The sequence below is a fragment of the Lissotriton helveticus genome, chromosome 6 (assembly GCF_964261635.1).
Source record: "Lissotriton helveticus chromosome 6, aLisHel1.1, whole genome shotgun sequence".
Taxonomy (NCBI): Eukaryota; Metazoa; Chordata; class Amphibia; order Caudata; family Salamandridae; genus Lissotriton; species Lissotriton helveticus.
Genome location: NC_136067.1, coordinates 1,617,183,880 through 1,617,472,237, shown reverse-complemented (window position 1 = coordinate 1,617,472,237; position 288,358 = coordinate 1,617,183,880). Strand labels below are relative to the sequence as shown.

Here is a 288,358-nt window from a genome sequence, read left to right as displayed (position 1 = left end):
AGGCTCCAGGATCCAACTCTCCCTCAAGGATGGAAAGTTCAGTTTCAAGACGGACAACCTCCTCCCGCTTACATCTCTTAACATTGCTAATCGATGAGAGGGCTTGTCCCCGAATGACAGTTTTATACGCCTCCCACAAGGAGACAGAAGAAGACACTGAACCCACATTTTCGGCAAAGTAACAATCGATCGCTTTAAATAATTCCACTCTAATCTTAGGATCACAGAGATACAATGGGTTAATCGGGGCAACCCGACCTCCTGACCCCAGACGAGCGTTCACAACTAACCACAGCGGGGAGTGATTCGAAATACCCCTGGCAAGATGTTTCACCTCCCCTATGAGGGAAGCCTGGGAGGAGGGCATCAAAACATAATCCAATCTTGAAAGGCACCCATGGGCCCCGGAGTGAAATGTGTACTGCCGTTGCCCAGGATGATGTAAACGCCAGCAATCAGTTAGCCCCAGTGCCTCCAAGAAGTCCCCCAGCCAGGATTGAGATTTAACGAGGACTCGGGGAGGGTGACGATCATACATGCCGGACACTACTGAATTGAAATCTCCCCCTACTACAAGCACACCCTCGGGTACTCCCAGGATAACTTTCCCCAAATCAGCATAGGTCGTAGTTTGGAGGCCTGGGGGTATGTAAACCGAGAGCAAAGTAATCACCCTCCCTTCCCAACGCCCTACAATAGCGGCATAACGTCCCCTATCATCAAGCATAACGTCATCAACAGCAAGAGGGAGGGAGGTTCGAACCAGAATGCCCACCCCTCTGGAGCCGGAAGTGAAACCCGAGTGGGCTATGAGACGGTATCCACGCCTATTCATGGCGTGGCACGTATTACCAAGCAAGTGCGTTTCTTGAAGCAGAACCACATCTGGAGACAAGCGTTTTAGCAACTGCAATACCACCCCCCGTTTAATCCTGTCTCCCAACCCATTTACGTTCCAACACAGAATGCGTAGTCCCCTATCCCCCATCCCAAAATCCACCCCAGGTCTCCCCCCACACCAGCCGCGACACTGCAACATAGGAGATCATCAGTACTATGCCTTGAAGAAAACAAAAAAACTTAAAATTGAACCCCCCGAACAACATCATACCCCCCACCCCGCACCCCTGCGTAAGACTCGAAAGCCACCCCAACTTGCAGTGTGCCTGTCGCCCTAACATACAACTAATCTACGAAAAGAACCCCAGAGGAGGAAGACACACCGACCCCCTCCGACACCCCAGTAAGACAACACAATAGCGGACAATCGTAGCATAGCATCAAACCACTGCCGAAAGTCAATACGTTGGTCCCGGAGCCGATTCACTCCCTATTCCTGCTCCATCAGGCAGCCCTCTGCTCCACCGGAGTGTTCCGAATGATCAAATTGTTCCTGTCCAGGGGGCAGCGAGTTCAACCAGTCACTAGCAGCTCCAGGATGGTCAAAGAAAAATGTTCTGTCATTGTGAACCACACGCAGACGAGCCGGGAAAAGCATGGCATATTTCATGGCTCTCTCTCTCAGTCTCTTCTTCACTCCTTGAAATCCCAGTCGCTGCTTCTGAACCTGTTGGGTGAAGTCCGGGTAGAAGCTGACCGCGGCGTTTTCATATTTCGTAGGGCCCGATGTGCGGGATGCCTGCAGGATCGCATCTCTGTCTCGAAAGTTAAAGATCCGCGCAATGATGGGGCGCGGAGAAGCTCCCAACCTGGGCGGGCCACTTGGGATTCGGTGGGCCCGTTCCACTGCAAAAAACTTGCTTAGGCCCTTGGGCGCTAGGTGATTCAAGACAAGGTCCTCCACCAGTAGGTCCACCGCCGACGAGTCCGTCGTCTCTGGGACACCAACCAACCGGACGTTGTTCCGCCGTGCGCGGCCTTCAAAATCGTCCAAGCGTCGGGAGAGGTAGTCACGGGCGGAACTCAAATTACCGACCTCCGTCTGTAATTCAGAGACGTCGGCGACAAGACTGGATGTCTTCAAGTCAAGGGATTTGACCTTCTCGTTAGTCTTTGCGAGGTCTGCCCTGATCAGAGTAACATCTATAGCAACCGTGTCAAGCTTGTGGGTCAGGGCCTCATACTGTTGTCCCAACACGGCCTTCATCCCAGCAATGGCGCCCATGACGTCTTTCAACGACGGTTCTTCACCCAACAGGGAGTCATCCCCAAAGGTGGCCGGAGGCTTAGTCATGCCGCTCGGAGATCCCTTAGTGAGGGTATAGCGATCCATAACGTTGGACTGCACAGGACCTCCCCGAGTTGCCGGTCTGGTCTTGCGTCTCTCCGCCTCGGGCTTAGTGGCCATTTTAGGTCGTGCGCCCCGGAGGGTATTTTGAGACCTAGTAAAAATGGCTACACTCGATGCGCCCGGATCAATTGTGAAAATAAGTGGAGGGCCGGCCACTGATCAAAGTGCGGCGAAAGTCTAGATCACCAGGCGATGACGCGACATTGAAAGAAACAAGTAACCAGGGCGACCAAGGCAAAGTCAGTGAGGCCAGACCACCGGAATCGAAACTGAAAGTAGAAGACCGGGCATGGGAGCCTCGCCAGGGCCGTTGTTGTTCGATTACCACTGGGCTGGCAGAGAAAGCAAGCCCGGGGCAGTACCCTGGAGCAGGCCAGAAATGTTCAAAAGTCCTTATCTTCGGCTTCCGTGGGCCAATTCGCAGTTCGAAAACGGATAAATGATCAGCAAGGTCACGACCACAAAAGCCCGTCGTCTAAATCAGGATAAGATGCAGGATAATCGGTGGAGGTGGCGAAGGTCCGGGAGCTCTGAGCTCACGCGACCATCTTGGGTGCGCGCTAAGCTCCTCCTCCACTATACTAATTTTTAACACTAATCCATTATGGGTTCCGGAGTAGCGTGCTTCTCGCCAGAAAAGCGCTTCAACACCCTCCAGGGGTAGGTAACAGCTGCGATATGAATTCAACCTTTCTTCCCCTTCTATCCCTCCACTCTCCTATCTCCAAATAACTGACTAATATCCACCACTCAAATTACTTTAATATTTCACCATACTAATTAACCACTAATCCTTTGTGGGTTTCCAGATTAGCGTGCTTCAACACCCCATCAGGGGTAACAAGCGCTATATAACTACAAACCTTTTTTTCTCTTCTATCCTTCTGCTATCCTTCCGATTCCAAGTAACTGACTAACCTTTCCACCACTTAAAATTTACTTGCATGTTTCACTATATTAATTCAACACTAATCCTCTTTGGATCCCGGAGTAGCGTGCTACTTGCAGAAAAAGTGCTTCGGCACCTCGTCAGGGGTAGTAAGCGCTATACAAATGCAATTACAATACAATAGAATTTAAAAAAAAATTATTTATTTTTAAAAGTTATTAAACAATTTTAAATTCATTATTTATATGTTTTTGCAACATCAAATTACATTTATAAATATTTTCAAAAGGTGGAAGAATATTAAGTCATTTTTACATTATTTCGTATGGGTATCTATTTTTAAGACCCTACCGTTTTTATTTTCTATGAGAGGGTGTTGCAGTACCAGTTATTATGTCTTTTTGGATTGTTCATCATGTATACCCCATTTTACATACATTGTCCAATCCACACGACAATAACAATTTTACACAGGTGACCTTTTACCTAGTAGATCGCTCCTGTCTCTTCCACACCAGGCACTTGGTACTCTATCTCAATCCCTGCACCTGACGTACATAAACATATTGATTCTAGAAAAAACCCTCGAGTGACCACTTTAGAATAAAAGACCCTCACCCCCCCTACAAATTAAATGAGAATTCCCTCCAAGCTCAAGTCAGGGGTCTTGCATGCTGAATCTTCGACACACAGTGGTCTGACATCCCTTACGGGCTGTCATCCTCGAAACAGACAGGGGGCCCTTCGTTCTCAACCATCAGGTAAGGGGGTTGGTTCATCCCTGGGGATTTTGTGGCTGTAGATACCCACACATATGCACATACATGCTACACTCACAGGTCTAGGACAGGTATAGTTTAGCAAACTATTTTAGGTTGCACATTTTAGGAATATGCAAGTGCTATTGGATTTTATCTGACCTGTTCATGTTCATTTTATTAGCACTATGGTAGGAATGTATCTACAATTTAATATATGGCTACTTGCCATATCATTTATATGCTTCTGTCTCCTCATTGTCGCAGCAAATATGTTTTACAGAGGATTGATCCATGAGCGATACATACTTATTTAAAACGTCCTAATCGCTATCTTGTGGAATTTCTGAGAACAAGAGAGCATGAGTGTCTGAGTGAAACGTACTGTACTGGTTTCCCCGATCCCTGAGGAATCTGGATTGTCATGTTCAGTGGTTGCCAGAGACTACCTACACCACTGTAGAATACAGGGGGGTGGTAGTGGCACTGTAGAGCTAGCTGGTCTAATGGCTGACATATCCTGTGGGAGTGTACAGAGTCAGTTTGGACACCAAGCCCTCAGTTTAGGTCATACAAAACATGCCAGTCAGTCAATTGCACTTTATTTGATTCGTTAAAATCATAAAAGCAATAAAACATTTATGTACAATTTAAAAACACTTATTTCATAATATACACAATCATTGCAAAATCAATAATAAGACATACAATAGTGACAAATGCAGGTCTAAAGGTATTGTAAACATTTCAGTGGGTAGCAGGCTCAATAGTACAGGATCACTTGGTGGGCACTTTTAGTTTAATTCTGTAGGCCGCCACTAAGAAACTGGCCACACAATAAATGACACGAATGCTACTTAAAGACTGTAAATAGACATAGGCAGGCCTGACTTGAGTAAAACCTGCCTCTCTTAATAGAGGCGCCAAATATTTCTTCCTAGGTGCCATGTACAAGCTGCAAAACAAAATAAAGTGCATTGAATCCTGTGCAGTAAATTCGTCACAACTACATGGGGGGCCACTTTCCGGTTTACACCATGAGTGGTAGGAGCCTAGGGAGTAATGTATTAAATTAAATATGAATTTAATTAACAAAAACCTGTGAAATGGCTTAGTTACAATTCTAAGGTAAGGCTCAAGGGAAGGCGTACTTAATAACAAGTAGTGTTGTCTAACCGTTGGTTTTGTCAGTTCCTGCTCTTCCCGAGCCACTCTTGCCGCGTCCAAAAAATTCTTTATAATCCAGATCACGTCCTCCCGCCTAATGCTGGAAGGAACGTTATAAAGATCTGGGCGTCCCAACCGTGCAAAGGTGTGTCTAATATATTCTAGCCAGGGAATTTTCAATACATGATCCAATGACATGACATCCGACATAATAGAATGGTTGAGTGTTAACTCGTCGTTAAGCCATGTCCTGAGCCAAAATAATAGGGGGGCCATTCTGATCCTATCAGTGATATACTCAAGACCCACCTCAGCATGGATATTCTGGGGGACTTGTAGGAACTAAACAACACAGTGGTTGGCCATGTGTGGTGCGGCCGAGATGGACTACATGTACACTTATTCTGAGTCCATTTTGCCTGTAATTTCCATAGAAGTGCAGTTTGAGAATAGCAATGGGCTTCCTCTTTTGTGGCTGGGTGCATGTCCCTTGATGAGCCCCTCCTTAACCCCCTACAGCCCTCCTTACTACTCCATCAATCCATCACATTTTGTAATATATATTCCTCATTTTCCAGCTACTTCTCCCACACATTTATTACTAAAATGTATACTTATGTGTGTAGAGATCTCTGCAGTCGGGGTGAAGATCTCTAGCCACAAAAGAAAAGAATCGGAGGTGAAGACCTCCACATGTAGGTTAGTGAAAAGCATTTTGCAGTATGCAATTAGTGTCATTGTAGTACTACTAAACATACTACAAATGCAGTAGTTGAATAGGGCCCAATCACCTTAAGTGCAGACTGGGTTTGGTCACTGGTCTGAAATACAATTAAAATTAAAAACAGTGAACCATACATTGGTGAGAGTCCTCCAGTGCACAACTCTGTAACACATTTATCTATCATTTTCAATGATTTGGGTTTATGCAACACTTGTAATGCTATAATAAATACAAGTCTTCCTTGTTCAAGTAAAATAAAGTACTTTACTTCATTCATTTACAATGTATTTCAATATCGTTTACATCTATCATAATATTTGCATTTGTTTTACATTTCATAAATTACAAGGTTTAATTAATTACATCCGTTGTATTTAGGTGTAGCCCTTTCTCAAAGCTTTTTGTGCCAGTGGGCCCTTTTTCAAGGGTATTGAACATAAACAACAAGTTACTTACTGAGGAAAAGTGTTCTTCTGATCGGCATTATTTGTACCGCGACTCCATTGCTTTTTCATTGCCATCTCGTGGCAAATACTTCCACACGACCCACCTGGTCGTTTCTGCTGATGCCTGAGGAAAATCTAACTAACACGACAACAACCATCATTTCTGCCCAGGAACTGTCGCACACCCAACCCCACCTGTTCTTTGCAGTTCAACAGAAAGCCACGAGAGACTCGCACCCTGTGTAAATGATCTGTTTTCCATCTCCTGCTCCCAGCCTGGTAAACATCCTTGACACCATGATCAGGTTATCTGGACAATGGTCTGACTGCTGGGCCTTGATCAGGGTGATTAAATAATGACCTGAAAGACCGGACTTTGATCAAGCTGAGTGGACAATGACCTGAAAGACTGAGCTTTGATCAAACTGAGTGAACAATGATTTGTGTACCAAGCCTTGACCAGGTCACCATCTACAATCATCGTCTGGATCTAGTTATCAACTGCAAACACTGCCCTGAATGTACAATGAACTAACAGCCATAAGACCAGAATGAAAAAGTACAAAAGGCTTGTAAGCTGCGGAGTAAAGCAGCAGCCTCCTCTGTCTTGTTTCTAACGAGCTTGGGACTCTGTTCCATAGCCCGGGCTATTTGAGTAAATCTGGGTGCCTCCTGCAGACGAAGGCTCCTGTGTCTCCTTTTACTACGTATGAAGGGTATGGAAGACTTGGGCGGTTCCCCCGCCGCCGAGAGACAGTAAGTGGGTTATTCCGGTTCTTCAAATGGCGCCTGAACAGGGACTCCACGAGCACGAAGGTCAGGCCGGGTGGATGTGAGGAGGTGCACGGAGAGACTCAGACGGAGGTGCCCTACCCGAGGGATTCTTGCAATCCGGTAAGCCAAACGACTCGCCCGCAGTTCTTCCCCACCTGGTCTGGGCCACATGACCGCGTTCTCGCTGGAGTCCCCTAGCAAATAATTTCTGGAGCAGTACACAGCCCTACGTCTGCAGAAGAGAACTACTCCTGTAAGGAAAGGGTGGACTGATCACCCACCAAGACTGTATGATTCTGTTATTGACTTTTGCAAAAGCCAAGCTGGTATTGACTTTTGCAAAAGCAAAGCAAGCGAGGTGAGTTTTTTAGAACCCTGCTGGTGTCTGTTATCTGTTTCTGTATGATTCTGCTGTTATTGACTTTTGCAAAAGCCAAGCAAGCGAGGTGAGTTTTAAACACCCGCTGGTGTCTGTTATCTGTTTTCAAGCATGCCAGTCTGTAGTAAGTTCAAGAGATTATGTTGTTGTATGTGTACGCAGGACTCCCAGCTGGAGGCGGCCTGTCGCTTCCTCCAGAAGGGACCCCTGGCCATACGATGTATGTTAAACATGGCCCTTCTGCCATAATGTTTTCCTCATTTTGGGTAAAATATACGAAACAAAGTAACGTGGAATTACAGTGGCCATTTTATGGCTCCTTTAATTCCCAAGTTCTCGCCAACTTAGAGGAACAATTAATGAAAAGAAAAACGCACCTGTCTATGTTTGAATCTGTCTGATTTTGGAGGAAAGAGATAGAGCAGAGAGCTAGAAAACAGAAGGCTCAAGAAAGAAAACAGGAACGTATGTCAATGGCCGATCACGCTGGAGAAAATTTACAAAATCAAATGACAAAATCGGTAGAAGTAGCCGATAGGGAGTTATCCAGCTCGTGAGGAGAAAGGAAAGGGCCATATGGAAGGGGGAGAAGAAGGTGACTCCTTGCTTGATACCATGCTAGAAAGCCCTCCTGCATATGCCTCAATGTACCCTGCCCTGACGCCTCATACCCCGCATGTCCCTCCGCCACAGCCCACTCCTGCCCCCACTGCCCCTCCTACTGTTCTCCCTGTCACACCAACCCTCCCAATTTTTCCTATGACACCGACCACACCCGCTGACCCTGTCCTCGCTGCGGGAATGACAACAAGTCACCATCCGCCCAACCCCTGCGGCTTTACCCGTACACACCCTTTTCCTACTTCCCCGTGGTCTACAGTTAAGCAGGATTTATATAAATTGTTGAATTCCCCCCAACTGGCCTCCTTGCGCTCTGCAGTCAGCTTTTCGTCCCTTCGAGAAAATGACCTACAGAGGCAACAGTGTGGATGTTGGATAAATAACGGGAATATTTATGCCTTTAAAGAAATATGGTTCACCTTTTCCCAGTGGACAATTATGGAACAGACCACCTGGGCTGAATACATGTGTACCCTGGTCATGCAAAGATTTGAGAATGCGCTTATGCAGATACCCACCGGATTAATGGACCTTAGGTCACAAATACAAAAAGGCGATGTTCAGGGAGAGGGGATGTTTGGCGCTATGTCTGCTTTAATGGCTTACTGTGATATGACCGCTTTTCCCAACACTCCTCTAGAAACAGCTATGCCAATGAGAGAGGCGGCCCCTTACTTTGTTAACGCACTAACCGATGCCCAAAATAATGGCCGAGGGGCTGTTGAGACACACTGGCGCAGGCTTTGGGTTCATGTTCCTTGGAAAAGGTCAGAAGAAATGCAGTTAAAAAGACAATTACCAGATCCCCGGAAGAATCCGGCTGCCTTTTACAGAGAATTAGGTCAGATTATATCTGCAGGTACTCTCGTTCTTGAGGAGATAGATTTACTTTTTGGTACGGTTGTCCCCAATGAAATTTGGGACAAGATTCGACATACTGACCATGAAGTGGCGTTGGGAGGTAAATGGGCTGACCTAGAGGCTAGGGAAGGAGCAAGGGTAGGAGGGACTAAACCAGAAGCTGCCATCCTGAATTTGCCCGGTAAAATAATGACATTCATAAAAACACTTTTGCCGGAAACTGTGATTAACTGGGATAAAATAAACGCCCGTTGGCAGCGAAAAGATGAGAATGTGGCTGACTTCTTTACCCGTTTTGAGACAGAATACAAGGGACATAGTGGTTTGGATCCCTGGACCCCTGGTTCTGGCCCAGTGTTTGTCGATAAGTTTGCCAGCAACTTGCTTCCTGAGATCTCCGCCAGGCTTAAGAAAGTTGAAAATACGTGGTCTGCCCAAACTATGACTGGTATCTTGGCTATGGCACAATATCACAAGAATAGGGAGAATGAAGATAGAGACAAGGAAAGTAAGAAGGTTAGGGATCTTAAGACTAAGGCACTTCTGCAGCAGGCTTACCTTCCCGAGGTCCCGATGCCCGTGGGAATTTCAGACCTCAACCCCAACCCCCTCCGAGGGTTCGCCAGTCTACCCCCTCCAGTCCTCGACATACGGGAGCCCTCCAAACAGATCAGTGTGCTTATTGTAAGGGGTACAGCCATTGGATAGATGAGTGTCCCGTGTTAGCTGAAAATATCCGAACAGGAAAGACTCAGCCTCGCGCTACCAGGGAGGGGAGGCCGACTAGGGACCATGGCCCGCCCCATCCACAGGATAAAGAACGTAGGCCCAGGGATGACGCTCCCATCCGGCAGCGCCCGGCTAATAGGTTTGATGGGTACGAAGCAACACGCACTTATTACAGTGATGATTATGACAAAGTTGATGAGACAGGGTCATTCTGTCCATCATTGTTGTGTTTGCAGGTACCGCTCTAAGTGTACTGGGGATGCTCAGACGTGAGTCCCAGGCACTCCACACCACTGGAATCAAGCTAGCCGGGCTGATGAGAGGTGTTACCTCGAAACCGGGCCGGTCCTCGGATGCTTGTTTCCGTTCTGGGAAGGACATGGCTTTTGTAGTTCGGACTGGACTGTTCCCATGGGGCACAGGGTCAGCGCTGATTTGCATATCGCCATTGTCTAACCCAGGGTGGTGTGGAGTGGAAAAACGATGGATTTGGGCCCAGATCTTTGGACTGGGGTGAATGTGTGACATTGATCCACATTCTGTCCATCATTGTTGTGTTTGCAGGTACCGCTCTAAGTGTACTGGGGATGCTCAGACGTGAGTCCCAGGCACTCCACACCACTGGAATCAAGCTAGCCGGGCTGATGAGAGGTGTTACCTCGAAACCGGGCCGGTCCTCGGATGCTTGTTTCCGTTCTGGGAAGGACATGGCTTTTGTAGTTCGGACTGGACTGTTCCCATGGGGCACAGGGTCAGCGCTGATTTGCATATCGCCATTGTCTAACCCAGGGTGGTGTTGTTGTATAGCTCCTATATATCCTTATATCGTGTTAAGTTAGCATAGGTACATTTGAGATTTAAACGCCATTTTTCCTTTCTTGCAACTTCTGCACACGACCCTTAATTGTTGACTTAGCTTTCAACCTAGTGGTTTGCCGTGGTGTATGTGAGAATAATATGTTATTGCTCTGATATCAGTTTTGTTTAATAAACCATGTCTGCACGGAGAGTGCTGAAGTTTCAGGAGCAACACGATATGGTATTGTTATGAGGTCTGATCTCCACGCCTTCATAGTCATAACACAAGTGCAGCCTTTGCCAACTTGGGCTTGAGGCGGGATTTGATATTGCTTTGCACGAGAATTGTTAACACACTTGATGCGGTGCACATGCAGAGAGAGCTGGTGTATGCTGATGTGATTCCTTCATGCTAGGACACTAAGGTATGGGCCCGCCCTAAAACAACCCAAAGAGACCTTCTTAGCTAATAATATAATATATGTGTTAGGGAGGGTGAGATATAAGTGTTGTTAACTCTTATTCATTACAGCATGTTAACATGCTGTCACCATTCGCTTTTTATGTCTTAGTAACTATGCTGATAATTTTGATACTGATAATAAGTATACTTGTATTATCTAAGATACTGCGCCTGAGAAGACGGCATTAGTAAATAAACATTTCAAATGCACATGTGTCTTCTTTACTCCATGTTCTGGTTTGTAATGATAATATAACGAAAGAGTGTTCATGAGTCCCACGTACCCTGAGGTACTGTAAGTTCATGTTCTGGTTTGTCTAAACATTGGGAGTTTGATATGTCCAATGAGACACTGTAGCTAGCTCGGTAAGGAGTGAGTTGGTTGCTAAGGTAAGTTTTGGGACACCCTAATTTGCCGAGGTTCCACTCCTCTGTGCACAGTTCTGTGTGAGTACAGAAACCCTGCAACATGGCGCCCAACGGTTTCGGTGGTCTTATATCATGACACTCGAGTAGTTTATCGTTCATGCCTTAACCCCTTCACATCCGTTTCCGGAAAACGGGGTGTCGGTGAAACCTACCTATTTTTTGAAATAGGTCTTTATTCAAGCTTGATTCTTTCTCAAACGGTTTCTTTGAATTACTACCCAGTTGTGCTACAAAGTATTCTTTGTGTGTTCTTGTTTCCAGTGTTGACATGGCGGCGGTGGCTATTGCGCAGCATAGTCGCGTAGCGGTACGCAATCATCTTCAGACGTACCAAGTCCCAGTAGATGGGATGGCTGTGATTTTCGTGGTATGTGCAGATCCGGCGTTTCCTTACGAGTTGTTTTACTCTTGGGTTACGTTTCCGGCTGTGGACGCTAATTCTGGTTTGTTCCACTCCTACACCGCCTCGGATGTCCCGGCTGAATATACGCCGTACAGGGCATTGGAAATACCTATTGATCATTGGCAGCATCGAATTTGGTTTGATGGCGCCCTCCCCCACTCTTTGTCCGCTGCGAGGTTAGGTCCACTCTCTATTCCAGGTACAAATTGGCCTGCGTTGGGTGGCTTTACCCCGCACCCGAATCACGGGGCTTGTACCCTGGCAGAAATTCGCAGGCTACATGTTGTTTCCATTTCCGTGATTCGTGCTTTAGTGCAATACATCGGTCGACATCTTCCTGGTGGTCCCCAGGGGGGTGCGGCCGCTCCCATGGAACGAGGCGGAATGCGTCTCAATCCAGTGATGGTTAATTCGGTTTTTGGTGCGCGTCCTGTTGACAACGATGACTTCCCATTCTGGCTAGCGGAGAAGTTTGATCAACTGGAGGCGGTTTTTCCGAATTCTACTCCTGCTGATAAACATAGAATGTTAACGATTACTCTACCGAAGGATATAACTCCTGAACTTGCTGACTGTGAAAGCTGGGGAAAAACGTTTGCGGCAGTTTATACGAGGTGCTTCGGCACCCCGTCTATGAATGCTCTGCCTGAAATCATTAGACGTGTTCAGAATGATCACGGTCCAGAGGCAGCGGTTGAATTGGGTATGCGCCTGTGTGGTTCTTTTGAGATTGTAAGTGATCTCATTCTCTCCAATGTTAAAGGAGATGCAGTAAACTTTCAGGTGTCGAATGCTTTGGCTGCTCTGCCCGATGCCGACAAACCCCGCCAGTTAGCAAAGATTGTGGTGGCCGCTTATAAGACAATTGGCCGCACAAGTAGAGGTCTGAAATATTTTCCAGTGAAGGATAAAAAACAACCTCAGGGACAATCTGCAGTGACAGATGTCCAGCCCAAGTCCAAAAAACAGAATTGGTCTAAAAAACAGACACAGGGGAAGCAGACTAGGCAAACTCAGGATTCTGTTCCTGCAATACAAGCTCCTGCGCCGGCAGACAGAGTTTATGATTTGCGCGATCGCGCGATGATTAAATCACCTGATCGTTTTCAGGGTTCTGATCAACGCTCTCCTCGTTCCTTTCAGGAAACATCGGCCCAGAAGACCGGTGGTGGAGGAGGGGGTGGACGTGGACGTGGTGGCCAGCAAGGACGTGGTCAGTCCCGCCAGACAGACGGCGCAGTGAAGCTGGAGGATTCTACGCTTAAGCGTCCGCAGTTTGCGAAGAAGAAAGTCGCAGCCTTAACAGCGCATAGATATGCCACAGATAGTGAGAACGCGGCTTCGGAATCTGACGTGGGCTCTGACCTTGCTGGACAGCGCGGCGGAGATTACCATAGTCAGAGAGGCGCTCCGTCCACTACTGAGGGTGACAGCGACTGAAGTGTTTGTTGTAATAGAAACAGCTGATACAAGATTAGCTCCCCCTGAAAGACTTTTTGAAATTGTCCTGTTAATTGAAGGTGACATACAGCGTACTGTCAGAGGGGTATTTTGGGAGAACCTTTCGTCTACGTACGACATTTTGCTTTCCGAGGCTGACTGGCCCCCACCTTTTGTGCTCGCAGCGCCGCGAGGGGAGGAGGTAATCCTTCCCAGTTTCGCGCACACTGTCTCGACTGAGCATGCGCAGCATTTTGCAGAAGAGTGGGCTCGGGCTCTTGCACCGGCTCTCTACCGCAACCAATGTGGTTGGGACAAATTGTCCCCATGCCACGAAATTCCTTTGCGGTCTGAGCCGCAGCCTCAGCCTCAATATCCCATACGGCGTGAAGCTAAAGCGGCCGTCGCAGAAATCCTTGAACAATTGGAATATCAGGGAGTTATTGAAACGTGTGTGTCACCAATGAATAATCCCCTTTTTACTGTGACCAAACCTGACGGATCATATCGTTTGGTATTGGATTACCGGCATTTGAACTCGCATTGCCGTAACTGTGCAGTACAGAATACTCACGGCTCTGCCCTAGTGGATAGTCTAGTGCGTAAGCGTTTCAAGACAACGCTTGACATTTCCAATGGTTTTTATGCCCACAGACTGGATGGCTTTAGCTCCCAATGGACAAGTTTTACGTCCGCTGGTGTGCAAAAATGCTTCCGGCGACTCCCAATGGGCTACAAAATAGTCCTGGGGTCTTCACCTCCAGAATAGTCACACTATTGGAGGGAATCGATCCGGATGCATGTTCTTATGTGGATGATATTTATCTCACAGACGACGAAATTTGGATGCATCTGTGTCGAGTGAATTCCATAATTTGTACCTTTGCAGACATGGGTTACAAATTTAATTTTGCAAAATCGCACATTGCAGAACACACAGTGTTGTTTTTGGGCTATGAGCTCAACAATGAAGGTAGAGGTTTGGCTCCTCACTTCTTAGAGAAGTGCGCACAATTGCGCGCTCCAACAACACTGAAAAAATTACAATCTTTACTGGGCTTTTTGAATTTCGGCAGAACTTACATTCCGGATTATGCCCAGCGTATCAAGCCTTTGTATGCTTTGATACAACCAACTTTCTCAAAATCATGCTGGCTGCCTGAGCATTCAGCCATTTTGCAATCCTTGCAGGCTGATCTGCTCGCTTCTAAATATTTACTGACTCGTGATAACCACACCAACCTGGTAATAAGAATAATTCCTGGGACGGTGGGTTTCACATACCTCACTTTTAATGAAGGTGACACAGTACCTATTGCTTACAAGTCACACTTGTACACTTCGGCTGAGATGCGGTTTCCCACAGTGGAAAAGGTTTTAACTGCTGTACAGATGGCAATTCTAAAAGAACGAGCACTGTCTCAGGGGAAACGCATGCTAGTGGTAACACCCTGTCCTCACTTGGAGGCGGTCACGAAAGCCAGTGTACCAAATTCGAAGGCTTTGCACCCTCGGTGGATTCAGTGGGCTGCGTCATTGTCATCCACGGATGTCATGTTTATTTTTGACGCTTCCTTACGGTCGCAGGAGTACTTGCAGTATGAATTCGTTCATCCTGCTCCTCTGGCTATGCGACCTTTGGAGGACTTCCATTGCATCATTTACACTGATGGGTCGGCGCAGGTTGCGCATGGCTCTAAACATGCCTACGTTTCCGCATGCGCCATTGTGGTCGGTGCTATGTTGAATGATGAGTTCGTTTCCAGGGAAGTGCACACGTTGCCCCTGGGCGATTGCACCGCACAATTGGCAGAGCTTCGTGCTCTCTTACTAGCTTTGGAGTACGCAGATTCAAGTGTTACTACTCTAATTGTAAGTGATTCTTACTACTGTGTCCAATCTTACAATGAAAACTTGTTCTTTTGGATTCAAAATGATTTTCATGATTCCAAGGGTAGCACAATAAAACATAAAATGATCTGGGTTCGAGTGGCAGAGCTTAAGGCTATGTTGCCACTCGTTTATGTGATTCATACTCTCGGTCATCAGCGCGTAGGAGTTCACGCTGTTGGCAACTCGCTTGCTGATGAAGCGGCGAAATCTGCAGTATCTACATACTTAGTTGCAGCAGTTACTAGGTCTAAAACCAAGATTGATAGCGACATCTTGGCAGCGATTGCTGCCTCTGAGAAGGGAAGTAAACATCCTGCGGGATTCCCTTCGAAGTATAAATACCACTTAAGTCCCGAAAAGGTTCCTTTTGTGACAATTCTTGAGGTTGGGGAACGGCTGATTCCCAACTCGGATCGCAGAGCAGACTTGATTACAGCGGCTCATGAAGGTGTGGCGTCTGCGCATGCGGGCGTCTCGGCCACTGTAACTCAATTACAACTACGTTTCTGGTGGCGGGGACTGTACAAACAGACGCGTGATTATGTCCTTCTTTGTGACATATGCCAGCAGATTAAACCTTCAACTGCTACGCGTCCGCCACAGACTCAGTTGTACATTTCTAATAAACCACTAGGCTGTGTTTATTTAGATCACTGCGGTCCTTTTTCATCTGATACTGCGTATAAGTACATCTTAGTAGCAGTTGACTCATGCACACGCTTTGTGTGGGTATGGCCACATCGCAGCGCTGATTCATGGACTGTCATTAGAGATTTGCGTATCTTTATAGGGATTTTTGCCTGTGGTACCTTCCATTCGGATCAGGGTCCGGCTTTCGCCTCTAAGGCGTATAAGGATGCCATGACTTCGATGGGGGTCCAAGTCAAGTTTTCGTCACCCTACAGACCTGAGGGTAATAGTGTAGTTGAACGAATGAACCGTGATTTAAAGCAATCTTTGACAGCCCGAGTTATAGGCACTGGCAGAAACTGGCTGGCTCACCTCTATGGCGTGCAGCGTGCTCTTAATAATCTCCCTAGAAGGTCTCTGGGTGGGCGGACCCCATACGAAATGCTCTTTGGCATCAAGATGTACGTCCCTGACCTTGACGGTCTAGACTCTGTGGTTCGCGCCACTTCCTTTGACGCAGATGAACATTGCAATGTTTTACAGAATCTACAAAAGACCAGAGACAGTCTTGCAAAGGAACATTTGCCCTCCACATCGGATGATGCGTTGCAGATCCCGGTAGTTGGCTGGCTACCCCAAGTTGGAGAACTGGTTCGAGAGAAGATCGACAACAAGAAAGAGTTTGGTCCCTCCTATCGAGCTCCGGTCCCAGTGCTTGGAGTGAAGGGCACGAGAACAGTCATTTTACCACCACTTCCAGGTCGTAAGGAAAACAGGTTTATTTCTATTGACAATGTCAAGATACACAGAGTGGCCGATTCTTCTTAGCATGACACCAGCTGTTTCCTGTCCTTCCATTGTGAGAAATTCAATTATGCCCACTGCTTCTAATAATGAACCTGAGGTGGCCATCGAATTACCTGCTGTTTCCAGTCCATTATTAAATAATTTACCCGGAACTAACATTGATGAGACAGACTATACATACCCCACTGATTTGTCCATGCCTGACCTGCAAGCTCGTTTAGCCACGGAATCCAGATTTTCATTTGACTCTGCTTCCCTTGCCTCGAAAAAACCCTCTCAAATTGCGGTATATGCTAGCCTGTTTAAAAAACATTTTTTGATTCCTCCTTGGATATACATTTGGCTGGTCCTTTTTTCGGTTTACCTTTTTATGTCAATTGGTTTTGTGTTTTATTTTTTTCGGATTATGAATGGACACTATGTCGAGGAGAGAACTTGCATTACTCATTTAAATGGAACATTGGCCCCACTTTCCTCTTCACATTCTACACACAGATTAAAAAGAGACTTGACTTTGGTTAACATCACAGCATGGCCTGTTCTGGATGGAATCGCGTGGGATGCAGTTCGTTTTCAGATTCATGGCCCAACGGAAGTCGTTAATGTTCCTAATGTACTAAGAGTTAATATGGGGGATGTGGTGAAACAAAACATTCGTTCTGATGATTGGGATGTTAATGCTGTGGAAAGTTTGTTTTCTGATTTGAAATACTATGCTGCTTTTGATGCTGAGGATTTATATTTAGAATCTGCTAATTATGGTGAATTGTTCTGTTACCAACATTATGGCAATCACTTCTTACACAAAACGTCTTCCCGAAGGGATGCTGTTAATTTTACTCAGTGGGAACATTGCCCAGCTCCTACACGAGGGAGTTCAGAAACGTTTCTTAAAAAGTATACTTATTTCACTGACTTTAATCAGTCCAATCCCGAGTCCTTTTATTTTAAATTTCACAAACAGCCACTGTCCAAGGTTAGACTTACCGATACAAAATTGTTGTATTCGAAGGCCTTCCTAGATCAATTAGTTACTGGGGGCTATGAGTTATGGAAGGAAACAATAGACCTTAAATCGGTTTGGGGTTCAAGGGCCTGGCAGGTACGAGGCACTGAGGCTTTGCACCGTGCATGTCTCATCCCGAATCATATGTTGTTTTTAAATGAAACCATTTCCCAGACCACATGCTTTGGATTGGCTACATCTAAAAGGTTAAACACCCCGTCTTTCCCGGAGTTGGAGGAATATGAGGATTGGAGTAATTTTACTCGATTGTCCATTAAAGATATACAGGCTCTGCTTCTTAATTCCTCCTTTAACATTTCCAGTATGAATCCCAAGGGTTGGCTGCTTTGGCACCGTAGTGCTGATTCTTGCCAAAAAAGATTTTTAAATATAACTGACGGTTTTAAGACTGTTAGATCTGATCCCCGGTTTGATTTGAGTCATACTGTCACCTCTTACTCTGTGGGCAAGTTGTGTCAAGCTTGGCTGAAACATTCAACTTTACCTGCGGTTAAGTATCACCTTTCCAAACTGAATGCAGACGTGGATTTGAATGATTTCATTAAGGGCCCAGCTAGTGGCAGGTCGAAACGGTGGTTATATGGGGTTTACAATGAAATTTGGAAACTCTCACAGATTGAGGCTGCTTCACGCCTTAGGGCTATTGATCAGGCGAATCTTGAGAAAGTGCTTGCAGTTGTTAACAATAGCATTAACGTGCTTTCCTCTAGAATTTACACATTAGATAATATTGTGTCGTCTGTTGTTGATATTGTGCATGATGAAGTGTCAGTATTATACCATGGTCAAAATCAATTACGGTCAATCATGCAGTTTGCATGGACACTTCAGACTCTGAAAATGGGTAAAGTTCCCTGGGGATACATGAACGTTTCCTCTTTATTTTCACCGTTTAATTTGACAGATAAACAACGCTTGCTTTCAATGCGTGATGCTTCCTTTTCTATGCTCCATATTGAAAGGTTGGAATCTTTACCTTTTTCTGTGGCAGAAGCCACTACTGCTACGTGGCTTATCCACGGTTTAATAACACTGCCTTTTGCTTTATATAAGTTTTCAAATTGTATGAAATATGTGCCAATAGGTCGTTTTGAACCCTTAGGTAGCGGTTTTCTTCATGAGGTCTGGTCACTCCCATACACATACAGATGTTTCAAGGATGAACAAGAAGTTTATCTAACGGGGGATGAGTGTACTGAGACGCCAGATCATTCTTTAATGTGCAGACACATACAGTTACACGGTTCATGTAACAAGGACCGACCGAATATGGCTTGCGTTTTACAGGGCACGCCAGTTCCTGCTATCATCCCCACGTTTAAATTGTTAGAGAATGGTAGTTATTTAATGCTCAATAATGAAAACTGTTGTGGTTTAATTAAAGGTATAGCTTTCATAGTAACAGTTAGTGAGCGAGTTATTTGCTGCAGAAATGTTCTTTATCCTCCCACACGTGAACATAGGGAGTCTTCCATTTGGCCACAGATACCGACCTTGGGAGCAGAATTCAGCGGCATGGCTAGAATAAGAGCTCTATTGTCCCAGAAAGAGGTGGCCTTGAGCTCGGCCCGTGAAACTTTCGTGCTTCACATTGCTAACACCCGTACGGAGGTTCAGGCTCTTTTAAACACTGATTTGCCTTTGCATTTCGGAGCCATGGTCCGTTCTATCTTTAACGCATCCTCCACAACGGGCCTAGCGCATTTTTTTAAAGTTGTTAGCGGTGGTCTCGTGACTTCCTTTGAGAAGATTTTTGGAGTCATCCCTGCCTTCTTCCATTCTATTTTTTCATCCTTATTTGGAGGGTTCCCGTTTTTACTTGCATTAGCGGCTGGCGCATTGGTGGTTTTCTGCCTTTTTAAATATGGATGCCCTTCCTGTGCAAGACCACGCTCAGCTGCTACTGACGCGGTTTCGCAACCGCATGCTTGATTATTATGGCACACTGCCGTTGGCGACTCTAAGCACGGCGTTTGGATTATCTTTTCGGTTCTCCTATTTCACCTGTGTCCAGCCTGTATTTCGCTGCCTGACCTGTGATTTCCTTTGGGCCATTGATTTGTGTCTCTGCGGACCAATATCTTCTGACGTCGATTTTGATCAACTGATGAGTCCTATCATTGCTCACGAGTTGGTTTGTTCTGACGAAAGGATTATGGCCTTGGCGGTGGCACATGGACTAATGGGTCCCTGGGATGTGTTGTCGGCAGCGCAAAATTTCTTGGAACAAAGTTTTCTTGAAAACCCACCGAGCTGTCCTCTGATGGTTATAGAGGATCCGGTGCTGGAAGATCACGTATGTTCCTTTCATCTTTTAAATTGGATGGCTGAACTGTTTTCGGATGAGGACAGTGACTTCCTCCTGGAGGCTGTTGCAGCTTACTTTTCATATACAGTCTTATCATAGACACTGCCTCAAATGGACATGCTGATTGATAGCATTTTCTTGATTTTATTGACTTTTGGTCAAGAAATTTTATTTTTGCTTGCCTATTGGCTTGAGCCACATTATACTTGTGGGCTATTTTTTAGCATTAATTTTTTTAATTGAATTTTTATTCATGCTCGTTTATTGTTGGATTCTGCTCTCATGTGATGGCACTTCTGTTATCTTATTTAGTCCGTTCTCGGATCATGGGGGGGTGTTGTATAGCTCCTATATATCCTTATATCGTGTTAAGTTAGCATAGGTACATTTGAGATTTAAACGCCATTTTTCCTTTCTTGCAACTTCTGCACACGACCCTTAATTGTTGACTTAGCTTTCAACCTAGTGGTTTGCCGTGGTGTATGTGAGAATAATATGTTATTGCTCTGATATCAGTTTTGTTTAATAAACCATGTCTGCACGGAGAGTGCTGAAGTTTCAGGAGCAACACGATATGGTATTGTTATGAGGTCTGATCTCCACGCCTTCATAGTCATAACACAAGTGCAGCCTTTGCCAACTTGGGCTTGAGGCGGGATTTGATATTGCTTTGCACGAGAATTGTTAACACACTTGATGCGGTGCACATGCAGAGAGAGCTGGTGTATGCTGATGTGATTCCTTCATGCTAGGACACTAAGGTATGGGCCCGCCCTAAAACAACCCAAAGAGACCTTCTTAGCTAATAATATAATATATGTGTTAGGGAGGGTGAGATATAAGTGTTGTTAACTCTTATTCATTACAGCATGTTAACATGCTGTCACCATTCGCTTTTTATGTCTTAGTAACTATGCTGATAATTTTGATACTGATAATAAGTATACTTGTATTATCTAAGATACTGCGCCTGAGAAGACGGCATTAGTAAATAAACATTTCAAATGCACATGTGTCTTCTTTACTCCATGTTCTGGTTTGTAATGATAATATAACGAAAGAGTGTTCATGAGTCCCACGTACCCTGAGGTACTGTAAGTTCATGTTCTGGTTTGTCTAAACATTGGGAGTTTGATATGTCCAATGAGACACTGTAGCTAGCTCGGTAAGGGGTGAGTTGGTTGCTAAGGTAAGTTTTGGGACACCCTAATTTGCCGAGGTTCCACTCCTCTGTGCACAGTTCTGTGTGAGTACAGAAACCCTGCAACAGTGTGGAGTGGAAAAACGATGGATTTGGGCCCAGATCTTTGGACTGGGGTGAATGTGTGACATTGATCCACATTCTGTCCATCATTGTTGTGTTTGCAGGTACCGCTCTAAGTGTACTGGGGATGCTCAGACGTGAGTCCCAGGCACTCCACACCACTGGAATCAAGCTAGCCGGGCTGATGAGAGGTGTTACCTCGAAACCGGGCCGGTCCTCGGATGCTTGTTTCCGTTCTGGGAAGGACATGGCTTTTGTAGTTCGGACTGGACTGTTCCCATGGGGCACAGGGTCAGCGCTGATTTGCATATCGTCATTGTCTAACCCAGGGTGGTGTGGAGTGGAAAAACGATGGATTTGGGCCCAGATCTTTGGACTGGGGTGAATGTGTGACATTGATCCACATTCTGTCCATCATTGTTGTGTTTGCAGGTACCGCTCTAAGTGTACTGGGGATGCTCAGACGTGAGTCCCAGGCACTCCACACCACTGGAATCAAGCTAGCCGGGCTGATGAGAGGTGTTACCTCGAAACCGGGCCGGTCCTCGGATGCTTGTTTCCGTTCTGGGAAGGACATGGCTTTTGTAGTTCGGACTGGACTGTTCCCATGGGGCACAGGGTAAGCGCTGATTTGCATATCGCCATTGTCTAACCCAGGGTGGTGTGGAGTGGAAAAACGATGGATTTGGGCCCAGATCTTTGGACTGGGGTGAATGTGTGACATTGATCCACATTCTGTCCATCATTGTTGTGTTTGCAGGTACCGCTCTAAGTGTACTGGGGATGCTCAGACGTGAGTCCCAGGCACTCCACACCACTGGAATCAAGCTAGCCGGGCTGATGAGAGGTGTTACCTCGAAACCGGGCCGGTCCTCGGATGCTTGTTTCCGTTCTGGGAAGGACATGGCTTTTGTAGTTCGGACTGGACTGTTCCCATGGGGCACAGGGTCAGCGCTGATTTGCATATCGCCATTGTCTAACCCAGGGTGGTGTGGAGTGGAAAAACGATGGATTTGGGCCCAGATCTTTGGACTGGGGTGAATGTGTGACATTGATCCACATTCTGTCCATCATTGTTGTGTTTGCAGGTACCGCTCTAAGTGTACTGGGGATGCTCAGACGTGAGTCCCAGGCACTCCACACCACTGGAATCAAGCTAGCCGGGCTGATGAGAGGTGTTACCTCGAAACCGGGCCGGTCCTCGGATGCTTGTTTCCGTTCTGGGAAGGACATGGCTTTTGTAGTTCGGACTGGACTGTTCCCATGGGGCACAGGGTCAGCGCTGATTTGCATATCGCCATTGTCTAACCCAGGGTGGTGTGGAGTGGAAAAACGATGGATTTGGGCCCAGATCTTTGGACTGGGGTGAATGTGTGACATTGATCCACATTCTGTCCATCATTGTTGTGTTTGCAGGGTCATACCAAGCATAGGACAGCAAGGAAAGGGGTATTACCAGAGTGCAAATTCCAGTGGATCAAAGGGGCCCGTATGTTCAAATGTCAGTTGTGGGGAACGATCAGAATTTTCTTTTGGATACTGGGGCCACCAGGTCTTCTATTGCACGTCTGTCAGTCCGGTAGGCACCCCTTTCTGGCAATATGAATGTCTCCGTGGGTTCTGCAGGAATACCTGTGACTAGCCCTGTCTCCGAACCCCTTCCCCTCGATATTGGCCCTGCACATGTTGAGGCTCCTTTGGTCCTTACTACAGGTTGCAGTGAAAACTTGTTAGGCATGGATTTACTGGAAGCTCTGTATGCGACCATATCATGTAGTCCCCAAGGTGTATCCCTAACAATTTCTTCCACCGCAGCTTCCTATATGTATCTATCAGGTCCCCTCCCACCAGAGTTGCAGTCTTTACCTTCCTCCCTCTGGGCATCATCAGACACTGATGTAGGGTGTCTCAACATATCCCCTCATGTGGTACACATCCAGCCAGGTGCACTTCTCCCCCTTCCGGCAGTATCGACTACCCTCGGAAGGAGAAATGACCCTTTTAACAATAATCTGAATTGATGGACAAGGGCGTAGTGGAGGAAACACGTGGCAATATCTGTAACAGTCCCATTATTCCCGTTCTTAAAAAGACCAATGGAGATGCTCTCTCCCCTATAATATAGAGATTCGTGATTGACCTGACAGCCCTTACCAAAATAACAATATCCCAATATCCTGTTGTCCCCGACATTACAGCCCTCTTAACGATGGTCCCTTCTGATGCAACGCACTTATCTGTCATAGACCTGAAGAATGCTTTTTTCAGCATTCCTACACATCCTGACAGCAGACATTTTTTTTGTTTCTCCCTTGGTGGGCGGACCTTTAGGTTCTGCCGCGCCCCTCAAGGTTTCACCGAGAGCCCAGTGTCTGTAGTCAAGCCCTAAAAAGTCAACTAGATTCCTTGGAACTCCCTGATAATTCCACACTATTACAATATGTAGATGACCTCCTCATTGTTGCAAATTCTGCTCCAGCATGTAAAGAAGCTACTCTCTGTTTGTTACGCCACCTTGCCCTCCATAATCACAAAGTCTCTTTCAAAAAGCTTCAGTTTTGTCAAGAGAAGGTGACCTATTTAGGTCATCTCCTCTTGAAGGAGGGAAGGCAGCTCACCGCTGATCGTGTAGCCATTATCAATGCTATGACGGCCCCACGAACACAAAAGCAGGTGCGAGCCTTCATAGGCCTAACCTCATACTGTAGACAGTGGATTTCCAATTTTTCGGCCATGGTCAAACCTCTTCTTGCCCTCACCACTAAAGACATATCAGACAGTTCCTTTCCATGGACGAGCATGCGCAGGCCTTCCAAGATTTAAAGAGAGCTCTGTGTACTGCTCCAGTCCTCGGTACTCCTGATTATAACAACCAAATTTTTCTTTTTGTACATGAGACAGACGGCTGTGCATGCGCTGTCTTGACCCAGATGTTTGGAGGTCACCATCGGCCATGTGCCTATTTTTCAGCCACCTTAGATCCTGTTGCAAGGGCTCTCCCAGGATGCCTACAGGCGACCGCTGAGGCCGCCCTCATGGTCCGTCAGAGAGCGGGGATGGTCATGAACTCCCCCCTGACTCTGATGGTCCCCCATTCTGTAGATACCCTCCCTAATAACACCAAGACACAGTACCTCACTAGCGCACGACTCACAGGATATGAACTGACACTCTTTGCCAGCCACATTAACATCAAAAGATGCACTGTACTAAACCCCGCCACATTACTCCCACTGGATACTCAGGATGCCCGCTTAGACCCACATGACTGCATATTAAGGACAGAGGAGGAGACGAAGGGACGGGTTGACTTACAGGACACCCCGATAGCAGAACCAGAAGGTACACTGTATGTGGACGAATCATGTCTCAGAGGGCCAGATGGTGACACCTCAGCCGCCTACGCCCTCACGACATTAGGGCAAGTAGTAGAAACAGCTCAGATTCCGCAGTGCTCTGCTCAAGCAGCAGAATTAGTGGCCCTCACTAGAGCATGTGAGTTAAGCAAAGGGATGACGGTAAATATTTATACTGACAGACAATATTCCTTTGGGGTGGCCCACAACTTCGGGAGACTATGAAAAGAAAGCAATTTCCTTACTTCCGGTGAATCTGCCAAAAGACACTGTCAGCTGGGTGTTACTTAAAAGTTGGAAAACTATCACAGCGGCATTTGCCGTTTGTGCGGAGGGCCCCAGGAAGAAGATTTCTACTTCCGGTAGCACTACTTCCAGTAGGTGCAGCGCTCTAGTTGTGGAGCTCCCCACTATATTTAAAGTGCTATCCAAGCGCACGCGGTGAATCTCTGCCGAAAGACACTGTCAGCTGGGTGTTACTTAAAAGTTGGAAAACTATCACGGCGGTATTTTGGCACTGTTTTTAAAAATGACTCATGATTATTAAACTGCACTGTATTTCTGCTCACCTGAAAAGCCCTTTCATTTAGCCTCCCAGGCCCGGTCCGTCGCGGCATTTGCCGTTTGTGCGGATGGCCCCAGGGAGAAGATTTCTACTTTTGGTAGCACTACTTCCGGTAGGGGCAGCGCTCTAGTTGTGGAGCTCCCCACTGTACTTAAAGTGCTATCCAAGCGCACGCGCGCAGCGGGCGCGCCGGTGGCGCGCAGCGGGCGCGCCGGTGGCGCGCAGCGGGCACGCCGGCGGCGCGCCAAGGGCGAGCCCGTCTGAGCCCGTCCGCGCCCGGCCGGGACCAGGGGCCAGAACCCCTGCCCCTCTCTCCAAAAATAAGACCACCTGTCTTAGATACGAATCACAGAAACTGAGAAACCTAAGGCCAGCCACTGAGGCTCCGTGTCTCCATGCCATGTGCCCAACTAACAACGCCCCAATTTGCCCCCACTGTCACTTTAAATTTAAACCTTTTACTGTACATGACCCCCGGCCACCTATAAAAATGTTTCTTCTAAACTGTCGCTCCTTGACAAAACACTCGGTAGAAATGTCACTTCTCCTGGAAACCCTCAATCCTGATGCTATTTTCCTATCTGAAACATGGCTCCGGGATGAAGCAGATCCTGCCATCACACAGATTCTACAGCCAGGCTATTTACTTCACAGAATTGACAGGAAATCAGGAAGAGGCGGGGGCTAGGGATAATTTTCAGGGACTGTTTCCGGTGCCGATCTTCCCCAGCCAAAGTACCCGACTGCAAAAGCATGAGTTTTGCATTAGAATTCTCACCCACAATGACCTTCTCGGGCCTGCTACTCTATCGGCCCACTGGACACATAGGCAATTTCACTGACTCTCTCCGCTCTTACGTCGCTGAGTTAGCTCTATCCCCGGCAAACTTCACAGTTCTTGGAGACATTAACATCCACCTAGACGACCCTACTGATCACCAAGCAAAGGCTATTTTGACCAACTTAGCAGCTCTTCAAATTACACAGAAGGGTTTCGCACCCACACATACTAAAGGCCATCTGTTAGACGCTGTGCTCAGCAACGATCATAAGCTCCACGTAGGCCCCCCAATTCCCCTCCCCTGGACTGACCACCTACTGGTGCCATTAGACTGGGAAAACCTGAATCCTCCCCCGGTCCTAACCCCTGCCCCGTTGATGGGGAGGAACTGATCGAAGCTTTCCGCCAGCCAGTGGGCGCGTTCCCTCACAGTCACCCCCCCGCTGACGGGTGATGACCCGGACTCGACTAATAGGAATTTTAACGCTTGGATACAGACCTCGCTTGACTCTGTAGCCCCCTTGAAAACCCTAAAGAAAAAAAATAAATCTAAAGAAGCACCATGGTACACTTCTAAACTGAGAGAGCTAAAACAAAAGTGCAGGAAGCTAGAGAGGGATTGGAGACAGGCATCAGGGGTGGAAAGTAGAATCAACTACAGAGAAGCGATCAGGAAGTATAAGGCAGAAATAAAAACGGCGCAATCCTCATTCTATGAGCAAAAGATAAGGACGGCAGCCAATGTCCCGTGGGAAATCTTCCAGATAGCTAAAACTCTTATTAAAACCCCACAAAATCTCCCTGACCACAAAGAGGCCCAAAAACGATGCGACAAACAGGCGGAATACTTTTTCCAGAAAAATCCACGTATTTCCCTTTCCTTTACTTCAACAAGGAGCGAATCCAACTCTCCTCGGGTCGAGAACTCCCCCGCTACTACATACTGCCATTTAATGGAATTCCCATTGCTTGATGAGGATTCACTGAACACTCTAATGATAAAAGTGTCATCTGGCTCTCCTACTGACCCTGCCCCTCCGCGCCATCTGTTGCTAGTTGCTGATATAATCAGTCCTATCATCTTGAACACCCTAAATGCCTCTATTATCGCAGGAACAGTACCGTTGGCATGGAAATGCGCCCAGGTCAGAGTGATAGAGATCGGGGGTCACCTGACCAATATTTTCACCATATAGTTTTCGGGCCCATAAATTTTAATTCACCATATACATTAATCAGGCGACCTCACAATTCTACCATCAGCAACCCTGAATTCCCTCTCTTTTATTCTAGTGTACCCGACGTACCAATCCACCGTTACGGGTACCTATGACCACAATGGATCAGGGAGCTAGCTGTAAAAGAAAGGCAGGCAAAATACAAACCCAACTTTAAATACCTTTGATATTCATTAAATGACCACGGACAACTGAGAAGTTTTGAAGGTTTTATCTAGATATCAGTATCTGCGAGTATTAGGCTTACAGTCAAACGGCAATCAATAATCAAGATAACAAAAAGCACGTAACCATACAAGAAAAGTGTAAGGGCAATCATTTAAGTTTGTAAATAGAGTGACAGGGAATACTCTAAGTAGACTTAAACTGAAACTCAAGAATGGACATCTATAAATGAGCAAGCTTATTTGCATGTACTAAAATTATGCTATTAGGACGTACTTCATGAGAGAGAATTTAGAAACATATACACCTATAGAAAGGGTAAAAGGTGGAAACCACTATAATTCTAACGTTATATCATCAACTGTAGTTTTCAGGAGAAAAATATAAACACATCTAATTCATAAACAGTACGGGGAAGAATTGTGCTCTAAAAGGTAAGGTAATATAGAAACATACTATGAGAAAAATGCAATAGGTTTTCATATGGTAGACTGCGGAAAGCATGGAAAATATAACATGTGCAAAGGTATGCCTTTATTGAAGCAAAGACAGAAAATAGAAAGGTGCAGTATAAAGTTCTCAGCCCTATCTATATATTTACCTAGAATGGTGTGAAGACCAACCCTGGCCACGGATCAGTCAAGGACAGGAAATACCCCAAGGAATAGCAGTCATCAATGGGACAGCAGGTGCAGAATGGACACCCCAGGACAGGACAGGAAACCCAGATTAGGATCAGGACAGGACCACCAAGGCACGACCAGCACCCGCAGTTCGGAAGCAACGCCTGCGCTCCACCCTCTCTGCAGCTATCAGCCAGAACCCCGATTGGGTTAGCGAACTCCTCAGTAAAGTGCTCCGCCAGCACTTAAGGTTTAGTAAAACCTTAAAGGTCTATGGTCAATTTTCGGACAGAGTGCTCCGCAGCGCTCTGTAAATTCAGTCACCTATTGAGTGCGTTGGGTCAGTGACAGGTCAGCTATTCAGACAAGTCGGACAATTTCTCTAGCTGAACCTAGGCTAGATATACTGTTTTGGGGTCAGTGTACCACCCCGCAATGTTGCAAAGTGTCAGAATCCACAATTTCGATTGGTCCCAAGGTAGGCTAGGTTAACACACCAATCAGAACAGACTACTGCAAGCCTAAATTTGCATTCTTGGGTACCGCCTAGCAAGATTGGGGTTCCCATGAGAAGTCGCACTGAATACAATAGGAAGAATACATTGTTAATAAAGTAACAGTTTTCAGTTTCTCTGGCTGGGTGAAGGTGCATCTTCCCAGGCACATCTTGGCAGCGACTTTCTCTTGGCGCTGTGTCAATGCCACCTCGCTACTTCTGCTTCTGCGCAGTACTGCACTCCAACATCGACTCCCAAGCACCCCATCACCCCTCCGTACCGAGGATACATGAAAAGTAAGCGAAAACAAATTAAAACATAGAAATAAATGAATCAACTACATAACATGATTGTGTACTTATGACTTATCATTATAAAAATATACTATGCAGTTATGTTTTAGTGCAATACACAATAACACGAGAGCATCTGCACAAGCTTCACCATATTATTACACAAGCAGCCATCTTGTGGCTATTACGCATGCGCACCCTTTCCCTCCAAAATCACAACTACGTCATGTCACGTGAGTGTGACTAACGCATGCGCAGAAGCAATATTCTAAACGGCGGCCATGTTAAAGACACAAATTAATCGTATTAGTAAAACACATAGGCAAGCATCACTAGGATACATGTATAGAGTAAAAATAAAGGAAATTAGTAAGACGTACGATTGGATTACAGAGTTATACATGAATCGAGGTTCTTGATTTCAGCAAGTCGCGTAATATGCAAAATCTTGCTTCATCAATCCCCTCTTTGATGATATTTACTATTATCACAAATAAAAATGGAACCAGATGCCAACTTTTCTCACACCTTATGCATCTCAATCTCTTCCAACAAGCGATTCAATTTCTCTTTCACATCTTTATCAAGGTGAGAATTTTTCACCTTTTTAGGTCTCGCCTGTCGATGCGCATGCGCATCGAGCAAGCGAGACTATAGGGGCTCATCCAGACTTTATCTAACTTGCAAGGAATCGTGGCGATTCCTTGCAGTGCCCGTGACTTTTAAGCTCAATGCGCATGTGCATTGAGCTTAAAAGCGCGTGCACAGCCGCCCGCATTCCTCCGACACCTTTGAAGTGAAGCTTAGCTTCACTTCAAAGGCCCGGCTTGTTCACACCCACATGCCGCTCTGCCCCGCTCCGCCCCCTCCCCTGAGTCATCCTGCCTGCCCCTTCCCGCCGTGTCGCATTTCTCCTCCCCCCTCCCCTCTCTTCCCTCCGTCTTGTTCTTCTTGCTCACTTGTCACTCTTTGCCCCTTACTTCTATCCCTTCCTTTCGATTCCCTCTCTGAACCTCCTTCTATGCCCATCTCCTGTTCCTTTCTTTTCTCCAACATTTGCCACGTCTGCTTTCCTCGTCTCCCCACACGTTTGCCTCCCTTTACCTCTGTTTCCTTAGCTCCTCGTTTCTCCCGCCTACTCTCACATCTTTCTCTTTTCTTTCTACCCTCTCGCCCCCACTTCTCTTCGTGCTCATCTGTTCTCCACACATTTCTCTCACTTAATTCTTCCTGCCTCAACTCTCCGCTCCGCCCCCTCCCCTTCCCGCCGTGTCGCATTTCTCCTCCCCCCTCCCCTCTCTTCCCTCCGTCTTGTTTGTTGTTGTTTGTTGAAGCAAACCCTTGCATTCACCCTTCGGGAGTTCATCCATTTGCGAGACTGCGATAGGCACATTTATTATTTTGTTTCCCATTCACCACAGTTTTTATTTTTTTAATAGGCACTGGTAGAAAGGGAGACTCGAACCGGTCCGTAGTCCACATCAATGCGGTACGGACAAAGATAATGACCGTGAATTGTGACCGTGAATTGTGACCTCCGCTTCGGCATTATAATTTAGCTTCCCCTCTCCTGCTTCGCATTACCAGCCCTCCCCACCCTCTGAGCACAAACAGTGCCTTTCTTAAGCAAGTGTCAATACTTCCTTATTCCTCCTCCCGCAGCCATTCCCATGTCTGCCCGACCCCTCCCTCACTCCCTACACCCCTCCTGCACAGGTCCAGCGGGCGCCTACAAAGTAGGAGCTCCACAGCGGCATTTGTATTTTTAAAAAGCAGCAGCTTGTGTAAAAGCATTTCCATTCGGGCTTCGCAGCTGTAGCATTTGTATTTTCAAAAGAGTAGCGTGTGTACGCATTTGCAGTTTGTAAATGCTCGGTCACTACAGGTAAATAAATATTGAAGTGCGTGGACTTTAGTATGTGAACTGCCAGAGCCGCAAAGAAATGCTTTCACATTCTTCCTGAATCAACTTGTAGGTGTCACCAGAATTGGCACTCAGTGTCGGCCTCGTGATATGGTGAATAGGCAACAAGAGACTTGAGCAAAGCTGTCCTTCTTAAGGAGGCGATGTTAACCAAGAGGACGGTAGCTGGACATGAGGTAAATACAACACTGGAATTAAGGGGCAAACCAATTGCCTACCTAGGTATTCAGTCTTCCACCCCTGCATTCTTGAATCTTCTTTTCACTGACTCTTCCTTATGTTCTTAACCCTTTCAGAGTTACTGGACTGTTTGGAAAACGTTTAATTTCCTTTAAATCTACTCCAGTGTTGCAACCATCTTCTTAGCGGTGAACAAACAGTAGCTTGATCGCTTTAATCGTGAATTGTTTTATGCTCTGAAACTATCCAAGGAGCTAAATTGGTTCCCTGTAAAGAGCTTGCAGTTTCTGCTTACATTTCACATGCTTCACTTGGTCTTGTTTTTTGTTGGAATGCGGCGGAAATGACTTAATTGCCGTTAGTTTAACCCCAAGGTGCATTGGCAGGGCTGTTTCAGCCGTCTTCCTCCTGTTGGCTCTTTCCCCCACAACTGTGTTTTTATGGCCCGCTCACCTGTGTGCCTCTCTGCTCTGTGTACGTCCCCCTAATGACGGACCTGGCATGCTGTCCCGCTGCTATGTATTCTTTCTGCTTTGCCACACTTTTCACACGCAACGGCTATTTTCTCACATGAGCGCCTGCCGAGCTGTGCGTCTTTGCTAAGTTGCTTTTTCCCATAAATGAGCCAGGAGTCGATGTTTTATGGCTGTGTTTGCTAGTCCATCCTTCCTTCAGTGAACCCTCAGACTGGGAATGTAATGTTACCAGGTCAGTGTCAAACACAGTACACCAGCAGATCAAGACTTTCTATTTAGATAGCTGTGCACTCTTGCACTTTTGGGTTCTAATCGTATTTCAAGAGCTGCATTTCAGAGCTTTTAGAAATGTTTATGGCTTTTTTTTTTTTAAATTCTTTAGCATTGGCTACAGGAAACAAAAATGCTAAAGATTTACAAAAAAAAACCATAAACAATTCTAAAAGCACTAACTCTAATGCTGCGAGACCTATTGCATTTTCAATGCTTGTTGTAAATCTGATTATTCATTTCTTCCAATTCCAGCTCATCCACACTCCGTTTCACACCCCTTCTATCCACCGTGTACTTCTTTGTGTGTTTGCGACATTTGCAACAGACGAATATGAGGAAAAGGATGAGACCTATCACTCCAATTGGCATCAGTACCTTAAACAATAAACGTCTACCTAAATTGGCAATCCAATAACCTACGTTGGAGAGACCATCGACAAGTCTCTTCCAGGCACTGTCAACCTCCAGTGGTTTGAGTTCTTTTTCCAAATTAGTAATGTTTTTCACATATTTTTTAATCTGTACACTTTTGTCCGGTATGTAAGTGCAACAATGTTGCGCCTTCAGCATCCGGCAGACTCCGCCCTCTTTTGCTAATAAGGTGTCCAGCGCAAGTCTGTTCTGCAAAACCATTGATCTGATCGCAACCATTTCGGTATTGACCAGCAGAAATCCATGAGCTGTGTCAGTAGACAACACATCCACTATTGTGGATAATTTGCTAATTCTGTGAGTGTTCAGAACCACTCCCACTCCAGGTATCAGTGCACTAAAAATACTACCCATTATTTCACCTACGCATTCTCTTCTACTACGCACTAAGCCATTAGTGTTTTCATTGCTTCCAGCAATTTCTTTCACATGGTATATTTTCGGGAAAACAATGCCAAAGTAGCAGCTTCCATACCAGTGATCCGGCAATTTGAAATAAGCCTTGTTTCCACATATATAATAAATTCCGGGAAACACAGGTTCTGACCCATTTTTGAAACCCCAACCTCCAATTACCTTGTAATTGTGTTCACATTGACTGGAACCAATGAAAATGTTATTATAATAACTAGTCTTCTCGCGATGAAGACAAAGTTTCCCTTTCCTCTCGAAATCCAGCAACAAAGCAGGACCACTCCCACCATTTGAGGTGCCTTCCATGCTTTCAGCCCATTTAGGAGTTTTCTGTCTTTTGTCATTAGCTTTTCTTTGGAAACTCTCCCTTCTTTTCTCTGCCATGTTTAAAAATATTTTTTCTTGTTCATGTAAAGAACAGGTCAAGTTATCTCTGTGTGCTTCATTCAAGTCTATGGTACCTATAGTCAGAAAGTATTCTCCCATATAACGTGTAACGTCACTTTTGGTATGTACAGGATTCAGATTTCCACGTATAGGAAGTTCAGAAAATATCACGTCAGAATTAGAATAGTAATAATGTAATGGTCCTCTTTTGTAAAATAAACTAGCTAATATGCTACAGGAAATTCCATAGGTCAAAGGTAGGTGATGATAAGTCACGCCTTCAGCTACAGAAGTAGGTAGCTTCATGCAGACATAGCAGTCTTCTATTTCCATAGTTTCTACATAGTGCACTAAAAGATTAGCGAAAACATTAAACTGTGTCTGGTTTCTAACTCCATGATAATGTAGTCCTTCCTCATCTGATGCTTCTAAGTCTCGTTTTGTTTGTCTGAGTGCTTTTTCACGTCTTTCTACACTTCGTGTTGTCAGTTCTTCAGTGTCAGTGGTCACAGTCTGAGTAGGGTTAATATTAGTATTTTTGCTTACCATAAAAGGAATGAAAACTGTTAGTCCTATCCAAATTATTATCACTATAGCTATACTACATATACATACTTTGCAGCATGTTTTGCAACAACTGCGTCTAGGCCTTCCATTCACGTTTGAATCAGACATTTTTCGTTCAGAAGAAGATTTCTCAACCCCTCTCTGTAACTTTGCACAGTTAACTTACTCTGCGCAACTTCAGGTTAATTCGTCTTCCTCTTCTGTAGACTGATCAGCAATCGGTTCTCCGTCACTTTCGTCAGTTATATCAAGATCCTCAAAATCCTCCAAAATTAAAAATGTCCATTCAGGATCTTGGTATTTTTCGTTCAGTCTTTTTATTCGATCACTCCTTCTTTTGGAGCTTTCTCCAGCTTGTTCTGTAATTCGAGGGCTTTTCCTTCTTTCTGCAAGTTTTTCTTCTACTGTTTTTATTCTCAGTCTCAGTTTCTTAATAAATCCTGGTTCAATATTTTTCTTTTTCTTGAGTCTTTTAGTGTGCACTGTGTTTTGGCTTTCTTCTAACGCTCTTTTATTTTCGTTTGTTTGCGGCACTTCTGTTTCTGTCTCTTCCCTTCCTATCTGTCTACTCCCAGGTCTTGTATCTATTTCTTCTGCCTTGTTACTAAGCTGGCCTGGTTCAGGTGAATTTTGATTTTGGCTCTCGAGTGTCTCTGTTTCTGTGTCCTGAACACGTTCTTCTAATTCTATCTGATCCTGTTCAAGCACTTCGATCTCTTGATTTTCTTCTGCTCGAACTTTTGTACTAGTTCTAGTCTGTCCCTTTTCAATTTCAGGAGTCAGTGGAGGAGTATCGATCACCTATTCTGTCCCTGTCTGACCTTCCTCTTCGTCCTCAGATTTGATGTGAATCTCAATGATCTGAGGTCTTCGCCTGTGCCTATCTCTTCCTCTCTATTCCACTCTCTATCTTCTTGGCTCCGCTCTCTTGTTCTGATTGGGTCTTCAGTTAAGTCGATTATGGGTATCCAATCATCTTGGCTGGTGCTCGGCTGTTCGTCATCAGCTACTTCAGGACCGGCGTCTGCAGACCCCTCAGCTGGACAACCTTCAGCTCCAGGTTCCTTGTCCGGAACTACTTTCTGTGTATGGCTGGCATGGATCCACTTAGGAACGCCTGCACACTTCACTGCTGTCGTGGTCACCAGTATTATTTGGCGCTTTTCTCCCCACCTCGGTGCAAGGCAACTTGAACGAGTATGCTTCTTGATTCTAACCCAGTCACCAGGAACCAACTTGTGAACTGGAGTTGTCGGGTTGGCAACGGCGTCTTCCCCAATCTGGCGAAAGATAGAACGCACTTGGTCACCCAGTTGCTTGCAGTATTCAAGTACCAAATCATCAGTAATGCTTAACAGTTTGTATCCTGGTACCCAGGCTTGTCTCATCACTCTTCCCATTAGGATTTCATGGGGGCTCAGGCCTGTTTTCCGGTCTGGAATACTTCTGAGTCCCATCAGAACAAGAGGCAAGGCAGTTATCCAGTTCATGCCAGTAGAGTCACACATTTTTGCTAATCTCGATTTTATAGTGCCATTTATTTGCTCTACTACTCCAGAAGCCTCTGGACAATGTGCACAGTGCAGTTTTTGTGTGATTCCAAATGCTTTACAGAGCTGAGCCATTATCTCATTCTGAAAATGTCCGCCTCTATCTGATTCAATCATGACTGGAACCCCGAACCTAGGTATCAATTCTTTCAGTAACAGTTTGGCTACCGTTATGGCATCATTCTGTGTGGCAGGGTAAGCTTCCACCCATTTTGAAAACAGGCAGACAATGACAAGGACATACCTTTTTCCCTCACAACGGGGCATGGTGATGAAGTCAATCTGAATTCTTACAAAAGGACCCCCTGATCTTCCAATTTTCCCCAGTTCAACTACTGTTCTTTTACCAGCGTTGAACTGCTGACATGTTAAGCACCTCTGGCAGAGTGATTCTGCTACCTTCCTGAACTTCGGATTATACCAGGTCTGTTGAAACACCAGAACCATGGCATCCCTACCAGTGTGTGAATTTCCATGTATCAATCTTGCCATAGAGGAGAGCAGGTGTCTAGGTAACACAGGCATACCCTTTGGGCCCACAATGACACCATCCTCACTCCTTGGTCGACAACCAAGTTCCTTCCACTTCTCTTTCTCTTCCCAAGGCACAGCATGCTGCCATTCTCTCACTTCATCCCAGGTAGGCACTTCTTCAAACACCATAAGTTGGCAGCTGTTTCCAGTCCCTCCCAGTTTGATATTTATTGACATGCGATCCATAGCACATTGTTTTTTTTTTTGTTTAAATTTGTTTATTGGGTTTTAGGTTGCTTTTACATGAATAATACGACAGTGTGCATTCGATGCTAAATGATCATTACAAACATTGGGCTGATAGAAGTACAATAGGGCTGCGGTTCTTGTTAGGCATTTCACAGTGCAGGGTCGTTGTCATTCTTCCGTCCTTGTCTGTGTGCCTTGGTGGCACGCATCCCGTGGATTCCCAGCTCGTCGACAGAGTTCACCACCAGCAGGATCGCTCTGTATATGTTATACTATCTGCTGCACCCGTACGGGGGCTCGCACTTGTCATGTCGGGTATTGTGCGGGTGACGCCACGGGAATCTAAAGCTTGTGGGTGATACATGATATTATGTGCCCCCGTGGTGATTGTGTGTGTAATCAGTTGGTTGGTAACGTGTACAAGTAGCATTCTGTCTGATTCAAGCTTGCCTACTTTTCCAGTAACTATGGGGGTGAACTAGTAAACTCGGGGGTGGGGAGAGAGTGAGGAGGGGGGCGGGAGGGGGGAGTTTTCTAGGTCAATGCGCGGAAGTACAGTATGTGTGTTTGTAAGTCGCTGGGTATAGGTCTTTGGCTAGCACCAGAGGTTCGCGATTGGATTTCGGGGGGTCAATGTTCGTGGTCACCTCATGCCGGCGTGTAAAGCCCATGATATGTTTATGGAGACAGGAGGGTCGGTGCCGTCAGCCGTGGTGGGGACTGAGTGGCAGTGGGGGACTCCTGAGGGCATGTCGTCTGTGTGAAGGTGTATAGTAGTTGGGCCCACTCCTGGGATATGGGATTTTTACGATGTCCCCGCACCTCCTCTTCCCGTAGTATCTCTTCTTCCGCTTTACCCCATTTAAGTACTGCACCTATCCATGCCGCCTCTGGTGGCCCCGCCGGGGCTCTCCAGTGCATGGCGATACTGCGTTTTGCTAAGAGAATTGCTAGTGAGAGGAATCGGTATTTTGTTTTCTCAGTTTTCCGTTTACGGAAAATTCCGAGTGCGCATGCCTCCCATGTGTTCATGACTGTAATGGTTGTGGTCTCTTCTAGGGTTCGGTGGATTGTGTCCCAATACTGGCGGAGGGAGGGGCAATCCCAAAACATGTGCTTGAAATCTGCGCCTGGGGTTCGGCATCGGGGGCATTCGAACTGTGTGTCTGGAAAAAATCGTTGAAGGCGACCCGGTGTGAGATAGGCCCTGTGGAGGACATTGAACTGTATATTGCGGAACCTTGCGTTCCTGGAGACTTTTTTGGGATATTCCAGGGCAGACTTCCATTCCCCGTCGTGGACCACTCTGCCCAATTCCGTCTCCCACTCCTGGCGTAGGGGCTGGAGGGACGGGAGGATTAACGAGCGCACCGCCCTGTAGAGCCAAGTTACCAAGTGCCTCCCCACCCCCATGTGTAGGATCGAATGAATCACCGGATGTGTCGCTGGTTCGTCGGCCCCAAGGTTCCATTGTGTCTCGCTGCTGTCCAGTAATTGCCTGTGTAGCAAAAACTGTCCAGGGGGTATGTCGTATCGGTCCATCAGTTGCTCAAACGTCAGCAGCTGTCCGTCCTCGTACAAAGACCCGATCTCCGTGACCCCTAGGTCCGTCCATACTCGAAGTGTGCCCGGGGAGTAATACGATTTCCTGCGAGGGAAACCCACCAGCGGTAGCAAAGGCGAGTATGGTGGTTGTGCTTTAGACATGCGGTGTATCCGCATCATGCACGTTCGGGCGACAGACACCAGCAGGGGGCGAGTCCGCTGGGGCTTAGTGCCCGGTAACAAGAGTCTGGCGATCGCTGCCTGCGAGAGAGGGCCGGTATTTGTGTTGGTCTCTCCTGTGTGGCGTCCCGCCGTCCAGTATGATAGCCACTGGAGTTGGGCCGCCAGCAAATACGCCTCAAAGGCTGGCGCTCCCAGCCACTCGTTTCCGGCCCCCTCCCCATATCAGGTCTATCAGAAGAGTGTTCAGTTCACCGAAAAATGATCGGGGTGGAATCACTGGGAGATTCGTGAAGCTGTATAGCAGGCGGGGGAGCATGATCATTTTCGCCAATGCCACTCGGCCTATGGGTGCCAGTGGGAGTGTCTTCCAGAAGGTAGCCGCTGACCTTAGGCCGGCTAGCGTCCTGCGGCGATTTCCTGTGTATAGGTCTTCCGGGGCATGGTACAGTCGTATTCCCAGGTATCGAGGGGCGTCGGCATTCCAGGCGAGAGATTGAGTACCCATTCGGATCTCGAATGGGGCCATATGGGGGCTTAGTGGGTATATGGACGATTTCCCCCAGTTGACTCTTAGGCCTGAGACCGTTGCAAACTCCTCCAACGTTGTCCAGATGCCCGTCAGGTCGCTCATGGCATCTCTAACGTAGATCAGGAGGTCATCCGCGTACAGTGATAAGCAGTGTCGCATATGCGCTAGGGGGATACCCCAGTCTTCCCCCTCCTGTCTCAGGCGTATCGCCATGGGTTCCACCGCTAGGGCGAATAAGAGGGGTGACAACGGGCACCCTTGTCTGGTCCCTCTGTTTACGGAGAATTCCGGGGAGATATAAGTGCCTATCCGGACCCTGGATCTGAGTTGGGTGTACAAGAGTTTAGTGTAAGAGATGAGGCAGAGGCCAAAGTTGTTCTTGGTGATGACTGCGAACAGATATGGCCATAGGAGGGTGTCAAATGCCTTCTCAAGGTCTAGTATGAGGCAAGCCGCATTCGGGAACTGGGCTCGGGCCATGTCCTGGACATGGAAGAGTCTACGGAGATTTTGAGACGTATTGCGGTTTGGTACGAATCCGTTTTGGTCGGGGTGGACCAATTGGGGCACGACTTGGGCATATCTGGTCGCCAACAGTTTCCCTAGGATCTTACAGTCCGAGTTGAGTAACGTGATCGGTCTGTAGGATGATGGGAGTCGGGGGTCCCTATGTGGTTTTAAGAACGATACTATTAAGGATTCTCTGAGGGAACGCGGGAGGATTCCCGACTTGGAAGCGTCGTCGAGCATGGTCGTTAGTCGCGGGGCAAGGTGAGTCACGAACGTCTGATAGTACTCGAGGGGGAAGCCGTCCATTCCTGGGGCTTTGTTTCTGGCAAGCATCCCTATCGCTGCTTTAATCTCCGTTTGCGTTATTTTTTTGTCCAGGTCCTTGCGGAGTGCTGGCAAGATCTGGGGAATTGGTAGAGGGAGTATGAAGTTGGACACCTCTAGGGCATCGACCTGGCTGGAGGTTTGGTATATGTGCGAGTAATATGTGTAAAAAACCTGCATAATCTCTACCTGGGAGGTCTGGAGGTGACCATTGTGGTCAGTGATTTCCGTGATAGGTTTCAGGTCCGGGTCTTGTCGGACCAACCATGCCAACAGCGTGCCGCTCCTGTTGCCCTCCCGGTGTACCCGACTGGCATATTTTCGGAAATTATATTTTCGTAGGTCCCGCAACGTCTCGGCATATTTCGTCTTAGCTGCTGCTATTTGCAACTGGGTCACCTCGCCGCGGTCATCTGCTTGCGATATGGCTGCCAGTTCCTGTTCTGTGGTTTGTAGTGCGCCTTCTAGTACTTTTCGAACTCCTACCACTTGTTGAATGCAGTGCCCCCTCGCCACCACTTTGTGTGCGTCCCACTCAATAAGACTAGAGGACGATGAGCCCGCATTGAGTCTGAAGTGTTCCTGCAGGTGTTCCCCGTGGTCGTGCGTGAATGCCGGGTCTGTGAGGCACTCCCGAGGGAGCTTCCAGGTCGGTACCGGGGGGTGGGGCGGTTTCCATCGGAGGGTCAGGACATGGGCATCATGATCTGACAGTACTCTGCCTAGATAGTCCGTGTGTCTGGCCTTGGCGTGTACAGTAGGGGAGCAGAGAAATCGGTCAAGTCGCACCCGGAGATCGTGTGGGACAGAGTGAAACGAATACAGTTTCGTTGTGGGGTTCAGTGATCTCCATGTGTCCGTCAGTGTCCAGTGTTGTACCCACTCATTGAATATTTCCGTCTGTCTGTGGATTGGTGACCGTGGTGGCGGGGGGCGGGACCTGTCGAGGGCCGTGTCTAGGACACTGTTATAGTCCCCCCCTAGCAGCCAGGGGGTGTGTGTGTGATGTGCCAGTGTAGTCGTGAGACGAGGCCAGAAGGTGTTTTGTTCCACATTAGGGGCATATATACTGCCTATCAGAATAGACTGTCCATCTAATTGACCCTCCAGTAATACATAGCGTCCTTCCTTATCCACCACCCTGGATTGTTCCCTGAAGGGGACTCCCGGCCTGATCCATATAAGTGTTCCCCTAGCAAATGCGGAGTACCCTGTGGCACAGATCGTACCCCTCCATTTCCTCTGCAGCTTGCCGGCTTCAGTTGTCGTCAAGTGGGTCTCTTGGAGGAGGGCTATATGAGCCTGTTGTCTCTTTAGGTATGCATAGACTGCATATCTTTTGCTTGCTGTGTGTAGTCCTCTGACATTCAGCGTGATAAAAGTAAAGTCCGAGTTAGGAGGTTTAGTCATGTAGGAATGTCTATCGTGTTAGTTGATGTACTCTCCCCCTCACAATTATACCCATTGACCCTCTCGCTCGCGTGACCTCCCTCTGTATGCGATAGTGCCATGACCAAAGTACCACCTCCCGTGCGGGTATCAGGGTTGAAAGGGAAAGGATGTAACTTGGAAACAATATAAGGGAAACAGTCCCAACTGAAGGGGCTCTCTGCGAAGCACGTTGAGCCCAAACTGTACATCTCGTACTGTCTCTAGTTCGTTTGGTGTGAGGGGGTGCTGAAGTGGCGGGACCCTGATCTCGGGTCGAGGCCACCCACCTTATTGTGTCTCTGCGTGTGTGTATGCCACCACCCGTACCTTAGGTGTGTCTTCTCGACGTCCCCCGTCGGTAGGCTGCTCCACCAGTTCATTCTTACCGCCGGTTGCAGTAGTTGCTATCAAATGAGCGTATCCGCCGTTTGCGGGGTCACCAGCGGTGGGGAGGCTGAACCATCTCTGGAGGTGCGGAAGTCGCTCTGGCCCTCGTCATCGGACGTGAAGATGTGTGGACCTCTGATCATCTCCTGCCCGTCATTCTGTTGGCTGACCTCTGTCGCTGCTTGGATGGCTTTCCGTCGATCTGCTATTATTTGCTCCAGGTCCGGGACCCGCTTGGTTTTGGGCGACAGTGGTCGAGTCATCTGCGTGAGAGTGACCTTCCTGACTCGCAGTCGTCGTCGTTTGGTGGACTCAGAGCTTGACGGCGTATCCTCGCGGTCTGATCGGGGTTGACTGCGATGGTCTAACCAGTGTCTTGCCTCCTCGGGGTCCGTGAAAAAATGCGTTGTCTCTTCGTAGATGATTTTGAGGCGGGCTGGGAACAGGAGGGCATATTGAATCTTATGTTGTCGCAAGGCTTGCTTTACTGCCAGAAACGTGGCGCGTTGGCGTTGCACTGCTTGTGAATAGTCCGGGAACACCATCACATTCTTGTCTTCCACTCTGAGGACTTGCGCTTGTCTGGCCGCCCGTAGAATCGTGTCTCTGTCCTGATAGTGTAGAAGTTTCAGGATGAATGGTCTGGGCGGGAAGCCAGTGCGAGGGCGACCTGTCGGGATCCTGTGCGCCCTTTCTACTGAAAAGAATGGCGTTAAATCCTGAGTCCGGGTGAACGTTTTGATCCAGGGCTCTATGAATCGGATAGGGTCTTCCTTCTCCACTCCCTCCGGCAGATTGATCAGACGTATGTTACTCCGTCTAGAGCGTCCTTCTAAGTCGTCCGTCTTGCGTTCGAGAGAGGCGGCCTTCTCTTGCAGATCCTTGATGGCTTTCTGATTGAGATGGACTTGGGGTTTCAGTTCTTGGATCGTGTGGCTCTCTTGTTTCACCTTATCCGCCAGCTTCCTGTGGTCGTCACGTAGTAGGGTGATGTCCGAGGCCAGTTCCCCAAATTTAGTTTCCATGGAGACCCGTGAGTGTTCGATGGCCGCCAGGACTTTATCTAGTTTTGTAGACATGGTCGAGTCTTGTGGAGGGCCTCCGGTCTTTGGTCCACGTGAGGGGCCCGGGGAAGGTGATCTTCTCTGAACCGGCGCCGGTGTCGCAGGCACCGTCCGTTGTGGTCGTCCCATGATTATCGTTGGTGACCCGCCGGTCCGGACCGACCGTTAGTTGTGGTTCAGGTTCTTGCCCTCTGTAACGCTGCGTGAGCTGGGTCTCCGAGGTCTTCTCTTTCCGGCGTGAATCTTTCAGGCTCCTTGATTTTGGGGGTCTTATGGTGCGTCTGCGAATGGGGGAGCAGACTCTTCTCGCCAACACTGTAGTGGCCACCCGATGGGTACAGTCACCGGGGGTCAACACTTCCCAGAGGGCCCTGGGTCAGTCACCGGGGGTCTCCAGTCGGGTATCAGGGCTCGTCGCTGGAATGCACATGGTAGTGGTGGCGCGCAGTCTCCAAATGGTATTCATCGGCGCCGACCCCTGAGCTCCCCGGTCAGGGCTCCGGTGTCTCCCTTAGTCAGCTCGCTCCGGTGGCGCCATTTTGGGTTGGGGTCTTCCCAGGATCCTCCGCAGTGATCCTCCCCGGTGTCCAGCATCGTTCGGTGGGGTCAGTGTCGGTTTCCCCGAGTATGCACTGCGATGGGTCCCCGGGGATAGTGTCTGTCTGGGTTCCCCCGCCTCAGAGGGAGTGCAATCGGTGCTCTGACTGCCGTGTGTCTGCTCCGAGTCTGTGGCCCACAGCCCACCATCGGAATCCGCTGAATCTTGCGAGCGAAAGTCTTCACCGGGTGTCTCCGCTTACCGGTAAGGTACGTTGGTCACTCCCGGGTCCGATGTCTGAGGGGACCGCTCCGAGCTCTCGGGGTCTCCCGTGTTAGTTCCTGGGCGCCGCCATTTTGGAGGAGGATCCGCCGGGGGCTTTAGGAGCTGGTTCGGGTACTCCTCGGGCTCGCCGTGTCTCGCCGAGACCTCCCAGGCTGTCTCGGGAGTTTCCCGTCGCCGATGGTGGGGTTATTTCGGCTGGATGGTGGCTTTCATTGTCGGTGTGGTGGGTAGCCCTTCGGAGCTCTAAGGGAACCCGTCCACCATCTTGGCTAGGTTAGCCACGCCCCTCCATAGCACATTGTTTTGCCACTCGATCAGCAAAATCATTTCCCATATATACAGCTTCAAGGCCTCTTTTATGGGCAACACATTTGACTACTGCCAATTCTTTTGGTAATTGGATTGCTTCCAGTAAATTTTGTACAATCCTTCCATTCCGAATGGGGGTACCTGATGAAGTCAGGAATTCTCTTTGTAGCCATAATTGGCCAAAGTCATGCACAACCCCATAACAGTACTGACTGTCAGTATACACTGTTATTTTTTTGTCTTTTCCCAATTTGCAAGCTCTTATCAATGCTATCAATTCGGCTACGTGTGCAGACTTTACTCCAAATAAACATGATGCTTCTTTAATGCTCTCTAAAGAGACTACAGCATAAGCAGCACTTAGGCCCACCAGTTCGTGTCTCATACATGAGCCATCCACAAACCATTCCTCATCATGTACAGGCAAAGAAGTTTCTTTAATGTCTGGGCGGGGTTTAGTACTGAATTCTGTCAGGTCAATGCAGTCATGCTCGTTCTCTCCCTGGTCTTCTACAACCATTGAGTCAGGGAGTAGGGTGGCTGGGTTCAGTATATTACACGAGTAATAACTACATTTGCAGCACCCACGAGAATCCTCTCGTATTTAGTCAGCCGACTGGGGGTGAGATACTGAGTCTTGGTTCGGGTCAGTAAAATTACAACTGCATGTGGAACATACACAGTTACAGGATGTCCCATTACAATGGATTCACTCTGCTCTAAGCTCGTGCAAGTGGCAGCTACTGCTTTCAGACACCCAGGTAAGCCAGCAGCCACTGGATCCAAAGTGGCAGAAAAATATGCCACTGGGCGTCTAATCAACCCATGCTCCTGGGTTAAGACTGACAATGCACAATTGTCTCGTGTGTCACAGAACAGGGCAAACTCCTTAGAATAGTCAGGCATTCCTAAAGCAGGGGCTGTACACAGGCAGTCTCGTAATTTAGTGAATGCTGTCAAACTTTCATCATCCCATTCAACTGGGTCCTTTGCTCCTTTCTTGGTCATATTTATCAAAGGCTTTGCTAGGACTGCGAATCCCACAATCCATTGCCTGCAATAACCTACAACCCCAAGAAACATTCTGATCTCTTTCTGAGTACGGGGTAACTGCATCTTTTGAATTATACTGACTCTCTCTGAAGTGACTTTTCTGATGCCTTTTTCTATCTGGTGCCCCAGATATTTCACTGATTTTGAACAGAACTGCAATTTTTCAGGGGCCACTTTATGTCCCTTCTCACCTAGGTGATTCAGCAACGCAATGGTATCAATCACACAATCCCTATGACTTTTAGACGCCACCAAAAGGTCATCTATATATTGTACCAAAACAGACTTTCCAGGTAAGACTAGGGATTCGAGGCATTTTTTCAGGATCTGATTAAAGATAGAGGGGCTTTCTGTACCCTTGGGGGACCCTATTCCAAACGTACACGTGACTATTGAAAGCAAATGAGAAAAGAAATTTGCTATCTGGATGCAATGGGATCGAAAAGAATGCATGACATAGGTCAATCACGGTGAACCACTCAGCATCCCAAGGAATTTGATACAGGATTACTGCGGGGTTCGGGACAATAGGACAACAAGGAACAACGATCTTGTTTACCTTTCTCAGGTCCTGCACTACTCTGTACTTGCCACTAGGTTTCTTGATTCCAATTATGGGAGAATTACAAGGGCTGCTCATCACTTCTTGTATGATATTTGCTTCTAGTAATTTCTGTATTTCAATGGCAACTCCTGCTCTTACTTCGGCACTCATTCTGTAAGGCTTGGTATTGGGGTAAACTGCATTTTCTTTCATGGCTATTTGTATGGGATCTACATTTGCCATTAATCCTACATCCTTTCCAGTAAAGTCCCATACTTCTGATTTCACTGTCTTTTGAAGTTCTTCGGGTAAGTCTTGTACAGTCATTCGTTTAATCTCTGAGTCAGGTGTGATTAACATTAACTTATAGATGCCATCTTCGTCTGGGGTCTGAATTTCAACGCCCTTTGGTGTGCAAAAGATAGTACAGTTGATTTTGCACAACAAATCACGTCCCAGTAAGTTTACTGGACTGGTGTCACAAACGACAAATCTATGCATTTCTTTAAAGTTCCCTATTGTAATCTCCATGGGCTCAGTAACTGGGGTACTAATCAATTGATTAGATACACCTACTACCTGGATTGCTTCTCCCGAGAGGGGTAGGTTTGGAACGTCCGCTGTTCTCACAGTAGAACGGGTAGCACCAGTGTCCAACAGAAAGGTGACATCATTTCCATCAACCCTTCCTTCAATGTATGGCCCTGACTGGTCTACCGGCAAGGAGGCGCCAAGTACACACTCCTTGTCCTCCCCTCTCAGGCCCCGTCAGTACTCGTCGTCACAGAGAAAAGTGTCATTTAGCAAATACTGCGAAGTTGCTGCATTTCTGTTCTCATTACCTCCCCAGATTTCTATGTCGTCACCCTGCGGTGATTTTCCCTTAACCCCTTCGATGCTGGTGACGGAACCGTTCCGTCATCAGTTACGGCTGAGCTGTGCTGATGACGGAACGGTTCCGTCACGACCCCGCCCTGTTCTGGAATGTCCAGCACAGGGCGCGGCTAACGCGCCGCACGGAAGCGGTTAAAATTAGGTTTTGGCGCTCGGGGCACTTGGATTGTTTTTAACCTGCTGCTGGGTCTTTCTTGGTCTTTCATTCTGCGTCTGTGGAATTAAATCAGGGGTTTGGGTATTATCATGCTGTAAATACGGACACTCGTCTCACCAATGTCCGATTTCCCCGCACTGGTGGCAGGGGAATTTCTTTTTAGCTTCTTCTCTACTCATTTTTACTTTGGGCTTTCCCCCACCCCCAGGGCCTTGATTTTGGGTATTCTTACTCAATTGTCCAACTATACGCAGGTATGGTACCCTTTGTCAAACAGCATGAAAGATGCGGGAGTATTTGGTGGCGGAATGACAACACCTTCTCTTGTTCTAATCGGTTTGTCCTTTTTGAAGTAATTCTTTACTTTCTTCACAAGGGACACTTTTCTTTTGTTTCCGTACATAATGTCGTTTTTAACACCTTTCCACTGATCGTCCTCAAATCCCATATACCGAGGATCAGGTCGAGTATGTGGTCTATACAAATGCCACATACGACTTCTGAGAGCGCCTTTGTTTACAAGTCGCTCCCAATCCTAGTGCGTTTCTTATTTTCGTGCGACTAATGAAATGCACAAATTCAAATAATTTCGACCAATGGGTGCGCGGCCTTTCGCGAGACAGTTCTCACGCTTCGGCACTCACCCCTCCTTTACAATTCCAGCTCCGCTATGCACCCGCTGCGTCTACCAATCCCAGCGCGGCACAGAGTGATGTCAGAGCAGCTTCGCGACTGACTCCCTCCTTCACAAGGTAACGGAAACTTTCTTTCTTTCTAAAGTGCTAGTGCTTGGTTATTTAACAACGAATACACATTCGCCACTGTACTCAAGTGTCTAGACAGGAAAGATTTGTTTTGCTGCAAGTAAACTACTTCCATTTACTTTTCACACACTACGGATAGATCTCATCTGCCTGCCCTTCACACAAGCATTGGAGAACCTGCTACTTCCCTAGACTCATCCACTTTTCCGGGATATATCCAAGTCTTAAAGTTTCACCAGCGAGCCCCTTTGCTTTCACCCAAGCTCCGATGAACCTGCTACTTTTCCGGTGTGACCCTCACTAGGTTATGCCACAATAGGAATTTTGCCAATGAACCTTGTTGCTAACATTTATTCAATCATACATTCAGAAAACCCTAGTTAGTGCTTCCAGTTCTACCTAACCTGCACTAACCTTCCTGGAGTAAGTGACCTCAAAGCAAGTGGATTCACTTCACCACTCGCTATTCAATTCCCCGGGGATTTCCAACAACATAGAAGACGTTTTACGAACGAATGGATAAATACATATAACAGTATAATTACAAGAATAACGATTTTAAAACATTTCATAATTTTTCAAAGCAAACATTTCAAGTGAGTGATCAAATCACCTGAACTGCCTACCCTCTTAGCAGCAACAAGGTTTGTTGCTTAGCAGCATCCAACTTATCTAACTTATCTAGTCCTACCTAACTTTAACTATTCCCTAACCATCCTCTGTGCTACCAGTTAATTACTTATAGAGATCGGGGGTCACCTGACCAATATTTTCACCATATAGTTTTCGGGCCCATAAATTTTAATTCACCATATACATTAATCAGGCGACCTCACAATTCTACCATCAGCAACCCTGAATTCCCTCTCTTTTATTCTAGTGTACCCGACTTACCAATCCACCGTTACGGGTACCTATGACCACAATGGATCAGGGAGCTAGCTGTAAAAGAAAGGCAGGAAAAATACGAACCCAAATTTAAATACCTTTGATATTCATTAAATGACCACGGACAACTGAGAAGTTTTTATGGTTTTATCTAGAAATCAGTATCTGCGAGTATTAGGCTTACAGTCAAACGGCAATCAATAATCAAGATAACAAAAAGCACGTAACCATACAAGAAAAGTGTAAGGGCAATCATTTAAGTTTGTAAATAGAGTGACAGGGAATACGCTAAGTAGACTTAAACTTAAACTCAAGAATGGACATCTATAAATGAGCAAGCTTATTTGCATGTACTAAAATTATGCTATTAGGACGTACTTCATGAGAGAGAATTTAGAAACATATACACCTATAGAAAGGGTAAAAGGTGGAAACCACTATAATTCTAACGTTATATCATCAACTGTAGTTTTCAGGAGAGAAATATAAACACATCTAATTCATAAACAGTACGGGGAAGAATTGTGCTCTTGTGGAAAAGTAAATTTTGTCATGTTCTGTGTCCCTACGTGTCATCCATCATATGTTATGTGTGCATGATTAAATATGCATATGCATTCCCTATGTTTGTTTATAGACGCAATTACAGTTGTGTCCACTTCTAGTATGCCAGTTTCCAGTTCTCGTGAATACTACGAATATCCGGCCTATGTAAAGTTACGTTGCCACGTTTCTCAGTGTGCACGTTATTTCATTGTAAAGTCCCCGTTTCTAGGCCTCAGAAGGGCCTGGACACCAGATTCAGCTCCTGTCTCCTGAAGCCTCGCAGAGGAGCGATACAGTCCCCACCTGTATCCTCGACCCTTCACTTACTTCCTGCCTCGCAGTGCCCGGCTCAGCCTGGCTCTGCCTCTGAGTCTGCCAAGAGTATGTTATGATTCCAGTTATCAGTTCAGTCCTCCTTCTCTGCATTCCTAAAGCTACTGAATCGCATCAATAGTTTCCGTCATTGTCTAGCCTTCACGTCTCCATGTAAGAGAAATACTGCATTTAATGGTCATTTAATATTCTTCATCACGCACTACATGTAGAATAATGCATGGTCCAGTCATAGTGTCTGTTAGCCTTTCCCCTCCTGACTTCTAGTTTATATCAACATGTTCTCTAAACATCAGATACTAGATACTGTTTAGGTACATGTCGCCCTGACTCTCCAGACTTCAGTCTCTGCTCCTAGCACAGAGTTCGAAGCCCCCAGCTTCTCCTAGTAACACGTCATTGCTAGTTTGCGCGCACCATCAGGTTAGAGGTCCCGGCTCCTCAGGTAGCCCCCTCCATGGTTTCCGCCCCATTCATGACATATTCTGTTACGTTTGCATCACATGTCTATGTATACGCCCTGTTACACCTCTTTTCACCCTTATCTTTCGCGACTGCTACGCATCACGCCTATTGCTCCACCCACTGCTACGCCTATTGCAATGTAATGCTATGTGTTTGCGTTATGTATATATGATCGTGCACTGTTATTAAAAAGTTATCCTTCCTTAGCGCGCTCATCCCAGATCCAGCCCCAGCAGCTGCTGGGCCCTGCCTTCCTATTCCTGTGCAGGTCGTCCTGTTCCTGTCCTTATGCTGTATTAAACCTGCAAAACTCCTACTACCTCGAATCTTGACTCTTATTTATTGAGCTATCTGTTATTCATTTATTCATTCAAAAATAGGGTATTATTTATTTATTTACCACATAATGGCGCCCGAATAGGGACTTGCCCTTTCCCCACGCGTCGGTGAAGCCACGCCGACCCCCTGACCCTCTGCAGTCGTGACGGAACTCTTCTGCGCACCGGCAGATATTTCTGCTTCAAGTATCCCTCAGGCCCACGGAGGAGACGGAGGAGGCGGTCCAGCATCCAGACGAGACGGTGGAGGAACGCGGCGAGTCCCAACCAGAGCCCAAGCCGAGAGTCCAAGGTTCGAGGTATCCGGAGGCCCACCCGTAACAGAAGTCCGAAGTTCGTCCGTCCGACGTCGAGGCAGTCCAGTCCGATCCGAGGCCTTCCGTTCTTGCTGCCCGGTGAGTACCGTCGCTGGGGTAGTATCTAGACAGGGTCAATCTAAATTGACTCTGGTCTGTGGGTTGGTGGTACACAGACCCACAAACGAAGTGTCCACTTCGGTGGATGCGGGTCCTGACGTGTCTCTTTATGAGACCGGTAAGTTTCGTACTGTTTCAGCAGTGCATCTAGTTTCTGTTCCAGTCAGTTCTGTTCTCGAGAAAATTCATGTATTCTGTGTTCCGTATTCCAGGTAGTATTCTGTTCGAACTGTTATTTTTAAATGTTCTTCATGTATTTTAATGTCGTGGTATGAATGGGGAATAAGTATCGTGTTCATTGTGTATTGTATTGTGTCTAGATTACAGTCCAGTCATGCCCTTGTTTTCTAAGTTACGTCAGTTAAAAACTAGAAAGGGTCTGCTGGAAGCAGCAGTTCCAGTTCCGCCTAGGGACAGTCCAGGTCATTTTATGTATCAGAAACATGGCATAAGTGCCATACTATATCTAGATTTATGGGTAGAGTATACCAAACAGTTAGAAGAAAAGTATAGATGGCCCGTATCGGGTACATGGGATGCCGAGTGCATCATGCGAGTAGAAGAGGCATTATGGAAAAAGAAAGCCAGACAGTCACAGAAAGATGCCATCGAGTTATGGCGCAAAGAAGCTCATAAAAGAACCGAAAAAGAAATCAGAAAGTCAGAATTAAGTAGAGAATCCTTAGAACGAGCACAAGAAAAATAATTAATCGAGATAGGTGAACAAGTTAAAGCCGAACAGTCAGACAGACAGAGGCATGCTCTTATTAAGGGTATGTATCCTCTTCTTGCCGAGGGCTTGCCAAAAGCGACCCCAGAGGCATCCAGTAATTTCCCGCCACCATTAGTTCCGACCAAGCTACGTCACAAACAGACCGCAGCTGATATTTTTATTTCGTCCTATTTGGACGACACAGTCCCAGAATATGCAAATCCTGTCCCCGCTCCACCAGTCCCTGTAAATCAGGCACTTCCCGTTCCTCCAGACACCGGGGTACCCCTTGCAGTACCTGCTACGGTCCCCCAGGTCCAGCCCGCCATACCAGTTCAGCCCGCATTTCAATTTCCTGCCACACTAGTACGAAGAGGATCAGTCGACGACTCTAGTTTAGGGGCCGCAGGGGGAGGTACTCCTCAAACCCCGCCGCCACACAAGCGTTTAACGACAGCCGAATTACATATGCAAGCGTCACAGCGTACGCCCAGACATCAGTCTGTAGCAGAAATAAGAAAAGCCCTTAATGAATGTGGCTATGATCCAGTCCCAGGAGAGGATAATATGGTTTTATATTCATTACGTGTAAGAAGGGTGGCCGAGTATCTAGTCACCCTACCAAATATGAAAGAAGATCTAGACAGAATATATCGTTTCATCCGTACAAGGGATGATCCAGAAAGCATTGGCGAAGTCATGTCTCAAAGAAAAGCTGAAGTCCAGCTCATGCTATTAAAGTTTCTGATTAATTGTCTAATACGAGAACAAGATTATCCGACCAAAGATCAAGCCGAAATGAGAACCCTGACAAAGTGGAGTGATAATATAGCCGAGGGTAAGCACAGAACCATCAGTGCTATGGAAAGTATGTACAAGAAAATTCGTAAAGAAATAATAAGAATACACGAACAACGTAAAGCAGCACAAGTAAGCGAGAAAGAAAGTAACTCTGATCCTGAAGAGGTTGAGGACGAGAATCCCGACAGAATAGCGTATGTAGGAAAATCTAGATTTCCAGATCGCCATTTACGCCTAGAACACAAGTCTATTTTTCATCATCCAGCACCAGAACAAGGTTCTCTAGAACAAGTGTTTCAAGCTACCGATCACATTCTGAAATCACGAATCGGTTACAGTGAGTTAAGTACCATGCATGAACAAGAACTAGTCCGATCAGCAGTCCGATGGACTACTGATTCTACCACTTTTCCAGATGAAATAGTGGCACAAATGTTTCTAAAAATGCCCCCAGCCGAGCAACGACTGGCGGGTATGTATATGATCCAGCACCTCATTACATTGTATGAGGGTCAACATTCTGATCCAGGTCCGTTACACGATGTCCTGAACGAGTTACTCCAGTATAGATGGAAAGGTTTAGGTACCGATTTAATTAGTGTCATTCTAGAACAGCGTCACAAATATAGAACGTTTCTGAACCCGCATTTTGTTCATGTCTCACCCCCAGAAAGTAAACCATTTTACATGGAGAGACAGAATCCGTTACGAGAAGTCCACCCAGTTAGAGGAACGGGTGGCGAACTAGAACGAGTGTTTGTTTACACTCCGATTACAAAGATGGAACTCCTAGAGATGAAGAAATTAATCCCCTGTCATGATAAAGATCCAGCAGGGTTCCATAGAGAATTAAAAGACATGCTCCGTATGGGAGAATACACGTATCCAGATATAATTAAAATGTTAAAGGTTCTGTTGCCCGCAGGGGTGTATGAAAAGCTCAAGGAAAAAGAATGGGAGGTGGGAGAGAAAAAGATCGATTGGGCAGTTCTAGAAGCCGAAGACAAGGCACGAGTACCAGGTACCGGTCTTGGAGCGAAATGTAAAGAATTACCAGAATTATTAATACAAGTTTTACCTAGGTTATTGACAACTAGAAAAGAAGACTGGGATGCAATCTCAGCCTGTAAACAGAAACAAGACGAAGACATTAGTGATTTTTATTCTAGATTTGAGAAATGTTTTAGCATCAACAGTGGTCTCAAGACAAGTAGTGAGTCATACCCTCATCTTTTTGTTACTAAATTAGTCGAGAATTCAAGTCCACAAATTAAAAATCGAGTTTTGAAAGTCGAAAGTACCTGGCAAGCTAATACCCCGTCCCAGATGTTGCAGATGCTCCAATACCACCAGAATAGGATCAGGGAAGAACAAGAACACGAGAGAAAACGTATGAAAGACACGAAAATGAAAGTACTAGTTGCACAATCTGTTCCTCAAGACAGTCAGAAGAGGGGTCCGAATCAAGCCAGTCATCCTGCAGCTCCCGTTAAAGGGAACTGCAATTATTGTAAACAGCCAGGTCATTTTATAAACGAATGTGCAGTTCTGAAACACAACATAGCCACTGGTAAGACTAAAGAAAGACCACGTCCGCCTAGACAAGAACAAGTTTCACAGACTCCTCAGTCACAGAATGCACCACAGACAGTTACAGCTCCGCAGCCTATTGCTGCAACACAGCACGTTACACAGCAGATGTACCAGTATGCACAGTCTGAGTATCCAGAGTACCAGCCATATTCATGAAACAGCCTAGAGAGGGAGGTAGGCTTGCCTCTCATCGAGATACCTGTAGATCAAGAAGGTCCCTATGTTCACAGTCAAGTATTAGGGAAAGACAGAAAGTTTTTGATTGATACAGGGGCAAGTAGGACCACTATAAGTCACGCCGAAGTTCCAGGGGCTCCGCTCTCAGGCTCAAGAAATGTTTCCCTTGGATTTTCAGGAAAACCCATTGTAAATGAAATATCAAAGCCAGTTACTCTAGAAGTAGGTCCATTGTCCCGTACTACTGATTTGTTACTTACTAAGTCATGTCCAGAAAACCTATTAGGCATTAAAACACTGAAAGAATTAGGTGCAGTTATATGCTGTTCCCCAGAGGGAATACGTCTGTTCCTACGTGACTTTAAGGGTCACTATGTATTACGAGATTTTGATCCCAGATTGTCCAATGTTCCGCAGCATCTATGGGCGCAAGGTCCAACTGATGTTGGTTATATGCAAATCACACCCCATCGTGTGACTCTCAAGCCAGGTGTGGTGTTACCACGAATCAGACAGTACAGATTGCCACCTGAGGCTGTAGCAGCCTTATCCAAAATTATTGACGAGCTCATGGCTCAAGGAGTGGTTGTAGAAACTGACTCCAATGTATGCAATTCTCCGATCATTCCAGTCATGAAACGTACTGATCCAAATGCACCCCCAGTATATCGGTTAGTGATTGACCTACGAGAACTTAATAAATGTATTATTCCTCAGTACCCAGTCGTTCCAGATATCTCTTCCCTATTGACAGCCATTGATTCCGAAGCCACGTTCTTTACTGTAATCGACCTCAAGAACGCGTTTTTCAGTGTCCCTATTCATCCAGACAGCCAGTTCCTTTTCGGATTCTGTTTAAATGGAAGGAGCTATATGTTCACACGAGCTCCTCAAGGTTTCACAGAAAGCCCTAGCATTTACAGTCAAGCACTTAAGAGACAACTAGACAACATTCACATGCCAACTGACACTGCCCTGCTCCAGTATGTCGATGATCTACTGGTCACAGCCCGTTCTGAACGTGCTTGCGAGCGAGCATCCCTTACAGTCTTGTATTTCCTAGCCGAGATGGGGCACAAGGTGTCCCCTTCTAAGCTTCAATTCTGTGTCCAGCAAGTGGTCTACTTAGGACACTTACTGTCCAAGAGGGGTAGGCAGTTGACACCAGACCGTATCCAGTTGATAGCGAGTCTTCCTCAGCCCAAGACCCAGAAGGAGGTACGTGCCTTTATCGGCCTTACTTCTTATTGCAGACAATGGATTCCTCAGTATGCATTTCTAGCCAAGCCACTGATACAGTTAACGACACAGGAGGCAGCCGTATCGACTGTCCTCCCTTGGACATCTGGACATACACTCAGTTTCAATGAGTTAAAGAAAGCCCTATGTCAAGCTCCAGTTCTAGCGACACCGAACTACAGTAAGCCTTTTACACTTTTCGTCACTGAACGCGAAGGTACAGCATTATCTGTTCTCACACAAGATCAAGCAGGACAATACAAGCCATGTGCTTATTTTTCGAGCACATTAGATCCTGTAGCCCAGGCTCTGCCTGCGTGCCTCAAGTCAGTTGCAGCCACAGCCCTAGCTATCAGACAAAGTGATTCCATAGTCTTAGGACACTCCCTGACAGTACAAGTTCCACACTCCGTGGAAGTTCTTTTAAACCGAACACAGACTCAGCACTTGACAATTGCACGTTTAACAGGTTATGAATTGACACTGTTCCAGCCACACATAGAAATCAGACGCTGCAACGTTTTAAATCCTGCTACATTGTTACCATCAGTTACTTCGAATTCTGCCACACATGACTGCGTGGAAGTAGTTAACATTACGACAAAGCCAAGACAAGATCTGACAGATATTCCGTTACCAGACCCCGACCTGACACTTTATGTGGATGGTTCATGCATGAGAACAAGTACAGGAGAACTAGTCGCCGCGTATGCAGTGACTACCGACACCGAAGTTATTGAGACACACCGTATTGACACCCTGTCCGCTCAAGCAGCAGAGCTAGTTGCTCTGACACAAGCCTGCATACACGCCAAGAACCGGAAAGTTAATGTTTACACAGATTCACGTTACGCATTTGGAGTTGTACACGACTTCGGAGTGCTCTGGCAAGAGAGAGGTTTCACGACTTCTCATGGAACCAAGATTCAGCATGGTCTCCTTATTCAAGCTCTGTTAGATGCCATACATTTACCGACATCCATCGCTATCATGAAGTGCAAAGCACATACGAAAGTTACTGACATTATTTCCCAGGGTAATGATCTAGCAGATCGCACAGCCAAGCTTACAGCTCAGACACCAGACATTCCAGTAAATAAGACACAGACACACACTCCAGATCCGACTACATGCATGACAGTTAAGGACCCTACACAAGATGTCATAGACATACAGTTACATGCTACTCCTGAAGAAATCAAGAAATGGTCTGAACAAGGAGGGGTCCAGACAGATCAAGGATGGTTAACGAAGGGAAAAGCCACATGGTTTCTCCCCGACTCTATGGTTCAAGTCATTATCACTATCGCACATAGTCCAGCACATTTAGGAGAAAAAGCTATGTTAGACAGTATCCAGAACATTTGGTTCAACAAGCATTTACGAGCTGCAGCCAAGCAGAAAGTCCGTACCTGTATGATATGTTGTCAGTTTAATCCAGGTAAAAGTGTCCCGGTGGAACAAGGTGGATTCCAGCCCCCTGACCACCCTTTTGAAGTCCTCCAGATGGATTATATTCAGATGGAACGATGTCGAGGTTTCAAGTATGTCCTTGTAGTTGTATGCGCTTTGTCCAGGTGGACAGAAGCATATCCAGTCCCAGATTACACCGCCGCGACCACTGCCAAGCAGCTGGTTCGTGAGTTCTTCCCCCGTTATGGACTCCCTAGAGTCGTATATTCTGACAACGGCCAGCCATTCTCCTCAGAGTTAATGAAGCATGTTTCCCTATTGTTAGGATACCAGTGGAAGTTCCATTGTGTACGCCATCCTGAAGCAGCCGGTCTCGTAGAGAGACATAACCAGACTTTGAAAATTCGCATCGCCAAAGTATGTAAAGAGAAAGGTGTAGACTGGCTAGTAGCTCTGCCAGTCGCTTTGTTCTATATGCGCATGGTCGCACATTCCAGATCAGGTCTGTCCCCGTATGAGGTCGTTTTCGGCCGCCCCCCTAACATGTGGGGTACTCCTAGACCCCGAAGTATTACCGATGTTTCAAGTAATATGCTGACAGATTACCTAGCTTCCTTGATGTCTGCCCTCAACTCTTGTCGTTCACAGGTTGCCGCCGCATTTCCAGACAATACCGAGGTGGCACCGCATGAAATCGTTCCAGGATCCATGGTCCTTGTCCGGAATTTTGACCGCTCAAGTCCGCTGGAGCCACGCTGGAAGGAGCCACGACAGGTCCTCCTTGCCACCCGTACAGCCGTGAAGTTGGAGGGACGCAAAGGCTGGGTGCACCTTTCGCACGTAAAGAAGTTTTATGGACTGGAACCCGTCTCAAAGAACATTTCCCAGGATTTGAAGGATTGCCAAAATATTGTTCTCAAGGACTGTCCCGCAAAAGACATTGCTACAAACCCTCCCCTGTTAGAGAAAACTCCGCAACAGGAGTATAAGTTGAAACTCCGGTCTAGTAAAATAAGTCAGCCAGTTTGATTGTCTAAGTCCTCCCCTAGGTGAAACGGTTAGACTGTTTCTGACATGTATAAAATAGACCCCCATAGTGAGAGAGTTAGTCAAAACTCAATCCGATGTATCGTTTTCCTATGTTTCATATTGTTTCTCAGCATTATGATTTCCTGCACCAGTTACGCATTTTACCTGTATTTCCCAGTTCTTCATGTAAATAAGTCTGCTAATGCTACAGTAGAGCATACGTTTAGTGATCTACCTCCTCATGAGCTCTCTTACCGCCTCGCTATGCGAAATAATTCTTTCATCCGCATGTTACATTATTCACACCAGACCAGCAATGCCACTAATTGTTGGGTATGTGGTCGACTCCCCCCTTTCCAGACACCGAAGGGAGTTCTGCCACTTTTTCCTTATCCTTTTTCACATAATGGTTCGTGTGGAGCATGGTCCACGTTAACGTCATCCTCAACAGATATGTCTTTTCTTAACAGTACATGTTTTCCAGACAAGCAAGGTCTTCCCCACAGAACAGGGTTAGATCTAGAAAATGAAGTGTATAATTTAGGTAACTATTCTTCGAATTTCATGGTCCTGAATGTTCAGTCTGATTCCACTCCAGACTTACCTGCTATTTCAGTACTACCAGTTAAAGGCGAATTATGTGTCCGAAATAATGGTTCCGTACACGTAGGACATAGTGATTGTACTACTATTGTCAAGTATAGTGACAGTGGGAAATCTATTTTCAAAGCTTCACGTCATTCTTATTTTATTTGTGGTCAAACTGCATATGTTCGTCTGCCCCTCGATTGGGAGGGAACCTGTTACATTGCCTTCCTACGGCCACCAGTTTTCCTAGCCCCATCTGATTATCATAGAAACACACATCTAGTACACATTAGACATAGAAGGGAGTGCCCCATTGTCGATTATACTGAAACTGCCCTAGAACAGTATACAGATTTCAACAGAGGTTTCTTTTTCTTTATAGGACCTATCCAGAATAGTAAGCTAATCCGTAGGTTAACCAGAACCCTTGAAGCTGTAGTCAATGAGACTGCCTCTGCTCTAGGTAACTTAACCGAAGAGCAATCTGCTATGAGATTTGTCGTTTTACAGAATCGTCTCGTCCTTGACGTCATACTGGCCGATAGGGGCGGGGCCTGTAGAGTCATCGGATCTAGTTGCTGCATTTTCATTCCAAATAACGCGCCGTCTGTTTATTCAGCTATAACCAGACTCCATAAAATTGCCCATCTGTTACACCAAGATCCAGGCACCTGGACATGGTCCGGTTGGTTCTGGAATATAATTTCCGCCTGGGGATGGAAAGTATTGTCCTTTCTAGGTATTGCAGTAGCGATCATATTCAGCTGCTGCCTCTGTATACAATGTGGCCCTGCGATTTGCGGCATTTGTGCTACATCATGTATTCCTAGTCCCAAGCCCCGTTCTAAATCCCGTTCCAGGATAATTCGAGACGAGCAAATGATACTGTATGAAATGATAGATGGTATCATGAATATTGATGTTTCCTGATGGAAACGTAGTGACAAGGAGGGAATGTGGAAAAGTAAATTTTGTCATGTTCTGTGTCCCTACGTGTCATCCATCATATGTTATGTGTGCATGATTAAATATGCATATGCATTCCCTATGTTTGTTTATAGACGCAATTACAGTTGTGTCCACTTCTAGTATGCCAGTTTCCAGTTCTCGTGAATACTACGAATATCCGGCCTATGTAAAGTTACGTTGCCACGTTTCTCAGTGTGCACGTTATTTCATTGTAAAGTCCCCGTTTCTAGGCCTCAGAAGGGCCTGGACACCAGATTCAGCTCCTGTCTCCTGAAGCCTCGCAGAGGAGCGATACAGCCCCCACCTGTATCCTCGACCCTTCACTTACTTCCTGCCTCGCAGTGCCCGGCTCAGCCTGGCTCTGCCTCTGAGTCTGCCAAGAGTATGTTATGATTCCAGTTATCAGTTCAGTCCTCCTTCTCTGCATTCCTAAAGCTACTGAATCGCATCAATAGTTTCCGTCATTGTCTAGCCTTCACGTCTCCATGTAAGAGAAATACTGCATTTAATGGTCATTTAATATTCTTCATCACGCACTACATGTAGAATAATGCATGGTCCAGTCATAGTGTCTGTTAGCCTTTCCCCTCCTGACTTCTAGTTTATATCAACATGTTCTCTAAACATCAGATACTAGATACTGTTTAGGTACATGTCGCCCTGACTCTCCAGACTTCAGTCTCTGCTCCTAGCACAGAGTTCGAAGCCCCCAGCTTCTCCTAGTAACACGTCATTGCTAGTTTGCGCGCACCATCAGGTTAGAGGTCCCGGCTCCTCAGGTAGCCCCCTCCATGGTTTCCGCCCCATTCATGACATATTCTGTTACGTTTGCATCACATGTCTATGTATACGCCCTGTTACACCTCTTTTCACCCTTATCTTTCGCGACTGCTACGCATCACGCCTATTGCTCCACCCACTGCTACGCCTATTGCAATGTAATGCTATGTGTTTGCGGAATGTATATATGATCGTGCACTGTTATTAAAAAGTTATCCTTCCTTAGCGCGCTCATCCCAGATCCAGCCCCAGCAGCTGCTGGGCCCTGCCTTCCTATTCCTGTGCAGGTCGTCCTGTTCCTGTCCTTATGCTGTATTAAACCTGCAAAACTCCTACTACCTCGAATCTTGACTCTTATTTATTGAGCTATCTGTTATTCATTTATTCATTCAAAAATAGGGTATTATTTATTTATTTACCACACTCTAAAAGGTAAGGTAATATAGAAACATACTATGAGAAAAATGCAATAGGTTTTCATATGGTAGACTGCGGAAAGCATGGAAAATATAACATGTGCAAAGGTATGTCTTTATTGAAGCAAAGACAGAAAATAGAAAGGTGCAGTATAGAGTTCTCAGCCCTATCTATATATTTACCTAGAATGGTGTGAAAACCAACCCTGGCCACGGATCAGTCAAGGACAGGAAATACCCCAAGGAATAGCAGTCATCAATGGGACAGCAGGTGCAGAATGGACACCCCAGGACAGGACAGGAAACCCAGATTAGGATCAGGACAGGACCACCAAGGCACGACCAGCACCCGCAGTTCGGAAGCAACGCCTGCGCTCCACCCTCTCTGCAGCTATCAGCCAGAACCCCGATTGGGTTAGCGAACTCCTCAGTAAAGTGCTCCGCCAGCACTTAAGGTTTAGTAAAACCTTAAAGGTCTATGGTCAATTTTCGGACAGAGTGCTCAGCAGCGCTCTGTAAATTCAGTCACCTATTGAGTGCGTTGGGTCAATGACAGGTCAGCTATTCAGACAAGTCGGACAATTTCTCTAGCTGAACCTAGGCTAGATATACTGTTTTGGGGTCAGTGTACCACCCCCCAATGTTGCAAAGTGTCAGAATCCACAATTTCGATTGGTCCCAAGGTAGGCTAGGTTAACACACCAATCAGAACAGACTACTGCAAGCCTAAATTTGCATTCTTGGGTACCGCCTAGCAAGATTGGGGTTCCCATGAGAAGTCACACTGAATACAATAGGAAGAATACATTGTTAATAAAGTAACAGTTTTCAGTTTCTCTGGCTGGGTGAAGGTGCATCTTCCCAGGCACATCTTGGCAGCGACTTTCTCTTGGAGCTGTGTCAATGCCACCTCGCTACTTCTGCTTCTGCGCAGTACTGCACTCCAACATCGACTCCCAAGCACCCCATCACCCCTCCGTACCGAGGATACATGAAAAGTAAGCGAAAACAAATTAAAACATAGAAATAAATGAATCAACTACATAACATGATTGTGTACTTATGACTTATCATTATAAAAATATACTATGCAGTTATGTTTTAGTGCAATACACAATAACACGAGAGCATCTGCACAAGCTTCACCATATTATTACACAAGCAGCCATCTTGTGGCTATTACGCATGCGCACCCTTTCCCTCCAAAATCACAACTACGTCATGTCACGTGAGTGTGACTAACGCATGCGCAGAAGCAATATTCTAAACGGCGGCCATGTTAAAGACACAAATTAATCGTATTAGTAAAACACATAGGCAAGCATCACTAGGATACATGTATAGAGTAAAAAATAAAGGAAATTAGTAAGACGTACGATTGGATTACAGAGTTATACATGAATAGAGGTTCTTGATTTCAGCAAGTCGCGTAATATGCGAAATCTTGCTTCATCAAGAGCACTACTGAAAAACCCCAACCTTGACCCTGCAATTATGGCTAATTACCGTCCGATCTCCCTCCTGCCATGGTTGAGAAAGCTGCTAGAGAAACATATCAATTTCAGTCTGATTAACCATCTGGAGTCTAACAACCAACTCCATGACTCTCAAGCAGGCTTCCGCCCGAAGCTCGGGACGGAGGTTGCTCTATTGGCAGTAACTGAGTCAGCTCGGAGGTACATGGACCAAGGCAGCACTACAGCAATTATTTTGTTGGACCTTAATGCGCCTTTGACACAGTGGACCACAACATCTTGCTCTCACGCATAAGACACCTCGGAGTCGCAGGGCGAGCCCTCACCTAGCTGCAATCCTTCCTGGAAGACTGGGTGTTCCAGGTTTTGGAGGGTGCCACTCGATCCAAACCTTGGCCCCTCAACTGCGGGGTCCCCCAGGGCTCTTCCCTAAGTCCCACCCTTTTTAATATTTATATGGAGCCTCTAGCAGAGATAGTACGCCCCTTCGGCATTGAAATTGTCACCTACGCAGACGACACCCAACTGGTAGTGGCGCTCAACCATCCCGAGGGCGCGTCTAGCACTCTGGGCAGCTGCCTGGAAGCAGTAGCCGACTGGATGGCACACTCTCATTTGAAACTAAATGGGGACAAAACGGAACTGATGTTCCTGGGAAAGACCCCATCGCCCAGAGCTACCATTGACTTTCTGACCTGTATGGGCACCCTACCAGAACCCAAAGACCAGATCAAAAGTCTTGGAGTATGGCTAGACAGCACCTTAGGTTTCAACCAGCAAGCCACCAAGCTCTCTGCAACCTGCTTCGGCCTGATGAGGATGCTGAGGAAAATGTCGCCTCTCCTCCCCTTTCACGCTCGGAGGATCATGGTGCAGGCTATAATCCTGTCGCATCTCGACTACGGGAACGCCCTGTACCTGGGCGCTCCGGCAAGCTCCATCAATAAACTTCAGGTCACTCAGAACTCTGCTGCACGTCTACTGCTTGGATTACCTCGGAGACAATCAGGGTCAGCTGCCCTGAGAAAACTCCATTGGCTGCCCATACAGGCCAGGATCCAATTCAAGGCGATGTGCATAGCCCATAAAGCTATGTGGCACAAAGGCCCCGCACTGATCTGCTCCCGAGTCACCCCATACCTCCCCCCAAGAACGCTACGCTCCAGCACCACCCTTTTGGCATCATTGGCATCAACTCGGAAAATTAAACACGCTAGATGGGGGGGCCGTTCATTCTCTTGGAATGCTGCCTCCTGTTGGAACTCCCTACCCCTCACCCTACGTAGCGAACCAGACCTACTTATGTTTCGAAAACGTCTGAAAACCTTCCTCTTCCAGTAACCTTGCAGTCTGATGGCTGCCTCCGCCCACCCGTCCTAGCGCTACGAGGCCTCAGGGTAGAAGTGCACTTTATAAAACCCCATTTCATTCACTTCCCATGGGACCAAGATTCAACATGGCCCCCTAATTCACCGATTGTTAGACTCTCTGACACTCCCCAGAAAGGTGGCCATTATAAAATGTAAGGCCCATAAGAAAGTGACAGATGATGTTGGGGAAGGCAATGCCCTGGCTGACCAGACGGCCAGACAAACAGCTCTTAGGAAAAGGGAAGGAATGTATGTAGGAGGTCCCGCAAGGTGGGTGGCAGACGAGGGCATGGTTGAAAACACAGTACAGAGTGTGATTAATATTCAGTCCCATACTACTCCTGAGGAACTAAGGGTGTGGAAAGAGCGATTAGCAAAGGAGGAAAGTGATGGTTGTTGGGTCCGTACGACTATGGAAAGACAATGGATGTTACCTGAAAGTCACGTGCTACCAGTAGTTACGCTGGACCATGGTCCTGCTCACATTAGTGCAAAAGGGATATGTAAACTGTTGGAACCTACATGGTACAACTCTAAGATACCAGCATATGTTGAAAAGCTGGTTAAAACATGCATGATTTGCCGAATGTATAACCCAGGAAAAGGCATAGTTACTCCTAAGGGAGGATTCTCTCCTCCTACCTTCCCTTTTGAAGTCCTCCAAATGGATTACATCCAGATGGACCGATGTAACAATTTGAAATATGTCCTAGTGGTGGTCTGTACCTTCAGCCGATGGGTGGAGGCCTACCCCATCAAAGACTGCACTGCTATCACTACAGCCAGAGTGCTATTAAAAGAGTACCTCCCACGATTCGGTTTGCTCCGCTTGGTCTGGAGTGACAACTGGACCCACTTTACGGCTCAAATTATGGAATATGTCTGTACAGCATTGGGTAAAAAAAATTAATTTCATGCAGCTAACCACCCCAGTCAGCAGATCTAGTGGAGGTATACAATGGCCTCCTAAAAACTAAAATGGCCAAAATAGTAGCCGAGGCAGGTGTCACTTGGGTTGATGCTCTGCCCTTTGCACTACTGTCCACAAGAACAACGGCCCACACCAGGATAGGGCTATCCCCCCATGAGATTGTGTTTGGGAGGCCTGACAATATATGGGGCGTCCCAAGGCTTAAGAAACTGTCTGATGTTGAATAACCTGTATTAACTGATTATCTGTACAGTCTGACTAACACCTTTCGTACTCTTTATCACCAGGTGCATGAAGCCATATCTGACAAAAGCGAGGGCCCAGGACACGTTATCCAACCTGGGGAATATGTCCCAGTGAGAAATTTTCAACGGACCAAGAGCCTCGAGCCCCGCTGGACACAGCCCCCTCAGGTGTTGCTGGCCACCCGCACCGCCGTGAAAGAAGGTCAGAAGAATTGGGTGCATTCGTAGCACTGCAGGCGGGTGCCTCTGCCCCTCCCCTATGATCAGTGGGTGAGGGAAGGACAAGGAGACTCAGAAACAGAAACTGTCCAGACGTTTGTCCCATTCAGCGATGCCAGACTGTATTCTACATCTACGGAAGCAGAGAGTGACAGCGTACTGAAAGGAAGGGTGGAACCCTCCCTTAACTCTGCTCAACACCAAGAACAATTGTTTCCCGACCATACGGTCCCTACTTCCGACCGATATAACTTGCGCCCCCCGAGGGAAGGCTTGCCCTTGACTTCGCCAAGTGCCTATAGGCTGTAGGGCTGTGATCTTCCCCGGCTGAGAGTAGTGTTGGTGTGTTAGACTAAGGTACGCCATAGGGCCCTTGGCACCTGCGCCCAGTGAAGCAACCACCAATCACAGACAGCCACTAGAGGTCCCTGGCTTAGCACAAGGGCCGCCGTAAAAACACCCGAATCCAGAAACAATATGTCAGTCTCCGACATATTAAATGCTTCATGGCCACCGTGGTGACACAGTTTGTCTCCCTCATCCTGTCTATCCTTGGTTGGCTGTCACTAATCTACCATCCTGTTACCTCATTAACTCCTACCCCGACTCCTGCAGAGCACCAGTATTACACGTTACCAGCCCACGAATTATCCCGCCGTGTAGAATTCTTCAATGACACCTTCATCCAAATGTTGCATCATCATCAGCTGATCATGAACACTGCCAACTGCTGGGTTTGTGGACTGATGCCGCATTCCATGATACACCCTGTCCCATTCTTTCCCTACCCCTTTTCCATCTCTGGGTCTTGTCTTGCATGGTGGATGTTGATGCAGGAGGCCTACACTGTCAATGGTACTGACAATTCTGCCCTTGGAACATTTCGGGATGACTTCTGGCGGAACAGATCCGTGCCAATGCTCCTTTTTGTCCGACCAGCTCATCCAAATCGCTACTATCACCAGATGAACTCGGTAAGATGGTAGTATTCAACTCAACTAATCGACGAACATTGTCCAGATTCCGCACAAGAAGGATACTGCCTGATGAACGAGACACTATGAATGTCATAAATGTGCAAGGCCGGGTCTGCATCCATGGCCTAGCGACTAAGAAAGTTGGTACCAGTACGTGATATCACAAAAGCTTTAAACTCTACACCTCCTCCGAAGCTGGTAGCATCCCCCAACACCTATTTCATCTGTGGCACTGCCGCCTACACTTGGCTCCCCCGTACCTGGTCTTGTTCCTGCTATCTGGCCTTCCTCCTTCCACCAACGTATTCTACCCATGGAGGTTACCACCTGTCAATGAAGGGCGCTCTGCGCCGTTCACGTAGGGGCGTCATATCAGCCGAGGATACAGCAGGCCAGGAAACAGGGGACTTCTTTAAAGGTTTCCTTCCTTTCTGGGGCCCCATGGCAAACAGTCGGGCTGTATGAGGACTGACCAGGGTCCTTGAAGCCACCATCACAGTAACAGCTGGTGCCCTCTCTGACATCACTGCAGAGCTACAGGCAGACCGCCTCATAACGCTTCAGAACCGAATGGTCCTAGATGTCATCCTTGCTGATCGTGGTGGTGTGTTTAAATTGATCAGCTCCAGCTGCTGTGTGTACATCCCAGACAACGCACCTACAGTGTACGATGCCATCCAACGTCTGCATCGCCTTTCTTCCGAAATTTATATGGATGAAGGCAACGGGTCCCTCACAGGCTGGATCTGGGGCCTCCTTTACCAGTGGGGGTGGAGGATCCTCATCTTCCTTGCCTTGGGAGTAACTTTCCTGGTCTCCTTCTGTTTGTGCTTTCAGTGCCTGCCAGTGCTCTGTACAATGTGTGTCCAGACCATCAAGCCTCCACCCTCTAACATTCACAACACCAATATGATGATGATGCTCCAACAAGAAACCGATGGCCTTTGAACATTGAAATTTCTTAAAGTATTTGCCACTCAATGGCAAAAGGAGGGTCTGAGGAAAAGTGTTCTTCTGATCGGCATCATTTGTACCGGGACTCCATTGCTTTTTCATTGCCATCTCGTGTCAAACACTTCCATACGACCCACCTGGTCGTTTCTGCTGATGCCTGAGGAAAATCTAACTAACACGACAACAACCATCTTGCAGCCTGCATTTCTGCCCAGGAACTGTCGCACACCCAACCCCCCCCCCCCTGTTCTTTGCAGTTCAACAGAAAGCCACGAGACACTCGCACCCTGTGTAAATTATTTATTTTCCATCTCCTGCTCCCAGCCTGGTAAACAGCCTTGACACCATGATCAGGTTATCTGGACAATGGCCTGACTGCTAGGCCTTGATCAGGGTGATTAAACAATGACCTGAAAGACCGGGCTTTGATCAAGCTGAGTGGACAATGACCTGTAAGACCGAGCTTTGATCAAACTGAGTGAACAATGATTGTGTTCCAAGCCTTGACCAGGTCACCATCTACAAACTTCGTCTGGATCTGGTTATCAACTGCAAACACTGCCCTGATTGAACAATGAAATAACAGCCAAAAGACCAGAATGAAAAAGTATAAAACGCTTGTAAGCTGCGGAGTAAAGCAGCAGCCTCCTCCGTCTTGTTTCTAACAAGCTTGGGACTCTGTTCCATAGCCCGGGCTATTTGAATAAATCTGGGTTCCTCCTGCAGACAAAGGCTCCTGTGTCTCCTTTTACTACATATGAAGGGTATGGAAGACTTGGGCGGTTCCCCCGCCGCCGAGACCCAGTAAGTGGGTTTATCCGGTTCCTCATTACCTTCGGTAACGCTTTTTCTGGTGGATACAGTATCTGCCTGTGGATTCCTCACCTTGTGCATATCCCTTGCGTCAGCAGCATTCGGAAACTTTTTGTAGCTCTCCACGCCAATGAGGATGACGTCACAGAAGCCTGGCTCCGCACGCGACATTGCTGATGTCACTGGAGCCATAAGAGAGCCTCGTCGGCGTAATGACGTCAGTTCCGCCCTTTTTTTCTGTGCCTTCGAGGCACCCGGACGGACCGACACAAATATGTACAGTATACATAGTACACAGGATTTAAAACAATACACACAGTGTAAAAACAATTCAGAAAAACACATTGAAAGTAAAAGTAAACAATATCAACATTGTAGGTATACAAGGGTGGACAACGGGGAGGTGCGAGGGTCAGTGAGGAATCCACAGGCAGATACTGTATCCACCAGAAAAAGCGTTCCCGAAGGTAAGTAACTTGTTCTTCTGATGGATACATCTGCCAGTGAATTCCTCACCTTGTGAATAGAGTCCCACAGCAGTCCCCACTCCCAGAGGAGGGTGTCTACCCTTCTATACCAGAAAATCTTGAAGGACAGAACGTGCAAAGTGACCCTCCCTCCTCACTTAGGAATCCAAGCAGTAATGCTTCGCAAAAGTGTGGAGGGAGGCCCAAGTTGCCGCTCTACAAATGTCCTCTACAGGAATACCTCTAGACAAAGCAGAAGTTGAAGACTTTGCTCTAGTTGAGTGAGCTCTTATACCCTCTGGAGGTTCCTTACCGGCCAAAGTGTAACAGATCTTGATGCACAAGATAATCCATCTGGAAAGGGTGCGCTCATGCACCCCTCTGCCTTTCCTGCAGCCAGCAAAGCCCACGAAGAGCCGGTCATCCACACAATAGTTTTTAGTCCTATCGACGTAAAAACTCACCGCCCTCTTAGGGTCCAAGCGGTGAAGCCGATCCTCCTCCTTGGAAGGGTGAGGGGGAGGATAGAAGGAAGGAAGGGTAATGGACAGCTCCAGATAGAAGGGAGTTACCACCTTATGCGGAAAAGCAGCCCTGGTCCTAAGAATCATTCTATCAGCATGAATAGTCAAGAATGGGGGTTTTGAACTCAGAGCTTGAAGCTCACTTACCCTCCTTACCGAGGTAATGGCAACAAGAAATACAGGGCCATATTATCAAGCAAGGGCGATACATTATCGCCTCTTTTATTGGCAGGAAACTGCCGAGAAAGCGGCGATAATGGGCTTGATAATATGCCCTTGCGAATTCCCATAGCAGCCCAGGTTAACACCAGAACCTGGGCTGCTATGGGAATTCACTAGGGCATATTATCAAGCCCATTATCGCCGCTTTATCGGCAGTTTCCTGCCGTTAAAAGCGGCGATAAGGTATCGTCCTTGCTTGATAATATGGCCCACAGTTTTTAAAGACAATAGTCTCAAGGGACACTTGTGTAAAGGCTCAAAAGGAGAACCCATCAAGTAGGTTAAGACAAGATTTAAGTCCCATTGAGACACAATAAATGGAGTGGACGTATATTTGTTGGTAAGGCCCTTAATGAATCCTAACACAATGGGCGATTTAAACAAAGACGGCTGGTCCGGCAAGCAAAGGAACGCAGACAAAGCCGATAAATAGCCCTTCACATTAGCCACAACAAACCCCTGCTGGGCTAGAGAAAGAGCAAATTGAAGGATGTTGGATAAGTGAGACCTCAAAGGGTCAATAGACTTTTCCCCACACCAATGAACAAATTTGGACCACCTATAGGAATATATAGACTTGGTGGAGAGACGTCTGGCGGACAAAATAACGTCCACCACGTCAGAAGAAAGAGAAAAATAATTCAGGTTGCCCCGTTCAATCTCCAGGCATGAAGGTGTAAGCTCTGGAGGTCGGGGTGTAGAACCTGCCCCAGCGACTGCGAGAGGAGGTCTGCCCTGAGAGGGAGACGGAGCGGAGGGCACGAGGAGAGGTGGAGATCTGTATACCACACCCTTCTTGGCCAATCCGGTGTGATCAATATGACTTGGGCCCGGTCTTGGTGAATCTTCCTCAGAACCCAAGGAATCAAGGGTATGGGAGGAAAAGCGTAAAAGAGATGTGAGTCCCATGTCAACTGAAACGCGTCCCCCAAAGCTCCCTGCATCGGATACTGGAGACTGCAGAATGACAGGCAGTGAGCGTTCTCGTGAGTGGCAAACAGGTCCACCCGAGGAGTTTCCCACGTCCGGAAGACGTGACGGACCACCTCCAGATGAAGCCTCCACTTGTGGTCGGCAGAGAACTGCCGACTGAGACTGTCTGCACGCACGTTCAGAACTCCGGCCAGATGATTTGCCATCAGACAAATCTGATGGTCCTGAACCCAGGTCCAGAGACGCAGAGCCTCTCTGCAGAGACAATGTGAACCCACTCCCCCCTGCTTGTTGACATACCACATCGCGGTAGTGTTGTCTGTCAGGACTTGCACGGACTGACCGTGAAGGGAAGGAAGGAAGGCCTTGAGCGCCAAACAAATTGCCCGCAACTCTAGAAGGTTTTTGTGAAGCAACCTTTCCTCTGGAGACCAAAGTCCCTTGATCGCCAGATTCCCCAGATGAGCACCCCACCCTAAGGTAGATGCATCCGTTATCACTGTGGCAACCGATGGAGGAAGATGGAAGGACTTTCCTTGAGACAGATTGCACTCCACACTCCACCAAGACAGATCCGCTGCAGCTTCTCTGGAGATCCTCACAGACTCCCTGAGATCTCCATTGTGCCTGCGGAGGCACCACTGGAGCGTCCTCATGTGCCAGTGTGCATGGTTGATCAACAGAATGCAGGAAGCAAACAGACCGAGCAGGCGAAGGACCTTCAGGACTGGAACAACCGCTCCATTGTAAAACAAGGGAATCATCTCCTGTATGTTGAGAATCCTTTGAGGAGGTGGGAATGCTCGACACACAGTAGTGTCCAGTACCGCCCCTATGAACAGGTTGCGCTGAGAGGGCACCAGGTGAGACTTGGGCACGTTTATCGAAAAACACAATTTGTACAACAGCTGGGTTGTCACCTGCAGATGATGAAGCACCTTCTCTGGCGACTCTGCTTTGAGCAGCCAGTCGTCCAGATAGGGGAAAACTGGAATCCCCGATCTCCTGAGATGGGCTGCCACCACTGCCATCACTTTGGTGAAGACTCGAGGTGCAGTAGTAGGTCCAAACGGGAGAACCGCAAACTGATAATGTTGCGACCTTACCGTGAAACGGAGATACTTCCTGTGCGACTTCAGGATCGGGATATGAAAATACGCGTCCTGCAAGTCGATCGACACCATCCAGTCCTCTTGTTGCAGTGCTTGAAGAACCTGCAGAAGGGTGAGCATCTTGAACTTCTCCTGCTTCAGAAAAAGGTTCAAGATCCTGAGATCCAGGATTGGACGCCGTCTGCCATCCTTCTTGGGAATCAGGAAATACCGGGAGTAGCATCCCTGACCCCTTTCCCGCTCTGGCACCACCTCTATCGCACCTTTTTTCAGTAAAGTTAGGGCTTCCTCCTGCAGGAGAAGAAGGTGGTCCTTTGAGCAAGCCCCTTGGCAAGGAGGGTAATTTGGAGGGAATTCCCGAAAGGGAATAGCATACCCATTCTCCACAAGATTGAGAACCCAAAGGGCTGTAGTGACCGATTCCCAATCTTGCAAAAAATGAGTAAGCCGACCCCCCACAAGACCAACATGATCCAGAATGGCGGTCTAGGGCTGCTTTGCTGTGGCAAGAGGGGGAGAGGTAGAGGAGGAGGAGGGCTGACGGCCTCGTGGGCGACCTCTGTTCTTGCCCCTGTAGGATTTATATAAGGTGTTTTGCTGCTGAGGCTGTCTATAGGTCCGAAAGGACAACCTCCCAAATCCTCTGTACCTCCTGAACGACAAGCCTCTAGATTGAGCCTGAAGACCAAGAGATTTGGCTGTTGATTTACTGTCTTTAAATCTCTCTAAAGCAGCATCCACTTTTTTCCCCAAAAAGTCCTGAACCATCAAATGGAAGGTCTAAAAGCGTAGCCTGAACATCTGAGAAGAACTCTGATGATGTCAGCCATGCACTCCTTCTAGTAGCCACAGAAGATCCCATGATTATGGCGACAGAGTCAGCAGTGTCTAAACCACTTTGTATTACTTGACGTGCTGCAGCTTGAGTATCTTGTAATACCTCATTAAAATTCTTTCTACCTTCTTCGGACAACTTAGGCGTAAGCTGTTTCACCGAATCCATCTGATATCGCTGACCTCATCCTGAGTCATAAATCGGACCTAGCGATCCTGACTTAATCGTGGCTCAAGGATTCCTCATCGCCTTTCCTTGACCTCTTAGTCCTCCCCGAGTATAACATCTTAAGGTTGGACCGGCCCTCAAAGAAAAAAGGGGGTGGCAGGGCTTGTATCTACCGCTCCAACCTCCTTGTTATGGAACTGCCGGTATCGGTATATCCCACGGTCTCCTGTGAATACCTCGCACTCGCCATCTCCAACAATACCTCACAACTGTGCAAACTTCACATTTTCAACCACCCCCCTGGCAAGAACGACGCCTTCACGTACCTCCTCATGGTAATCATCACAGAAAAGGTGCCCCCTAACTCTAACAACATTTTCCTTGGCGATTTCAACTTGCACTGGAACGATCTTAAGGACCCTCAGGTCAATGCCATCAGAAACTTCTTGACCGATCAAGGCCTTACCCAAGCCTGCTCCCTCCCCACTCTTTCAAAAGGTGGCGCCCTAGACTGGATCATTGCTAAGGAATGAGCAGTCAAACTCATCTCCATTGATCCGTGTGATTGGTCTGATCACTACGCTATCACCTTCCTCCTGCCCAGCACCTACAAATCATGGACACCTCAACCTGTGATTCCCAAACAATGGGTTAGGGACACCAAGAACCTCGACCATAGGAAACTGGCAGTGTGTTGTGAATCTGACCTCCCCCCCCACAATGCACATCGGTCACCAACCTAGCGGACCATTACTCCGCCACCATATCTGACATTATCGATGACCTGGCACCTCTAAAACTAAAAAGAACACAGATCAAGGACAGAAATCCCTGGTTCAGTGGATCCCTCAACAAGGAGCGGAGATCCCTTCGACAGACCGAACGAATCTGGAAACAACACCCATCTGCAGCACATCTAAAACTTCTTCGACAGGCCAGAAATGCCGACAATAAGAAAATCCTTAGCACTAAGAACGCCAAAAATCGACGCCAAAAATCGACCTCGCAAACTGTTTGACTTGGTCAAACACCAATCCAACAAACTAGCGGAAACCGCCAAAGAATCACCTAAACCCCTAATTTCAAGCGAGGAATTCTCCTCTTTCTTCTGTGACAAAATCTCTGCCCTAGGAAATGAACTTAAATCCGCAACCCTCCACCAAAATCAAAATCAACCAGCTCCACTTCTCCCCTCCGCGTTGTCCTCCCTAACCTCACCCAAAAACCTAGCGACCTGGTCCAACTTAAAAACCTATGACAACCACACTATCTCGAGAATTCTTGCCTCCTTAAAACCGAACAATCACTTTAACGATCCTCTCCCCTCTAACTGCCTAGCTGCCGCTTCTCAGGCTATCATCCCCTCCTGGACCACAATAATCAACGCCTCCCTCCTACACAGCTCAATTCCTGATTCACTTAAGACTGGCCAAGTTGTCCCCATCCTAAAAAAAACCACGCTGGACCCTGCCTCCGCTGAGAAATACAGACCAACATCCCACCCCTTGCCAAAGTCACGGAAAAATGTGTGCAACAGCAGCTAAGCCTACACATCAACAACTTTCACCTGCTAGATGACTTCCAATCTGGCTTCAGACTTGGGCACAGCACGGAAACCACCCTCCTCCACATTGTGGATGACGCCCTCCAAGCCCTAGACCTAGGCAAAACCTGTCTCCTAATCCTCCTAGATCTCTCCTCCGCCTTTGATACAGTGAACCACGAGATTCTCCTAGAATGCCTCAAACTCAGGATGGGATTGAATGGCACCGTCCTTCAATGGTTTAGATCCTTCCTCCAAAACCGCTCTCAGAGAGTCCTCATCAACGGTGAGCTATCCGCCCCCTCTCCAGTTTCTGTTGGAGTTCCCCAAGGATCTACCCTCTCCCCCACCCTCTTCAACCTTTACCTTGAACCTCTCACCGAGGTGCTACGTGCCGCCAACTTCTCCTACCTCATGTACGCCGATGATACTCAGGTCTAAATAAAAATCTCATCCCCTGAGAACGTTCTCTCTCTTAACTGGGCCCTGAAACTGACAGTCCATTGGCTCACTGCCAACCAGCTGAAACTCAATGCATATAAAACCGAATTTCTTCTGATCTCCCCTCCCAAACCCAATCCAGACACCTAGGAATGGATCAAGACCATCACAGCACAAAACTGCCCTCCTACCATTGTGGACTCCGCAAAATCCCTTGGTATAACCCTTGACGGCAGCCTGAATATGCAAGGCCATATTAGCTCTATGGCCAAAATGGCTAGATTCCACCTGAGCTACCTAAGAAACCTAAAACCCTTCCTCGATGCCTCCGACCTTAAAACGGACATCCAGGCCCTAGTCATTTCCAGACTTGAATATGGATGCTGTACTCTCGCAGGGCTACCCAAAAACTCTCTGGCCCCATTGAAAGCCTGCCTCAACACCGCCGCTAGACTCCTAACGGGCTCAAGAAAATTTGACCACTTCTCTCCCCACCTCAAAGCTCTGAACTGGCTTTCCCTAGAGGCCAGAATACAATTTAAACTAGCCTGCATTACTCATAAAGCTCTATACTCGAAGTCCCCTACATTTCTCGCACAAAACCTCCTGATATCCGGAGGAGCTAGAAACTCCCGATCTGCCAAAAACCTGTTGCTGCAACCAGCACGCTTCCGGAAGAAAAAACCCCACAATCGGGCCTTCTCTGGGGCCGCACCAAGAATCTGGAACTCTCTTCCTCCCTCCATCAGAAGATTTCCGTCCCTCGCACACTTTAAGAAGGAGACCAAAACATTCTTAATGGGAAAATACCTCCCCTAAAGAATACTGTTCAATCACCTCATTAACCCTCCTCCTCGGCATTATCCACGACCTCCACCGATGACACATTTTTCTGCACTCCGGGGCTTCTCCCCATGAGATGAGACAGCATGTATATTATACCTACCTGCGTTAATTTGTTATCCCTCATGTAGATTGGACCTTTGACGGCTTGCACCTCCTGTATATTCTGCTTTAATTTGATCCTACATGTAGCTTGGACTTAAGACTGCGTGCTCCCCCCTTAAAATGTATGCTTGGCTCTCCCAATGTGAACCTTTCCATCCTCACGACTTGTATTCCTTACCCTTAAGCCTGTAAAGTGCTCTGATACCCTCACGGGTCTGGTTCGCGCTCTATAAAACTATAAAATAAATAATAAATAAGTACACAGATCCGTCGGCACAGCCTGCGCCGAACGAGGTCGAGCTGACGGCGCCGGAGAAGATGGAAACGGCGTTGACGTCCTCGGTGCCGGGCAATTTCAAGACGGTATGAAAGGGGCCTGGGCATAGGCCAGAGGAACCCCCAGATTAAACGCTAATGGACCCATGGGACCCGAAGGCGCTCTAGAAGGGTACATAGCTCTATGGAAAACTCCATACATAGCATTAAGATAATGCGATGGATCCTGACCCGGGCCAGGGAAAGGACAATAGGCCGCCGGGACAGACTCTGACGCAGGAGTTACCGTGTTCGGGCCAGCCGGCGCCAACGGTGGAGCCAATGAAGTCACCTGCTCATCCGGCATAGGAACCTCTTCTACTGGAGCCGGAGAATGTTCCGAAGTCGATGAAGGAACCGGCATCGGAGATCGAGGTGGAGAGGCTGCAGGAGAAGCCAATTTTGCAGGAGAAGCTGGATTCGAAGGAGAAGGAGACACAAAGTCCTTACAGCGTCGACGAGCTGGAGAGGACGACTTTGGCGCTGCTTCTTTATCAGAATGGCGTTTTGAAGAATGCCTCTTCTTCTTCTTGTGCTTCTTGGCTCTCGAAGCATACCCCGACGTCAACTTCGAGCCCGATCTCGACCTGGAACGAGACCTCGACCTTCTTCTACCTCTTTACTCCTTACTCATCCTTGCCATGAAGAGCTTCACTTCTCTCTCCTTTAGTGCCTGAGGATTCATTTTCCTGCAGCAGGCACATCCCTCGACGTTGTGATCCGACAGGCACCAAAAACAATCCTCGTACAGATCTGTAATGGCTATATGTCCTCCGCACTCCCTGCAGGGCTTGAACCCGGACTTCCTCGACGACATCCTTGAAAGGAAACAAGAAGAAGCACAGGAATACAGCCAGAAACAGAAAGTATCAAGTGAAACTACTGAGAGTCCTAGAAAAACCGTTAGCGTCGACGGCGCGGAAAAAAGGAAACTGACATCATCACGCCGACGAGGCTCTCATATGGCTCGAGTGACGTTAGCGGAGTCGCGGGCGGAGCCAGGTTTCTGTGACATCGTCCTCGTCGGCGTGGAGAGATACAATAAAATTCCGAATGCTGCTGGCGCAGGGGATATTCACAAGGTGAGGAATACCTGGCAGATGTATCCATCAGAAATCCTATATTATTCCATACAGATTCTCTATGCACCCAGTACTTCTGCCATTGGACCAAGCACAAGCGTAAGGAAGCAAGGAATTACAATGTAGCAACAGAATACTGGTCCCCTTGTGGCATTCCTAAGCCAACATGAAATATCATGAGTGAGACACTGCATGTAGGAAGAATGTGTTAGGTTAAATAACAGGACACTGATGATGTAAAAAGTGAAAGGACAGGCGTCATTAAAAAAGGGTTGTCAAGACCATGGCCTAATATCAAGCTGATGAATGACATTCATTTCTTTGTTGTTAAAAGTTGATCATGCAAGGTAGATTTCAGACATTGCTTGCTAGAATCCACCCAGAAGCAAAAGAGGAACATGCACATGGTGTACACTGGTTACAGGCAGCCAGTGTCAGACAATCACCACTAACCTGTGGATCCAAATGTTGCTGCGGGAACAACATGGAGCCTACCAGTCTCCTTTCACTATCAACAGTGCAGAACATGTCCAAGGCTCCATTCAACTTTGTCTGCAAAGTAGGGATATGGGAGAAGGCACACAAGAGATGTTGTTAGTTTATTGTTAAAGAGCTTGGGTTGTCAGTTTCTCTTGGATTTTCTGTATTCTTCCAGGAGTACTAAACAAAGCACAAGACGTCTGTCTGCTCTTAAATCAACTTAAAATATGCAGTTTTTCATTCACACGGATTTTGCATGAAAAGTAACATTCTACAGGAAATTAGACATACACACAATTTACTCTAGTGATAGATCAACTATGGTAAACATTTGACATATCAATGGCACAGTGCCTTTATCTTGCTAATGTCAAAAGAATTATCTTGGTACCGGCGTTGTTCTGATGTCCTATAACAGTTGTTGGTGCTCCACAGTTTAAAACACCTATCAAAAGCAAAGGTTCCGACAGGAACTACATAACACTACAGAAGCCCAGGAGACAGTCTTTACAGCATAACGTTAAGGGTGTATGTAGATACAGGTGACAGTACAGGGGCCCAACTGTAGTCCTACAATCCAAAAAAGTATTATTTACCTCTTCCTAGCTACTGTTAACCAGAAGCCCTCTGAAGAGGGCACTTGGAGGAGGCGAATAATTCCAAGGATGCTAGGCCCTGCAGACGTATTAGAAGGACTTTCAAGACCACAAAGCTGCAGCTGCTGGATGCTGCATAAGAAATTACTACACCCAAACCAAAAACTTCTGCCAATATGTTCTCAATGCCTGGCATGAAGATAATCTTGACTCATAAGCCAGGAAAACAGGTGATAATAAGAGGAAGACCAAGCTCTTAGCCACACCTTGGTGTGGCTTTTATAGATTGTAGAATCCACTAGTGGTGAATCTCCCTTCCTTCATCGCGGGACACGACCAATGCCTTCATATATTTGAGGATTTGACTTGGCATGACTCTATGTGGCTAGTGACTTTGGATGTTCAGTCACTATATACCTTTATAAAGAAAGGATTTGGAGTGATGGCTGTGGACATTTTCCTCCCGACACGGAGAGCCAACTAGTTAGAGCACAATAGGATTTTGCTTAAAATGGTTGGGCTCATCCTCTCTAATAACTATTTTTGTATGACAGTGATTGGTACCAACATCTCCAGGGTACAGCCATGGGCTCCAAACCTGCCCCATTGTGTGCTAATTTGTTTATGGGTTGGGTGGAGTATACCCATGCGTGGGCCCCCGCAGCATCAGAGTGGACGAACCACGACCAATATTGGGGACAGTACATAGGCGGTATCATTATCATCTGGACTGGCACAAACGAAGGCCTATTTTGACTTTGTTAATAACATTTTTCAATTCCACTTTCGCCCTTAACATGTCACGTATGCAGGTACAATTCTTGGACATTGAGCTGTACATATTGGAGGGTACAACTGCAAAGTACGCTGTATTGTAACAAACAACTGTAAATAGCATTCTGCATTTTGAAAGTGCACATTCCCCTTGTACAAAGCGTGCTATTGCATTTGTAAAAATGATCAGGGTGCAGAGGAATTGCAGTGAGGATTGGCAATTCAAGGAACACATCAATCACACAATCACTAGATTGAAAATGAGGGGTTATAAAACTCGGGACCTACAACGAGCAGCTGTATCGGCCAGAAACACGCATCGCAGAGACACCTTAAAATTAAAACGTGGGGTAGGAACACAGGAGCATTTGTCACAACATATTCTAGTTTGAACCATGAGATATTCAAGATTTTGCACAAACACTGGCCTTTGTTAAAAAGAGTACCAAGAATTTGTGAGTTGGTCTCAAATAAACCTTTGATGACCTACAAAAGGAGAAAATTGTTAGGGAGCTACTGTGCCCTAGTTACACTCTCTAGGTAGCAAGGGAACTGACTACTTGGCTTGGAAGACTGATATGCTTTTATTCCTGTGGGCCTCTTGCTATACTGTGTATGTTATAAATTGAGTCTGTAGAAAGATATATATTTGCAGTACCACATGCCAACTGAAGGTCAGTATACAGGAACACTGAAGGGCAAATGTGAATCAGGAAACCTCATATTCTCTAGTTTCACATACGTGTGCCAGTGGAGCTAAAAGAACCAATTGTAGATTTCATGGTATTGATTTGGCATTACCAGACAGGAGGGGTGGCGATAGACAACATTATCTCCGACAATTTGAAAGCCAAGTGGATTGGTAACCTGAGATCTGTAAAGTTGTGCCTTAACTCTGACAACGAACCTCACCATTTTCTTTGACACGTCACACTTTTTATTAAAGTAGTCCTGAAGGTTTTTTATGCATCGTGCAGTTTGTTTGATGACGCATCTTGACAACTATGCATTATGCCATGTAATGTATCTTTACTTATACCTCACAGAAGGCCAACCTGTCATATATTAAAAAAACATGGGTCTTGTGAGGGTCTTTCGTGCCATGTGTATTTTGATCTAATGAATGTGATAACCTGATAGAGCACTCACCCGCTCTAAAAAAATCTTTGAGCTATAAGAGGGCATACTATGCCCAGTGTGGACTTATTAGTAATGATGAATTCTATCTAATCGGTTTCCTGTTATGCATTTCTGAAATTCACAGATAAGGTACAAGTACTTTTTGAGTGCTCTGTGTATTTTCCTCTGTCATTCTTTGTATTATACTTCATCACCATTACTGCGACATGCCACAGGTTTACTCGCTCACATTAGGGAGTTTTTGCGATTTAAGTCAATACCATCCTCCACAATTGTGAATAATAGACTGCGTGCTTTGGGTGTTATGTTTGGAAATGCTTCGGAAACAGCCATTTATTTTGCATGCACATGTTTGAGTAAATTGACAGAGTATATGGCATGGGATGTCTTGTATTGATAGTGTCCCTTCCAGGAGTATATGCTGCCTTGGATTGATAGCGTCCCTTCCAGGATTATATAGAAACGTATGATTTTTTCTAGAGTGTGATATATAAAAACTTGGATCATTCAAAACGCAATTATAAGTGGACATTAAGAATGCCGCTGAAAAGGATACTTTGAAATAAGTTCTGTTTTGGAGCGTCTTTTTAAAGGACGATTTCCCTTTAATTAACCTCTATGAGCTCTCTTTGATGACCATACTGTGGACAACCTACTATGATCATCCTCGCAACAACCAGAGTGCTGACACATGCATCTGAGAGCAATGTTTGTGGTCCAATACTTTCAGAGGGCGTGACTTGGACAACCAGAGAGCTGACACATGCATCTTAGAGCAATGTTTGCAGTCTATTATCATCAGAGAGCGTGGCGTGTTGCTACAAAAAGTTGGTGCGTAGAGAACCTGGTTTACTACATGTATTGTATGAGATGCCGCAGTCGGAGATACTCTCATTGCTGAACACAGGTAAGCAAATGTGGGTATCTGCACTCTAGTATGTATGGGATGGGTAGAAGTGGGGTCGACAGTCTCTCCTTATATGTACATGGAGCAGGATTGATATATTCTATTTAGGTGCAGCATCCTTAAGTTTTTCCCTTTTACATTGTATCGGCTAGGAGAACATATGCGCTGTAAGAATGACTTATGTCCTTGTGTCGGAGGCTTAAACATTGCTAAACTTTGATCTAAGCAAAACGTTTTATACGGGAGCCTTCTTTCTCGACACTTGGATACCAGTGCTAATTCCTCTCTTTTTTTGTTTTCCTCTCTCTTTTTGTTTGCCTCACTCATTCAGCATTAATTAGGATACTCTTTGTTAGATATTACTTGTCACCGTGCATAACCTGCATTAGGAGTGAAGTGCCATCGCGTATGACTTTGGTACAGGTACTTCTCAATATTTCATACTTTGATTGATACATGGGTTATGGCCCTTTCTGGGTGAGGTTTGGTTACTCTTGTGATGAGATTGGTGCAGCTAACAGCACAGGACTGGTGTGTGCCTACTAGGACATGATTTCCTTTGGCTATTCCCTTGGGTCTACTTTGATTTATGATAAATGTTTGCACCAGTGTTTGGAGTACATATGTTACCTATATGTACCATGATATTCATTGTGCGTATTTTCTATCATCTAGTAAAACAGCAAAAAGCTGACTTTATTGAAGTGAACGCTGTGGTAAATTGCAACAATGTGGTTCCGAATAAGTGAACAAATCACATCCATTAGTGTGTGGTAAGAGTTTGAATTTAATGTTTGTCTTGACCATTGGCAAGACATATTCTGGGTATTAGTCGAGTTAATCCCCCATTAGATGTCACTCACCTATTTATATCCAGTTTTGTCTTTCTGTATGGTTTTCTGCCTTCCCGTATTATATGTTCCCTTCTTTTACTTTGCTGTTGGGATGTTCACTTTGGTTTTGGGTCCATGCTCACTCTTGCTACTCTTTCCATCTTCCTCACGCTGTGGATGTACATCCCATTAGTCATGGCTGTCCAGTTCTGGTAAGACGAGTTTATGTGCAGCACAACATATAATGCCGTATTTGACTCTGCTAAGTCTTTACTGCAAGTAAAACATGTGTTTTTGCTTATTTTTTTGTAATAAAGAGTGTTGGTCCGAGAGTCATGCACTTGCATGTTTCATTCTCGGTGTCTCTTCCTTTTCTTTGTTTTTCTCTCACTCACAGTCTTTGGGTGAAGCTATTACCTACACTGGCTCGCGGTGGGTATAAATGTGTCTCTTTTCTCCTTCCCTATTGATATATGGAAGTTATGCTTGACTAATATGATGTAACATATCAGACACAACAGTTCTTGGATACACTTTCAAGCAGGACAGTTAGTCTATGTATGAGTCAGCTGAATATGGTGTCAAGTCCCTGGTCTGTTTTTATTAGGTTTCGACCTGGCCGTAGCACGCAGTGCTCCGCCCAGGCGAAAACTTTTGTTAACAGTATGGATGTTCGTCCCGCCTCTGTTTCCCATTGGCTAGCTCCATAAATGGAGGCTAGCCATTGGAACAGAGATCTGTCCGTCAATTGCGGAACAGATTCGGGGGCGTTCCGGCCATTTTTACTCATCCTGCCCCTTTGGACACGTCAGTGCGGCGGTGGGCGGGGTTTATTTTTCTGTTCGTCGAGGTTTATTTTCGTCATTCCGCGGCCGACCGCCGCCGGAGGAAGTCCAGGTCCAGGTGAGTGCTTTCCGTGTGTTCCTGCCCCCCCTCCCGCTGTCCGTCTTCCAGTTCCTGCCCCCCCCGCTGTCCGTCTTCCCATTCCGGCCCCCCCCTCCCGCTGTTCGTGTCCCCGTTCCCGCCCCCCTCCCGCTGTCCGTGTGCCTGCCCGCCCCCCTACCGCTGTCCGTGTGCCTCCCGCTGTCCGTTCATCCATTCGTGTCCCCGTTCCCAAGCACAAGCACAATTGTCCCTGTCATTAAATTACAAGATATTTTGTGGTAATCTTCTACGCCTTTTGCAAGTGCACACAATCTCCATTGATCTGTCGATTGCACATTTCATGTACTCTTTCTCATCTACGCCACAAGGGCGGTGCATATGGCTCTTATAAACGAACGGGTTAACTTCTCAGATGAGTTCCCAAAGTATGGCGGGCAGGATTGTTAGAGTATCCCTAGCAAAGGGGGTACAGGATCCCGAGCAAACGGCTAAACTAAATGGTGCCCCTTCACCTGACAGCAAACCTAGAACCTTCCAGCTTTTTCGAATATTTTATTTCTCTTTAATATGATTTGCTTCATGCATCTTTTGTGGGGCTTTAAGTAAATCAAATCACAGATGTTTAACATTTCACCCGCCGATTTACCTGTCAGCACAGTCTATCTGGAGAGGGGAAATATTTCCAAAACGAGGCTAAAAACTTCTTTAAAGGTATAAAGTTTCAATGATTGGCCAGTAGTCAAGACAACTATGCCACGCTCTCTTGCAGCTCAATTTTCCCCCTTTTCTTCTCACGGATTTCAGGACAACGCTGTCTTCAACCCACACCATTAACCCGACAAACATCGAAAATAAACCCCACTCCTTGGAAAATTAAACGAATCAGTCCGCAAAGTGCCGTCAAGTCCTCGCTAAGATTTCCCCTCTTTCGCCCTCAGCTTTCCCTTGACATGGGGGGTGGAGCCCTTCCTTTGAGAGCGCGCGCCGCTGGTGACCTGCAGCAAAAGGCAGGGCCCTAATAACCAAAATTAACATGAATAGCCGAGTCTTTAATGGCAATTACCGCTACTCTCGTCACCATGGCAACGTGCCTGCAGCAAACAAAAATTGTCCCCGTTCCCACCCCCCTCCCGCTGTCCGTGTGCTTGCCCGCCCCCCTCCCGCTGTCCGTGTGCCTCCCGCTGTCCGTTCATCCATTCTCTGGCAGACAATGCCTTCTCCATGATCAAAGGAGCAAAAGGATGGGGCATTCACAGTGAAGATCATGCTCACTCTGCAAGGGATATTATGAATAGCATAACCCATTTAGCTGCAAGAAATTATCTGTGTCTACAGTGTTGTAATAGCTGCGAGGACAGTGCTGTCATGACTAAGTGCACAGTGTTGTAATAGCTGAGAGGACAGTGTTGCTGTGACAGGGCACAGTGTTGTAATAGCTGAGAGGACAGTGCTGTTGTGACAGTGCATAGTGTGTTAATAGCTGTAAGGACAGTGTGGCTGTGACAGTGCACAGTGTTGTAATAGCTGACAGGGCAGTGCTGTCATGACTAAGTGCACAATGTTGTAATAGCTAAGAGGACAGTGCACAGTGTTGCAATAGCTAAGAGGACGCTGTCCGTCTTCCCGTTCCTGCCCCTCCCTCCCGCTGTTCGTGTCCCCGTTCCCGCCCCCCTCCCGCTGTCCGTGTGCCTCCCGCTGTCCGTTCATCCATTCGTGTCCCCGTTCCCGCCCCCCTCCCGCTGTCCGTGTGCCTGCCCGCCCCCTCCCCCTGTCCGTGTGCCTCCCGCTGTCCGTTCATCCATTCTCTGGCAGACAATGCCTTCTCCATGATCAAAGGAGCAAAAGGATGGGGCATTCACAGTGAAGATCATGCTCACTCTGCAAGGGATATTATGAATAGCATAACCCATTTAGCTGCAAGAAATTATCTGGCTAGTATCTTGGAATATGCATTTCAGTGAGAAGGACTCTGTTCGTCATTAAAAGATGCTTTCCGTTAACCCTTGCTCGCTGTCTGTGTTTGGCTGCATACTTTCGCAGCATATTTTCTCTTATGTTAATACACTTTTTTATTTATGGGTTCTCGTAACTTCAACTGACTCCGCTTTACAGAACTGTGCCGCAGTTTATTATAGCAAGTACGATAGGCAAAATCACATCATTCAGTGAGAACATCTTCTGTCCGGGATACCACTGCTACGCACTAACATCCACTTCCCCTCTCTGACTCGAGCTACCACAGAAATCACCCCTTGACTCTACCTTTGCCTTTGACCTACACCGCTCCACCGCCTGTCAGCTAGGTTCATGCTTTACAAAGGCCACATAAATACATACCTACCATGAGGGACATTTTTGGTGGAAAAGCTCACAAAAAATACCACTGTGACTGCTCCAGAGTGTGTGTGTGTGTGTGTGTGTGTGTGTGTGTATGTGACTGCTCCAGAGTGTGTGTGTGTGTGTGTGTGTGTATGTGACTGCTCCAGTGTGTGTGTGTGTGTGTGTGACTGCTCCAGTGGGTGTGTGTATGTGACTGCTCTGGTTGTGTGTGTGTGGGGGGCTCTGGGTGTGTGTGTGTGTGGGTGGCTCTGGGTATGGCTGGCTCTGGGTGTGTGTGGCTGGCTCTGGGTGTGTGTGGCTGGCTCTGGGTGTGTGTGGCTGGCTCTGGGTGTGTGTGGCTGGCTCTGGGTGTGTGTGTGTGTGGCTCTGGGTGTGTGTGTGTGGCTCTGGGTGTGTGTGTGGGTCGTAGTAATTGCTGTCTGCTGAGCTCATCCGTAGGGTACAATAGTTCTCACATTTGCAAGAGATTAAGCTATTGGCAATGTAAATGACAATGCCATTTATTTATCTGTTTTCAAAACCAACACATAAATACAAATTTTGTTATTTACAATGCCAATAGCTCTAACTTCTCCAAAGGCGAAACCGTTGCATTGTAAATGCTTGTTAAATATCTTTCTGTGACAGTATATAAATGTATGTTTGACTTAATGTATATAGTAACAGATTAATGTGGGGGGGGTATAAATCTCTTTATGAGAATTGGTCATTGTACATTTATCTCAGTTACATGTTTTGCATGTCTGTAGTCCTGGGGAAGCCTATGTTTAAGTGAAACGAGATGGCTGCACTTGTTGAAAAGGAACATGAGAAAGAAAAAAACTTGTTACTGACTCATCTGGTTTACCTCCAAATGGTTTCTTACTGCCCCTCAGTTTATGTTGTAAATCAACTTAAAATGTGCAGTTTTTCATTCACATGGATTTTGCATGAATAGTAATATTCTACAGGCCGAGATGATGGCCTTAAGGCAATCATGTTGGAGGTGAAATCGGCCGTCACTGGTATCGCCTCTCAGCTGGAACAGCTCTCCGCTCGCCTTGACTCCGTGAAGGACCGGGTCGACTCGCACGACAACAGACTCCTCCACGTCGAGACCAGGGTTTCTGATGCAGAGGATGCGGCTACTCAAGACAGACAGAAGCTGCTCCAAATGGACAAAATCCTTGCCGTCATTCGCGAGAAAAACGAGGACTTGGAGGCCCACTCCCGTCGGAGCAACCTCCGCCTTACGGGCCTTACCGAATCCACCAACATATCCAAGATGGAGGACTTTGTTGAAAATCTCATCCGGGAGCCTTTTGGGGATGTGCTCTCACCTTTCTTCGTTGTGGAGCGTGCTCACCATTCCCTCGGCCAACGGCCCCGCCCTGGTATGCCTCCCCGTCCCATAGTTGCAAAGATCTTGAACTTTCGTGACCGCGACGCCATCCTCCGGGCTACGCGAGACAGGGGCACCATCACACATCAGGGCAACACCCTCTCATTTTACCCTGATTATACCATGACTGTACAGGCCGCTAGGAAGGAGTTTTTACCTGCCAAGCGGATCCTTCAGAAACACGAGGTATCCTACTCCCTGGCCTATCCGGCAAAGCTGAGGGTCCGCCAGGGCTTCAAGACACTTGTCTTCCCCATCCGCGGGAGGCACTCGCATTCGGCAAGGGCCTGGACAAGGAATCCAGAAACTCTCCCTCCGGATCCTCGCATGAAGCCCCCAACCACCTAAGTGACAATGACTGATTAGTCTGACTGTGCACTATTGTGGTTCCTTTGTGATTTGGTATTGGCCACGAATATTGTACTCGCCAGGCTTTTCCCCCTCTGTGGGGGCCTTAATTACTGCTTCTTGAAAACAAGTGATTGTGATTTTTCCCCGCTCTCCTTTAATTTTTTTTTCTTTACTAAAGCTGGTATTTGTCATTGTTCATTTCCATGATTGTTGTGTAGTTTAGACACTTTGCTTTATTTATTCCTTTTTCATGATGCTGCCACTTGTTGAGCTTGGCCACCCTGCTTTTCCGCAGGGGTGTCTGCCGAGTCCTGCCATGCCCCACCTGGGATTATTCCCGCTTCTGCTGTTTGGTTGCCCTTTCCAAGTTCTGGGTCCCTTGGGGGTGGGGGGGTTCTCTCAACCTGATTAGGGGGTTGGAGTGGGTGGGGGGATGGGCACTGTGTTTTTTTTTTAGGTCTGTGTGTTTTGCACAGATCTTGGTCTGCGGTTAGTGGGGGGTGGGTGGGTGGTTGGTTCTGTTCCTCTAGCGAGATGGTGGTCTTGTTGTACTGCCGTTCTGTTGCTTCCTTTTGACACTGCACGTTCCATTGCAAACACTGTGCTATGCTTGAGGTTATGTATTCATGTGCTTGATGCAAGGTGCCTTATTCCATGTCTTGTCTTAGGCTCATTGCTGTGGCGACTTTCATTTTACAGGTCAACATTTGCATCACTCCAACCCGCATGCGGCTCCTTCAGTCCCCTCCATCTCCCCAGTGTGCTGGCAACCCCCCTGTGGTGGTCTTCCCTTCCCTGGGCTGTCTCTACACTTGCGCTCCTCCATAGGCCATTTGTCTCCTTTATTGCCAAAAAGTGCTGCACACGATTACGTTCCCTGCTGTGCGCCCTGCATTACGCCGCCCTCTGTCTCCCTTCCTATGGCTAATTTGACATGTTGGACATGAAATATCCGCGGCTTGAAAGACCACCGCAAAGCTTGTTTGACACACGCCCATCTTCAGCTCCATAGCGTGGATATTTGTCTTTTACAGGATACACACTTGCTCCCCGGCTCAGTTTCTAGGCTCAGCGCGCGTTACTGGGGGGAATCCCACTCCTCCACTTACTCGTCTTATGCTAGAGGAGTCTCGGTCCTGCTGCGGAGGGTAGATATGTCATCTTGCATGGTTTACTGCTCGCTCAGCCCATCACCATCGCCGCGGTCTATGGCCCGAACTCTGATGACCCAGGGTTCTTCCACCACGTCTGGCACCTGATCTCCTCCTGTGGCCTCGCGGCCGTGATCTGGGGTGGGGATTTTAATGTTACCCTCTCCGCGACATTGGACCGATCGGGCTCTTACCGGTCCCACCCGCGTACTGTCTCTGCTCTCTCTTCTATTTTGTCTGACAAATCGCTTTTTGACGTTTGGCAGCATCTCCGCCCTGAAGCTCGGGAGGGCACTTGTGTCATGGGCGCGAGGGGTTGTTGGTCGAGTATTGACCTTTGGATCGCTTTGCCGGACGTCCTGTCTTGGACTATTGATGCTACCCATATGGCCCGCACTCTCTCAGATCACGCACCTGTCCGCCTTCTCATTCCCCCTCCTAATTTTCTGCGACGGGCCTTCACCTGGCGTCTTGCTCCCAATGCCCTTTGGGATTCTGTCTTCTGTGATGAAATCCAGACCGCCATCACTAACTATTTCGAGCTCAACGCGGGCTCCGTTGACTCTGCCTCTACCCTTTGGGAGGGTTTTAAGGTTTTCATTCGGGGTGAATGCATCTCCAAGCAGGCGGGTGTTCTACGCTCTATCCGGTCCGCACTGGCTAAGTTGGAGGGTGAGATCCAGGACCTGTACGTCGCTCTCGCAAACGGCACCGGCCCGACACGTTGGCGCTATTGCAGCAAAAACATTCTGAGTTTTCGGACGAGGCCGGCCGCGAGCTGTCCTTCCTTGGGAGGGAGGGCCGGGCCCGCCGCTTCGGGGAGGGGGACCGCCCAGGGCGCACCCTTGCCAACCTACTGCGCCTGCCGCTTCCTACATTACAGCCCTCAGTGATGGGGGACCAGACCGCACCAAGTCTTCGGAAGAGATCACATCCCGCTTCCTCGCTTTCTATTCCTGACTCTACTCCGCTGGCTCACCTCCTTCTCAGGAGGATCTCGACCAGTATTTTGAGTCCATCGCCCTCGTCTGGCTCGCGGACTACCACCGCAAATTCCTTGACAAACCTTTTTCGAAGGAGGAAATATTGGCGGCTATTAGCAGCCTACCGAGTGACAAGGCCCCGGGCCTTGACGGCCTGCCTGCCTCCTTTTATAAAATGTTTGCTTCCATCCTTGTCCCACATCTGGCTGCCATGTTTAACGAGTCCTTCGACACAGGCATGCTCCCACCGTCTCTCCGCGAGGCCTCGCTGACCCTGCTTCTTAAACCAGACAAACCTGCCGACCGGTGTGCATCTTACCGCCCCCTCTCCCTCATTAACATAGACAATAAAATTTTTGCCAAACTGCTTGCCTCCGTCTTCTTTTATTAATGCCCACCATTGCCCTCCCCGACCAATCTGGCTTCATCCCGGTAGGGCAACCTCCCATAACCTCCGCACCATATTTTCCGTTTTGCACCAAATTACTCCTGACCTTCCGGCTGTGGCTGCTCTGCTCGAAGCCACGAAGGCGTTTGATACGCTGGAGAGGCCCTTCCTATTTTATATCCTGCCGCGCATGGGTTTCAGTGCCCATAGTTTGCGGAATATTAAGCTCTTATATACCAATCCCACTGCCCGGCTTCGCTTAAATGGCCAAGTAAAGGACCCTATCAGCATTGCTCGTGGAACTAGGCAGAGGTGCCCATTGTCGCCCATGCTTTTTGCTATTGCCATGGAACCCTAGCCGCCCGGCTGCGGCAGCACCATACTCACAGGGGCATCGGCTTCTCGTCCCATTCCCTCCTGGTCTCCATGTATGCAGACCTCGTCACTCTACGTTCGCCATCCCCAGGATAACCTCAGTCCCCTGGTGCGGGGGGTTATTCGTTTTGGCGGGCTTTCCGGCATTCAGGTCAACTGGAGTAAATCCGTGCTCTTCCCCTTGACAGATGCCACCCTCCCGTTCATGTCCGATTTTCCTTTTGAGTGGGCGTCCGGCCCAACGCGTTATTTGGGCGTTTGGCTGAGCAGGGACCCGGACGAGCTCTGGAGGTCCAATTTCAGCCGTGCTGTGGACTGGTTTGAGTCTAAGATACCCCAGTGGAGCTGTTTGCCGCTGTCCCTGGCTGGCGGCATAGCCATAATGGTGGTCCTCTCCAAATTTCTCTACCTCTTCTCCAACATACCTATCCCCCTTACCACTTTTTTTTTTCCGCAGGCTACATTCTCTAGTCGTGTCATTGGTTTGGGCAGGGCGGCAACCCAGGATTGCATAGGACATCCTGACCCTGCCCATGTCGGCTGGTGGACTGGGCGCGCCGGACTTTCGTCTATACACACTCTGCGCTCAGGCCAGCTTTCTTCATTTTTGGCTGCATCCCACCCCCTACCAGCCTCATGTTGCGGTGGAACTGGACGTTGCTTCTTCCTGGCCTCTATCTACTGCCTTGTTTGCTCCCGCGGTACGCCCCCGGACGGAGGTCATTTCTGCGCCGTCTCGCTGGTCTTTGCTTCTTATCTGCTAATACCATGCTCATCACTGACCATCCGGATTTTCCGTCCCTTCCGTCTTCTAATATGTCTCGACATGCGGGGCTTGAGGACTGTTGCAGAACTGTATCCTGAAAATTCCTTCTATTCACTTCCTGAATCCCCTTCCTTGATGGATAGTCTCCTATATTATCAGCTGCATGCCACCTGCCAAAAATTACACCCGACCTTTCCGCACCCTCCGCCCACCTTCCCGGCCCTGGATTTTGTGTATACTTCCACATCCCCACACCAGCTTGTCACCAGAATGTATGCTTCTGCCCTGTTATCCTCTCCTGTCTCCTCGACGCGGGCTCGCGCTGCGTGCGGATCTTGACATGGATATCTCAGCCGCCAACTGGCTTTATTGCTGTAACCAAGCTACTAAACTTTCCCCGAACTACCGGCTCCGTTTGGTCCATTTCAAGTTTCTGCACAGGTTTTACCGCACTCCACTGCATCTTCATCGCTTAGGGCTTATTACCGAGGACTCTTGTGTACGATGCTCCACACCTGCTGCAGACTTCGCCCATCTGGCCTGGCCTGGCTTTGCCCGAGGGTACAGGTGTTCTGGCTGGAGGTCTGTTCCACTATTTCTGAAATCACTGGGGCGGCTGTAGGCCCAGACACCCTTCTCGGCTTAGTCAAACATTGCCCTGATGCTTCACGCCGTTTCATTGCGATGCTACTGGTATTGGCCAGGCGCAGGGTGACCATGTGCTGGGATCGTCGGCCTGCCATTGCGGTGGCGAAATGGCTGGAGGACACCTCCCCCTGTCAGACGCTACTCTCTGAATTTTGGGATCTGCTGCCTGCTAGATTTAGACCTGTCGATATTTGGGGCCCCCTGGTCGCCTATCTTCTTTCCCACTCCCCCCTGGCAGAGATACCTTCCCCCGCGCTCCCTGCCGGTCCTGCGGCCGCAGAGGCGGCCAGTGCGTAGCCCCCTTCTTCTCTTCCCCAGTGCTCTTGCTGTCCATGGGTCCATCAGCTGGCGCCCCGCTGGCTGCCCTGCGGGTGGAGGCGCCTCTGGAATCGCGGTGCTGTGAGTGAATTTTTTCCTCCCTGCTATGTGTTGGGCTTTTTGGGATCCAGCCCCCCTCACCACTGTATCCCCTGGTCCTGACATTGCCTCTCCCACGCTCCCCGCCGGCCTTTGGCGGCCGCTGGTGCTGGACTGTGCTGGGCCCCTGCGTCTTTTTCTCACTGGTGGTCCCTGTGCACCTTAGCCCTCCGGGGCTCTCCCTTTCTATGTTTGCCTACCAGTGTGAACATGTTCTTGAGGTGACATGAATTGCCAAGACATTGTTTTATGGTCTTCTTGCTACCGTTATCCCACTCACTGTAATTGATATGCCTACGTTGAACTGTACCTTTCTAATCTGCACTGTAGCTCTGCATGGAACATCCATCTTGTATTCTACTGTTGTATTGCAACTACCTTAATAAAAACTTTATAATAAAAAAAAAACAAAGTAAATCACAATTAAATTGCCAGTAAAATAAATAAAAAGAGAAAAATTGAACATAAAGGTGGGAAGGACAGATTGAAAATGTACAGCATTGGACCTGGAATCATCTCCGCATTTTCCTATTGTTGAAAGTCTAAATACACTTCCTTCCAAAGCCCTAGTTCTAATAAAGGCACACATTAGGTTTTCTATGTAAAGGCACAAAAAAACGAATCAAATCTAATTCAGATGTATTTGTTTTATGCACAATTAAAACTATTGCATGTAGAAAAGTGCCAATGTTAGAAACTGTAATTACCAGGCTGTTAGGCAATTCATTTAATCCATTAAGGGTGCTATACAATTTTTTTTTTAAAAAGACATTTAATTGCGTAGCACTTTGCCAGGAATAAAACCTGAGCATATGTTAAAGGAATCTTAAGTTTCACCATCCAAAGTTTCTCTGCTAAATCCAAGAATTTTACAAGGTAAAATGTTCAAACCAATATTTTTCGGTTTTCATGCTTGATTTAAGGCTTATTTGCATGCCCAAATACCCAAAAAATTAAACGGCTTGCACATCAACAACAGCAGCAAAAAAAAAATAAGTTCACACCAGGAAGTCCTGGAGAACAAAACAGCCGTCTCTACGGAGTTGGCTTTCCAGGCAGTAATGCAGTGTAAACAGATGCAAGGATGCCCACGTGGCTGCCTGGCAGATGTCAAGTAAGAGAACTTCACATGCCAAAGCAGTAGTGGCTGCCTTCGCCCCGCTAGACTGGGCATGTAGTCCTACTGGATGTTCCCTTTTAGCCAAAGAATAGCAGATCTTAATGCACAGGACAACCCATCGAGAGATGGTACGTTTGGGCACTGCCAGGCCTTTCAAGGCGCCCACATAACCCACTAAGAGTTGATCGGCCACCCTTTAGTTCGTTCAAGGTAGAAAAACAGCACACGTTTTGGGTCCAGACGGTGAAGTCTCTCCACCTCTTTGGAAGGATGCGGAGGCTGGAAGAAGGTAGGCAATGTCATGGTCTGGCCTATGTTAAAAGAGGTAAGCACTTTGGGCAGAAAAGAGGGCCTAGTACAGAGGACTACTTTGTCCGGATGAACAGCAAGAAGAGGTTTTGGAAGAAAAAGCCTGAAGCTCACTCACCATGTGAGCAGAGGTGATGGCAAGCAAGAAAGCAGTCTTCAAGGTAAGGAGACGAAGAGGACAATTATGTAGTGGCTCAAAGGGAGCACACATAAGCTAAGTGAGGACAAGATTTAAGTCCCACTGGGGCATTACAAGAGGAGGAGGAAAAAGATAAGTAATGCCATTCAGGAATCTGTTAACAATAGAGGACTTGAAAAGAGAAGGCTGATCAGGAAGGCAAAGCAAGGCCGAAAGATAGCCTTTAGAGTGTCCAGAGCCCTGCTTGGCCAAAGAAAAAATGAAGAGGAAAACCTCTGACAGAGGGGCAGAAAGGGGATCCACAGCCTTTGCTGTTCACCATGCCACCAATTTGTTCCATGTACAGACGTAAACCATTTTAGTGGAGGGACGCCAGGCTGCCAAAACGACATAACAGACTTCGGGAGGAAGGTCAAAAGCTGTCAACTGTCACTGCACAATCTCCATGCAAGGAGGTGGAGGCTGGACAGGTTCAGGTGGAGGACCGCCCCCTGCTGCTACGACAGAGGATCCCCCCCAAGTGGGAGTCTGATCAGAGGTTCGATGGCCATGCTCAATTGCTCGGGGTACCAGACTCTTCGTGCCCAGTCTGGGGCCACAAGAATTACTTGGGCCCGGTCATGCTTGATCTTCTTCAGCACTCTGGGTAGAAATGGTAGAGGTATACAGGAGGCAGCAATTCCACTCATGACGAAAGGCATCACAGAGCGAGTGCTGTCTTGGAAACTCTAACTTGCAGAACTGCTGACATTGCGCATTCTCTTCGGTGGCGAATAGATCTAACCAAGGCTCTCTCCAATGCTGAAAGTCTTTGCATCTCCTCCAAGTGAAGACGCCATTCGTGATCAATCATGCACCAGAGGCTGAGTTAGTCTGCCCTGGCGTTTAGGGAACCAGCCAGTTATTGAACCTCCATGGAAATGCCCTGATGTTCCAGCCATGTCCAAAGGCGAAGAGCCTCTTGACATGGGGTCCATGACCCCCACCCCACCGAGTTTGTTGTAGTACCACGATGGTGGTGTTATCCGTGAACACCTGCACTACTCTTCCTTTCACGGAGCGAAGGAATGCCTTCAGTGCATGACGAATTGCCCGGAGCTTCAGAAGGTTGGTGTGGAGCTTCTACTACGCCAGAGACCAGAGGCCTCTGATCTCCGCCTCTCCCATGTGGCCACGCCACAGTAGTGACTAATGCATCACCCCTGGGATGAACTCTGATTGGGGAAGTGTGATGAATCTGCCGTTGACCCATTCCTGGTTTGTGAGTCACCACTGCAACTGACTTGTATTCCCCTGCAAGATCTGGACGACCTCTGAAAGATTCACTTGATGCTGTGCCCACTGGTACTTCAGGTCCCACTGCAGAGCCCACATATGCCATCGGGCATGATCCACCAGCAGGATGCATGAGCCTCAGGGTCATCCTCACCGAAACCCGGGATAGAGGCTGAAACATCAGTATCATAGCCTGAATATCTCGGACTCACCCACTCAAAGGGAGGGGGAGGAGATTAAGCCCAAAACTGTATCCAGAACTAATTGGATGAAAAGGAGCTTCTGAGAGGGAATCAGGTGTAACTTCGGCATGTTGTAGTCTGGAGGTGTGAGAGAACGACAGCCTGGGGCAAGACCGCCTTCAACAGCCAGGTGCCAAAATAGGGAAAGAATGGAACCACTGATCTGTGCAGATGAGCTGCAGCCCCTGCCATCCCTTTCGTGAACACCCGAGGGGCGCTGGTGAGGCCAAACGGGAGCACGGTAAACTGAAAATGCTCATGGCCTACAATGAACCGTAGGTAACACTGGTGGTCAGGCAAGACAGGGATATGACAATAAGCTTTCTGAAAGTCCAACGCTACCATCCAGTCTTCAGGGTCGAAGGCAGACAAGACTTGAGCCTAGATTAACATGTTGAACTTCTTTTTCCGGAGGAATCGGTTCATATCTCTGAGGTCTAAGATAGGACGCAGGCCTTTGTCCTTCTTGGGTACCAGGAAGTAGCAACCACGACTTACTTCTGACACAGGGACTTGTTCAATAGCTCCCTTGGCCAAGAGAGCAGAAACTTCCTGGCAGAGAAAGGCAAAATGATCCTCCTACATGCAATGGAGTGTTGGTGGCATGGAGGAAGGGGACGTCTCGAAGGGGAGGGAGTAGCAAAAAAAACCCACCCGATTTTGTGCCAGGTGGGGAGGTAATGGCAGATCCTGCAGCCCACTAGCAACTGGTTGTCCTGGAAGGTCAGACTAGGAAGGTTTGGAGGCTACTGCAGAGCGGGCATTGGTGGACTGGGCCGCCCGCTGGCCCTCAGACATTGGGTCCAACGTCCCAGCCACAAATAGGCTGGGTAGCATGCGCAGCCCTGTGGCTCTGGGTGGAACATGGGTCACCCCTTCCGTAGCCACAAAAGGGGTGAAAGGCAGACTACATGGGGCGAGAAGTTGCTACGAGGTCCAAGGATCCGGCCGTAGCCCTGGAGTCCTTGAAATGCTCAAGCGCGTTGTCTGCCTTGTCACCAAACAGGCGACGGCCATCAGAAACCATGTCCAAAAGGGTTGATTGGACATCCCCAAAGAAGCCAGATGTTCTCAGCCCAGCGTAGTGCCTCCGGGCTACAGACGTAGAAACCGTTCTACCAGCGAGTCGGCGGTATCCAGCCCACACCGGATGATTAACTTCGCAGCATTTTGACCCTCAGCCACTGCGCAGGTGAGCATCGCCCGGGCCTCATCCGGGCACTGTGGCAGCACTTTCGCAACCGTATCCCACACTGTGTGTGTGTGTGTGTGTAATGGCACAAGAGACATGCGGTGTTCACCAACCGCAGTCCTAAGCTGGCAGAAGATGGTCCAACTTTTTAAATTCCCTAGCGGGGGAGCAGTAGGGAATGAGCCTTTTGAGGATAAGGCTTGGACCACCCAGCTCTCAGGGGTAGGGTATTGGTAGAGGAAAAGTGGGTCACCCCGAGTCAGGCAGTGGCATTGGGCAATCATCCTGTCCACAGAGGCCCCTGTGCTGGGCTTGGACCAAGTGCCCAGAAGGATGTCTGTGAGTGCCTCATTAAAAGGCAGCAGAGGCTGCTGCCGGCTGAAGCACCTCAGTCAGGAGGTTAGTCCCAACAGCCACCGTAGGAAGCTGGAGGCTGAAGCCTCAGCCGCACTACAGTGTAGGAAGCTCCCTCCTCCGTCGCCACAGTAAGGGAAGAAAGCATACCAGACCAATGGCATCACCTAACTCCTCTCTCCAGTCTGGTGCTCAAGCTGGTCTTCAAGAGGGTCAATAGAACCCTCCCAGTCTTCCTCACCTTCCTCTGGCTGCCACTCAGGGTGGTAGGGAACGCCAGGGATGAACAGTGGGACAAAAGTACCCTCCGGCACCGGTACTGACATCAGTCTGGCGCTGTGTCCACATCTGGGGTGAGGCTGGGGTCAATGCAGGTTGGGGGCACAACCGAAGTAGGGGGCGTCATCACAGGAATCAGTGCCGGGGAAGGTAACATAAGGGTCGACCTGCCCCAATCCAGATCCAGGCCGCCAGCATCGAAGGCCCACGTCACCCAGCCAAGTCCATGGGGCCCGAAGACACGCCTGCGGAGTCAGGCTGCCCAAAGATGCTGTGCTGCGCTTCGTAAAACTGACTAAGCTGGGAAGGGGACGCTCCGGGAAAGAGACGGAAGCAAGGAGTATTCCAAACAGGCTCAGAGGAAGGAGCCAGAAAGAGACGCCGCTCCGGGGCCAGTGACGGCCAAGGAGAAGGTGAAGAGCGACAGTGACTTACCCGAGGAGTGCAAAGCCTTCCATTATGAACGGTGATGGCTCCACGTCCTTCCCCCTCAACCAGGACCTAGAGTGGCACGGAGCAGACTGTCGGGCCTCCAATAGCTTTCGGGACCGCTCCTGCAAAGACTTCGGGCTCAGGGCCCGGCAATCGGTGCACAACTTCGGGTTGTGGTCGCTCTCCAGGCACCAAAGACACACAAGGTGAGGATCGGTGACAACATCAACTTGTGACAGGAGTCACAAGGCTTGAAACCAGGCAGATGTCTGGACATTCCTCGTGCAACAGGAGTCGGAAGACTCAAAAGACATCGTCAAAAAAAGGTAGTCCAAAAACGCAACCAAGGGGCAAGCTCTCTACGGATCTACGCTGGCTGGCGTGGAAAAAGACAAAACGGATGATAGCATGCAGGGGCAGCGTCTAAGCAAACACCACAATGTCATCCTGGTGACCACGATGCAGACGACGGACGCGGAGTAGACCGACTACTGACGCACAGGGGTACTGCTAAGAAATTATTCCTCCGGATTCACTCTGACGCCCGGGGGCAATTCTAAGGTAAGGAATCTATAACTAAGTCTCTTTCAGATAGATGTATCAAGATAGCCTGTCACAATACAACCAAGTGGCCATTTCAGGAAACTGGAATGCTATAAGCGTAAACATTTCTTATAACAACAAAAAAAAAAAAAAAGAAAAGCTAGTATCAGTGGCCATATTTCTAAGTAACCTCAAAGCATATTCTTTGCTCCAGCACCAACAAAACACTTTAAAACAGCACAGCCATCAACATTTACACCAAAAAACGATTAAAACCTTTGGTCACCATATTTTGTTCTAAATACACCAAATATTTGATCTAGAACACTTTTCAAAAGCAAACTCCAGACCTATTACACAGAAAAACTATTTAGCAAATGAAAGGAACAGCATGGCAGGGCTTTTTGAAGGAAGAAATGCATATTTACTCAGCAAAAAAGGGGCAGCAGGAAGAAAGGAAATCATAGCAGCTGTTTGAACAGTGAGGTGCGGCATAAATAACTTACCTGGAAAAAACGTTGCCAGACGTCCACCATTGAAAATAAATTAGCGCCTTAGAAGCTTGTATTGCAATTGTATTTATATAGTGCTTACAACCCCCGATGATGCATCAAAGCGCTTTTTCGGCAAGTAGCACGATACTCCGGAACCCATAAAGGATTAGTGGTGAATTAGTATAGTGAAATATGAAAGTGATTACAGTGGTGGATATGTTAGTCATTTGGAATGAGAAGGATAGTGGAGGGTTAGAAGAGGGGGAAAAAGGTTTGAATTTAAATAGTGCTTGCTACCCTTGATGGGGTGTTGAAGCGTTTTTTCGACGAGTAGCACGCTACTTCGGAACCCATAAAGGATTAGTGGTGAATTAGTATAGTGAAACATGAAAGTAATTTGAGTGATCCATGAGAGTATTCCGTTTGGTTTTCTAATTAAATTACGTAGAATAAATAAAATCTAAGAAAGTTCAGAAACAAGTTAACTTTTTAGGACATGAAGAGAAAGTTCAGAATCATTAGAAAAAGGGAATGAAAGCGTAAATTGGGTAATTCAAAATCTGATCATTTTTACAGCAAACTAAACTAACACTTTATATTTCACTTGGGTTTGGTTGCTTAGTGGACTAATGCGTCCACTGTAGTGGCCTGACCTCACGGCCACTTGTTCAAATCCTGGAGGGTCCACTAAGCCTTTCACCCTTCTGAGGTCGATAAAATGAGTTCCATTGAGGTTGTTAACAATAAACATTTGTTATTCACGCCAAGATACCCTTTAGAGAAATGGCTGTGAACACAATGAGTTGCTGACGAGGAGCAGGGAAGAGACCTGAAGCCGGGACCACCATGGCCATAATTGTAATGAGGGAAAAGAAGAGCAGGAGACAGAATCGTTTGAGCACAGTGAAGTAATGACAAGGAGGGCAGGCCTGACTTAGCAGGAGCCAGTATCCTATGAGCTGCATTTGAACAGTAACAAGGACATTGGGGTACAGCAGAAATTCATTCTTAGATTGAAGAAAAGAAGATTGTCAGTGGCCGTCGATTCTATATATAGACAGAAAACCGGCAAAATGCAATTATTCACACTGCCTGACAAGCCAAACACAAAATTGCCGTCCTGGGTGCTAATAACTAAAAATTGTGACTAATATTGCCTACAAACACTAGTGAAGGGGCTGATCTAATCACCCACTCGATATATGCTGTTTTGAAGCTGGCCTAAAGTATGAATGAAACTCCAATAGAGTAATTGCTGAATGAGGAAGTTTCTGTATGGAGTAGTTTCTGTCCTGTAACTCCAGTTCTGTAGTAGGGGTATCTCTGTTATAGTCATAATCTAGTGAATAGTCCCGCCCATGTGCGTGGACCCCGGAGCAATCAAAAATAATCTCTTAAGTTGTCAAAACATGCAGAACTGCACCGATACTTAAGAGAGAATTTAAAGACAGATAATGCAGCCTATATCCACAGGCTACACGGTCCAGTACTTCAACTAGAAATTCCACAAACAGCACAGTCTGTCCAGGGTTTTCTACAGAGAAAAACCTTCCCTTTAACAGCAAAACCCTCTGGAAAGATAGAGAGGAAGGAGTGGACAGACAAGCCCCATAGGCTGCCATTATGTAGCTCAGAACAGGATACTGTGCCTTTAAGAGAACTTTCCAGAAGTATCACAGTATCCCAGAATGCACTGCAGGTCCCTTTTACTTTCAGTTCTTTTTGAAGGCGTAACACGCCAGACCAGTAGCATTTCTTACATGAATATCTCTCTCCACCGTGGAGGACGGCGGGCGCATATGACTATAACAGAGATACCCCTACTACAGAACAGGAGTTACAGGACAGAAACTACTCCTTCTGTAGTAGGGGATCTCTGTGTATAGTCATAATCTAGTGAATAGAATGGCAAGCCCATCCCCCACACCAAAGCGGCGGTGGAGAAAAGAGAAATAACACCACTACAGAACAGATTTCGCAGCGAAGCCTGCCCAACCTGAGGGTCTGCCCTGGCATCAGTGTCCAGACAGTAATGATTAGCAAAGGTATGGACCAACTTCCAAGTGGCTGCCTTGCAGATTTCTGCAATTGGAACATTACGTAGAAAAGCAGCTATGGCAGCTTTGCCTCTGGTGGAATGAGCCTTAGGTTTACCCCCTAAGGTCTTATTAGCCTTTTGGTAACACAATTGTATACAGGACAAAATCCACCTCGAGATGGACTGTTTAGAGGTAGCAAGACCCATCCTGACTGATCCATAATTGATAAACAATTGGTCTGACCTACGAATATCCTTGTTTTTATCCAGATAAAATTTCAACACCCTCCTAACATCCAGGGAATGCAGGGACCTTTCCGCTGGAGAGGAAGGATTCTGAAAAAAAACTTAGGTAAAGTTATGGTCTGGTTAAAATGAAAATCAGATATAACCTTTGGAAGAAATTTAGGGTGAATACGCATAACAACCTTAGCAGCATGAAATACAGTACAAGGATCTTGGCAACACAACGCCTGAATTTCACTCACCCTGCGGGCCGATGTAATGGCCACGAGGAACGCCGCCTTCCAGGACAGGTGCTGCAACGAAGCCTTATGAATAGGTTCAAAGGTTTGCTGTCCTCCGCCGCTGCTGCCTGCTTGCCAGGTACCCCAGCCACTGTGTGCCTGCGCCCCCTGCCCTTTCTTGATTCTGTACCCCCGTTGCTGTGTACTTGTGCCCCCTGCCTGTTTACCTAACTTTTTTCCCCCGCTGCTGTGTGCGTTTTCCCGACGCTGCCTCCCCCGTGCCCATTCGCTGCCTTGCCAACCCGCCTCCCAGCAGATCCTCCCTCCCCACCTCCCCTTAAATGGCGGGCGTGCCGCTGGCGCACCGTAGGCGCGCCTAAGGCAAGCCCGTCTGCGCCCATCGCCAGATCCCCTGGTCTCCACACCACCCAGGACGCCCGCTACCGCTACGACGCCGAAACCCTCATCGCTCTTAACCACGGACAGACCATCGACTGCTACAAGGCCACCCCCAAACGCACTCACGGCCCCTTCTCCTGCCGGAACTGCAACTTCTTCTGCATCAACTACGCCGATGCTCCCACAGCAACAGAACCCAAACGACTGCGATGCATCCTGCTCAACACCCGCTCCGCACGCAAGCACGCCGTCGAGCTCTGGGACCTACTCACCACCACATCACCAGACGTCGCCTTCCTGACCAGAGACCTGGATGAACGAAGCCTCCGCCCCAGACATCGCAGTGGCTATCGCAGACGGATACAATGTCTCCCGCAGAGACCGGACCAACAGAGTCGGAGGAGGAATCGCCATCATCCACAAGAACACCATCAAAGTCTCCACAAACACCGACGACACCCTTTCCACTGCCGAACACATGCACTTCAAGATCCACACTGACCCCAAGACCACCCTCAGAGGCATCCTCGTCTACAGACCACCCGGCCCACGTCCCCAATTCTGCAACTCCATCACCGACTTAATCAGCAAGCACGCACGCACTGACCTCCACCGACTACATCCTGCTCGGCGATCTGAACTACCATCTGGCAAACAACAACGACAGCAGCTCCCCCACCCTGGTCGACAACCTCACCACCCTCGGACTGAAACAGATAGTCACCTCCCCAACCCACATCGCCGGCCACACGCTCAATGCCATCTTCTCCTACAGCCCCCACGTAGCCTTTAGCCACACTTCCAAGCTCACCTGGACCGACCACCACTGCGTCCACTTCACCTTCCAGAAACCAGTCACACATCACCGCACCCTACAGATCCCCCGCCGACGCTGGGGCAAAGTCACCAAGGAACTACTAGAAACACACTTCGCACTTAGCCCACCGACCCAGAGGATGGGGCCCACGCCCTCAGACTCTGGATGGAAGACTGCACCAACACCTTAACCCCAGTGAGACAACCCACCGACAGAGACACCAGCCAGAGATCCAGCTGGTTCACCCCGGAGCTCCTGGCCTCCAAACACACATGCCGGAAACTTGAAAACATCTGGCTCAACGACAGAACGCCCGGCAACCACTCAGCCCACAAAGACGCCATTCGCAACCATCACCACCTCATCAAGACCACCAAAAGAGCCTCGTTCAAAGACCATCTCGACAACAACGCCCACAACAACAAAGAGCTCTTCAACATCGTGAAAGAACTCACCAATCCTAGCTCCTGCACCAACAACATCCCGCCGTCGCAAGCCCTGTGCGACACCCTGGCTGCCTTCTTCCACCGCAAGATCACCGACATCCACAACAGTTTCAACCCCCGGCTGAACCCTACGGACCCCGCCACGACGAACACTCCGAACCCCACCAACCACGACCTCCTTACCACATGGACCAACGTGAGCACAGAAGACTTAATCAAGACCATGAGCACCATCCACTCAGGCTCCCCGTCTGATCCTCTTCCCCACCACATCGTCAACCAAGCTGACAGCCTCATTGCACCCCACCTGCGTAACGTCATCAACCTCTCCTTCGAGACCGCGACCTTCCCTGAGAGCTGGAAGCATGCCGAGATCAACGCCCTACTGAAGAAACCCAAGGCAGACCCAAGCGACCTCATGAACTTCCGGCCCATCTCCCTGCTCCTGTTCCCAGCGAAAGTCCTCGAAAAGATAGTCTACACCCAGCTCACCCGCTACCTAGAAGGCAACAGCATCCTGGACCCCTCCCAGTCAGGCTTCCGCAGCAACCACAGCACAGAGACCGCCCTCATCGCCGCCACAGACTACATCAAAATCCTACTCGACAACGGCCCTCATCCTACTGGATCTCTGCCGCCTTTGACACAGTCTGCCACCACACACTACGCACACGCCTCTACGACGCAGGGATCCGAGACAAGGCCCTGGATTGGACCACCCCCTTCCTCTCCGACAGAACCCAGAGAGTCCGCCTCCCCCCGTTCCAATCCAGAACCACCAAAACCGTCTGCGGTGTCCCGCAGGGATCATCCCTCAGCCGGACGCTGTTCAACGTCTACATGGCTCCACTCGCTCGCATCACCAGACTACACAACCTCAACATAATCTCTTAAGCCGACGACACCCAGCTGATCCTCTCCCTCACCAAGGACCCCCTCACCGCCAAATCCAACCTTCACCAGGGTATGAAGGCCGTCGCCGATTGGATGGAGGCAAGTCGGCTCAAGCTGAACATGGACAAGCCGGAGATCCTCATCCTTGGACCCAACCCCTCAGCGTGGGACGATTCCTGGTGGCCAGCATCACTGGGAACCCCCCCCCCCAGGCACCTACCAACCACGCACGCAACCTAGGAGTCATCCTCAACTCAAAGCTCAGCATGACCAACCTAGTCAACGCAGTCTCCTCCTCCTGCTTCCGCACCCTCCGTATGCTCCGCAAGATCTACAGATGGATCCCGGCGGACACACGAAAGACCGTCACCCACGCCCTCCTCAGCAGTCCACTCGACTACGGAAATGCCCTCTACGCCGGAGCCCCGTCCATACTCATCAGCAGACTCCAAAGAATCCAGAACGCCTCCGCACGCCTGGTCCTAGACATCCCACGCCGAGACCACATCACCCCACACCTGAGAGACCTGCACTGGCTCCCCTTCGACAAATGAATCACTTTCAAACTCATGATCCATGCACACAAGGCACTCCACAAGACCGGCCCAGCCTATCTCAACAATAGACTCGCCTTCTACGTACCCATTAGGAAACTCCGCTACGCCAACCGGTCCCTGGCCGCCGTCCCGCGCATCCACAGAACCACTTCCGGGTGCAGATCCTTCTCCCATGCACCGCCAAGAACTGGAACGCCCTCCCCCTCCACCTTGGACAGACCGCAGACCTCCCGGCCTTCAGGAGACTGCTCAAGACCTGGCTCTTAGACCACTAAAAGCAACGCCTCTCTCCCCCTCCCCCCCCCACCCCCAGCGCCTTGAGACCCTAGCGGGTAAGTAGTGCGCTTTACAAATCCACTGATTGATTGAGTGTTGGCACAGAAACTTACAGTGAATGTATCAATATATTTATTTCATTAAAAAAGTGCTACAAAATTAAAAACATTTCATCAAGGCAAAAGAAATACCTAACACAATTATTACACAAAATATTCTTTAAAAACAGTCCGAGAGATGGAACAAGACATTAGATTTTTGTCATTGGTTTCCACAACCACTACCAAAGACTGTACACAAACACACCAATCTGTCAAGGTTCGTTAGTATTTGGGGTAGGTTGAGAGCGTTGGGTTTGTGGTAAAAGGCCGTTGACTTGTTTCGAAGGTATAGTATTATTTGGACCTTCTTTATCAAGACTATAATCAGTTATGCTCTCGATCATAAAGCATATAAAAAAAAATATATATATAAGAAAAATCTCAATGTAAACTACAGACACAATGCTGCAATAATAACATTCCATTGAATAAAACAGCAATCTCATTGATAGAAACCTCACAGAATATCCTGCACAGTAATGTATATAATATTATCAATACTTCATTGCACAGAACACCATTGTTATTAATAAAAGCACCATGACACATTTTACTTATGCTCTTTAAGGAAAAACTCCTAAGCAGGCTTTTTAGTTTCTAGTACCAACACATCAGTTCATTAAGTGAACCAACCAAAACGTCCTCTTATTCGTTCCTCTATCAGCATAATTCTACTGTCACTCAGAACATTCAGCTCTTAACTATCGATCTCAATTCTTTGTAGTTTAGGTGCAGGTTGACCACTATCTTGTTGATTCAACAGTTTTTAGGCACACCGGAATTTGTATCACCTGTTATGAAACACACACCAAGATCTATTTATGTTTGGCAATAACCTTATATATAATGAAGCAAGGTGCGTGAATACAATTCCCTACTTACTAAAGAGTGCTTCAATAATTAGAAGCGGTTGTATCTTTTGGCGGTATTTCTTCCTACCAATTCCTGAATTCCACTTAACCAATCTTTCGTTGCCTACAACATAAGGCATTTGTATTTGTCTATCTAAAGATTTCACTATATATTTCAAACCTGTTACTCTAGCTTAAAGTAAAAAAAATCACATTTTCCTAACCAAGGGTCTATTGGCTAAGTCTGACCTTTCTCCGAACTCCCTTCTTGCACGATGTTCTTTACCTTTATACTTTACCTTTAAACTTACTTTTATATTTACTCGTTTTGTCTTGGGGTCCTTACTTAGTTCTGGCCCCTCCAGAAGCTGTAAATAAACAATAAGATTATCTGTAGGGTGTTTATACACCTTCCACACTGCCCACTGATAATTCTCAGCGGAATCCTGCAGGGCCCCATACTTTTCATCCCATCATTGTTTGATAACCTATGCCACACCGGGCGTTTACCTAGCTGCACCTTTCATGGACCCCTCGAGATGGAAGCAATATCAACCTTGCCCGTTCACGATATTTATGTCCTCTACCATCCTCTTTATGTAGGGCCCAAGATTTAAACATTTAGCTTTTATGCAAGAATATCCTACTATGTCCTGCTGTTCTACATCACACAATTGACGCTAACAGTCCTGGCATTACTCAGACCCATTCCTGAAGTCACTCACCGCGTGCAGAGTCAGCGTGCCTAAAGTTCTTCCGTTTGAGCTCGTATTGTTAAAAACATCGCTCTGCCTGAGTCAGGTGTTTAAATAGCTGCTCGCGTCTGGAAGAATTGACATAGCGCGTGAGCTAACACATGACCAACGTATTTACGTTCTCTTGCAACCGAATCCATACTTTGTTTTTTTCCCAGTCCTGAAAACTTTATTAGATACCAAATTGTCTGCTCATATTCATTGCGCTATTAATTCTATCATTTTAACCGCCACAACTGATGTAAGATGCAGCGGCTACTTTTCCATATGCGTTCCTAAGGGCAATAAAACAAGGACACTTCCTTTTAATTACATGACCTCATCCAATTTAATGTAATTAACAGTACCCACTATTATCTGCAGCAACCCATTAAGAAGATTTTTGAAAAGCTCTATCTTATCTCTACTCTACAGTTTTTTGGGTATGGAAAACCAAGGGTGTGAAATCAAGTTTCCTCTTAGAATCCATAGGAGGTTGACGTTTCTCTAAGAAGAGTTCTCCAAGCCATATCATGCGGGACCAATATTAAGAAATAACGGACATCCAATCCTCTCTGGAGTTAAGACCCTTCTGCACCGTGTTGAGTTTGCAAATATACCATTGCTCTCTACACTTTATTTTCCTGTCAAGATCACCTCCTCTCATGTTCCCTGAGATTTTTTCCAAGATGAACCACCGCAGCTCCTCACAACTGTGGTTGATCCTTGAAAAATGTTTGGTCAAAGGTGCACTCTCCTTATTCATTCTCAGTGTAGATTTATGCTCTAGTACTCTTACACGAAGCTCACGACTTGTTTCCCCTACATACCCTAGCTTGCACGGGCATATCAAGAGATAAATCAATTTTTTGCTGCAAGTTATTTAAACTGTTGCAGATGATTTCTTGATCATTAAAATTCAGCCTCTTGCCCACTATGCATTGCTCACAAATGGAACACATTCCACATTGGTAGTTGCCCACAGCTTTTGTGCCATACAGAGTTGTTTGAGAATCCTTTTTGCTGTCCCAGTACGTATTTACCAGGGCACTCCTAATTATTCCTATTCTTTCTAAAAGCAAAAAGAGGTTTGTCTAATTTCACTTTCTGACCATCATTAAGGATTTTCCAGTTTTTATTCACAATGTTCTTAATTGTATTACTACATTCTGAAAACTGGCTAACAAACACTATTTTCTCATTTCTTGTTTCTTTGTTTTACTTTGATCCAACATGTAGTCACGATCGTAATACTTGGCACGTTCATACGATTGATTAATACGTTTTCTAGGGTAGCCACGATCTTTGAGTTTTTGTTTAACCATATCTAAATGTACTAAAATCTGACATCGTAGAACAATGTCTACATAAATGTAGTAATTGCCCAAAGGGAATAATGTCCCTTTGGGCTTTTGGATGAAAACTCTCGTAGTGCAAGAGGATATTTTTGTCGGTTGGCTTAGTATAGAGCTCCACCAACAAAATCCCATAATTGTCTTGGATACAGATATCCAAAAAATTGATTCTCTTTGCTGTATTGTACTCTCAAATTTGGATCTCCCAGATTAAGCCACATAATGAACTCCTTTAGTTCCTCTTCATCGCCTTCCCAAATAAAAACTATGTCGTCAATAAAGCGGCGCCACTGACTCACGTTCTCAAAAAAGGGCGCCGCCTCATTGAAGATCGGTTTAGCCTCAAATTCTCCAACAGGCAGGCAGGCTAGACTGGGAGTGCTCGTACCACTTACCTGTTGAAATAGATTGTTCTTCCATACCATTGTGATACAACTCAAGAAAAACTCCATGCTGCCACCATGGAGATCTGTTCTGAGTGACAGAAGAATTATGCTGATAGAGGAATGAATGGGAGGACGTTTTGGTTGGTTCACTTAATGGACTGATGTGTCGGTACTACTAACTGAAAAGCCCACTTAGGAGTCTTCCCTTAAAGAGCATAAGTAAAATGTGTCATGATGCTTTTATTAATAACAATGGTGTTCTTTGCAATGAAGTATTGATAATATTATATACATTACTGTGCAGGATATTCTGTGAGGTTTCGATCAATGAGATTGCTGTTTTAATCAATGGAATGTTATTATTGCAGCCATGTGTCTGTAGTTTACATTGATTTGTTTTGCTTATATATATTTATTTTTTAGATGTTTTATGACCAAGAGCATAACCGATTATAGTCTTGATAAAGAAGGTCCAAATAATACTATACCTTCGCAACGCGTCGACGCCCGTTTACCACAAACCCAACGCTCTCAACCCACCCCAAATACTAACGAATCTTTACATATTGGGGTGTTTGTGTACAGTTTTTGGTAGTGGTTGTGGAAACCAATGACAAAAATCTAATGTCTTGTTGTATCTCTCGTACTGTTTTTAACACCTTCACTGCGGCGGCTATTCCGCCGCAGTGCTACGGGTTTTGAGCGGGTGGGCGCATGCTGGTGACGGAACCGCTCCGTCACCAGCGTCGGTTGAGCTGTGCTCGTGACGGAGCGGTTCCGTCACGGCCCGCCCCGCTCAATAGAACCCTCAGCGCAGGCACGGAATTCGCGCCGCGCATGAGCGTTCTATCGAGCTGGGCGGGCCATGACGGAACCGCTCCGTCATCAGCACAGCACGACCGTGGCTGATGACGGAGCAGTTCCGTCATCAGCACCGAAGGGGATAAAGAATATTTTGTGTAATAATTGTGTAAGGCATTTCTTTTGCCTTGATGAAATTTTTGTATTTTGTAGCACTGTTTTAATAAAATAAATATATTGATACACAACTACGTTTCTGTGCCAACATTCAGACCTATGGTATTTGATGGAGATCCCTCAGACTGAATGTGGAAGGATAATTCCTTGGATGAATGGTAGTTGCGTCTGGGATAAAAGACTGTGGTAGGATTTTCGGAATTCCCAAAGGACGCTCACTCTAGAATACTTCTCATGAGCCACCATACCTCAGATTTCTAGACACACGTGTGTGTGTGTGTGAACCGCCTCTACCTGAACTCACCTCAGCATCTCTGCTTTTAAGCTGATTTTTGATCATCTACTTCTATTTAATTCAGCATTATTTAAATACATCATCCGAATTTTATCTACTGGAAGATAACCCTGACAGAAAAATAATTGGTCTGCTAAAAAAACGCGTCTTTTCAGACCTTATGCCACACTCTGATTCTGAAGATCCCCCACAAGGAATGCACGTCTTCCCTCATCCACGTAATATACCCAAGGATTGTAAACTGGAAGAACCTAGAAGGTTTAATATAAAAAAAACATCAGCAAGGTCAGAAGGATATAGGTCAGAGCCTTCCACACCTTTATTAAAAACTAGGGGTGGGTGCAACTGGCACAATTCTTTCTAGCGTAATTACCACAAAATTACTATCAATTACGTGAGAAGCATAATCCAGCATTTAGCGCTATTTTCTTAGCTCAAAAATGCATCCTTTGATCGTATGTGGATGTGAGGGTGCATTTTGCACTAAGAAGATAGCCCTAATTGGTACAGGACACGAACAGCAGTAAATAGCAGCCGCTCGCTCTTAGTTCGTTGTTTCTGTGGTAAAATTCATCACAAATTACTCAAGCTGGTGTAATTACTTGTTACATGAAATTACGTAATGTGTACTGAGATTACTCCACCATAATTAAAATGTTGCCCTGGCCTATTAAAAAAAATCTACAGAGGTTTGAAAGAAAAAAAGTGTTGATAGACCCCCTCATTGAATAGGAGGACATCCACGAAAACCAGACAGCAACGTAGACTACAACAGTATCGGCATTAAAAACGATACCCGCTTTGCTGATGAGGAAACAGTATTCTACAACTAAATCTGCCAATAGCTCAAATGCTGGGACTTTTAACATTTTTCACACATAACATCTGTCAACGACACCAGTGACTGACCCTTCGAGGGCACTGTCGACGAAGGGGAAAGAAGTAATGCTTATTACTAAGGTGTGTTCTAAGGTGATTTTATCCTGCGATTTGAAAAATGCAGAGCCTCTACTGGGTTTTGATGAACTATGTTTGAAAGAAAACTGTTCTCTCATGAGTTTCTGATAGCGGTTATGGAAAGTGCCCCAAAAGCTAACATTAAAGCACATTTTCTATAAGTTCAAACTATCTTCCTCCGATGTGTGAGCATAAAGTCGGATATTTTGAGTAAAACAATCACGTCCAACAGCAGTAACAGTCGGATTCCTCCCTGTTTTGCTGCAACTTCCCCACAGTGCTCTAATGAAACACTAGAGCACTAACATTTTGTATGACAAAGCTGATGCACACCTGAAATAATATTGATAGAATCAAAGCTGTCAAAAAAACATTACCGTGAATGAAGGGGCTTGTTTTATCATAGAAATTATGGTTAGTGCCCTAGAAAGGTAAACGGAGGTCACATTTTCTTTGAGTTCTCAAACATATTTCTCATCCAGGTCAGCAAAACATTCTGACATGCACACTTAAACAGCAGCCTAAATGTTAACTCCCTAGTGCTCAGCAACAACTATAGCACAAAGTTACAATGAGCAACTAGAGTGCTAACATTCTGAATTTATGATAAAGGTGTGGCACACGCTACGATCTTGAAGAAATCAAAGCTGTAAAAACAAAGCATTTCAGAGAGGATACTGTAGTAAGGATTAAGAGGACAGTGGTTAGATAAAGAATCCACCAGAAAGCGCATTGCCACATGTAAGTTAGTCATTCTTCTGATGGATACTTCAAACTCTTCCATTTCATAATAGATACATTAGCAGTACTTACCAAGATGGAGGGTTGGTGACATTACAGAGACCAAAAATGTCCTATAGAACAGAAAGGGAAAAGTGACGTTCCCACTGGACCAAACTGTCAAGGAAGAAGAGATTTGCGAACACATGCTGGGACACCCATGGCAGATGTCTAGCACAGGTATCCCTTGCAACTTGGCCCTGAAGTGGGCGGGTCAGCTATCAGACGGTTGCTTTTTGGCCAGGGCATAGCAAAGCTTGAAACGGAGGTCATTCTCATTGACAGGGTCCTCTTTCGCACTGCTACCCTGTCTATGCTCCATAGAGATCCACAAAAAGTTGACCATCCATGCGTGGTCTTTGCAAGGTGAATACAGTGTCAAGCCGATCGACTCTCTCCTCTTTCAAGGGATGAAGTGAAGCAAAGAATGCTGACAGAGTGACCGATTGACCAGCAAAATAACTTTTTGGTAGAAAGACTGCCTGGGTCCTCAGCACCAAATAGTCAGTAAAGGTGGTGTTGCTTGGCAGCTGCATCAAAAGTACCCGCAGTTCACTTACTCAACATACTGACAATCGCAATCTGGAAGACTGTTTTGAGCATTAATAGCCATAAAACTAAAGGGCGTTGCAATACTTCTTGAGGAAGGGGTAATGGCCTGCCCCCAAGATCAGTTTAGCCACTGCAGTGTCCACATATGCCACCTGGTGTTCAGGATGAGGTGAATGCACAAGTCTCAGAGCCATCTTCTTTACAACCCAGGACTCATCACAATGTAACAGGACCTTATCCTCAGTGTCCCAGACTGGTGCTTGTGTGGAAAAGCCTTGAACATCACTGTGTCCAGGTATGCCCTTAATGAAAGAAATTCTCTGCACAGGGCTCAGCTGGCACTTTAACTTTTTAATAAAGCCCAACACTGTTAGGAATTAGACTAATTTTAAGATGGTCTGTGACGGACTGCAGCAAACCACCTTTAGCACAGTTGTGAGGCATTGGAATCATAAATCCCCTCGACTACCAAGATGAGGAGGACCACTGCGATCACTTTTGAGGGGCTTATGGCAGGACAAAGGGGAGCAGAGTAAACTAATAGTGTTCAGACTGCCTTGAACTGCAGGTAACGCCTGTGGGACAACACGACAGGCATATAGAAGTATTTGTCCTGCAAGTCCAGGGACACTATCCAGTCTTCTGTCTCAGGAGCAGAAAGCATCTGAGCTGGAATGGGCATCTTAAATTTGTCTTTCCTTATAAAAAGGCATTTAATCGGCAGAGGTCGAGAACAGGCCTTCGACTCCCTGTCTTTCTTCAAAACAAGGACATCGCACAAGACACCATTGCCCACTTTCCATGTCTGGCACTTGCTCAACGGCACATTAGCACAGTAAAAGGTTGACTTCCTGCATGAGGTTCGTGGAGTGCTCGTCCAGAAGATGCTCTGCTGTGGGAGAAAGATGGGGTGGAAAATAGATGAAAGGAAGGGCATAGCTTTGTTTAATAATCTGCAAGACCTACCTGCAACTTCATGAATTCCAAACCAGGTTTGAAATGCTATATCCAGCCTACTACTGGCCAGGCGTGGCCCTATAATGGCCAACTAAAGGAGCTTGGCAACTGCCAAAGCAGGGGAGGAGTAATTTAGAGACTGCGGTCACTTTTCTTACGAAACAATTCGCAGATACCATTCCCTAAATAGGTATGGGCCTGTTGCTGCATCATAGGTTGGGAGGGTTGGCATGGACTGTAAATTAGCCCCCCTGAACTTACTGTATTGTTTAAGAAATTTCCAGGCTGGTATCAGCAGTCCCAAGGACACAATTGTGGCGTGATTGTCCTTTAATCAATCCAGCTTCAAATTAGCTTTTTCTCTGAATAACCTGCAGCCATCAAAGGGCATGCCCATGAATTAAGTATGCTTGCATGCCTCCCGAACACCTGATTAATCTCATCCAACTGTGCCTTCTGAGCACAATGCTGGTGTCAATAGCTCTAACTTTGCAATCACTAGCTCGAACTCTATACTTTGCAGAATCCTGTCGATCATGTACTGTTTGAGCTAGTGAGGCCCGGAGGTCTTCAGGAACAGCTGCACAATCTCTCGCTGGCCATGTCCCCATAACCCATGGGTGTATCTGCGCAACAGATAACCTTTATTGATTAATCAGAGGGCTAAACTAGTCAAAGAAAAGATTAGCTTTCCAAAGGCATTAATTATTTTAAATGCTCCAGCTGGATAATTGGTCGGAAATTAATTTGGGTTAATCCTACTCGTCGATGCCTGAACAACCAAGCTTTCCAGTGTAGGGTGATTAAAAAGTCTAGATCATTGGAATCTGCTATAGGTCGCCTAGCTACAGGTTGACAGACCAAGGTGCATTAGAAGGGCTATGAGACAATGACGTGTTTTATTCATGTAAATTATGCAGTACTCTGGTGATTAACCCTAATTTGAAGATTGCACTGTAGTAATAAATATGCAAAAGGATATTTGCTAGAACAGTTGTTCTAAACAACTCTTATTTGGTCATTTATTTTTACTGCCATGGCATAAATATATTTATGCTGTGGCTGTGAAACTAAATGTGGCCAAACACATTTAGAGTAACTGTACTAATTTACAAAAAAGCACGGCACATTTGCTACCATGCAAATATTAAATTCCAGAGTACCACAGCAGAACAAAACTGTAATGCTCCTTTCTACTGCGGGTTTTGGCGTATTTATGGCCGCCGAGATAAAAGGCATCTTCGATTGCGTGAATGAAGTATATTACAACTTCACTCGTTCTGGGGAGTGGTGGGCAGCTGATCATCATTGCAATTAGTTCTATTGTACCTACTACTATTCCAGAAGACCGCTGTCGAGTGGTACTTGTCAACCACATTATTTCTGGGTGTGAGAACATTAAAACAGTTACAAATTTGTCCGGCTGGACCCCTCTTTCTCTGATCCTTTTAATCGTGCTGAATTCCTGTTAGATATCTTGGCGGGAACCACCACAGTTAATTGATTTCAATGTAAATACGGCACTGACAATATATAGGGTTACATACACGCTCTGGTCGGAATCAGATCCTACACTATTCATATGGAGAGGTTGATTATCGCCCTGTTCAAAGTGGGACGTGATCCATACAAGATTCTCTCTGCCCTGATGAAGTTCCTATATATGGAACGAAACGCGGTGGCTGTTGTCCTGTTGTTTTTACACAAAGAAGAATAAAAGACTTCAAAATATCCTATTGGTTACTGTGACTTCATCCCTGGTGCTGTATCCATTCATCTTCAACTCGTGTCTCTGGATTACCAGAGGGACCAAACTACAGCAGGTCTCGGAGGCTATTGGCACAGGACATTAACATTTTGTGGACACTGTGATTGAGGTGCAAAATGTATAGTCCACTGCAGTTTCAATACAATTTGGTAAACACATTTAGAGTAACTGTACTAATTAATATACAAAAAAGCACGGCACATTTGTTACCATGCAAAATATTAAATTCGAGAGTACCACAGCAGAACAAAACTGGAATGAGTTTACTGCCCCACACACTGGCATATTCACAGCCATTGTTGAGCGAGGGGAATCATGACCACTCCACCCATTAAACAATGGTAATAAATCTCTTATTACACTCTACATATCTATGATTAATAAATAATGATTTCAACGGGTGCCAGCATGTTTCATTGGATTCAAGTGGAATTACTTCAACCTCGAATATATTTATATATGTTAAAATTGCTAGTAGTTTTAAGCCACATTATTTATAAGAAATTATAAACAAAATAGGCACCTACATTAAGTTTTTTTTAAAAGCTTTTTTAAGTAGGATGTTTTATTTAACAAGAAATACTGTAATTCCACAAAATTATTTTCCAGTCATAAAAGAGCAAGGGAGAGACATTGTGCAAAGGCTATGGGAAGCCCACCGAAACAGGATTTATTAATTTGGGATATTTAGCACTAGATGGCAAAAACTGCCTAAGAGCAGTGTTATGGGACACATGGGCTGCAGATTTTCAAGTCTTCAACCAATTTGGCTGAACAAAGGCAAAGTTGCCTACAGAGAAACAATAGATCCTAGTATGTGGGTTCTCTGAACATCACCACTAACGTATGCGAGAGGAGTCGTACAAGTAACTGCGTCCTTTAAGATACAGTACACATACTGACATTGGACAGACAAACCTGCAAAAAGGCATATTTAAGTTTAAGCCTAGAGCCAGTTGTGCACAAGTAAGGAAGGATAACGACGTCTCCAAAACACCACAATAATTCTACACAGCATATATGCAACCTGCAATATTGGCAAACTCAGTTCGATTATGTTAAATAAAATAAGCACACAGTTATTAGTCAATAATAAAATGTGTTATTTGGCCACAAAACGATTCATAGATGAAAAGTGCTGAATGAATAAACGTGTACTGTTTAAATATCTATGCCTGTACCAGCATAAACCTTTTGGGCACATACGTGAAATGCATGACAGCCGAGATAAAGTAAATTAAACAACTTCTAGACTCCTAGTATTTCTAAATATTGTTCTTAAATATGAAGTTTCATTTTAATCACTTCTACTTCGAGCACAAAAACGTTTCATTTTGGCATCTTGTTTTGGTCAAATTCAGATTTCATATGCATCTTTAAGCCCATACTTTCGCCACACCGTCTGCAACATAATTTGACATATTTGCAGTACTCCTATGTTTATCCTGTAGTATTTTCAAAAATTCAAGGTCTTAAAACAGAACGGAATGTTTCCAGTTAAAATCTTTGCTATGAACTGAAAAATTACAAATGTTGATATTAACTTATTTAATAAAATTAAAAGTGCTAAAGGATCCGAAGATTTAGCAATACATAAAAGTAGATAGGCAACAAAAGAAATCACTGACGCCGGAGCTCATGAAAAGAAAAAAATAAACTGTTTTTCACCTTGGTTGTAGACTTTGTGGAAAAAGTAAGGAAAGCTATAAAACAGCCATATCACATGGCCTCTGAAAGTCGGGAGAAGATCCTGTACATTCAGCATAAAGCATTCTACTTTTGAGATGTCCTCGTATTTTCAATTAACTTGCCTATTCCAACCAATATCAAAGCATATGCAGTATTAACTTCTATACCTGAAGCAATTGTTAAATTCAAAAACATAAGGTACAAATTACTGTATATATCATGATAAGAAGAACGAAGGCAATAGACTTGGTTTGGAAAATCAATTATGTTTGTCCAATGTACATTATTGTTACAAGGTAACTCAAATTCAGTAGGAAATATAAAAATGTATTTTCTTCCTAACTACGAGACAACACTACTTTACCATACAGTTAGATATTACTTCCAATAAGTACAATATTTATTAAACATTTCTTCAGTTTGTTACATATTGGGCAACAAATTACAATATCCTGTAGCCACAAATTATATGCAGAGTATGAAGAAAATATTAATCAGACAGCGTAATCCTCCATTAATAACTCTACAAGAAAGAACTAGCAAATCAGATGTTACATAGAACAGCTCACTAAACTTTTATTTATGCATGGAAAGTGACAGACACTGTTGTGCTGTTTTATACAAAATTGCTGAACTTCATCTTCAGAAGACTAAACCAGACATCTAAACATGCCAACAGGAACATTGAAACAAAATTATTTTCTAACCAACCACAGGAGACAGTTTGGTATACGTAAAGCAATGAAGAATAAACACATTTATAAACCAGTACATACACACACACACAAAGGTTTAAAACTGTTCTGAAAATGAAGTTAGCGGTCTTGAGTCAGGGAATAAAAAAAAAGTCAGCAACGACTATTCCCAATCGCTGACCCTTGGGGAGACAGTAAGAATCTGTCGTAGTGCGGCTACATACAGTACAATTCAGGCAATTTTGTTTTGTCACTTAGGATCAGATTGCAAATTCACTGGTGTGATGAAAACGAGGAGGCAGGTTTTAGCAGCAACCTCCACTGGACTGCTTGACCGGAGTGCTCTGAATTTTGACATTGGACTTTTCGGCCCCACCAGATGTTGCTCCAGGGCCCATTCGCTTTTTAATCTCAGCTGCCATAGTCATGAAAGCCTGTTCGACATTTGTGGCATTTTTTGCACTGGTTTCCAAAAATGGAATTCCAAGGGAGTCTGCGAATTCCTAAAATTAAAAAAGGAGGTCTCGATTACTCAATAAACAAAAATATGTTAAAGAACGCAGTGATCATTTTATCAACCAAACACCAGAAAAACACAGGGATGAAAGATAACCAATGTTCTTAAAATGTAGTAATAACAATTTTACAGTTAAGTTTTTAGTTTTGTCCTGAGCTTTGAGGAACTCGCCAAGATCAGCAAAGCTTTTTCTCCAGGTCCTAGGTCAATTAGTGGTCAGTGGCAATATGTACAAGTTACTTACCTTCGGTAACAATGTATCTGGTAAAGAGGTGTAACCACAGATTCCTTAACTTAGAATATCCCCAAGCGTGAGACTGGATCCAGAATTTCTTTTGCAGCAGCACCTCTGCATGCCGGGGGACAGCGCCACACGACCCCGCCCTGACGTCATCCTTGTACTGACGTCAGTGAGGTCATATAAGTCCCTCCCGGCGCTCTGACGTCAGTTTTCTTCAGATAAACTTTTCTACTGCACAACGCAGAGCCACCAACTAAAAACTTTGAAGTATGGGAACAGTGTGCGAGGAATGAAAATTCTGTGAATAAAGAAGGGGGATGGTGGGAGACACACATCCTAAAGACAGGATAGACATCGCCGTCCAGTAAGAATGGAACACAGTAAGAATGGAACACAAAAATAACAGTCCACTATAGGAAAGAAAGAGAAAGCCTGCCTGTTTCCTGTAAAAACAGAGGTAGGGAACTGAGCACAACCGACCCTCAAAGGAGGATGAACATGAGGAGACCAGGACCACGAGGCAGTAGAGCAGACTGAAGGGAAGGGAACAGGAGAGGAAAATGAACCTTCACGTGAATCAAAGGTACCATATAACAGAAACGAAGTCTCTCAGCAGAGGTTAACTGTATATTTAAAGCACCCAGGTGAGTGCAACACCCTGAACCCCCTGAAGATAAAACCCAATGGCAACTGAAGTTGCCAGTGGAGAACACCACCAGAAAGGTCCTCGCATAACGGGGAGGCTGGGTGGGCGTCAAGGAATCTGGCGCTAGACAACGTCTCTACCAGATAGCTAGTTACCGAAGGTAAGTAACTCGTACATCTGATAGGGACATCTAGCTGCAGATTACTTAACTTAGAATAGATACCATAGCCAATCCCCAAAAAGGGGGCCTGTCTGTAACAGGACAACAGAAAGTGCCTGGCATGCAATCCGTCAACAAGGTGATGGAGAAAGGGGAAAAACTGTGGCATAAAAGTCCGACAGCAACCCCAGCAGCTCAAAGAGTAGAAACCAGTATAAAATTTGAGAACGAGAGCGAAAGAAAACGAGAGCGAAAGAGAACGAGAGCGAAAGAGAACGAGCGAAAGAGAAAGAGCGAAAGAGAAAGAGCGAAAGACAACGAGAGCGAAAGACAACGAGAGCGAAAGACAACGAGAGCGAAAGACAACGAGAGCGAAAGACAACGAGAGCGAAAGAGAACGAGAGCGAAAGAATGAGAGAGCGAAAGAGAAAGAGCACGAAAGAGCGCGAAAGAGAGCGAAAGAGAGAGCGAAAGAGAAAGAGCACGAAAGAGCGCGAAAGAGAGAGCGAAAGAGAAAGAGAGCGAGCAAGAGCGAGCGAGAGTGAGCGAGAGAGAAAAAGAGAGAGCGAAAGAGAGCGAGAGAGAAAAAGAGAGAGCGAAAGAGAGCGAAAGAGAGCGAAAGAGAGCGCGAGAGAGAGCGCGCGAGAGAGAGCGCGCGCGAGAGAGAGCGCGCGCGAGAGAGAGAGCGCGCGCGAGAGAGAGCGCGCGCGAGAGAGAGCGCGCGCGAGAGAGAGCGCGCGCGAGAGAGAGCGCGCGCGAGAGAGAGCGCGCGCGAGAGAGAGCGCGCGCGAGAGAGCGCGCGCGAGAGAGCGCGCGCGCGAGAGAGCGCGCGCGCGAGAGAGCGCGCGAGAGAGCGCTCTCTCGCGCGGAGAGAGCGCGCGAGAGAGCGCGCGCGAGAGAGAGCGCGCGAGAGAGCGCGCGCGAGAGAGCGCGCGCGAGAGAGCGCGAGAGAGAGCGTGAGAGAGAGCGTGAGAGAGAGCGTGAGAGAGAGCGTGAGAGAGCGCGAGAGAGAGAGCGCGCGAGAGAGCGCGAGAGAGAGCGCGCGAGAGAGCGCGCGAGAGAGCGCGCGAGAGAGCGCGCGAGAGAGCGCGAGCGAGAGCGATCTGCTCGCCGCTAAATGGCGCACGAAAGTGCATTCGCCCAAGCTTGGTATGAACTTGAAGAGATGCAACCAACACCTAACAGACCAGTTCTAAAAAGGGGCCCGAAAGTGCCAGTGGCAAGAGCCAATAGTCAAGCCAGAACCAGAGCAATGCATAGGAGATAGCCAGAAAGGACAAGAACGCCACACGCACACCCAACCGTAAAGGGTAAGAGAGGCAAATGCATCAACCCTTAACCCGCTGAAGCAGGTAGAATATGCTGCCGGCAAATGGCAATAGAGACCTTAAGTGGCTTACACAGGAACAGAAGGGCGCCCGACCGGGCAGCACAAAGCCAGAAGGAGGAACAACCTCCATATAGACTTGTCGACAGTAATTAAAGACCACTGCCATCAGAAAAACTGTCCCACAGGCTTTGTTCTAACAAGAGTAGGCCACTCCGAAGGGAGAGGCCAAAAAACGCCAAGTGAACTAATGGCGGAAGGATCCTTACATCCAAGACAAACACTTCAAAAGACATGGATAGTGGCGAACACCAAAAAAGGGGCATATGACAATTGGAAAATCACCCCAGGAAGTGAAAGCAAGGCGGACCCTATGGGAACTTGCAATCACCTGAAAAGGGCTCCCCCACTCATGGAGATATTGGTCCAAGCTGCGCAACCATGACAAGTGGCAAGGTAGGAAGAGGAAACCAAGGCAACCGGCATGGAGACAAAATGTATATGTCGGACCATACCCAGCACATTTTAGAGCAGGAAGGAGCCGTTTTACGAAGAGGAGACCATGAAACCTCTAAAGAGATGGATAACCATGGCAAAAGCAGGTGGCCTCCATGAAAAACATAGAACACCGTACAATGGACATTCAATAAGTGCCTGGAGCCCACAATATCATCCCGGCCCAGGTGAGTAAACCAAGGCTATAAAATAGCGTACAAGTACCCTGCATGTAGTATGTATACCCCGGACAACGGGGGACACCTCTTTGGCCAAAAGCCAGGTAAAAAAGAATGCAGGAACAAATGGACCCCAATGATAGAGTTCCGGCCCGTAATCACGTTACCCATCTGAACTACCAGCTGAAAGCCACAAGCAGAGGACACAGCAACCTGTGACACACGGCCCCAAAGGCCAACAGGCAACCGAATTCAAAATACATCCAAGAGATGCTAATAAAAGGGTAAACACCCTTGACCACATAGAAGGAGAACGTAAAGCTCACTGCTCATGCGAAACACAGAGCACATGTAAGGCTCACTGCCTATGTTAAACACAGAACACATCTAACTGATGCAAAAATGAGAAAGTACCACAGAAGACAGGCCTAAAGGGACCTAAGTGGGAGGACGAAAGCCCGCCAGCAGCCTGTGAACCGCCGACTCAGTGTGAGCATCAAATAGCAAAACCCCATCAAAGGGTAAATCAACCAGACGTATTTTCAGGGAAGACACTGTCTCGCAACCAAGCGTGAAGCCATAAGGCAACAGAACTAGCCATGGCTCGGCCCAAAGAATCCGCAGTATCTAAGGCTGAACGGATTGTAAATTTGGCCATGTCGCGGTTATTCCGAATGGAATGTAGAAGATCAGCACGAGCACCTTCGGAGGTGGCAGTAAGCAAAGACTCTGCTGAGTCCCACAGGGCAGAAGTTGCCCAAGACAAAACACACATGGTATTTAAAGACCGAAGGGCTGCACTAGTGGATTCAAGCCACCTGGGCTCTCAAGTGGGAGGAAGCGTTAGAGGAGGCAGGGACAGAAAGGCAGTCTGCAAGACAAACCCTTGCACATCAGGATGCACAAAAAGACAGACCGGATCATTTGGAGCTGGCTGTGACAGTGCAGAACTGAACATGCCACCGGATCTCCTGAAGCAGGTCGTACAAGGTACCCAAGAGGGAATCATAAAGGGATGCCTCAAAAGGCAAAATCAATTCCACATTGCCGGACCCACAGTGGAGAACCTCCAGCAAGGGATCCACCGACAAGGGGGTAGAAGGGTTTGCATATTCAAAATGTGGGTGGCCGAAGAGACCACTCAAAAAACCTGCACCAGCCTCGGGAGCCCCCCATGGAGGGGAAAACAGCTTATCAGTGGAGGAGGGTTGTAGGCTGACCATCCTAAGACACTCAGGGTGCGCCCAATGCCCCACGGAAGGGAGCCACATGGAAGAATGAGGATCCTGACAAGGCTCCTGGGGAGGCGAACAGCCTGTCGGATCATGGAAGCTCCTGAGGAGGCTCCACAAATTCCAAGGGGGGGCACTGGTAGCACTAGTGAGGCCGGACGGGAGAGCGGCTCAAACCCTCTCCAGAATCCTGTATAGAAGAATCCAGAATGCGGCATCGAAACGACATGTGTCGGCGCCGATTCGGCAGCCTCTGGCGCCGAAACTATAATAAGTTCCTCCTCTGAAGAAGAAGTCGCTGGGGCCGGAGAGGCAGTCTTTCGGCGCCATTACAACACCTGCACCGCCTCATCCGAAGCGGGCTCCGATTCCGGAGAAAGGAGCGGAGGCCGTGCCGACGAGAGAGCCTCCAGCTCCGGACAGGGGGCCGCCTGCCCAGAAGACTGAGTGTGCTCTAGTCTGAGCTATGAGCACGAGCAACCACCTGCAGCGCCACAGGGACCCCCGTGGGGCTCTGCAGCGCGGCAGAGGCGCTGTGGGACGAAGAGGGGGACCCAGGAGGGCCACGTTTTAACGACCCCACGTGGAGCGTGGAGGGGGACCCAGCTGGGCCCCGCCCTAACACCACCACATCTCAGACGTTCCTGGGAGGCAAGGGCTCAATAGGCGCCAGGGGCGAACCCACCAGCGAGTCCAGAGACCCCACAAGATGCAGAGGTTCAGAGGACGCCCCAGGAACAGGAGATGACTCAAGGGGGCCTGCAAGGCTGTAGCATAGGCCTCCATTTGGGCCCGAGTCGCCCCCACACCCGGAAAGGGCGGATAGAGGGGGAGACGATAGTTGGGAGCGTATGTCCGGAAAGTTCCGGGAACCAGAGCCCCTGACAAGAGAAGGTGAGGTCGATGACCTGTGCGACAAGGGCCTCAACTTACCAAGTTACTGCCCCGGAACCCAGAGGGTGCTCAACGGCGGAACCGAACATTAGAGGGACCTGCAGTCGACGACGAGGCTGGGGGGCGAGACGACTCCAACTGGGACATGGGTGCCGAGAGAAGCTTCATACGGCGCTCCCGCCAAGACTTCGGTTTCATGGTGCTCGCCCAGGCACCACATACAAATAACGGGTCCGTGGCAGACATCTGCCGGGAACAAGAATTACAAGATTTGAATTCTGAAGGCATCTCACACTGTTCCAGACGCGAAGCAGGCCAGGAGCTCACTCCGGATCCGCGTTGCACGCGGAAAAGAGGGAAACTGTCGTCAGCGCGCCAGGAGGGACTTATATGACCTCGCTGACGTCACGAATAAGGACGAAGTCAGGGCGGGGTCGTGTGGCGCTGTACCCTGGCGCAGTTCAAGTCTGGGGATATTCTAAGTTAGAGAGATCTAGCCGCAGATTCCTTATCAGATACATGGTGTACACAGGTGTCACCACAAAACTTAGACAAACTAGAACACATTAAGGACAATCCAAAAGGTTATAGTACATTCTGGTGCTAGCACGGCTTTTTTATGCCGAGGGACCAAAATCTGAGCAGGATTGGAAACTTCAGTGGCTTTCAATGCCGTTCCGTGGCCTAAGATGAACCAGAAGACTACTAAAAGCAGGTATCAATTCCAATTAAATCAATTAATGGATACCATGCATCATTTGTGGCTATAACTACAATAACTTTTGTGCCAACTTTTTTCTTCCAATGCACCTTTACAACAATTTGATAGTGCACTGATATTTTAATGTTTACATGTGTTAACCATGCCATGCATTTACGTAATTAAGCATGAATAAAGAAATCGAAACGGATTTTCATTCTAGTGTAGTCCACAGTCAAGGGCTTAAGAAGGGAAACTCAGAACCAACCAACAAAAGGTCACCTGCGGATCCAAGAGACTGAAGGATAATGTTACTTACCCAGTAAGCATCTGTCCTTGGCATGTAGAGCTTCAGATTTGCATACTCCTGCCATCTAGTTGTGGGTCCGGATGTTTGCAAGTTGTTTTTCTTCACAGAAGTCTTTTCAGTCACAAGGTAGGAGACTCCTCCTTTCGGTGATAGTGCGCATGGGCATCAACTCCGTTGCTAGATTGTTTTCCCACAGAGGGTGAGAATGGAGTTAGTAAAGGTAGAATAGAAATGTCCATGCATATGTATGTAAAGTAAGAAAAAAACGCAACAAGTGTAGGTACCCAGAGAGGCGGGTGGGTGAATGCAAATCTACAGCTCTACGTACCAAAGAACAGATGCTTTCTGGGTAAGTAACATTATCCGTTCTAGGCATGTGAGCTGCAGATCACATGCTTTGCATAGACTATACAGCAGTAAACTTCCAAAGCTGTAGATGTTGCAGTTGCTTGAAAAAGTGTTTTAAGTACTGCTGGCTTGTTGCCTCGCTAACACATCGGCACAATAGTATTTGGTGAATGTGTGCTGTGTAGGCCATGTTACTGCCTTACAGATGTCAGCTAGAGTAATATTCCCTAAGGCGGCCATAGTAGCCCATATTTTGTGGGTGGAATGTGCTCTAGGGGATACTGTCTAGGCAATTTTCGCTTTCACATAACATGTTTTGATAAATTTCACAATCCATCTTGCAATGCCTGATTTAGAAATGGGATTACCTTTGTGTGGTGGCGAAAAAGCAACAAAGAGCTGTTTTTGTCTTACAAAAATCTCCATTTCCACATAATATATTAGAGCTCTTCTAACATCTTGTGTGCGTAGAGCTCGTTCTGTGACAGAATCAGGTTGAGGAAAGAACACTGGTTACTCAACTGATTGATTGATGTGAAAAGCAGAAACCACTTTAGGAAGAACGTTGGGATTAGTGCGAAGAACCACTGTCTTTGTATAGTTGAAAGAAAGGCTCTTGTATAGTTAGTGCCTGGAGTTCACCAACACTCCTTAAGGAAGTGATTGCAATAAGAAAAGCAACCTTCCATGAGAGAAATTGTAGTTAACACTTGTGCATTGGTTCAAAAGGTGGACCCATTAGCCTTGTAAGGACTATGTTCAAGTTCCATACTGGTGCAGGTGGAGCTCTTGGTGGTATCACTCTTTTTAGTCCTTCCATAAAGATTTTAATCACTGGTACTCCGAATAGAGATAATTGTTGTCTGTTTTGTAAGTATGCAGCTACTGCTGCTAAAGGCAATTGAATGGATTTGTAGGCTAATCCAGATTGCTGTAAATGTAAGCGTTAACAGATGATGTTTTGCACCGACGCATCAAGAAAATTGATATTGTTACAGTATATAACAAGTAGTTTCCACTTTGCTGCATAACATGCCCTAGTAGTAGGTTTCCTAGCCTCCTTTCGGATATTCATACGGTCTGATGATAATTGTAAATAACCAAACTTACTTCAGAAGCCAAATCGCTAGATTGAGTTTCTTGGGATTTGGATGCTGGATTTCTCCATGGCCCTGAGTGAGGAGACTGGAATTGAGGTGCAGCTCTTGGTGTGTAAGTACTGAGAGCTCCAGCAGGGTGGTGATTCAAGGTTGCCGTGCCCATGTGGGAGCTAGGAGTTTTAGGGATGATTATCTGAGCTTCCGAACTACTAGCAGAATGAGTGGGAGAAGCGGAAAAGAGTAGGCAAATATCCCTGAGCAGTTCATCCATAGGGCATTGCCTTTGGAGAGTGGGTGTGGGAACCTGGACGCGAAGCTTGGGCATTTTGCGTTTTGAGCTGTGGCGAACAGGTCTATGCGAGGAAATACCCATTCCTGAAAGTAGGCAAATCATTGCTTGTTTGGGGTGGGGGGTGGGGCGGAATTACGTGGTGTTGAACATCTGCCTCAACATTTATTGTTGTTGCCACATTATCCTCCTCTAAAGAAGCCCCTTGTAGAGGAAGAGTGATTGTTGCCTTTGTAGGAGGTGGCAGTATTGTCTGGGGACACGGTTTTTGACCCTCCACAGTAGAAGGAGCGACAAAAGGAGCCCGATTAGAGGGAGACTGCAGAGCTCCCATAGACTTGGCCAGTTCTGTCTTTTTTCTAGTGACTCGTCTACTTTGGGCCCGAAGAGATGTTCCTTGTCAAAAGGACTGTTGTACTTCAGGTTTGAAACCAGAAATCCTCAACCACGCAGGTCTCCTTAACACACTAGGGTTTGATCTCTCTAGCTGCGGGGTCAGCAGCCTCTAAAGCACATCGAATTGACAAATTGGATAGGAGCTTCCCCTCCTGTACTACATCCTGGGCTTTTGCTTTGTGCTCATCTGGGAGGTGTTGTAGCCATTGCTCCATTTCGTCCTAGCGTTCCCTATCGTATCTGCTAGCAGGGCCTGAGTGTTGGCAATGCACCAATGATGTCCTATTTGGGCTGCTACTCGTTTACTCATTGACTCTTTGTCTGAAGGGGGAGCATCCCCTGTAGTCTGTGAATTGGCCCGTTTATGGACATTAGAGACCACCAAGGTGTCAAGTGGTAACTGTCCTTTAATAAAGACTGGATCTGAGGGAGCAGGCTTATATTTATTAACAATTCTGGGTGTAATAATGCGAGCACACACTGGATCTTTAAAGATATCATCAACATGTCTCATCATACCATTAAGCATAGGTAGAGTGTGGCTAACCCTTTGTGTGCTACCGAGTGTTTCAATTAGGAAATCTTCCTCTAGGGATTCCTTGTGTAACTGTACCCCATGATATTCTGCAGCTCTAGCAATTCTAGATATCCTACATTGTCTTCAGGAGGAGAAGGCTTTGCAGAGTAAAGATCTGGGTAATTATCTGCAGGTAAAACCGTGTTATAATACTTCCAGGAGGTGAGAGCGAAGCCTTTTGTTTCGGCGGAGTTGGAGTTTGGGTCAAGGGGCGTTCGGTACTCACAGGACGTTAACCTTGTTGCAAGTCTTCATCCATCTCAGAGTCCGATTCTGGAATGGAGACAAGTTCTTCTTGTTCTTCCTTGGCCTCTTATGCGTCGAATTCGTGCTCGGATCCTTCGCCAAAGATGTCTGACGTGTATTCAACGTTTTGACTCTGCAAACGTCAAGCCCGACTATCACGGAGCGTTTTCTAAGATCGGAACATTCTGAACACGTCGCAGTCCTGTTCGTTATACTGCGGAGACAAGCACATGTTGGACACTTCATGCGAGTCGGTGTGCGGATACTTGGCGTGGCACAGAAGGCAGAATTTGAATGGAGTCCGTTCCATCGAATGCGAAGTGGACTGACGCGGTTAGGCCGGACAGCCTTCCTGTAGATCTTCGATCGCGATAGAGGCTTTTCTTGACGGACAAAATACAGAGAGGTGGGATACGAGTTTGAAACAATACAGACGCCGGTAGAGTGGATTGCGCACCTAGGAGAACCTGAAGAAACTGTTTTGTAGCAGAGCGCAGCAATACAAGTCTGAACCCGATGGAGGAAAAAAAAAAATATCGAACAATGGAGTCGATGCACATGCGCATCATCACCGAAAGGAGGACTCACCTACCTCGTCCCTGGAAAGAGTTCTTCGAAGAAAAACAACTTGCAAACATATGGACCCAACAGTAGATGGCAGGAGTATGCAAAGCATGTGATCTACAGCTCACATGCTTCGAACAGGGTTATTACTGGATAGAAAGGCAAATTGAAGCACGACTACAATGAAAGGAGTGTTTTGAACGCAGGTGTCAGGGCTTCAGTGCTGTCAATAGTGTCATGTGCGTTAACTGCCCTCTTCCCATCTGTGCTGCTGTTTTAGAGAAACACCATAAATTATCTTGTTATCTAAGACACTTGAATAGCATTGCAATGCCATGTGTGTGCCCCTAAACGTTCAAGCTCAGGCAGCAGGATAAATAAACAAAAGGCTCATCACTGTGTGAAGGGCAAGCACTTTTTTGTGGAAGCACACATCTGCACAACCAAAAGAGGTACTCCTGGCTCCCAACATGCGAGTGGAGCAAACCCCTCCCTCTTCTGGTGATACTCAAATAAATGTCTGGGTGACCACTGCACTGCCAAACCAGACCATAAAATGTCTTGTGCCGCCCCCTTCACTGCAGCTCTCAGCCAAAGGACAGAATGCTGTAGAGCTACCACACGGCACACACAGTGGGATGCTACCAGAAAGTGTGTTTATAGCTGGGCTAGATGTGCCAGGCTATAAAACTTCATTCTAAATACAGTGGCTAAAAAGACCGTGGCTGCTCCCCCGACCCCAATTTTTTTTTTTTTTTTTAAACGTCTGTGCCCAGCATAAATAAACTGCGACCAGAGGCTGTGAGCATAGACAGGGATGCTGTCTTACTTGTAAATGTGGTGTTGGCCTTTTGGGAGCCTACTTGTGACCAGATGAGAAATCAAATTCAGGTTTAAATATATTCAAATTAAAAGTGGGTATTTTGCCTGCAAATATGGCCAACTTTCTCCATGAAATGGAGGATGATCAAATGTAAGCGATAAAGTTCTCCAGGTTGTTAGACCTTCCGATATTTATGTTAGAATGACATAATTCTGGGTGGATGCACTGGCAGGGAATGAAAGCTGCAGTATCACACTTAAAGAAACAATGTGATGCTACATAGAATATTTATATTGGAATGCTGAATCTTTTTTTTTTTTTTATCTCATCTTAAACCGATATTAGCCGTTGGCTAAGTTGGATCAAGACAGAAATCAATTTTCACAATGTGGTAAGTAAGAAACATGATTTTGGATTAAGCAAATTTTGCAATATTGGACCATTATTTTTTGCCATCTAGGACAATTATGAGATTTATCTACAGATCCCATTAAAAAAAATCTACAACATTTGCTTAGAAGTGCTGTAAGGTAGGGTATGCAGTGCTCTTTCCGTCCCCAACTGTGAAGTAGGGATAAGAAGACTGCAGTCAATGACTGGTTGACATGAAAATGAGAACTTGGCAAAAAATGAGGATGTGCTCTAAAGTTTACTCTATCTTTGTATCCGTGCATGAACAGTACTTCAATTGATAAAGCTTGAATTTCACTTATCCTCTGGAGAAAAGTGATCATAATAGGGAAAACCATCTTCCAGTTAAGCAACTGCAGAGGTCAAGAATGGAGAGGCTCATCTCGAGGCCCTATAGACCTATTAAGGACCCATGAAGAAAAAGACAGTTGTCCACCATGTCTTTAGCACCCGAGGAGTTAAAGAATCCCTGGTAGATATGCCTAAGGAAATGTCCAACACATCCTAACACCACCCGAAGGGGAAGCACTGGCACTTCCCTGCTGGTCCCTTTGCCACATGAATCACCGAAGATGGGAGCAGAAGCACATCCTCTGCCACCACGGTGGGATCATGATGTCAATGCACTCATAGCAAGCTGGTGTTATGATTAGTTGTCAGAAACGCGCTGGAAGAAATTTGCTTCCAGCATGCCTAGTGAGGACTCTCCCCAAAGCCCTCTCGCTAGGGTGGTGAGAGCAATCAGGAGGCTAGAGGCACACTGGGGAAAGGAAAAAGTGTATTTACCCCAGTGCTTCTCTTGAGAGCATTCATGCTGCAGAATTGTGAGTGGGATCACAACAGCGCCGCAAGAATTCAAGCTCTAAGCCACAAGGGAATTTTTTGGCAAGGGCAACTTCCCCAATTTTAGGCATATGTACTCTGTTTTCAGTTAAAGATTATCAACCAGATTACACTTTGCCTACCATGCAGTCCTACTCATGGTGCAGTTAGCTTATGTTTTATTGGCTTTTAAATTCATGTTTGGCTTTGTGCAAAACCTACAATGTGTAGTCTGTGTGTCATTTTTGTTTGTTCGTTTCTAGTGTGATAGGTTTGGTGCTTGACCTATGCAGTGTAGGTGCAGTTGATCCTCAGTCTAGCTGTCCGTGGCAAGTAAGAAGTATCTAAGGATCTTTTTGTAGTAAAAAGTTCATTGTGTGGTTTGTTTCTTTCCAGATTATTATATTCCAAAAGTTGCATTTACTGTTCGATACAGCTAGTTTGTTGAGTTGTGATTTGACGTAGTGCTGTTTATAGTTGCCTACTTTTCTATGATATTCTTATTAGTAAAACCAAAGGGGATTATTATTAGTAAGCATTTTGGCTGCTTGTGAGGGGACCACCAAGCAGTTTATTTGCATTTTGAATCTCCCTCTAAACATTTGCTACAAGATTGACTTTGCCTCAGGGGCACAGGACCAAGTGCAGATTCTGAGTGGTAGACAATCTGTGGTTACTTGTTGAATCCCATGAGTTGACATCACAAAAATGCATGGAAAAGGATAGTTTTAGGCATATTTTGTGCTTTGCAGGGTATTGTGGGTAAGAAAACATCATGGGATCCACGTGAGGCACACCTTCTTGGACTTCCCCAGGTGTCTAGTTTTCAGAAATGTTTGTGTTTGGTAAGCTTCCCTGGGTGCCCACTGAGCCTGGGCTCAAATGCAACCGCTACCCCTTTTGAAAATGTCACCACATTGCATTTTGACCCCATTACGGGTGCTAGGTCCACCAACACAGGTGAGGTACCATTTTTATCAGGAGACGAGGGAAATTTTAGGTGGTAGGATATTTGTGGTTCTCTGCAGACACCACAGGTATCTACTCACATAAATTGTAGGAAAATGTGTGTTTTTAACCAAAGTTTGAGGTTAGCAAGAGCTTCTGGGTAAGAAAACCTTGTGAGAACCTCACAAGTCACACCACAGGTATCTAATTTTCACCAATGTCTGCATATGGTAGGTTTCCCTGGAAGGCGGCTGAGCTAGGGCCCAACATCTGCAGCTTGCCACATCATAAAAAAATAATAAAAAGCTTGGATTCTGCTGGGTAAAATAGGTCTTTAGAATGCGTTTTAAATCGCAGGTGCTCTGCCCAGCTGTACAAATGGGGTACCGTTTTTATTGAGAGATATGTGAAACACCGAATTGTTCTGCATATTTTTATTTGTTTCTTTCTATGGGAAAACCTTAAGGGATCTTACACAAATGACCCCTTTGCTGAAACTCGAATTTGGTCAACTTTTCAAAACTGTAGAGCTTTCTGAGATTAGCCATAGGTTTTGCACCAGTTTCCACCACAACTACAAGTATGTTGAAACCACAACAATTAGGAAAAAATGGACTACCCCTTAATGATTTTCTTGATAAAACTGTACTTGCACCTGAAAGCTTATGGTTGAAGCACAACAAACCATTTGTTGTCGCCATTTGTAGCAGAAAACTAGAAAAAAGTCTCACCATTTTTTGCAAAGAACGCCAAAATATAGCTACATATTTTATATATTTTCTCTGTCCCCTCAGGAGAATCCATAAACCCTGGGTGGAGGTGGGGTGTATGTGGGGAGGGGGAGAAGGGATGGGAGGACACATTTGCATGGATAAATTGTGTTGGGAAAATCTAACAATGTGCAAGCACGAAGTACACCAGATGGCAAAACAAGCATTTACAATGCAACGGTCTCGCCTTTGCAAAAGTTAGAGCTATTGGCATTGTAATTGACAATTTCTTTTATGTATGTGTTTTTGAAAACAGATAAATAAATGACATTGTCATTTACAATGCCAATAGCTTAATCTCTCACACCACAGGTATCTCATTTATTAAACCTATTGGATTGGCACACACACAGAGCCACACACACACACACACACACACACACACACACACAGAGCCACACACACACACAGAGCCACACACACACACACAGAGCGCCAGACACACGCACACAGAGAGCCAGACACACGCACACAGAGAGCCAGACACACGCACACAGAGAGCCAGACACACGCACACAGAGAGCCAGACACACGCACACAGAGAGCCAGACACACGCACACAGAGAGCCAGACACACGCACACAGAGAGCCAGACACACGCACACAGAGAGCCAGACACACGCACACAGAGAGCCAGACACACGCACACAGAGAGCCAGACACACGCACACAGAGCCAGACACACACACACAGAGCCAGACACACACACACAGAGCCAGACACACACACACAGAGCCAGACACACACACACAGAGCCAGACACACACACACACACCCAGACACACACACACACACACACACAGAGCCAGACACACACACACACACAGAGCCAGACACACACACACACAGAGCCAGACACACACAGAGCCAGACACACACACACACACAGAGCCAGACACACACACACACACAGAGCCAGACACGCACACACACACAGAGCCAGACACACACACACAGAGCCAGACACACACACACAGAGCCAGACACACACACACAGAGCCAGACACACACACACACACACAGAGCCAGACACACACACAGACACACACACACACACACACACACACACACACACACACAGCCGAACACACACACACACACACACACACAGAGCCGAACACACACACAGCCAGACACACACACACAGAGCCACACACACACACACAGAGCCACACACACACACACAGAGCCACACACAAACACAGAGCCAGACACACACACACAGAGCCAGACACACAGAGCCAGACACACACAAACACAGAGCCAGACACACACACACACACACAGAGCCAGACACACAGAGCCAGACACACACAGAGCCAGACACACACACACAGAGCCAGACACACACACACAGAGCCACACACACCCTCAAACGCAGTAGCTAATGTAGTGTAGTTTTCCGAATGTTTGGTACCGTCCTGCGAATTTGGGCACAATCAGCTCTTAAAGTTCCCCGATACTGCGTCCACTGTATTGTATCACAACACAAAAAAAGTCACTGTGCACAGACACTCGCTCTCACTTAAATGACATAACTTGCTATTAATCACATTCAACTGATTGTGTGGAACTGGGCAGACGGGGATTACTTGTACGTAAGTTTACATAGAACTGCATAAAAGCGATTTAAAAATTAAAATCGCTACAATCATACATGAACCCTTAAACCCCACAGGCAGTTAACAGCGCACAAAGCACACACACAGAGCCGCACACATACAGCTAGACACAAACACACACCCTCCAACGCAGTAGCTAATGTAGTTTGCCGAATGTTTGGTACCGTCCTGCGAATTTGGGCACAATCAGCTCGTAAAGTTTCCCCGATACTGCGTCCACTTTATTGTATCACTATACAAAAAAAGCCACTGTGCACAGACACTTTCTCTTACTTGCCTGATGATGCCCCGCCTACTTTTGCCATGTTTTTTTACAGGACAAGATAGAGAAAGAGTCAGATTTACGATACTGCCTTATTTGAATTATATCATTTTGGGGCAAAACTATTTTTCAAAAACTGCATACCTGCCAACCATCAGAAGGCTTCACAACATTTTCTATTGGTTTTGTCATAGTTTCCCACTGGGAGTTCTCTTTTGCGATATTTATGTAGCGCTAGTGGCCGGGAGCTTCTAGGCACTGGTGATCTGTGGTTTACCTGCGCGTAACATTCTTGCTGCACACTGAAGTCGCCAACACTCTAGCCTAGTGTCTGTTTGCTGCTCCCTCGACAGCCTGCTGACTTTATGGTCTAAGATCATAGAGAGGTCAGCTAACAGTAAAACGAGCCCACAGGACAATAAAATAGCCAAACTGCCAAAGAAGGCACACAGACTGACATTTCAGGGCAGCTCTTTAGGAACTGCCAGATTATAGGCCGATCCGATCCTTATGCTATATGGTTTATGGCATGCTGTTACCACACATAGGACTCATACCTTCCGACCACTAATATCCAGACCTGACTCCTATTGATTTAATCCACTACAAAGAAACTATAGTAAAAGCAAGGAATGTTTTTTCTTGTGAACACAAGAGTAATGCCAGTGGTAGTAGACACTATGGAAATGCAAGGACTATAAAATACAAATGTGCATTAGTTGTGAACACAGGTATTTGACCAGAACGAGTAGTGACGTTTACTAAAGAGATGGGTTGAGGTATTTTCTTACCAAAGCCACTGTAACACGGAATACGAGATCCAAGAAGAAACTAGATGCGAGGATTTTTCAAGTTAATCCATGCTAGAGTTAAAACATTGCGTGTACCTTTGCACTGCACTCATACAAGGGTTCATCAGTGCTTATTACACCTACAGCCACTTTTATTTTCACAGCATGGCATAAACGCATTTTGATGCACATGCATACACTTTTTATTGTGCCTCCTGTAATGCAGCTTTTCAGCCTCTCTTCATCTGTCCCAACTTGCACTCTGACAGCTGCATTTCATTCTGCTGCTAAATGTCACTAGCGCGCATCTAATAACTGGCGAACAAGCGGGTCGGAACGTATCAAATCATATTTGCAAAAGTAGATTTCAGAGCGGAAACTAGGTGTCTGTGGCGCAGGACGCGCTGAACATGATGAGCTCGGAGCAGTGAACAGACAATGCCTTCCTCCCGGGACCGTGAGAGTATGCGGTCAGGTGTCAGCTCGGGGAGGGGGTGGGGGAGGCGAACACTGCGTCACGCGCTATTGGGATGGGGACGCTAGGCGAGTAACGCTGCGCGAGCCTCAACAAACTGCACGCGCCCACCTTCGAATCTCGCCCGGCGTCTAACTGAAACATAACTGCCCGGTAAGGATCAACGCAGCGCGGCGTAAAGCAGGGCGGTGCAGAGCAGCAGAATTCCCTCGACATCAATCAGCAAGGGTTGGGCACAGCTGCCCGCCCTCTTGTTGTTGTGGTACCGATATATGGTCGCCGCACGGACCGTACCTGGCACTCTTGACAGGGATGCACATGCCTTTTTTTATCTTCCGCAGCAGTGTTATGGCGGTGGTTCCGCCTTCCAGACCCGGCTCCGCTTTAGGGCAGCAGCTGCCGCCTCTCTGAGCCGTGGCTCGGTGGGGCTGGGTAAAGCTCCACTCCGTGTAACCCCTGCCTGGCTCCGAGGGGGAGGCGGTGTCAGCGCTCTGGCAGGCAGTCATGGTGAGGGGGCCAAAGCAGCCTATCTGGGCACTGTCTGGCGGGGAGGCAGTGGTGCCCGTGGATGCTGCAGAACTGCAGATTTTTTCCCTGTATTTATGCGTGTGAAAGGGCACGGACGGCTGAACGAGCTCGGAGACGGACGCGGTTAACCCATACCGCCCGGGGACGCTCTAAGGAGCGGCATTTCGTGAGTAGTGATGACAACAAGCGCTCGCCATGCCTTTTGTCTGTAAGCCCCGTCCTTTTCAGACTGGGCGCCCCGACTTCCTGCTGGCATAAAAGGTTCCTTATCTTCTTTATGGGGCCATCTGGACCCATAATAAGATAAGAAACCTTTTACTTCAGCAGTAAGTCAAGGAACCCAATCTGAAAAGGACGGGGCTTAGAGAGAAAGAAGAACGTCACTAGGACCTCTTCAATGGCTGGCCACCGTTTAGGAGGCCAGCCAATGGAGAAGAGGGGCGGGGCTTAACCTCGCTAGTGATGTTCTCTCCAGCTCATTAAATCATCGCAGGCTGAGACCTAAAAAGGGCTTAGCATTTTAGGGGGAAAAGCTAAGCAGCCAACTGGTTAAAACATTCAAGTAAGGCTTTATCAACAAGGAATCATTCACTGCATTTCCTACTACATATATGTTCTGCTGTTCTGCCATCAATTCAATTACAAAGGTTTTCTGACTATGAAATTACTCATGCAAACTGAAATATGAAATAACAAAATGAGAGTGTTTCATACAAACATTTCATACCTAGAATTAAGCATATGCAGTTTGGTTGTTTTGAACAGTTATTCTGAAATAAACCAAAACATTTTTGTAATGGTTACCAAGAGGGAAGGGAAGGGGAGAAGGGGAGGAAGGGAAGGGGAGGAAGGGAAGGGGAGGAAGGGGAGAAGGGAAGGGAAGAAGGGGAGGAAGGGAAGAAGGGGAGGAAGGGAAGGGGAGGAAGGGAAGAAGGGGAGGAAAGAAGGGGAGGAAGGGAAGAAGGGGAGGAAGGGAAGAAGGGGAGGAAGGGAAGAAGGGGAGGAAGGGAAGAAGGGGAGGAAGGGAAGAAGGGGAGGAAGGGAAGGGGAGAAGGGGAAGGGGAGAAGGGAAGGGGAGAAGGGGAGAAGGGAAGGGAAAGGGAAGGGAAAGGGAAGGGAAGGGAAGGGAAAGGAGAGGGAAGGGAAAGGAGAGGGAAGGGGGAAGGAGAGGGAAGGGGGAAGGAGAGGGAAGGGGGAAGGAGAGGGAAGGGGGAAGGAGAGGGAAGGGGGAAGGAGAAAGGAGAGGGAAGGGGGAAGGAGAGGGAAGGGGGGAAGGGAAGGGGAGAAGGGAAGGGGAGAAGGGAAGGGGAGAAGGGAAGGGGAGAAGGGAAGGGGAGGAAAGAGAAGGGGAAGGGGGAAGGGAAGGGAAGGGGAGAAAGGAAGGGGGAGGAGAAGGGGAGAAGGGAAGGGGAGAAGGGAAGGGGAGAAGGGAAGGGGAGAAGGGGGGAAGGAGAGGGAAGGAGGGAAGGAGAGGGAAGGGAAGGAGGGAAGGAGAGGGAAGGAGGGAAGGAGAGGGAAGGAGGGAAGGGAAGGGGGGAAGGGGAGGGGGAAGGGGAGAAGGGGAGAAGGGAAGGGGAGAAGGGAAGGGGAGAAGGGAAGGGAAGGGGGAGGAAAGAGAAGGGGAGGAAAGAGAAGGGGAAGGGAAGGGAAGGGGAGAAGGGGTGAAAGGAAGGGGAGAAGGGGAGAAGGGAAGGGGGGAGGGGAGAAGGGAAGGGAAGGGGAGAAGGGAAGGGGGAAGGGGAGAAGGGAAGGGGAGAAGGGAAGGGGAGAAGGGGGGAAGGGGGAGAAGGAGGGAAGGGGAGAAGGGGGGAAGGGAAGGGGAGAAGGGGGGAAGGGAAGGGGAGAAGGGGGGAAGGGAAGGGAGGGGGCAGGGCGGAAGGAAAAATATATATATATGCGGCTCAATTTCTTTCCAGTCGGGGAGATTATGTGGACACATATATATATATATATATATATATATATATATATATATATATATATATATATATATATATATATATGTTGTTGTAATACTTTATTCGAAAAATATTTCATAAAAGTACAGACATACATAAATACATAGAACAATTGATCAAGTATTACAATTTCATTTAAAAGTCACCACTAAAAAACAGTTTAAGAGATAGAGGAGGGAAATTATTTAAAAAATCCTTCTTATGGTGGGTCTAAACAGGCATTGGATAGCAGCTTTGACCGGATAAACCAAGCGCTTGCCAAATATTTAGCGACCCCACAAACAATGTACATAGAGGAAGTGTTGGTTAGAATAATGCGCAGAGCTGATCTATGGTCCCTGACTCCTAGCTCCCTGCACACAGGTTTCAACCATTTTGCTCTAGCCTGCTTATAGGCGTTACATGCAAACAGAAAGTGGCCAAGAGATTCTTCCGGGCATGAACAACCTGGGCATTTTAAATCATGCTCCCTCCTGACCTTCCACCCTTCCTTTAATTCTTTAAGGGGGAGGGTGCCGTATCTTAATTTCAGGAACAAGGTTCTATCACGGGGAGTCTGAATGAAGTCCAAAAATGGTTCTAACTTTCTGAAAGGCTTATGTTCAAGAAAGTTATTCGTCAGGGGACCCCAGTTTGAATTCTTTAAATCCTTGGCCTCTACCCAATCCCAGTATAGTTTTTTGACAATTTGTTTGGGTGGGGGGGGATTGTGAGGCCCAAAACTCAGCCAAACCTATAGACTCCACCAATTTCTTTAGATTGTTAAGCCACTTTATTTTGTTGGATACATTCAAACTAATTAACTCATCCAACACTAGAGCATAATTTGCTAGTTCGGGGGTCCTTCTGAGACGCACCCAAAATAGCAAGGGGCGAAGTTGGACTATTTCAGAAATCGATCTTTTACCCATGTCAGAGAATAATGGTTTCAAAGGGGTCGATGGGGGGAAGCGAAACTATGTCTCTCATGAACTTATTTTCTGCAAATACCAATACCGTAGTGTTCTCAGCACCCCACAATTCAGAGCCATAAACTGCCGAAGCTAAGGCTTTCCCCTCAAACTACCAGGGCGGGGGCTATTGGTCTGGTGATAGAGAGGCGCTGATTCCTTAGTATCGCTCCAGAGACCCTTTTAAGATTTAGAACCATTTAGACAAGTGGGAGTCCCATCTCATGTTGTTGCAGAGCCTGACCCCAAGGTAGTCTAATTCATCCACTACCCCTAAAGGGGTCCCATTCAGAGTGAGATAAGCCTTCCTGAGCTTTCTTTTGGCAGATAATACCATCAGCTTCGTTTTCATGGTATTAACCGTTAATCCACGGTCTTTACAGAAAACACTGAAGCGGTCGAGCAGTTTTTGCAAACCCCTAGGGGTTTTGGACATCAGGAGGGTATCATCCGCAAAGAGGAGTGTAGGGGTTTTCTCACCGGCAAGGACAGGGGCATCCGCAGGGTCCTCCCTCAAATGGTCCACCACCCCATTTATAAAGAGGGAGAACAGCGTCGGAGCCATCACGCATCCCTGCCGCACCCCTCTATTAACTGGTACCCTCCCTGTCAATTGGCCTGGACTCCCCCAGCGAATCCTTGCATAATTGTCTTCGTGGAGTTTGATGATAAACTGCAACAAGTAACTAGGGAATCCCATATCAAGTAAGACCTCCCAGAGTTTGGCACGTGGAATAACATTGAATGCGGTTTTCAAGTCTATGAAAGCCAGGTACAAACTACCCTTGGTGATAGACACTGACTTCCAATAGACTGCACAGAACCGGAAAACCTGGTCCATCGCGCCGACATTGCGCCTAAACCCCGCCTGAAAGTGGCTCAGAATGTCATTATCTGTAAGCCATGACTCTGTTCGATTTATGATGACTCTGCCAACTACCTTTTGGATGGTATCAATTAAACTTATTGGTCTGTAGTTGGCAGGGTCCTCTCTATCACCTTTCTTGTATATAGTGATAACCTCCGCGCCCTTCCAGGATTCAGGGACAGGGTGGCCATGCTGAATTAAATTCATTAAACAGGCTATAAAGTCTGCCCATACTTTGGGGTCGTGCAGTAGCAAATCCCCCGGCAGGCCATCTGGGCCAGCCGCCTTCCCTGGTAATATTTTTAAAATAGCATCCTGGACTTCTCGTTGGGAGAACGACTCTTCCTTGATACCCATCTTCATGCAGGGCACGTTTTGGAGTTCCATAGCTGGAGATGTTGTTTGACCTTCAACGCTATCCTCGCAATACAGTTTTAAAAAATGGGAATACCATTGATCGTTTATATGATTTAAAATTGGCTCTACCCCTTTTCTGTCAAGAGCATTAATCAGTTTCCAAAAAATAATAGAATTTTTCCCATAGGCTGCGGCCTTAAGCTGCTGCTAGTGCTCCTCCTCCCAATCTTTTTTAGCTGATGTTATACTACTGTGATACTCCTTTCTGGCTAGACTGACTGCTATGGGATCCTTACTTTTTATAGCTAGCGTGATGGCTTTCCTCTTTTTCCTACAGTTTGCCGTATACCAGGGGTTACTCTTAAGGGATTTTGGTTTAATGTGGGTATCCCCTGTAACCTCTTGAAGAAAAATTCTCCTATTTTATCTGTTAAGTTTTTATACAAGATTGGCAAGTTTGATCCGGGAGAGTTAGGTGCTACTAGAGCGACGGCTGTAAGGCTACAAGTTTCAACTAAAACTAGCTCTTTAATGCGATTATGTTTCTCCTCTTCACACCTAACCACATTCCATTTTAATTTCCGGTTACAATTAGTGGGAAAGACCTCTTTAGTAATCATCTCTGGATTTCCACTTTTGCCAATCCCATTTGCCCAGTGGATTTCCATACATAATGGATTATGATCACCATCTGTTGATTGCCTAACCTCCATGTCAACTAGGCTTGACCATGATGGTGTGTCCAGAAAGATATAATCAATTCGAGATGGGCAGCTTATCCTATTGTAAGTCATTGCTCCATCACGGTCTGAGATGGTCCGCCCATTGAGAGCCCGTAGATTATGTTCTAAAGCCAGAGCATTCAACTGGAGTGCAAGGACTAGGGGAGGTATAGTCTGCCTCCAATCCTCCGAGTTAAAACCCGATACCTCTTCATCATCCAGGGGTTCAAAAGTGCAATTAAAATCCCCCCCCCCCCACTAGTATTTTGGATCTGGGTGGAAGATCTGATAACCTCATATCTAAGAACTCTATTGTTGGCGAAATTAAACCACCCTGAAGTCCTCTTGCATAAACACACAAGAGTTCAAAGATAATACCCCCAGACGGGCTCTTTAGGGAGATGTGTAAAATATCTTTAGAGTCAACTTTATGGGTGGTAACAACACAATTCAAGTTCACCTTTACCCAAATATGCAGGCCACCAGACGGGCGACCTTTCCCCACCGTGACTGCAGGAATTAAATCGGTTGAATACCCATTTTTATATTGCGGGGACAGACACCAGGTTTCTTGGAACATGCATATGTGGATGGTGTTAATAAAATCGTTCCAATCGGGATTAACGAGATTTTTTTTTAATCCTACTATGTTCCAGGACAGAACATTAATGGAGATAGGGGCTACAGATGGTTCCTTGATTATAACTGGAGTACTGGATTCCTTTACTCCTGAACCAAGACTAGTAGTTTCCAAACTGGCTAAACCATCCCTGGCGATTTTAGATCCTTCCCCAGGGGTAACTGGCACCTCCCTCTTTCTAATATTTGGAGCTCAGCATAGATCAGGGGGGAAGAGAAATAGGTTTACGACTTGCGGGCACAAACTGGGATGGATTGGTTATTTTGCACTGTGGCACTTGCTACATAGACTGCAGATTAGAGGGCTGTCACTACCCCACCAGGCGCCCATTCACCCACTCTAACCCTATCCACCTGAAGTGTAGGCCTGATTTGAAAATGTTTGCCAGGGCCGATTTTGGACACCAGTCCAGCCCAGAGCACAAATTTACAAAGATTGAGCTACAGCTCTTTTGGCATGAGCATGCTGCAAGCCCTAAGCAAGTTGTCGTTGCAGTCCAGAAGCAAATGCCAATAAAGGTTTTCTTAAATAAACTGGAACCTATTATTACATAGAATTTAGAATAAACACAAGCAGTTTGTGAAGGCCACCAGCCTTTAAATAAAATTTCAAAATTACTTAACATTACACATTCTCATTAGACACGTGCCTTAGTTATTGATGCCAGAACTGAAGTAAATAAATGGGTCCATAAAAACTTTTCCACTTCATGACCAAACCAGAATGGTAGAAAATACAGTCTTCAAGCAGTGGTGAAGTGTGGTGCATCCTGGCGCCATCACAGGGGACACCAATCATTGCAAAAACCCATAGTTGGCAGATTGTACACCAAGTGAATCTGTGACAGACTAAACTGCATATATATTGTTTGTATATGGGTAACAGGATGGGGCACCCAGCATATAAGACTCCTTGAGGAATGCATATTAGAAAACTGCAATGTCCTGCTCACATTCCCATACTTCCTATGCAAACATTGTTTAAGAAAATAACATTACATGCCCCTAACGTTCAGGCTAATGTGTCCTCAAAAGAATCAGCCAGCAAAAAGCGTAGTTCAAGCACTGCCTTCTTATACTGCTAAAGTGGACATAGATTATACTAAACAATACTGTAAGGCATAAGCTTGTAATTTTAAACATTATCGTAAATAAAACATTTTTCTAAAAAGGACACGAGTCAAATCAACTTTTGCAAACAAACAGAATGCACCCAAACTAGATTGTGGAATTTTAAGCAGATTAACAATGATACATTATAATTCACTGAAGAGAATCAATTATTGAAAGATACTGTTCAACTTCCAATAAGGAAGAAATGCAGACCACACCAATACACCTTCAAAGCTATAAATGAAAGAGCTTACCTTTGCTGTTGTGTAGTCTACTACTTTCTTTGTGGTTAAATCGCATTTATTCCCTACCAATAATTTGTTAACGTTTTCACTGGCGTAACGATCTATTTCTTGCAGCCACTGTTTTACATTATTAAAGGACTCCTAGAAGGTAAAAGATAAACACTGAATACGGCAAACTCACATTTTCTTGTACCAGGGGAAGAAATAGACAACGTTTCTATCAAGTGTTATCAAGAAACACCTAACAGCAAAATCATTTGATGGCACTGAAAATGTTCTGACTTCATTCAACTAGCAATGTTCTGTTTCAAAACCTCACTCAATGTGCTCTGAATCCCCACCCGCTCAGTGAACAAGCTATGAAACTTAAAACATTAAACGTTGAAAAGGGAATGAGTGCGATTGCTAGAAGGAATCCAATAGGCGTGACTTAAACTTAACAAAATGTACTTCCATTAAACTCCTAGGTAGAACCCAAGAACAAATTTGGTTGAGTTATTAACCATGTTCTCATAGTATCACACTATGATACTGCTGTGCTGCCCAGTCATTTTTGGCCCCCAGAATTTCCCAACCTTGGCCAGCCTGTTAAGACAGTTCGCAACCGGGGTGTGACATTGGATTGTAAACTCTCCCTAGAGGCGCATGTCACGAAAGTGGTGGGCTGTTTGGCCATTATTCGCTCTCTTAGGAAGATCTTTCCTCTGTTACCCCATATGGCGTGCTCTTTGATAGCACGGAGCACCATATTTAGTCGAGTTGATTACTGCAATGCCTTGCTCCTTGATTCTCCAAAATTTATATTGGATAGGATGCAGAGGATGCAATCAACCGCAGCTAAGTTGGTACTAGGCTGGTCGAGATGGTCCTCCGCGTCTTGGGCCTTGGCTGAGCTGCATTGGCTCCCTGTGATACAAAGAATTAAGTTTAAATCACTTTGCCTAGTCTTTAAAGCCTTGCACGGAAGGGGTCCCTTCAACGTAAATTTGAATGGTACGTCCCTGGTCGAACTTTGCGTTCATCCGGGGCAAAACTGATAAAAGTCCCCCGTTTTAAAAAAGTCAGAGCGGGGGGTAGATCCTTTGGGATCGCTGCTGCAAAGCTCTGGAACACCTTACCTCTTGAGCTGAGACAAATCAGTGATCTCCTGCCATTCAGAAGGAATCTAAAAACATGGTTATTTCCTAAGAACTAGGGCCTAGCTACAGTAAGTTCTTGCGGAGGTGGTCAGACTGAGTTACGAGCGCCAAGATGCCTGTTAGGTGATAGTGCGCTTTAGAAATGCAATAAATAAATAAATAAAAAAGTATGCTCAGGTGCATAAATTACTGACATCTTTGCAAAACACCTATTCAGAAAACTATACAAGTGTCAAAAAGAATTCCAGTACATTCATGTGCGTCATTTTTAGAAACTGACAACAAAAAAACATGTTTCTGTTAAACTGCATTTGTACCTGATCTGTCACATCATACACCACTATGATGCCATGGGCTCCTCTGTAATAACTGGAAGTAATCGTTCTGAATCGCTCCTGGCCTGCTGTGTCCCACTGTATTGAGAAACATACAAATTGCGATTTCAGCATCACCACAAAATGAATGATCAGTACTTCTGACAAAACATTTAAGTTTAAACTGTGTAAAATGATAATTTCGACTTTTGTTGAATTATATTACAACCCAAGGAGGTGTTTGATGAGTCTTCCCTTTGGTTTGTTTCTTATTCAATGTGCAGTACTTGCTAGCACTTGCACCAACGCAAAGCTGCATGGTGTTACGGTAACTTACATTTCCAGGTTTTTTTACCCCAGAAACATATGGAGCAGTGACAGTACACAGATAATAGTTCTAACCAGAAGGAAAGGAAGTTACTAACCTGTAACAAAAAAAACTTAAAACCTATATTGATGTAGATTCACATGCTTTGCAACCTCCTGTCATCTACTGCTGGGTTTAACTGTAACACTTGTTTTTCTTTAAGAAGCTCCTTCAGTTTGAAAGTGACCTGAAACCCACTGTACAATTACACTGGTTCAAAGGTCAGCAGTGTTTTTTACGCCTTGAAAGAATGTCAAGGAATAGTTAATAAAAGAGGAGCTGGGATGAACATCCGCTCTTCTCTGGGCACTATTTCAACCATACTGCATGCAAATTGAGTACATGCTGTTAAGCCCATTTTACTTCTAGCAGAGACTTCTGCAGTGTCAAAGGCCCAAACGTATGGCCATTTTTAGGTCGAGGACCGAAAGGCTGCACTTGCGCAGTCTCCGGGAGGAGATTTAATGATTTGGAGTATGGGGGCTTGAACCCGCCTCTCTACTCCTCTCTCCTCCATTGGCTGGCTTCCTAAACGGAGGCCAGCCATTGGAGGAGACAGGCGTCACTCCAATAAAGCCCCATCTCTTTCGGGTTCGGGGGCGTGTTTTTTTGCGTTCTTTCGACTGACGTCATCTGTCACTCAGAACGACAAAACACGCCCCCGATGCCGAAAATTTCGGACGCTTGCGGCCGCCATTTTTTTACTGCCCGCAATGTGGCATGTCACAAAGAAACTCGCAGTGAAGGTGAGCTGTTGCTTTCCCGGCGCAGTGACCGCGCGCGAGGCGAGCCACTGCAGCGCAGCACCGCGCGGGCAGCCTGAAGGCAGCACGCGCAGAGCGCTCCTCGCGCTCCACCCCTCACAGGCCGGCACTGCAGTCAGGGCACAGACGCCGCGTTGCTGCTGCCCGCATACGTCCATCGGTAACACGAGCACACAGGCACAGCCTCGCAGTCCACACTGCCGCTGCTCCGCAGGTCCCACCCTACGTGCACACACACTGCTGCCGGATAGGACACACGAGGTTCACACAGTCACACTCCCCCTCAGGGTTCTCCGCGCAAAAGGATGCTGCCGCTGCAGGGATCGGATCCAGGCTCCCTCCCGTCCGCCAGACTGTCTGCACCGCTGACCTATCCAGTGGGCCCCCGGGGGGCTCTGTGCTAGCGGGGGGAGCCCGGGCTCCTGCTATACCAGCCCCGGTGGGCTCTGCGCACCAGCCCGAGCCCTGGCAGCCGCCCAAGGACAGGCAGGGTCGGTGGAAGGGAATCATGGGCCGCCCGGAGCAGAGGCTGCTGCCGCCCTCACAAGCACCCCCGGGCAGAGGGCTGCGGGAGTCTGCGGGGCCGGCGGTGTGCATCCACCGGCAGTAGGAACCGAAAGACTCGCAGGGAAAACGCACAGCGGCCAAGGGTTTTAGAAAGAGCTGCAGGAAAAGCAAAGATAGCGCCCACCGCCGAGTGGGACTGCACGAGGAGCTGTGGGTGTGTTAGCCCCCGTAGGGGGGCTGTAAGGGGCACCCGTCGCTGGCAGGAGCCACAGGCAGCGACGAGAAGCAGCTGACTTCAGGAGGCGTCTCGGAGAGGCTCTCGCCTCGGAGGGGTCTCCACATCGGCAGGAACTTCCAGCACTCTGCAGGAGTCAGAGCGGGAGTTCAGGACGGCCCCCTGCCGCCTCGAGAGGGAGAGGAGAAGCGGCGAGAATAGCCCCCCAAGGATACCAGCACCGGGGCCTCCAGCTGCAGATGGTGGCCCATGAAACCCCCCCCCCCCCCCCGGGATCGTTTTTAAACCGCCCGTGGGGGCCGCCGGGGGGGGGGGGGAGGGCGAGGGGGGAAGCCAGCCGATCCCAAAGTGCGGGAGGTGAGTGACCTGGGAACATCACCTGGGGCTGAATAAACTCGACTTTATTCCACATAATTTCTTCTGGATTTATTCATGTATTTCCTTACTACAGGCTGGTCATTGGGCGAGCGACCGTTCTGGTCAGCGAATCTTCGATCCTAATGTTACACTCCTCCATAGTCTGACAGGGCCTTTGCGCTTGCCCGCAACACTAACTGTTCTGTGTTGCTCTTGGTTACATTAAAAGCTTGTTCCCTAGCGCCACCACTATTGAGCTGCCAAGGCGGACGTGGTCCTTTCATAGGCTCATGGCGCATGGGGTGCTCCTATCTGCCAATTGCACGTTTCCTGTGTTTACCACAGGCAGTGCCACTGCAGAGGAAGGGGTGGCAAGTACTTCTTTATCACGATGCCTGCACGAAACTAGAAGGCAGGCCTATCTGTGTATGGTTGGCTGCAGTATGCTGTTTTATAATCACTCTGCCGTTTGCTGCAGAGCTAAGTGCATTGGTCCCAGCACCACCATTTCAACTCGCACGACTTTACCACATCTAGGCGTGTATTGATGTTGGGCTATTAGTCTTAAGTCCCATCAACAATTGCGTCTGCTTCGGTTGGAGATCTAAAAAAACGGCTTTGCAGGTCTGAAAACTGCTTTGAAGTTGCCGACTACCAGACTGGAGCAGTGACCTTCAGCTGCGGTGAAAACTGGCCCACTGTTGGTGGCATGTCCACATGCCTGCTCCTACCCACCTAGGCACTTTCTGTACTCCATTGTAAACCAGGTTAAATGTGTTTTGAGGTTGGTTGAATTAGCGTGTGCATAGTATGAATGGAGGCTTGAACGTGTGGCTGTGCTGGTGTATTCCATTCATTAACATGGATGCTGCCGTGGGCACAGTTGGCTTTCCAGAGAACTAGGAGAGTTGGTGAGTGTTCCTGAAAGACGGCTGGGTTGTCTCTTGTGAGGAGCCTTTCGTATGTCTCATGAGAATTGCTCACTGGGAGACCTGATTAAAGTACCACGAAGGGGTGGTACACTGCATTGAATACCCCACGTTTCCCATTTTCAGAAGTGACGTATATTTAGGGCTTGGGATAGACTACTTATGAGGTGATGTGGTGTGTATTTGCAAAATCCTTCCACAGAGCCATTTGTTGTAATACGACACCGCCTACAACTCTCGTAATTCTTTCTTGATCGGACTACCAGAAACTACTTATTTCAGCTGCAAGAGCGCTAATTAGAGCCTTGCGCTCACGAACCCCGGAGGGTCCCAGGTCTGGCTGTAAACCGTTTTTTGTTCAAAAGCTGTCTTCACAAGCCTTTAGCATATGTACACGGTCTGCATTCCATCGCCAGATCTGAAACGTTGACAGCGTCAGGGGTTAGCTAACACCACCGTCCGTCTACTGATGGTTATGTAAAACTACAATTTCCTTTTATGTATCGCCTCACACAGCAGTCCAGTCCTGCTCTTTCTATACGCTGTAAATCATATGTTACTGTTAACTAGCTTAATAGTAATCGACTCAGAAGAATGGCAGGCTGAGTCAGCCTCGCCAGGATTCGAACTCACGACTTGCAGATGCACCACATGCTTCAGAGCGGGCAATCCCCTCACTGAACATCCCAGAGAGGTTTCGGACCAGTAATCCGTTTGCAACCAACACTCCCACACCCACTGGTCTTAGTCAAACGTTGTGTAGAATGTCAGCCATGCTTTCATGTGTAGGTCGGACAGAGGCGGTGCACTGAACCCACTCTGGTTTCCCGTTCAGTGTCTTGCCCACCTATCAAGCAGAAGTTGTTGGTACTGTGGTCGGTGCAGTGTTTCTCCTGCGCCCCCCTTCCAGCTCAGGGTGACGGGGTTAACGAGCTTCGAGTCGGGCTGAATGCAAGGACTGAACAGGATGTTGTGCAGCCTGTTCAGGACGATTCCTCGGATTCCGCCTTTTGTTTGATTCAGCTGGGCTGAGATTTTCCAGAAGTGTCTCAGACCTTAAGATATCTCTGGGTTGCTGACCCTCCCAATCAAAACATCATTAGCACTGTCGATGCTTAGAGTTCAGTCAGCTGGATTAATTTGCAGTTTGTTTTTTATTTATTGAATAACATGTTATTCTGTATTTCTTATGCGGCCTTTGATTATGAACAGATTTCGGTTTCTAAATGCCTCTCCCACTCTGACTTTGTCGAAATGCCACTGTCTCTGCAATTCGGTAGCCCCCTCAAGAATCCCGGGGCTGATCCCATCTCAGCACAACAAGAAAACGCCACCTCTTTCCCCACTCTGAACCCTGTGTGTGTGTGTGGGGGGGGGGCTCTTTGTGTGTGGGGGGCGCTGTGTGTGGGGGGCGCTGTGTGTTGGGGGGCGCTGTGTGTTGGGGGGCGCTGTGTGTTGGGGGGCGCTGTGTGTTGGGGGGCTCTGTGTGTTGGGGGGGCTCTGTGTGTTGGGGGGCTCTGTGTGTTGGGGGGCTCTGTGTGTTGGGGGGGCTCTGTGTGTGGGGGGGGCTCTGTGTGTGGGGGGGGCTCTGTGTGTGGGGGGGGGCTCTGTGTGTGGGGGGGGGCTCTGTGTGTGGGGGGGGCTCTGTGTGTGGGGGGGGGCTCTGTGTGTGGGGGGGCTCTGTGTGTGGGGGGGGCTCTGTGTGTGGGGGGGGCTCTGTGTGTGGGGGGGCTCTGTGTGTGGGGGGGCTCTGTGTGTGGGGGGGGCTCTGTGTGTGGGGGGGGCTCTGTGTGTGGGGGGGCTCTGTGTGTGGGGGGGCTCTGTGTGGGGGGCTCTGTGTGGGGGGCTCTGTGTGGGGGGCTCTGTGTGGGGGGCTCTGTGTGGGGGGCTCTGTGTGGGGGGCTCTGTGTGGGGGGCTCTGTGTGGGGGGCTTTGTGTGGGGGGCTCTGTGTGTGGGGCTCTGTGTGTGTGTGGGGGTGTGTGTGGGGGGCTCTGTGTGTGTGGGGGGGCTTGGTGTGTGGGGGGGGGCTTGGTGTGTGGGGGGGCTCGGTGTGTGTGGGGGGGCTCGGTGTGTGTGGGGGGGCTCTTTGTCTGTGTGTCTGTGTGGCTCTGTGTGTGTGTGGCTCTGTGTGGATAGCTTTTTTGTAGGTGGCTCTATGTGGGGATGGCTCTGTCTGTGTGAGGGTGGCTCTATGTGAATGACTGTGGGTGGCTCTGTGTGTGTGGGTGGCTTTGTATGTGTGGGGCCCTGGGTGGGTGTAAATGCAATAGGTCATGCATTTGCGAGCGATTAAGCTAATGGCATTGTAAATGACAATGCCATTTATTTAACGATTAAGCTATTGGCAATGTAAATGACAATGCCATTTATTTATTATTTTAAAAAAAAAAAAAAAGTCATGAGCAATGCCAATAGCTCTACCTTTAATAATGCCGAGACCATTGCATTGTAAATGCTTGTTTTCTCTTTTAGATGGGACTGGCACCTCACCTACAGGGCTCTTTTTAGAAGAGAGATTATAAGGACCTCAGCAAGAATTGTGTTTCAATGCCACTACCATTCTAGGTACTGGTTTCTACTCTGGTTGTCATCAGGGACATTAACGTGGTTTTGCTTTCATCAAGCTCTTTATTGAGGGACCCACGTCAGCAAACATTTACACCTTTTATGACAGCATACCTTTGTAGGGCCCTGAACCTGACTCTTGCATATCCGAGAAGTATGTTCATATGGGCTGAAAGGAGCAATCTGTGAGTTTTACAGGAGAACTCTTGCAATGACTAGACTGCATATGTTGTCACTATCCATGAGAGTTGACTTCATAATGCACTTGCTTAACCCCATGGCCGGAGGGGGGTGGGGTGGGGGGGGGGGGGGGGTACTGCGCGGCACCACCATGCTCGTGACGGAACCACTCCGTCACGAGCACCGGTGGCACTGTGCTTGTGACGGAATGGTTCCGTCACGGCCCCGCCCGCACAATTGAACGCGCGGCGCAGGCGCGAAATCAGCGCCGCGCAGGCGGGGCGGCCAGGCCGTGACGGAACCATTCCGTCACCAGCACAGCCCCACCGTGGCTCGTGACGGAATGGTTCCGTCACGAGCACGCAAGGGGTTAAAGAGCTAAGGGGATCCTCTTCTTATTGCCATAACTCTCCAGAGATAGCAAGTCTGCTTTTTCACAATGATGTTGTTCTTCACTCTAAAAATTAAATAAGGCTGAAAATTGATTTGGGAGAGAATATGTATGGAACAAACTGCAATTGAAAGTAAGGAAAAAAGGCAGTCCACTGAAAAAGTTAAGAAGTTGTTCAAAACGGATCTGTTTTGCAGGATCTTCAGGTTCTAGTAACATTCTCCACTATGTATTTCTCATTTATCATTGCTCCTGCAGCCTATAATGACCTGCATCCTGAAAAATGTCTTGGGGTGCAGGTAGGGTAGATGGAACAATGACAGACGCACATCAGTCTCAAAAACTGTATTGCAAAGTTAAGATGTGCGTAGATTAGACTGGCAAAAATAATGAACTGGGCACACCAATGACTTCTCCCAGCTGACCCTCGACCGTACATCCTTAACATTCCACATGTGCTCACTCCCAAGACATCCCACACCTAAGAGTTTCCCAGAAAGCATGCCTAGAATGCAAACATTTGACGCACACTACCTAGCATAAGCTTGAGAGATTCGTTGTAGTGGTCCAAAACCATGTCAGCTTAACATGTTTTCTACAAACAGCTAAATTGGTGGAGATTCAAAATTTGACGTCCGTTGTAGACCAGTTGTGCTGTAGAGTGTGTTTGCTTACATGTTCTTTTCATAATTTGTTAGGGTTATTAAAACCTACTTTACACACCTGACAGATGCATCAAAGAGTGAAGTGTTGTTGGATGTGGAGGGGTTCATCGTTTGAAGCTTGGATGTGAAACTCTTAAGAATCGGAATTTGTTTGCATTGTCAGGTGCCTCACAGGTGTGGAGATGACGGTGCATGAGGGATGGAGAAATGAGGAGATGGAAGTGTTAAGGGGGTTGATTTAGCCAGTCACAAGGAGCTGGCCGCCATGTCTTTGGCATCTGACTAAGTTATTAACAGTACAAGGCCTTCAAAATGGGAAATCAGTCACAGCAACGGTCTAAAGCACTCATTCGGTGATAGGTGATGACGGGAGGAGGGACAGTGTCGAAGGGGGAAGGAAGGCTGTCAAATGGGTTGACTAGATTAACTTGTGCATTTTATTGGCCATGAGTGAGGGGGTTCTGTAGTAGGCTAGTTCTAATTTACAGACTACCCGATGGCACGGTGATAAACGTGCACCTGGAATTAATCCAGTGCTCAGCAACTCCCCCTCCAATCCTAGAATGAGTTTGTATCCCAGTTAAGCTTTACACCTTGGTCTACATTTGATCATCTTCTTAATACATATCAAAATCCAGGTGATACCCCATCACTATCCACTTAGACTCATGTATCCTAAATAAGAGTAAATATGGTGTGGATTTGTGAAGAATACCACAACTAACGTAAACACTACATAGAAAGACCCAGAATGACTTGTTGAGAAAGACCCTCCCTTAAACATCTCCAGTGATATGGGTAAATTGAAAGTGATTTGATCACAGCGGACCACATTAACCAACTGAGTAAAGAGATTTTCTGAGGCCCTGCTAGAGAGAATAGCAGACCAACAGGACTTAAGTGACTTTTTCCATTTCTGCTCCTTCATTCAACACTTCTTTATGCTAAAATTTCAGTGTAATCTAGAGCAGAAAAATACCTATAACATTTTGCTCCTCTTTGGAGCCAGGGACATTTCAATGAAATAACATGCTTACTTTAAAAACCTACACATTCTGAATTCTTTTACTTAAAGACAGCAATTAACATTCCTACAACTAAACTAGTGCTGCAATAAGTACAGAAAGGTTTTTTTCTTTCACATTTTAAGGCCTTCCATTCAATGCAAATTGATTTTCTTTCTTTTCTACTGTTCCTTCCACTTCTTGGCTGTGTTTTCAATAGGTGTTCAAAGGTGAAGAGCAAGGCATTAACATACAGACATTACATTTCTCAGAGCTGTTTTTTGCAGAATTTCTTAAAACCTCCTGACCTGGGTCTCAAAAAACAGAAACATTAGCCGGTCCAATTACCTTCATTATCTTGGACATGGCCAGAGTAAGTTTTAGTTCAATTAGGAGCGATATTCACAAATGATTATGCCAAAATACAACTCCCTAGCGGAAAAAGCCATCACCTGTTGTAATAGGTAGAAGCACCATCTTACACACGATAGAAGATATTATAGGCTTCAGCATCATGGACTGCCATGGATACCTTAAAACTACAAAAATCCACCAAATGGCTCTTTGCATGCAACAATAGGTCTAGCACAACTCCTCAATGCTAATTATTTGTGTTGCTCATACAAGCAGAAGTCTTGCGATATTCAGAATTAGCCTTAATGACTTCTGGGATTGAATTTAAAAATGTTAAGCCAACAAGCAATATAGCAAATGAGACCTTACAACCACTATGAATTAAACATAATTAAAGCTGTGATACAGAGCCCCCTCAACAAACCTTGAAAGTTTACCCTTCATATGGTGATAAGTCTAGGAAAATTAGACCACATTAGTTATTACCACACCTGTATACGGGGAATGTCAATATTTGGGGGAGAATGAAAATGTTACGAGACACTAGACGCCTGGCGGTAGCCACATATGAAGATGGTTAAGATAAATGTACTGTAAAAGAATTGGGAACTATGTCCATTAATAATGATGCAGGATGATTGTTAGATGTTTGTGTGTGAGAAAAACTCAATAAAAATATATATAAAAAAATGAGTTATTACCACTTTCAGTTTCCAAAGGGGAAATAATGCATGCACTACATGTACATTAAATTGGGATGGATTAGCTATACTAAAGATATACTAAAGATTAACTGTGTTCGAGTAGTCAAACTTTAAAGTAATAATACGTTGTGAAGCCAACATTTTCATTTGAAGTGCTAGCATTTTACATTTCATAGAACCAGCCTCTCTTGGAATATTTGAATTGTTCAAGAATTAGGAAGGTTCTTAGTCTCTGACCTCAGGAGCCAAAAACCAAGCTTAAGGTCTCCAGATTCAGATGCAGAATTATGCCATTCCTCCTCAACAACAGGTTCACCATTAAGCATATTTCAAGACAAAACACGATAGCTAAATAAATTCCCAGAAAGAAAGATACTTTGCCATGTGAGAGCTATGAAGAGAACGGTTGAGTTGAGTGGTCTCATAAGATTTTGAAGGATCAACTTGAAGCGGTGGTGTCGTGGACTGAACCATCAAAAATAATTCCCTGTCATGTCTAGTTGTAGATACCCTAACCCAAGGGCACTTTCCTCTTTTTTGTCTTGGTCCAGAGAGTTTTATAGCTAGATTGCCACAGCACATAAAAATGTGGCCTGTGTTCCCCCATTGTTTGTATCCTTGCAATGTGTATAAGCGATTAAATGGCTTATACATTTCTTCTCCGTATTCATGTTCTCCATGCACTGAACACACATCCCTTTGTACTGCCTGGTGCTATAGAAAACATGACTCAAGTTCCTGCTTTAGCAAATTATTTGCATTGTACGGGTAGAGTAAACAGCCATAATGCAAATTAACTAATCTGTTTTAGAATAGCAACATTGCCCGTCTCAGGTCCAGGTTGTGTACGGATTACTAGAATGGCTACCTGTGGAAATGAGTTCTTGAATCTCTTGTTTCTTACAAGAATGCACCAAGTTTCACGAAGATACAGTGTGTGTTACCTAGTGCCTTTTGTATTCTCAGAAATTACCCCTATTCATTGCTCAATGTATAAATTCCTGTTTCAGGCACATTCACAATCCTCTTTATTTACAAACTATGTTTTTAAAGTTGGGTTTACTGTGGCGGTATATAGACGAATGCAACTAGAACCAATATTCTACAAAGAGGTCAAAGATGTCAAATGTGGAATCTTCGAGATACTCACAGAGGGGTTCAAGGTAAATGTAACTCAAAGATTATACAGGCATAGAACATTTTCAACCAGCTGTCTAGTTGTGGATACATGAATATGGTACCATGTTCACATAGGTGGTAGTACCACAAAGAGTTTGTTTGGACACACTGTTGCCTGCATGTTAAAAGGATGCAAGTGCAATATTTTGTTAGACCTTCCCACTCTCATAATCCTGAAAACGTAGACCACCTGCAATTGCTTGGATGCAAACATTTAGGCAGCTTTATGAATATTGCAATCCTGAATTCATACCCTCCTTTAGAAAAATAATTAGGTTAAGTAGTTTGGACAGTGAAGAGTTCTATGTACCCTGTGCCGGTTTAGTGATCAACAATGGGACCAAGAGTACCTTCTTTTGGCAGTCTGAAGTACAGGGAACTTATCCCCGTGATTAAGTTAATGGGGGTAGCAGATCTCATTTCCCCTTTACTCCAAAATGATCCACTCTCCACCTACATAAAATCTAGAACTGTTGAATCTATGCCCCTCAGAAGGTAGGAAGTTTGTGGGCTTACACTTGAAAAAACGAATGTAACGTTGCACAAATATTGCACCCAGTAGAGGTAGTCCCCAACACTGGAAAGTAATCTAGAGGTAGCGCCAGTACCTCACTGAGTGCTTCCGGTTAGTGATCCCCTGGTAGGAAATCAATCGGATAATTATTGCACCTCACTGGTCTCTCTTACTATGTGATTAACAATGTGGAGTTTGGGCCAGAACCTAATGGGACCTTCTGACCCTCCCGCTGAGAAAGGGTGGCTTATGAGTCCCAGACATGCATCTATATGCATTATGTGCCCAGGCACAATTCTTGCACTATTGGGCATACCCGACCCCCTCATGTGGCAGTCGAGAAGGATTTGATGGCTCCCGTCTCGCTTAAGGTGGCACTATACCAAAAATCATGCCGACCGCGCGGAGATATAGACTCCTATGGAACATTATGTTGGGCATAGGACGAGCTGCGTAAAAGAGCAGGAGTTTCGGTGTTACACGCCCCTTCCATTACTCTGCCACAAAACCCAATGTTGCCTTGTATACAGATGGTGCAAGTAAGTCACTGGCCCAAAAGATTAAACTTCAGACTTTCGCTTCCCTATACCCAGGAGATGAGTTCTGACCTCGTCCCCCCCCCCCCCAACCCCCCCAACCCCCAAGGAAGTGGCTGAGGGTCAAGCTGTGACATTTGCTGAGCTCTTTCTATATCATAAGCTGCGCGCAGCATGCCGTGCTCTTTGGGAGGGATTCCCAATGGCCCCTCCGCCTGCACTGGAAAACTTGTTGAAATCACCATCACCTCGTAAATTCATCACACGATTATATACAAACATGCAGAACACTGCCCCGTTGGCGATACCTTAACCCTTTCGATACTGGAATGACGAACTCTCAACTCCATTGACTGAAGCCAAATGGGACTTTTATTGTGGCCAACTCCCTCAACTCTTTCCTAATTACAAGCTGAGATTGATCCACTTTAAATATCTGCATAGATTTTATAAAACACCTGTGAGCCTCCATCGTATGGGTATAAGAGAGGACGACAGTTGTTGGCACTGCGGATATACCCAGGCCACGTTTCTGTATGTCGCGTGGGATTACCCCAAGATTGCCAAATTTTGGTTCCTAATTTTTGACTCAGTAAATCACATCCTCGGCGTGTCATTAGTCCGATCCCCTGTTCTTTGCATCTTCAGACCGTTGCGTTATTGACCGCCACGGCGTTAAACCACCAACTTCTCCTTGATAAAGGGCGTGCAGCCCGAAATGCATTGGAGAAATATGGTTGTTCATCACATGGATATGATGTAATATCTATTAACCTATGAAATAGAGAAAACTCTTCTACAATGTTTAAAACAAATCTGGAATAAACCTGAGTTTTGAAAAAAGCTAAGAGTCATTTCTATGAACGTCTCGGAGTGCCTCCACGAGGGGATGTAAACGCAATTCTTTTTGCTTACACCATTCTTTCATTACCCCAAGATTGCCAAATTTTGGTTCCTAATTTTTGACTCAGTAAATCACATCCTCGGCGTGTCATTAGTCCGATCCCCTGTTCTTGGCCTTTTGGGTTATGTTAAAGATACACCGCCCAAGCTACATGCACTCCTTTTATTGTTTGCGAATGGACAGGTTGGAATTCACTGGGGCAGGAGACAGGTACCCTCCATTAAAGAATGGATCAGGGACGTCACATACGGAACACACACTGTTAAGCACATTTTGGGAGCTCATGCCACCCTTTTCTAAACCTCGTAACATATGGGACCCATTCCTGACCTGGTCTCAGAGTCACCAAACATCTAATGTAGAAACAAATGTGGGCGACACTTGGAATGTGCCATTGACATGATGAGATTATTCTCCACTTGCCCCTGAGGTCTGTTCCCGGTCGTATTGTCTAGGCATTGTGGACATGAGCGTGATGGACATATATGACTTAAGCCCTCTCTGAGGTAATATGTAATGTAATGTTATTCAATTGTTGCACCTTGTTGATTCGTGCGATCATCTAGATGTATGATGAATATAAATCCTTCTATTAGTAGAGAGCTGACGAAGTATGTGTTACAGAGATTTGTGTACTATTTAGACTGTGCTTATCTGAGCTCCTGTGTTGTTTGATAACATGCTGGCTTGTTGTATTGTACTGCAACTTGTTTGTTTGAAAATGTCAATAAAAGAAAATAACAATAAAAAACACACTGAGTTTGGCACCACAGGACTGTGCGTTAACCCTTCGAAGTCCAGGCATCCTACTCTGGCAAATGGCTCTGCAGCGACAGTTGATGCTAGGTGGGCTCCCACTCACACAGACACCTCATACTCTCCGTTACGTAGGGATTAATATCTATCACTTGCAAACGTATTTGCTGGAGGGAAAACTGAGCTTGGCGCTGAGAAAACAGATCTCCGATCCTCTTTTGGACATCGCTGCCACTCACTGTTCCTAGAAGCATTGCAGTTGCGAAAATGATGATGCTCTCTTCCTATTGTACTACTTCGCAAATCTCCCACTCTTGATAACGTTACGCTACTTTAAGTAAATGGACTTGTGGATCTTTTTGGGGAGGCAAAGGTTGAAGAATAAGCCTGGCCAAAGTACGCCTACCACTGGACAAGGGAGGCCTTTTCGCCCAAGACAACTGTGGTTACTTCCATGCAGCCCAGTTACATTGGGTGACTTATTGGATGGCGGGGCACCACCTGCCTGAGACAGCACTACTGGGGGAGCAACTCTAGAGTGTTGTCCTCCACGGCGTATTGTTCCTGGGGACAAAACTCACTAAAGTTCTGCCAGTCTTGGTTTGGATGGTGACCGTGACATTGTGTGTTCACTACACATGCTCTATAGCCTTCCGCTCCCGCTTAATGGCCTACATACCACCATTGGCCCATTAACAGCTGGGGACTTAACCCAGTGGGAGGCTGTAGGTACCCAGAAACCGGGTGATCTGTACATGGAAAGCACAGCTACTGACGTTTACACCTTGATCGCTAAACAAGAGCTGGGGATCGGACAATTCCTACAGTTGGCCAAGATAATGCGTGCACTGAGGGCTCAATGGAATGTAGCTGAGAGAGAACCCTGCACAGATAAAGTCATAGACTGCATACACACGTTAGGAGATGGGTGGAGGTTTATTACATGGCTATACAAGGTTATCCTTGACCATACAGGAGCGTCGCTCTGAACTCTGAGGGAATATTGTGAAGACTTGCACTTTTTGCAAGGAAAACAGTGGTCTAGGCCCTGGTAATTAGTCGCTTGGACGACTGCAATATGTTGCTGGCGTCTGCTAACGAGATGTTGCTATCAAAATGACAGGTGGTGCAGAACACTGCAGCTTGTCTTATTTGCAATCTGCCGGCTGGGGCCGCCTCTGCCCACCTTCTTCAAACCTTGCATTTGTTAAATTGTAAAAAATGTATTCTGTTAAGTTAGCCTCCGCTCTCCCCCAGTTTGTCTGTGAACACCCATTTTGTGTTTCTGCGGGGACTTTTTGCAAAGTCAGGAGTTACGTGTTCACTGAAAAGTTGGTTGTGCTGATAATACTAGCGTGTCATAGTAGAGGCCCTGTCCTGCCGAAAGGCCAGAGCACACAGATTTTTGATCTATAAGCCCACCAACGCCTGTAACCTCCCTTGCCTATCTACAAAGATGACGTGGGTGTGGGTTTATCGGGAGTTATCAGTCTGCATTTCATCATGACGAAGTGGTTTCCAATGTGGCATTAACAAAACAATAATGACTAGAGGAGAGCTCTGGAATATCCAAGAAAGGTCACCACAAATGCCAGTTTTAACTTTGTACAATATAGTATACTGCATAAAGCATAACCAACGCCCTATAGACTGCACAGGATATTTCCTAGCATGCCTGCCAGCTGCCACAATTGTCTGACCTATCAGGCTAACCTCTATCACATGTTATGGACCTATCAAATGTTGCACAGATACCGGGGGAGAGTTCATACATTGTACAGCCATGATAATCGCCAGACCTCGACTCGAGACTATTGAAGCCTGTATGTTAGGCATTTACCCACAAACCCAAAAGCAGCCACAAAATTCACTGACCTGGCTCTTTTACTGGCCAAAAGAGCTAGCACCATGCACAGGAAGTCCCTTTCTCCCCCCTACTGCGATTATTTGGCATAGGGACCTAGAATACTGGGCAGGAGTATGTATGGAGTATGTATGGAGCACTGTGGCGGGAAGAGGTGGGCAGGCTGTGAAATTACCCTATTATGGGATACTGGGATGCGCTACTGTAGTCCCGCAAAAATGTGGAGGGAAGATGATGAGCAGCTGCTGAAAAGAAAGTTTCTCCGGGAGGAGGGGGAGACACCCCCGCACTCCCTCTTTGCAGCACCCTCACACCATCCCAGTCTCCTGCGTTCCTCATCCCTTCCACAGTTGCCCTCTGATGCTTGCTTTAGGCTAGCCAAATACTCGGTCACTAAATCCAGGTGCACCAATCTGGAACTTAGTTGGGTTTGGTGCTTCCTTTATCCTTTTGTTGAGCTTTTGTTTAAATTTCACCATTGAGACATTCCTTAATGGGAGGGGATCTGGATCTTAGGGAAGGAGGAGAAATCATCCACAATGAGAGAAATAGTGGATGACTCCTTAGAAATCACAACCCTAACGCATTTGATGCCATTACTGGTGACCCCCCGATATGTATCATCAGCTATTCATGGCACCCTTAAAGGGTTGCTACCATGTTTTGCATTTGACTAAATATCAATATACTGATGTAAAAAAACAAAGCCAAAAAAAACCACACTGTGGAGTTTGGCTCCCTGAACACATATGGAGTTGAAACATTTCTGCTTAGGACCTCTATGGTCCTGCTAGTAAAACATAAATGGAACTTGGACAACTGGATCTCATTACATGGCAATCATTACACTTGTATGAATCTGCTACCAGATCCTAACTGACATGGGGATGATGGATATTTGGATGGAGGCCTATTTTTTGTGGTTTAAGAGTCACTGGTTTAACAGTAGCGGCTATAGAAAACCTTTTGCTGATCATGTGATGCTAGGCAGTATTGATCGGGATAATTATATTAGAAGGTTGACAAGAGAGTGCTCTTTTTAGTAGATCAAGAAAAACAACCCAGTAACGTTGTATATTTGAAAGTATTCTTACTAATTTGCCCGCATTGTCCTTGAGCTATGCCAAAATTTGATCACCCTCAACAGTATCACCGAAGTAGAATTAGCATATATGCAAGTAACATAATATTAAGAGTAAACATATTTTCCATATTTTGTAGCAGATCCAGAAGTCATATCAATTAATTGCTGGGAGCTGAAGTAACAACAAAGTGATCATGTGATGTTGACTGCTTCTTTGTTGTAATATTCTAAACCCTAGGTGCAATACATTAACACACTGATGACCGAGGAAAATCTTTGGACACATCAACAGCCTTTTTTTCCCTGAATGTTTTTTGTAGCAGGGTCAATGGTGACAATTACAGGGAACATGGTTGATATAGAAAGCACATCCAAGCAGACCGTACCAATTAAAAAACATAAGTTGCATTTATCAGTTTTACAGCTTGATAATATAGGTCAACATGTATCTTGCCAGCTATTGATCGGCATCAGAAAGTGTGAGTAGTGTTTCTCTGAGCATTTACTTTTTTTTTTTAAGTCTCCAACATCGGGGTTGTGCCTATATCTATTCAGTTATTGTGTAGGATGAGTCTTTAGATTCTTCTTTTTGCCTCTGGAGTGCACACAGTGAAAGCACTGCAGCAGAAATGCTTCACAGCAAACAAATATCACTAGGAAAATGAAAGATTGTAAGAGGAGGTGTCTGATTTGAAGACTAGTTTGTTTTGGGATATTGGTTTGTGGGAGTTGTCCATGTATGGGGGTTTTCCTTGCTATTGGAATGGTTCTCCTCTGTTGCAACAATATTGGCCGGCTGACTCTTTCCTCAAGCTGGGAAGACTAAACAATTTTCAATAGTGCTTTATGGGCTAAGGAAGGAGTTGTGAGATCTCGAGATTGAAGACTTCTTTCAAGAAAAGCAACTTGCAAACGTCCCACACGAGATGGCAGGAGTATGCAGAGCATGTGATCTACAGCAGCACATGCTACAAAGATTGTATTTCACAAAAATATGAGATCAGCTAGATAATGATCATACAGATCTCTAGTGAACCTAATCAATGCTTACGTTATATCATGGTGGTATGGGTCTGTAAGGTGAGTAAAAAGCATATTTAAGGCACCCGTAAAATGTTGCCAGATTAAGGCTCTAAACTGGAGTTCCCTACACATTAGTATGAGCCTTCTATCATTAATAAAGTTTGAAAGTGTTCATCCCCACTGGCACTCTTACTGGAGGCAAAAAGTAAACCAACAACATCCCCATCCTAATCTTACTCTATAGTCTGCTGACAACAAGCCTGTTCCATGAAAAGGTCTATTGCTGGCATATGCAACCCCTAAAACAGACTACCATTCTCCTACATATTCAGAAAGAACACAGCATTGTTTCATGTGTGGCACCAAGATTGTGAAAAACGCTATTTTGTGATATCAGATCTATTGCTTAAAACTATTCTGCAAAAATCTCGATCGTTGCCTGTTAAAGAATGATAATCTTGTTCAGATGCCCTACACACTTTCCCACATCTTTCAAAAGGTATTCTCATAAGTTCAAAGGACAGTCTATTGATGTACAACTGTGTGTTCCATCACTTGTAAGGCAATATCAACTGGTCACTTGTTATGCACACCAATCCAAAAAAAGAAGGACAACGACGTGACAAAGTGAGTTCACAAAAGGAAAGTAGGGAGGAAGAAATTGTGAAGGAAAATTCACATTAAGAGAACTGTGAAGAATTGAATAAAGACACTTGTAGTATATAAGAAAGTTAACCGAAGCAGACTGAATGATATTATAAATGGACAGGCAGTATTGGCTCGATTAGGTATGGGGGGAGTTTGATTTTTCAGAACTAAAAATACTAGACTTGTTTGACAATGGTTGTTTTGCTGCACTTGCCAATAAATCAACGATTACATACAAGCGAATTTGATGTGGAATCCGGGCAGCTCATTGTCTTCTTTATATAACATTCAGTTATTTACTTTATACAAGGATTGGAATGCATTTACTAAATACCCTGTTGCACAGAAAAGTTACAAGATACTTACTATTTGAAGTTTAATTGTTTTTCCATCTAACTCAATAGTTCGGATTTTAAAATCAACGCCAATTGTGCTGATGTAGCTTTCCGTGTAAGTGTCATCCTGCAGAAACAGAAAAGTAATTTAGTACCCACTAGAAACCACATTTTACAGTTAAAAGCAGAGTAGAAGGAAGATATAAAGAGGCAACTCAAGAGGATTACATTTCTCTTGGAACATCAAGCAAATATATTTTGCTGGCTCCAAAATGATCAGGAGGTTATATTTAAGCAACATACTCCTATTAATAAGAAACATAAATACAGTTCTTCAAGTACAATGGCAACCACGAAATATTTCAGTACTAGGTGCTTGCTGAAGAAAGCTGAATGGTAAGGATATTTCTGTTCCAAAGTACTTGCAACAGAGTCACAAAGTGAGGACAAGAAAGGGTTAGGGCCCTTTCAAGGGAGTTTGACAATGTATTTCTTTGAGAACACAGCTAAATTTGGCCACAGGCCTACAATGCTGCTTCAGGTTTGTGAATATGCAATTGTAAAAAAAAAAAAAAAAAAAAAATGATATACTTTGGCGCGGGAGGGGTTTGCATCAAATATTATCTCGACTGCAATCCTAACAAACCCCACAACTTATGCTGGGCACCAGTATCTAGAAGCTGCTAAGTCCTGTCCCAGTTCTTGAGAGGACTAGCACAGACTGTAATTGCATGCAGAAACAGAAAAGGTAATGTACTAGATTGCTTATAATTTGGACTACGTTTGAGTTGTACCAGTTGCTTGCAGACTGTAAGAACAAGTTACTTACCTTCAGTAACAATACATCTGTAAGACATAGATTAGTTATAGATTCCTTACTTTGTGAATTACCCCCAAGCGTCAGACTGGATCGGTAGAATTTTTCGTCAGTAGTACCCCTGCGTGTCGAAAGGTGGCGTCGGTCGGATCCGGGTTAGTCGTTGGCATCGTGGTTGCAGGAATGACGTTGCGGCCTTCGCGCCCTCACGTCAGTTCCGTTCACAACTTACCACGCCAGAATAGCAGAGCCATGCAAGACACTGACCACTGGTGTGCAAAACTAGGGCCCTGAATGGAAATCCTTAACCCTAGAAGTCAGTTTGCAGAACGAGGTGGATGGGTGGGGCGAAAAGGAATCCATAACTAATCTATGTCTCTTACAGATATATCGTTACTGCAGGTAAGTAACTTGTTCATCTGTAAGACAATTAGTTTTAGATTCCTTACCTTGTGAATAGATACCCCAGCAATACCAACCCCAGAGGTGGGTCTGCGAACCAAGTTAACACCAGAAAGTCCCGGAGAACAGAACGGCCAAAAAAGCGGTCTCTCAAGTCTTGACTGTCCAGGCAGTAGTGCTTCGTGAACATGTGCAGAGATGCCCACATCACTGCCCGACAGATGTTGAGGGGAACTGCCCATCCCAAAGCAGTGGTACCTACCATCGCCCTGGTGGAATGGGCATGTAGCCCTACAGGAGGCTCCTTCTTTGCCAAAGAATAGCAAGCTTTAATACACAAAATGACCCATATAGAGATGGTCTGTTTCTGTACGGCCTGACCTTTTTAGCACCCAAATAGCCTGACCTTTTTTAGCACCCAGGTAGCCAACAAAGAGTTGGTCATCCACCCGGAATTGTTTTGTGCGATCAAAGTAAAAAGAAAGCACACGTATCGGATCAGGACGTGGAGCCTCCCTTCCTCCTTAGAAGGATGCGGAAAGAAGGTGGGCAAAGTAATGGTCTGACCAATGTGGAAGGAAGAAACCACTTTGGGAAGAAAGGATGGACGAGTTCGAAGGACAACCATGTCCGGATGTACAGCCAGAAAAGGAGGGTTTGAAGAAAGAGCTTGGAGCTCACGAACCCTGCATGCAGAGGTGATGGCAACCAGAAAAGCAGCCTTTCAGGTCAGAAGCCTAAGAGGGCAGTTATGTAGCGGCTCAAAAGGGAGCGCACATAAGATAGGTGAGAACTAGGTTCAAGTCCCACTGGGGCATTACGAAGGGAACCGGAGGAAAAAGATGAGTAACGCCTTAAGGAAGAGATTTACAACCGGGGACTTGAAAAGAGAAGGCTGATCAAGAAGCCCAAGGAAGGCTGAACTGGCCGAGAGGTAGCCCATTAGAGTGCCCAGAGCAGAGCCCTGCCGGGCCAAAGAAAGGAGGAACAAGAGAATCTCAGAAAGAGGGGCAGAAAGGGATCCACAGCCTTTGCTGTGCACAGTGGCAAAAATGTGTTCCATCTGCAGGTGTATACAGTCTTAGAGGGACACCTGGCTGCCGAGATAACATCACAGACTTCAGGAGGAATGTCAAAGGCCATCAACTGTCGCCGCTCAATCTCCACAAAGGAGGTGGAGACTGGACAGGTTCGGGTGGAGGACCGTCCTCTGCTGCTGCAACTGAAGATCCTACCGAAAAGGCAGTCGGATCAGAGGATCGATGGCCATGTGTAACAGCTCTGGATACCAAAATCTTCGTGCCAAATCCAGAGCCACCAGGATGACTTGGGCACGGTCGCACTTGATCTTCTTCATCACTCTGGGCAAAAGTGGCATAGGCAGAAAGATATTTAGAAGACCGCAATTCCACTCGCAACGAAAAGCGTCGCCTAGCGAGTGCCACCTTTGAAATTCCAACGAGCAGAATTGCTGACATTGCAAGTTCTTTTCGGTGGCAAATAGATCTAACCATGGCTCTCCCCACTACTGAAACAGACCTTACGCCACCTCCGAGGGAAGACGCCATTCGTGATCCATCATGCACCTCCAACTGAGTTAGTCTGTCCTGGCGTTCACAGAACCTGCCAAGTGTTGCACCACCAGGAATATGCCCTGATGTTCCATCCATGTCCAGAGACAGACAGCCTTTTGACAGAGGGTCTGCGACCCCACCCAGTTTGTTGCAGTACCAAATGGCGGTGGTTTTGTCCGTGAACACCTGCACTACCCTTCTCCAGACAGAGGGAAGGAATGCTTTGATTGCAAGACGAATCGCCCGAAGCTCCAGAAGGTTGATGTACAGCCTGGACTCGACCAGAGGCCTCTGATCTGGCCTCGCCCAAGTGGCTGCCCCATCTGAGAAGTGATGCATCCGTCACCATTGTGAGCTCTGGTTGGGGGAAGGGAGAGGGATCTGCCGTTGACCCAATCCCGGTTTATTAGTCACAACTGCAATTGGCGTGCAGTGCCATCCGAGATCTGGACGCACTCGGACAGATTCCCCTGATGCAGAGCCCACTGGAAATTCAGGTTCCACTGCAGAGCCCGCATATGCCATCTGGCATGATCCACCTGCAGGATGCAGGAGGCCATCAGACCCAATAGCCGCAGGGTAACCCTGACTAAAACCCAGTATAAAGGCTGAAAGATCGGAATCATAGTCTGAATATCCTGGACTCGCTGCTCGTAAGGATATACCCGAAACTGCGTAGTGTCCAGAACCCCTCCGATGAAGAGGAGCTTCTGAGAGGGAGTCAGGTGTGACTTCGACACAATGATAAAGAACCCAGTGAATGCAGGAGGTCCGCCGTATTCTAGAGGTGGGAGACAACAGCCTGGGGCAAGCCCGCCTTCAACAGCCAGTCATCTAGATAGGGGAAGACTGGAACACCCCTGATCTGTGCAGATGAGCTACGACCACCGCCATCACCTTTGTGGACACCCGAAGAGCGCAAGTAAGGCCGATGGGGAGCACGGTAAACTGAAAGTGCTCGTGGCCTACCGCGAGTAGCGCCAGTGGGCAGACAGGACGGGGATGTTAAAATAAGTGTCCTGCAAGTCCAACACTACCATCCAGTCTCCAGGGTGGAGGGCAGAAAGAACCAGAGCATTTTGAACTTCTTCAGGAGGAAGCGGTTGACGTCCATGTGATCCACGATAGGACGCAGGCCTTTGTCCTTCTTGGGCATTGTCCTTCTTGGGCACCAGAAAGTAGTGGGAATTGCAACCACGGCCTATTTCTGGGGCAGGAACTTCCTCGAAGGCTCCATTGGCCAAGAGAGCCGTACCTTCCTGTTTGAGAAGGGCCAGATTTTCCTCCAACATGCAATGGTACAGATAATCCTCCAACATGCAATGGTACTGAGTGGCATGGCGGGGGGGGGTAGTCTCGAAGGGGAGGAAGTAGCCCCTTCAGACTATTTGCAAAACCCACCTGTCTGACATGATGGTGCGCCAGTGGGGGATGTAATTGCGAATCCTGCCGCCCACTGGCGATTGGTGGCTCTGAAAGGTCGGACTAGGAGGGTTTGGAGGTTGCTGCACAGGGGGAGGTGGTGGACTGGCCCGCCCGCTGGCCCCCAGACCCACGACAGTGAGTCCCACTTCCCTGGCCGCACAGGGGTTGAACAGCTTGCGGGGCACCCCTTCCGTAGCCACAAAAGGGCCGAAAAGCAGACTGCGCAGGGCGGGTAGAGAGGCCCAGGGACTTGGCCATAGCCAGAGAGTCCTTGAAGCGCTCTAGCGTGTTGTCTGCTTTGTCGCCGAACAGGTGACTGCCATCAAAGGGCTTGTCCATAAGGGTAGCTTGGACATCCCCGGAAAAGCCAGTCGACCTCAGCCAGGCGTAGCGTCGAAGGGCTACCGACGTTAAATCGTCCCGCCTAGCGAGTCTGCGGTGTCCAGGCCACATCAGATGGTAAACTTGGCTGAGTCTTGGCAAATACACGGGAGAGCACGGCCCGGGCCTCCTCCTGGCACTGGGGCAGCACCTGCGCTATCGTATCCCACACAGAGTGGGTGTAACGGCACAACAGACATGCAGTGTTTGCCGTCCGCAGTCCCAAGCTGGAGGAAGAAAACATTTTCTTCCCAAGGAGGTCCAGCTTTTTGGATTCCCTATCGGGTTGAGCGTTAGGGAATGGTGCCTTTGGATGTGGAGGATTTGACAACCAAGCTCTCAGGGATGGGGTGTTGGGAGAGGAAAGTGGGGTCGCTCGGGGCCAGGCGGTGGTATCGGGCAATCATCCTATACACTGTAGACCCTGCGTTGGGCCTGGACCAGGTACCTAAAAGGATGTTGATTAGGGCTTCATTGAACAGCAGCAGGGTCTCCGAAGAGCTTGCTGCCGGTTGAAGCACCTTTGTCAGGAGGTTAGTTCTGACCACCACCGTAGGTAGCTCAAGGTTGCGAGCCTCAGCAGCTCTATGCAACACCACTACGTAAGACGCTCCCACCTCTGTAGCCACGGTAGGAGAACACAACATGCCAACTTTTGGTGAGGTATCCAGATCACTGGCTTCCCCCAGTTACTCTCTCCAGTCTGGTTCGTAACCCAACTGGTCAGTCAAAGGGTCTCCAGACTCGTCTCAGTCCTCTTCTGATTGCCAATCTGGCCTGAAAGAACTGAGATAGAACAGGGGCACAAAAAGTACCCATCGGCGCAGGATCCGGCATCGGTCGGGCTCCGTGTCAAGGTGGAGGCCGGGGTCGATGCCGGCTGGGGAACAACCAGAGTCGGCTGCGTACGTGGTGTCGGTGGAATCGGTGGCGGTGTTAAGAGGTTGACCGGCGGCAATTCGGATCCAGTCCTGGATTCAAGGGGACCCTGCTGCTCTGGCATCGAAGGCCCAGGGTCCCCAGCAGAGTCTACGGGGCCCAATGGTGCACCGGCGGAGTTGGGCTGCTCAAAGATGGCATGCATTGCTTCGTAGAAACTCCAAAGCTGGGCAGGGGTCTCTCTGGGTCCCGAAAAAGGGAGGGGAAACTCAGAGTCGACCCTTAAGGCTCTGCACGTGGAGCCACTGGAGGGGCACCACCCGCATCCCTCTTTGCGTCAGCCGATGAGAAGTCGAAGAGCGACGATGCTTCTTTGACTTCTTCTTGTGCCTCCAGACTTACCTTAGGAGTGAAAAGACTTCGAAGAGGACTGGTGGTGGTGGCTCCTCGACCTCCCGTGCGACCGAGACCTTGAATGGCATGGAGCAGACTGCCAGGCATCGAGAAGCTTTCGGGACTGCTTGTGCAAAGACTTCGGATTCAGGTTCCGAAAGTCAGAACATGACTTGGAGTTGTGGTCGTGTTCCAGGCAGAACAGGCACACGAGGTGTGGATCCATCACCGGCATTAACCATCGGCAGGAGCCGCAAGGCTTGAAATCGGGCATTCCTACACGCACCAGGAGTTGAGGTCTCAAAACGGTGTAGACAAAAGTCGATCACAAAAAGTCAGTCAAAAAGTGACTGGAGGTACCGCTTTCACCGGATCTGTGCTGGCTTGTGCTAAAAAAGAACGAACAAATAGTTTCTTACCTGTCGGTGAAGTTTTGCAGCTTGAAGGCTTTCTGGATTCACTATGCTGTGCATTATTCCGCTGTTTAGTGGTTGGGTCCGAAATCATAGTCTTTTTAAAAATTAAAAATAAAATTGTGGCCCAGGTGGGCGTTGACGTCCCACCATTTGGTGTCCTCCCGTGACGTGGGCGTGCTTCCTCTGGAAACTCCCACCTTTGGGCGCATCTTCGGATTCTTTTTTTTTTATCGTCTTTGTGCTATGTTTGTTTATCCGGTTTCATTTTTCTCAAGTCTTTTTCTCACCTTATAAGAAATTTCTCCTTTGTTTTTTTTCCTCCTCCCGTCTCATTTTTCTGGCGGAGGTGGGTGGCTTCGCTAGTGAATCCAGAAAGTCTTCAAGCTGCAAAACTACACCGACGGGTAAGAAACTATTCGTTTTGCAGCGTGAATCTTTCTTAATTCACTATGCTGTCCATAGACTTTGTAGTGCTTTTCTAAGTTTGTGGCGGCTGGGTGGAAGATGAGCGTTGGTTGTTGAATATATGTTGAAGCACTCTTTGTCCTACTTGTGCTTCCTTGTTCATCTGTATATCCACGCAGTAGTGCTTAGTGAACGTATGCACTGAGGTCCATGTTGCCGCCAGACAAATGTCCTGGATGGGTGCGTTTGCCAGGAAAGTTATTGTTGCACCTTTTTTCCGTGTATAGTGGGCTTGTGCCCCTCCTTGGAGCTCTTGGCCTGCCTGCTTGTGGCAGAATTGGATAGTTTGTGTGATCCATCGTGCGATGGTGCCTTTTGTTACTGGTCTTCCCATGAAGCTGCTTGCGAAAGACATAAAAAATTGCTTTGTCTTCCTATGATCTTTAGTTCTTTCAATGTAATGCATTATTGCCCTTCTAGCGTACAGATTGTGCAGTGCGCTCTCTGCGCTGGAAGAAACTTGGTATCTGTATTGTTTGGCTTATGTAGAACTTTGACACCACCTTTGGCATAAAGTGTGGGTCTGTTCTCATTACCAGCCTGTCATTGTGAATTTGAATGTAGGGTTCTTGTAGTGTTAGCGCTTGCAGCTCGCTTACTCTGCTTAGAAAGGTGATTGCTACTAAAAAGGCTGTCTTTATTGTGAGCATCTGTAGCGACGCCTTGTGGATGGGTTCAAAAGGCGCTTTCATAAGTTCTGTTAGGACTATATTAAGGCTCCATGCTGGTGGAGGCATCCTTTTTGGTGGGACGATTCACTTGACCCCCTCCAGGAATCTCTTTACCACTTGGGACGTAAAGATGCTTTTCCCAGTCTCTCCTCTGGTATATGCTACTATCGCTGCTGGGTGTACTCTTAGTGAGCTACAGCTTAGGTTTGTTTTTAGCAACTGTGTTAAGTACTTTAGCACTGTTGATTCCCTGGTGATTTTCTGGTGATGTTCTTGTGGAGCTTTTTCCTGATGCACCATTGTGTGTACCGTATCCACTTTGCTACATAACACTTGCGTGTGGTAGGTCTCCTTGCCTCCCGCAGCACTCGCAGCGTGCTCTCTGGGAGTTTTAGGTGTGCAAACTCTAAGTCTTCAGGAGCTAGGCTGCTAGGCAGAGGCTCTCTGGTTCTGGGTGAAGCACTTCCCCGTTCTGCATGGAGAGCAAGTCTCTTCTTCTTGCGAACTTGTGTGGTGGGCCCAGCGCTATCTCCACTATTTGTGAGAACCAGGACTGCCTGGCCCACTGTGGTGCCACCAGTATCGGCGTCATGTTGCTGTTTCTGCATTTGCTGAGCACTCTGTGCATCAGTGGTATCGGGGGGGAAAGCGTAGGGAAATGTCTTCGACCTGCTTATCCATAGGGCATTTACCTGGGATTGCTCCCCTGGCTATCTGGATGCGAAGTACTGGTATTTTGCATTCTGGCGTGTTGCAAACAGGTCTATCTGTGGCATCCCCCACCTTTTGAATAGTTTTTGCGTTCCCTGTGTATTGAGCTACCACTTGTGAGATGCTGATGTCTGTCTGCTGAGCCTGTCTGTTTCCATTCTGTCTTTTCCTGGCAGGTGTATCGCCAGGATGTCTATTTGTAGTGGTATGGCCCATTTCCATAGTTCCTGCGCTAGGTTTGATAGCGCTACCGATTGTGTTCCTCCCCGTTTGTTGATGTAGAACATCGTTGTAGTGTTGTCGGTTTGTATCAACACTCTCTGCCTGTACAGTTGTTTCTGGACTGCTTTTAGGGCAAGGAACAGAGTTTTTACTGCCAGGAAGTTGATGTGTCTGATCGCATCTGTTGGTGTCCACAGACCACTCACCTTGAGCTGGTTCATGTGCGCTCCCCATCCTCTCTGGATGAGTCTGTGGTGATGGTCACTGTTGGAGTTGGTGGTGTAAATGGCTTTCCCCTCGTATTGTTTTCTTTGTTCCACCACGCTATCTCCTCTTGCACTGCGTGTGTTACAACCACTAGATCTTCCCAACTCCCCGTTGCTTGTGACCATTGTTGTTGGAGCCATTCTTGGAATAGTCTCATGTGGAGTCGTATTTTGGAGACTAGGTGTACGCAGGACGCCATCAACCCCATGAGCTTACTCGCTGTCCTCACGGTCAGAGCTTGCCCCTTCCGGTATATTGATGAATCTCCTTCAGCAGGGCAAGTGTTCTCTTCTCGCTGGGGAGCACTCTGCTCTGAATGGTATTGATCTGTGCGCCGAGGAAGATCTTCACCTGTTCTGGTTCTATTGAGGATTTCCCCAGTGTACTGAAAATCCCAGTTCCGTCAGCGTTTGTGTAACCCGCTGTGCATGTAGTTTGCATTGCTTGTAGGAACCTGCCTTTATCAGCCAGTCGCCGAGGTAGGGAATATACATGAATTCCTCTCCCTCCGTAGGTGCGCAGCTACAGCTGCGAGGCATTTTGTGAAGACACTTGGTGCGGATTTCAGTCCGAAGGCCAGGGCTGTGAACTGGTTGTGCACTTTGTTGATGGCAAATCATAGTAGATGTTTGTGTTTGTTCATGGGAATGTGTAGGTATGCGTCTTTGAGGTCTATAGTGGACATAAAATCGCCGTCCCTTATTTGAGGGATAACCTCCTGTAGGGACGTCATTTTGAATAGTTGAGTTTTTATGTATTGGTTTAGAACGGTAGGTCCAGGATGGGTCTTAACGTTTCGTTCACCTTCGGTACAAGGAAGTAGTTGGAGTATACTCCCTTGTTTCTTTCTTTGAACTGCACTGTCTCTATTGCCTCCTTGTGGAGGAGTTCTTGTACTTCCTGCAGGAGGAGCGCAAGTTCTTTTGCTGGGCGAGTTTTGCCTTTTGGCCTCCTGTTTGGTGGCTTCCTTTCCAGTTCTATACAGTATCCAAATGGTATGATGTTCAGTATCCATTTGTCTGTTATTTTTTTCCACTCCTGAAAGTAGTATTTTAGCCTGCCTCCTACTGGCGTTATATGATTGTTTATCTCTCTTTCGAGTGAGTTTAATTGTTTTTTTGAGTCTTTTGGTGTGCTGGACCCGTACAGGTGTTGTGTTGGTGGGCACGTTCAGTGCAGCGAAGTCACTTGGAGGTGGGTTGCTGGCCCCTTCTTGTTTGTCCCCGTCCATTCGGTCGCCCCCGAAAGGACGGACCCCTAGATTGGTATTGCCAGGTTTGCTGCTGCTGCTGCTGCTGCTGCCCTTGCTGCGCTTGGCTGTCGCCCTGATAGGTCTGCTGGAAGGTCAGGTGGGACGTCCCCGGCTGGTTTCCTCCTCTGCCATTTGGTCTCCTTGAGTGGGTCCCTCTTCTCATACCTCTGAACTGCAGCACTCCCATGGACCTCGCAGTTTCATTCTCCTTCTTGAGTTGCATCAGTTTCTCATCTACTGGCGCACCGAATAGCGTTTCCCCATTGAAAGGTGTGTTTAGAATATTATTCTTGACTTCCGGCTTCAAGCCTGAAATCTTTAGCCAGGTATGCCTCCTCTCTGTCACTCCAATCATCATGAGCCTGCTGGATATGTCTGCCAAATGTGGCAATGTTCTTGCCTTCCTCCACTAGGTGTGTTGCCCTCTGCAGGTATTGTTCCGGGAGATGTTTGAGCAGCTGACAACAGGGGAGGGTAATTCCTATCGCCCGACGCCCGAGACATCTAGATTTCTTGCAAGGGCAAGAAGTTTTAATGTCTGTTTTGTCCGAAGGACAAGAAGACTGTGCACTGTAGTAATCAAGACACCTGATGGAAACAAAGTGCTTTATATGAGATGCAGTTACATTACACAGGGATTCATATTTTATTTTTAGGCACGGGGAGATTAAAAGATTTGCCCAGACCCACAGGATGTTGAACAGACACGGAGAACCGAACCTCCCCTGCTCCAAAGTCGGACGCTCCGGCTGTTAGGCAGCATCGTCTCCATTAAATTTGAATAGGAGTATGAATATGTTCAAATTGGCAGGTTCAAACACAAATTGCCCAGCGCTGTCAGCTGAGAGGCTTTTGTCGGTCTCCACGCAACTTTCCAGGCTCCTCTTCTGGCTCTTTCCATCCTTAGAGCAAGAGGGAAACATGATGCAGCTTCTGCAGTCCGAGAACAGCCACAGCATTGGCGGGTAAGAGCCTGGCGGACCCTGCTCTCACCTGGGCTCTCTGTTCACCCTTTTGATGCGCTGCCCTTGGGCCTCTCAGATACAGCCCTCTGAGCCCTCAGGTCGCAACCCACTCACTCGCATTTGAGTCCTGGAGTGAAGTAATTCACGGGCCCCTCCCATCGCATATTGCTTTCCCTCTGCACTTATCTGGTGCATGTGCTCCCCACTGGGCTCACTCCCTGCCCCTGGACATCTCATGTTACAACCAGGATGTACATTAAAGCTCCGGCCAGTACTTCCATTTCCATGAGCCTCTCACATTTCACACGGTGCCTGCCTTTATCTCTCCTCGTGGCTTATCTGGCCCTTTGACCCTTAATTTCAATTAAGTAACGTTACCAAAACCTTGCATTTAAACAACCATATATCTAGATAAAGAAAGCAAGGATACCATTTATCTCTCCCTCCAACTATGCCAGCTCAGGACCGCAACTATACACAAAACGTCAGATTGAACAACACCCAGTGCAGTAAGCAGCTAAGGAGATCATCAAAAGAAATTCCATAAAGGGACCTGCACAGCTGTTTAAAGAGACCAGCATACCGAAAACAGCAAAACTGCGTGTCTGACTCCCACACTTCCTCTAACAAACTGCTACACAATGTATTCCATTACACAATGTATCCCATCACACGATAATCGCACCACGGTAGTCATCATACACAACATCGAAAACATTCCAACATAGGATCAAAACAAAGACAACATCCTTCCAATCGCATACCGTACACTGTCAACCGCGCTACTCATGTAGGCAAGTACTTCAGCACCCCACAAGCACTATATAAATGCTGCAATATAATCTACTACTTGCAAATGTAATAAACTTTTTATACAGGATCCGTGACATCTCTGCTTGCCAGACACTGCAACTCTATCAATTCTCTGAAGATATCGCCTGGCTGCATTTGTAGCCCTTTTCTATACATAATTTCTCAAAGGATATCTAGCTGTTGTGGTACTACAGGCTCACCTCAAGATAATGCATCATGTGATGGTTCATCAATGATATTAAAGCAACTAACAGTGATGTCATTCATGATGTAGAATGAAGTCTTGAGCAGAGCGTTGGAGAAGTTATAGTTGCATAGCTCAGCATAATTAGAGAATGTCGTTGATTTCTAATTCAATTTCAAGTTTAATTACACTGTGAAATGCAGCCACAGAAAACCATTTAAAGACTTAAAAACTACGATGTCAAAAATAGTTTGGCATTTCAATTTTATTATTAAAGATATTTCCCTATACATTAGGAAACATCTCCACACGTAGGCATGCAAGCTAGATCGTTCTTTAGTCCTTTTCATAGTGTGTTGTTCCCATCGGAATCTTAAAAATGCTTAAGATAATAAAATAGGTATTGGTGTCAGAGTTTTTAAGTTAGCATCCATCTTCCGGCGTGTGAAGAGCATCTCCTTTTGATTTGTTTAAAGAACAGCAACACAAACGAGCATTTCTGACAACTAACTTTTTAGCAGTTCTTGGGAGACAAGTTCATAGTCAAAGAAGGAATACAGGGCTGTGTAACCAAATAAGGAGAAAAGTTGTCCAGTTAAGAGGTTAATTTGAAGAATGTGAGCCCACGACTTAAGACCGGTAAGTTCCTGAGCAGGACCTCAACCGCTTAGGTCAGAACATTGCAAGTGAACTACGCCCAGAGCATGAAACACGGACCATAATCAGTAAGTTAATAAAGAAGCAAACCGTGTACAATAACGTGTGAAAGGTACACATATCTTAGGGGGCTCTTCATTTCGCGTATATGTTTCAAAAAGCCCCATTCAATCTTTTTCATTGATATTCACAGATAAAGCTTTCTACGGTAGTACTTAAAAGAAAGCACTTTGAGTTCAAATTTTTTTTTTCAACAAAAGTGTACGGATTTAAACAAATTTAAATATATAAACAATTCAAATAAAATCTGTATCTGTGGTGGAACGCAGTATCTATATTTGACAGCACCAGCTCGTATTGAATCCCGGGCACATCATTCTGGTAGAAAACGCAGAGTTTAAGTTATGGGAAAAAGACACAGGAATGATAATGTCAACTCATACCAAAATTGGCTTTGAAAGAGCAAATGCACATATTGGCAGAAGACCCAGTGGTTAACTCGCAATTTTACCCCTCTACAGCTCATAGCCAGTTCCATTTTTGAGTAAAAAGACGCACTTCAAAGTTCTGTGTACACCAATTCTCTAACTAATGAAGTAAGCCAGTCTGATTCAGAACTTCACCTTTGTGTACATAGTGGATTCAAATGAAAGAATCACCTTTGTAACCAATGCTCAGATATGCAGAACAGCAAAGAACATCTTTTAGCAGTCTGCACTCTGGAGTCAAATCACCAAGTTTTATATAATTTTGGATAAATTAATCTCAACTTATTTATCTATTATAGAGTTAACCTATAACTCAAAGTTCATAGCACTTACAGGAGTCCAATTCCAAACTCTTAAAACTGTTGTAAATATATAGCCATATCTTCCCACAGTATATGCACTATTCTAGCATCATAGGCTTTGCCTTTTGTAGGAGTGCTGCGGGCCTGCGGCAGCTAGGAGAGAGCGCAGGAGTGAGCAGCTGCGGGGTCCGCGAGTGAAGAGCGGCCCGCAAGCGTTTCTCTCCCCTTTTGGTGTACGGCGGCCGTGTGGAGCCACCAGGAGGAGCCGCGAGGAGCCGCAAAGAGCACTCCACTCCGCCCCCCTTCAGTGTGTGGTGCGAGGCGACGCGACCCCCTGAGTCGCGTTTTTAACCCCGAATAAAGTACCTGGTTTGATGCGAGAAGCTATAGTCAAGTCTTTGTCACGGCTGAATGATTTCGAGTACCCCAGCGGCTTGACACGCCAAGCGTTACAGGACACACCGTCAGGAATACTGGAGAAGAACGCGGAGAAGCCTGGAGGAGAACGCCGAGGTCCAGCAGCAAGAAACAGCTGAAGCCGGCGTCTCAGGGAAGCAAATCTAGCCAACGAGCACAGGCTCTGCTCTGCATAGCCACATCGCGGCTACTTTTGCTACCACAGCTTCACCCTCCATCAGGGCACTTCCCAGCATCCATCGACGCCGTGAGGGGAACGGCTTTGGGAGTCCAGCTGTCCACCTGCCCTCATCATCCCTTGCTCGCTACAGCACCCGCAGCCCCCACGACTACATCCCCCAGGGGGCTTCGCGAGGTGAGGCGAGGCGAAGTCTGCTGTCGTCATCGGAGGGCGCCGGTGGCAGTGAAAACCGGCTCGCCCCTCCCGCAGAGCAGGACGCGGGCGTCAAGGGCGGGCCCGTCCCGCGCCCGTCAGCCCATCAGGGTGGCCCTGCCCGACAGAGCAGGGCCACCCTACTATCTCCTGGCCCCAGAAACTTTTACAATCTGTCGTAAGGACGCTTATGGACAAAAAAGGTACTGTGGGGTATTTAAAGGGGGAGGATAGTGAAGGACCCTGTAGTGGTGTCTCCCTGTTGACTTGAATTTAGTGACTGATCCATCGAGAATATTTTATACGGAGTGACCCCAACCTACTGGCTATCTGACCTATCAAATAATGGGCAAACGAAAGTCTATGGAAGGGGGGGTCCAGCAGTCACAATCTAAGAAATCAAAAAAAGGGAAAAAGGCAACAACAAAAAAAATCACCCTACCCGGTTCTAATTGTACCCTGACGCGAATAGAAAACATCGTGAGTGAAATTGAGGAGATTTTAGTAGAAAGCCCCCCGCAACAGGAGGCGAACTCTGATCCTAATGGAGTTGGAGTTAGCCAGTATCGAGGAAGAGTGATCCCTGCTATGTTTAGCAAAAAACCCCAGCAAACCCTTCCCATTTGTATAGTGCACAACCAACCAAAAGACACCCCAGATTTATCCACAACCATAGGCTCTACAGAGGATGACACACCAAATGACATAGATGAAACCACCAGCCATGGGTTCACACAGACGAGTTTAGGGGAGGTAGATATTCCTTGTGCTAATAAATTTGCGGTCTTAGAAGGGGAATCAGGGGATGTTGCTGATATGATTGCGCAGGTTGCTAAGAGGGGCTCTAGTGCAAAGGGTGCATGTGCAGAAACACATACGGAGTGTCAAAAATGTGTTACTTCCAACAGGGCCATTCTTTTAAAAAAAATTAGACAAACTAGAAAAGGATATGATTGCCATTAAAAAACTGCTGGAGGTATTATCCCAGAAAGGAAGGAGCAACTCGGAAGATAAAATCTTACAACCAAGCGCATCGGCAACCACATTGCACCATTCAACAAGACCCCCAGTTCCGAGGGCACTGCATGATGATGGGCTACCAAGGAACCGTCCCACGGCTCGAAGTACTGGCTTTGCCTTATATGCAGAAATTACAAAGCCAAGGGGCACAAATACGGGTAACAAGCGTGCTCCCCCAAATGCTCCACTTCTTAAAGACATTAGGTTGGGAAGTATGGGAGAGTTTAGGATGGACATAAACCACAGACCCCAACCAAATGCCACAAGATACCATAATACTACAGTCTATATGACTGGTGTTCCCAAAATAAATATGAACCTGGGTTATGAATCTAGGGAATCTATCCACAATAAAGCTATTCATTGGATTAGACATGTTAGGGGCTGTAGATCTATCATTAGGGAGGACCTGATCAGTATCAAGAGACTAGCCCTGTCTAGCTCTAACACTGACTGCATTGAAATTCAACTAAGCAACAAAACAATGGCAGATAACCTAGTGAACTTACAGTTCCGTACCTCCCACCCTAAACACTCTGACATTCAGATCAGACGTCGCCCTATTTGGTCAACAGGTCTGGCTAATGACGATTCGGATCTTAATAGAATAGACTGATTATTCAGTGATGATGGTAGCATTCAACAGGAAGCTGGGCCTGGGTTGTATCCTGTGGTAAATACCCTTAATCCATCTAATGATCCCCTTACTCCCCCCCAGTTTGGATCTCCCGAACCAGAGTAGAAGTTATGCAAATAGGGAAAGAGAGGGCACCCCAGGAACAATCCGTATACTCTCCTGGAACATTGCAGGCCTTAAAAAGAAACTGGATATCCCAGATTGGAATGAATTTATCGATAATTATGAGGTTTGCATGTTCCAGGAGACCTGGAGCACGATATCACTGCATAAGACTGGCTACTCCACTTTTTTCGTCCCTGCTGTAAGCCAAGGCATAGGCCGCCCATCGGGGGGGCTTCATATATGGGTTAAGGTAACGTTGAATTTGGATATCACCGTTCATAATGTAAATTCAGAAGATATCCTTCACCTATCCTTTAAAGGACCCCTGAATGGCAATAGAGTTGACCGGTTTAATGTATATGCTAGAGGAAGTCCAACCAATCAAAATTCAGCTACATTATCATTCTTAGATTTAGCCCTAGCAGGCATCCCTCCCCGATCGAATATTATTCTAGGAGGAGACCTGAATTGCACGTATGAACCCTTAAGTGAGGAAGATATACTAGGGACTAGCGAGGAAGACATGAAACAATCCATCCCTCTATTAAATCTGAGTCCCATTAAGAAATGGACAGTCAGGGCATTACAGATTAATGCCCTGACACTGGAATACAATCTACGTGCACTAAATGGGAGAACAACCTCTGACTCCAATGGGGCCATGACCTTTAATAGGTTGAATGGTCCCTCACGCATTGATTACATCATGCTAGACACAAGATTATGGGGGAATGTGATAGACATGGAGGTAAAACAGATGCCTGATAGTGACCATAACCCACTTTGTGCTGTTATTAGATGGGAGCAAAAGAGGAAGATTCCAAATGGCTACCTGTCCTCAAAAGAAGTTGTGCCATCTAACTGCAACCATAGGTTAAAATGGCCCAAGGTGGCATGTAAGGAGAAAATTCTGATTAGTATAGGTCTCCAGGTGGCGTCCAAGAGCGTGGAATTTTCCTTGCTTAACTCCACGCTGGACGATATGACTAGACAAGATCTTAGTGAATCTTACAGGGATTTTGTAGATAATATAAGCTCCCATTTTAAGATTGAGAGGACCAGAGGGGGGAAAAACCAATCATATAAATGCGGCAATCCCTGGTTCACAGCAGATTGTAGGGAAAAAAGAAAAGCCATTTCTGTAGCCCTCCGTAAAAAAGATCCTATAACCGTAAGGTTAGCGAGAAGGGAATATAAAAACATCACAGAATCGGCAAAATGGGCATGGGAGGAGGATCACTGGCAGGAACTTAGGAGGGCGGCCTCTCTAAAAGATTCAACTCTCTTCTGGGACTTAATAAACAAACTGACTAGAAGGGGTGTAGACCCTGTTCCAAGCCATATTACCGAACAACAATGGTACTCATTTTTTAAACCTTTACTGCAGTGAGACTGGCCCGGAGCAAATATTAGCGGTCCAAACAGAACTAGAACCAGCAATTATGAACCTTGAACCACCTGATCCTTTTACATTGCATGAGGTTCAAGATGCCATCAAAAACATAATTCCTGGAAAGGCCGCCGGGCCGGATGGCGTACCGGGCGATTTAATTCTCTATGACCCTATCCCATGGGCCAATCTTATCCTTCACTTGATGAACCTCTTGCTACAGGGCCACTTAGTCCTAGATTCCTGGAAAGGAGCAGAGGTGGTCACTATATATAACAAGCATTTACAATGCAACGGTTTCGCCTTTGTAAAAGTTAGAGCTATTGGCATTGTAAATGACAAATTTTGTATTTATGTGTTGGTTTTGAAAACGGATAAATAAATGCCATTGTCATTTACAATGTCAATAGCTTAATCTCTCGAAAATGCGAGACCTATTGCATTTGCACCCACACGCACACACACAGAGCCACACACACAGCCACCTAAAAAAAAGCTAGCCACACAGACAGAGCCCCAACACACACAGAGCCCAGCCCTTTCACAACCTGATACCCATACCCACCCCTAAATCCGAAAACTCCCATACCGCCTAATACCCCTATCCAACCCTAAATATACCATTACCTCCCTATACCCCTACCCATAATATCCAATGCCCTTACTAACTCCTAAACCCCAAAAAACACCGTTCCTACCCAAGACCCCCACCCACCACTGAACCCTAAAAACTCCCTTACCACCCAATACCCCTACCCACCCCTAAACTTTAAAAATACCATTACCTCCCTACACCTCTACCCAACACCCTTACCCATCCAGAAAAAAAACCTTATGCCACAAGACCCTTACCCACCCCTAAAAATACCTGCACCACCGAAGACCCATAAAAATACCATTACCTCTCTATACCTCTGCCAAATACACTTACCCACCCCTAAACCTACCCTTACCTAACCCTAGAAATACCCGTACCACACAAGACCCCTACCCCTCTCTAAACCTTACTTGGAGAGAGATATAAATATATATTTTCACACACGCATACATTTATCTTTACCTTCTATGCGTGCTAAAGGTATATACATTGCAAATACATTTGTGATAAAAAAATGCGTGGTAAATGTCCTGTGTTGTAAAAAAAGTGTTGTAAAGACTGTTTCCCGCAATGGTGTGTGTTCAGATCTTGCGGGGTGTTTTAAGGTTTATTGGGCCCTTTGTCTAGGTCTGCTCACGGGGTTTATAGGGGTCCAGGAACTCGTGACCCGTTTTTGCTAGAGACAACTTTTTGGGGAAAATTGCAAATTACGCGGTAGACTTTGGATCATGTCGCAAATCTATACTCCTGCAGTAAACGCAGCAGAATCGGTACTGAAGACGGGTGTAAAGAAATTAGGAGGTACTATCTCAAAGCTGCATTGAGGAATGGAGACACATTTCACACTAAGATTTGTAAAGCTCAAGGTTGAACTGCATTCTTCCCCACTGAGCTGCAAAGGATAAGATTCCTTTCAGCTGAGGCAGTTCCTCCACAGTCTGAACACCTGTCACGTCGTCTAATTCCACCATCAATGGGTTCCTTGTAATTTAGGTATCAGAAGAGAATTCCACATCCTAGCCAATAGACTCTGAAAACCTTTCAGATCAGTTAGATGCTGGGGGCCTATAACACGTGACTTTGGCAAGCAGAAACCAGCGCTTTGAAACCCTGGAGTCCGTTGACGGAATACATCTTTCTCAATGAACTTGCTGGGCAGAGGTTTGTGTGGTGCAGTACTTAAAGGTGACCCACACACTAAGGATGCAGTAAATTTAACAGTACACTTTCATCATATCCCAAACATCTAAGAGAAATCTGAGCATGGCTCGTGTTTCGTGAGTTGAAGCTATCCATCCTTGACACCCTATCATTAAAGCTACCACACAGCAGCAACAGCAGGCTCTACAAAGCATGCAGTTGCGATGCACATAAACATCACCATATCTTTTAACTCCTAGGCCGCATCATGCCAAGGGTACCCAAAAATATCCATACCCAAATATTCAAACACTAGAGTTGGAATATTAAATTACTCCTGAACTAAAAGCATGTTTAAATGCCTCTCAGAAGCTTTGCAGGGGAAGCATTGAAAAGGACTACTTTGAGAAGGCACAAGAAATATGAGAAAACTGGTAAGGTTGGTACAACTGGAAGCAGGAGATTCCCAATGCAGTCAAGCTGACTTGCCTACCACTTGAAGAACCTAGAAAAGAGAGACCAGCGGTGCACAAGTATTGTAATTGCATTCATATAGCGCGTACAACTCATGGAAGAGGCATTGAAACTAGTGCTGCGTACAGGCCTTTCTGTAGAAGGGACAACTTCCAAGTACCAGTGCACAGAACCGAGGAGGCAATGCAACCGCTCCTTTGTCACAAGTGAAAACTCGAATCATGCATTGTTTTACAGCAAAGCACTGTTTACTTAAATTCTAACAGACTTCATCTTTGATATTTTGTTTAATCTTTTGAGAGATGTAAAGTCACACTTGCTGCTGTAGCTTAAAAATGCTTTTATTCCACTGGAGTGATCAACTCTGCGATTGAATTCACAATGAATAGCTTATTCAATTTCCTCACTTGCATGAATGTCAATAACTCTTGGGCGGCTGCCAAGAGATGAGCCGCTTGATATGGCATGAATACAATGCCTTCGAGTGATGTATGCCCTTCGCTCACCATTACTGACTGGAGTGTAAGGCAGAAAACAAATATTTCTATTCTTTGGAAAAATACACCAAGATTGCATTAGGGTCACCATTTTATGCAAAAGACACAAAAGGGTGTGTTGCTGCAGATCCACAGTTTATCCTCTTACACTATTAGATGTAATCCAGAATAATCGCTATTAACTATGTAGGAAGGAAAAGGAATATATTGCGACCGGCGAATGTACGCTTTGCTTTACGGGCTTGGAAATTAAGTTGCAATTGGTTTTAGCAATTCTAAATTGGAAATGGAAGCAGTGCGCTGATCACCCCAACTCCTTCATCCTCCCTTTTTCTCCCACTATCTTGGTGGCCCATGCCATGGCCTATGCCATGGCCTCCTAACTGAGTCATTACACCTATGGACAAAAGACAAGTCTTCTGGATCGCAGGGTACCCAGGTTGTCTCTGCCCTGACATCCAAGCTTAGGAAGGTTGCCAAAGAGATACTTGTTTGACCTTGGAAAGACCCAGGGCTTGAACCCTCCCTGCCTTAATACCCTTGAGTAAGCTAGCAAACACCTCAGTATCATCCAACCATCACAATTTTCAGCCCCATCTCTCGCTCGCCTCCTACATGCTATTCTACGCAGCTACGCTCAATCACATTCATGACTTGCACTTTCAACGGCAGCCTAAAGATTCATGATTTTAAACAAATGAAAAAAATTATAATAAATCTATTTTTTTTTCGGTTTTTCCTCAGATTTCGACGATTCAATATTTCCACTTTGGAGCAGAAGTAATGGAACCGGTCACGTGTTTTCAGACATCAATACCACATCGAAGAGAAAAAAGACATAAGAAAAGTGAAGAGACCTCAAATCTGCTTAACGTGGCCATGCATAAATGACCCCCGAACAACAATACGTTTGAGTGAACGAACACAAGGCTGATGAGAAAACCTCATGAGGGTTGCACTAAGGCGGCGATAGTCTCAGGAAGTACCGCAGACGCACATCACTATGGTAACATGCTATGACGCGAATGACCTGCCTCCTAACCTTGTCAATCTCAAACGGCTTTACCATGCAGAAGCTATTTTTATTTAAATCAACTCACGTGACTTGGGGAGAGGGGGTGGTCATTCATCTTTTTATTTCTTTAACAGAACCAGGAAAGAAGGTTTTACAAATGCCAATGGAAGGTCACGACACATTCTGGTTTGTCGAAGAGGTTGCCGTGGTGCTCCGCCTCCAGTAGCTCTTAGTACAGAAAAGGTTGGAGACCCCTGCCCTACAGCTTTCGAAGAGCCTACGGTGAGGAAGGCGACAGCCCACAGCACAGCGGTGAATGCTCTTGAATACAGGCTATGTTAAAGCTGGGCCTTAATAAATATGTGTGCAAATCCTGCCAAACTATACACGGTGCTCATTTTTGCATGTTTCCATAATCTGAACGGTATAGCCCACGCTTTACATAGTAGTGTAACAAATACGCCAACAAAGAAACTGCACCAGTAAAGCAAAGCATCGGAATAATGCAATTGCGCAACTGAGGAGGGGGGAAAAAGTAAAATACCATTCCAAAGTAGGTGGTGCACACTTGCCAATCTGAGTTGCCACTATTAAATTCGCAAGAGTTGAAACTGTAGAAACGGATGCATTTTTTGTTGATCATACATACAACGACCCATTAACGCAGGTTCACAAAGTGGAGTGAAATCAGAACTTGAAGCACAGTCCTCTGCAGAGAGAGGCAGGCCACTCGAAAAAGCGTGCAACGCCAGGGCGTGTGCACTCCATTCTCTGCCAGTTTCTTTTCCAAGGCTTCACGAGCTGCTCGAGTGAATTTACGAGTACGCAGCACGGTTCGTCACGCAAGGGCCGTCAGACAATCGTAGAATGCACCACACGCCGCACAAGGCCCTCCTTCACAGGTAGGGATCACGCAGCTGCTCCTGTCAATCACATGACAGACGGGGTGGGGGAGCGACTCCAGTGCTGCTCAGCCGGGATGAGAGCAGCAACTTTCGAGAGCTGTTCGTGCCGTGGAGGTCATTTTAGGACGCCCTGATGGAGGGAGCATGAGCACAGTTTATCATTGTTAAACCATCGACTTTGGCGTTTAACTGAAAACTTCAGTCACATCCGATTTCTTTACTTAGTTGGGTGGTTATCAAGTGAGTACAAAGACCAAAGTATACATTTAGTTTTCGGGTCCTACCTGGGGTTGCCACCATCACAGGAAAAACAAGCGGGAGGGGGGCGGGAGAGAACACGGACGACGGGAGGGGGGCGGGAGAGAACACGGACGGCGGGAGGGGGACGGGAGGGGGGCGGGAGAGAACACGGACGGCGGGAGGGGTGCGGGAGAGAACACGGACGGTGGGAGGGGGGCGGGAGAGGACACGGACGGCGGGAAAGGGGAGGGAACGGGAAAAAACGTAACTCCGCCCAGGGAAAAAATCTCGGGAACGCCCCCGAATCTGGTCCGGCCTTGACGGACAGATCCGGCACCCAATGGCTAGCCTCCATTTATGGAGCTAGCCAATGAGAGCCGGGGGACGTTCCCGAACTCCTTATTGTCAACATAGGATTTCACCTGTGCTGAAAGGCTGCGCAGAGCGCAGCCTTTCGGCAGGCGAAACCCAAAAAGGGGGCGAGAGAGGAACCTGCCAATTACAGACCAATAAGTTTAATTTATGTGTTTTAGAAGGTGGTTGGCAGGGTTCTCATTTCTAGAATGGTGGTCTGGCTGGAGGAGGGAGATATCCTAACGCACCTACAAGTGGGGTTCAGGCAGAAGATAGGCACAATGGACCAAGTATTTAGATTTACAGCTACATATTGGAAGATTTTGTCCATCGGCAAAGGTTCATTATACTTGGCTTTTATAGACCTTAAAACTGCCTTCGACCTTGTACCCCGTGCTAAATTGTGGCAGGTGTTACACGACATGGGCTTACCGCGATACCTCCTAGTGTTAATAAAAAGACTCCATGATGGCACTTAAGCTAGAATCAGATGGGGGAGTGAGGGACAATTAACTGAGAAAATACCAGTGCAGAGGGGGGTCCGCCAGGGTTGCGTGATGGCCCCCACTCTGTTCTCCCTCTTTATAAATGGGGTGGCAGACCATTTGAGGGAGGAACCAGCGGATGCCCCTACCCTGGCGGGCGAAAAAATACCAGCCCTCCTCTTCGCAGATGACACCCTCCTGATGTCTAAGACCCCCTCTGGCCCCCAGAAACTGTTGGATAGGTTTGGTGTCTTCTGCTAGGAGCGTGGGCTCACAATCAACACCACCAAAACAAAACTGATGGCATTATCCCGAAGTAAGAAACTCAGGAAGATTAACATCACCCTAAATGGTTCACCCCTAGAGGAAGTGAATGCATTTGACTACCTGAGAGTAAGGGTAAACCACAAGATGAAATGGGACTCACATGTAGCCAAAATGCTCTTGAATCTTAAAAGAGTGTCGGGAGCAATCTCAAGAGACCATCGTGCTACCTCCAGTAGACCCATTGCCCCTGCTCTAGCCGTCTATGATGGAAGGGCATTGGCTGCTGCAACCTATGGGTCAGAACTGTGGGGTTTGGATAGTGTCCCTGAGCTAGTCAAAACTGAGAACAAGTTTTTGAGAGAGCTAGTGGGTCTCCCGGTTTCTACCCCCTTAAAACCATTACTCCACGATATGGGTCGCCGCTCTTTTAAAGATATAGTTGGCCTGCGTCCATTACTCTACTGGGTGCGCCTTAGAAGGACGCCGGAGCTGGCACACTATGCTGCAGTCCTAGATGAACTCATTACCCTGAACAGCCCAAGGAAGATTGTTTGGTTGAATAAATTAAGGGTACTGATGATTAACTTGGGGCTAAGTGAAGAATGGTTGTCACTGTCACCCCCTCCAAGAGAAACTATTAAGAACATTTATTGGGAGTGGATTCAAGCTAGGGACCTTGAAAGTTCAAAGTGGGGTGCTTTAACTGATCAGATTCTGGACCATAAGCCAGTGAGGAAGTTGGAACCCTTTCTAGATTTTATCAGAACACCGAGAGACAGAACTTTGTTCCTAAAATTAAGGTACAGGACTCTTCCCCTGAATGTTTTTACCAGACGCTGGAGAGATTCTTCACACCATCAAGCCACCTGTCCGGGGTGTGCAAACCCCACTGAGTCCCTAGCCCATTTCTTGTTTGCCTGTCGGGCCTATAGTGGGCCCAGGAGAAGATGGTTAAAGCCAGTCTGTAGAGCTATGGGAACAAGGCATCATACAGTGGCCCTCTGCATTTTGACAACGGACACTACATCTATGATGGTTATCTGTGATATAGCAAAATATCTGGGGAAAGCATGGCAGATACGCACAAAGCTTGCACAACTGAGAGTGGGGTATGGAATTGAGCCGCACAACTTTCATCATTTTAGCAACTAGCATTTAAATTTTTTTAGAGCAAAATTGATTGGATCTGCTTTTTAACGCGATTGTGTTTTTTAATCCTAATTTTTATCTTGTGCCTTGCTTTTTGTATCTTGAACCCTGTTTTTAACAAAATATTACTTTACATAATGATGAAATGTACTTACTTTTATGATACCTTGCTATCGAAAAAAATATTACAACGGCTTTGCCCAGGATTCAAGTCACCTCCTCTAGACAAGATCGTAAGACCATTAGCGATGGAGTACGTTTTAGAAGTCTGGGACTTTAGCCATATGGCCCTATTCTCACTTGAGTCGAACTGAACACTTTGATAATGGCATTAATTTACGTTGGTTTCAACATTCCTATCGAACGATCTTTTGTGTTTGACTTTCTTAGCAACCGTTCTGAAACCACCCTTTTAAAATAACTGCTGAGTGTATTTTTTTAGTACCACTGCTGTACTTAATTTAAACTTAGTATCTCAGGGGTCGAGATCACGTAAAAATATCCTATTGTAGGGAATTCTGCTTTTGGGCAAGGTTCCCCTCTTTCTTCTACACTACAGTCGTAATGGCGATAAAAGTTAGTCCTTGCAGTGCACGACAAAGGGAAGTAATGAGCAGAAGGAAGCTAGCCCCAGTGCAGCAGTTCAGCATCAAATGGCCAGTTTTGTAAGATGGATAAGTCAAGATGCATAGTTCAGGCCCGTTTTTCAAAAGGTTCTGGTTTTATGGATAATGAAACCAAGTGTAAATTGTATGTAACCGCTGCTATGTACAACATATCTGATGGTGCCTAAGTAGAGGCATTGAAGTACACCTGGAGACTGCCCAAGGGTAGGTCTAGAACTGGACAAAAGCCCAAACCAGAAGTTAGTGGTCAGGAGGATGTGTGTGGCTGGTATAAAAAAAAAAAAAAACGAGAACCAAGACTCGTGTGGGAAGAACATGGCAAGAAGGCCCAAGGCAGCCAGATCACAAACATACTCGGTGACGACGAACTTAGGGAGCCTGCTTCAACTGTGTGAAAAGGGTTTTAACTGCCCAACAGAGAACTGTATGTGTTTCTAAAAAGAGTATAAGAGAAGCTGATCTGAAAGCCACCGGGGCAAAAAGGGGCATAGGAAAGGACTCTTTGCTAAGCAAACCAGCAGTCTAGCTGTAACTGGTTTGGTACTAGTTTTGGTGAAGATTCTTTCTAGGGACTTCCAAGTGAGTGATGAAACTAATTTCCTCTCTCTGTGAGCTGGTACTGAGAAACATTAATCTCCTGATGAAGGCGAGGTGTCTTATGTCAGCAGCACAGACTGAACCTGCACCTGGGAAGGGGAGGGCATAGCTTTTGGTCTACAGAGTGACAAAAGACTCTACCCGCAGCAAGGATGCAAGCCAGGGATACCACCAAAGGAACTGTTACATTTGGAAACTGAACTATGCAGGCCTGCACCAGGCAACCAACCCTCATCCCACCCTTCCAGACGGACTAAAGGCAAGAGATGCCCTGGAGCTGAGTCATGCTCTGCTCCTGGAGTTGAAGAATCCAATAGGGGCTACGTCCGAGTAATGTGCAACAACTTTCACAGACTTCCTCAGCAGAACAGAGAAGGGTGAAGTGGAACTGTTGCTTTGAAATAGGACGAAACTAAATCATAAAATAACCTTTGTAATTTCACCAAATTTTGGGAACTTTACAGAGTGATTTCTTGATCCAAGTGCGTTCGTATGGCTGACCACTAGAACACATTCTCTTAAGTCCAGCTTCCTACAATCCAAATGTGGAGGATAGATCTTCATACCTCCTATGTTCGTCTCAGATTATCACGGCTTCATGCATTTGAGATGTTATCCAGCCATAACTAAAGAGGACTGTTGTCAAATATCCTTGGCTAAAGCTACGATTGATGTGCATCACCATCAATGACATTTTTTGACACACCACCCCATATGGAGTTCAATTACTGTCATTACACGAAACACACATAAAGGTGATGAGCGGAGTACTTGGAAATAATCTAAACCAAACCACTGGCAATTGTTCTGAGTAACATTCCAAACCATCATTTGTGTCAGAACCCAAGCTGTACCTCAGTGACGAGGCCTAACAAGGCCGAATCTGACCTACGATTGCTTGTGTTACCCTCTGGAACGAGGGGAGGGGAGGGAATTGAGGGGTGGGGGGGCGGGCAGGGAGTTACCTGGCAGTTCAAAATGGATTGTTCCTGTGATGTGCAGGTTCAGTACTGAGTCACATAAGGCAGGCCTCTATCTAGAGTGGCACAGAGTGTGAAAAATGATGGCTTAGAATGCTATGCAGAGTGATTGTCAGTGGTTTAGACTACCTGCAAAGCATTAATCCCATCTGCTTGTGTGTACGATCTCAATACACTTATTTAGCTCCAATCAACTGAATATGTTCCAACAAAAAATCCTTTGAGCTCTGTCAAAGAAAACTAATGCTGACAGAGCAACAGCATTACCTTTTATCTATACCACTTGGACTTTGCACATATGGTGTGGTCCGTTGCGAGATAACTTGGGGGGTGGGGGTGGGGGGGGGGAATAACAGCTTGCACTGTTGGAGGCAAGAATGTGATCAAATCTATTCCTCTAGTTTAAACACGAGACATTTTTGCTAAATATGAGGATATATATTTACATCGGGCATGGTTACCCCCAATGGGTGTCCTGGTGAGTACAGGAAGGCAACTAAAAGACTCATTAAGGAAACTGGAAGTCCGGAAATAGGAGCTTTTTAAGTCAGGAGGAGGTTATTTAATTACATTGAAAGTGATAAAGGAAGGTGATCCTAGCTCTTCGATGAGAGAAAAAAGAAGTACCACCCTCATACACGGACTTTATAGATTAGGGACATGGAAATACAAGGAAGAGGAATTAACAGTCTAAGCAGACACATAAGGAATCAGTTTCAAGTGCAAACATGCTAGACTTTTTTTGACATAGAAATGTTTACAGTAATAAGGACATGAAAAGGCCATTCTTTTTAGGAAGGAGTCAGTGCAGTTCCTTTAGACAACAGAGAGACGAGTGGTGAGTACGCTCATGAAGTGTAGCAGCAGAGTTCTGAAGCAGCTGCAGGTAGTAAAACAAATTATTTAGGCCCAAATAAAGTGTTAGCACAATCAAGCCCACAATGGACTGCAGCTTGAATTACTGCCATTAAACAATAGTGAGAGAAGATGAAACATCTCAGATTTTTAGCAGAATGAGATCCTCTTTCCTTTCACTGCTGCCTCTTGTAGAATCCTATTGGCCCATGCACACTTGTAATGCAAAAATATTCTGCTGCACCTATGCTAGTTGACGACTTACTTTCCTCATCAGTCACTGTGCATTCAGTGAAAATTATTTTCCATTAGTAAGACAACCATGACCCAGGTATAACATTCATCTTAGAATATCGGTGTTTTGAATTCTCTTTACCTTTGGAGTAACTGTTCTGCTTTTAACAGGGTTTTTAGACATTTTAGTAGCCTTTTAAAGCAGGGCTCGAAAAATCTAACCCGCTCGCTATGGCAAGTCAGATTTGATCAGGTCGCGCTAGTTTCAGGACTTATTGGTCCCTTCTGGCGAGTGAACTTGAGCTGGAAAGGAATAGGTGTTCTGCTCATTCCGAAAGACAATGAGCAATAAAGAGGTTGTGTTTTTATCTTGACACATCTGCTCTATGTTTAAGGACAGAGGTCAAATGTCTACTTTTTGGAACAAATTTTATTCAGGTTTTATACTTGGCACAAAAGCGGCCCAAAGGGACCATAAACGAACGACATTTCAAAATAAATGCCATTTTGGACAAAATAGGAATAATATTGACAGGAAAACAAAATAAACAGTTAACCATAAACAAACAAGCACACATTCAGCGCCCCCACTACCTCATGCCCCACTCAACCATTTACGCATTATGTCTAACTGGATAATTAAAGTACGAGTACGAGTACTGAGATGTGATTAGATTGCTACTCGTGTTATAAGGGATTCCTGGGACTCCACCACCTACAGGTCTATACCTCTATAGTGTGCCCATCGTTGCCATATTTTCCCATGCTTCAGTGGGCAACCCCGCGCCTGGAACACTGCCAATTCCATTGCCATGCACCAGTACAAGGCTTTTTTCCACTTTTCTAAGATTGGCGGGCGGCACTCTTCCTGTGTTGGGCAGTATTCCGCTTAGCAAGTTTAAGCCCTAGGAATAAGGTGTTGTTCATACCCATTACCGTCAATTTCATCTGTGCTATGGAGTAGTGCTACTTTGGGATCTACAGGGATATGCCAAGATAATACCTCCCCAAGACAGGTCAAAATTTTTATACCAGAAGGGTTGAAAAGTGCTGCAGCTTCATACTGTATGTAGGAAGGTGCCCGTTTCCCGGTTGCACTGGAGGCACACCAGTGACCAAATTGCAACCATGCGCCAAAGGCGGAGTCTGGTGAAGTAGGCTCGATGGAGGAATTTGAATTTGATTAGAGAGTAGCGAGATGCTATAGATGCACAGCGAGGACTAGCTAAAGCCTCCGTCCAATCATCGTCTGAGAGGTCAGGTATGTTGCTTTCCCAATTCTGTCGAAGTGAGCCTTATGTTGTATTGTTATGCGTTACGATGGTTTGATATATTTGCCCAATCTGGTGTGCCTTTATCTCCCATTAATAATAGCCCTTCCAATGGGTGGAATTCTGGGAGGTCTGCAAGTGTTGCAGTGTATGGGGTCAGGGCGTGTTTCATTTGCAAGTATTTGTTCATTTGCAAGTATTTGTTGGCTTGGTTGAGGTGGAGGTGAAATTTCTCAAGCAGTTGTCAATCACAATACACCAGAGAACACCCAATCACTAGATCTATAATCCAATAAGGTGATCTGGCAAGCAATAATGGAGATTCTTCCCCGTGATGCGTTCCAATTAGTCCTTTGCCAATGTCCTTTCAAAAAGATTTTAACCACACTCCTGAATCAGGTCTTTTGACTTTTATTTCCAATATTCGAAATAAACGAAGAACAGCAGCAGCCGACGTGCGTTATGCCCGCAGGGCTTTTTCAAGGCTCAAAAATCAGATTATGTCGTTGTGATGAAGTTGCTGCTCAATATTGGCCCAGCTTACTATAAGGAAATTTTCCGTGTACAATGGATGCGAATAAAGTGGCAGGCAATATTAAGCCCAGGCTTTAATGTGAAATGGATGGTTAGGTGAAATTTGACTGTCTGAGAGGTTGGATATTGCATTGGGAAACACATAGTTTTGGTGGTCAATCTGCATTTTAATTTGCATAAAATCTTACCATTTCGAGTGGTAAAGTCTTAGAAACTGTGTTTCAACCGTCCTTTCTTGAGATTTCCTAAGAGTCTACTTGCTTTTCACCGATCTTTCAAGGTTGACACACAACTCTGAAAAGTTCTACATGGTAAGATTACATACTTTAGAGCCACAAAAGGAGGACTGCATTGGACCTAATCCTCATTTCTAGGATGATCCAGGTCAGTGTCTAGACTATTTGAGGCTGATCGTCACTAGTAAGTCAGCCCACAGGTCTGGTTTTAGGAACCAAGGGGTCAGGTGTCAGTATGTGATGAAAGCTTAAAGTTTGCTGTTGTCTTCCATATGTTGAAGGTGCACTGTCCATCCTGAAAAGTGAGAGTTTCCAAGGAGTTATAGGAGTAACATTCTCCAGGATCCGATGCCTTCGCTTCTAAAAATAATTTCCTCTGCACCCCGCTGTCCAAATCAATTACTAGATAATTCACTAACCTGCACCTGTTAACCCAATTTGGTGCCCTAATCAAGCTCCTCCTCATGAATCCTTCCATTCACGGTTTTTAATGATTTACATATAAAATATTTACAGCGATTTAAGCAAAATGAAAATACACTTTAAAAATTCCGGAATTTTCCATAATATATTTTGGACGTTCAGCAAGTCCTAACAGTAGCCAAGTCTCACCTTAAATGAACAATAACACAAAGTTCACTTTATGACTACTCATCTTTCAAAGACCATGGTAGTCAATGCCAAGGTTATATTTAGGCAAACAAACACTGCCTCATATCATACTATTGCTTTTTGACTGATGCTGTAGATAGTGTTAGCTCCTGAGGCAGGTAAATATAAGGGCATATTAAACAAATGGCCATTGCTGTGGCTGCATCCAGTACAGCTCTAGAACAGTTTGTGTATGTTGCAGGTATTGCTCCCACGATTTGAGGATAAAAGACAGTATGCCTGGGCCGCAAACCATGTCCTACATCAAGCATCATTTTAGATTGAAGATCCTATATTTTAAGAATGGAAGATAAGTATTTGGCACATATCCTCTTTTTCTTGACCCTTTTAGTTAGGCCATTCAATACAAGGTTATTACCTTTTCTGTCTGCTACACCCGTGTTAGACTTAGGGAGCTGCCTAAATTAGAATTAGATTTTTGTATACTAGAGAATACCTATAGCAAATCGTGCCATTCTTCAAAAATCTCACTAACCTTTTTATTACAACTAGCTTTTCTTCTATTGTTTGTATACTAGAAGAAATGCAGGGCTAGAACATATATAAGACTAAATTCTGCAAGACTGACCTAATGAGGCCATTTAAAAGTACAAATGGTTATTAGTTCAGCCTTCAGGTTTGCCTTCATTCACGGTATGTGCAATATCTTTCTGCAAACTTAAGAATTGTCAACGTCCTGATTTCATTCATTTTTTATTTTACTAAACTTTCGTTCTGGATTAATAGGGTGGTACTTAGCAGTTGATGAGTTACTGGGAAAACAAAAATGGCAATGACATTAGGGAATAGTGGCGGGGGTGAACCAGAGGAGGTGTGAGACGGGGGGTGAGCTTTGAAAGGACTGTGGCTTATATATTTGGGAATACTGTGCATAGAGTACTGCATACTATTCCGAAAAAGATGTGTGGTGTACCTTAAAAAAGTATCTTAATGGAAAATAGATTCTGATTATTTTTTTTACTTTCATTAAAAATGTGCCTTGATAGAAGCATGTCGATATCTGGCTTGAAAATATATACATTTCATCTTGCAGAGCACTTTTTGGAATCTTGCAACTTCGAACCGTGCAAAACACTACAATTCTGATGGGAATCATTGCTAAAAATACTTACTTTCATTCTAGTGTAGCACATTAAGACAGCTCATGTGCAAAATCTGTTTGGGGAAAATGTTTAATTCTTCCTTTCTACCTACACAAACATTTCACAACATAAGTGACCAGCCTTAAAAAAAAGTACAAATAAGACAATGTGAGTATGAAAGGTCTTCATGCGTAAGACCACTGCTATGGCATTTATGGAAGAAAATGAAATGTGGGTGTACACAATTAGCAAGGAACTTACTGCAAACCTAAGCAGAAGACAGGACTTTCCAACGCCAGAGTCTCCAATGAGCAGCAATTTGAATAAATAATCACTGGAAAAAAATAAACAAGCAAATTTAAAAGCACATTCAACACTAATCAAAGTTAACAGACTATGTACAAAAGACTGCTCTGACAATTATATTCACCTAAACTCTTTCCTCAAATGCAACAAACATTCAATGCCTTCCTCAAAACTGAACGCCCTGTAATAGTAGACTATCCAGATCACTTCTATAATCCAATCACTCTACATCCGGATGCACTCCTGATCTTGAAATCAGACTAGAACTAGACTATTTTTATTCTGAATTTAAAAATGTTGACACATAAAAGGTTAGTTTGTCATTGTCCTGGCAAATGACTAACACTGTAATTGATGCAGGCTCCTCCTCACTCCTATAAAAAAACTTTGTAAATATCAATAACGATATCAAGCTAAAAAATGTCTCCAGAAATAGGTTCAGTGGAACTCAAGGAAGATAAAAAACGTAAGGACTATGGAACATAGGCTTCACCAGTATAATTGTATAATTCTGCTACCGTTTTAGTCAACTGGTGAGCAAATGGGCTTATCAGTTGACTAAAACAGATTTTATCAAGCTAAGCAAGCCTTCGTAAAATCAAATTTGGTTGATAACCATCCCAAAAATGATGGGTTTTCATAAAACAGTCCACAACTCCAATAGTTTCGCACAAATGCTCCTCCATTAAGTGAGCGCTATTCTGAATTCTTCACTGATGAGAAATACCTATTTATGTAACTACTCCAGGCCATGCCCCCAAAGTCAGGAGAAAATCATCGATCAACTGGCTTGCCTTCAGCCCTGTCCCCTATTAGTTCGGACTGGACTGTTCCCATGAGGCACAGGGTCAGAGCTGATTTACATATAGCCAGTGTCTAACCCAGGGTGGTGTGGAGTGCAAAAAAACGATGGATTTAGGCCCAGATCCTTGTACTGGGGTGAATGTATGACATTGTTCTACATTCTGTCCATCAACTGTGTTTTTTGCAATTTTCAACCCGAGTGGGCTGGGTATGCTCAGACGCGAGTCCCAGGCTCTACACACCACTGGAGTCAAGCTATCCAGGCTGATGAAGGCTGATAGCCAGAAACCGGTCCTTGGATGCTTGATTCCGGTCTGGGAAAGACATGGCTTGGTAGTTCGGACTGGACTGTTCCCATGAGGCACAGGGTCAGAGCTGATTTGCATATAGCCAGTGTCTAACCCAGGGTGGTGTGGAGTGCAAAAAAAACGATGGATTTAGGCCCAGATCCTTGTACTGGGGTGAATGTATGACATTGTTCTACATTCTGTCCATCAACTGTGTTTTTTGCAATTTTCACCCCGAGTGGGCTGGGTATGCTCAGACGCGAGTCCCAGGCTCTCCACACCACTGGAGTCAAGCTATCCAGGCTGATGAAGGCTGATAGCCAGAAACCGGTCCTTGGATGCTTGATTCCGGTCTGGGAAAGACATGGCTTGGTAGTTCGGACTGGACTGTTCCCATGAGGCACAGGGTCAGAGCTGATTTGCATATAGCCAGTGTCTAACCCAGGGTGGTGTGGAGTGCAAAAAAACGATGGATTTAGGCCCAGATCCTTGTACTGGGGTGAATGTATGACATTGTTCTACATTCTGTCCCATCAACTGTGTTTTTTGCAATTCTGTCCCCTATTAGGGCATCAAAATCGCTGAAAGCATCCTACCTATTAACTACACAACAAACCCATCCAGTTTTCTATTGCTGAATTGCTCGGCCATCACACTGCCCCACATTTGGTCAAACATTTGGAACCTCTCATTCTCACAGAAAATTTGTGTCTGCCTAAAAAGCACATGCAGATCCAGATTACCTCAACAGCTACCGGACAATTACTGATCACCTGTTCCAGACTCAAAATTATTAAATGCATCTTTATTGCATTCCACCTTAACTGTATCATGATACTCGCCACTCATCCATCCATCTAGCGAGCTTAGAGGAAATAAAGTAATGATACTTCTATGCTACAAACAGTTGAGGATGGTCTACATTCTTGACAAAGGGGAACAGGGTCTCCTGATTCTCCCCAATTGGTCCTCTGCTTTTCATATAGAAGACCAAACAGACCTCTTTGATGCCCATAAAACCAAATGGTCATATGCTAAATAGGTTTTCATCCTGCTCAACTACTACTGACGACATGTAAAGTGTGATAACTCAGGCTCCACCCACATCGGACTCCTTTGTATGAACCCAAAGGTTCTATTTTAGCTACTATATTACTCAACATATATGTGGACCCTCTCATTGGACACCTACAAACTAACGTGATTATGATGAATACATGCAGCTGTATCCAAATCGGCTTTCTTAAACACACAAGCCGACTCAACTGCTATTCATCTACTTAAATCACTCTAACTCATTAGTACATGTCTGGTTGAAGTCCAAATTGTTCATTATCACTAATATCAAATGTTTGTTGGTTTTTTTGCATGGTGGACTAGATTTGCAAGGCATTGTGAACACTATGACAAAATACAAATACAAATAATGTTTAAAGATACCAAAAACCTCCTGCTGGTAGATAACTACATTTGATTAAAGTCTTAGTCCTTTACAGATTAATCATGGTGCTCTTGCATTTACCCAAGACTGAATTAGCTCCCATTAAATGTCTCTCATAATAGAACAAAATGCTTGTATCATGTTGTAGAACCCTATTTAAGTCACATATATTTATAAATTGACATGCCTCATACACAGGATCTTTTAACTCAATCACTCCAACCGCGGAGAAACTGAACATCGTTTGGATGTTAGGTAAGGTCTGCAGCGCTGACCTACAATAGACTCCTGTTCAATAAGTAATGCCCCAGAATCTAAACTTCATTCCTTTACCTCTGCTAGTAACCTCGTCACACCTGCTACCTCTCCACCAAGGTGATCAGTCTTTAATATAGTGCTGAAGTGCTGGACATTACTTTAAACTGTCCTTCTCTTTTTAAGTCGAGTCTGGGCAACGCATGAGCTGCTCTGCGCGGCATACTGTATTACAGTATGGACTTTAAGCTCCGCCAATATTTTTTATTGGCTAGTGTCATTGTCCTTTACAAATGCTGGCTTCTTAGTACTGCCTGGTCTTCATTTGTAACCTCTCAAGAGGACTGCCCTTTTCTTCTGTTAAACGGTATGCCTTATTTAGTGTGTAAGCACTATTTTCTTTAATGAGTTTCTCCTACTGCAGGCATTACATGCTTTCCTGCAACATTCAGCGGGCTATGGGCACTTTTACTTTCCAAGCAGCCCGGGACAATGGCGATCGCTTCTTGGAAGATAATTAGGTCTGGCATTTACAAGAGTTTGAGCTATTGGCATTGTAAAAGACACTACCTTTTATTTGTTAATTATCAAGACAGAAATAAAAGCAGGCATTGTCATTTACAATGCCAATAGCTTAAACTCTCGCAAATGCGAGACCTATTTCATTGCAAATGCTTAAGTATTCTTCTAAAATCATGTCCTAGGTTACTGTTAGATTTGGGGGTCTCTAGTTAGCACAGGCAGGTACTTGTGACAAATAAGGACCCTTGCCTCTAGTCAGGACAAGGGCATTACACATCTAAAATAACCCCTGCTCACCCCCTTGGTAGCTTGGCATAAGCAGACAGGCTTATGTCAGAGGAAGTGTGTAAAGTATTTGTGACCACATACAGTAACCCAGTGACAACACTACAGATGGACACCACACATGGTTTTATATAAAAAAATAAGTATACTTTATATAGAGTTACCACAAGACCATAAACGACAAAGATACACAATACGGTTACTTTAAGATGGTAGATTTAGCTTAGTTAAGTTCAGTTGATAAGATGCGACACTTTGCGCCAATGTACCTTACGATGCGTTGCGCTTCCACGACAAGCAATGTCGCAGCGAGGGAAATGCGGCAAAGTACAGATGCAAAAAAATAAAGACGTGAAGATCTTCCAGATGCGGCCCGCTTCTCCGGGGATGCGAGAAGTTCTCGGTTCAATGCGTGGACTGCAGCGGCAACACTCAGAAGTGCGACAGCCCCAGCTCCAACTACGACACTCTTCTTCCACGATGTGTGAAGCTTCCGCGCAATGCGACATCCTTGTTCAGAAATGCGACTGCAGCGCGCTTCTCGGGGATGCGAGGCGCTTTCCTCGATGCGGTGCAATGCGACAGTTCCAGCGGCGACACCCTTACTCAGAAGTGCGACGGCAGCAGCAGCGACTGCGACACACTTCGATCCTGTTCCAGCTCCTTGCGAAACACAGTTCCTCAGAAGGCCCAAAACAGCAGCAGGCACTTCCAAAAGATCTCTGGCGGGCTGGGGGTTGAAGTTTGTGGTCCCTGACACTTCAGCAGGAGGCAAGCTCTTTTCCAAGCCCTTGGAGATCCTTCACAAGTTGAAAGCAAAGTACACAAAGTTCCTTTCTCCTTCCTTTGGCAGTAAGGCAACCACTGCAGGCCACTCCCCCAAGCAGCACTTCAGCTTGGGAATAGTCTCTTCTCAGTAAAGGTTTCTTCTTGTAGTCCAAAGTGATCTAATTTCATGGGATCAGGGTCCCAATATTTATACCCCAAAATCCTTTGTTCTCTGAGGGGAGAGGGACCTTTGTCCAGCCCAAACCAGTTCTGAAGCACTCTGTTTACCAGACTTCTCATTTTCTTTCACAGTGTAGAGCAGAAACACCAGACGCCCCACAGGAGGTGGAACCAGCATTGTGGAAGGCAAGTACAGTCCTGGAGTACTTTGTTGACAGGACTCCTCTTCTTTTACTGTGCAGGGCAGAGACATCAGCCGCTCCCCAGGAGATGGAGCCAGCATTGTGGAAGGCATGCACAGCCCTATTCAATGTTCAGGTGCAACTCCTCCCTCCCATCTAGATGCAGATCTCTCTATTCACCACTGGGCTGACTCATCCTGTCTCTTGGAATCCCCCAGCCCTGTCACTCACAAAACAAGACAAATGAATACACAACCTAGCAGAGGCAGACTTGAAAGGTTAGGCAAGCAAATACCTACTTTCTAAAACCAACTTCACTAAAAGATGCATTTTATCATTCCAGGCATTCTAAACTCTAATTTCTACCATGTTCTCGGAGTCAGTTAGAATTATAAAATGTAATAATTCTAACAGCCCATTCTGGCCTGTGGAGAACAGGTAGCCTTGCAATAGTGAAAAAAGAAAATGGTTGCAATTCACTATTAGGACATGCCACACACACCAGGGCATGTCCTACCTCATACTTGCAATGCACCCTGCCCATGGGCCTACTAAAGGGGTGACATATGAAGAAAAGGGAAGGTTTAGGGACTGGCAAGTGGGTGCACTTGCCCAGTCAGCACTCAGTACCAGACTGCACACAGGCTCTGCAATGGCAGACAGACACATTTTACAAGGCTGCTTCTATGGGTGGCACAACCAGTGCTGCAAGCCCACCAGCAGCATTTGGAGGTAAACGCCCTGGGCACACTCAGTGCACTGTACTAGGGTCTGACAAGTAAACCAAATAGCCAAACATGGAACCACTGATTAATACCTCAATTTACAATAGGGAGCACTTGCACTGTGGCACTGGACAGCAGTGGCACAGTGCCCAAAGCATCTAACACCAGCAAAAATACATGAGGCAACAGCAAAAATGGAAGGGAGACCCACGCCAATGGTGCCAGGTTTAACAGTTACTATGTTTGCATTCTTACAACTGACCTTGGAACAGGGTTTGCATTCCCTGCCCTTGGGCATGTTTACTACATTTGCAGTCTGCATCTTTTGATCTCCCTGCATGCGTATATTTACTGTCATAATTGTCTGAATACTCTCAAAGTGCATTGTGTTTCAAGTCTCATCTCCCTTTGCACACCAATTTTTATCAAACTACCATGTGACTTTGCTATTTGCAAATATCTAAGTTTCCTATTCACTTTATGCTAGGATGCTATTTGAGCCTGGTAAGCACCAAAAGAGGAAAAAAAATGCTAAAATAGATTAAAATAAGTTTAGTACTTGCATTTGCTAACATTAGAGCTATTTGGCGGGGAAAATCAGAGAAAAAAATGGATTCCCAAGCAGTTTCTGAATTGATGTTCACTTTCCTTGTCACAGCTCTACAGGATTAAGCCTACATGATACCCTTCATCCTGTCATCGATGCCCTCAAATTAGACAGCTTTTCTCATCATTACGAGTTTTAGGTTTTACTGAAGCTCGTAATTCTTAACTCCTCAAGGCTGTTCGAAGCTCATCTTACATATATTTGTACCCCACTAATGTACTACATTAAGCGTCTGGCTAGACAAGGTCCAAAAGGCAAAATTATTACCAAACACTTCTGAATCGATATACCATGGCAGCATCATATGCATAAACTGCACAAAAGTCACACTCCTGACACACAATTCTAATAAACTTTCTTTATAAAACACGTTATGCTGCATTTACTGTTACAGTACTAAGCAGATATTTTTTTTCTTTTAAACGCAACACCTGGTGGTTCTTAAGAAAAAATACAACAACGAAATAAGGTAGGGCTGAGGAAAATAAGACACGCATATTCTCGCAGAAGCATTTTTTCCTGCAAATGAAATGAAGCATTCAGACGATAAATACTCTTATCCTGGGGATAGTCAGAACCCACACAGCAAACGACCGCTCTAACCGACAAACCAGTCAATCTAGGGGAAAAAACTAATAAAAGGTGGACACATTACCCACTATTTTTTTAAAGAGAGAACCAAACGTTTTAGAGGCTATCCGAAGCTAAACGAGCTCACAAAACGTGCATGTAAAGAGGAGTGCATTTATTCAGCTGGTGCAAAAGTTCCAAATGTGTGCGAATTATTACTCTGCTAGAAATTAAAGCCCAAAGTAAGTAGCTTTCCTATTCTAGCAGGATGCTTTCTACATGCAGTATAGAATGTCGTGTTCCACAAAAGACAGATCTGGGGGTCAGAGGACAAGTAACCAGAACCGCATCCTGAACAAACCTATCAAAGCGCAAGTCTTACAATATTATTCAAGACTGAGCATCTGATTTAAACCTTTGATACAACATCACTCATTGAGGCAAAACTCTTGGGCATACTGTGGTTCAGAGCAAAACACTTGGCTGCCACTTCTTCCGAGCTAAACACTTGTCTGCTAGTTCCTACTTTCCAATAAATGAACAGATTCACTGACTTTATTCTCTGTCAATATTAATTGAAAGTCAACATGCCAAAATCATGCCAAGTGGTATGCTAGGTTACAAAAACCAGTAGCTACATTTTCCAGAAAGGTTACCAACCCAGGTTGCCTCATTGCTCTACACTTTAAGAGATGTACCAATTTTGAGACAGTGATGGACTGCTGCCTCACACAAAGGGAGTACGGCTCTTTCATGCCTGTAGACACTGTATATAGTAAGGAAACATATGTATTCCTGTACAGCATAACAGTTCTATTAAGGCAACGCTTCAGCCACTGAAAAGTCTCTGAATTGCATCAGGGGATGGGTAGCACGCTACACAAGTTGAGGAGCTCTTTGTTGTAAGAGTCTTCTGTCAATTTCACGAAGCCACACTTCTACATTCATTTTTTGGGGGCAGAGGGGTGTAATGTCAAATAAAACGAAATCTAACGTGTCAGGGAACATTTTATATGCAAAAAAGAGGTTATATTTAAAAAAGTTAACTTAAACTAAAGTGCCCTGCATTGGAAGTAAAACCCTTATGCGCAATGGAGGCCAAATAGTGAACCTCTCTATGCCTTTGATCAATTCAGGAGCAGAGAAGACTTATCGAGCCCCTTTAATGGGTCGTAATGTGCACAGGCACAAATCTGAAATCAACAGATTAAAATACATGGGATGGCAAGCATTCACTCAGACAGCAAGGGAAAAGGGCAACCCACATAGCTGCAAGAAGGGAGCACAATCAAGAAGGCACCAAAACCCCCATTACAAGAGGCTGTTGTGAAGTAGAGTACTAGGCTCAATTCATTTAAATTCCCTCAAGTCATCCCAAAAGATGGGCTAAATGACGATCTGCTTTTGGTACTAGATCAGGGTCTATTTGAAAGAGAGTGGAAGGTTCAGACCAATTAATGCAATCTCTTGTCGAGGTAGGACAAAAAAAGCAGAGCGTAATATGCATTGTGAAGGAAACATGTCAAAGTGGCTCCAACATACAGGGTTTAAAAAAAAAAAAGAATTAAAAAAAACAGTCCAGTAAAAACAAAATCTCAACAAATTGTCTGCAATGGTGAAATGGTGAGGCTAGCAGGGCAGGTACTGCACCGACTAATATTGGTCTGCACCTATGGTGTTGAAAGTGGTGCTACTACCATGTGCTGACAAAGGAGAAATCGTACAAGTATACTTAGGACTTAATTTCCGTTTAGGTCTTTTAGTTTGAGTAGCAACTCGTGCTATACATTTGATATTGTACAGAGTGCTGATTGTTGCCTCTGAACGGAGACACCTTTTTTGGATCCTCCTACATTCTCATTTACTGCCTACCACCTACAGACCATGTTAAGGACTCCTCTTCTCTCCACATTGTGTTTGCCAGCGTGGAGGGATGAGTGGCGCTAGGTCTATCTCTGCAAGCATCTAAGTCGGCGTCACATAGAACAAAATCATCAGTGACACACACACACACACACACACACAAAAGTTTGCAGTCTGGTGCAAAGTACGATACTGCACAGCATGTTTACAGCTACGACGTCAGATAAAGTAGGCTTAATGACCATTTATAACTTGAATTCAATAACCAGCAAATGAGACAATGTTCCCGTTAGTGTATTGCATATAAACTAAAAATGCTCAATCAGAACATGTGCAACAGCTTTATGGAGAGAATCGACTTGAAATGACAGAATGGTCTGAAAGGTTTTGTATGAACTGCAAACATAATACCGTCTGTTTTTACATAGGCACATTTATCTGAAACAAGATGTATGTGAAGCACAGCGTGAACTCTTAACGGGTAACAGAAAATCTATACTTTTCAATTAGGATTAACAGATATTTAAATTACTATTTATATACCAATTAACAGCCAGCATTACAAAATGTTCGATCTATTAAGGCAGTTTATCCTCACGGAAGAAATTCCTGGCATACATTAAAGCAGAAAAGACTGGTCAAGTGTCTATGAAACGAAGTCCCTTACCATTTGCTTTGCTTCGAATGGTAATATGGTAGAATCTACCCAAACACTCATTTTCTTCTTACTTAAACTGTCTAGTTCGGATATGCCCAGGTGTAATTAATTCCGTGTAAACACGGAGACTGATTTGTAATGTTAAAGTTAACTTTACTGTGGGAACGATTTTTGCTTTGGTATTTTCCAACACTAATTACACTAGCTTTTGCCATTAAACTATTTTGCAGATTATGTTCCTAATCAAACCTCACTCTTGGATGAAAGTTTTATCCACTACTTATACGAAAAAAAACGTCCACATTTTGAGAAAAAGTGGCCTGTGGGGAAGATTCCCAAGGTGACACAAATGCGATCCCAAGATTAATCTCAAATACCATTCTGCTTCACTGGGAACAAAGGTCTGCTATAAAGAACAAAGAGCTACTTATTGAAAACGATCTAAAATAGAAGTAGGTCAAGAGGCTGGTACCAGTGTCGGTTTTCTGTCAAAACACACAAATAAAACAAGCATTTGCAATGCAATAGGTCTCGCATTTACGTACGTTTGAGCTATTGGCATTGTAAATGACAATGCCTTTTTTTATGATTTGAATTTTAAAACATAAAATAAAGGCATTGCCATTTACAATGGCAATAGCTTAAACTTGCCTAAATGCGAGACCTATTGCATTGCAAATGCTTGTTTTTGTTGGCTTTCTAAAAAGTGCTTTGTGTATTACTGTACGGGGCTTTATGGGGGGAGGGGGGTGGGAGAGAGAGTATAGGGGATACAGTGGTTGTGTGAGTAATACAAAGGGTTTTGAGAAGAGATGGTAAAGAGACAATGAGTGAGTAAGAGAACCAGAGAGAAATGCAGCGAGAGAGAAATGCAGCGAGTGAGAGAAATGCAGCGAGAGAGAGAAATGCAGCGAGAGAGAGAAATGCAGCGAGAGAGAGAAATGCAGCGAGAGAGAGAAATGCAGCGAAAGAAGAGACTGAAACGGAACAAACTGTTGGGTAAGTAAGGGGCAGGCTGCTGGAGAGAGAAAGTCAGGGGCAGAAAAGAGAGAAGGTTTATTTGAGAGAGAGAGAATGAGAGGTAGAAATAGATGACAGAATGTAGAGACTGGTAAAGAGATAGAGAAACGGAAAAAGAGAGAAGAAGATAGATTGACAGAGAATGAGAGCAAGATTTACAAATAGTAAAAGAGTGGGAGAGTATATTTGAGCCGCTATCTTAAATTAGTTGGGAAGGAGGATTCATTGTGGACAAGAGCCAAGGTAAATATATTTGGCATGAAGTCCTTTTCCCACATATATTTTAAATATGTGTGGCGAAAACCAGGAGAGGCACATTCAACCAATTATGAAAGGGAGCGTATCAACAAATTAAAATCAGTCTGAACCAGCCAATGAGACTGCGGTTTACAGGCAGACCCCTCCTACTGGGAAAGGACTCTTGACAGATTGCAAGTCCAGTGCCTAGCCTGTGGTGCTGTGTGCGCTGAGCTCCAGTTTAAGTGTTTTTTCATTCTCAGATAACCGAAGCGCTAGAGATGAGCAGCATGAAGGCGGGAAGCGTCGTGATTATCGGCAGGTAATTTTGTGTGCATTGTACAAAATGAACACTTGTATATTTAAGTAGAAAAGTACAGAACACGTCCAAACCTCTCAATAGTTTGATTGCCGAGAATAGCATAATTTGCAACGTAAAAGGTAGATACGGAGGATCAGCATTTACTGAAGGGCTGCTTTTAAACTTCGCAATAATCTGTAGCAATTAAGCTGTTTTCTGGCTCTCAATTTACCTGACTGAGTTTTTATCAGTGCTGCTACTTAAAAGGCCCATGATGTTCCGTCACCCGTCTCAAAACAAGCATTGGCTGCGCGGCCGCTAAAGTGACGATAACGAGACACGCCCTGTGGTGGGGGAGGGGAGAGTAGCGTTGAAGCGCCGCGAACGATGCGAGGAATGTGCGTTACTGTGTGCGTAACCGCACACTCTAGGCCACCCAAAAAGCTGTGGTCAGCTTTTTAAAGCCCACTTACTGAATGTCTCGCCGGTGCCGCGCATACGCTAACTCAGGCGAGACCTAAAAAAAATCTTGCCAAATTAAACACATTTCTTTAAAGAATACGCAGTCTGAGGATTTTTACAAATGCACTCTTTATACCTTTGGAGAAGAGTGAGAAATGACCAAAGTGTTTCTAGAACAGAATACATGAAAGATCCATTTCTTCCCTTAGAGAAGCAGAGGATAACCTGCTAGAGCAGCATAAGAACACAAAGAAAAGTTCATACAAAAACTAACAAAGCCAATAGGTATTTCAGAGTGTCGAGCTACTGAATACTAGTTTGTAAAAAAATAAACAATCAAGAAGTCTGCTTTTTAGTCATACCCCTGAAACTGCAAGACCGGCTTGTTAAGGAGAGGTTTTTGCGCCATGGATATGCACGGACTGTGAGAAGTATTCAGCAACACTGGGTCCAGTGCCGCGTAAACGAAACGTTCAATGAACAAGAACCAGCTTCAACGTTCGTGGCTGGCGTCAACATGATGTTAACCATGGCGGAGTGTAAAAGCGGTAGTGAATCAAACACTGGCAAAGCCAATCTGCCTTGCCCCTGAGATCTATGGCTTTGCCAATGCTTTTTGGCAAACCTGAACAGATCAGTAAAAAGCACAAAAAGTGTTAGCATCGTCAAAAAACATACAGAAATGCTGTGATGACTCAGTTTGAACTTTTACCATTAAAAAATAATAATGAAACTAACGTCTCAAGACAGTTATTGAAGTAAGTAATATTTTAAATGCGACTGTTTCTCTGAAAAACTTCAGACTGAAATAATTGGTTTTGCAGAGTCCTTTTACCATTTCCTATTTAATCTTCTTTCTCAGTACAGGTAACCTCGCAGTTTTTAACACCTTTGCAGTGTTATGTATCTAAATTGTTATAGATTAGGTCTCTTTATTTTATTTCAAGTAAACTAGAATTGTGTCCACACAAGCATCCAGGGTCATCAATCACTTCCCACCATAATCTAAAATTAAATGAATATATGTAAGATACATGTCAAATGTGTGTTGTGTTGCAAATAGACTGCACAACACCGAAGTCTGTTGTTGACAGATAGTGCATATTCTCGATGTGTGCAACACAATTACAGATTCATTCAATGCAGGATATAAAATATTAACTGCATTCAGCCTAGTCTCCCTGAACAGACACAAGAACAATGAATGGCTGGCGCTCCGATTCACCCCAAGACATTTGCCTCGGTCTCAATTTGAAACAAAACACTGAAACTGCAGAAATCTTTTCTAAATCAGCATATGAAGGCTCCCTTACATCTGGGATGGTCCTCTCCTGCTCCCCACCCCAATATCGGAATGGCAGCAGTGGGGTCTCCAGGAAACAACACTTTTGTTACCAGCAAACCTGGAAGTAGGTCACATTTCTAATTTTGCATGTCTTGCAGACTTATAAAAACAAGCATTTGCAATGCAATAGGTCTCGCATTTGTCCGAGTTAGAGCGGTCAACGTGTAAATGACAATGTCTTTTATTCATGCGTTTTGGATTGGAGTGAAGTGGATGTAGGCAGAGACACAACTGCAGCACTACCTAGAGGACCTAGAATGAGTAATGATCACTGAGACCAGAGAAGCAGCTGCAGCACTGGTTAGGGGACTTAGAATGAGGATTTACCAACGGGACCAGAAAAGCAGCTAGCAGCACTGCCTACAGGACTTCGACTGAGGCATTACTGATGGGACCAGAGTAGCAGCTGCAGCACTGCCTAGAGGACGCAGAATGTGGAATTACCACTGGGACTAGAGACTCATCAGCAGCACTGCCTAGAGGACAGAGAAAGGGGAATTTGAACTGGGAACAGAGACAAAGCTGCAGCACTGCCTAGAGGACTTGGAATAAGAAACCGCCACTGGGACCAGGGATTATGGTTTAAAAAAAAAAAAAGAAAATACACAAGTTTTACGAAAACAGGGTTAATAATTGTATGCTTTTGCATGCATTAGATAAAGTTCTCTGACAAAAGGATAAGTTGTGTTTTGTACACTTTATTTTGTAACGACTAGGTTAAAAACAAGCAATAGCAAACATGCTTTTTTTGCAAAAGAAATTAAAAGTATAAAAAAAAAATAGTAAAAAAAATGAAAGGAGAGATTTTCCCTAAAGCCCCGATACTTTAGTGCACTACTACTCACTTATTACCTGGTAATGGTGCAGGAGAGCCACTGGCTGAAGCAGGCAGACTCACTGCCCAATGCTTTACGCATAGGTATGTGGAAACAAAATGTGACTGAAAAGGTCACAGACTAGTGAATGAAGAGGACAATCTAAAGCTAGCGTATATATTTATGTATATATTTCTATTTATAATTTTTATTGTATGCATGCAAGTGGCCAGTTAGGTAAAACTTCTCTGTGGGCTACACCTAAACCAGGATCTATCTTATGACTATCGGACATTTTTCGATCACATGATGCTTTTGAGAAGGACCAATCATAAGAGAAGGTTATGTACCAGTTAGGATAAACGCTTAATTTCTCACACCTTTCCACTTGTGCTTAAACAGGGCTACATGTTCAACGAATGTCTTCACAAGCTACACCCAGCATTTCCCACAGAGGTCACACCCTTCCAACGATGCACTTCAAAATGCCTTTACAGTTAACCAATCATCACAAAAGTACTTCACGACCTTAACAAGAGTGTGAAGTGCTATATAAATGCTGCAACACAACAATTCACCATCAAAAAAATCTAGTCTACTGTAACATACTTGCCTTAAATAAAATATTGTGGTCTTTGTTGTAAGGCATTTGCAAGCTAAAATGGATTTGCATTTATATGCAATATTAGCAAATAATTTGCTCGGACAGACCTTTAAATATTGGTTAAAGTCTTTGTTGTGCACTATTGGTGCTACAAGAATCCCTGGGGAGGCACTAAGGTGACTCAGAGAGCCACATTCACATGAAGGTTAAGAGCTGCTTGAATGCAGCAGCAAATGGCCAGAGAAAGAGGTAGAGGAGTGACAATGGGAAGCCAGGCGCAGACGGGACCCAGAGGCTGAACAGGCAGGCAGAAAAAAATCCAAGAGTCACACAGCAGGGAAGGAGAACACAGGCCACCAAGGCAGGAGGGGATGTTTAAGAGCAGGAACTGGCGGAGCAGACACAGGCAATGGCGAGCGAAAGGAGGAGCATGGAAAGGGAATGAATTAACAGCACACAGTGTGGCTTATTTCAATATAGCTACTGGCACGAGACAGGGCAAAGGATTAGAGACGGTAAGAAGGTACACTAGCAAAAGCCATGAATAACCATAGATAGCATGGGCAAAGACAAAGGAGGACCATAGGGGTGGGAAGATAAGCTACCATACCATGCACCCCGAGGCAGAGTCACGAGGTGCACAGGGACAGCAGGCATGGCCATTGCTTTCAGTAAAATCCTGCATACCGCTGTACGGTATCAGCGTGGAGCTTCACAGGAACTCACTGAAGCCTTCGCATGACCAAGACCGTGTGCCCTGGGGGCACTGCTACTACAAAAATGTATGCTTGGCATTTCCCCCGGACACCAGATATGTCATTGACAGAACTAGGTCCTCTTTATTCTTTTACAATATTATTTAAATGCCATGATAAACATGACTGTGTACACACTTTATTTACATATTATCAAGGCACCGTGTTTAGTAAACAGAGGCATTTTATAAATTGAAGCACCGTTAGCAACGGCTAGTGAAATCAATAATAATGAAAATTAGACATAAGAGAAAGGGAACAAGCATTTGCAATGCAATAGGTCTCGCAGTTACGCAAGTTTAAGCTATTGGCATTGTAAATGACAGTGCCTTTTGTTTTATGTTTTTAAACAAAAACAAAAATAAAAGGCAGTGTTATTTGCAATGTCAATGGCTCAAACTCGCGTAACTGCGAGACCTATTGTATTGCAAATGCTTGTCTCTAATGTAGGGGTGAGTAGTGCAGTTTTCAAAGTTAAAACAGAGCCAGCACAGTGCAATGTTTCCTTAGTAGCATGCTCGTTGTGAATCTTTGAAATTTCATTAGCACCTTTCCTAGCTTTCTAGCGCGGGATGGAGAGATGCAAGCATAATATTGCCAGTAATCAATAAGGAGTAACATTTAAATTCACGGTTTCTGAATGATTCATGACCCCAGCCCCAAAGGAATAGATATAAATAGATCATTCGTGGACAATGCGCTATATCATGGAATCTGACCGACAAAACTGACAGTGAGTCGGGGCATTCCGATAGACGCTAATGAGTTCACGGCGACCATCTGTGCATTTGTTTCTGTTGGTATATGGATGCCAGATGCAATCTGTTGATTTCAGCCGCCACGTCCTTCTGGTTCAGACCACTCCCACTTTCTGAACTCAATGCCAACACGTTCTTGTCTAACGTGTAAAACAAACCTTTCAAGCTAGTTTGTTAATGTATTATTAATCCCTCTCTAATGTGTATCAGTGAGGCTCGCCTGTTAAGGCACATGTCCACTGCAGGTTTTATATGAGAAACTATTTAATTCGCTCAAAAAATTGTACTCTTTTCAAAAACGTTAAAATTATTGTTCATTTTCACTGTTTTTCGTCATAATATAAGCATTAATAGAAAACCTAGCTCAATTTAATATAAAAATCCCTTTTTTAAATAATAAAATGCACTTTATTACCCTCAAATGTCTGAATAGTGTAAACGGTTCAAGGCCCTTATCTAAGAAGGATTGGACTTGACCCGCTGAATTGAAGTACTGAGTCACATCAGGTGTTGTCCTTGGTTTAGGCACGGAGTCTCAGTCCACATGAAAAATAGTGCACTGTACAATTGGAGCATGGCGAGCATATATCGCACGCGCTACAATTCATTTAATAATAGTAGTTAATAATATCAACCTCTGAAGGATGAAAGGCTGAATTAGCCTAGCCAGTATCAAATGATATAACCTGCAGGCGACACCAGATGTCAGCAGCGAGTGCTTAAGAACGTCAACCTCAATGTCATGCAAAGGATTCCTAACGGAATGAGGACCCAGTGGACACTGACCGCTTCAGGGTTGTAACTGCATCTTTGCCAGCCCAGCGAGGATGATGACACATTTGCGAGACACACGTCTCAGTGGTTCAGCCTGGAAGTCGTATCTCCACCCCTCCTCCCCAACCCCAGCAGCGATGCGCGTTGACACAAGTTTCCCTGCAGCACACTAGCAGCTGCCATGCTGTAAATATATTTTACTTTGCTTGAGAAACAGGTTTATGGGGCTACTTGGACTAATGCCCCCTGTGCCACGCCATAACACCATTCTTGACCCACTGAGGCTTTTTTTCCGATAATTTGTAAAAAAGCATTAAGAAGAAGAATTTGCTTAAAAAATAAACAATATACAGAGGGAAGTTAAAAGAGCATGTCAATAATGGTTTTAATGGGGTACTCAAGTTACCTAGTAAAACTTTTATAAACTTTCAGATATACATCGATCGATCAGACTTCTAAAATGATTTTTTGTGATTAAAGACGACATTAACACCTATTGCAGTTACTTGAAGAGAAAACGAGAAAATAGAGGTTCGACGGGGGGAGGGAAACTGAAAATGCGCGATGCGCCCGCAGCCAGCCTCTGGGGACCGGAGATGTGCACGCATACGGAGTGCACATCTCCTGTCCGTACGCGTGCACATCTCCTGTCAGCGCGTGCCACCTCCTGTCTCCCTTCGGGAAAGAAAGCGCCAACAATAGTCTTGCTAGCGAAGCAGCGCATGCGCTGCATTCGCTAGTGAGACCTAACAAGCAACATATCTTCTACTATGGAAATAAAACCTTTTCAATGTGATAATAAACATGCAAATCTAAGTTTAATATTACACTAGTTACCAATAATGCCTGTTATTGTGCTGAGCTGCTTCGGTTTCAATGGTGGGTGTGTCTGTGTGTGTGTATGTATGTGTGATAGGTAATTAGCAACAGTGTAATAATAAACTCAATAATAAAGGCACCAAATAGAATTTTAGACTTTATGCATCACGTCCCCTGGCTTCTTTTGCACAAATGCAGCAGTTTAAAAACTCATATTTCGAACGAAGAGTGAAATATGGAAAGTAATGTAAAAATCCCTAGGAACATAGGTTTCATTATCATCACGGCAGCCCCAAACCGCTCTGCACATATTACCCCTTCGTGTTATTCAGCCAACATTATATTCATTAAAACTGTTCAAAACTAGTAGCAAGCGGGGCCTTTAGTCCCACCCAGGAGAGAGGCAAACACCAGGAAGAGACTGAAGGTGGGAGGGCGGGGGAGATACTCTCCCCTGCTACAGTGCCTGCCGGCAGACGCTGGGAGGGAGAGCTGCACTCTCCGTGCCCCCTGCGCCTCCGCTCTCGGTGCCTGTAAGGATTTTCTTATCTGCTTGCTAAATAAACAAGCAGATAAGAAAAGTCTTCACGACAAGCCGGTAAACAGGCCACGGTGTCCGTAGGGGCTGACTAAAAAGCTGACAGGGCGGCAACTGAAAACCCTCCTTTTCAATGGGAAGCCAGCGTTTACCCTAAACGCTGAAGCTACCCAATGAAAAGGCAGGGCTTACAATACCCTTTTTCTTACAAAATCTCTAGCAGGGTGTGGTAGCAGCTAGCTTTGCTGCTCCGCCCACGCCTCTGCGAGACCTAAAAAGGGGGAATAAGTCATCTTGAGTGAATAAGTGTACAGCTCCCCCTCCACTCACCGCCAGTGCTACTGTAGGTAACGTTGTGCTCCGAGGCGGGGCTGTGACCTGGGACAAGCATGCCGCCCCAGCCTGGTCATGGGCCCAGGCTGGGGAGTTGAAGAATGTGCTGAGGGGGTAGCACAGACCCCACTCTGTGTGCTGGTGGAGAAGGCAGGCCAGGTGACTGACAGGGGGAACTGCTGCTACAGCCGGTAGAGGACTTAGTTAGCAAACCCAATGGCAGAAAGAGCCCAGGAGTGGCCCGGGGTCCACCTGGCAGTATGGTGAGACTTTGAGTGCCTGCCATTGGTGCAGACTTCACTACAGCGTAAGTGGAATCTCCCTGCACCTACGGATCAAAATGAAAGCAGACTAGAAACCTGCATGTCGCTCACCCTCCCTCCACCACAGCAAGCGGTACCATTCGTGTCAGTATCTCTGAAAGAGAACTCTAGTCCATCACACGATTGTTAATTTTCTACCCATTTTCAATATCTGAAAACAAGCGGGCAGCGCCGAAAACAATATATAATACACGGCTGAACTGGAAAGTTAACAAATAAAGCAAGAAACAATATTGTTGCCAATTAGGAGAAGGGGCGCCTGCTAAAATATTGTGTGTCACCCGTGTTGTTAATATGAAAGGGGGTGCCGTACTGCAACAAAGCGTGGCACCCGTGCTGGTAATATAAACGCGGATATGTTGAAATAGAGTTGGGCGAGACGTGCAGTCGCCATTGTTTAGTCGTGATTTCATGCGGAGTTGCGTAGTAGTTAAAAAATAATGCAAATTAATAGTAATTTACAAAAAGAACAATTATAGAAGTGGGTGCCTGCTAAAGTATAAAGCGTGGCGCCTGTGTTGTTGTTAATATGAAACCAGACGCCGTGCTGAAACTTTAGCCCCTGCCTGGAGGAGGGGCAGTGGAGCAGGGAAAAGCAGGCACCGTTGCAGGAAAGCATGGCAGGGCCTGCAAGAAGAGAAAATAGTGCTCACAGACTGTAAATAAAAGGAGGAGTAACAACACATGTAAGAGGGCCAGTTCTCATTGGAGGTTACAAAAGGAGAAACAGTGGAACTAAAGAGAGACTACTAAGCCCAATCACGAATCAAAAGCAACCATTTAGGTAAGACTTCTGTGTATTGTACATTGTGATTGACAAAATATGCTGGAATTGTGATAATGTAATATGTATTAATGTGTTGAAAATAAAAATATATATATATTTTTTTTTTTAAAGAAACCATTTAGAAAGGACAGAAACAGAACCCAATTGAAAAGATGGACAGAAAATGGGTGCAGCTTCAAGTGAATACCTGAATCCAGAATGTCTTGAGGATACAGCGCAAGCGCTGCCAAGGCGAGACCTAATGTCTATAATTTTGTTTCTGTACTAGATTGAGGCTCTGGCCCCTCTAGATCACTTCCAGGCAGGATTTAGGCTTTGGAATAGCAAGAGTCCATCTTCTGGCCTTGCTGAAGTAACTGGATGATGAAAACTGTATCTGGCCTGAGATTGTGCCTGTCCCCTTTCAAACAATATGCATCACTGTTCAGCACATTAACTTTGCAGGTCGGGTGATAGATTTTAGAGTGGATGACAATTCTGAGTAGATCTATATTTGCTGGCTGTTTATTCTAAAACTATAACATTAGCTCCTTTTGCCTTTGCATTGCAGAGGGCTTGTCTCTCATCACAGCCCTATTCATTTGTGAAATAGATTACCAGCTACAGCCTAACCAACAACATAGCAGGTACCCAGAACGGGACATGATCAACAGTTTTACTTAACCCAAAAGAAAAACAAGCATTTACAATGCAACGGTTTCGCCTTTGGAGAAGTTAGAGCTATTGGCATTGTAAATGACAAAATTTGTATGTATGTGTTGGTTTTGAAAACAGATAAATAAATGGCATTGTCATTTACATTGCCAATAGCTTAATCTCTCGCAAATGTGAGAACTATTGTACCCTACGGACGAGCTCAACAGACAGCAATTACTACCACCCACACACACACCCAGAGCCAGCCACACACCCAGAGCCAGCCACACACAACCAGAGCCAGCCACACACACAACCAGAGCCAGCCACACACACAACCAGAGCCAGCCACACACACAACCAGAGCCAGCCACACACACAACCAGAGCCAGCCACACACACAACCAGAGCCAGCCACACACACAACCAGAGCCAGCCACACACACAACCAGAGCCAGCCACACACACAACCAGAGCCAGCCACACACACACACACACACACACACACACACTGGAGCAGTCACACACACACACACACACACCCAGGAGCAGTCACACACACACACACACACACACTGGAGCAGTCACACACACACACACACACACACTCTGGAGCAGTCACATACACACACACACACACACACACACACACCCAGGAGCAGTCACACACACACACACCCTGGAGCAGTCACATACAAACACACCCTGGAGCAGTCACACACACACACACACACACACACACCCAGGAGCAGTCACACACACACACACACACACACACACACACCCAGGAGCAGTCACACACACACACAAGTGAGCAGTGTGAGCAGCGATATGATGTGCCTGATGCCACTACAGTCTGGCAAAAAACCGGACCGCCTGTGCCAGGGCACAAAACAGAGCCTGATAAGGACCCGTTTCAAGGCCCACTTTAAAAAAAACTGCCGGTGCTCAGCACCGGTGAGACCCGGCCCACCTAAAGCCATGTGAAAGGACTTTTTCACACGCGACATTCATGCCCCAAATCTGTGGTGTTCATCTGCAGTACGAGCCGAGCACAAATATTATATAATCTCTAGTTTGAATATCCGGTGGTACTCACCGCGAGGATTGGACGTTGCCTCACAGCTGCCTCTGATGCAGGCGTTGGACGGTGCCCGCGTCTTCCAGGCGCAGAGCAGCCTCGAACTGAGGTGGCCGGAGAGTTCACTATTTCTTAAACAAGCTCCGCCCGTTTCCCTTCGACTCCCACCCTGCCTGCGCGCGGATAACCCGGCCTTGGCGCAAGAGTCAATATGCGTGTCAGATAGGCGGGCCATTAGGGAGAGAAGCGCCTGGTGTGCAGTGGGCGTTGGTGCCAGCTGCTGTTGGGGAACGGTGTGGCACTTCGTGACATGTAGATAGATACTGGTCTGACTCTGGCCATGGCTCGGAGGCTCCTTTCCTGGTTAGTGCGCGTTAGTGTCCGGACTCTTTCTTGGCGTCGCTTGGGTTTTGCTCAGTGTTCCCCAAGGGACGTCACCCCTCCTACAGATTACTGGGGTACTCTCCGCCCCCTCTGTCTCTCGCAGTCACAGAGGTCAGCATAGGGTGTCCACTGTGCTGCCCTGCCTTAGTGGGACCGACCACGCACCTTTGGCAGAGGGTGATTCTGACCCAGAGATTGGTGAACTCCAACCGTACACTCGCCCACCCGAGTGACGAACGGTGACCTTTGTGTTCATTCGACAGACCCTTCTAACTTTGCAGTATTGGTGCCCTACTTTAGATCAAGTCCTTGCTGATTGTTACTGTGAGCAAGTGGCGACCATTAGGCACCCCTTTCAGCCAGCCCTCCGCCCCCCTCCCCACCTCACTCTTTCTCAGCGTTGTGGCGAACTTTGGGAATCAGGGAGCGGAGCGCTTGGTAGCTGGTGGCACAGCGCACGCGCTTCCACCCCTGGCGGAAACGGCTTATAACAGGATTAAGATGTCAGGCAGTGTGTGCAGGGCTGCTTTAAACTTTGCCATGCAAAATCTGGAGCTAGTTTATAGCTATAGTTTTCTTTAAAAAGCAAGCGTATGCCAGGACCGAATAAATACAGGGATCAATTGAGTGGTGTGCTTAATGGATAATAAAAAAAAATCAGACCTCGTTTGAGCACCGAAATGGATGCGCAAGAAAAACAAGTCAGTCCCGGGCCGGCAGCCAATCACAGCGTGGCCCGGGGAATGACGTCACGGGGGTGTCCCGGCCGGCAGATTCGGGGGCGTGTTTTTCGCGCTCTCCCCTTCCCATTGGCTGGAAGGTAAAATTCCAGCCAATGGGAAGAGGAGAGGGCGGGACTTAAAAAAAGACACAGAAACGCCCCCGAATCGCGTTTTCAGGGGAAAGCGTGATTGACAGCCAATCTCTTCCAATGGCTAGCCTCCATTTATGGAGCTAGCCAATGGAAGACAAGGCGGGACCAAAGCCCCATATGTAGAGACATAAGATTTCGGCTCCGCCCACCACTGCTCACGCAGTGGGACGGTAGCCGAAACCTAAAAAGCAGTAATAGGTCTGGCTTTAAAGGAATTTTATATGGTAATGTGAAGCATTACAAGTAAATAGTGTTGCAGGGAGTTGGCACATACACAGAACTATGCTCAGGAATACAGAGCCTCAGTGAATAAGGGCTAAGCCTTCTTACCGCCTCAGTACCCACAGTCCCAGGACAGACTAGCTATAGTGTCTCACTCGTTCTCCTAAACAATCACGGAGATGCAAATGATTAGACACCCCCAGAACAATACAATCCAGACTTGCTCAGGAATCGCGGTAACAAGACGTACTCTCACTCACTCTTAGTTGTCCACAATAAGAACTGACAGACACGGTTATAGTATAAAATGTTTATTTTAACTATCGGGCTCTATAACACAGTATACAAGCCACTACCAGCAGCAAAACAAACCTAAAACAGTTAGGATTGTAGCAAGTCCCTATATTATAAAGGAAGATGTCATCTTATATAGACAGTGGATAAAAGACTATAAGGCCTAATCACCCTCCCCTTGGTAAGAAGAAGTATTATTATATAATAGAAGATCTCTGTACTTTGTCAGCGGACCACATACCTTAGTGCCTAGATAGATCATAGGAACAGCTTGGCCCTTCTCCCTGGAAAGGTCCCTCTCCAAGTGCGTGTCAACCAAACATGCATTCCCATAATATCAAAGCACAAGTCTTCACCAGAACAGAATAACACGGGGCATTGTTTATCGACTTGCACACCATGTTCAGACTAAACTCCAGGAACAGGCAGAGAACGCAGAAAGCAGACGGTTCTCATGTGAAAGGCAGTCATGCAAAATAAAGTCATGTAATAACGTGTGCAAAAGCGGCATAATGGTATCAGAGCTCATACTAACTTATTGATGTCGATAATTTCCCTATCGGCCATATGACAATAGCACCAGACTAGATATGAATTTGTGTGGAAGAAAACTGTAGAATAATTTTGGAGTAGGTTGAACGGTCAGGTAACAAGTGCACTGCAAGACCTAAAATTTCATATAGGTTAATGACTGTCTCCCTCCGTTGTGTGCTGCTGTCAGAATCATATCAAATTATCTATTAGTCCAAGACACTTAAGAATTCCAATGTCATGTGCTTGCCCCATAAAGTTCAAGGTTAGGTAGCTAGATAAATAAACAAAATGAACACAGTTGCTTGGAGGGCAAGTTCTTTTTGTGTGGAAGAACGCAACTTCAACTCCATCAAAACATGTAATCCTGGCCCCCAACATGTGGGTGGAGCCAATGCCCCGCTTTAGTGATGCTCACATACTTGTATGGTGACAGCTGTGCTGTCAAGACAGAACATAAAAGAAGGCAAAACCTTTTTTCAAAGGAAGCATGTGCTCAAGCTTCATGCAGAGGGACCCACAATGACTCATTGGGAAAGGAAAAGGAAAGTATAAGGAATGCCTTAACTCTATGATGTCTAGATGAGCTGAAAGACAGATTAGCAGGACATTTAGGACTTTGGATAAAAATAAAAAAAAAGATGCTCAGCAGTATCTACTGGTGGTGGAAAATAAATTCTTGCATATATACACTTGAGTTGCATGTTCACTTAAAAAAAAATGAATATAAACAGACATGTTAAAACACAAAGCTGCTGTTCACATTTATTAAAGGATAATGAAGTTTAAAGCAGGGTAAGCTAGAAGGCCTTGTGGAATATTGTGGTAGAAATGAACCACACTTCATACTTTCAAAAACACAAATGTGAAGAAAGATCCAGATGAATCTGCTCTTAAAGAGAGGTATCCCCAATGCAAATCCTACACTATTAAGAAAATTGGCATCGTCAGATAAGTTAAACAGTAGTGAAATTCAAATGTCTAGCAAAAGAAGCAAGTTATAGGGTAAAGGTTATTTTAATCCTATCCAAGTCATCCGGCATGTGCAAAAGTAGGAAAGAGTCCATCGTTCAACTATTAAACAACCCACAATAACATAAGCAAAGCTTGAGGTGGTAACAATGGGTGGCTCAACTACTCTCGCAAATGAAAGGAAGGAAGGAAGCTGCTTCATTTGCGATATCAAAAAAAGTTCCTTTGCAGCAAGGAATGCTTTACATGCCCAGGTTGAAATAAAACACAATGGGAAGGGCTTGTGACCCAGTAAGAAAGCTCTGGCTGGCTTAATCATAACAAAAGGAGAAGAAACCGCCACAGGCTGGGGTAGTGGAAAAGTATTATTACATTTGGCATCATGTGGAGAAGTGTGGCTCAGGGGTTAGAGGCAGCAGACCCGGAAGCTGAGATCGGTCCTGGACCAGGGTTCAATTCCCCGCCTCGGCGGGTCTTGGGCTAAAAATTCCACGGACTCGATAATTCTCGCCCCGGTGCCTCCTCGACTCACGGGTTCACACTCTGCGACTCTGGGCAATAGCTTGCTTAATCTCCACAACGGCCCCTTGTGGCGGGATGCCTGACTTTCACCTTGTGGATACCCTGCTATCTCACAGGGGAATACCAGGAAGGGTTCCCTAAGCAAGCGCCGGGAAACCCACTGCGGGTAGCTGTGCGCTATATAAGCTCAACTACATTTACATTTACATCATAAAAGACAACAAGTCAAATGCAGCTAATGCACTGAATTTCAAAATCAAACATCTTAAAATGTTATTGAAGGAAATGAAATTATGATCTTGAAGCAATTAGAGTGTTGTACTTTGAACATCTAAAAACTTAAAGTTCAAAAAGAAAGGAAATTAAGTTTCAACCACAGTGTAAAAATACTCGTTTAAAGGGAGTTCTGTATTACTATTTACAATGTATCAATCACTACCTGTTATGTTATCATACATTCTAAGAATGTTTTAAATAAAAAAAATTAAATAATACTTCTGCATGTTGAGGTGTCAACACAGAACTTGCTCAAGGCTTGGTTTTTATTATACAAGCAAAGATGGCTAGAATAAAAGGAGGAATAGCATGACGTTAAGAAAGGAAGCGTTTTAAAAGATTGTGAACTAAGACCTACAGTTCAATAAAGCACTGAACAGAGGGAGAAACTATTTAAAAGAAAAATCATAAAAACAGTATCCTACATTAATGAATAATATTTAATTTAAAAAAAACATACAATTTGGTGGATATCCTGCACAAATATATTTTGCAGTTTGCAAGGAAAAATTTAGAGAAGAGGTCTAAGAGACAGAGGTGCACTTTCTGCTGAAATAACCAAATACAGAGTTGGAGGTTTGGGTGGGTGGACGGTGCAATAATAACACTTCCACAGGGATTCCAGAAACAACTGTCCACACAAAGTGAATCTAACACCTCGCAAACCACAGGAATTAACAAATAAAATACATTTAAAAAAGCTAAATTATAAGGGAGGGCTGGCAAAGTAAATTGAAGGAAGAAACAGAAGTTATGTCGAAAATTAACTTAAAATAAAAGTAAAATAGGGAGCCAAAAAAACACATTAAGGCTATCAGGAACTAAGAACAGTGTCCTGCACTTATGTACACCTTCATCAGAGACCTGGTAGTCCCAAATCTTAGCAAATTAGGGCACGACATTGTGATGGGGTTTCCATAATACTCTCCTTGCAAGAGTCCCATGATAATAGGTTTCACCCACCTGGGCAGGGTTGGACCAAAGAAAATGGTATCCTCTTACACATTTTATCTGTACCCATGTATGGCGCACACTGCAACACCATCAAACTTGTCATTTAACTACATACACAAATAGTAATCTGAACTCCAAGTGTGACATTACATTAGGAAGCAGACCATTTGGTTTTATCAGTAACACCAAAAAAATGGATGATAATACAAGGCAACATAGTACATAAGCAAACTGAAAGAAGAGATGCATTGGGAGTTAAGTAATTCTTTTCGATGCAGAGGAAAAACTAAATTGTGAAATACAGGACTGGGATTCACTAACCACAATACAAACAAGGACTGAAAGCGCCATTAGAGTTGTACTTGAACGTGTTTAAAAATATAATATATATATCTATCCTCTGTACCAGTTAGAATTGACATTGGTGTAGCACAGAGCACGTGTATTTTATCCTGCGCTCCGTGAACAAAACGGATCGTTTTTGGAGAATTTTAGCGATTTTTAAAACTGTTTTATTTCCATTCTGTAATGCACTCAGCATACTTCTAACATATTTGCACGCATTTTCGCTCATCTTTCACGGCGCTAGCTGCCGTTAGAGCCTCAAACCGGGGTCAGGCTTTTCTGCACTCGGCGGCCATCTTGAGTGGGGGCTAGAGTGGTGGGAGCGCTCTAGTGTACCAGATATAAGGAATCAGTGGTCTACCGCGCTAGCGGTCGCGTTTGCGGGGGCGCCGTCCCTGTGCCGGAGTCTCGCCTGAGTCGGCCCGTCTGCGCCAGTCAGCGTCCCGGTGGCGCTCGGGAGCGAGGACTGTTTGTTTGATTCAGTTTTCGGCTTTATGTACACTAGAGATGACCTTCTGTCTTACAATGCACACACGGCTCCATGCCAGCGAGCTATCCCCTACTCTGCCGGGGATATTACTACGTGCCCCACGTGTGGGTGGGTGCCGGTCCCTATTAATCCCTGCTCGGGTAAGCTCCCTCCATCAGGTAGTAAATGCGCCTTGTTAAACACCAGGTGCCTTCCTCAGCGCGCTCTTGACATCCATAATCTTTTAACACTTGATGACTTAGATTGTCTCTTTCTTACAGAAACGTGGCTCGGTGAGGGTTCGGAACCTGATTTAGCTATTGCCATCCCTCCTTCAAATGCTATTTTCCGCCGAGATAGATGCAAGGGAAGGGGAGGCGGAGTGGCACTTATCATTAAGAGGCACATTCCTTGTACCATCTTGTCAACGGATGATTTGCCTGCCTGTGAAATCCTTGCCTTCTCCCTGACCCTATCCCCCCATCAATCCTGTTTGGGGCTTTTGCTTTATAGACCACCCGGCCCTCTTGGCTCCTTCACGGAGGATTTGCTATCGATCATCTCCACACTGAGTCTTAGGACAAAACATTGCCTGATACTCGGAGACTTTAACATCCACATGGATAAGGGTGAGGATCCTGAAGTGCAAAAATTCTTGGATATGACATCGTCGGTGGGATTTCATATGCACCTGCAGTCATCTACACATGAGAAGGGGCATATTCTAGATTTAAAAAATTCGACCGTTCCGGTGGCCCTTTCCTCCCTTGCCCCAGTACTCTGGTCGGACCATTTCTTAGCGGATTTCACGTTAGTACATCAGCCAGTGGCCGCCCGCATTTCGCAGCGGCTAGCTGCTCGCAGCTCTAGAGCCTTCCATAAAGTCACCCCGGCCATGCTCACCCAGGCTTTAGAAACCCATCCTTGTGTTATCACAGGTAGTTTGGAGGACGATGTGGTGTGTTTTCAGAACTGGCTCACTGCACGTTTGGAAGCCTTGGCATCACCTCGCCAGGCTAGATCTGAACTGGCAAGAGCATCAGCCCCGTGGTTCTCTGCTGCCTTGGCGGCTAAGAGAAGGCATTGCAAGAGGCTGGAGAGAATTTGGAGGAGGCACTATGATACATCTGCTAAGCAGTCCTACAGATTAGCAGTGAAGGAATATCATAGGGAGATCGTATTAGAGAAAAAATCCTTTTTAGCTAAAAGGATCGAGGAAGCAGATAGTTCCTGCAAAGAGATCTTTAAGATTGTTAAAGAATTCACATCTCCTTCCTGCTGCACTCCTGCGTCTGCTTTCTCGGAACCTTGGATCATGGAGCTTGCAGCTTTTTTTACTAATAAAATCCGCACCATCCAGTCAGCTTTGCAAGGAACCCAGAACATCTTGAGCACGGGTTCAGCGATCGACGGCCCCTCTAACCCCTGGTTATGCCCAACGGCAATGCATACGGATTCCTCCGCCCCTACCCTGCATTGTTTCCCTCCTTTAGAGCCTCAGACCTCACTTGATCTTTTATCTAGCCTGAAATCTGGCTCTCCACTGGACCCTTGTCCTGCCAAGTGTCTTGCGACCCTGGCACCTGCCCTTAACCCGATCATCAACCCTCTCATTAATGCATCTCTTAAATCGGGCAAAGTCCCCTCCTCGTGGAAACAGGCTCTAGTTCTTCCCCTCAATAAAAAACCGAATGCAGACGCCAAACTGCATTCGAACTATAGGCCAATCTCGCTGCTTCCTGCCCTGGCCAAAGTTACTGAAAAGTATGTTCACACCACCCTTAGCAACTTTTTAGAGGGTAACTCCCTTTTACACCAGTCACAGTCTGGATTCAGATCTAACCTGAGCACCGAAACCGCTCTACTTGAGGTAACCGAGGCTGTGAAGGAGACCCTCGACAGGGGTGGAAAGGCCCTGCTTATCATGCTCGATTTGTCGGCGGCCTTCGACACCGTTCCCCACGACCTTCTCCTAACTAGACTCTGGGAGATTGGGCTGCGGGGAACGGTGTTCGCATGGTTTCAGTCTTTTTTGGCCGATCGGAGACAAACGATCTGGGCTCCCCCTTTCTCCGCGCTGATGCCGAAGCTTGAGATAGGGGTCCCGCAGGGCTCCATACTTAGTCCCTCCCTTTTTAATATCTTCCTTACTCCTCTGGCGGCACGGGTGGAGGAGCTAGGGGCCCAGATCATATCCTATGCGGATGATACACAACTCCTGTTCACTTGTGACAGGGGTTGTGACTTCGATGGAGCAGCCATTCGGAAGTGTTTGGAGTTTGTGTTTGAATGGCTCGGAAAAAGTGGCCTCAAATGCAACTCCGACAAATCCGAAATATTGTTCTTTGGCTGTCCTGCAGACCCAAGATGGAAGCAATGGTGGCCTTCGGCCATGTCTCCCCCTGCCAGCGATTCGGTCACAGCTAAGAATTTGGGTATGATGGTTGATAACACTCTTTCCTTCAAAGCCCAGGTTGCTGGCTTGACTGGGAAGTGCTTTGCCATCTTAAGGATGTTGCGTAAGTTTTTGCCTTATCTATCTTTTGAGCATAAGAAGATCACGGTGCAAGCACTAATAGGCTCGCGCCTAGACTACGTTAACATCCTTTACTTAGGTCTTCCTGAATATCTGCTGACTCGTCTGCAGATAATTCAAAACTCTGCAGCCAGGGCTATCTTCGGTCTAACTAGAAGAGCCAGGGCCAGCAATCTCCTTGTCTCTCTGCATTGGCTGCCGATTCGTAAGCGCATCTCTTTCAAGACCTTAATTACAGCTTTTAGGGCGCTTCACAACTTCGGCGCTGAATATCTGCAGAGAAGGGTCAATTTCTATCTCCCATCTAGACCTTTGAGATCTGCTGCCCAGGCGAAGGCTATCGTCCCAACAGTGAAGCGTGCTCGCTGTGGAGGTCGTTCCTTCAGTTACCTTGCACCCCGTCTTTGGAACACTCTGCCCCGGACGTTGCGGACGTGCACTAATCTCTCTGTTTTTAGGAAGGGACTTAAAACTTATCTTTTAGCCCTGTAATTGCTGTTATGGTTAATTTTGGTGCCGTTATGGCTGTGTGTTAGTTGCTGGTATTTTGGTGTGATGATCTTTAGCGCCGGGACGCTCTTTTTGAGCAGCTGAGCGCTCTACAAAACAAACAGTAACATAACATAACATTGCAAGCTAGTACTAGAAATATCAAAATAAGACGACCATATAAATATGCTCCTAATGTACTTAATATTCACTGAGCTAGCGGCTTTCCAATAGATTGTTTGAAAAAGCCTTTTAATTTTGCCAAGCATTTTAATATTTTTTGTGACGGCGACAAGAAGAAATTATCACCCAAACAAGCATGTAAATTACAGCCAGCTACAACAGCACTTAAACCCTTTAAAAGTAACTTTAAAATGGAGACTGGAAATAAATCACCATCTAATTGGGCACCTGAAGTGCAAGCAAATTAAACCGCTTACAATTCAACAGACCAATGGATGGAGCCTGCTGATAAAAACCCTCTTTATGTACATTATACATTTTTTGGGGGGGGGAAACAATATTCTGGAGAAGTTATAAAGCTGTCCGAGAGGCTAGACCTAAATATATATTCTAAATACTGAGAAAGGCAACAATGCAATAGTGAACACTGTTAGTTACAGTTGATCTGTTTTTAGAGAGTTGCTCTTTACGAGTTTGACTCTTAGCACCAAGATGGATTTAACTGCTTAGGAGATTAGTTATTTTATTGATTTTGTACTCTGGATTTGAGCCTTTATGCCACTTAATGCATTCCTGTGTATCGCATATACAAAGAATTCTGTAAGAAACCTTTTCAACTTGTTTATGATCTATGACTCCATTACTGAGTGGTCCCAGATACCATTTGATTTGTATTCTTTTAATTATATTATTGATTACTGTATACGGTGGAACTACTTGCGGATAGATCAACGAAAAAAGAAAATCAAGGAGCCAAACTGCCAATGGTAAAACTATGGGCGTCTGGATTACTGAGGTGCAGTAGTTTATTGGGGTTCGGCCTCCACATGGCCAAAAGTATCAATAACTGTTGAGACTGTGCAATTTTTCACTACATTAATGCTCGCTAACAAACAAGGACCTATGTGTGCTAATGTCAACCAGTGTCACAGACCACAACACTGGAGTAGCAAAAAACTAAGTCTTTCACACTACGTAAATACACCTTGTGAGAACACACTGGTCAGTTAAATCAATCCGCCCGGAAAGCAGCTTCCATTCAAGCCCCTATACTCCCACTTCTAGACAGAGGCAACACAATGCTCCACTGCTACCTAAACTCCACACTGGTCCCCTTGTAAATGTCCACTTCTGCTCTCTGAACCCAGCTAAACTCCAAATACTTGTAGATTGCGTCTTTGCCCTGAATCTTTACAGCTACCTCACAGACATGACACATAAGAAATATAACAAGAACACTTCCACACTGAATACATTCCACTGACTTCTTTGCTAGTGCACATAATCTTCAAGACCAAAAGTAGTAGCTACATCACAGTCCGCATTCAGCACGTGGCAGAGAAGCTCAGCATCTCCAGCTGCTCTCTATATGCCTATAGCCAGCACACCATTAGCCTGGAGAAAAGTAGTGTCAAAAAACTAAATAAATAAAAAGCAAAGCAACAGACCTGTTCAACTATTCACCCTGGATCTGCAACATCATGGCAGGTACCCATCAGGCACACCCCAACACTGTTAAAAATTAGGAAACAGCTGAATACACACTTTTTTAAAGAACACTCCACCACGACTAGTCCACTTCTGCTCTCAGAATTAGGCTACACTTCAAACACCTGTTGAATAACTTTTTGCCCTGCCTGAAACTGTACAGCTCTCAGCTGTCTTCTAGTTAGGTTTGTGCAAATTAAGAAAGTCACATGCATACTTGCACAGAGCGAAAAACTAACTACCACTGGAGAATAAACCAAACAAGACAGCAAGAAAGAACACTACATTTTAGGCCAAATGAGACTTTTGCCCAAAACGGTATAAGCAGATCGGAAACATACCCATTGTTAAAAAGAAGGAAGAAGATTGGATACAAAAATAAGATTCATAAGAAGATTAAAAAAAGAAGTATAATAGATCAGCTGAGCGCAAGTTGAGAGGCAAATTTGTTATAATAACATTGTTATTTACATGGGTGGACAGTATTAACAAACTAAGAAATTTACAGCTTCAGAGAGAGTATGTGGTCATAGCAAGAGTATGTGTGCGGTAGTGTAAACTATTCAAGAGACTGGTGTAGGCCCTCAGTTGGCAAACAAAAGTGCATTTACACATCAGGAATCTTCAAGAACAGAACTAACACTACACTGAAAGAAGTTCTCTTGCTTATGTAGGTTGGTGGCACCCCTGCGTGGATTGTGCTCTCTAGGATATTCAAAATTAGCTTAGGCAAACCCCATAAGGTAGAAGCAGAAATTCCAAAAAAGGTGAGGAAGATGGTTCGGGAGCACACTCGAAAAAGAAAAAAGGAATTTAAAAAAAAAATACCTTGTTGCGGTAGAAAATGATGCAACCAGTGACAGGTAAGTGAATGGTGGTTTATTAGTTCTCCCAACAGCAGTGCCACATCACCAGACAAACCATTAGTGGGTCCTAGTGAACCCCTGCGGAGTCGGAACTCTAGAAGCTATTTCACAGATAACAGTCAAGCAACCTACGATACATAGCAACAAGGTGCATAGGAGCCAGCATGTTTAAAATTGGGCATTACAAAGCCAGTAGGTTTTGCCTATGTGAGATCTATTGGCTTTGTCAAATATATATTTTTTTTTTAACTGTCGCAGCTGCTGTACAACGTAGCTTAAAGAAAAAAAGTACCGCCACTTTCAGCGTTTAACGCATCATGGAGCTTTTTTACTTCTTTTAACCCATTGCATGCTGGCCGAATTTTCACGCTGTGCGGGCGAAATAGAGAGTGGGCGGAGTTCCGTCGTTAGCACACGCCCACCAAAACGCGTGACAGCCAGAGGCCGTCCTGAGCACTGAAGGGATTAAGCTATGTGGCACTACACCCTGGGCTGCTGTGTATTAGGACTAAAAAAGTATTGGGGGTAGGTGCGGGAACAACATGAGGGCTTTTATCAATCCCCCCAAGCGCACTCTCAAATTTGTTCTTTTCTTGTGTTCTTTATTTTAGCTCATGGGTCCAATCCTTAATTCTGGTTTTACTTCCGTCCTGGATAATCTTTAAGGCGTATCAGTGTTGCATGGTCCTGCGGTCCTTAATCATAAATCATCGTATGTTTAGTATTCCAAATTCACAATCATGCCAATCATGGCTTCCATATCCAAGTATTATTGTGAGTAATTCTTCTCTTTTGTAGTGTTCACAATTGCTGCTGTTAAAGTAGAGCGTGTATCAGCGAGTAGGCTCTACACCGTAGAGTCTTCAATCCGCGCCACAATGGGGTTGCAGTGTAGGAAGTCGAGAGGGAGCAGCAACAACTGAGAGGAGGGTGTGGGGAGGGGGACTCGAGAGAGTTGTAGGGGTGAAGGGAGCAGTAATAGACAGCAGGCGGATGGGGGGTACAAGCAACATGAGAGACTGACTGTAGAGTGTCAAGCACTCTTAACCCCTTCCTTGCTCCCGTTAGCCGACGGGAGCACTCCCTCCCTGGTGCTGCGCACAACCGTTGGCCGTCACAGCCCCGCCCACCCTTTAGAACACCCGCACCGCGTCGGAATTGCCGCCGTGGTTAAGGCGTTAAGAGTGGATGGTAAAAAGTAAAAAGATGAATTTAAAAAAAATTATCTGCAGGAGCGCACGGCCAGTGGAAAGCTCACCGCAAACAGGAAGCTGTACTAGGTCCAATGCTCAATGGCAGGAACAAACACTGACGACTCATGGAAGAAGCAGAAGGCACAGACCAATAGAAGCAAGGAGACAAGAGTGATATGGAAGCCACCAATACTAAGTAACAGGCATGCTCCAAGACTGTGTAAAGCTTTTAGTTTTTGAGAACAAAAGATTTTGCCGACAGTGCTCCAAGACTGTGTAAAGCTTTTAGTTTTTGAGAACAAAAGATTTTGCCGACAGTGCACGTGCTGTCTTAGTTGTAACCTAAACAAGCTTTTACAATGCAACGGTCACGCTTTTGCAAAAGTTAGAGCTATCGGCATGGTTATTGACATATTTTTTTTATGTGTTGGTTTTTAAAACAGATAAAAATAAATGGCATTGTCATTTACAATGTCAATAGCATAATCTCTCGAAAATGCGAGACCTATTGCATTTGCACACACACACACACACACACACACACACACACACACACACACACACACACACACACACACACACACACACTCTGCAACTTGAACTCACCTTCGAGAGACAGCAGGCTCCGGCACTGGGCCGCATCCGGGGCGCACAGAGCTCGTGCCTGCGGTGGCACCGCTCTTGCAGAGTGCAGCACGGACAGCGATTCTGTGAAGGCCCAGAGCGGCTCCCATCAGTCACCGTCATGTATAATGCACAGCACCCCCGCATTCAGTGGGCAAACCTTAGAAAGGGTCACATCTCCAGCTACAATACTCTTCTGTTTTTTACACCTCACCTCAACTTAAGATGCCATAAAATTATGATTATCATGAAGGATGAACGTCTGCAGCTACAGTTTTTAAACCTAGTAGAAGTGTCACAGGGGATGCGGTTCTCTAGTCTCTCAACTGTCCATAAGTAGCGTAATAAGATGTCTCGGTGTCACCGCTTTTCCATTTATGGATTGTACTATTACATATCAATATTATCAGAAGTGTTGATCCAATTAAGGCAAATCAAATTAACCAATACTACAACTCCCAGAATGCAAAGTCCAGGAACGGAAAAGTAGTGCGCCAGTCACATGGAGCCATCTTGTCATCCTATCCACTTTGTGTATCGGAAACAGTGTAACTATCTTTGATGTCGGCAACACTTAAGGGACCATGTGACACCAGTGAAAGCAATCCGTAGGTATGAACACTCGGTAACCGATCTGCATTGGACTTCCGGGTGTAAAGGGGCGCTCGTTGTACTCACCGCCCAGGGAAAGGAACACAACCGTCGCCCAGCGAGGAAGAGATGCTGGAAGGAAGCAATGAGCTGTTGCTGCTCCATAACCGCCGCTGGGTAAAATAGGTAAACGAGAAGTTTACAGAATCTCGCCGGTCTGTGTTCCTGGCGTTGGTATTTTTCTGTCTCCTCCGGAGGTACAGGGGAGAAACCGAACGTTTTCCAGCTCCTTGTGGTTTCTACGTGCCCTACCCGGAAGTAAATAGCCGGTATGATTCATTTCAATGCGTGAATGGTGCTGTTTTGGAACGGCAGAGCATTCCTTAATCAGTGCTGGAAAGTAAACAAATATACTCTGCCATTCTATAAATTAGCAGTCAAGAGGTGGAAGCCGAAAGGTTGTGGAGTCTGACATGCAAAAAACATTTATTTTTAAAAACTCTTCCCCACAGAAATTGGCAGTATGGACAAATATTATAGTAAATCTGTTTTGGCTTACTCCAATGGCCAGAAATAAGCTGCATTGTTATGAACGAAGCAAAAGATTTTCTTCAGGAAAAGATAGCTTATGTCATGACAAACAACCCTGTCACACATTAAAGATCAGACACCTGCAATATGAACAGACAGAGTTTAAACAAAACCAAGTGATACATGACAGCGCATTGTATGTGTTACTCGATAGAAAACAAGCACTCACTTGTCTCTAAGCCCCGTCCTTTTCAGACTGGGCGCCCCAACTTCCTGCTGGGGTAAAAGGTTCCTTATCTTCTTTATGGTGCCATCTGGACCCATAAAGAAGATAAGAAACCTTTTGTATTGTATTGTATTGTATGTTGCTCTTATATAGCCCAAACTGCCACCCTACGGGTATCCTGGCGCTTTTAGAGAAAACCTAATCAGATGGAAACGGCAGATAGCAGGGCTGAATAGTGGACACCGGAATCTCAGATTTTAGCAAATAGCCAGGTCTTTAGGCTCCTTCTGAAACCTATCAGGGAGTCGGCTTGCCTGATGTTCTGGGGCAGCTCATTCCACAGCCGGGACGCTACTGTGCAGAAAGCCCTGCCTCCCATCCTGGCTCTCTTGAATCTGGTGGTTGTTGCTAGACTCAGACTGGAAGAGCGAAGAAGCCTAGTGGGCTTGTACCATGTAAATCTTTCCTGCATTGGTAGGGAGCCCATACAGTGCAATGCTCTATAGACGATGCACAGTGATTTAAATGTGACTCTGTCCCTTGCGGGCAACCAGGGGAGATCTCTCAAAGCCATTGTGGTCTAGGAACTGCGTGGTCTGTTAAGTGCCAGCTTGCCTGCCAAAGACTGGACTCTCTGCAGCCCCTGCAAGATATACGAGGGGGCACCTAAATATAGGGAATTGCAGTAATCCGGTCTGCATAAGATTATACTCCTTACCACCAGGGCCTGGCCTCATCGGGTAGAAGAGGGAGAATCTGTCTGAGTGCTTTTAGCAAACCAAAGCAGACACTGATGGTTTTGTTAGTTTGCAATACCATTTGAAGATTTTCATCAAACAGTACTCCCAGGTTACGCACTGTCTTAACTGGGACACAGAGATCGGCCCCCGGTGAGAACCTAAGCTCACACTGTGGCTGCTGATTCAATTTCGCAGTCGAGCAATAGACTACCTCAGTTTTCCCCTCGTTAAATTGTAGGGAGTTAGCATTAAGCCAACCAGAGACCCGACGCATGCATTCCTGGAATGTGTCCATAGACACTGCATGTTACCCTTCAAGGGAAAACACCAGTTGGGTGTCGTCAGCGTAATTTATCAGGTTGATCCCATAAGATTTTATAATGGGGATCAGAGGCCGCAGATATATATTAAAAAGGATAGGGCTGATCGACGAGCCCTGTGGCACTCCGTGGTGAACCAGGGACTTGGAAGAAACATACGGAGTCATGGTCACTACCGGTTGTCTACCTGACAGGTACGATTGTAGCCATTTCAGAGCTTTGCCTTTCACCCCCAGTTTCTACAGTCTGCCTAACAGGACTGCGTGGCTTACCGTGTCGAATGCGGCCGACATATCCAACAGCACTAGTACTGATGAATTACCATTGCTCACATTCGCAGTGTGTCCAGCATGGTAGCCAGCGCAGTTTCTGTCCCATAGCCTGGACGGAACCCAAACTGATCCCTATCCAGTAAGCAGTTATCTTCAAGATAGCTAGACAAAGATCTGCGAACAGCCTTTTCCAGGATTTTTATAGGGTAGGGCAGGAGAGATATAGGCCTAAAATGAGCTGGGATAGTTGGGTCCAGCGAGGGTTTCTTGAGTAGGGGAGTTATCATTGCCTGCTTCCATACCTTCGGCACTACTCCTTCCTCCAGGGACTGGCAGCAGTCGCATCCAGGGAAATAGCTCTGGCCCATACTCCTTCCAGATCATGAGGAAGGGGGTCTAAGGGGGAACCAGAAGATACACTGAGAGCAAGGCTGTTAAAAAGCGATTGAAAACTCTCAATGGATGATGCTGCCTGTGGTTCCTCCTCGGCAGTCTGAAGGAGTGCGTCCTGACTGCCCAAAGCAAGCCCCCCCACAATTTTGGCAATTTTTTCTTCAAAGAGGATAGCGATTTCGTCACATAGCTTTTGTGTTGCAACCACCCTGTTGCTTATGCAGTCCAGGTTGGAAAGGTCCCTTATGATATTAAAGAGAATTTTTGAGCTGTTCGGTGATTGAAGTATAGAGGTGGTATAAAAAAAAAAGAGTCTTTGATTTGACGATGGCCCCTTTATATTTAGTCTGCACTATCTTTAGCAGTCTCTTATCAGACTCTAAATAGAGTCTTCGCAACTTCCTTTCTGCCTGTCTACACTGATTACGTCATAATTTCAGCTCCTCACTAAACCAGGGGGCAGACGGTTTCCTTCTGTTCCTTATCTTTTTCAAGGGGACAAGTTTATCAAGGGTATCAGTGATATAATTACAATAGGCAAGATAAATCTGACCCACTGAATTACCCGGAGCAAAAGGTGTCTGATTGGTGAAGGTTGGATCTGTTTTATCTTTTGATAATTTAGACCAGTGCCTTCCCTTTCGGTAAGTTGCAGGACAGGCATTTTTATTCACATAGGTGGATATAGTGATCTTAAAGTGAATCAGGGAGTGGTCAGTCCAACATTGGGGTAGTATGCCAGTCACCTCTGTCTCAGTCTGATTAGCAAACACAAGATCCAATACATGTACACCTGAGTGGGTTGGTTCCAATATCAGCTGATCAAGGCCGCAATTCTCACATATATGTTGTAGGTCCTTCAGGTGACCCCCTAAGGACCCATTGTCCCATAGGCAGCAGTCTGGAGTGGGTCAAAGCTAGGGCGGCGATAGTGTCAAACAACGCCTGGTACTGCATATCTAGGCTTGGAGGCCTATAATGAATATGCTACTTACCAGTATGCATCTGTTCTTGGCATGTAGGGCTGCTAACATTCATATCTTAGCATTAGATCGCCGCCTAGTGTTGGGCTCGGATGATTGCACATTGTTGTCCTGGAAGAGTCTTCGAAGTATCCTGAGATAGGTGGCTCCTCCCCTGGACTACAGTGCGCATGGGCATCGGCTCCATCCCCAGATTGTTTTTCGCCATTGTGGCAGGAGATGGAGTGAAAGTGTAAAGGATGTCCATGCTAATGAATAAATACAATAGTATATCTGCAGCTGCGACAGGCACCGGGGAGGAGGGCGGGCGATATGAATGTTAGCAGCCCTACATGCCAAGAACAGATGCATACTGGTAAGTAGCATATTCAGTTCGAGGCATGTGGGCTGCTAAATTCATATCTTAGCATAGAATACATAGCAGTCCCTCCATCAGCGGCGGTTGCCCGTGCCAGCTGCAGAAACCTGAAAAAGTGTCTTGAGAACAGCCTGTCCTACAGCTGCTTGCTGCTTGGAATGCACATCAACACAGTAGTGTTTTGTGAAGGTATGTGGTGTGACCCACGTGGCTGCTCTGCAAATATCCTCTAAAGGAATGTTCCCTAGGAAAGCCATGGATGCCCCCAGTTTGCGTGTGGAGTGCGCTCTGGGGGGTATTGTTAAAGTGCGCTTGGCTTTCTGATAACATATCTGGATGCACTTAACAATCCACCTGGCTATCCCTGCTTTAGAAATTGGGTTGCCTTTGTGTTGTGGTGCGAAGGCAACAAAGAGTTGTTTTGTCTTTCTAAAGGGTTGTGTTCTGTCTATGTAGTACATCAACGCCCTCCGTACATCTAAGGTATGAAGCATTCTTTCCGCCACCGTTTGCGGGTTTTGAAAGAATGCTGGTAAGTCGATAGTCTGGTTAAGATGAAACTGTGACACCACCTTAGGAAGGAATTTAGGGTTAGTGCGTAGCACTACCCTATTTGGGTGAATTTGAATGAACGGCTCTTGTATGGTGAGCGCTTGCAGCTCACTGACACGCCTCAGAGACGTAATAGCTATCAGAAAGGCCACTTTCCACGTAAGGAATTGGAGCTCACACGAGTGCAGTGGCTCAAATGGTGGCCCCATCAGTCTGGTGAGAACGACGTTGAGGTTCCACACCGGAGCTGGTGGTGTTCTTGGGGGAATGACTCTCTTCAGACCTTCAAGGAAGGCTTTAATGGCGGGCACTCTGAAGACAGAGAGGTGCTGCCTGTTCTGAAGATAAGCCGCTATGGCTGAGAGATGTATCCTAATGGAAGTGTACGCCAGATTGCACTTGTAGAGATGTAACAGATAGCAGATGATGTTGGGAATAGATGCATCTAGTGGGTTGATGTCATTGGACGTACAGTAGATGACAAAACGCTTCCACTTAGCAGCATAGCATGCTCTAGTAGTTGGTTTCCTCGCCTCCTTGATGATACTCATGCATTCTGGAGGTAGGTTAAGGTATCCAAACTCTAGGACTTCAGGAGCCAGATCGCCAGGTTGAGCTGTCGTGGATCTGGATGCTGAATGTCTCCATGGTTCTGCGTCAAAAGACTGGGCGTGAGGCGCAGTCTTTGATGCGGCACCACTGAGAGTTCGAGGAACGTGGTGTACCAAGCTTGTCGTGCCCACGTTGGAGCAACCAGGACGAGAGTCATGGAGTGCTGCCTTAGCTTTCTTGCGACCAGCGGTATTAGAGGGGCTGGCGGAAAAGCGTATGCAAATTTGCCTGACCAGTTCATCCATATCGCATTCCCCTGCGACTGTGGGTGAGGGAACCTGGCGGCAAAGAGTCGGCATTTTGCGTTCTCCTTTGTTGCGAACAGGTCTATCTCCGGATGACCCCACTGCTGGAAGAACGGGTGGAGAACAGAAGGGTGTATCTCCCACTCGTGCATCTGATGGCTGTATCTGCTGAGCAGATCCGCCATCTGATTGTCCTTGCCCGGGAGGTGTTCTGCCATGAGGAAAATGTTCCTCTGAATGGCCCACTTCCACATGCTCTGAGCCAGATGAGACAGCTGTGGCGAGTGGGTGCCCCCCTGTTTCTGAATGTAGTACATCGCGGTCATGTTGTCCGTCCGGACTAGCACGACCTTGTTGCTCAGATGTACAATGAAGGACTTGAGCGCCATGAAGATTGCCATCAGTTCCAGATAGTTGATGTGCATCTTCTGTTGCTGCGTCGTCCATAGTCCCTGCACTGTGTAAGTGAGCACATGAGCTCCCCATCCCTGGAGAGACGCGTCCGTTGTCAGGATAATCTGCGGCACAGGCTCCTGGAACAGTCGGCCCTTGCAAAGGTTGTGTGGAGTCCACCAATGCAGAGAGTCGTATGCCCGACTGGTAACCAACACTAGGTCTGTCAATTGCCCACGAGCCTGTGTCCACTGATTCGCTAAGCACTCCTGGAGCGGGCGCATATGTAACCGTGCGTGAGGGACTATGAAGATGCAGGAGGCCATCATGCCAATCAACTGCATGAACACTCTCGCTGGCAGGGAGTGTCTTGGTCGGAATCGTTGGATCAGTGACTGAATGCTGTCGATTCTGACTTGGTTTGGCTGAGCCATGGCTGTCAGGGTGTTGATCGTAGCACCCAGGAACTGCCGGACATGTGCCGGCTGAAGATGCGATTTTGGGTAATTTAGGGAGAAACCCAGATCGTGAAGAAGGTGAATTGTAGTCGACATGTCTGCGGCGCACTGTTGCTCTGACTTGGCTTGTACGAGCCAGTCGTCTAGGTAGGGGTAGACATGGATATTCTGCCTCCTGAGGTGCGCCGCCACTGTCGCTAGACACTTGGTGAACACCCTCGGGGCCGTAGTGACTCCGAAGGGTAGGACTTTGAACTGGTAGTGCCTGCCTTGAATAGTGAACCTTAGGTATTTCCTGTGTGACGGGTGTAGTGGAATGTGGAAATAAGCATCCTTGAGATCTAAGGTCGCTAAGAAGTCTCCCTGGTTTAGCAAGGGAAGAATCTGCTGCAGTGTAAGCATATGGAAATGCTCTGACAGTATGTACAGGTTGAGGGGACGTAGATCGAGAATGGGCCTGAGAGAACCGTCCTTCTTTGGAATAAGGAAGTACAGGGAATATACCCCTGTGCCTTCCTCCCCCACCGGCACGAGCTCGATTGCGCCTTTTTGCAGCATCGCCACCACTTCCTGCTGCAATAAGTGCAAGTGCTCTGCGGACATAGGCCTTTGCCTCGGTGGGATGTTGGGTGGAGTGGATTTCAGCTCTAGGCAATAACCATACTGGATTAGTTGTCGCACCCACCTGTCTGTGGTGATGTTTCTCCAGACGGGCAGGAACTGCTGCAGTCTCCCCCCGACAGGTGTTAGGTGGTCGGGGGGCAGTGACAGAAAGTCACTGTTTGCTTGGAGTAGAGGTGCGGGAGCTGTTGTTTCCTCTGCCGCGACCTCTGTTGCTGTTATTCCTATAACCTCCCTTGTTCTGTTTAGTGAACGAGGATTGCGCCCCACCTTTGGAGAACTGGGATTGTTGACCCATCTGTCCTCTGGTGACTCCACGTGCACCTGAGCGACGAAAATTGCTGCCACGAAACTGTTGGGACTGCAGGGCCCCCATAGACTTAGCAGTTTCCGTGTCCTTCTTTATTTTCTCTAGGGTGGTGTCAACATCCGGACCAAACAGACTATCAGGATTGACTGGCTGATTCAGAATTGTTGTCTGAATATCCTGCTTAAACCCTGAGATGCGGAGCCAGGCTTGTCTTCTCAGCATAACGCTAGTGTTGATAGCCCTAGCAGCTGTGTCCGCAGCGTCAAGTGCACACTTGATGGCTGCGTTTGATATTAGCTTTCCTTCCTCAATAAGCATTTTGGTGCCTTCTTGGAACTGTGGGGGCAGGTGTTGTATAACCTGTTCTAGGGTGTCGTAGTGCGCCCTATCATAACGCGCCAGGAGCGCCTGTGTATTTGCGATGCGCCAAAAGTTTGCCGCCTGTGCAGCCACTCTTTTGCCTCCTGCCTCAAGCACTTTGGACTCCTTATCCGGGGGAGGAGCTTCACCCGTTGTCTGGGAGTTGGCACGTTTCCTGGCATTGGCAACCACAAGAGAGTCCAGTGGCAATTGTCCCCGGATGTAGACGGGGTCCGCAGGTGCAGGCCTGTACTTCTTTTCAATGCGAGGGTTGACCACTCTCGCCCTCGTAGGCTCCTTAAAAATGTCCCCAGCATGTTTGAGAACACCTTTCAGCATAGGAAGTGTCTTTACTGTCCTTTCAGATATGGCAAAGGTGTCAAAAAGGAAGTCTTCCTCGACCGGGTCGGCATGCATGTCCACATCATGATTGGCCGCCGCCCGTTCAATTAGTGCATGAAATCCTGCCGAGTCCTCAGTCGGGGATGCACGTGCATTAAAGGTCTGCGGGTCTTGGCTCACACCTTGGGTGTTCTGGTCACCAGTGTCGTCGTAAGAATCTGGTTGTACATCAGGTTCATCGATAGGGAAATTGTACTGTTCATCCTCATCATATTCCTCACCCACAGAGTGTTCTGGGGAGGGAGTAGGGCTCCGTCTTGGAGGAGGCTGAATCGGTTCCGTGAGGCCTGAGGCGTCAAGGGGCACCCTCTTCTTTTTCAACGGGATGACGTAGGGGTCCACCGGCTCCGAAGTGATCTTCCGTTTATAGAGTGTCAGCTTGCCGGTGGCAGCATCAATGAAATGCTCTGAATCGTCTTCCGATTCGAGTACACGACGTGGAAGAGGGTCAGGCAGCGAGGAACCCTGTTTCGGAGCCGATTTCGTCGAAAACGCTTTCGGCGCCTCCTTAGGTGGCAAGAGAAAGAGGAGTTTCCCAGAAGGCTTAGCCGGAGCGTCCTTCTGCGGCTGCGGTGATGGCATCGGAGCCGATGGAGCAAAGGCTTTTTCCCTGATTCTCTGCAGTGACTCCGCAATGGGGGACGGTACACTGCCAGTGGGTTTCGTCGCCGACAAGGATGCTTTGAGCGGTCCCTCGGATCCGACGTCCTCGCGGGCCTTGTGCGTTTTGGGCGCGGAAACCGTCTTCGGCACCTCCGAATCTTGAGGCCGGGGCGCAGACTTCTTGTGCGTAGCCTCTTTGGAGCCGACCTTGGCGGGCTTGGACGGCGCCGGAGCCGCTGATCCGTGCCGACCATCTTTCTTGGGGGCCCCGTCCTCGGGCGTCGGTTTCGATTTCGGAGCATCGGAATCGACAGACTTTCTCGGCTTCTGCGGACCGGAGGTCGACGGAGCCGACGGGGTGACGGGCACCGACTTCTTCACAGGCACGGCAGCCATCTTAGGGACACTCGAGTCCTTTGGTTTCAGTTTCGATTTCGGGTCGGCCATTTTAGGTGTTGACGACCCCGACGGTTTCAGTTTCGGTTTCGAAACATCGTGCCCAGCAAGTGAGTCCGTAGCCGGGCCCGAAGGCGGGGCTGTGGCTTGCGGCAACGGGTCCTGGGTAAGGCCGACAGGCGATCCCGTGTCCCGGTCGGTATCCTCGAAACCTTCGGGGCAGAGCTCGTCCGCAGAGCTATCCGCCGCGGCCCCATAAATCTCATCGTCGCCTCCTACCTCTTCGACGTATTCGAGGACCTGACCCGCGACTCCGTCGTCGTCTCCCGGATCCGCCTCGACCTCCGTCTGTGATGGGGAGATTTGTAGAAGGTGACCCTGGACCTCTTCTTCCGGGTCGCCGAAGATGTTCTCCGGATCTGGGGCCGCTTGCCTAGCTTCCAAGCGCACCGCGCGCCGAAGCTTGAGAGTTTTCTTGGAGCGGAACTGTGCACAGGCCTTGCACTTGCCGTCGTCGTGGTCCGGTGAAAGGCACTTGTTACACACGGGGTGTAGATCGATGTGTGGGTACTTGGACCCACAGAGCGGGCAGTACTTGAACGGGCTCCGCTCCATGTCCGTAAAGGCTCGCTGTCGTGTCGCGATGAGAAGGCCTCAAAGTTTAGAAAGCGAAGAAAACTCCGCTTATTCCGGCTTCAAGAGACGGAAGACTCGAGACCGAGCGCAGACAATACCGACGCAAGAAAATCGAGGCCTTTTGGCCGGTAAAAGATAGTTTTACTTGGTTCCGACAGTAAGACGTCGAGACCACATCCGAACCCAATGGCGGAAAAAAACAATCTGGGGATGGAGCCGATGCCCATGCGCACTGTAGTCCAGGGGAGGAGCCACCTATCTCAGGATACTTCGAAGACTCTTCCAGGACAACAATGTGCAATCATCCGAGCCCAACACTAGGCGGCGATCTAATGCTAAGATATGAATTTAGCAGCCCACATGCCTCGAACCAAACCATACCGGTTAGCAACCTTCCTTTAGTTTCTTGCAGGGTGAAGCCCAGCAGTTCTATCCCTACGACCTCATCAATCTGAAGGGGAGCAAAGTTCCACCTCTCCTTAAAAATGACCCCGACCCCCCCACCTCTTCCCTGGGACCTGGGTTTATGAAATATCTAATACCCTTCATGGCAGGCAAAGCCCAGCTCAGAGGAATCAGCACTGGTCCAGGTCTCCGTGATAAAAAGAGCATCCAGGTCCATGTCTTCCAACAATCCCGACACCTCCTGATGGTGTTTGACTAGGGATCTACTGTTGATCAGGCCACAGTCTAAGTTAGCGGAGGTCTGTGGTGGATCTTTTTGAGCCCCGCCCCTTACCTTATCTCCTATACTCAGTAGAGCCTCCTTAGAGTAATTTAATCGGGCAGGTAGCAAACTGGCAGCAATCTTGGCGCTAGGCGCGGACGGGCTTATCTCTGGCGCATCTCCAGCCCATCGCTGCGCGCGAGCACTACGCGCCTGCATTGTCTTGCTGAAATAGGAATGCAGTTGCAGGCAAGCCAGACACTAGAGCGCTAACAAAGATGGCGCAGGGGTGAGATGTATTCCCCGAATCCCGCTACAGCAGCGGAGTGCGTTTAGGAAGTAATTTTTATTGTGCGGGTGAGAGGTCAATGTCGTGAATTCTCCAGCAGCTACAAAGATTTAAAAGTTGTATTTACCCCCTCGGACGAGCAGCGTTATTTAAGATGATGTCACTGCCCCGGTTCTTATATGTGTTACAAAATACATTTGACGTTATCCCAGTGAGCTACTTTCGAGAGGTGGAAGGTCTACAGAGACAACTGATATGGGGCGGGCGGTCCCGCATTGCCCTTGCCAAGCTGACACTCCCCTGGTACGATGGTGGAATCGCACTCCCAGATATTAGGCGCTATTATTGGGCCTCCCAGCTGGGAGCAATCAATCATGGCACATATGGTCCTGCGAAGAACCCCGCGTTCGAAATGGACAAGTGGCTGTTGCCTGGCGGAGATTACAACAGGGCGCTCTATACAAAATCTGCCGGGAAGACGCTCACAGGTCCGACTAAGATAGCGGTGCAAACATGGTATCGCGCAAATGCTGCAATGGGCTGGAAGGATAGATTGACTCGAGCGACTCCACTTTACGCATCCGAGAGGCTTGGCTCCCTGTGGAAGACGAAAGGCTTTGATAGGTGGGACGTGATTGGTATATACAGAGTGAATAAGGACAGGGTCAAGACTTTTGAGGAGTTTAAGGCGGAATACGAGTTGAGTGATAGGGAGTTTTTCCATTATGTGCAGATTCGCCATGCGTTGACCTCGGTTTTTCCGTCGGGTACTACTATCCCGGAGGCATCCCCACTTGAAGACCGGGTACTGGACGGGCACGTCCCCGACAGTACAATTTCGCTGATCTATAAAAAGTTGATAAATAATCGGGTTGACCTCTTAGACCGTCTCAGAGAGGCATGGACCGGCGATGGTCTGGAGTTGGACGATGAAGACTGGCAGTCTGCGGTATCTTCGCCGAAGGAGGTTGCAATTCCGGCTCGTCTCTGGTTTGTGCAGCTTAAAATCCTCCACTGGATCTATGTGACTGGTCCTCGCCTTATTAGTATGGGATATTCCTCGGACGGGATGTGTAGGCGTGGATGCAGTCTACTGGGCACTTTTCTTCACATACTCTGGGAGTGCCCGGCGATTGTGCGTTATTGGAACCGAGTGCATGCGGTTATGGAAGAGGTCACGGGTGTTACGTTGCTGCCTCAAGCTAGGAGATGTTCGTTGAATGTTTGGGAGCCGACTGACTATGATGTGGCTCAGACTCAGTGGGTGACCCTCGGGAAATTGATTGCCAAGAGATATTGCGCAATTGTGGGGTTCTCAGAGGCCACCCACTGCTCTGGCATGGAAGGAAAACATGGACTGGTGTATGTTTAGAGAGAAGACAACGTACGTGGCAGGCCCCGAAAATGGGGGAAAGTCTGGGGCCAATGGAACTCCTATCGAGGTGAAATATGTACACCTCCCTTCACACATGTCGAGACCACTCCACCTTCCCCCTGACCCGACATTCCTACTCCTGTTTCAGCTAAAATGCCTCCTGCCTTGCAATTCCCCTTGCTCTCCCCAATCCTGTATTGTTGACTGTACCAAAGTTGTATGCTTTCCTGACTCGCAGGACGCTTCACCATTTGTAACAATTGTATTGCCTCGTTTCTTTATTGGTTATGTTTTAAAATTTTAATAAAAAGAAATTACAAAAAAAAAAGTTGTATTTACAAATTCAGAGTCCTGCTATATCCCCCAGTGTTATTTTTAATTCCCTATACCTTATGGCAGCAACAGTACTTTTTAACAACACTGAACAAAATATGGGTAGAGTTTAGGTAGAGCTCATGCGAACACCACCAGCACGCAGCGCTTTCAGCCGAGACTGAGTTTTCTAAGATGGACGCGCGCCAGCACTGCCCACCTAAATAGGAATGCAGTTGCAGGCAAGCCAGACACTAGAGCGCTAACAAAGATGGCGCAGGGGTGAGATGTAGTCCCCGAATCCCGCTAAAACAGCGGAGGGCGTTTAGGAAGTCATTTTTATTGTGCGGGTGAGAGGTCAATGTCGTGAATTCTCCAGCAGCTAAAAAGGTTATTTAAAAGTTGCATTTACAAATTCAGAGGCCCGCTATATCCCCCAGTGTTATTTTTAATTCCCTATACCTTATGGCATCAACAGTACTTTTTACCAACACTTAACAAAATACGGGTAGAGTTTAGATAGAGCTCATGCGAACACCACCAGCACGCAGCGCTTTCAGCCGAGACGGAGTTCTCTAAGATCTTACTTCAGCAGTAAGTCAAGGAACCCAATCTGATAAGGACGGGGTTTAAAGAGAAAGAAGAACATCACTAGGACCTCTTCTCCAATGGCTGGCCACCGTTTAGGAGGCCAGCCAATGGAGAAGAGGGGCGGGCTTAACCCTCGCTAGTGAAGTTCACTCTGAGACATAAAATCTCACGAGCTCGACTGCGCATGTGCGCAGTACGCCACGCGAGACCTAAAAAGGACAAAATAAAGACTTGTACACCCCAACTGTAGAACCTGAAAAGATAAAGTACAAGCTAACCAGATTGCTCAAGAACAAAGACAACATAAATCCTCACTTAGCATTTTTCCAGCTGCAAACATCCTTCTCTCACCTTGGTCTTGCAACAAGTACTAAACACCTTGAAATGGGTACAGAAACATGTGTACAGAATGGGTACAGAAACAGTGATTTTAATGCACACAGCTCATCCGAATCACAGTATGTATGTTATAGTTGGCTGCTTCCCTAAATCCCCAATTACTGTTACCTGGTAAGCGTCATAGTTCCCATTATACCTTCTTCCAATAACCTAAATATTCCTCTAAAACACGATATCGCATCTGGCTTTACTTAAAACAATTCCACTCAAACTTCCTCAAACACAAAGCAGCATTTATTTCTGTTTAAGAGCTGAGGCGCATCTTTTGAACAGGTGTAAGCAGTTCCTTAATTAATGTTCTGCTATACATCCATGTTTTCATACAATGCCTTGTAAATTGCTAAAAAATCTCCCAAACTTTACTTCCCTATAAAGTATCTCTCCACAAGCCCCCCCCCCCCCCCACACCAGGTTCTTCGCTTTTTTCCTCTAACATTTTTATTTTTATATTTATTTTGCTGCGCAATACACTTAGTTGTGTTGTAAAAAAGATATATTTCAGTCTTTTTAAACAGAAAACTACATTTACAAAACTGTGCCTCCCCAAAAATGTCCCTCTTCAACTAGCAGGAGACCTCCTGCCCAGCACTATATGTAACAAGCTGCACACAGTCTTCCACTTACTAGTAATTTTATTGTATTGCTTGTGCTATACATTGCTTTCATGACGAAAACACAGTATTTGTGGGTGGGTGTGTGTGGCTCTGGGTGGGTGTGTGGGGCTCTGGGTGGGTGGGTGGGTGGGTGTGTGTGTGTGTGTGTTACTCTGGGTGTGGGTGTGTGTGTGTGTGGCTCTGGGTGTGTGTGTGGCTCTGGGTGTGTGTGTGTGTGTGTGGCTCTGGGTGTGTGTGTGTGTGTGTGGCTCTGGGGGGTGGGTGTGTGAGGCTCTGGGTGGGTGTGTGAGGCTCTGGGTGGGTGTGTGTGGCTCTGGGTGTGTGTGTGTGTGGCTCTGGGGGTGTGTGTGTGTGTGTGTGTGTGTGTGTGTGTGCGCCCCCCCCAGTATTTGTCTACAAGATACACAAATGAATAGTAGTGGAGGATTGTGTGTGCTCATGGTACATGCTTCTGTTGCCAGTAGTCCCCACTGGAAGCTGCCCATTTTCAACAACTGGTTGTTCCATTTTCCCCATTTATAAAGGGACATTTTACATTGCAACTCAGTGTTGCAACAAGCACAAACTTCCTGAGCTTGCAGATACCGTTATTACAACATAAATAACGAGGAGGAACAAAGACTCGAGGAGGAACAAAGAATCCTAGACAACCAAACAAACACATAACCGACTAGAAAACGACCATTTTCAAGTGAGGTCAAAATGTTGGCAGATATTCTGTAGATCGAAAACAACCTTTTTCTAGCCATATTTTTCTAGCAAATAGAACTGCAATGGATCCCACACAAATTTAACACCAACTAACCCCTCAGCCCCTCCCACCCTAATTTTAAAAACTGCTACAGACACAGGGGAGGGCTACCACTTTTGCTTAAACCACAAATGCAAGTATAACCCCCACCCACAGAGTGGAACGTTTGGGTCCGGATTGGGGTGTTATGGAGTGAAAAAATGAAGGATTAAACCCAGATCTGCAACTAAGGGTGAATTTTTTAGTTATCATCTGTTCTTTTTGCTTTTGTCGTCCAAAGTGGTACGGGTATGCCCAGTCGTGGGTCCCGTGCTCACTGTGCCATTGGATTCAAGCTAACCTGGAGGATGAAGGATGGTCAGGAGCGGCCAATGCAGTTAAGAGCGGTGCCTTGTGCACTCGACAGCAACAAGAGAAAAACTAATTAATTACTTTTCACTTTTCGTTTGACGAGTGACCCCCCCCCCCCCCCTCCTCCCCTCAACGCTCTTACCTGCCTGGGCCGCTCTGGTGGGGGATACCCCGAAACAGATTCCAGGATGCTAGTTTATGGTCCAGGGAGGACCTGGCCTGGCAGTTCATGCTGAACTGCTCCAATGGGGAGCAGGGTAAAGAGTGATTTGCAGATGGCTGGGTCCAAACCGGGCATGGCGAGCACACAAATTATGGATTAAACCCAGATATGTGACTACGGGTGAAGGTTTGATTTGTTCAGCATTCCGTCCATCATACATTCTTGTGGGGTACATAAAAAATAAAGTTTGCAATAAAAGCCAGAGGAAATCTGTCACCACAACTATGCACAGCCTGGCAAGTTAGCTGGATATGTGTTGCAATGTTGTTTCCTTTTTTCCCCCCTTTATTTCCCTGTATACATTTTAATCGTGGCACCCGCCACTCAGTTGGTTATAATTCCAATTAGAATTGGAATCTCTTGTGATTCTATTTGGACATTCTGCTTAGAGACCTGTATGGGGCAGTACTGTGCCTCTTTTATTAAAGTCCTGTTTTTCTCATTTTGGACTTGGTGACTTACTTTACCTGGAATTATACATTGGCGACGAGGATCAAGGTACCTGCTACTATTTTGGGCACAGAAGCGGTACATTCTACATTTGGGCCTTCAAGATTTCTATTTCTTCACATCTGCACTTCATCTTAAATTTACACTAAAACCAAGACAAAGATAATTTTTTTCTGTTATTTACCACCGAACGTTTCCTGTTCCTAAGTGTTTCTATGGACTTTTTACTGCTTTTCTACTATTTGGAGTAACCTGTTTGGAGTACAGCATCTTTCGACTGTCAACAGCTCTCCATTTCTCCATGCAAGCAACATTGACACCGGGGCACCCTCACCTTGAACCATGGAAACCTGATGAGTCTTCTCATTTTGGTATTCCGGCTGGATGATGCGAGGTATTCCATGTCCTGTTTCTTCGGCGCTCCGGACTCCTTAAAAGTGTTATGTCAATCAGTGTGTATACATCATCACGTGTAGACGTCAGGACGTGTGTTTTGTTGTAACGTAGTGGGTCTACGTCATCACGTTGCCGCCATCTTGGGAGTATCTACATTTGTGGAAAAATCCCTATGGAGCATTGTAGTCACCGATTATGCGCTCGACAGCACATTTCTTCAAGGGAGCTGGGAAATCAACATTGATGCACTCGATTGTGCATTTATTCAACTTCGTACGTTTCTTCAAGTAAATACGCACGCCTATACACTGGATAAGGTACTGTTATGAATAATATTTTTGATGAACTTCTTTCTTCTTCATTTTGCACATCACGCTGATGTGCACAGCTGATTTAAGGAAAATATTATTTTGTTTAAACTATTTGAATTTTATGCTGTGTAGCAGAGGAAATGTTATAATTTACTTACGTTTTGCATTGAAGTATATATCCCTTCTAACTGTCACCCACTCATTAGGTTGAATTAACTAGTCTCTTTGTTACAATATCTTTTACATTTTTTTAGTTTGTTACTCCCACTATACAGTTATGCAGTTTGAGCCCCCAACCAAATTCCTTCAATCCAAGGGTGATCCTCCTATTCCTTGGACCAGGTGGAAGGAGGAGTTTCCAACATATTTGAAGGCCATTGATGGCGAGAGAATGGGAAATGAAAGTAAGAAAGAAAAAAATCCTTCATTTTCTTGGTTCAGAGGGGCAAGCTGTATTTAGGACACTTCTTATGGTTCAAGGTGATCTGGGAACCTTTAATGAAGCACTTTTACACATGGAGACTAGGTTTAAACCTACCACCAGTATAGCACTTAATAGGTACAAATTTTACACTAGATCACAAAGAGATTGAGTCGTTTGATGATTTTTTTAACTGCCCTCAGAACACTTGTAATTTCTTGCAATTTTGCGGCCATAACAGATGAGACGAGACCAAATTATTGTGAATGTAAGGAGTAAAAAAAACACAAGAACAACTATGTTTGCACTATACCGTTGCTACTGCCAAAGCATTTGAACAATCCGACAAATGGCTGAAGACCATTGAGGAGGTCAATGCTAAAGGTGATAAATGTGACAAAAGTTGTGATCAAGTCTGTGCCATGAATAATTCAACCCAAAATTCCCAAATAGGAAAATGTGTTGCCAAAGAATGTGGTAGGTTATAGATGTGGTAGTAACAACCGTGTTGCTTGTTTTACATTTTGCCCAGTTTTAGGTAAAGAACAAGTGCGGCAGATTGGGACATTTTGCCAAGGCTTGTAGAAATAAAAGGAAGAGAATTTTTGATAGAAATAGAAATTTTAATAACAGTGAAGTTTCATATGTAACATGTGATCAACCTATTGAGATTACATGTACTGAATGTGATCATTCATCTAACGAGGAATCCCACGTTGAGAAAGGCAGTGGTTTCATTGGTAAATGCATGTATTGTTGAAGGAGAGACATTAAGTTCTCCTAAGTGTGTTGTTAAATTTTTAGATTAGGAACTTGAACTTATGGCAGATTCGGATTCACCCTGGTCCATTGTGACAGTGTTATTTCAATGAAAAATATGGGGCCAAGAAATCCATTGGGGATTTGTGTCCTCCTGTTATTATTGTTCAAGGTTTTGAATGGTTCTGCTATTGATTTTATTGGGTATGTTGCCTCTCAGATTGAGTTTAAAGGAAGGTCAGCTTTTATCAAGTTATATGTTGCTAAAAAGGGTGGTAATGTCTTAGGTTGGAGGGATCAATAGAAATTGGGAATCATCCTTAATCCCGGCAACAAAGAACCGGCCATGGTAGTAGAAGAAGATGTAGGGAGGAGGGATATTTAAAAGGAATTTCCTAATGTTTTTTTATGAGAAATTAGGAAAGCTTAAGGGTTTCACACATGCTATCAAGCTCAAACAAGGGGCATCACCAGTTGAACAAAAAATGAGAAATGTTCAATTAATGTCAAAGAAGAGTTAGGAGATGCTTTGAAAGAAATGTTAGCTGGTGGTGTGATTGAAGAAATAGAATCTTCAGAATGGGTTTCCCCGGTTGTTCTAGCACGCAAACCGGACAAGTCTGAGATTATGCATTGACCGTAGAGCTTTAAAAACCAATATCCTTATTGATGGTCACCCTTTACCCAATATCAATGAGGTAGTGAGTATGTTAGGAGGAGACACTGTTTTCACAACTCTTGATCTTAGGTCTGCATACCATCAGATAGAACTGGCAAAAGAGTTGCGGCATATGACAGCCTTCATCACACCCCAAGGTCTGTTTCAATTTAAAAGGATTCCATTCGAACTAGCGTCAGCAGCATCCATTTTTCAGAGATCCATGTGCCAATTTTTTTTAAGGACAAAGCAAAATCAAGGACATGCAACATTACGAAGTGTTTAAGATGACATTTTAATTTTTTCTCCAGACAAGAAAACTCACACGGAGCATCTCAGAAATGTTTGTAATACTCTCAAGGAGTATGGTCTTACACTTAAAAGGAAGAAATGCAAATTATACCAAGATTCTGTTGAATATCTGGGACCCACTCTGTCCAAGGAAGGTGTTCCAAAAAAATCTCTTGTTGAAGCTATTTTGAAGGCGCCTGCCCCCGACTGTAAGAACAAACTTCTTTCCTTTTCAGGACTCTGCGAGTATTACAGTGAGTTTATCATGAACTTTGCCACCAAAATGGAACCTTTGAGAGAGCTTTCAAAGAAAAACGCAGAGTTTGTTTGGAGAAGAAAGCAACAGGAAGCTTTTGATAATATAAAAGCTGAAATAATGGCTGCCCCAACACTTAAACCATACTGTATGAACAAGTTGTGTGTGCTCACTGTTGATGCCTGCCTGTATGGTTTAGGTTGAGTTTTGTCTCAACGTGCAGGGAAAGAAGAGTGGATGGTTGCGTTTGTCTCCCGCACTCTTATCTTCCATGTACTACAGATGATACATGTGAAGATGATGAAGTGGTTGCTGACATCATTGAAATTGTATCTGGAAAATGTGGTTTCATTTTTGAGGAAATGTGGAAAAGAACTACGAGTAAAGAGGATCTTTTACGTAAAGTTGTTAATTACACTAGAATAGGTTGGCCTTCTAAAAATGATGTCCCGGCAGATATTTTTCCTTTCTGGAAAATTTCTGATGAACTTGTCATTGAAGGAGATTTGATCTTCAGACAAGGGAAGTGTATTCCTCCATCATCTATTCGCAGCCACATTTTGTCGGTGAGTCAGGAAAGTCATTTGGGCAGGTCTTCAATGAAAAGGTTGATTAGATTTTTTTCTGGTGGCCTGGTTTGGACAGGTTTGTAGACAAAGTTGTGGGAGAATGTCCTGAATGTGTCAGCAGCGAAAAGATGTGTAACTGTGACCCTGCTCCTCTCATTCCAATTCAATGGCCTGATTAACCTTGGAAAAAATTAAGCTTGGATATAGCTGGCCCTTTCAATGTTTTGTCACAAGACTGTAGATTTGCTTTGGTGTTAATTGGTTATCGTTCTAAATGGCCCGAAGTAAAACTTGTACCCAACCCCACTACTGAAAGGGTCATTCTAATCCTTAAAGAAGTTTTTGCCCGTGAAGGTTATCCTGAAGTCCTAATTTCTGACAATGGGGTGCATTTTAAGTCCCACGAGATGTTTGATTTTCTTAAGTTTTCTAATGCTAGACATATGACTACAGCATTGTATGAACCTCAGGGAAATGGCCAGGTGGAGAGATATAATAGGGTTCTCAAACAAGACATTTTGTGGGTACGTAACTTTGGTGCCCAGTGGAAGGATAAATTGAGAGAAAAACTGGTTGTACTGCATAACTCCGCACACTACCACTGACATTTCACCTTTCTGTTTATTGAGAGGTAGAGATCCCATTTCCAAATTATGTCCCTGGTTGTTCAAAAAAGTTACGAAGTGTTGTAACTCTGACATCAGTGTTGATGACGTGGCCCAAAGAGTGGAGGTTAAACAACTCAAAAGTAAATGTCATTATGATGTCCATATAAAAGTCAAAGAACCTTCTTTCACTGTTGGAGAATGGGTCAGAATATGGAAGCCTGGCATTGTACATAAAAGGTGAATTGAAATTTGGTAAACCTATTAAGATTGTTAAAGTCAAATCGCAATAGTGTTGTCACCCAGGACGGTAAAGTGTGGAATGTCAGACATGTTACCAAATGTGTTAATGGTATTTCTTAGTTTTTCCTTAGGGGAGAAATGTGTTGCAATGTTATTTCCTTTTTTCCCTTTGAATCCCTGTATACTTTTAAACGTGGCACCTGCCACTCAGTTAGTTAGAATTCGAATTGGAAGGTCTTGTGTCATTCTGCTTAGAGAACTGTATGGAGCAGTGCTGTGCCACTTTTATTAAAGTCCTGTTTTTCTCATGTTGGACTTTCTGACTTATTTTACAATATGCAATGTCGTTCTTCCTAGCAAGTAGAGTACGAAACAAGGACATTCTTAGCTTTAGACACAGGGATCACGCCTGAAAGGCTTAGATTTAGAAGAATACCCTAAAATGATACCGTAATGTGCTACAGAACGCAAACAACGATTGCACAGTCTTCTGGGAGTTTCTAGAAAACTAATGCCAAATCTGCAGTACCAGTCCAGGCAATAGGAACAGTCATAAATTCCACAACTGTTGTACATTGCAGGTAAAGCATATAGGTAAATCACAACAAAATGGAGATTAATCTTCCCTAAAGGACTAGCAGCGTTCTGTATCACAATAAATGTTAAGCATGATGCAAACCACAAATCCCCAACAAGGGAGCGCACATATGCATTGGTTCCTGTGTGCATGAAGTGGCCCAGATATTATGGAATCTTCAATCTGCTCATAAGAGACAATACGAAGTTTCCCCATTCACAATGTATTTAGCTATTGAAGCAGATTTAAACGGTCTCTGTACTCCACCTATTCTTATAGACCGGATTTAGCTACCTAAATGCATATTTAGAAATGAAAGATATGCCATGTAGAACCATCATACAGGAACAAAATAAGCATTGACAAAGTCAAGAGATCTGTATTTTGTATAGTGCATATACACCAAGGGACAAACAAAAGCAAATCTGCAGACATTGCAGGACACCTGCAAGTTTCCATTTACACAAACACACACAAAGACACCCTTGGGCACAGCAACACAATTACAAGCTCATATTCACACGGATAAGTTAGATCAAACACCCATGCCCGTCAATTCACCCCATGTCCTGTGGGCCAGCCCCAAGAACCAAATTCAAATTGAGGCTGCGATTGCTAAACCATACTTGTAAGGGCAAACATAAAATGCTAAGTATCAGAATGTAAAGTTCTGTTAGGTAAAATTCTAGAACTGGGCAAGGTGGCAGAAGACATGGGCCGTATGAAAGCAATGACTAAGCATACATGGATGGAAGTTAGAAACAAACATTTTATATCTTTGATAATGGCAGTTAGGGCTACTTTTGTTGCTTTCAAAAGAATGAATGGCCCTTGGCATCTTACGACGAAGTGAATTGTTTCACTCTGCTTAGTGAGCCAACATTTTTAAAAGCCCCAGTTTGTGTTTCATTTCTCAGAAGACAGTGAACCATATCATATGTAATGCGACATAGGCGTTTCATGTTAATCTTCACCTAGTGTAGGAAACAAAAAGCCTGGTGCATTTTTATTTACCGTCCCACATGTCAGAAGTTTTTTTTAATCAGTGCTTATATTTTGCTCCCCGGTTTGGATAAAAAAAGGTCTCGAGCTAAAAACCATGCTAAGTGGATGTGCAAAGACAATAAGAGTCTCTGGACTGAGTTGCGGTTATGCTGAGCTTTATTCAATTGATAGACGTCTTTTGTTCCAATCCTCACCAAATCCAACTGCAAGCAATAAATAAATACTGAAAACAAGCAAAATTGTTGTAATCTGGAAGTATGACACTGGCAACACACCCAAATTCCAACGCCAGCACTTTCACTACCAGCATCAAAGCCCATAAAATCTCACCTAGCAACACAAACCAAGGGCATATAGACTTACATAAAGGTCAAACACACACACACACACACACACACACACACACTCACACACACGGGTTCAAGCTTTATGTACACTTACATTTAGCCACTTTGGGAAGAAATGCTATTTGGGGTGGTCACGAGAAGAGTGCCAGTGCCATTTCGAATCCCGGTCTCTGCAATATCAAGACCATCCCCCAATTTAAGATAAGAGGGTGCAAAACCTATCTTTGCATGGCTAGAGAAGAATTAATGGACGAGAGACGAACCTCAGCATACACCAAGGATTAAGCTGGAGGTAGGTGGCAAATTAGAACATTGAAGGATTACAAAGTAATAAATGGCAGGTAAGAGCAGTGGTGAAAAATTGAGTGAGGGGGCGTACAGGTGAGCAGGTTGGGTGATAATTACAGAGTGACTGGTGCAGTACATAGGCTCCAGTTTTATTAGCGGGGGACTCCTAGAACTAGGCTGCACAGAAAGGATATTAGGGGAGCAGTGGGGGGCTCAAGAACATCAAAATGGTTTTTATGGAAGGAGTTTTGAATTTATATTACATCCTCTCTGAAGTGTTAATTTAATCCCTTCAAACCAGTTGGTGATTATGTGACACCACTATTTTATATCTATTCTGTGCTTTGACCATTTTATCCTGAAGATGACCTTCAAAATGTTTACGGTTGAAACACCATTGTTTACCAGTGGACTAAGGCTTGCTAAAACGATATTAAATATCGGATTATATATTCCAAGATTTAGAAGTACTCCTTGATAGATTGTATATTGCTCTATATAGAACACTCCTAATAAAACTTTTTTTCACCTTTTCACTATGTGAACACAGATTATATAATGATGCATCGAAAGTGTGTAACTAGGCATTATTGTGAATAAGTCTATTCCAACTTCAAAGGGCTAGTGGGCTTCACTCTTGCATTACATTAAATGAAATTTTACTAACTAACTGTTTGTTGCCTATAAAAAAATATGTATATTTAGCTAAATGGCTCCATACTGAGCCACTGAGGCTGTAGCAGTAAAAGGCTTGCGTATCGTGAACGGGTCAAAAACTGGCAAACTATAGGGAACTAGCAGTATTTATAGGCTGTTACAATCTGTATTTATATTAGTAGATCCTCTATTGCAAAGACCCCTTTCAGAGATATGCAACTAGAAAATACAGGCATGGACCCATTTGGGGCAAGCAGAACTCGTGGGGGAGATTCAGTCTCCATATGCAATTAATGGTTAAGCCCAATGGCGTGGGAACATCATTTGAGGTGCAGAAAGTAGTTGAGTGGAAAAGCTGATTCAACCCTCAGCTTGAAAACTACCTATTTCTTCATGTGCCGTTAGTGCATGACGTTTGGAAGACTCACCTATATGTAACAAAGCAATTTATACGCCATTCCAGTTTCTTTTTTTATTTTTAAGGATTTTCGAACAATGAACCTCATTTACATACAGCAGGGGTAAACTGAAACTCTAGCATAGATCCAGTCATTTCAACATCTAAGTAGGACCATTAAATAGTACATATTGAAAACCTACAAATGATATATATAAATTGTAAAGGGGAAAACTCTCTCTGTATGTTGCACTTTTAGTTATACTTTCACGCTGCTCAAAACTAATGAGAAGTGGCTCTTGCAATAAATGACTATATAGGGGAGATTAAGGTGATACGGCGCTTTACAACAGTGCACACAGTTATTTTAGTGTGTTATAGTAATGCAGTGCTGAAGGAGAGAGATGTCAACCCTGCATCCCAATAAGAAAAAACATGAACATAAGTCTCCAAGCACACGCAATGTCAAATAAACATAATTTTCTTATATTCAATACTTTCTTTTTGTTCGACTTCTTCTGTGCCACCCTAAGACTTCCTCAGGGCTGCACTCCTTGAGTATTCTCTCAAGCATGAGGTTGGAAAAGTATCTATTCTGGTAATGATAGTCAACAATGGCGTCTCCAGGGCCCGTACTTTGGAAGGTGTCAATGCTGTCAGCGTACATGAGGAAACGAAAAGGCACACGCCAAGACTGCGGCTGGAGACCAGCCGATCTGTACACTGGCTAGTGGCATTAAGACACCTTCCAAAGTCCTTCTATCTAATCACATGTGCAGTCATGATTATATGCTGTTACTGCGGGTATGGGGGTACATTATGCTGCAAGATTGGGTAATCTGGATCTGCACACCACGCACCTGTCTGAAGGAGGATTGCAGAGCAGGCCCTCGGGGCTGGTAAGCCTGCTGCCCACTGATGGAGCAACCTGCAGACCAAAACACTATGTTGTGCTCTTCCATGCAGACATGCAAAGTGACTGTGCAAACCGACTGTGCAAACCTGTACAGGAAACTTCATCATTTCTTCAGTAGTGTGGCATTAGGGTGCACACAGTTTTAACAGTCATGAACGTTTGCACATCAAACTACACAGGTTATAAGTCCACTGGTTATTAGATGCTCATTTCACATACATATAGCAATCCATCATGTTGTTATTCAACCAAGCCACTGTCTCTCCTGTCACCAGCCAATTCTTTGAAGACTACCCCCTTTAGAATACTAAAAGCGCCGTCTGCTCAAAAACCCAAACCAAACTCCTAAGTACAACCCACATTGGCAGGCTGAACAGTCAGAGAATGTATCTTTCTGTCACTCCATTACCATAAAACCCTACCTCTACAATTGTACATTACCTCCTGGTCCGGATTTCAAAAGTGCACTCAAAAAGACTTCATTGGTCACTACTAAGGTCCATAAAAATAAAATCCTCACCGGGAGCCAATTGACCTAAAGAGCTACATAAGAAACAGCGAAACGTGTGCACCATCAAGCCTGTGGGGTATACATGTTCTCTCTTGGAATATCTAGCTCATGTCCCCAGACATTCACGGTTTCGGCAAATGGTGCACCATGTCAGATTGGTTTTATTAATCTATGTACCTAACTTTTCAGATGTTGTGAGAATCTACATGCAAATAAGTCATTAGTGAGCGATACTGCTGCAGTATGCTTTTCTCAGGTACAAAGAGGAACATTGTAGGAACATGAAAATTCGCGACGCAGCACAAAAACTGCACTAATACTTTTAGAAACTAACAAACAGTGGTGTTAAACAAACAACTAGCAACATCTTAATTGTGTACGACCAACTTACTCGATGCAAAATGTTCATAACTTACTTGACAGTCAATGCTTGGACCAGGTGAGGAACAAACGCCCAGTTGAAACATCAGACCTTGCATTCACGTTTGAGCTCATCCTGTCCGATTGTGTATGAAACCTTTCCTTGCCAGCAGACAAGACACCTTTTGTGAACCAGTCAGGCTACAGGTCAAAGATCCTAGCTTCTTAATACTGAACAGATGATGCGCTTCCGCCAGCACAAATAGGAGACATGTGCTGTAACATTTTAAAATAAATATCAATTTCAAGAGGGAAGAGGTAATTATCGATTAAAAAAAGCACACAAAACCATGGCTTGGGAGGCTTAGTGCTATAACAAACGGAAGCTGCTTTATTGTTTATTTTAATTATAACAGTGTGAGCGAACACATAGAAACCCCCAAAAAATGACAAATGAAAGTGTGGATGATACCATCAGACACTCTTACAGCAAAAGCCTATTCGAAAATGAACACAAAGGGCAACAACGATGCAAATTAGAAACAACCATAGGAAAAGAAAATAAACGAATCTTACATATGGGAATAATGTTGCAGGTGTGGTAGTGGTTTATGATGCACAATAGGCATTTCTTTGTCAAATTAAATATTTCTGAGAAAAATACTGGCTAGCCCCTTGGTAAAAAAAAAAACGAATTTTCAAACAGCGTGTCACAGAAAAAGAGGAGGTGGAGCTCTTGTGATTCAAACTGCCCTGCAGCTGCCACATGCAGCTCAGCAAAAGTCCTCAACTCACTGAACACCTTAAAAAGGCTAGTCCACCACAATGTTTATTATTTCAGACATTTTAACTTATCAATCAAGAAATGCGTCTGTCCACAATTGTGTGCTCAGTATGCTGAATATCCTTTAAGCACAGATAGTGGCAAGACATTTTATGCCTGGCTGGTATTTTACAATTTAAAATTGTGCCTCATACATAATTCACTTCAAACGAGGGGCATTATATTGATTCCATAATCTTTAGAAGGATGGAGATAAAAGTTGCGAGATGGAATGTTTCTACCAAGTTCCAGTTGGGGCAAAGTTAATTAAATCACATGCGAGTTGGACATTAACCAAAGGTTTTGCTTCTGTAAGGAGAATAGTTTCAAAATATACTGAGTTCACTCTGTTGAGAAGACAAAAGATGGTAGTGTAAATGTACTAGATTACAGGTGTCATACAAGATGCTGCCTGGAGGCCTGACCCATAATCTGTGTAGTTATTTTATCAACCTCTTTATGGTGATACTCACAAGAGAATGTGGTCAGGAGAAAAACGATTCACAGGAAGTATAGTGTAGGGTCACACAGTAAATGTGACCAACCGAGGCACTGCCTTGGGAGCAACGAAGAGTGAGGAATCAAATGCCTGACCTACAAAAGGACTCAGACTTAGCGTGTCATCACTGCAGAACTTGGTTGGTGTGAACGAAGCAGAGAGCTCGCAGCTGCTGCCAGGGTAAGACTTGCATCATGATCCCTCTTTTCCAGCGAGCAGCCCAGTGGTCCCACGCCTTGCTCCACACTAATGCAGGGGAGAGGCTTCACGCTAACCCAGTGGAGAGCACGAGCAGCAGCCGCAACTGGACTGCAGTGAGTGAAACCTGCTCAAAGCAGCAGAGCGGTTACTCAAAACTGGGTGGAATTACGAGAACAGAACATCTTTGACTTTAGCATAGTTTGCTTTGTGGCTCGTTAGCGTGCAGTCATGGCTGGACCACAAAGCGCTGCATCCACTAGGTCCGTCGGTACTTTGTGTAGAAGAGGTACGGTCCTTCTGTCATGGGAAAGTTTCATGGTCGGGTGTAGAAGCGGATGTGAATGCTTTTAAATGCTCTGCTGGAGCTCTGAAGTAGCAATGCGAACTGCTGCACAGCACGACGTCCCTTGGTACTAATCCCAGTTCAGTTACCAATGGCTTATGTGAATGTTGCACAGCACGACTCGCCCATGGTGCAAATCCCAATTGGACAGCGTGCTACCGGCGGAATGCTCTGTAACACCTCATTTTGGGCACTAAGGGATTTATAAATGCAATTGCTTTAAAATATATAATTCACACTTTTTTTTTAATTTCAAATCTTTTTTATTGAAGATTAGATAAAATTGAAAATAAAGACAGCACAATAAATCTTCCAAAGTATAGATGGATATAGCGTTGGCAAAAAGACACCTACAATAATCAAATCAAAGAAAGAGGAAAAGGAGGAGAGATAAAAGGAGGAAAAAAGAGAGAGAAAAGAGAGAGAGGACAGATGTACCCATGTATCAATAGCAATCGGTTTACAGGAGCCTGGGTCGCGGTGTAGGCGACAGTAAGTACACAGCAAAGCATATACAGTAAAACATACTAAATTCTATATAGACAGGCAATCCGTTGAAGTGTGCATCATGGAGGCTCAAAGTGGGAGGATGACGCATCTAGGGAGGACCACAGTTTGTTGTTCGAAGGCTTCCATGTGGCTGACTGTAGTGCCGGGTTGTCCGCCCCTCTCAAGAAGGAAAGCCATTCCAGCCACATTTTAAAGTTGACTTCAGTAAAAATTTTCCACTTATATAGAATGACCTTACACGCCAGTGTCAACATGATATCAAGCAATTGTCTGTCATGGATGTCCGGTAATTGTGTTTCTAAAGGGCCTAAGATGACATATACAAATTCCTGCACAGGTGTGATTCCGAATACCTGATGAATGTATGCAAATATTTTTTTCCAAAATGACTGTAATAGGGGACAATCAAAAAGCATGTGTGCCAAGTCTCCAGGTGCTTCCTGGCAGTTCCAACAGTTAGGCGTATCCCTCAGTTTACATGTAAACAATTTCTGAGGTGTCCAGAACACTCTGTTCAGCAACATGTATTTCGTTTGACATAGAATCGGGGATATCTTATTTGTTAATGCAGTATTGTGTAGTACCTCCCAGTCTATTGGTATACCTGTCGAGTTAGGTTCCGACTCCCACTTGCTTTCCGTTAACTTATGTGGTTTCTTGGGCAGGGGGAGGAGCAGTTTATATATTCTAGATACAAAATGGTCAGCATGGTACAATAGTCGGAGACGGGTCAGCAACCATGGTAAGTCCGTGGTGAGGGCACGCTTAGAGATAGCGGCTTTCAGTTTCAAGAACTGGTAGAATTCTATGGGTGGCAAATTAAATTTCTTTTGTAATGTCGAGAAGGGTAGGGGCCTACCATGTTCATAGAGGTCATTCACCATGTGGATACCACGTGTAGCCCACAACTCCCAATAAAGGGTCTTTCCCTCTATCCGAAACATAGGGTTATACCATAACGAGATTAGGGTGGATTTCTTAATCACCGAAGCAGTTTTATGTGACTGGTCAAGCATGAGGAGTGCTCTTCTAGTATTTAGTAGAATGTATTTGGAGTGGGGTACATGGGTCAAATCCATGCTGAGGAGAGCTGAGAGGGGTGCATGTGCCATTAACGACCGCTCGATAGATAGCCACACTGGGGTATAAGATGTAGAGTTAACCAGCCAAAGGGCCCCCTGCTTACAGAGGAAGGCCGTCTGGTAGTTCCTGAACGAGGGCAGGCCCAGGCCGCCCTTTTCTTTTGCCAATTGCAACTTTTTTAGTGATATCCTGGCTTTTTTCCCCCGCCACAGGAACTCTCCCAACAACCTGTCCACTTTTTTGATGAATTCGTCCGAGAAAGTCATTGGGAGCATGCAGGCCAGGTAATTAACTAGAGGTGTGCACATCATTTTAAGAGTTTCAACCCTACCCCACCAGGACAGAAATTTGGGTGACCAGCTATCTAATAGCGTAGATATCTTTTTTAACGTTAAGTCTTCATTCACTTTCAGCGTCGTTATTAAGTCTCTCAAAATCTAAGCCCAAATATTTAAAAGCTTTTGGCTGCCATGTGAGACCAGATGAGCCCAGTATTTCTTTACCCCCGATGTTGTTAAGTAGCTTGACTTCTGTTTTGTCCTTATTCAGCTTGTACCCTGAAACTTTAGAGAACCCATCAATTGTGTCCATTAAGGCCGGGATAGCCTAGTCAGCCTTTTCCGTCAGAATCAGCACATCGTCGGCGTATGCAGTTAATTTTACAGTACAGTCAAACGAAACACCAGCAATGGCTTCATTAGTTCGAATATGGCACAGAAAGGGTTCTATAGCTAGCAAGAACATAGATGGTGATAGTGGGCACCCTTGCCTTGTTCCCTGTTTCAAGCAGAAGGAAGAAGAGAAGGAGCCACCGCCCTAACCTTAGCAGTAGGGCCGGCATACAGAGCCATTACAAGTTTAGTGAATGTCTTCCCTAGATTAAATTTGTGTAAAACTGCCTCAAGGAAGGTCCAATCCACCTTGTCGAAGGCTTTTTCAGCGTCTAGTGTGACTGCTACGGTGGGGGTATTCAGCAGTTTTGCTTTTTCTAGGGCATGGGCTAATACTCTGGTGTTATCGCTAGACAGTCTATGTTTTAAGAAACCCGACTGAGATGGGTGTATGAGGGCAGGAAGAACTTTTTGTAAACGGGCTGATAAGATCATGGCTAGTAATTTACAATCTAAATTAATCAGGGAGATCGGCCTATAATTTTTTGGTAACGACGGGTCCTTGCCATCTTTTGGTAGAACTGCGATAGTTGCCTCTGCCAACGTGCCCCTCACTTCACCTGACTCCGTGAACTCGTGGAAGAGGTTCATAAGAGGTTTGACCAAATCTGTGGCAAAGCTTTTGTAAAATTTAGCCGTAAAGCCATCAGGGCCTGGTGCTTTCCCATATTTCAACCCCCTGATTGCTTTTTCCACCTCAGAAGCCGAAATCGGTTCATTAAGGCTGTGTTGGTCCTCCGGCCCTAGCATTGGGAGGTCACATTCCTGTAAATATTCCTGAATTTTGCCCTCAGCAACCGATTCATTTTTAGCATACAGGTCCTCATAGAAGTCTTTAAAGACCTCAGTTATTTTTTGAGGGTCCGAATGGCCTACTCCCGCAGAGTCCCTTATGTCATTAATAGTATTTTTCTGCACTTTGAACTTCAGGTATGCAGCCAGGCTTTTACCAGCCTTATTAGATTCACAGAGCTTAAATCTTCGCCTTCTGTCCAGCCACACTCCCGCCCTTTCGCTCACCAGCTTGTTATATTCGTATTTTCTGTTAGTCATGGTATTAAGTGTCTCCCGATCCTTTGTCATTTGGTGTCTGTTTTCCAGATTAGCTATCTCTGCTTCTAACGCTTCCAATTTTGCATTGCAATCTCTGTTCATTGCTGAACGGATTTTGATGCGCACACCCCTCAGGGTACTTTTCAAAGCCTCCCATCGCACTAGATCTGAGGTATCCCCCCTCCTGTTAATCTCCAAATATGATCGAATAGCTGTTTGGATGTCAGTTTTATTTTGTTCTTTGTGTAAGATTTCCTCATTGAGTCTCCATGACGTTTGTTTTGGGGACGGTGTAATATTGCTAAGGGATAGAGATATGCATGAGTGGTCTGACAGTACTCTCGGTTCAATTGATGTATCCTCTATTCTTGCAATGCCATTTTGTGTAATGAAAATATAGTCAATGCGGGAATACGAATCATGAGGAGAAGAGTAAAATGTGTAGTCCCTGTCAGTAGGGTTTTGTATTCTCCACGTATCAAATTGAAACGTTGACACAATTTGAAGAAAGCATTATGTGATTTGTTCGGTTTAAACACACACTTCGAATCTCTGTCTAGGGCAGGGTCAAATGGAAGATTAAAATCACCCCCTAGTACATGTACTGCCGTATCAGGTATCGTCTCAATCTGCTTGACTAAGTCCTGCCAAAATTCTAAGTCATTAGTGTTAGGTGCGTATATATTTGTGATAAAAAATTCCGTGTTGTCCTTGGCAAGCTTTACTGTGACCCAGCGCCCCTTTTCGTCTGATGAGGAAGACAATAATTCTACCTTGGATCTTTTTGATAATAGTATCAGGACCCCATTCTTTTTACCAAGTGCACTTGACCCCACAACCTCCGGATAAAACTTGTTGCGCAGAGTATAGAACTGTTTAACGTCCAGTTTGGTCTCTTGCAACATAACTATGTCCCCCTTCTGCCTGCGCACATAGTCTAATATCTTCTGTTTTTTTACGGGTTGATTCAAACCTTTAACATTCATAGACAGAATCTTTAGTTGGTCAAGTGAGGTCGTCCCAAGCGGAGTGGAGAGCGTTGGATATGACATTTATACTAATGTATGTATCATGAATGCTTTATGAGACCTAAAAAGTGACGCACCACTTGGCGCTTCATGTGAGGAGTACCCTGCTTTGACCCTTATGTTGCAAGACAGACAAAGACCATGAGCAGACGCTCGGGCGCCCAGAGATAGAACACGAATGGTCTGATTGTGGGTATACAGATACAACACGTGCATGATACAACTTGTCCAGTCAAGAGAAAAGGAATAGGCTAGAGGAGAAAGGAATAGCGAAGAAAGGAGAAGAGGAATGAGAAAGAGGAATGAGAAGAGAAAGCAAAAGAAAAAATACAAACCATAACATACAATACACATCCCCCCACCCCACCCTCCCCAACTGTAGTGCAGAAGCATGGCGACGTGAGGAAAATCGCAGTAACCTTCCCGTCTAAACTAGTCTTGTGTAAACATTGGAACAGCTATGCACAGTGCATAATACCTATTAACACTTACGTAAGCAGTGAAACATTGAAATAGTGTGGCGGAACCAACATGGAGCCAAAAAGACTTCCAAGGTACATTCTTGTTAGCCAGAGATAATCCAGAATACTCCATTAGATTTATAACAAAAGAAGTGTAAGTAAACTGTAAGTAAAAGCAATATAAAGTACAACACGGACCATTGGAAGGTATTACAGCTTCCTATCCTTCATCAATTGCCCTGGAGGGCTAGTAGACTCTGGGCCTATTCAGTAATGATAAGTAACCTAGCAAAGTAGCCTAGCAAAAGTAGACTCTGGGCCTATTCAGTAATGATAAGTAGCCTAGCAAAGTAGCCTAGCAAAAGCAATAAATTGCCAGTGAGCAAGCACTTAGTCAAATAATCTCAGGATGGCAACTGTGAGATCCGATCAACTCTGAAGTACCCTGTCAGTGTGTCCATGTCACACAATTTCATCTATGAAAAATGACTAAACACAGTTTCAAGCAGAGAATTAGTTCGTTAAGGGGAACGATATCAAGGAATCAAGGGCAAAATAGTATGCCATCGTTAGCCAGAATAGTAGGTAGTACGTTGTAATCTAATGCAACTCACGATACAACTCCCCGTTTCAGGAAGATGACTCGAATGCAAGACCCAACTTGTTAGTTGTTAGGGTCATAAAGTCCGTGAGTCCATACGAGTGGTGACGGTCCGTTGTATACAGCTACTCCAGAGCGATCATTTATATCCTGAAGCCGAGGCCATCATATTGTCCGGGTTATTGGTGTCCATGTCGCGTTCATCAAGCTCTCCGAGCATGCGTTTGAGTTTCATGGGATCCGTGAAGATGTGAGATGTTCCCCGTATCGTTACTCTATATTTCGCCGGACCCACAAAACCAAATTGATATCCCCTAGACTTCAGCTGTGTTCGTAGGGCCAAAAAGGCCTTCCTTACTTCTACTGTTTCTTTACTATAATCTTGAGAGATATAGATCTTTGCGTCTCTCCATAAAATATGATTGTGCTTCCGAACAAAGGCAAGTATTTGCTCCACATGCTGGTATCGCAATGGCTTACAGACGATGGGCCTGGGACCTTTTTGCGTCTTATTAATTCTTCCAGGAACCCTGTGTGCTCTGTCAAACTCTAGAGGGTTAGTGAAAGTCAAATTAGTGGCCTGAGCAAACCACGACTCCAAGAACTGGATGCACGACCCTTCTGAATCCTCGGATCCTTCCGGAATCCCAAAAATGCGTAGGTTTCCTCTCCTATTTCTATCTTCCAATTCAGCCAGTCGTCGAGCGGTTTGATCAGAGGAGATATGTAGGTGTTTTAGAGCAGCACAATTCTTGACCTCGATATCCTCCAAGCGACTAATCCTGGATTCCGTTTGACGATCTGATTGGGTCCAGGTTGGATTATTCCAACATTCTATACCTGGGCCTTCCAGAGTACTTGCTACAACGGCTTCAAGTAGTGCAGAACGCCGCTGCCAGGGCAATTCTTGGTCTTAATAGGCGTTCCAGTGCCTCGGGCCTGTTGGCAACTTTGCACTGGCTTCCTATCCGCAAGCGGATCGCCTTTAAGGCATTGACCCTGGCCTACAAAGCTCTTCACAAGGGAGGAGCTAAGTACCTCCAAAAGAGACTGGTCTTTTATCAACCGACCAGGTCTCTGAGGTCGGAATCTCTGTACCTGGCTGTTGTCCCACGGGTTAAGAAAGCGCGCCTTGGTGGCCGCTCTTTTGGACTGCTGGCACCACAGCTGTGGAACTCTCTGCCGCTGGCTCTGCGGGGAGCCACTAGCCTGCTGGCTTTTAGGAAGGGCCTTAAGACTTGGCTGTTCACTCAGTAGTCTGTCTTTTGTAAATTTTCTGGCTGATTCTTCTTCTTTTTTATCTGGTGTTATGTTAGTATGTCGCAGTTTCTTCTCTTTCTCCTATAAAGCGCCGGGACACTCTTCTTGAGTAGCCGAGCGCTATAGAAAAGATTTAATAACATAACATTAATAACATAACGAGCATTAGTGTCCCTAATATCTTGACGTATCGCCACCACTTCCTCCTTGGTGGTCTTAGCCAAATCTTTCACCTCGTCCAGCCTGTTTAAGATCATATCAAGAGCTTCTGTAGTAACTTTCTTCGTCTTGTTCGGTGATCCCGGGTTCGAGTGGTCTGATTTGAGTCTTTTCAGGGAGTTCTGGTCTTTGATATCCATCATGAGTGGTGCTTCGAAAGCTTTTCGCCCCAAGTGTGTAAAGCAGAGGTGATCAATATTTATAGGACTGACGCAGTCACGTTAACGTAGGTAGAAGGTTGTGGATTAGTTGAGGACTAGTTCAGCAGACTGGCCTAGGCATAGAGGCTCCCACAAGCAAGGAAATTAGATTGTTGCGTGGGGTTTAAGGCCTGGTATGTTCCGGAGAGACCCGCCCTGAAGATTGCCACTCGTCCAATACAGTGCCAGCTAGTGCCAAACCTCAAGAACACACAAATATAAGGATACTTCGCATATGATTATCCAGCTTGCAGGACACACAGCAGTCATGAAGCGCCACAGTGAAGATCAAGGAGTTGTCGCAGGGTGCCACCTAGGTTCACTCAGACTAACACGTGGCGTCATGGGAGGAGTCACGTTATTAGGGATACCTGCGCCACATTCAGACGGTGCACATTTATTAGGCCTTCATTGCTGGTCAGGATTGTGTGCCCCCGACTTTCAACAGACAATAATACTACCAATGGTGTTGCAATGTTGCCTCTCATTAGTTTAATCGATATATTAGGGGCTAGTCACACTCGGCCTGTGTATTTGCGAGGATGGCGGCCGCCATCTTGGTAAAGGTGCTGTAAATACAGGGTCTCCACATGGCGGGCCGGGCTGGGCTGCACTCACTTGTCCGTAATGTCACTGGGTTCAGGGCAGATTCTGCCGATCTATTCTCTCACAGACCTCCGCGCCCCCGTGTCTCAAGAGCGCCGTGTAGCCGCAGTCACCCACAGCGCCTCGGTGATCGCGCGCAGCATCCCGCTCTCACTCTCTCGTTGGAGACGCGGCAGAGAGCCTCCAGAGTCCCGCTCGACGATTCTCCGGTTTCGGAGCAGCTCCAGCCACGAAAGTCGGCTCACCGCATTCTAGGAATATTCCGATCACTAAATCCGCCTTCACATTGCAGATGTGATCGGAGGAATGCGTTCCAATTTCTAGCTTGGGAACTCGTTACGGGAGGAGAGACGCCTTACACCGCCATCTTCCTCGGCGTCCAAGCCACGCCCCCCCTATAATTCACACTTTTAATAATATAACAGTCAGTAATTCATACATGCAGCATAATTCCCTTTTACTGCTTAACACTTACATTAACGTAAGACAAAATTGCTAAGGGGCATGTCATGACCCCAATACTGTACCAGTCCACAGCAAATAAACAGCTCATCACCACCTGAAGAGACATTGAATATCTGTAAATGTAAATGTCAAGGTATTTGTAGAGCGCACTGCCACCAAGCGGTTTCCTGGCGCTATTACTCATACCGCTGTGGAACCCTTCCTGTCTTTCCCTGTGATGTGTCCACTCCTGGGCACCCCCAGGGTGAAGCCAGGCATCCTAGAGCTGTTGGGGCCGGTGTGGAGGTTAAGCAAGATATTGCCCAGAGTTGCAGCGTGGGGCCCATGATTAGAATAGGCACCGTGGCGAGAATTGACAGGTCCGAGGAAATTGAGCCCAAGCCCCGCCGAGGCGGGAATTGAACCCTGGTCTCGGGCTAGAACTCTGCCGCTCTAACCATTGAGCCACACTCCTCCAATAACTGAAGGGATCTGTCGAATGACACTAGATGATTTTAAAATGAGTCCACTAATGTAGGTCCCAAATAGCTACATACTACGACGGATTCGTCTCACAATGACAATCAGCTAAGGGATGATATTAACTAAGTCCATCAAAGCAGGTCTCTCCACCATCCAAAATAAATCTAGGATATATATATATATATTACCTACTGGCGGTCGCCAGTAGGTATATATAGTTAGGATTTTTTCTCTATGGGATTTTTGAAAATTCTATGTCTAATAACTTTGGCGTTTGTGGACGGAATTGGCTGAAATTTTCAGGAAAATGGCACATTTTGTTTCTGAGCAGCCCTTGAAAATTTGGGGGGGGTTCGTCAAGGGGGGGCCGAGAAAAAAGGGGGGTCCCAAAACGTGTTTTTAACATTGAGTTTTCCATAGGGCGGTTGGCCTCACTTTTAGCCCGAACGGCTGAATGGATTTGCACGAAACTTGGCAAAATTGTAGGGACTGGTAGCCCGATGTGCCTTTTGTAGGTCTCAATATATGTGCTCCAGTGGATTTTGAGAAATTAACGTTTAAAAAAAGATATATATCTGTAACAGCGGACCGGGCAGCGCTCCGGTTCGCGTACTTTTCGCGCAACGGAGCTTTGTGAAGCGAAGCTGATTGGTTCTCCGGCGTCTGTAAACATTCCAAACAGTCCGTAGCGGCCGCCATCTTGTCTCTCGGTAGGATCGAGAGACAAGAGGAGGCCAAAGCGAAGGGGCAAATGACCATAAGGGGGAATAGTAGATCCTCGCTGACCCCCTACGTTTGATGTGGAGGTTTTAAAAGGGTCCCGCGGGGCAAAAAAAATAAATAATAATAATAAAACGGCTGAATGGATTTGCACGAAACTTGGCAAAATATTAGGGACTGGTAGCCCGATGTGCCTTTGCTAGGTCTCAATATATGTGCTCCAGTGGATTTTGAGAAATTAACGTTCAAAAAAAGATATACATCTGTAACAGCGCTCCGCTTCGCGTACTTTTCGCGTTACGGAGCTTTGCGAAGCTGATTGGTTCTCCGGCGTCTGTCAACATTCCAAACAGTCCGTAGCGGCCGCCATCTTGTCTCTCGGTAGGATTGAGAGACAAGAGGAGGCCAAAGCGAAGGGGGAAATGACCATAAGGGGGCATAGTAGATCCTTCCTGACCTCTTAGGTTTGATGTACCATTTTGCCAAGTTTGGTGTAATTCCGTTCAGCCATTCAGGCTGTAGACGTATGTAAATGTCCTATGGAAAATTGCATGGGGAAAACACATTTGAAAGTGTTGAAATTTAGAACCAATTAAAATGTTAGTTTGGTTTTGTATTTGTGTGTGATGAAAGTTAATTGGTTATGTATATATGTCAAATGAGAGGAAACCACAGCCATTTTGTGATACTACTGTCTGAGGTACATTTGTGAGGAATTTTTGGTGGTGATTTTCTGGTGTTTGATTTACACAGTACTAACACTTCTACTTTTAAAAAGGTGAGTTGTTAATTTGTAAGGGGAACTATGTTGTACACTTGAAGATAATTTGAAAAATGTTTTCTGTTATTTATTTGCAGTCCTTCTGTTATACTAAATACTTGATAAAGTTAGTTTTATATTATGTATTACTAAAAACGATAAATGAAAGTGATTATTTTTTTCTGCAATTTACAGCAAGCAATTTCAAAATAAAATGGCTCACAATGAAGAGACCGTGGCAATTTCTTTTGAATTGTCCACTACATTGATTGAAATTGAGAGCACCAATAATGAAATATTGTCACAAGGAGGAGATGACTTGTATGATTCCATTAGATTGATTGAAATGGACAGCACCAATAATGAAATATTGTCACAAGGAGATGACTTGAATGATTCCACTACATTGATTGAAATTGAGAGCACCAATAATGAAATATTGTCACAAGGAGGAGATGACTTGTATGATTCCATTAGATTGATTGAAATGGACAGCACCAATAATGAAATATTGTCACAAGGAGGAGATGACTTGAATGATTCCACTACATTGATTAAAATTGAGAGCACCAATAATGAAATATTGTCACGAGGAGATGACTTGAATGATTCCACTACATTGATTGAAATTGACAGCACCAATAATGAAATATTGTCACAAGGAGGAGATGACTTGAATGATTTTTTTGATCAATCTGTTGATGGCGAATTTATCGAATGTTTGGAGACCATAGAGTTACAAGAATCATCATTGCAGACTTTTAATGAGGAGATTCCAGATGAGATGATTGAAGAGGGAAATTACTGATGAGGACATGTTACTAGTTCTTTCAAATTTAGAAAATTCAGAAGAATAAATTTATATTTAGAAATCAAAAATTGTTTGAGACATTATTCATTTTTATTTTTAATTTATGAGGTTGTAGCGAAGTGATTGTAGTATAAAATGAGACTTATAGTATAGAGTGCAACATTTTTATGTTACATGGTAAGTTTACTCATATTTACTTCCCTTCTCCCACTATATTATCTCCAATGTGTATTTGACATCTCTTCTTCATCTCCGGCCTCCTTTCTCTCACTGTGTGTCTCTGATGCAGCTTATCGCTGCTATTTTGTGTAATTACAGAAGAGAGTAAAATAAAATAGTTCGGAACGTGAAAAGGGGGCAAAGTAGAGTACCCCTCACCCCCTAGGCCTTCTCAGGCGGTCCCAAAAGGATGAGTTTTTGCTTTCCTGAGAGATTATGGTATGAGTTCCATATACCACAATAACTTGCATTACAACATGCAAGATATCTATCTCCTATTACCAACTTTTGGAGATATTCGCGCTAAGCGCGAATATCTCCAAAAACTAACACCTGCCCTGAGCAGTTCTTAGCCATGTTATCCAATGGGAGGTGGATAACATGGCTAAGAGCATTAGCTCGGTAATGCATGAATATCGCTGAGTTTTTAGCGATATTCATGCATTGCGGCCGTTTATTATCGCATTTGCGATAAACCTTGATAATAGCAAGGTTTATCTTCGATAATTTCTGACGATGCTTAGCGGTAAAAAATTCGTTGGTAAGCATCGTTAGCGATAAATATCGCTTAACTTTGGTAATATGCACCAACGTCTGTTAACGTTCGATTCGAAGGAAATGAGGAAGTGTTGAAAAACATTGTCTGCGCCATCTTGCCTTTTTTGAAATGCCACACTTTTGTCGTGCACGGCAGCCATTTTAGATGCCTTGACCAGACCCACTCTCTGCACGCTGTCGATTCGTAGCATGGCTCCTCACCCTCGCAAGCATCTTCCCCAGGCACTGGTCACCCCCGCTCTCTGTCTTATGCATGGGCAATAAACCTCCCCCCATCTGCGCTGCTCTTCCCTGAGAATCACACTCTGTGCCCGCCCGACACCTCCCTTTCGCCCTATTCACTACCGCACCCTCTGACACTCCTCTTCCTCTGTGTCCGATTGTCCAGGCTATCAGCTAGCCCTGCAGATGTAGTTTATGGCCCCAGCTGTAAAGAATCAACCCTCTTCAAAGGAGTTATAGTAGATCAAGGCCCACACCCGATGAGATCCGTCACACCATACGTGTTCCTACTATCTGAAAAACATCCTGTATTGTGATTGGGGAGGGGACCGAGCCTGAAGCGGAAGATTCCAGGAATGACTCTTTGTACATCAAAGTTTTTACAATTATGTGTCACATTAAAAATATATAGCACTCCAACAAAGTAGTAGGAATATAAAACTTTAATAACATATAAATATATACAACAAAACAAAAACAGTAAAAACATTTAAACAACGAAGAGACCGTGGCAATTTCTTTTGAATTATGCAATAGATTTATTGAAATTGACAGCACCAATAATGAAATATTCTTGTCAGTAGCGGTCTGTTGTGCGAATAGTTCCAAGGCAGCAGAACGCGCTGAAATCTAGATGGCACGAAAGTGATGTCTAGTAAGTTGCCGCCCAGCAAATAACGGCGTGGGGCGCCGCGGGGGTGAGTGAGTCCAGTAGGCACCACAGCTATTCTTACCGGCATTGCAGAATTACTGCTGGGGACAATGCCTGTGCTGTAGCAGGGTCACAGCAGAAACAAAAAGGATTCTGTTGAAGATGTTGTTGGTTTTAAATTTGAAAACAGTTCTGGTGTCAACTGCTATGCTAATGTAGTGGTTAATGTTTTGTTTTCTCTAGAAAATGTAAAAGAGGGGGAGGCAGTCCAAAGTTCCGTTAAAAGGGCAAAGGAAAGGATCGGTGGTTTGAACTATCAGTCAAAAAGGGGAGGGGGTGCAACAATTTTTCCTACCGGGTCACAGTGTGCTTTCACCGGAACTGAGGTCTGCAGGATTCTAGTAATTCAAAGTGAGGCTGGCGCCAGCATGGGAGCGCCGACGTCCCGCGGATACAGTTTCGTCACTCCACGGGCGATCATGGCAGTCATTCCCCATCGGGGGTCGGAGACTCCCGCGGCTCCTCTAGAATCTTCAAGGTTGTGGAGGACTACGGTGGTGGAGTCAACCAGTGACCGGGCCATTTCTTTATGCTGGGCCCGCTCTTGCCAGGTCGACCGCCATTTTGAGAGTTCGGTAGCTACTGGCGATCGCGGGGTCAAATGAGCGGACGGGCTCCACCCTGCCGGGCGAGACGTTGCAGCATGGCCACAGTGGAAGAACCCTTTTCCGGGCGCCTGGAGCGCTGAGGGTGCAGCTGGGAAGCCTCCACCTGGGGAGGCGGGAGAGGCCTGTTCGCACCGTCTCTCCCTCCCAGTGCACCCCACGGCGTCTCGCTTGAGATTTGTTATGGCCGGACCAGGCGATGAGGACGAGGGGGGGGGGGGGTCGGAGGCATGTGCAAGACATCCCCCCCCAGTGTTGTCGCAGCCATTATTCATGAAAGAAGAAGTGTCCCGTCCGTCTTCGGGCCGGGCTTCCGGTAGATGTCGGCCGGACGCCCCTGGCTCTGGCCCCATGAACGGGTTTCTTGGTTTATCGGCTGCAGCCGGATCCCGTCGGCCTCGGCCCCCCGACCGTTGGTGGCCGGACCGGAAGAGCATGTGGCGGGAGTACCTGCAACTCTCAAGGGCCACCGCGGCCGGACTGGGAGAGAGAGGGGAGGGTCGAGGAGACATTTCCCCCCCCTGCAACTGTTCAGCGTTGTAAAGGCAATCACCTGGCCGGGTCCCGCTGGCCTCAGCCTCTCCTCCGGCTACACCCTACGTTAGGATCTCCTGGCCGAGGCGTGGCAGCAGGACCTGCCTTATATGGGCTGCTCCCGGCTGGGCGTAGCCGCAACCCTGCCCCACCTTGGAAGTTTCCAGAGTGGGGGCGGATGTTCTACTGACTTGCATTTTCCCTAGTCTATCGATTTTTTTGGCGTGGCAGGCGGTGGGACAGCGAGGGGTGATTTGGTTTCTCTTACTGTTTTTCTGGTCTCTCACCACTGGCATATTTTAACGTTTTCTTGTTTCTAGGACATTAATAGGTTTTATCATTACGTTATGTTATCGTTTCTTTGTTCGTTGTTTAATAAAAGGTCATGTTCATCAGTGGCCTACTGATTTTCGTTTTCCTATTCTTTTCTTTCCAGGTTGTTTCATGCTAAAGTTTCTGTTGACAGGATACAGTGATCACTTCGTTATTATTGCATATGTCCTTTTCACTAGGGGTGCTCTCTGGTCGGGCCAGATGACGTATCTCTAGTAAATGGTCCGGGTGAAACAGGTGCATCAATCAGTGGGGAGTAGATAGGCATGACAGATTACAACGGGGGAGAAAGGTCCGCATTACGTACCCTTTCACTACTTGCAAAGATTTTCCTACGTTTATTTGCAAACAGGGAATACCTCCAAAAAGAACTAATTCCCAAACAGTCAATGTTCGGACAATCAATCAATCAATGAGGAATGAAATAGGTACGACGTGTTAAAGGCTTGCGTTACCTACCCTTCACTATCTGCAAAGGGAGAGAGAATATTCCTATTCTTCCTCGTTTGCAGGCAGAGAAGATCCTTAAGAGAACCAACTTCGAACAATTCAATGCTCGATTCAAACAATCAACAAGGGGTACTGTGAACACAAATGAACGCCGCTTATGTACATACGCATTGCTATTTTCAACAGGTTGTTCCTAATGTTTCTATTTTAGCGAGGTCAAAAAGAGATCCCATTAGTGGCCTACTGATTTTGCTCGATTCCTTTTGTTTTTTTACACGATTTTTCGCTATCTGCAAAGACTAAACAGAGTATTGCGACTCTGTGCTTGTTTGTAAATAGAGAATGAAGCAAAGAGAACAATCAATCAAATGGAGAGAGAAGCAGGCACGACGGATTACAAAGGGGGCAAAGGGCTGCGTTAACTACCCTTCACTATCTGCAAAGAGAGAGTACTCCTAATAGAAATGAGGGGTGGGGGGCAGCATTCAAAGCAGATCAGTGTGCATAAACACGAAAATGTTTTTACTTACCACGTACTTGACATTCGACAGCTTATGATATTTGCTATTAAAAAAACATTGAAATTCACTGAAAAAACCATAGGTTATAGACCATATATAGTTAGGAATTAGCATTTAAAAAACCTTATTTTACTCACACAAAACCATTGAAATTCCATATATAGTTAGTTGCACTAACTATATATCGCGCACCCGCAATCCACTGCTGATGATGTCACATATTACATCATTCATGACATGGTCAGTGACATCACTGATGACATCACTGATGACATCTCAAATGACATCACTGATGACATCTCACTTGACATCAATGATCACATCACTGATGATATCATTCATGTGATAATACAATGCATCTCCTCACACTCTAATATAACCTCTGTTACACCCAGTGTTAAATAGAGAGTATCATTTTTGAAACCATTGACACACCAATACTAGTTACTACATACGCGCTCACTGATTCCTATGTCTACACACACATTCACTCATACAATCATTCATACATACAATCACTCATCTTTGCAACACTATCATATGCACTCATACACCTATACAGACACTCACACTCTGCCACTCATCCATGGAGTTACTCACACACCTAGTCAGTCCTGAAAAGAATCAATCACACTTCCATTTTCTCATCTATACAGTTAAACACAGAACACCTTACATTTTTGAAACATATACTAACACATAGTTACTCTCTTATAGAATCACTGATACAAGTACACATTGATCTGCACAGAGTCACACACCTCCCAGCCAGCCATACACACACTCAGTCTCCCATACAAATACTTGTGCAACCAATCAATAACCCATATAGCTACTTATATAGCTACTGATCAACACATGCAGCAGCTTGTACAACAACAGACATACTGATGCACACTTTCAGACAGTTTAGTCACTAACCCGTGCATTCAGTAAGACGCATTTAATCACTCACTCATACAGTCAGTCATGCACCTACTAAATCCTTCGTCCAGACACTTACACATCCACTCATTCTTCAATATGTAAGACATATTTAAACTTTATAGAAACAAAAAATCACTGGATGTTGTTATCAGTGATGTCATCAGTGATGTCATTTGAGATGTCATCAGTGATGTCACTGACCATGTCATGAATGATGTAATATGTGACATCATCAGCAGTGGATTGCGGGTGCGCGATATATAGTTAGTGCAACTAACTATATATGGAATTTCAATGGTTTTGTGTGAGTAAAATAAGGTTTTTTAAATGCTAATTCCTAACTATATATGGTCTATAACCTATATATATATATATATATATATATATATATATATATATATATATATATATATATATATATATATATATATATATATATATATCCAGCCCTGGCACGTCCCCCAAAAAGGTTTTGCAAAAACCTTGACAAAACAAGCACTGAGAAAGCCTAAAGGCTGATGGCAAACCACAAACCTATTGGTTATGCCAAAGCTAGTCTTCACAACGATCTCCACATCTGTGAGCCTCCTGGAGGCATTTGATTTTTTTGGAGGTTGGTGGCAAGACGGTGCAGTAAAGTCACCCATCCCCAATAGTTTAGGGTGGCTGGTGACCAAACAGACTAAGGAGAGACTGATGGCAACCAAGATTTCAAGAGACAAAGGCCTTTTTAGGTCTGGCCTACAGACATCTTGCAGTCTCACAAACCGCTTGTAATAAAAATGTTGATAAAAACACATGCACTGGTAAATCCAAAAGGTCAACATTGACAAGCTGGTGCAATGTTCATTTTTAAAATTTTTATTTCAAGCATGTTCAAGAAAAATAATAAGGTATGTTGCCACTTTAATTTGGCCACCATGTGCTTCCAGTAAAAATGTATATTCTAAAAAATATTCACTGATTTAGTCTTTTGACTAGTGATTTTAAGCAACACTCCTTTCCATTGAGCCATGTATTTTATTATTTGTGAAGGAGATAAGACTAAAGATGTAACCAAGCACTCAAACCGCAGGCAGCTAAAATTTTACATTGTCTCATATACTTTAGAATGCAACATTAGAAAAGGAGGTGCCATTTAACTGGACAACAGAAGTGCTGGCAAAATAAAGACTTTAAAGACTTTAAAGTTAAGATAAAACTATATAAGCACACTGAGGAGAAAATAACTATTTTTAGGTAGAGGTGAACAATGTGCACAGGCTTTGTGCAGTCACTCAAAGCATAATGACCCAATGGGTAAAGTGGGTTGACATACTGCCCTATGCTGTGGTGGGCGGAAGTAATACCTGAATGATAATTTAACAGACCTATAGATGAAGCATACTTACCAAAATCTCTTCATCTGTGAATGTCATTTATGATATTGTTTGGAGAAAAAGAATAGTTTGCGAGATAGCTCAATTGGTCTCAAAGGCCAGGCCAGACCTAAAAACACAATCATGTATGCATAGAGGGGCTTTGAACCAGCCCTCTTCATTCACTGGTCTGTTCAATTGTCCTTCATAATATGCTTCACCCATCAAAGCACGCAGCATGGGACTATGAATCAGTCCACTTCAGCCGCTGGTTTTCTTGCACTATTGCCAACTGTATTTTCTAGATCAAATAAGCACATTTTCCTCAAAGAAGTGCACTTCAATGCCATGGCAGGTGGACCACTAGCTTACTCCTTGGATGCTTTGTTCTAACCATTCTTTAACTTTTAGGAATTATTTATAGTAATTCTTGTATGATTAAACTGGGTCTTCATGCTACAGTAATTCAAAACCATTTCTTCATTACAACACAAGAAACAGTAACGTGCATGAAAACTAAAAAGCTGTTGTATATCTGTTCTGCGTACGCTCACCACTACTGTTCTAACTATATACGACGGTCCTGGTATTTTTAGAGTTAGAACATTTATGGCAAGCATCGGACTGCCACTTTCAGGTGGTGGCATGTCCCTCCCCCCCCCCTTTTTAGGTCTCGCCTAGCGATGCAGCGCATGCGCTGCACGCTTTGGCGAGACCTATAGTCGTCGGTTTTGCTGCCGAAGGGGGACAGGAGATGTGCACGGGTACGGACAGGAGATGTGCACTCCGTAGGCGTGCACATCTCCTGTCGCCGCATGAAAACAGCGCGCGCCATTTGCTTACTCTCTCCGCAAGAGAAGGGGGACAGGAGATGTGTACGCGCGCTTGTTTTCCATTGCATTCTGCATGTCTTTTCATTACTGCGTTTCAGCAGAACACGCACGCGTAGGGACAGGAGATCTGCACACACGCTTTAGCGCGGAGACAGCTTGTTTAAAGGCAGGAGTAGTTCCCAAGTCCGCTCTGCCCCTTTGCAGGCAGCAGCACAACACTTCTCAGCGACGAGGAGCCGTCCCCCCTTCCAAGGAGCCGAGGGCCTCCCCTCTTTCCGCTCTAACACTAAAAGCTGCTTCTATCCCTCCAAACTTGGGGCGCCCGGGAAGGAGGCGCAGTAGTGGGGCTTCTTTCCAGCCATCGGCGGCTCCTCATGCAGACCGCGCTGCCCAGGTCCCGGGGAAGCGCATAGAGAGAGGCACCCGGACCACGAGGAGGCTCAGTCCATGCTCAGAGCCGCAGCGGCTGCACGGGGATGGGGAGCAGCTCGCTGGAAGCTTTCCATTCTCCCATACAGGAAGTACAAGCATTTGCAATGCAACAGGTCTCGCATGTACGCGAGTTTGAGCTATTGGCATAGTAAATGACAATGCCTTTAAGTTTTGGTTTTTAAAACATATAAAAAGGCATTGTCATTTACAATGGCAATAGCTTAAGCTCGCGTAAATGCGAGACCTATTACATTGCACATGCTTGTTGTTCGGTGGCACTGGCTGGCTTAAAGAATTTGCCCATCGAGCCAGCCTGCAAGACTAAACCTACTGGGTTGACTAATGCTTGATATGTTACTGAGAGGGAGTCCACCTACCCTTAGTCTTGCTCTTCCACCCGCAAATAAGTAGGTCAACTATTTTAACAAGTAGCTCTGTAATACAGGTAATACTTCAGTGTAATGCAATTTAAATCATTTTGAGGAGCTTTAGTGGGAGGGACAGACTTGCTGTGCTGCCTTTTAAATGTATAGAGTTCATTGTTTCCATGTGTTAATATTTTCTGATGGCCAGTTATAGTATTTGAAAGAACCCTGATGCTATAATGCAATATGACACCATGTTATGTTAATATAATATATAGGGCACATGGCTGCCCCAGCAACTGGGCTTCCCACAGCTAATGAAATGGCATACACTAGAGAGAGACGGGGCACATGGAAAAAACCTAAGTGGCAAAGAGCCAGGTCTTAAGCTTTTTTCATGAAGCAAAGATGATTCTGTGTTCCTTAGTTCAAGGGATAAAGTGTTCCAAAGGGCCGGGGCGAAATTAAACCCAGAAAGAGCAACCTCCTGATCTTTTTCTTTTGAACAGAGGGCTCACCACCAGGTTTAACTCTGCTGAATGGTGGCTATGTTAGGAATATAGGGTTGCGTAAGACCAGAAAGGATAGGGGCACCCGAAGCATTCATTATCTTGTGTATATTACTAAAGACTTTAAATTAATTGCACTTCTCAAGAGGCAGCCAGTGGAACTTCTGAAGGAGCACAGAGGCTGGACAAAACTTAGGGAGGGAGAAAAGTAATCTGGCAGCAGCTTATTGAACCGACTACCGCCTCTTCAAGATCGATTTCCTGCAACCTAGATACAGGATGTTGCAGTAGTTCAGGCACAACAAGGTAAGAGATTGAACAATCAAATGTCGTATGCGAGGTCGAAAGAAACCGATAATGGGTTTAAGTCCTCTCAGAAGGCCAAAACAGGTGCCAGCAGGAGTGCTCACTTTGGTCTCAAAACTAAGGGAATCGTCCAACCAAATACCCACTTTTTTTTTTATATAGAGGATTTGGGCGAGGGAGGGGGCCCCCAGGGTTTCCGGGTACCAATGAGCTCACTATTGCCCTAAGATGTGCAAACTTGACAGAAGCTAAGATTTACAAAACATCCAAGTAAAATAAATAAGACAAAAACGCAGACATATGAGGTGTGGGGCACAAAATGTGCATGTCTCATCGAGTGTTAGTGTGTTACATGAGTGGATGTACACATGCAGGGTAGATGGGTCCCTCCATGAGGACATGGTCATTGCAGCACAAAATGGAAGTTCACCTCCATACTGCCTGCAAGGATCAGACATCCTTCGTGTAGATTTTTCTAGATGCATCATTTAGCCAATCTGAATGAATTTATGGAATTCACATTCATCCACTGACTGAGCTGCACTGAACTGAACTGACCAAAACCAGGTTTTCCTGTTTAGTAGCTCTCCCTGCAGATTTGCTTACAGGCACGCTTATCCTTCTTTTGAATTAGAACACTTACCCGATACCATAGCTTTGATGTCTACTTTGCCTTCCCTTTTTGTTCTAAATCACAGAGACCGAAAGAAACAAGTCTACACTGCCTCTTTTGGAATACACATTCCTCGCACCTGTTTGGAGCTCTTCTTTGTGGAGAAAGCCCAGATGCGATAACCAGCTTTGGTCAGCTCATGAAACATGCCTGCCAGAATCTACATCCTTGACCCTACCGGTCAGGTCACTCAACTGCCATCCTCTGACCCACCAACACACAGGCTCTTCACTGAACTTCACAAAAGTATGAACCACCTTGCTACACCTTATGATTTGGAACACAAAACTCCAGTTAACCCTTTCTAAGGGAACCCCTAGTTCCAAATGACAATTATTTCAGCTGCTAGCACTGGTTTAAGAGATTTGGCAACTGTTTTCTACTCCCTGGGAAATACTGTAGGTGGTAAGTCAATTCCAGCAAGTGTTCTCACAATGGCATTAATAAAAGTTACAGAGGAGTGGCACAGCTCCATAAGTGCAGTAATCACCAAGTTCAGAGAACACTGTAAAATGGAAAACGGTCCACATGCTTTGAACCATCTCAATCCTCTGCTCCCCCAATGTGATTGAACAAATTGAGACTCGAAGCAGGAGTGCTAGAGGAAACTGCTGTAATCAGGCAAAAACAGATGTTTACCAATGTTATGTTTTGGAAGACAGCAGAAAGAATTCCATAGCTTTTAACACCTTGAACATAGAGAGATTTCAGCCAAAAGATCAGAGTCTCCAGCCGGGTGTGTGTTTAGGTGGAAAGAGTTTTAGGAAAAGGAGTTTACTCTTTAGGGAACTTTATTAGGGTGTGAAATCATCTGGATGAGCACACTTGGAGTTGTAATGGGGCTTTGAAACACTGCCTGGCAATAAAGCAGTGTGTTTTGACAGTGATCCAAGGCAAAACTTCCAAGGGGCAGGATCTCACAGCACTCAACCTTGAAACTGGGACTAAACACAAAATATTGTGCTTTCTAAAATAAGTAACCCATTAACAAGGATGTCCAAGTTTCTGCTGCTGCCCAAGCCCAATGGGATTCAATAAAGTTCAGTGCAAGTTGGTGGTTTAAAAGCGGAGAAGAACCCCAAATATTAAACATTAATACCAAGATCAACATGGTGCTGGTCTAGGGTGTACTGCAAGTCAGGGAATTTGTGAGATTATTTCACATCTATTTGTGATTTATATTTCCGTATGACAAAAAGGACAGGATACAAACTGCTCCTAATGGGAATTTGGTTGGAATGTCACTACTGGATCCAGAACCTATGCTACATTGGAGTATCCCAGGATGGACAAGTATTGGGCGAGCTGTCATTTTTAGGGTATTCAATAGAAGGATGAGGATAGCCTGTTCTGACGAAGATGCTTTTGCCAGCTTTGTGAAGTGGGAAGCAAGAACACGTTGACAAAGTAAAAACTCCTTGGCATTACAGATGCCAGGGGGGAGGATTATTCAAATTGTTATGAAGTGTTTAGTGCTACAGATCTGTAGTCGCTACCAACTCCTGAAAGACTAGAAAGATCCACTGAAGAGAGATGAAGAAGGTGGAGCCTTGTGATAATGTTTGCTTGTAGGCATAAGTGGAAAGCTGGTGACAGCATCTGAGTCACAGTTATCTATGTGGTTTAATGTCTATGCCAAAAGAGTACAAATGAGTGAGCCAGAATTACTGTACATTACAACGTAAATAAACCAGAAAGTTACTTTTTCATCCTTTACATCTGTGTCTAGGACAGAGTTTCATACAAGTATGCTGTTGGTTCAACAATAATGGTCTTTAAAAAGATAGAATATCTGCTTTTAAGGACAGCCCATGGACAGTTCTATGCTAAGTACTGAACAGAGATGGGAGTCTGTATCTTACTACTTTCCTCGAATTGTCATTCAACCCAACCACTACTGATGTGCAACTCTTTCAAGTGACATTCTACAGTTTACAGTCACAAGGAACAGGAGAGAGAGATACAGAGAGCCCATATGTGTTCGACTAAGAACGTGGCTACACCTTGTTCCATTGGAACAGTTTGTTATTTTATTTGTTTGTTTAAATTCACTGTATCAACCTTGCAGTGCTGTGTCTCGACCCATGTAGGGACTTGTTAACTTTACTAATTTCCCAATGGCATCAGCCAACCTTCACCGCTTTGGTGTCACATGGGGTAGAGGAAAATAGAAACACTAAAAATAAGCTACTGCCACATACACAAAGCAGATGACACATTTTGACTGTAGCGTACCTTAAGCCCATGGTTACAGAGTGCTGTCTGACAAACATGTAACCTATGCTTCAGCTACAACGAGTTGTGAAGACTTTGTCCACATAATTTCCGGCTTCCAAGAAATCATTCATGCACTCGCGCAGACTGCATTCAAACAACTTTACCTGTCAGGGCTTCACTCTAACATTATGTAAAATAGTAGAAATATCCAAAGAAGTTTCGAATCTCAATGGAAGACATATCACTCCATCAACCACAGAATCTATTAGATGAATGTTATTTAATGTACTTCCCTATTGTAAGTACAGGCTTAAATTCTTGACAGGATTACAGATTTTAACGTTGGTGACTACCCCCATTTACTGTATCTACAATTTATTATATCTAATTCTGCCCTAATTCAAATTTGTGCTGATAAACAGTCACCGTGGAGAGAGGAGTTTAGCCACTGTCTATTGAGATTCTCAACATGAAAACTTAAACCGCATAAACATCACACACAATATCGTACCAGCAATTTGAGCACTTTGTAGGTCTAGAGATCACTCAACCTCTAGGTACCTTATTTATTAGAACAACTTAAAATGTAATCACAGCAAAAAACATTGCTATAAGCCCTGCGTGGAAAGCAGTAGATACCCATGCTCATTAGACAGCAGGAAAAAGTGGTAATAAGAAAGCAGCTGCAAGCGCCCACACCATTCTGAATCAACTCTGCTACATCAGCAGGACACTAGCTAGTACAAGAACCCATGAAGGAAACAACAGAATAAAATTCTGTTCTGCAAGGTCACGCCCAAGCAGATCCAGCCTTTCCTCAATCAGCTGGATCAGGAATTTCTACCCCCCTCCCTCCACCCCAAAACTACCACCCAATTACATACACACCTAAAGTTACTGGTAAGATCACAAGCTAGCACCGAAGCAAGTATTGTCCTCTTACAATGTTACCAATCAGGGATCAGATCACTCTGCAGCATAGTGGAAGCAAACATTCAAGTACCAATTAAACTCTTCAGAGCACAAAGGGAAGCCTGTATGATCTCTGAATGGACTGCAACAGCATCATCATGTACGGTTTTGAATTGTACTTGCCTGACAGAGCTTAGTTGGTCCAAATGGATGTCCTCCTATGCAACAACCCTCAAGGTTCCATTCTCTACACATTAATTGTCAACCTGTACATTGGCTGCAACAACTGAGCTGAACAACATCATTTCTAGCAGACTGTTGCAACATTTCTCACCCGTAGATGTGCCTCGCTATCATTCAACCCAGAATATGCCAAGCCGGTCTCAAGCTAAAAGCAGAACACACTTTGGTCCTATCAATAGCAAACATCTTCATTGGGCTCAGTAATGGCATAGACGGATCAGATGAATGGGCGTCCTCATTACAACCCATCAAGAGTTCCAATTCCATTAACTTCTACATGAATTTCCTCAGTTTCAGAGTCCTAATGCACACAAGGTCAAGGGATCCTTTGTCCCTGCTTCGCAGTGCGAAGCTATTCATTCCAGAAGAAAAATTCAGAACATCAAAATATTCAAAAACATCAGAGCAATTATCTCAGCTCACCTGAATGGTGGCAATGCTTTATTAGCTAGACCCCCGCAGAACACCTACGAAGATTTTTTTTCTACTTTAGACAGTGGCCTGCTTCATCTACCCTCCAACACTACTGGTTCTGACTGCCGCCCACGTCATCAACATGATCTGCTGCACAGTCTACAGGGCAGCAAACAGGGGCATCTATACTTCTTCATTGACTAAAATCAGGGCAGTGAAATTACTTCACAAGAGGAGGTGCGGCAACATCAAAGGACTGAACATACAAGACTTAATATGATCCAAGAGTGTGGAACTCCATTCCACAATGAGTCCAGCAGGAACAATAACTGGTCTGCTTCAAAAGAAATCAAAACCCTGTCCTTAAAGCAACACCTTGTTTTAATATCAACTCTGTTACAAGATGCATCAAAAGCATATATGACTGTGCCCCCAACTCAATCTCTATGCTCGAATCGTACTATCATACCCAAATCCCACTTCCAGTATCTTCTCCCGCCACCACATTCCCCCTCATCTTAATCCAGACTTAATCATTGTGGAACTCTTTGATTCCAAGCCTAAAGACCACTGAGTAGTCCAATGAAGATTGTACTCCTTCCATTAAGCAATACGTTGCCCTCTGAGACCACACCTTCAGTCTTTTCCAACAGTCACAGCAGTGGCAAAATCTGTTTAAAAAGGCTGTAAGACATTAGAGGTTTTGGGACAGTGCTTGACGTTGTTGCAAATGTATTAAGGGTCAGTACTAAGATGGGCTCCATACACCATAAATAGAATGAAATGAATTAACCAACAGCAAGCGGACAAACATTTTGTTACTTTGAGGATTTTTCTTCTGTATAGTAGACAATTAGAAGTTTGTGAACTTGCTATTTCCCCAAACAGGCACATAGAATTGGCAAAACCCACCCGACTCTAAACAGAATAGAATAGAGAGAATGGATTAGTTAGCTGTGGGGGGACCAGAAAAAGCTACTTCAAATAGTAAAATGTAGAAACGTATTCTTCAGCATGGAACACATTTAAAGTTGCCCAGAGCAGCAAAACACACCCTCAAGAGAAATTGTGTATATCATTATGTGTGCACATGATCTTATCCACTTTAACAAATGAGAAGCCATCGGGAGAATACTATGCAAAAAGATAGATTTCAAGTTATATTTTCACAACGTGCAAAAAGTACTCTTTGGAATCAGAAAAAGTAACTGGAGCAAATTCAAGTTCTCTTAAATAAAAAAACGCATTGTTTGGCAAAGCAAGGGGTTTCAATAGTACCCTCAGTAAAGAAGTTGTGGGGAAGGAAGGCTGTTCTAAGTGCTGCTAGACTGTACAATTATGGGAACTGAGGCACAGGAGATAAGAAGCTAGTGACCACAGATGTCAAGCGGACAAGTCAGGTTTACAATTGATTCATGCTGGCCCAAACATTAGCCTAAATAAACATAGAGCTCAAGTGCTTAACACAAGCTGTTTTGGCCTCAGCAATACATCAAAACCATACCTGCGAGTATGTGTGGCCAAGTTCAACAGCAATTCTGATCTGAAAGCAGCAGCTGGTGAGTTCCAAATATATAAATAAATAAATATACGAGTAATAATCTATGTGGTGAGGATAGCTCAGTTAGTTAAACGCTTGCTGTTGGGAGGTGCAAGGCAAGAGTGTAAACCCCAGTAAGCAAGGCAGACTTGAGCATCATTCAGAGATCAGTAAATAATAACAGTCTGAAAGTATAGTATGGAGCACTAAGTATAGTATGAAGCACTACATAAAAATGATCACCTACAAGCTAAAAAATGTACTTGCTGTTCCGGTACCCTACTCCCACTTTTAAAAACACTCCTAGTTTTACAGAATGGTCTCCGTAATAGGCTGAATGTGATGCGCATGAGGATGAAAGGCTACATGCGTTTTCCAAAACATTACTATTCCATAATATATCAAAAGGTTTTGCTATAAACTGCTTCTTTAGAGGTAGAGAAACTCAAAGTACAAAAACCACAAAATGAGAGCCAAGGGAGTGAGCCTCCTCTAACTCCCCTTGTGAAATCATCTAAACTCACAAAAAGAGGAGGACTAAAAAAATAGCTGTGGCAGAGACCCTGAAGTTATTCACTCTCTCAGTTCCTCTATCCTAACTAAGTATGTAATCATAAAAGGGCTATGGTGAAGAAATAGATAGGGAAATTACTACTTTTTAGGGCTCGGACTCCTCCCCACTGTAAGTGGGGGAGGAGTTTCGAGATCCTAATGTTAAAGAAGAAAAAAAAGAAGTATCTCCTAGGGCTTTGGCCGAGACAAATTCCACACATTCCTTAGCGTGTTCTGTCATCTGGCCAGTGATTCGTCTTCGTTGTGTTGTCGTTTTAATAGGCTTGAAGTGATAGGGTAAATGTAGTTTTCTTCCGCCATTTTGGGCATATTTCGTTCGTGCTCGCGCAAAGAAGTACATTAATTATAATTAGGAGCTGTCAGGGTGCCTCCGTAAGTGAATCCAGATGGCCGGGCGCGTTCACCATTCAGCAGCGCTCAGCGCGCAGCTGCTGCATGCTGGAACGTCCCGGTCCTTCAAAGAAGAGGAGAGACGAAACACATCGCATTTCAATTACAGCTCTCGGTGGAAAAGGCAGCGTGGAATGTGTAAAAGGGAAGGGAGCTCGGTGGAGGCATGTGACACTTGAAGCAGGGGCGTAACAAAGGCGGTGCGGGGGGGGCCCACAGCTCTCGGGGGGCCCTAAGCGCACTCACTGTACACTTACACTCATGTAATGTTGGGCCACGCGCAGCCGCCTGGGGCTTGAGCGTGCTGCAGTGCTCAAGCAAGCTTAGAGCTTGCAGCAGTCTGCTGGCAGCCTCACCCAACTGTTAGGTGCCATGTATTATTATCGCGCGTTTAAATCCCAGCGCGCAGCCTCTGTCTATCAGCCTGACCGTGACGTCATTGCTGGGGACGTCATATCCTGCTTGGAGCGTAGCCCGCGCACGGAGTTTGTTTTGCGAGCCTTAGGCTGCCTCGGTGGTTGAGGCAGTGCTGCGGAGAATCGTTGTAAATAATCACGGCGCAGGCCGAGGCGCTCTCAGCACTGCCTGCTGCAGCTCGCTCCGGGCCGCTGGGGTGCTCCGTCCTGTGCTGAAGGTAAGATGCTGCCATACTGGCCAGAGTATGGACGGGAGTATTGCATATATGACCGGGGATCTTCAAACATAAACCGAGGCACATCTGTAGGACTATGTGTGAAGACAGAGTCGGAGATTGGGCAGAGTCTACGTTACTGTAGAAGACCGGGACATGGGGGAAAATGAATCCAGTGCGGGTCTCGTTTTTCGTGGTCTTCGTACTTTAGCTTTAAAAAAAAAAAGCTGACTTCGCTCTGTCCAAACAGGGAGGCCTCTTCTGATCCTCGCCAGCCCCATCAGAATTAAATAAAAGGATCCAGGGCCTAAAGTATGAAGCTGATTTCATTAATCGTTGAAAACATATTTATTAGAAACTTCAGTGGAGATGTCAGTTTTTTTTATGTGTGCAGATTTATATAGCATGCTATTGGAGCGCTTTCCCTGAGTCCAGTTACAATACACAAGGTCACATTCATCCTTTTTTGGCAGGCACGGGAAGATTAAGTGAAGTGATTTGCCCGGAACCCCAGGATGTGGAGTCGACCCCGAGGCTCGAACCTTGGTTTCCCAGCTCCAAAGTCGACAGTCTAGCCGTCATACCACATCCACTCCCCTAGCTTCAAATAAAAAAAGTGATTTTGCCAAATACGTCATGTTTGCTACTTGCAAATTGTAGCGCTGGCCTGAATGTGCTGAATTCCATCACCTTTTACGTTTTCAACAAGAATTGGGCACACAGTGATCAGAATCGCCTCGTGACGACTTGGGTTAAAATAAATGCTCTTGACTGTGGTGAGGAAATTCGATGCATGTGTCTCAACAGGGCTTAGTTTGCAATAAATAAAAAAATATTAAGCGCTGGGGCCCACTGTTTTTCCGAGGAGCCCACCACAAGCGCTGGTGAGTACCAAGGCTGCCAAGTCTTGCCTCCACCTTATGGGTCCGACGCCCTATACATGTTTCGTTTCATGCAAGCTTCTCCGCGTGTCACTGTTTTCTTATCTTACCCTTCCTCTGTTTCTCTCTTTTCTGCCTTTCTCTCTTTGCTGCTTTGGATTAAAGTGTGATGTTAAAAAAAACTGGCTCCCAAAATAAGTGATGGTGCTACGCTTGTAACCGCCGGTACAAATTAATGATTTGTTATCAGGAAATGCACAATCTCCGATAAATCACTGGTGTGAATGCCCATCATTGTTTTTTATTCTCTTGACGTCATACCGCTAGACGCCAACATAATGACCTCCTCCTGTGTCTTTGCTGGCTTTTCTTGGATCTGGCAGGGTCGAGGAAAAAGAGGCATAGCGAATCAAGGTAATTCCCTGGAGTTACATCATTTGGTCAAGCAGGAAATCCGGAAGCGATCCCAGGTTTTCTTGTTGTGCAATGGAGTGACTAGATGGGCATCCTTTTCTCCCGTTTTACATCACGTTACCCTTTGTCTCTACATTTTTGAGGAGCTAAATCAAAACATTATTTTACGTAATAACTCAAATAAAAACATATTCATATAAAGCACAGCATGCCACCATTGGTAAAATTACAATTCAACCAACATACTTCCACTACACACCACATGCACACACTCCATAACACATGGCAAAAAGACATTGGCATTTACAATGCCATTAGCTCAAACTCAAATAAATCCGAGCCCGATTGCATTTCTAATGCTTGTTTAATACTGCCTTCACCCACTATGTAAAGGCATGCTTCATCACAGGGCCGCTAACGACACCCAGATGTAGACCAACACTCTGGGTGGAGCGCTGATTTTTTTTATAAAGAAGAAAGGAAAAGTTTCCCTAGGGAGGGATCCCTTGTGCAGAGAAAAATGAGAGATAAAACTACCCAAGGAGGTACCATCCGAACTCCTTTATTTATATGTCCCCCTTGGCAGGATTAAAAATAAACACGGGTGTATAGGAGAAGTTACCGCTCCTGTATCCCATCTGCATTTACCGACATGTTTCAGCCAATTGTGGGTGCCCTCTGGGTCACTGGGCTTCTTCAGGGTATAGATCCCTTGTGATAATTGTAATATTTATAGTCACAGTCTGACCTATTTTTGAGGGTGGTTAATTAAACCTTACTTGTTTACCGTGGGCACACTCGCCTGCAGCATCCGAGTTTCATACTTTATTCTCCAAACCCAGGTCATCAGAGGACATGGAGTGGCACTTTTCGGAGACATCGACCCTTGACAAATGTGTGACTATAGGGTGGTGTTCCCACAACGGTCCCGGGTTTGGAGAATAAAATATGAAACTTATGAACTTCCTGCTCCCTTACAGACCTTCACCTAACAATGCAACATTCCCAGACACACTTTCAAACCTTATAGCACTGCACTCCAACCTATGCATTCTGAGTGACCTAAACATTCGGTTTGACAAACCCAATATGCCCCATCTAAAAACAATCATCACTAGCCTAGATGCACTGAACCTACATCAGATCATCCACACACATCACTGGATACATCCTAGAAGTAATTTTTGCAAATACAGAACGACTTGCCTTTCAAAATGACTCCAGCCATAGTCAGATCGCCTTTTCCTTGCTTTCCAACATAAGACAACACAAAGCAGCACACCAAAAACCACCTTACATGCATCCACCAATCGACCATGGTACAAACTAAATTTTGAATACTTAGAAACACAACACCCAGTACAGATCTAGATACTATAAATTTCATTCAAAAACGGAGTGGCTACAGGAAGTTTTTGATATCCTAATATCACTAAAAACAACACAACAGAACAAAAGAAAACAGGCACCTTGGAGAAATAGAGCTAAAAGAGAAAGCAGCAAATTAGAAAGCTGCATCGTACTCGGCTCAAAACAAACACCAATCAAGATAAAACTTCACCTACAGAAACGTGACCGATTATACAAGACGGCAATCAAAAAAGCTAAGAACAAATACTATTCAGATCAAATTCAAAAGGCTAAATGTGCAAATAAATAATTCTATAAACTTCACATTGAATTTCTTAAACCAAATTGCCTATTAGGAGCTCATCCCATTAATAAAGAATTCACAAACTGGCAAATCATATTACCAAAGCAGGCATATTGGACTCCTATCTAAAACAGAAAAAGCCACCACACAAACCTTTTTCCCAATAAAAAAAACCACAAAAAAAACACTCCAAGGAGTATGCTAACCCAGCCTCTCCATTCCTTCTAATAAATATCACAATGAATTTATGGACCTAGCAGCCCTTCTGACCCATGCCCATCACAAGCCTTCAAGAAAATTCTTCTAACTACCTCTGCTGTGACACCGGTAAGAAGATTCATCAACAATTCCTTAAATAAAAGGAATTTTTACAGAAGATCAAAAAGGACATGTATACATACATTACCAAAGAAAACAAACCTGGACCCACTTAACCCCAACAACTATAGACCAATTACAAATGGAGCTTTCCTGAGAAAACTGATGGAAAGAGCAGCATTCACCCAAATGTCACAATTAATTACCAGCACTGATCAATAAATTTCACCTCACATGCTATAAATATGCAGATGACACAAAAAACTCCTTTAACTAGAAAGCTCCAAAGACATTGGAAACTCACAAATTTTCAGGTGCCTCAGAGCCGTGGATCAATGGATGACAGAGCCATCACATTTAATGCTTCCAAAATGAAATTGTCACATGGCAATTAGAAAAATTATGACCCACTCGCCACCTGTTTGAGTGTTTGATTGGTTCAGATGCTCCGTCCATCACCATCACCACCCCCGTTTGTACCGCTTTGGCCGCCATAAGTGTGGCAGGGTATGCTCAGACGTGAGTGCCTTGCTCACTTTGCCACTGGATTCAAGCAAGCCGGGCTGAAGACGGCTGTAATGCCAGAAACCGGTCCTCGGAAGCTTGTTTCCGGTCCAGGGAAGGCATGGCTTGGCAGTTCGGGCTGGACTCTTCCCATGAGGCACAGGGTCAGACTGATTTGCATATAGCCATGTCTGAACTGGGGTGGCAGAGTGGGCTAAAGAACGGTGATGGATTAAACCCAGATCTTTTGACTGGGTGTGAGTGTTTGATTGGTTCAGATGCTCCGTCCATCACCACCCCCTTTTGTACCACTCCGTCCATCACCACCCCCTTTTGTACCACTCGCCACCTGGCCTTACGCTCTGGGAACACCGCCTAAAGTATCAAAGGAAGTAAGAAACCTCATAATTACCATGGACTCCAAGCTATTAATGAATGCTAAACAGGACAAACTAGCAAGATCAAGCTTTGTTACTATAAAAACGCTGCAACATTTTCCACCGCCTGGGATATCCACACAAGGTCCAGGCTACTATCTCTCTTGTTCTGTCTCAACTAGATTACGCCAATTGCCTCTAACACGGATAATCTTTAACAACCATGAAAATACTACAACGGATTGAGAACTCTGCTGCCAGACTACTCTTACATATAAAGCCACAAGCCCACATCTCCCCTGCCTGAAGCCCCTTCATTGGTTACCAGAAGATCCACATTCAAGCTGTTTTACATCACCCACAAAGCGATACATGGAACAGGACCACTCATCAGGAATAAAATCACCAAATACATTTAACAAAGGAACCTTCACTCTAAATTGGCACCTCACCTCAAAATCCCACCATACAAGAAAAAAACATAGGTGGCACATCCTACTCCGTTCAAGCAGCCAAACTATAGAACTCTTTGCCCCAAACATAAGACCCATTGATAAATACCTCATCTTCAGGAGACTACTCAAGAGTCGGCTATTCACCATATAACCACCATACTCAAACAAAAATATACAAAATACCTCTCAGTACAAGTATTTTTCTGGACTATAGACGTGTACCTACATATGTGTATTGCATTGTATACACGTGTATAATAAGTAGGTTTATGAATATGTAGCCATTCGTTAGTTCAGCTTAACATATTACTTATGGTTAAATTCTGTTTAACATATATAACAGGAACTTCGTCCGCATACCATCCACTGGACAAGACGAATCGGACCCAAGCAGGTAATTTTGCTAGTCTTTATTTAGTGCAACCTCTGATCGCCATGACGCGTTACGGGCCCTGGAACACTTGATCACATGACTTGGTCAGTAGAAACCCGTGATTTTAAAGTGCATATTAGGATCACATGACCCTGGGCCTATAGACATAACCAACAGACTTCTGCCTAATCCACCAAACCTTACAAACAGTAGCAAGATGTTGTATACAATACACATGTTATTCTCCATTATGAACCCAGAAATTGTTGTTTGTGCAAGTTTCGCGGTAAATAAATAAATAAATATCCATATATACATAATAAATATTAAATAAAGCCCATTTCATTAAAAATACATCAAATGTTAAAATATGGCTAATATTTCATTTATATATATGCATTCACCCAAATAAATACAGAAAAGCATTATAAATTCATTAATACGAATTAATCAAGAAATGTGCAAAATCTGCTAAATCTGTGCAAAACAAGCAACTTTTCTTTCTACTGGGTTACACAATAAGGAGAATTTTATATATATATATATATATATATATATATATATATATATATATATATATATATGTGTGACTGCATAAATAAGTACATCTTTTATCATAACCATCTACAATTGCTTCACTGTTGAATTACAAAATATATATATATATATATATATATATATATATATATATATATATATATATATATATATACATACACACACCACACGAAAAAGCGGCGTGCTTCTGCCGCTTGCACGGCGGGCGCTCAACAGGATCGCCAATCCTAAATATGTCACAACAAACTGGTGTAGTCCTTATTTGGCGGAAAAAATAAACAGCCCCAACGCGTTTCGAGGTACGCCTACCTCTTGGCCCGTGACCAAGAGGTAGGCGTACCTCGAAACGCGTTGGGGCTGTTTATTTTTTCCGCCAAATAAACCTTGAGCACTGAATACTTACTTGGGCCTCGACTCTGGTATCTTTCAATAAGGACTACACCAGTTTGTTGTGACATATATATATATACACATATATATATATATATATATATATATATATATATATATACACACACACAAATTAACTTAAAGTACAGCAAAACTTGAAAGTGAAGTTATTAAATACAACTTAAATATACATATATGTCTTTCCTTATACAAATATGCCTTCCATATACTTATTGTATTTGTATATATATATATATATATATATATATATATATATATATATATAGCGCCTACTACCCCCGACGAGGCGTTGAATCGCTTTTTACTCAACTAGCAAGCTACTCCAGAACCAATAAAGGATTAGTGGTGAAAAAGTATAGTAAAAAATGAAAGTAATTCGAGCAGTGGATATGTTAGTCTATTATTTGGATTGAGAAGGATAGTGGATAGTGGAGAGATAGTAGAGGGAAACGGTTTGCATTTATATATCGCTTTCTACCCCTGATGGTGTTGATGCGCTTTTTGGTGAGTAGCACCCTACTCCGGAACCCAAAGAGGATTAGTGGGGAGTTAGTATAGGGAAATATGAAATGAATTTGAGTGGTGGACATGTAAGTCTGTTTGGATTGAAAAGGAATAGTTGAGGGATAGAAGAAGGAAGGGTCTTGAACTTTTTTTGTTTGGAGTTCATAGCAGTAGGGTTAGGGATGAGTAAATGGGAGGTGACGGGGGAAGAGTCTGAGGTAAAGGTTTAAAAAGGCTGGTTTGGGAGACCTGAATAGTAAAAGAGTACCTTTATTACTTTACTTTGAACTGAGCATCTCCAATCAACTACCCTATGCATCTCTCAATATATGGTCTACCTCCACTTTGACTCGTCTCAAATCTCATTCTACTATGCTATCCAATGCACTACCCAATTTCTCACCCTATACCTCTCTCAATACATCCTCTACCTCCACTCTGACTCATTCCAAACACCATTCTTCCCAAAATAACCCTTTTTAGACTATTCCCTCCTTTACGCCCTTGCATCATCTCATACTTTACTATTCAGATCTCCCAAACAAGCCTTTCTAAACCCTTCCATGACTCTTCCCCCCGGCTCCCCTTTCCTCATTCCAAACCTCCTCCTACTACTGAGCTAAAAAGAAAAAAAAAAAAAAACACCAATTTCTAGACCCTTCCCTCTTCTATCCCTCCACTATCCTTTTTTTCAACCCAAACAGACTAACATGTCCGCCGCTCAAACTAATTTCATATTTCCCTATACTATTTAATCCTGTTTGGGATCCGGAGTAGCGTGCTACCCACCGAAAAGCGCTTCAGCACCTCATCAGGGGTAGCAAGCGCCATATAAATGCAAACCCTTCCCTATCTCTCCACTATTGTTTTTCAATCCAAGTAACAAACTCACGTGTCCACAGCTCAAATTAATTGCATATCTCCATATACTAATTCACTACCAATCATTTTTGGGTTACAGAGTGGCGTGCTACTCGCTGAAAAGGGCTTTGACACCTCGTATGGGGTAGTAAGCGCTACATAAATGCAATTACAATAATGAGCCTTCGGAGGAAAAATTGCAAGGGCTACAATAAGGGTAAGATGGTAAAAGGTCATTGTTATGAATGTTGGTGAAGAAGGGTAAATTTGCTTCAAGCAGTTCACGTAGATGATTTGCTCAAGTAAGGGTCTCTCCGTTTGTGAAAAAGCAGTTAGGAAATATGATGTATTAAAAAACGTACAAAGGAAAACCATGTTCAAAGCAATACTGTATGATATGCTTGCTAGTAATGCTGTGCAGAGAGACAAGTTGCTGAAATGTTCTGCAAATGGGTTAAAAAGCCAAGTTTTTGCAGAGAAAGAATTAATGGTGGCGTGGGTGGTACTATCGGATTCTGACAGAACTAGGCTGTAATATATACTATGATAAACCTAAGACCCTAAGACTACCTGTGAACCGAGGCATTATACACATCAGCAGTTAAAGGAGTGACAAGCTTTAAGTTTCTTCGTGTTGGTTATAAATGTTCTTCGGAGGGGGGGGGGGTTATGCTTTGTTGACACATTCATTAAACGGTTGTGGCGTGCGTCTTTCAGTTTTAGGAAAGGGGTGAATTAGGTTATACATGAGGAGGTTGCTAGTTAGCTGGATCCAACTACGGAGTTGGACCGGGCAGGAACTAAACGTACTTAAAAAAATATTCATAAATTAGAACATATTTACAGTACAATTGCTGCAACACAGAAGTGAAATGAACACAAAGACCTATACAACAGGTTTCCAAGGATGTCTAGTAACTCTTTGGAGCAACAACGTTAACTTTAACTAGTAAGGAAACCTATCACGCCCTTGTATTTACATTGATGCTCCCTACAGATACTAAAGACACCGATAGGGATGTTTCAAATACAAGAGAAGCATGAGGATTGTCAGTCTAGTCACTACTGTGTAGTTCTTTGCAACACTAATACAGTAATGCTGTTTAAGTGGCTCCGTCCGGGATTGCAAAATCTCAGGCAAGAAGAATTTAGCAATAGACATGTGACAGGCAAACACATGACTCTCCTCCGATGGCGGGTTGACGTTTTCCCCAGCCGTCAACAGCGCTACTCAGCAGATATGAAGCTCGAATTATATCTACTACAAAGTACCACACTAAATCACACGTAAGACAGTGAAAGTTCAATACAGTTTACAGGGGATATCACAGCTTCAAGAACACTACAGATGTTGAATTGGGCGCACTAGTCGAACACAAGATGCAGTCAGAATCTTTAACATATAAGGTAGCGACTGCTTACCAACTTTACAATATCTGCGCTAACTTCACTTATCTGCAACTATTCAGGTTTGTAACCAAAAGCCACAAAGAGCTCGAAAGACTACTCGTTTCCGTTTTCATTTCCAGTTCACTACTTTTGAAAGTACCAAAGGAAGCCAGTCAATATCATAGAAATCACCATCCAACCACAATTAGTTAAAAATAATTGCTCCGGTTTCGCTATAAACACCGTGGAAAGCAAAAACTCTCTACCATAAGCAGGGTTGCGTTCCAGGTCACGGAAAGTGTGTTTGGGTGGGGCAAGGGGGGGAGGAAGAGAAATCAGCTGACACATGACATCCTAGACTCGATACTGACAAGACCTTCAATAATAATGTGCAAATGGTAACACGCTCCTAACTTTACATTCAAGAAGGTTCTAATTGCAAAATAGTAAAAAAAAAAAAAAAGCGGAGTGATAATAAGAAAGTTAGGAATGGTAGCTGGCCTATTAAGTGGTTGTTCGGAGACAGCACTTGGGAACAGAAGGTAGGAACACCGATCACTCGAGGCACCAAGGGAATACCCACTAGCGAGATAGCTCCCCACTAGCGATATAGCTCAGTGAGTTCATATACATGGTACTGACACGTATTTCAACAAGCAGGCGACTGGAACAAATCTGGGACGCAGATTTCCATTACTGGGCGTTGATACAATCAACCTGTCCCACCGTAAAGAAACCTCACACTGTACAAATGGACAACATGATTTAGCTGGCAGTAACTGGCGAGACTACACCTGCAACGTATTAAATCGAAGATAAACATTTGCCCTGTTAATAGGTCATGTGTAAGCACCTCACAACAGGCACTTACCTGTCGCGATCTTACCAGTTAGATGAAAAACAACTAAATTCCAGCTTTGACAGGTGCACGGGGCCTGCCGATGCTTCTTTTCTTGTAGTTAAATGGGAGGGGGTGTCAGTGTCAGCTCAGGTCCTAGGGGCAAACCTACCTACCTGTAAGCTCTATAATCACTACTTGTAGGAAATTTACAAAATGTGCGTCCCCCTCCCCGATTCCCTACCGTCCTCATGCGCCCTTTATGACCCCAACTATTCTGCCCCCACCCTCACCGAATACTCACTATTCAGGATTCATGCTGGACATGTCACGCTGTCCCCCCCTCCGCGTCTGCACAGTTCTCCGCCGTCTGAGGCTGGGGCGGGGCCGCTTGACACTCGCTTCCTCTACCCCCCCAAAAGAAAAAAAAAACACCACCGGCCCCGTTCCTCTCAAACCCCAAAATGGCCGACCAACCCGAACCAGGAAATAGTGACTGCTGCAGCTCAGGGCTTTACTGGGCTGTCTGGAGGCCGGCAACCACTATACCCTGGCGCTTGTAGTCCCAGAGCCTTACAAACTGCTGATGATCCAATAATATGTGTTATCAACATAAACTACTAATCCCGCAGTGCCCCGTAACACCACATCCTACGAGATGACGTCGCCCCTGCCTGTGCTCCCCTTGTCATTGGCCAATACCAGCCTGGGCTGTCTTGGCACTGGCTTCCTCTAGAACGGCTTATCGGGGGCTGGCGGTGGGTGACGTCACCACTGAAACGTGGCAGCCGGGCGAGTCACCGAGCTGCTGGGCGAGAGGGGAGGTGCTGGGCGAGGGGTGAGGGAAACATTCTGTATGAGAGTAAAAATGTGACTGGGTAGGCAAGTCAGCGAGGCGGAGAATGGAAGGGTAAAAAGAGAAGTAAAGGCAGGAAGGAGTAGTGTTAGTTACTGTCTAAGAGCGGGGTTAGGATAAGAGCAAAAAAAAAAGCTAAGATGGGAGGAGCTTCCGCTCCCGGTATAAGAAGGGCAATGTCAAGTCAGGACTCGTGAGGAAGAAGAGTGGAGAGAGGAAAGGCATTTAAGTCATAAGGCAAACTAACCTTTTAATTCTCACAATTTACTTTAAAATAAGTATATTTGTTTCCATCTTTTACGTATCTCATTTTATTTATTTGTATACCTTATTTCATTTTTAAAGTTTTTATAGCATATAGGCATAGATTCATCAACCGAATTTGCGATCGCAACAGCTGCGAAACAGCTCTTGCGATCGCAATTTCCACTCCCGCAATTCATAAAGCAAAAAAACACCAGATAGCGAATTCGCAAAAACATAAATTCGCAG

At 45.6% G+C, this 288,358-nt stretch overlaps 1 protein-coding gene across 1 annotated transcript; it reads right to left on the bottom strand.

The window, feature by feature from the left end:
* Positions 1-111,783: 111,783 nt before the first annotated feature.
* Positions 111,784-287,909, bottom strand: RAB1A (RAB1A, member RAS oncogene family). The gene is made up of 6 exons (XM_078649415.1): positions 287,315-287,909; positions 188,628-188,700; positions 156,961-157,056; positions 139,067-139,162; positions 137,620-137,751; positions 111,784-113,588 (listed from the first exon to the last, which is right to left on the bottom strand). The coding sequence occupies exons 1-6, from the start codon at positions 287,335-287,337 to the stop codon at positions 113,391-113,393; spliced, it is 618 nt and encodes a 205-aa protein (XP_078505541.1). The 5' UTR covers positions 287,338-287,909; the 3' UTR covers positions 111,784-113,390.
* Positions 287,910-288,358: the final 449 nt, after the last annotated feature.

What these genes read in the sequence shown, in the direction of transcription:
- RAB1A (XM_078649415.1), bottom strand. Translation starts at nt 287,337, where the DNA reads ATGTCCAGCATGAATCCTGAATA. An exon ending in TCCAGCATGAATCCTGAATA is followed by an intron (nt 188,701 to 287,314) that starts GTGAGTATTCGG and finishes ATTTTTTTCCAG; the next exon opens with TGATTATTTATTCAAATTGC. An exon ending in TGTATGATGTGACAGATCAG is followed by an intron (nt 137,752 to 139,066) that starts GTACAAATGCAG and finishes TTTACCTTCTAG; the next exon opens with GAGTCCTTTAATAATGTAAA.